At 39.7% G+C, this 249886-nt stretch overlaps 2 protein-coding genes across 8 annotated transcripts; one reads left to right on the top strand and one right to left on the bottom strand.

Moving 5' to 3' along the window:
• Positions 1–4000: 4000 nt before the first annotated feature.
• LOC127626302 (adenosine receptor A1-like) lies at positions 4001–10224 on the top strand. Of its 2 annotated transcripts, XM_052102005.1 has the most exons (3): positions 4001–4677; positions 8285–8295; positions 9205–10224. In XM_052102005.1, exons 1-3 carry the CDS (start codon positions 4349–4351, stop codon positions 9852–9854), a joined length of 990 nt encoding a protein of 329 aa, XP_051957965.1. In that variant the 5' UTR covers positions 4001–4348; the 3' UTR covers positions 9855–10224. The 2 variants fall into 2 exon arrangements, with proteins under 2 accessions (XP_051957965.1, XP_051957964.1); XM_052102004.1 differs by lacking the exon at positions 8285–8295 and having other exon boundaries at positions 9194–10224.
• Positions 10225–42848: 32624 nt separating this feature from the next.
• Positions 42849–236440, bottom strand: LOC127626165 (copine-5-like). Of its 6 annotated transcripts, none has more exons than XM_052101757.1 (21): positions 236134–236440; positions 185647–185687; positions 183279–183325; positions 163376–163479; positions 163027–163066; positions 157093–157107; positions 156903–156979; positions 113438–113501; positions 94303–94406; positions 92392–92496; positions 82609–82650; positions 82267–82342; positions 73542–73595; positions 72739–72800; positions 65308–65354; positions 63124–63305; positions 61252–61379; positions 59076–59178; positions 45741–45798; positions 44077–44150; positions 42849–43325 (listed from the first exon to the last, which is right to left on the bottom strand). In XM_052101757.1, exons 1-21 carry the CDS (start codon positions 236241–236243, stop codon positions 43137–43139), a joined length of 1722 nt encoding a protein of 573 aa, XP_051957717.1. In that variant the 5' UTR covers positions 236244–236440; the 3' UTR covers positions 42849–43136. The 6 variants fall into 6 exon arrangements, with proteins under 6 accessions (XP_051957717.1, XP_051957716.1, XP_051957719.1 ...); XM_052101756.1 differs by having other exon boundaries at positions 157093–157110; XM_052101759.1 differs by lacking the exon at positions 157093–157107 and adding an exon at positions 162761–162763.
• Positions 236441–249886: the final 13446 nt, after the last annotated feature.

Here is a 249886-nt window from a genome sequence, read left to right on the forward strand (position 1 = left end):
TCTCCTGGCCATCTGCCTGATCTGCTTTGGTCTCTTGGGTCCCCTGGCCATCCATCTGATCTGCTCTGGCCTCTTTGGTCTCCGGATCCATCTTGGCCCTGTCTCCCTAACCAGCCTTCCTTGAGCTTCATGGGTGTTTGGGGCATTTGAAGATGATCTAACAGAAAATGAGGTTCCTGCGAGCTTTTTTCTCTGAAAATCACTGCCGGTATACAGAGTAAAATTAAGGTTCCGCCTTTCAAGACGGCATAAAATCTGACCGCACTTCCTGGCTATTATGAATAAAACTATGCCGCATTTTTAAAAATAGACATTGGAGACAGGCTCATTTTGTTTACAGGACTCTAATATATAAGATAATATACAGTTTTAAAACATGAATGCTGCTCAGATTGCATAGTTTGTTGAAGAATGATGACAAAGGGTAATTCTTTTTGGTGAGATTGCATGTTAACAATGGAGAATATATAAATATTTCTCAGATGTATCACTTTTATGGAAAAAAAGTGCTATTGGATGTTTTTCAATGAACGCTGGACATGGACAATTGACCCAAGTGTGGAGAACTGGATTCATTTGGCGATCACGTTTTCATAACAAAGGTATGAAGTCCCGTTTTGATATTGCATGTTTTCATTTGTACTCCTGGCTCAAATTTCTGTAGCATTGCCTTTGTGAAACGGAGATCGGATATCGATGTTGAACCCTTAGACCTTTGAAAAGATGTGTAATTTGTTAACATTAATTACATTTATAGACGGTAATTTATTAAATGTAAACAGAGTGACGTCACTCCCGAGTGCGGTGAAATTGCGTATCAGCAGGTTAAGCCACACCTTGATCCTGCTCTTGTATTTCCCTTCGAAACATTACTATATAATTAGTTATTATAAATAACAGCATGGAAACATGGCTTAAAGTTTGAAAAAACAGAATGTTAGATGTATTGACTAATTGAAACTTTTGTCATGAGCCTGTCTGTTTATATATTCTATAGGGCTGTCAATCGATTACATTTTTTATCGAATTAATTAGTGTCCCAATTACTTAATCGCATTTAATCGCATATACAAATATTTGCTGAGAAAGCCCCTCATTTAAATATAATTCAATATATAATGATGATATAATGGTACATATTTATCTTTAAATGTTCACAAATTATTTATATATATATATATAAAAAATAACAAAATATTCTGATAATTAAAATGCGTTACATTCTTGTGGCAGAAGAGGTAATCATTAATAAGACAATACAAAAAGCAACTTTAGAATACAATGTATTGTAATCATTAATAAGACAATACAAAAAGCAACTTTAGAATACAATGTATTGTTTACTACCATATTATTGAATATAAGCCAAACATTGGCATACAGTTCACAGCAATCTATATCACAAGTGAATTTGTCAATCAGTTGGAGATTTATTATGAGGGCTTGTTTAAGGACCCGTCAATGTACACCTGCGTCAGACATGCTTGTGTAGTGTCATAAACATAAAATGTTTAGCTCAATGTGTCAAGTTAAATATAATTTAATACTTAGAACACATCTTGAGATCCCTTAGTTCGGATTTGCACTCCATCAATTGTTTTGAATCCAAGAACGTAAGGCAGGTCTGTGTTGTTCTGCTGCTCAAGGTTGTTTTTCTTCACTGTATAAACTGCGCATTGCCACACAGCTGAAGTTTCACTTACTGCCCTCTGGAGTAAACAGTTGATACTACAAGCTTGCATTTCTCAGGAATCTTCCATATGACAGTTTTAATGTGTTATTTTTAGTCAAATTAATCGCAATAAATTAACATGTTAAATCGACAGCCCTAATATTGTAAAATAAAAAAATACACATTTTTACTCAAATTTGGTGAATCTTTGCAACATTTTGCTCTGATTTTTTATTTCTTTCCAACAATTAAATGGTTTACAGTGCATTGGGATAAAAAGCAGCTCAGCTGAAATTGCCAACAAAAGGGTGAGAAAATATCAGCAACAAGGTAGTGGCTTACTGTTGCCCCAGTGAATCACCTTACCTTATTTTGTAATAATGAGTGGCGAGAAAAAATCCTGTTCTAGATTCATGTGTTCTTTGTTTGTCTGTTTACAAGCAACCATGCTGTGCCCCATCTATACCCTGCTGATGGAAACCCTGCTTAGGAAGCTAACCCATGACTACTCAAAGGGGGAATGTGGCTCAACACATCTTATTCTCAGTGGGCACAATAAGTTTAGAAGCATGCACCAGGCTGTCTGTTTGCGATAGAGGCTTTTGAGAGAGTTTTATTGAAAGACCACCATGTGGGCAGAAGCTCCTGTCATCTGTGAAAGCACTTTGCTTATCCAATCAATTCTGTTCAACATTCATGAAATCTATAGCAGAGTGTGCCGGTGATTGATGTCAATCTGGGTTTCTTTTCTTTCTTTCTTTTCAGTTGGAGAACTGATGGAGAGAAAAGAAATGCATGAGGAAAGACTGGTATTTTCATGCCCTTTATACAGCACAAACACAACCAGAAATTGAGAAATGTGTTTTTCTCTATGCCATTGTCCTTTAGACTCATTGTCTATAGCTTATCCAGGCATTCTTTTCCAACTGCACCAGGAGTGCCTTTTTCTCAATCCAACATTTTGGCCTAAATTAGTTAACATATAAATTGTAAAATGTATATACAAATGTATGGATAATATGCAGTTCACTAAAATATACACTCGCTGAACACTTTATTAGGAACACTTTCATCCTAATAAAGTGCCCACCATGGTCTTCTGCACATGGTTCGACATGTTGTGCATTCTGAGATGCTATTCTGCTCACTACAATTGTACAGAGTGGGTATCTGAGTTACAGTAGCCTTTCTGTAAACTTGAACCATTCTGGCCATTCTCCGTTTACCTCTCTCATCAACAAGGTGTCTCTGTCAGCAGAACTACAACTCACTGGATGTTTTTAGTTTTTTTTGGCACCATTCTGATTAAACTCTAGAGACTGTTGTGCATGAAAGTCCCAGGAGATCAGGAGTTACAAAAATATTCAAACTAGCCCATCTGGCACCAACAATCATGCCCCGGTCGACATCACTGAGATAAAAAAAAATCCCCATTCTGATGGTTGATGTGAACAATAACTGAAGCTCTTGACCCATATCTGCATGGTGTTATGGATTGCACTGCTGCCACACAACTGGCTGATTAGATAATGGCATGAATACTGTAAGTAGGTGTACTTCATAATAAAGTGATCAATGAGTGTATGTGTAATATACTGTATAAACTGACATCTTTGAAGAAATGTACTATTTGTGTCCATGCTGGTTTCATACATTTTTGAAAAACATTTATAGCTATTTCTTAAAAAATAAAAATAAATATTTAACCTTCAATACACTTTAGTATGCACAACTTTATCATTAATATGTATTAAAAAATGTCAAACATATTTATAGGTTAAAGTAATGCAAGTTTAGGTAAGGTATGTAAGGTTTCTTAGGGTGACCCCTGAATAAATTTGCCTTTTCATCAAAATAAACATCTTACACAGTCATGAAGATCCAGGGATCTTTTCTGTTTGTTTTTATTGTTATTTTATGACAACAAAATCATCTCCTCCGCTAATGCTGCGTAAGGGGTTCTGCATTAATGGATGCATAAATACTTTAACTATCCAATTAAAGATTACGCCATCCGGGCCTCTTTCTTAAACTATTTCAACGTAGCCTACTTGGATTTGGGACATTAATTGTAATATCGCAAACTTTTTAGGATTTTTTTGGACGCTGTCAATATGAATCAAAATTATAGATGTGATTAACCACTGCCACTTATTAAAGTTGATCAGGTGACGTTACGTACGTCTTGCCTTTGCGATAGGAGGGAACATCTGATTGACGAGACTTTTGCATCGGACGTGAAACCTCATAACATCGACTTACATTTGTCTAGAATTGTTTTATCCTTTTGGAGGCTGTCTTGACTGACTCTTGTGGACAGGTGTTGAGTCACGCTGTTCTGCTTAACTGTGACTGAATCTAATGGCTGGGAATGTGTGCTCGCAAAGAGTCTGAAGGGACTCATTTTGGTTCACTGTGGAACTGGACTTTTAGACACACGGACATGATGATAATGCCGCGGAGGAATTTCGGAGAGGACGCTTGCTCTCAGATTCGGTTTCTAAAACTTCTGTTTTCCTCCAGCACAATGTAACTGAAACCGAGATGTAAACCAGAAATAATTTGCTAGATTTGAATGAAATCTTCTCAAACGTCGAACTCGAGGATCAAACACATATTAAAAGCCTGGGGAATCATTTATCCTGTTAAACAGACGCTCTCGTATTCCTCGCAAGGATGCCAGATGTATTGTCTCTTTACATTGCCATGGAAGTGCTCACTGCTCTTTCTTCTGTCATTGGGAATGTGATGGTAGTCTGGGCTGTAAGAATTAACCGATCTTTACGGGACACGACCATTTACTTCATCGTCAGTCTGGCTCTGGCAGACATTGCGGTCGGAGCACTTGTCATTCCTCTGGCTATAACCATAAGCATCGGATTTAAGACTCATTTTTACAGCTGTCTGCTTGTGGCATGTACTGTACTGGTTCTTACTCAAAGTTCAATACTTGCCCTCCTGGCTATTGCTCTTGACCGCTATCTGAGGGTCAAGATACCAATGAGGTAACATCAAGATGCCAGTTCTTAATTTATTTTACAAGGGTCTTTTTTTCCTTTCTTTATTAAATTGTTTATATTCTCAGGTCTGTTTTACGAGAAAATGAAATAACAGCTGATTTTTTATAGTTAAGTTAATTTTAAAGAACTATTTCACAGTTTCACAAAATTAAGTGGATATCTTAAAGGAATATTCCATGTTTAATACAAGTTAAGCTCAATCAACAACATTTGTGGCATAATATTGATTACCACAAAATTAAATTTGGATTTTATTAAACAAAAAGAAAAAATCTGGGTTACATTTAGGCACTTACAATGGAAGTGAAAGGGGCCAATCCGTAAACGATAATAGTTGGCATAAAACGGTTTTGTGAAGTGTTTCTGTGTGAAACAGCTCATCTAACGAGAAAAAAATGTAGGGTGGGGATTTGAGCTTATCCATTGGTTTATTGGATTATGAAAAATGGTTGCTGCATAGCGGAAAGGAGGAAGATCTGAATGCGAGTTTGCAGACAACATACACAAACCTACCACCGTGGTGCTTTATTCAGAGCGAAATTTAGTTGAAATTGAGCAGTGATCTCAACACATTTATGATCAAACTAACAAGTACATAGCGGCCTTTGCTTAAAGGGCACCTATTATGGCATTTAAAATGTTCCTAATATTGTTTTGGGAGTCCCCAACAACAGTTTTACATGCATGCAATGACAAAAAACACTTTTGTTGTCTTATAATATGCATTTATGTTTATCTGATTTGCTCACCGACTCCCAAATGATTCGTTCAACGACTCATTTTTCCAAACCCCTCCTTTGCGTGACGTCTAATCTGCGGTGATTGGTCAGATGACCCAGTCAGTTGCGATTGGTATACTCTGTGCAGAGATTGTTGGAAACAGAACGCCCATCACCGCTTTGTAGTAAAAAATCAAAATCAGAGAAGGAATTTGAGTTGATTTATGTTAGCGATCATAGCCCAAAGTTCAGTGGTAAACACCCAATCGGTTATTGTTTGCGTTAGCCCAACTCATAAACATATTGGTAAAGTACTGCATTACTACAAGTTATTGCTCTATTCTTTATGACAACTCCAATAACATCGACAAACATTTCACATATTTAAAAAAAATTTTGACATTGGAGACCTAGAAGCTGCGCTGAGCGTAACTTACACAACACACACAAATACTTATTAAGCATGCTAAAAAACACATAAAAGCAACAATTATTAATAATACTTACAGGTTGTGATTCGGAGGAGGAAGCTGATCCAAATAAACTTGGAACTGAACCTTCCTTCAGTATCAACCGGCTCGCGAATCCACACTTGAAAGCATTCATGTTCGTAAAGCAATCGTCATTAAAATGACGCGAACACAGCACAAGGTTCGGGCTATACTTGTGTGGTATAATTGTAAATATAACCTCTAGCCACTGATTCTTCACATGCTCGTCCCTGGGCAGTGAAAAAAGGTCAGCTTTGATATGCACTTCAGAACACAGCATCTTGTTGTCGACATGATGTTTTCAAGTTTTCCCTGGTGTCTGTGCGCGCAATGAGTGGGCGCGGCCAATTTGATAATTTTTCGTCTTGACGTCACAACGAAAAGGAAAATGACTCGTTGGAAAAACGATTCATTAAATTGACTCAGAGTCGACTCCTACTTTTGAGAGACAATAATTTTTTTACAGTGAACTTTCATATATAAAACTTTGCAGGATGTTTTTGTTCACTTAAATCTATGTTACACACTACATGAAAGGTAATTTTCAAAATTCCATAATAGGTGCCCTTTAAGAAGAGGCTTTAGTCATTGAAAAATTTGTGAGTAACATACAACACGAAGCGAGCGTTTTGCGTGGCGCGATTACATAGAAAGTCAACGCAAAGATGCGAATAGACGCAAATTGGCTGGATGAAGCAAATGGCGCAACTCGAACACGTGAAATCACTTTTCTCAACTAGAGTGAAAAATCTGCGTGAAGCGTTGTCGTAAAAGCCTATCAGCATTGAGATTGTCTGGATATCACTGATGTAGTAGCAGAAGAAATCTGGAAAAATTAATGAAAACATTGTTGTAGCGGTGTGTGGGCACCCGGAATTGTATGACACAACGTCATACATTTACAGAGACCGGACACAAAAAGACATCGCTTGGAGGAAAGTGAGCAAGGAAGTTGGATTACTTGGTAAGTTCTGAAAATATGCACGTCTGCTTGATTCTAGCTATTGGTTGTACTTTACTATGAACCAAGTTGGTGAAGCCCCTCTTCCTGTCCTTTTCCTGAAGAGAAGGGGGAATACTCATGGGCTCGCATTACTCGCGCGAACGCGAGTTTAAACACATATATAATCCAGTGGTCAAACTGAAAAGTTTCTTTGCGTTGTATGTGAACGCACCATAATAGATAACCATACTTGAATGCTTTGAATCATAATACACTAAATATAAAGGAAAGAAGTACATATTAGTGCTGTGCATCCCAAGATAACTGCATTCAAAATAAATAAACTCCAGTAATATAAATAAACTCCAGTCAACTGAAGCATTGTATTCATTAGTGATCACCGCAGCAATTCGGGTGTGAAATGTCTCGAACACAATCGCAAATTTGCCGTTATTCCTCCTCATTTAAAATGTAAATTCAAGCCAGCTGACCCGTAACCAAGGAAGTTTGGGTTAAGGAACGATAGATAGTTTTGAAGGAAAACAGACAAAAATACACCTTGCCATCTTCAACAACATGCGATTGATGCTTTGTTTAACTCTACGCGAGGTTGTGGTATTTATAAGAAAGGTGCAGGGATTAAGTGGACTAAATGAAGTCCTGCATACGTCACCAGAGAGAAGTCAGTCGTTTCACCGGAAGATTGGAATATTACATTTTGATTAATTTACAAACAAAACATATGCATGGATGATTCATTCACAATAAGATCAATAACATGCATTTTGAAAATAGATAGTTTGAATTTTAATTTCATGCTGACTTTAAAGCACTCACTGTTTCAAAAGTATAGCCACACGATATAAACAATATGTGTATTAACATGATTTTAATGTGATACAACCACTTTCTAAACTTTTCTATGTAAATGTATAGCCAATTTTCAACTTTGATGCCATGATGATGTAATGTAAACAAGCTTTAAAAATACTAAAAATGATGATTTAAACTAATTTATAGCTCAAATAATTCATGAGTTTTAAAAGAAGAATTATTTGTGTTTTTATATTAATTGTGTTTTTATATTATATATAAAATTATAAACTTCACATTATACCCTCCAAAAATTGGCCCAAATAACTTCCATTGTAAGTGCCACACTGTTACCTTTATTTTATTTATTTATTTATTTAAAGAAAAGGATGGACCTGTAATCAACATGATGCCACAAATGCTGTCGATTGAGTTTAGCTTGTATTGAACCTGGAATATAAAACAGATTTACACAAAATTGATGATTTGGTTTTTAAAACTATACTAAAATAATGGTTCCGAACATCCCATATTAGAACTTGATTTTAATATAGGGCACCCCTACCCCATAGTGAGCACAGTTTAATGCATTTCAATGAGAAATATTGAGGTGTATATCTCTGTAGATATAGAGAGTGTGGCAGGGAAGCATAGCTGGAACAGATTATATACTTTTCTACATAATCCCTGACTGAAGAATGAAGTTTGAACCTGGTGTTGTTTGCTTCGTGGTACATTAAATAATTTTTGTTATGGAAGTCACTTTCAAAATTGCATTCAAATATAACACCCACAGTCCCTAATTAACTGTTCTGGCTATTGCGTCTTTCAATAATATGTGTAGCACATGCTAAAGCTTTAGTTTCATGTTTTACAGGGTTTGATTTCAAGCATTGTTTCATAAATTGTAAAACCAAACAATATTCAAATATGTATAGATGACTCAAAACAAAGATGGATAACTATAGATGACTCTTCTAAAGAAAGAATGCTGTACCATCTTCTGTGCCATGTCACAGAGGAAAACTTTATTTTAATGATAGAAAGGGATTATAACATTCTTTGCCTGGTTTGCATTTGTGTGTTGTAATTAAACTGGAAAAGGGCATAGTTTGTTGCTTGTTTGACTAGTGCCAATTTGCCAGCTGAGTGGATGGCATGCTTCACTAACCTCATTTGTGTTGTCTGAAAAGACCTGCTGCTCTCTTTACAGAGAAGGGATTGTAACTGAATATGTATGTAATCCGTCCTGGCAACATTTTTGTAGTGGATCACTGCCCTTTAATTTCAATTTCCAAATGATTCTTCACAGGGATCTTAATGATTTACTCTAGATATAGTGATGCATTTAGTGCATTTGTAGTTTCAGAACAAAGTTTTTTGGTTAAGACTGCTCATTTACCTTAGAAAGGTACTGTAAACAAAAACTAGGCCTAATTTTTTTTATTTGTAATCCAATGCTTCCTCTTTCCCCTCAGTCTTATATTGCTATTTTTCTGAATTGTCAATTCTGAAAACACAATTTTTCCCCTTAGCTATAAAAGAGTGGTGACTCCAAAGCGTGCAGGGACAGCAGTGGTGGTGTGCTGGATGGTGGCCATTGTAGTTGGCCTGACTCCCATGTTGGGCTGGAACAATCTGGAGAAGCTACGGCAGACCAACGGCACTCTGGGAGCTGACTTTCTTGTAACCTGTGAGTTTGAGAACGTCATCAGTATGGAGTACATGGTCTACTTCAACTTCTTCGGCTGGGTTCTACCACCTCTCGTCCTCATGTTGCTCATCTACGCTGAGATATTCTACATGATACACAAGCAGCTTAATAAGAAAGTCACTACCAACCAGACCGACCCTACCCGATATTACGGAAAAGAACTAAAGCTTGCAAAATCTCTTGCGCTGGTACTCTTTTTGTTCGCTGTTAGCTGGTTGCCTTTGCATATCCTGAATTGCATCACTCTCTTCTGCCCTGATTGTGACAATTCCAAGTACCTCCTCTATATTGCTATCTTACTCAGTCATGGCAACTCTGCCGTCAATCCCATTGTTTATGCATTTCGCATAAAAAAATTCCAGAATGCTTTCGTTAAGATCTGGAAACAGTATGTGTGCTGCACGGAGGTTACACGTCTGGATGATCGGCCCAGCTTTCGTAGAGATGGCAAAGAGAGAAGACTGCAGCACAATGACATCTGACTAAACACTAAACAGGGGTTCTATATGAGAACTTTTTTAATATATTACATTAGATGAACAGTCTGAAATGAATGCTGTCAGTTGTTAGAAGACATTTGCCACAGAATTGGTGAAAACCAGATGAAACATTAGTGGAAATGTTTCCTTGAAATATTCAGTTTTCCAATAAATGGTGCATAGAATAAATTGCATCATAGATGGGGGACCATAAAATGATAGAAAATTGCCTCTTTCAGAGAAATAACAACACAGTCCAACTGGCACTTCGATCTGTGGGAAAGAATTATCATGTTCATTGTGCTCTGACTGAAAAGGGCTTTATGTATTGACAGCAAAAGTGCAGTCAAAGCTGGCTTGGTATGACAAACATCTGAACCACCACTCTTTTGCTAAGTCAACAGCATAGCAGTGTCTGTCTGCAGACTAGGAACCTTGAGAAAGGACCATGAGTAGTTGTTGTTTGTTGCTTTGCAAGTCCCCATTTGTCAGAAATGCAAGTGGGCCTACTATGCCTTAAGGACCTTGGTCAACTTATTGGTCCAGTCTCATCAAAATGACGGAAAGTTTTCTGTGTTAGATTTGTTTTATTTGTCAATGTTATGTTCTGAATTAATAGGTCCAGTGATGTTATACTCATATCTACTTTGTTGTAGGTGTAACACAATAACCACTGGAAGATGACTTTGGAAAAACTTGATGAGTGTTACATTTTAATAATTGTTTTTGTGAGTACTGTTAGATATTTTCATGCCTTGGATCTCACTGAATAATGCTATAATGAAACAAAAATGTAGACAGGTTTCTTTCGCACTTAATATTTAGGGGCCTGAGAAAGCTGTGCACTGACACACAGGAAGGAACCTTGAATAAATCTAGATTGAATGATACTGCTGTAGGTCTGATGTGCTTTTCTGCTTAATTTTAAGGTACATTGTTATCATAAATGATGCATATCCTGTGAGTGAGGACAATCACAGTTGGATCACTCAAATGTCCCTTTAAAGGAATAGTGCACCTAAAAATGACAATTCTCTCATTTACTCCCCCTCAAACCAATATGACTTTTCCCCATTGAACACAAAAGGAAAGAGGAATTCATACAGACTCAAAACTCCTTTAGTTTGAGTAAGTCATAATTTTTGGGTGATCTATCCCTTCAAATTGTAATATAGAAAAGACATTCAGAGCTTTCACTAAAATAGTTACTTTTTCTGAGGGTATTTGAAGAGGAACTGAATTTGCCATGTTGTCACCAATTGGTGCTGTAACACCTAAAAACATAATAATTTGTGCTTCAGTTCAAATTAACTTTACTGCTGAGTTCACAGAAATGTTGAATCTGTGTCCTTGAAATAAGGTGACGGTTCCTAATGTATACTCTGAACAAGGTTGTTTTAACCTGTTAAGTGGCTTGACCTTTTCAGAGTAGCAAGGACTGCTCAATCATAGATCGTATTCAAGATCAAATCAGTTAATTCCACCTCTTGCAAGGAGGTGATCTTTTGTGTTGCTTCCTGTTAAATAACCATTCACAAACTTCCTGGGTTGGTCTTGAGGTTGGAATCAAAGCTTATGTGACCTCCATAAATTCTGCACCTTTAAATGCCTTCAGACTAAACTGCTCACCCTTGTTTCCACATGGAGAGGGTCCCCTCATGGGGGCTGCCATGTTAGAATCACAAGACTACTTGCTTAATCAGAGTAACCATCCTATTTTTGGACACTTTCACTCATGGATTAATCATGGCTGATTGTGAATAGCAAATTTCTAAAATGGCATCTGTACCTAAAAACTAGTCTCGCATAGCCAGACCTTTGACTAAAACAGCACAGGTCTGGGTTATATAGTAGCTTTAATTGAACAAGGACTGCACAGTTAGACAGGAAAAGCCCTTTAATTGACATTAAGTGATCAATCACAGTTGATTTAGTCATCACGTGCAATTTAGGGGTTATCAAAGATGTTTCATTCCATAATAAAAGATCATCATGGGGAAAGATATAATTTACAGTATATAATGTTGCACAAGTCTCCGTGAGCAATTGCAAAGAATACACATGGGAACATAGTGGGAAATATGTATAAAGACTTAATAAAACACAGAAATCCTCATCACAGAGTATTTAAACAAAGCATTCAGATCTGCTCATGGATTTCTGCTTTACTTTCTGTTACGTGCCTCAAACGAAACATATCGGTTACATATGTAACCTCGGTTCCCTGAGACGAAGGGAACAAGACATTGCATTTATTAACGCATATGGGGAGTGCCTTCTTACACGACCTAGTTTAAAACTCTGTACAATAATGCCAATATTCTAATATTGGCTATGGTGTTTGCACCCCACCTGTTTTGGTGTGAAACTGTCTGCTATAAAAACAGGTGCACAAACACAATTTCCTCTGAATTTCCGAAAGGAGCGCATCAGTCGTGCCTTGTAGTGCGGCTAGCATTTAAAATGTATTTTTCCCTTCATCTCAGGGAACCGAGGTTACGTACATAACCGAGACATTCCCTTACGACTCAGTACATTTGACATTGCATTTGTTAACGCAAAAGGGGAACAGAATCCCATCACGCCACACTACAGGACATAACCTCCCAGAAAGGAAGCATGACACTGCAGTCTCGTGGGACGGCAACCGACATGAGTATTATGCAGTGAATGACCCTCGTGTTGGGCCAGGAGGGGAGCACTCAGAATGAACTATAGTCATACAGTATGAATTAACTCCTTTACGAACCCAGTCAGGAAGGGAGTTTATTCATAATGTAAGTGCTTGTGACTTATGGTAAATTACAGGAGCCTGAATGCATGCAGTTGTGTAAAAGATAGGGAGCTCATCCTTAAAAGATGGAGCACAAGTATATATATTTGAACAATGAATAGGAAGTGATCTAAATAGAAAGGACTTGTGAAGAGGTAGACGAAACATCTAGGCTGTGAAACCTTTCAAATGTGTTATGAGAGGACCATCCTAGTGCAAAACATATGTCTTGTAAGGACACACCATTCATCCATGCCCATGAGGAGGCCATGCCTCTAGTTGAGTGTGGTTTAACACCAATTGGGCAAGTCTTACCCTGCGACTCATAAGCCAGGCAATTGCATCGACAATCCAGTGAGAAAGTCTGTACTTGGAGATGGACAATCCTTTTGTGTATCCTCCATAGCATACAAAGAGCTGATCAGACCATCTGAACTGGTGTGGACGCTCACCGTATGCGTGTAGTGCCCGCACTTTACATAACAAATGCAATGATTGTTCCTCATCTGAAGAGTGAAGGAAGAATGCTTGAAGGTGAACCACCTGCGCTCTGAAGGGCGTGGTTAGGACCTTAGGCACATAGCCTTTTCTGGGTTTGACCGTGGCTTTTGAAAGACCGGGCCAATCTCCAGACATTAATTGTCAATTGAAAGTGCAAGCAGGTCACAGATCCACTTTACTGAGACCAGAGTCAGCAGTAGTGCAGTCTTGGAAGAGGGCATGTGCAAATCAACAGAGTCCAAAGGCTCAAAGAGGGGCCCTGTGAGAGCTTTTTTTGTCCTGAGTCTAATCGCTCAAAGAAATATGAAACTTTCACGCATGGGGCAGTTTACTGGGTCTTTGCCATGTGAGAGTGAACACCTTCCATTTTAGCACATATAGGTGTCTCGTAGACAGCGCTCTGGCGTGTAAAATGGTGTTCATGAATGAATGTGTCAGGTCTGGTGCATTTAGTGGGCTCCGTGCAGGTTCCACAGCTGGGGCTGGGGATGCCAGATTGTGCCTTGCGCTTGAGAGTGGAGATCCCTCCTCAGCATTATTCCCATGGCATGCTGTACAGCATCACTATCATTTCCGGAATCCATAGCTGGTTGGGCCATTTCAATGCAACCAATAGAATAATTTCCTTGTCCTCTCAGAATTTACATATGACTGAGTGAATCAGGCATACCGGGGGAAATTAATATCTGCAGTGTAAATCAGGTGGCCTGGGATATATGTCGCTCTCATGGAGATGAGATGACACTCATGGGCTCCGCTTTCCGCATGAAAGTGTTGCGCCTGTCAGGAACGCTTCCGCTGCGTGGGGGTGGCGATGTACTGTACCTTCCTTCCGTCAGCGTGATGTGGGCTGATATGTCTGCTTATGTTTGGACCCCGGCTTGCATGGCCTCACGGTAGCAGGCATGGGGCTTTTTGCCCAGAGCTGGCACGAAACAGAGCGAGGGCAAGCCGGCTGTGATATGCTCAGTTTGGGCATGAAGTGTCTCATAGCTTGTGACTTCTGCCGAGTCACGACGTAATGCTCAGCAAACTTATTCACCACGCCGCTAAAGAGGCCGGCTGGAGACATTGAAGCATTCAGCAGAGAGGCTTTTCCTGTCACTTACCTCCATGAGGGTCAGCCATATATGCTGATCCAGAACGACCAGGTTGCCTATGGACTTGCCAATGGCCTGCGCCGTGACTTGCGTGGCATGCAGTGCTAAGCATGTAGCTGCCTGTAGCTCTTTGAAAGTCTCTGGATCGAAGCCTTACTCTTCCATTTGCCTGAGGAGCTTGACTTGGAATACCTGGAGCACTGCCATTGCATAGGGTGCTGATCCAGCTTGTCCTGCCGCCACTACTAGGCTTTGAAGGATGTATGGTGCGTGATTTATGCAACTTTGGTGTGCCGCTACTGCCTCGTCCACAGGGGGTAGTTGGGCATAACCATTCTTTTCCCTGTGATACAAATTCGTGGACTGCCTCACTGCACGTGTGTGCTGAAAGGGGGACGCACCAGGACTTAGTTCGTTATGAACTTCAGGGTAGAATGGGGTAGATTTGTGTGACACAGGACCCACTCAATGAGGCAAGACTACTGAGGTTCCTCTAGGGTGGACCACTCAAGGTTGAGCTCTTCAACCACCCTTGTAAGGACGTGAAGCATCACCCTGTCAGTGGTGCTACCCTGACCCTTCACGTCCTTACAAGGGTTTGTAAGGACGTAATGTACCTAAATCCTTACGAATTCTCACTTGCTGGGGGGAAGGGCGGAAGCATCATCCACTTTCAGAGGGCCGGAGTTCGTCTCACACGTAGCGTATCTGGAAACATGGGCTTCGAGGAGATAGAGGGACTCGAGGGGCACGAGGTCCACCACGAATACATCCTGCTCGACCTTGCAGCCCTGCCGTGCCTCCTTGTGTGAATCTTCGGGTATCACAGAAGAGGTGGTTGGGAGGGGCGCGTGAGGATGAATTGGCCCTCAGAATGAGAGCAATTCGTGAGCGAAGCGACTTGAGACTCATGTCCTCGCAGTGAGGACCGTCTGGCTCCATGAGAGCTGTCTCTGCATGGGTGCAGCCCAGATAGTAAAAGCAGATCTCATGCTGTTCTGAATGGTGGGATGTGTCTCTTGCACAATGAATACTTACAGAATGACATCTTGAAAAAGACTCAAACACATAAGTTGCTCTTTTAGATATATAAATATATTAATAAAAATACATTTATGTTTATATCACACAAAGTATAGTACACAATATGCAATTGCTTTTAAAGGATACTCAACACCTGCCGAATTGCTGCGGAGCAAAGCGTCAAGCTGCGAGGTCAAGTCAAGTCAAGTGGTTTTTAATTGTCGTTTCAACCATATACAGTTAGTACAGTACACAGCAAAACGAGACAACGTTCCTCCAGGACCATGGTGCTACATAAAAACAACAAAGGACAAACACAGGACCACATGAGACAACACAACGAAATAAAATACCTATATTAAAAAAAAAAAAAAAAAAACCTACATATACCTATATAAAGTGCACGTGCAAACATGTGCAAAAAGTACAGGACAATACAACAAATTTCTGACAATGAACAGGACAATAGACAGTGCAGCGCTGACCAGTACTCAGTAGTGCAAAAAGATGACAGTTTCTAAAAATGTAAACATAACATACTATGAGATAATGTTCTATGCACATAGCAGTTATTGAGGTAGCAGACAGTTATAAAGTGACAGTAATTAAAGTGCAACTCAGGACACGTGTGTGTCAAACCAGTCTCTGGCTTGAGTCTGATGGCTTGGGGGAAGAAGCTGTTACACAGTCTGGCCGTGAGGGCCCGAATGCTTCGGTACCTCTTGCCAGACGGGAGGAGGGTAAAGAGTTTGTGTGAGGGGTGTGTGGGGTCGTCCACAATGCTGGTTGCTTTGCGGATACAGTGTTTTTTGTAAATGTCTTTGATGGAGGGAAGAGAGACCCCAATGATCTTCTCAGCTGTCCTCACTATCCTCTGCAGGGCTTTGCGGTCCGAAACGGTGCAAGTCCCAAACCAGGCAGTGATGCAGCTGCTCAGGATGCTCTCAATAGTCCCTCTATAGAATGTAGTGAGGATGGGGGTTGGGAGATGTGCTTTCCTCAGCCTTCGAAGAAAGTAGAGACGCTGCTGGGCTTTCTTAGTGATAGAGCTGGTGTTGAGGGACCAGGTGAGGTTCTCCGCCAGGTGAACACCAAGGAATTTGGTGCTTTTGACGATCTCCACAGAGGAGCCGTCGATGTTCAGCGGAGTGTGTTCACCTTGTGCTCTCCTAAAGTCAACAACCATCTCTTTTGTTTTGTCGACATTCAGGGACAGGTTGTTGGCTCTACACCAGTTCGTCAGCCGCTGCACCTCCTCTCTGTATGCTGACTCGTCGTTCTTGCTGATGAGACCCACCACGGTCGTGTCATCGGTGAACTTGATGATGTGATTCGAGCTGTGCATTGCTGCACAGTCGTGAGTCAGCAGAGTGAACAGCAGTGGACTGAGCACACAGCCCTGGGGGGCCCCAGTGCTCAGTGTGGTGGTGGTGGAGATGCTGTTCCCGATCCGGACTGACTGAGGTCTCCCAGTCAGGAAGTCCAGGATCCAGTTGCAGAGGGAAGTGTCCAGGCCCAGCAGGTTCAGCTTTCCAATCAGGTGCTGGGGAATGATTGTGTTGAATGCTGAGCTGAAATCTATGAACAGCATTCGAACGTATGAGTCCTTATTGTCTAGGTGGGTGAGGGCCAGATGAAGGGTTGTGGTGATGGCATCGTCCGTTGAACGGTTTGAACGATACGCAAACTGCAGTGGGTCTAGTGAGGGGGGCAGCTGGGTCTTAATCTGCCTCATGACGAGCCTCTCGAAGCACTTCATGATGATGGGTGTAAGTGCGACGGGACAGTAGTCGTTGAGGCAGGACACTGAAGACTTCTTTGGCATGGGGATGATGGTGGTGGCCTTGAAGCACGTTGGAACGACGGCGCTGCTCAGAGAGATGTTGAAGATATCGGTAAGAACATCTGCTAGCTGGTCTGCACATCCTCTGAGCACTCTGCGAGGAATGTTGTCTGGTCCAGCAGCCTTCCGTGGGTTGACTCTACGTAGAGTTTTCCTCACATCTGCCGTGGTAAGACAGAGCACCTGGTCGTTGGGAGGAGGGGTGGACTTCCTCGCCATCACGTCGTTCTGCACTTCAAACCGAGCGTAGAAGTCGTTCAGCGCATCTGGAAGGGAGGCATCTTTGTCACAGGCAACTGATGTTGTCCTGTAGTTGGTGATGGCCTGGATGCCCTGCCACATGCGCCGCGTGTCACCGCTGTCCTGGAAGTGACTGTGGATTCTCTGGGCGTGTGCGTGCTTTGCCTCTCTGATTGCCCGTGACAGTTTGGCCCTAGCTGTTCTTAGGGCTGCCTTATCGCCTGCTCTGAAGGCGGAGTCTCGGGACCTCAGCAGCGTGCGCACCTCCGCAGTCATCCACGGCTTCTGGTTGGAGCGTGTGGTGATGGTCTTGGAGAAAGTGACATCATCAATGCACTTGCTGATGTAGCTGGTCACTGATGCTGTGTATTCCTCCAAGTTGGTAGAATCGCCATATGTTGCAGCCTCCCTGAACATGTGCCAGTCAGTACACTCAAAACAGTCCTGAAGAACAGAGATGGCTCCTGCTGGCCAGGTTTTCACCTGCTTCTGAAGCAGTTTTGTGCGTCTGACGAGCCGGTCTGTATGCTGGAATTAACATAACAGAGATGTGGTCTGAGTAGCCGAGGTGGGGGCGGGGCTCCGCCAGTCAGCGCCTGGGATGTTTGTGTAAACAAGATCAAGCTGCTCAGCCCTCTCGTTGCAAAGTCCACATACTGATGGAATTTAGGGAGCACTGTCTTGAGATTTGCATGGTTGAAATCTCCGGCGACAATAAATAGTCCGTCGGGGTGAGCGTTCTGCAGTTACGCTCATAGCCCCATACAGTTCACAGAGCTTCCTTAGCGTTAGCGCTGGGGAATGTAAACTCCGGTTATGCAAACAGTGGTGAATTCCGTGGTAGATAAAAAGGTCTGCATCTAACAGTCACAAGCTCCAACAGCGATGAACAGTAACTAGAGACTAGCATAGAGTTCTTGCACCATTCCGTGTTGATGTAAACACACAAGCCACCACCCCGAGTCTTACCGCAGAGAGCTGTATTTCTGTCGGCACGAAACGAGGCGAGCCCGTCTAGCTGAATGGCGGCATCCGGAACTCTGTCGCTGAGCCACGTCTCCGTGAAAACAAAGACGCAGCAGTCTCTAAACTCACGCTGCGTAGCCTGCTGGAGTCGGATATAGTCCAGTTTATTGTCCAGGGAGCAAACATTTGAGAGCAGGACAGACGGGAGAGCCGGGCCGGCTAGGGTTTGTTTGTAGCCTAGCATGGACCCCCGCCCTCTTTCCGCGCTTCCGCTTTCGCACACCGCTACGACGTCCTCTCCCCGGCCACCGGCATCAGGCGACGCCGAGGGCTGGAGGCCTGGTCTCCGCAGCAAGCCGAGTACGCGTAGCGCCTCCTGCAGGTCATCATGCAGCTTGGTTTTTGCATGAGTCTTATATTTCAGTAGTGTCTGGCGATGGTAGACACGAACACCGGTTGCTCCGATGTCCATGTGTTGCAAAAGTCGGGCTTTTTTAACAAAAATAGCACCATTGTGGATCCGGAGTGGCCGCTGCGTGCTACCGCGCCGCCATCTTCTAGATAGGTCTCTATATATATGGAGAGATATTCGCCGGAGCACTGCAGAGGAGCGGAGAGTCTTCTCACTGCCGTGAAGATTACGCCCGCTGACTAGGTTATATCGACAGCAAAGGTAGAAGGCTTCTAGACGATAGATGATCGTTGTCTTGAAGGACGAAATTCTGAGGGAATGGTGTTTGTGTACCTGTTTTTATAGCAGACAGTTTCTTGCCAAAACAGGCGGGGCTCAAACACCATAGCCAATATTAGAATATTGGCATTATTGTAGAGAGGTTTCAACTAGGTTGTGTAAGAACGCACTCCCCGTATGCATTAATAAATGCTATGTCAAGTTTACTGAGTCGTAAGGGAACTCCTTATATCTTTAACAGATTTTATGCCACTAACCTGGCAAACTTGGACAAATCTGGTGATTATCTTGTCCTCAAAATGCGCTCATTGTCTCAACGCGGAACCTTGTTAACAGGATTCTGTTTCCAGATGGACTGATGAACAGTCCTGTGTGTGTCTACTCATGGAAGTTCCATTAAGCCAGCCAATCAAATTTGTGCTTAGTGGTTAGAGTTTTTTTTTACAATTATGTATGCTATATGCATCAGATGTGCACAGGCTGTGGGTGATGAACTATAGAGCTGTTCTGTTTCCACAAATCAGGAAGAGAAATTGGCATGGGTTCTCTCTGGATTTTCCGAAATGCAATTCAAACGCAATAGATTTGTTCAGCTTGTAGTCCAAAAAGCCACAAGAGAATTCGCCATGAGTTCCCTCTGGATTTTCTTAGGGGTTTTTATGATGGGGGTTTTCAACTTATGAGGCGATATGTATTATTTGGCGGTATGTAGATATATATTCTACAACATAAATAACACAATTTCATACCTCAAATGTGTAAAAAAAAAAAGAAAAATAGATGCAGTTCAACATGGCTTAAAAATGTACACTTTAGGTATGAAAGACTGTAATTTGTGTTCAAAATGTCAACGTATCGTCAAGTAATGTTTACCACAGACCTTATTTTACTCATAAGCTGAAAAACCCCATTATAAAAATCCCTATGAAAATCCAGAGGGAACTCCTAGCTAATAATCTGTTGCATTTGAATGACTTCCCCCTATGTGTCAGTGTAATTCCAAGACATTATAAAACACTGCTGAGTGCACCTTTAACTCATTTTTGCATATAACAGAAAGTTATGGTAGGCTACAGAGCATCAGCATGTTTAAGGGCATAAAAACTCTGTATTCATAAACTTAACACTATCCCACATACCCATTGAAAATATTTTAGTTTCAACAGCAGTGTCAAAAATAATTGATTTGTAATTCTTTGTACTGATAACAAAGTCTGAAGAAGCAATGCATCAATTCGGCTTAAACGATAATAACAACCATTACACGAAGGCAACTCGGTATGATGGTACCCCCTTGTGGTGGTATGACAAAAAAGCAAGAGGATATGTAACAAATTAATCCTACGGTTCTTTAGAAATAATCAAGATATACATCAAGCAAGCAACTTTTAATTTACTTAAACAGGAACTTGATTTGGTAATCAGTTTTAAGTGACTTGGTTGGGAATGATAAGACCATAAATGAGTGATCTTGTTATTTTCACATAATTTATTTATGTGAGTAAATAATGATGGGAGGGGACAAAAGAGAAAAGCAACACAATAAAACCATAAAGCACAAAGATAACAGAACATGTCTAAGCATTTAATACATTTTCATTTTCTATTATTATCTGGTTTATTGCAGGAAGTGTTTGCTATAAGGCCATTTCCAGACTACTATGTTTTGGGTAAAAATTGACACCTCTCCTCCACAATGGAATGATGATTTTCTCCACTCAAAATGGAGACTTTGGAAAACACACTGTAGTATCACATACTTAGGAAAATGATGACATTAGGAAACAAAAAACTGACTTCTCAACCAAAACATTTATTAGTGTGGACATGGCCTAATATATTACACATACAAGTTGTTCAACAGGCTTTATTGTTTTAAATAACATTTTTAAAAAGCCATAGACCATTCACATCCTTTGGTTATAACACAAGCACTGTCACCACTAACCAGGATGGGTTACAAGATACATTTCTATTTCAAAGACTCTTGATTTACCCAAAATGTTAAATTTTTTATTTATTTTTATGTACACTCACAAAAATATTTGAGCCAATTTCAAATGTATCCATTTCAATTTAATAACACATTTCCATCTAATTGAATTGCTTAATCTTAAAAAATGCACGTTTTATTCATTACAATTTCTTCAAGACTATTCAATTCAGTTTGATGGAAATGTGTTATTAAATTGAAATGGATACATCTTAAAAATAGGCAAAAATATTTTTTTTGAATGTATCTCAGCAAAAACCATTGAAACACCTTTCCGAGTAATTGGAGTATAATTGTAAAAACTAAAAGAGCTAAAAAATGGCCCTTCAGATTGCTGGATTTGTGATTGTCTTACAAAAAATCCTTGGAATTAAAATTTATAGTTCAGCCTATTTGGAAGAGAATGAGAGAGAATGATGTGCAATAAATATGTGAGGCTCTTAGTGACAGAGACCTGGTAAAGGATAAGAAAACAACATTATACATTAACTTCTGGGAGTTTAACAAAAATCTGCAACATGTAAAGACCTCAAACACTGATTTTTGTCTTTTGTCATTTATCTAAAGTGTTCATGCTCTACCAAATACTAATATTAACAGAAAAACAACCATTTTAATATTTCATATATTCTTAGCTAAAATAGGTATTAATTTTTATCCAATCCACACCTATCTAGAAAGTAGGCCTACTCAAACAATTTATATGCATAATCATAAACCCCTGCAGATTGAGTCCAGGCCACGTGGCGCCCTATAGTGGTACACACAGAGCAGCGCTTACAATTAAACTCACAGAGTTTGTCAAAATCAGTGGTTCTCAACTGGTTTTGCTTCAGGACAGATTTTACATTGGAAATCAAGTGGCGACCCACCATAGTAAAAACGTAACCTGTATTTACTGTATCCTGGGTCACATTTCCTTTTATGTTGCATAGTGTCGTTCATGGTTTTCAAGTATAGTAATTACATGCATCAAGTGACATTAATTTTGTTGTAGACGTCAACAAGAAAAGACATAGAACAGTGTTGCTCTTTTCCTCCTCAGTGATGTCAGGGCTGCTTACTGTTTGAGAGGTTCGACTTGACTTTCTCCATAACGCTTTAAACTAGAAAAGTCTCACTAGAATTGAAATTGGTCACATCAGTTTTGTGGTCTGCAATATCGAGGGAAGCCCGGTTGTTGCACGTGTGCACCAGAGTGCAGAGCAGATCATGATCTCGAGCTGGTTCCGTTACACTCGTGCGAAAGTGCAGATGAGAAGCCTTTAGCTTATTGCGAGATTATCATTAAATCTATCTCGGCAATCCTAAATAGGCTATCACATGAGCGGCTACCAAAATATCTTCAATGGGCGAATCATGGCATTGTTCTTGCCTTGCTGTCTGTGATCCTGTCCGAATAGACCTGCGACATACCTGTTGAGAAAATGTTGGCTATAGATGCAATACACTTGAAACACATCACAGAACAAAGCAATTAGCTATCAATCTGAAACTGAAAAGGAGTGGTTAATGTTTGATTCTCCCATTTATAGCCTATCCGTATGATTTTATATGAAGCGCCCATAACTGTCACAAAACGTATGCTTTATTATGGGTTTTTAAAGAAAAGAAAGGAGACCGTTCATCAACATTCGCACAACACCGAGGCCAGTTATGGTCTTAAGCCAGAGTATACACGCATGATGGATGAATTTGAGCTACAATCACACTGTACAATCATACTGGAAATATTACTGGTGTCTTTAATATCAGTCTCTAGGTTGTTAACCTGTTACGTTCATTTGGAGCTTATGCATAGGTGCAGCTGATAAGATTGGGAGAGGCATCAAGCCAATTGCTGTAAAAAAATATATATCTTCCTTAGTCAGCCTTTGGTGGATTGACAACACATCTAACTATAGTGTTTGCTACAATTTTTATGCAAAAAGATGTATTCCTTGATTTAAAAAAAAAAAATTGTGTCAAAATGTAAATTCAAATTAATTTGAAAAAAATTAAATAAAAAAATTAATCGGTAAAAACGCCCAGCCCTAGTTTAAATATACTTTTTTCATCTGTCAGTGCACATCTGATAAAACTGTCCTTACCCAGCCACCCTGCTCAACCAGTTGGTCAGACGAATCTGACAAATCCCGCCATAGCCACCTGAATCACACTTGTCATTTCAGGGCAGTTTTTTTTTTCATTGAGAGTCCCAGTGTGATAGCAGCCTTGAGGAGTTGCTTCTCTGAGGTCACTTCTGCTCTCTCCACAACCCACGTCATATACACTACCAGTGAATGCAGTCTCCACCTAAAGCAGTGTTTCTCAACTGGTGGGTCGCAGGACTATTCGGACTGGGTCGCGGATAGCAGGGAAAGAACAATTCCATGGTTCTCCCTTGAACATTTTTCAGTGGCTGCCCAAGTGATAGCCTATTTAGGACTGCCGAGGCAAGTTTAATGATAATCTCGCAGCTAAAGGCTTTTCATCTGCACTGTGATATTTTCGAGGTGCGATTTATAGCTTTCGTGTGAGTGTAACATAACCAGCTCGCGCTTATGATCCGCTCTGCTCTCTGGCACTCGAGCAACAACTGTACATCTCTCGATATTGCGGTGCACAGACCTCAAACTGATGAGATCAATTTCAATTCTAGTGAGACTTATCTAATTTAAAGTGTTACGGAGAAACTCAAGTTAAACCTCTCAAACTGTAGGTTGCCCTGACATGCCAAACAGCACTGAGGAAAAGAGCAACACTGTGCTATGCGCTACATTCTTTTTATTACACATCACCTTTACAAAATTTAAATTGAGTAAAGGTAACTGATATATTTTCATATTTCATATGAAATAAATCTATATGTAGAATCTTTTACACATAATTTTTATAATAACGGTGGAATTTTTTTTCATATATACTATAGTTTATTATTATTATATATTATTATAGACTAGCAACATTGACCTAACCATGGTAATAAGGAGCCTTTCCTCCTGTGTAATATACAGTGGGTACGGAAAGTATTCAGACACCCTTAAATTTTTCACTCTTTGTTATATTGCAGCCATTTGCTAAAATCATTTTAAGTTCATTTTTTTTCCTTATTATTGTACACACAGCACCCCATATTGACAGAAAAACACAGAATTGTTGACATTTTTGCACATTTATTAAAAAAGAAAAACTGAAATATCACATGGTCCTAAGTATTCAGACCCTTTGCTGTGACACTCATATATTTAACTCTGGTGCTGTCCATTTCTTCTGATCATCCTTGAGATGGTTCTACACCTTCAATTGAGTCCAGCTGTGTTTGATTATACTGATTGGACTTGATTAGGAAAGCCACACACCTGTCTATATAAGACCTTACTGCTCACAGTGCATGTCAGAGCAAATGAGAATCATGAGGTCAAAGGAACTGCCTGAAGAGCTCAGAGACAGAATTGTGGCAAGGCACAGATCTGGCCAAGGTTACAAAAAAAATTCTGCTGCCCTTAAGGTTCATAAGAGCACAGTGGCCTCCATAATCCTTAAATGGAAGACGTTTGGGACGACCAGAACCCTTCCTAGAGCTGGCCGTCCGGCCAAACTGAGCTATCGGGGGAGAAGAGCCTTGGTGAGAGAGGTAAAGAAGAACCCAAAGATCACTGTGGCTGAGCTCCAGAGATGCAGTCGGGAGATGGGAGAAAGTTGTAGTAAGTCAACCATCACTGCAGCCATCCACCAGTTGGGGCTTTATGGCAGAGTGGCCTGGCAGAAGCCTCTCCTCAGTGCAAGATACATGAAAGCCCGCATGGAGTTTGCTAAAAAACACCTGAAGGACTCCAAGATAGTGATAAATAAGATTCTCTGGTCTGATGAGACCAAGATAGAACTTTTTGGCCTTAATTCTAAGCGGTATGTGTGGAGTAAACCAGGCACTGCTCATCACCTGTCCAATACAGTCTCAACAGTGAAGCATGGTGGTGGCAGCATCATGCTGTGGGGGTGTTTTTCAGCTGCAGGGACAGGACGACTGGTTGCAATCGAGGGAAAGATGAATGCGGCCAAGTACAGGGATATCCTGGACGAAAACCTTCTCCAGAGTGCTCTGGACCTCAGACTGGGCTGAAGGTTCACCTTCCAACAAGACAATGACCCTAAGCACATCACTAAAATAACGAAGGAGTGGCTTCACAACAACTCCGTGACTGTTCTTGAATGGCCCAGCCAGAGCCCTGACTTAAACCCAATTGAGCATCTCTGGAGCGACCTGAAAATGGCTGTCCACCAACGTTTACCATCCAACCTGACAGAACTGGAGAGGATCTGCAAGGAGGAATGGCAGAGGATACCCAAATCCAGATGTGAAAAACTTGTTGCATCTTTCCCAAAAAGACTCATGGCTGTATTAGATCAAAAGGGTGCTTCTACTAAATACTGAACAAAGGGTCTGAATACTTAGGACCATGTGACTTTTTTAATAAATGTGCAAAAATGTCAACAATTCTGTGTTTTTCTGTCAATATGGGGTGCTGTGTGTACAATAATGAGGGAAAAAATGAACTTAAATGATTTTAGCAAATGGCTGCAATATAACAATGAGTGAAAAATTTAAGGGGGTCTGAATCACTGTATATGTTAATTTAGAATGATTTTTGAAATTAGATAACAAATGGGCTCATTTAAATAAATATGCTCTTTATTTTTTTAAAGGGGGGAAAGAAAACGTCCTGTAGCTTTTGTCAACAACAAAAACAATGTAATTGATGCATGCCTTGATACTTGAAAACCATGAACAATACTATGCAAGATAAAAGGAAATGCGACCCAGGATACATTAAATACAGGTTACATTTTTATTATGGTGGGTCGCCACTTGATGTCCAATGCAAAATCTAGGTCCTGTAGCAAAACCAATTGAGAACCACTGACCCAAAGGATGCACAGGTGTCTAAGTGTGGAGTATGCACTTGGATTCTGAAACAATAAATGCTGACAAATCTGTATTACAAATTGTCTTAATTGTCTAAATCTTCATTTTCACGTCAATTGGTCTTTGCAGGAAAATAAAATGCTTAATGGGTTAATTCTACCACAAAATATTAAGACGTCATTCACTTTCATTGTATGAAATGAAAGCAGCATCAAAATTCTTACAAATTTTCATTTCTGGATGAACTAACCTTTTAGGGGCATATTTGGGTTGGAAGATGTCTGAAGATCTGTTATCAGACTTACCTGATGAGTTGAATCTTTCTGAATATTCTTGATCAGTGGCTGAATCACTTTCTCATCATAATCATCACCAAGTTCTCTGAGTTTAGAAGCTATTGTTACTGGGTAAATGTCTGGAGTTTTCTGGAGAACAAATTATTTGATTATTATTAGTAGTGTAAGCAGGGATTAAATAATTCAAAGATCAACCATTAAAAGTCCCATTGTGGATGACCACTATTCTGAATATTGCGGGGTAGAGGGGGTGGTCCTGCATTAATGTGTAATAGAGAAATATTACTGTAAAAGTGAAGATATTTCACTCATATGCCTAAAATTACAAGCCAAGTTGAGATAACTCTCCATAAAGTAAATTCTAAAACTAATATAACAAATCTTGAAAACACGATAAGTCAATTTTGCTGTTTGTTTATTGATCAGTGGAAGTCCTCACCTATTTTCCCAAATCAAGAAGATACTTACCATCTTCAGGGCCATCATGCTCTATCATAATGTAATCTCGTCCATTTTGTAAGAGGAAGTATACTACGTTGCATGTTTGTTTCTGGATGTCAGCGGGGCAACCGTGTTTACCGGGAGAGCTCTTGATAAACGGGTAAACACCACGCGGTGCTATCACCTTCATTTAAATGCAGAGGCCGCGCCTGTGACAGACAATATCTTACTTAAAAATAACCAACCATAAGTTATCTTCTGATTGCGTATATGAACAGAACGGTCTGATCAAAAATAAAATCTATTTATATCTCTCTCTGTTTCTTCAAGCTGTCAGTGATACAAAATAACAGCACAATCTAATAAACATACCCTGATTGATTGATTGATTGATTGATTGAGTGATTGATTGATTGAGTGATTGATTGATTGAGTTGATTGATTGGTTGATTGATTGATTGATTGATTGAGTGAATGAGTGATTGAGTGATTGATTGATTGAGTGATTGAGTGATTGATTGAGTGATTGAGTGATTGATTGATTGATTGATTGATTGATTGAGTGATTGAGTGATTGATTGATTGATTGAGTGATTGAGTGATTGATTGATTGATTGATTGGTTGATTAATTGATTGATTGATTGATTGATTGATTGATTGATTGATTGATTGATTGAGTGAATGATTGATTGAGTGATTGATTGATTGATTGATTGATTGATTGAGTGATTGATTGATTGATTCAGTTCTATGCTTTCATAGCATCACTGATGTCTGTCCGCCCAATATGCGAGTGAGTCAAGAGATGTGTTCATCTCGATTTCCGATCGGTGAGATTTGCCATTTGCAGTCGGGGCAGGAGTTAAAAAAAAGCAGCCAAGCTGGACACTTTGCTCTTCCCGTTGTCTGCTAAACCAATCTAGAACAGTTACGGAAGATCACGCAATGTTTGCAGGCAAAATGTGATTCAGATAGACAGATGCTTGAATTTTACACAAAATAATCAGAAACATTATTCATTTGAAAGGTTTATGTGCTGCTTAATACAGTGCCATCACTTAATGACACACTGTTGCACAGGGAGAATGAATGAAATCAGGCGTTGACACGGACAGTCCTTGGCCCCGTCTGACAGGCCTCCACAAACTTTACACAACCTGCAGAGAGAAGAAAGATGCTGGGAAAATGCTGCTTCAACTTTCTTTGCAACAGAACTGCATCATGTTTTATCTTGGCAAAATAATAAATGCATTTTACATGCATTCTCTCTTTCTTAGCGGTGTATAGTAAACAGACATGCAGATCGAGCGTTCAGCATGGCTTATGAAACATCGCCTTTGGAAATAAATAAAGCCATCATCAGAGGTTATGCAGGTACATATGAACGGAGGTTTACTGTCATGGAGACAAGAAAGTCTGCATCATCACAATCTCAGCAAATAAAGAAGCAGATTTTATTAGCGTCTCTTTAATACAACAACACACAGCAACAAGTGTGATTTACTTACTCTATTACTATAGCCAAAATGCTGACGTTAGAAAATTATCCGACATTGGCACATAATTCTAATGCACATCCTGTGCTTATGTGATGTTTTATAAGCCCAGATCAATTCTGGTATTATAGCCTTCTTATTATTTGCGCTTGTGGTCAATACCAGCTGAACTTCCTGCTGCTGCTTACTTCCACATTGCCAAGTATGGTGGATACAGCAAAGCATACTGATGTATGGTGTTGAGAAGTTTGATGCTTTAAGGTAAACGTAGGCTACACAGGTTTATGAGGGCATACATAAATCATTACGTCTGTGTATTACTTAATGATAATAAAGGTCAAAATGTAAATGAAGAGAATTCTCTTAATTATAAGCAAACGTGACGTTCAGAGCAGAATTCTGTTATTTTAGTGCAGTACATGTAACTGAGATTCTAATTTGTATGCATGCATGAATCACACTGAATCATTTCGTGAAGTTCTTGTGCACGTTCATGCATTTGCTTTTTAAAATGTTATTTCCCTTATAAATCCTCACATAACCGTCAAATTGCGCTCAGCTGCAGTGTTCGAAGTGGACAACACAGAATTGTCACAGGTCCTGCTGAATATTATTATGCAGCTAAAATACTTTCATTGGATTTTGAATGCCTTAGGTCACATATATGCATAGCAAAAAAGTGTCATAATGTTATTTAACATCAAAAGATTATGAAATTTAAGTTTTAACATTTTTTACAAATTTTGTTAGATATTGCTGCCTGTCCGCACCCTGAAGGATTATCCAGACTAGTCAAGTCTATCAACATTATGCATCTTTATTATATACAAAATTCCATAGTGAAAAAAAGGGCACACTATATACTTTAGTCTGTATAATCTTTCAGTGTGCAGACAGCTGCCAATTTATTGAAAACCATCTTACAATATACCTCCTGCTGCCTACGTTCTGTCTCTGATAAGACATTATGGTGCTTCATATATGCTGTAAATGACAATGAGCTGCCCTGTCGTCCAGACTGCAATCTGGGGCTACTCGTGTGAGTTGCCGAGCCGCGGAAATATTGAAGTGTCGTCATACTCTTCATGCGTCATATTATTTAAATGACCAGCAGAGGACGCTAGAGTATTAGAATAGATTATTGCTAGTTTTTCTACCATTGGCAACCACACCCGTGTATTTGAAATAAAGACAAGAATAATGGAGGAGCTGTTGAAGCTTTAGAATAGCAACATTAATGCTGCACAATTAAAACATATTAGTGTGTTTCTGCAACTACAGTCAATTTTGACTCTCCCAAATATTTTTCTTTTTTTTTTTAAATCTACCCTTATGAAATTTACTTACCTCAACATTACAATAACGTTCATTTTATGCATTTTTCTTTTTTAATTTCTCTAAAAGATTTTTTTTAAGCCTATATTTTTAAATTCTGATATTAAAATAATAATTTTAAAATAGGTGATTCATGGTTTTTTCTATGCCATGTAAAATTTAGACAGTAACCTTACTTGTCAATTGTTTTCATACACACAAAAGATCAAACATTTTGCTTTTTATGAGAGACATTACAGTTCTAATGTGTAAATCATCTCTACTTCAGTGTTAAAATAATTTTTGCTAATAAAAATCTGAATAATAATTAAAATAAATAATTGCTGTGTTAATGACATCTTGTGTCGGTAAGGACACAATGTTAATGTACATGTTAATAATGTAACCTTAACAATTGGCCACTGTAGAGAACGACAGTAACAGACAAAAAATGTTGGTATCACATGTGTCAAAGATAGTGACACATGTGATACCAACATGTGTTGCATGTGCTGCTGGTATTGCAGTAAAGACTGGGTCAAACTGATTTTCATGTTTCAAAAACTTTATGGCCTAAAGTTGATGTGGCACGAACATTGATACTACACTTACACAAACCCATAACACTAACAGCATCTCACCACAACATTACATTTGTGTACCAAATCCAACTATTTCTCATTTCAGACTGAGGGGTAATCTCATTGCAACTTTGAGGTTTTTGGTTCATGTACAGGTAACTAATTAAAATGAGAACAGAGTTCCTTCAAGTAAGCATCATGTGCCTTGATGTCACTGGTTGTGGTTCTGGCACAAGCCCAACCACACTCTCATGTGTGTACCAGATCACATCATCCTTCATTGGCCAACAAAACCTATTGGCCCCAACCATGTGCATTGTTTTGGCCAAAGCACAACTCTCGGTATCAACATCTTGGATTATGCTGGATAAGGGTCATTGTCATACAGAACGACATACCATTTACCAATCAGCACCTCATCGACATCAGAAATGGTTTGTATCGCCTTGATTTCCTGGAATGTGGGAGGATGCTGATTGAGGGCTCCTATGGAAGGCACGAGCAAAGGTGACCCACTGTGGGCTGAAGCAGGTGCATGGATCTGGGTTTCTGCAGTATTTTGCCCTCTTCTTTTATTTATCCTCCACTGTCTTCTTTTCAGATGTTTCAGATTGTTCTCTCTTTTTGTCAGTTGGGAGACACTCTTTAAATGCTTATATTCCTTTCTTTTTTGTAATGCTCTTTTTCCTTCCGGAGATACTCTTCATATCTATCTGGGTCTTTTCTCATTTCCTCTCTGCATATCTGTGATCTTATTGTAGATGAATTTGGTCTCATCTAGTGTTGCAAAAATAGCATGTTTATATTTAGTTTATGATAGACATAATATTTGCAATATAATATACAGTATAAACCTTGAATGTGTCTCTACCTCGAGACAAGGTCTGTTCCATGTTTACTGCTGCTGCAGTAAAGACAGGTTGTGGAAATGAAATGTTTTTTAATATTGCAGATAATTGGCTGCTAGCATGGTCTGCTACATTTGTTGACTCTTAGTATCTAATATACATACATTCAACAGTAATATACATTTATTTTAAAATGCATTTCCAAATACACAATTACTGAGCTGTATGGTAAGGACACACAATAAATATTTCAGAAGAAAATATTATCTTTAACTTATTTTCCTGGTTCTTGTGAGTGACCTAGTGTGGGTGGCCCAACTTGTTAGCCATTTGCTCACATGCTAACTTCTGTTTCCATAGTAAAAAAAAATATCAAAGCCAAACAAATCTATTGTAGTTTCTATCACATTTATTTAGTGTTGCTGTAAGAACTCAAAAGTATGCGACAGGTGCATTTAGATAAAATAAATATATAAATGATCTGTAAACAACAACAACAAAAAAAGAAATTTAAGATGTAATCAATTTTTTGATGTCAAGGTGTGAAAAGACACAGTGTTTATATTTATCAAGCATCATATGACAAATTTGAACATAAATCTTAAATTTCACTGCTGGGAATTAAAAATGCCTGTAGTTGCAGAAACACCCATTAATGGATACACATGCACTATTCCAAAAAAAGAAATTGGAAAGGTATTTTGAAGTTGGCACCTGCTCTGAGATGTAAAGTGGGCAACTCAGGTTGAGCTGGGCAGTTAGCACAAAAAAATTATTAAAACATATGTACAAAAAAGTACCATGGTATTATTACCCAGGGTGTTCCATGCTAATGGAGGTATCATGGTGGGCTGAGCTTATGATTGAATGGCAAGACCGATTCAGTTGTACCAGTACCATATCACAAAATTGTTGTGAAGACATGACCACCACTGGACATTTTTAATCACCCTTTTATTTGTGATTTAACAAAAGAACCATCTGGCATGAGGAGGGTTACTTTTCAAATGTATTCCACTTCCACAGAATACATGCTGAAGAATGTAATTTGTAACGTATTTCTTTAGACTATTCAAGGACAGTAATGTAATCTAAATACTTTTGAATACTTCTTCAGCTTTGGCAGATTTTTTTAAAAACTTGTCTTGACAGTAAATAAGTAAATAACAAGTAAAAAAAAACAAAAATGCCTGTACAGTAAGACACATGTTAAAATACATTCTCTAAAAAAAAGCCAAAATATCTTACGCAGATTTGCTTCTAAAACAAGATAGAGCAAAATTATATTGTTTGAAGTATTTGCAGATATTTTAACAAGAAAACAAAAAACAAAACTTCTCATAAAGAATAAGATTTTTGCAGTACATCATTGCCCTAATATCAAATGTCTAACTAGAGAGAAAAAAACATGATCATGCTTGGTAACAGGTGCAAGTAATAGGCCTAGAAATAGATTTAGCATTTTAGCTTTGCACAAAGTTAAATGTTCACATGACAATTTACACAAGCTTAACTATTTCTGCTGCTCCAAACTTACTTGAAACCCTACACAGTTCACATACAGATACATTATTTCCAACTGAATAGACTAAATACTACATGAAACTAATCACAATAAAATGCAAAGTGATCTCTTCAGTAATCAAAATATTTTAAATGTAACTGTATTCTGATTATCAACTATTTAAATTGTAACTGTAGTGAAATATAGTTACTAATAGTTTCTATTTTAAATACGTAATCCTGTTACATGTATTTCATAATTCCCTGACCCTATATATGTATTTATATATTTTTCCACACAGTGGTGGAAATGGCTGAGCTTGACTAGGGGGACTCTATGTTACAATAATTTTTTGTCTTCATGGCATATATTGTTAATTTAAAATGCTAGTTTAGGACCTGTGAGGAGTTATTTCTCAAATTAGAGACTTCTTGTTGATGTGCATCTGGGTTGTGAAACAGATTTGCCTTTGGAATTGCCTTCATTTCTCAAAAGAACAATAGATTGATGAATTTGATGAGAAATACATGTTTTTTTGGTTATTTTTAAAACTGAAACTTGAGTGTAAAGTAACTTTACTGTAAAGTAACTAATAATATCAATACCTCACATTTTAACCATTATAACAAAAATAAACATTAATTTAGTACTAAATTAACATATTAATAAAATTATTTCTTTAGGATTATGTGACACATTCTTCTCTTAGTACTAGACTGGAGTAATGGCAGCTGAAAATGGGGGTTTGTCATCATGGATAAAAAATGTATTTTATTATAAATAAAAAATTTAAAATGTCAGATTATAGAGATTAAATCTCTGTAATCTATAACCACATTACACTTGAGAAATGACAATTCTTGGTCGAAACTGACTATTCTGAACATATTTTTTTCTTTTTTGTTCTTTAAAAAATAATAGCTAAATCTACTGGATATTTCTCTTCATTTTAATGAACGGGCATTTGCTGTCATCCACGCTAAAACACGCTCCCAGCAGTGCATGTGTGTGAATGTCATGACTGCAGAACAGTCATTCACGGAGAAGAATACCAAAACAAATGGCTCAGCATTTATTTGTGTATTAAATTACACATACACTTATGTGGTTGGTGATATTCTGAGCAAAGAAAACCGTATATTTGTAAATTGAGCATGAGTGGATCTGTTACATGCATGCGTGAATCGGTTGCCTGTGAATTCCCGTTTGCGTTTGTCAATCTGTTGCATGAATGTGTTCTGGCCACTCACAATAGTCAACACTGTGCAACCAAAGACACAGAAGATCTCACGCATTTATGTGCAGAACCCGCAAAGCTTTCATAGGCTATTTAGTGGAAATAAAAATTCACTTCATACCCCAAACAAATGTAACCAGTTTGAACTGGAATGCCGTTCCCCACGAAATTCACTTCGGGCCCCCGCATCCCGCCACAGAGCGGTTATCTGATTTACCATAGACTTTGTCAGTTCAAACCAGTCTGCCTATTCTCTGTCTATTCTCTGATCAACAAGGCGTTTCCATCCACAGAAGTTCCGCTCTCTAGATGTTTTTTTGTTTTTGGCACTGTTCTAAGTTAATTCTAGAGACTCTTGTTTGGTAAAATCCCAGAGATCAGCAGTTAAAGAAATACTCGAACCAGCCTGTCTGGCACCAACAATCATGCCATGGTCGAAATCACTGTGATCTAATTTTTCCCCATTCTGATGGTTGATGTGAACATTAACTGAAGCTCCTGATAGCTATCTGCCTGATTTTATGCACTGCACTGCTGCCACATGATTGGCTGAATAGATAATTGCATGGGTGATGGGCTGGTTTAAGTATTTCTGTAACTGAGATCAATGCGATCTCTGAATGGGATATGTGATTGTCATCATATTACTAAAATATTTAAAATATGTGTCTTTATTAAACTAAAAATGGATGTAAAAGACACGTCTTTTGCAGGGAATTAAATAACAGGAACATTGGTTGATTTGTTCATTATGTTAATTTCTATTTAATAACAACTTACTTTAAATGGAATACTCTTTGTCAGCAACAAAGTAAATTAATGTGAATCACGCAATATCTGTAAGTAACTGATTCATGACAAAAAGTGAGATCTCTCTGACTTGACAGCACTTATTTCACTCCTCCTCTGACTGCAGCCGCCTACTCTTGTCTACTTTTCAAGGCGTTTGGCAGCTCAAACAAGCCTATTGTCTTTTGGAGGCCCCCGGCAAATGTAGGCTGTATACAGCTGCCTAGTCTGCCTCTAGCTAGTGCTGGCCCTATGTACTGTGTATATATTTAAGGGGTGTAAAATAAATGTTGGATTGTATTTTATCATACGAGATGATATAACACATTATAGTGTGAAATTGCTTTTTTATGGAAAGTATGGTGAAAATGTTAAAACGGCAGCTTTTTAAACTCAACAGTCTCGACCACTACTAATTAAATAGCAGTGGGTTTAATTAAGATATATTGGTGTGGTTATTGCTTTGATAAAATATCACTTGCTTACCTGTAAGTTAACAGTGCTTCCTATACCATATGTTCTGGCGATGGCCCTGTGAAGATTGCAGTCTTTAATCGCACACGAAATTGAGTTTTTAAAACGTGTGACATTTACCATTTACGCATTTGGCAGACGCTTTTATCCAAAGCGACTTACAGTGCAATTATTACAGGGACAATCCCCCCGGAGCAGCCTGGAGTTAAGTGTCTTGCTCAAGGACACAATGGTGGTGGCCGTGGGGTTAGAACCTGCGACCTTCTGATTAACAGCCCTGTGCTTTAGCCACTACGCCACCACTGTGGGGGTGAGGGTGTGGTTGAGCACCTGTCTGGGGAGAGAAAAAGCAGTAAGGATCCACCTGAGATCCATTAGTTACATAAAAGGGATTACAGTTACATTTGTTGAAAATTTGGATTACTTGCAGGACTACAATTTTTAATTTATATAAAATAACAAAAAAACACAACAAAAGATCCTCCTGACATAAAGATAAGACCGCTGATTGCTTTAGTACAGAATACAGATATGATCAGATGCACGCTTGAGATCTCTTCTGTTTCTCTCCCATGAATCTGGTGCCACTAACTGTCGCATGGTCAAATAACACTGTGCTGTTTCATCACAATGGCCAATGGAGAAATGTGAATAGTTCTGAGAAAATTCCGACATTCTTATCTCTTCAATTGAGAAAAGTGAAACAACATTACAGTTCAGTGCAATTTAGAGGCAGGAGCAGGTTTATGATTTCTGAGGCCCCAATCAACTGATCAACCCGGGGCACAATGGGAATACAATGTGGCCCCCATGCATTACTTAAAGCCCGATGTGGCCCCTTAACCACTCCTCCGGTGAACTGCCAGTATTCCGGTACAAGGGACGCCTACTGTCGAAACTTTGTGACTTCTCATTTCCATCTTAACATTAGTTGAAACTCTAAAATTGTTCTCCGAAATGCGTTCATGTTGTAATGACAACTGTAATTGGGACAGCATTTTATTTTTCTTTGTTAAAATACATATTGTACACATGAATACCAAATTAATTTAAAATGTCATTAAGTTATTAGGGAAAAGTAAAATGGATAATTTATCTGATTTTGATACTTATTATAAATCTATTGTTAAAAACAATATTTTATTTATATTATAATTTTTTGTCATTAAAATCTTCCTTAAACATAAAAATAGGATCACCCATAAATGTTATCTGGTGATGCTTGACTGTGGATCATGATCAAGTAGAGGACAGACACTGGAGGCACTGTATTAATAATAATAATGATGATGATGATGATGATGATGATGATGATAGATGATGATGATGAAGATGATGATGATAAAGATAGCCTGTGATCTACCTATTGCAGTTGGAAGTTAATGAATGGTCAGAGACAGTTAGTCTACATGCTAACTGCTGTAAGATTTGCAGAAAAGAGCAGAGAGAAAGAAGATCTAAATGCAGGCTTATTTAAAAAAAATAAACACAGGAAACTAAAACATGAAAACAGAACAAACCATTACATCCATGAATGGTAAACAACTGACAAAGAACACAGGAAAACCAAGGGATTAAATACACAAGGGGCAAATGAGCAAACAAGGAACACCTGTGACTTATAAAACAAAGACAATGACAAGAACTACAAAACCCATAATCAAAACACACAACAGGCAGGGAACAATAAACATAAATGGCGACCCCTAGTGGTCACCATGAAGCTCCTTAACACAAATACACAAAACAAATATTCATGGGTGGAGCAGGACATCATGGAACCTGCAGTCCAAGAAAGCACAGGGGAAACGAGAGGGCAAATCCGACCAGGTGGCCAAAGTGGAGCAAACAGGGAGTCCAAATGCCAACGAGAAACCAGGAGACCAGGTGGTTGGCCAGAAGACCAAGGAGACCAGGGCTGATCAGGCGGATGACCCGGAGACCAAGGAGGCCTAGGAAATGGAGACACAGGAGGAATCTGGAGCCTCAGACGCTGGCTCTGGGAAGGTCGAGGACATGGGCCCTGGCTCTTGGACCATGGCAGGCGTGGGCACTGGCCCGTTGACCGTTGCAGGCATGGGCACTTGAATCTGAGATATATTCAGTGCATCTGTTCTAACTTTATTTGATGATGAGAAAATAAACCATTTTATGTAAAATATAAAGGACTTACCTGATTTGGTTAAAAATGCTGAGTTGTTTCACTCATTAATATATTCTGTTTTCCTAATGAGGCACTGTCCCTGTTTTTTCCTCTTATGTATAATAAATGCTACATTACTCAAAAACGGTATGTTTGCATTTAGAATTCATGATTAAAAGTTTGAGAACATACCGCATTTCTCTTGACTTAATTCACATATGCAAACTTGAGGCAATAAAAAAAGTAACTAAAAGTAATCTATTACATCATTTTATTACTGAGGTAACTGGATTAAGTAATCAGTATTTGTATCCCTTCCAACCATAAAATAAAATCATCAAAAAAAGTGTCCGGGGGGTGCCCAGCTCTAGAAAAACAAGCACTCTCATTATGTAATCACAACCCTGGTTATTAATTTCTGGATAGCTAAAAATAAATGGCAGTAATCAACATGATCTGCAATAAAGTAAAAGAAATACACCCATGTAGCCCCTGTCATCCCTCAACAAGTTTAGTAGGACGAATGTACGATGTAGCACTATCAAATCTAATTGGAGCACACATGGTTATTGCAGTAGTGGTCTGGATCCATCTGTCAGCTTTGACACAGCCCCAAGCCACCACCATCAGTTCACTCAAAGTCCTTATGAGAATGAGTTTCTAATTGTGTTGGGGCAGAGGAGGCCGCCAGGTGCACTGTCTCAGATCTGATTTGAGGCTCTGACTGCACGACTCTCACAGATGGCATGAAGGCAAAGCCACTCATTATGGAAAGTAAATGTGTCTGTGCACGAGTGACAGAGGAGTATAAAGAAATGACAACGCATTCATTGAGAGCTCACAGACTCAGTGATTCAGGTGTCAATTATAGACCAGTCATAAGGACGGGTTATGGTTTGTATTTGCAGGTGATACCGCCCTTTAACTTTAATCAGTTGCAAATACGCTGTGGTTGTGATCCTCATGATCTTAATTTAAAATCAGTTCAATTCTTTTTTTCAAATTGGGTAATAATGAACAGTTACAAGTGGTGTAGGAACAATACATTTGAAATTTCCAACAGATTGAATCAGATCCGCATTTGGCACCTTATTTTGTGATGCCAATTCATTTAAAATATATTTTCAGATTCCTAGACATCATGACACACATTGCTCTGGACAATAACTAAAGCTAGATGCTGACTGATTGGACATTATGAGATCATAATGCTTTGTAAAACCGCTACTGGATAGGAATGTCCTGTTGTGATATAAGCCTAAATTAATCTTTACATTAGCAATGTCATTTGAATTCTCCCACCTCTAATTTTTAATTCTTGTCAGATTTTTGTCTTGGGAAATTTGAGGATGTGAATGCTTGAGATGTCTTGCATTGGATTAGCAATGACTGAATATCTTCAGTGCCCTATAACATTGTATTTTGTAAATTATTTTGAATAATTATACGTTTTAAGTAATCCTACATGTTTTTTCAAACTAACTTTTTTCTTCACATTTTCTTATTTAGTCAACAGCATCTACTTTTAATTAAAATTTTCTTCAGAGAACAGAAAGAACCTTGAAAATATGATTCACTCATTATTGCCCTTAAAATAGTCTGATGGTTATTAGCCCTTCTGAATGCAGCTCTTGTCGCATCCTGAAAGTCTGATTTACCTAGTACTATTCATTTTCTGTGAAGAAGTGTTAAATATGTCACAGGTTTCCTGCATGACTCAACAGCAGTGCGGAATAGCAAGTAAGCCCATTAAGGGTCACGGTGCCCCAGCGAACATGTGATAAGCCTGCTGCTGAACCTCTCAATATGCAATCCAATTTATACTAGTTCACCAGCAGTGTTGGTGAATACACACTCTAGAGAATCTGAGTTCTATCTATGAACTCTAGAGAATCAATTAGGTAAGAGTTTGTAAAAGACTTCATTTATTTTATTAATATTTAGTTAAGGCATTTCAATACAAAGCATTTCACAAGCATTTGTGAAAGCATTTCACAACCCACCGTATGACAAAGATCATGTACAATAGAATTTGTTGGGATCAAACATGCAAAAAATTACAAATTAAATAAAACTTAAATAAATACAAAAATAAATAATAATACTAACAGTAAAAAAAATTCTAAAACATAAGAATGAAACATTATTTTAAAATTAGGTTTAAGAAATAATTGTAATTATATTTAACAAAAATTTTATTAAAATTATATTATATTGATATAAATAATATTCTAACAATTATAAATATAATAATAAATAATGGCCATGTTATGCTGGTTGGCTGCCCATTCCTCTGGCGGAACATAAATCATACAAAAATATCCCAACGCAACTACAGAAATAACAAGAGAAAAGCAAAACCAATCAATCCACTAAAATTCAGGCCATACATGCACAGGTATTACAATGAAATCAGTCTCTACAGTATGTTACAAATGGACAGTGCTCCTGTAACACAGGCATACACACATATCCACTGCACATGATCTGCTGTCTTTTTGAAGTGATTCAATCCTCATAGACACCGATCATATTCTCTGCTGAGGATTGTAATTAATGGCTTTTTGTACATTCCGGGCAGGAACAAAAATAAATATATTTTCTTATAACATCATCTCAAGAAAGTGAAACTTACAGATGCATACTGTATATTTTTTAAGAAATAATTGCTCGTGAAAAATAGTAAACTGTAAACTCTGTAGGTTCATGCCATGACAAAAAGAGGGAATAAATTACACCAGTGATTTCCATAATCCTGTTTTTATACTCTCAGTGAACACTTTGTGAATTCACCGCTGCGGAGTTCAATAACTAAGGGAATGGGTGAAATACAGGTAATTTTTATGAATTGTTATCATAAGCTATCTTTGGACTGCACAAATATGATGCTTACATTGGTGTCATGAAGTACTGCGAGGGCTTTGGAGGAATATGCAAAAAGCTTGAATCTCCATTGTGCGCTTTTCTAAATAAACACACAGACAAATCTTCTCTGTTCTAATTCAGATATTACACACACAATGGCTTGACTGCCAGAAAAAAGGAATTGATGTCACTGACTTTGCAAATTACAAAGAGCTGAAGAACAGATGAACAGTTTAAATAGTATGGGGTTGTTACTGAATAAAGGTCATTCATTTGAAATCATTGCAAAAGATGATTACAATACAATTACTGTCTCAGCTGGTGCCTGGATCAGAGAAACATCCCATTTAGCTACATCAATAGATCTCTAGATGATACATGTATATGGACCCTCTTTGGAGAAATTCAGCTGTGTAAACACCAAAGATTTTATAACTCCATGAGATATATATTATAGTATTAAAAAACCAAGATGAGTAGAGCAGTTAGACTCTGTATGAAGTGTGCAAAGTTACAGTTACATTACAAAGTTGTGTGTTTGCAATAAAATATAATAAAACATTTATAAAGTTAGCCAAAATTGGATTGATTATACTGCTTGACTTCTGTGTTATGAAAGTCTTCCTAGCCACTGTGTATTGAAATCATCAGCTGATACTGTATGCATAGTTAAGATGGTTTCAATTATCTTACTGGCAGTTTCATTTGATACATTTTTTTTAAGGTTTAGCAGCTGGTTTTTGAACTTTTTTTCATTAAAAGTAAAAATCTTTTTAATGATGATCTTAAGGGCAGAATATTCATGAATGTGACAGTCAGCAATCTATTTTTTGTTCTACTGTAGTTAAAGCTGCACTCAGTAATTTTTCCTAATTTTTTTAAGTTTAACTCCTAAAGAAATTTATTTTAATTTTGAAACATATGTATAAAGTCATGACCATTGACATGAGATGAGGACTCTAGCCATATCAGTAACCTTATAAAAGCTGTTTTATTATACATGGAGAGGGTCCCCTCATGGGGGCTGCCATGTCAGTATCACATGACCAGATGAATAATACTCGAATAATCTTAGTATTCGGACTGTTATTCAACATTTATGGATTAAATTATCCATGGAAGATTGAATACTGAATTTCTAAAATGGCATTGATAGTGGAAAATATTGTGTTTGAATGATGCTGCATCCACATCATTAGGTATCAGTGTAAATCTAAGATGACAAATTAAAATATTTACGGAGCACGTTTAAATAAAAATGAAGAGAGTATTTGTGCCCCAAACCAGACATGCAGTGTACAATTAATTAATTTACAGTATTTAAACAAAAACAAAAATTAAGTCTTTAAAAAAGCAATAATATTGTGTCTGTGTCTGTATGTGTATGCTAGCTATACATTATTAGCTATAGTTTGTGGATAAATCAGAGTTATTTTGGGATGGCCTCATGAAAAACGGTCCATTCATTCATTCAAATGCAAAAAAACAACAACATTCTTTTAGATTTAGGGTTAGTCTTTAGTACTATTTTTGGCTTTATATAAAAAAATGGGAGTCTATGTTATGCCCCCTTACAATAGCTAACTAAATGTGTTTGTGTGTTTCAAACCTCTTTATGCATTAAAAATGACCCCCCAAAAAAAAGATGATTAAAAGGAAATTAAGAAACATTTGACTTAAATTATTGTGTAAAAAAGCACATTCATTTAAATTTTTATATTAGGCTGAAAAACACTGTAAATATGATGCATTAATGACACTTGGAAAATTGACCATCGTGCTTTGATGTTGTGATGACTTGAACAAACTCTCTATGTAACACAAAGCCTTGTGATTTGGCAGAATTACATCTCACCTTTGAACAGCCTGTAGATAATTAATGCCCCATACACAGTCACAGGGCTAAATGCATATTATTATACCCAGACAGGACTGTAATGTGCTCCATTACACAAGCTGCTCCATTCAGTCCTCTACTGGCAGAGTTTGCAGATACATCAGACACTCTTATTTGATTAAAAGCCTCTCGACAAAATTGAATTGGTGAATGAACTACAGTTGAGTGGGTGAAAACATTCTGAGCACACTCCAGGCCTCATTCCAGACAGAGAGAGAGAGAGAGAGAGAGAGAGAGAGAGAGAGAGAGAGAATGGAAACTAGCTGTACTGCATTTAAGAGTTGACTTATGCACTGCCGCTCTGCCATGACAGTGAGCTCACATATTGTTTTCTGTCTGCTATGCACAAGAATTGCATGTTACAGCAAGGCCACAATTATGATTCCTGTGTAAATGCATCTATGCCGACACATTAATATATATGCTGCAATGTCTGTTCTGCCCTTGCTTTGTTAAAATGATTCAGAATTACATCAGGGGTCCCTACGCAAAAGGCCACAGGGGCTGCAGGGTAGTGTTCCAACAAAAGTATATGTATGAGCTATGTTGCAATGGTTCATGTACGTAGTACTGACTGACCAGTGATGCTGATTCTTGATTCATCGCAAGCCAAAGTATGCTTGTTGCAGTTGTGCTTCTCTAGTCACCATAGGCAGGTGTCCTGTTTGGAATTGTGGGGAAAAAATCCTGATTTTTACATCTCTTATTGCCACTCATCATACCTTTCATTAATAGAAACTAAATTGATAGAAAATAAACTGTTGTTCTTTCCACTCTCATGCATGCTTTCATAAACCAAAATGGATACAAACAGATAATCAGAAAACATAAACATTTTCCACAAGCAATGCTTAATGTAATAAATCAAATTTACGGAGGCATGACTTGATACAAAATTAAAGCAATATAGATCTAAAAACCTTACCATATCACACACACTTCTATTATACCACTGTGGAAAACGGTTTAAAAGTCAGAATAGGGCACACTTGTCCTGTTACACTGAGACAGACACAGACAGGCACAAGTTGAATCAACAAACATCATCTCATTCCTCCTTCTCTTCGTCCTCGTCCTCTCTTGTCAACCAATCCATGAAATAAGAAACAGTCACAGGCCAATATCTATATTTAAAATAAATTAAATTTGCCCTTGGGACGGATTCTTGGTCCTACCCAAGGAAAACAGGCAGAAAACATAATATGCACAAACAGAAATGCCACTGCATCCCGGAGTGTCTCGGATAGTTCACACACACTGTAACACTGGGAGCTAAACCCTAACATCTCCAGTACAGCTACCCCAGAATTCCAGAGAGAAAGAGAGCCATTGTCTTAAACAAGCTTCCAGCCCTTGGGTGGGCTCAGATCTGAGTGTGGTGTGTGTGTCCAGGGGGTGTGTAAGGAGGTGGTGCTGGATTGGGTTTTATTCCCCGACTCTTCATGTAAGAAATGAACTGGTCAGGAATCTCAGCCAAAACATCTTTGGCTAGCCTTGCCATACTCAACACATGGTTTCCTGTCCGGTCCATGTAATCACGAAATGGCACAAACTGTGAGAGTAAGGAAGCATTGTTTTCAGTTATTGACTAATTCATCCATTCTTTCATATATACATCTATTCTTACTCCATTTAGTCATCCATCCTTTCCTCAGTCATCCATCTATCCACCTCTCCCCCATTCAATTATTCATCCATCATTCCACCTATTCTTGCATATCCATCCATCCATCCATCCATCCATCATTCCCTTATTCATTATTTCATCTGCCCTTTCATTCTTGCCCCATCCTTCCTTCCATCCATACATTATTTAACTATTTATTCTTTCATCTGCCCTTTCATTCTTATCAATTCATCTATCCATATATCCATACATCCATAATTTTCCCATTCACTATTTTATCTGCCCTGTCATTCCTATCCCAACATCCATCCATCCATCACTCCATCATTCATTCATCTGTCCTTTCATTACCTTCACTTTGCTCTTAGTCTTTTTCAAGGCTGTGAATCAATAGACTGATATATTCTTACTATTACTAATGACAGGTTGCATGCACAGGGGACCTACATAATAAATTGTATTATAATAATTTGGTTATGGTGTTACACAAGGGCTCAATTCCACAGTGACTGAATTAGTAATTCAAATTCTCATGCATACTAGATTTGATTGCTGAGAAATGGAGCTACATGTTACAACTATTTAAAACCAAAAGGTTAACATAACATGCATGTAGATTTAAACAAGCTTTCAAAGAGTATTGTTAATAAAAGAAGTGGGGTACTGCTGGTGTCACCTGAACAATGTCTCGCTCTGCTAGTTTCCCTCGAGAGGAGATTCTTATGTCATCACCATCCAACTCGACCATAGCTGTGGGAAAGGAGAGTTAACAAAACAATCTCAGCCATTTCAAGAACCGATTTGTGACATCATACATTTAATTTATCTGAATAATAATTAAATATTACACCGTGTTACACACAATGCTCAATTAATTATTTGTATTATTATTTACATATTATTTACTCTCATGTCATTCCAAACCTGCATGCTGTATTTTTCCATTTAACACACACATGTGCGCACACGCGCGCACACACACACGCACACACATTTTTAAAGAATCTTCACATAGATCTCCATACCAAGTTAATATAGTCATAATGGGCTGTAAATCTCCAAAATAAAAAATTAAAAGACACTATAAATGTAGATTTGTGTGATGAACAGACCAAATTATGCTTAAATGTTAATTTAAAATCTTAACCTCAGGAGCAGTTCTCAATACAAATACGCTGCCTACAGAGAAGGTTTGACATCATGATGTTTAAATAAGAGACAATTGAGAAGCAATGACATCTGAGGCCCTATTTTAAGAGCGCTACCACTAACCGCAGTGCTTATGCTTTCAGTAATAAGCACAAAGTCAACGGGCATGGCCATGAAGTTTTGGTACATTCGTGCAAGCATTCGCTATATCTAAGCGCAACTGGGTTTTGATCAAATTAAGCACACAAAGCGGTGATGGGCTGGGTCAAGTGCAATTTCATTCTGAGGTTCTTCTCCACAACCGCCTGCATCCTGTTGTCAAGCACCAGCGATATAAACAAAGACAGCACATTCAAGTTGGTAGTGTAAATAGACTGTGTGCAATGAATTAGTATAATAGAAATATGGATTTTCCTCTTTAATATAATAATAATTAAAAAATAAACCATGACCTATAGATAGTTTAACACAAATAATACAAACAAATGTTTCATAAAACAGCTTTTGTCAGGGTCATAATTTGATGTTCCACTTTATTTTCAGAATTTGGACATGAACTTTATCATCTGCTGGTAGAATCTCCAAATTGCAAATGCAGGAATTGATTTTAGACTTGAGATAAGAGTTCTTTTGAAAAATTTAGGGAAATTAAAAATTTTAATTTGCAATTTGTGCCACTTAATTTACATCAAAATACACATGCAGTTTGCATGCAAACACCCGAAGTTAGTGCAAACAATCCCACCCACGGCAACTTGCGCTAGCACGAAAATTACTCTTAGAATTAGCACTCTCAAGAAAAAGTAATAAGATGCAGCTTTCATTTTTTCAATATGAATTACCCATAAACATGTTATCATACAAACATATGGGCTATTTCCATAAATATTAGACAATATTAAAAAGAAATGTTTGAAACGTTGTAATTTTAATGTATTTCATATTTAAAATGAAATAAAAAAAAGTTGTATACAGTATATGTTGTACTGTATATATTATTGTTTTTTCATTTCATTAAATGTAATTAATTTACTTATGTAAATAAATACATTTAAAAAATTGGGATCATAATGCAAGAATATATAATATTCCGGAATGCTCTATTTTACCCCAAATTCTTTAAAATGAAGTAGGACTACAAGATGGATTCCATTCTCTTCAAAATAAATATAGAAAATATTGTAAACTTACCATCAAATTCAGCCTGACCAACTCCGACAATAATGATGGACATGGGAAGCTTGGCAGCCTGATGGCAAAACAAAAGCATTTATATTCTTAATATAGTCTCATCAACATGTTTTAAGGTACATTGACAACAATTCATTCTTATGTCTCAGATGGGTTATGTCATTGTGTGTATCCTGTATAGGCTAAAATAAAAACAACTCAAGTTGTATTTCAGCAGTAAAAGGCCATGTGATTTTGCCGTCTATCCAAAACAAAAAGATTAGAGACTGATATTTTTTAGAGAAGATATATTATTGAGGTCATAGTGTGGCACATTTGATGAAACTCACTTGAATTCTTTGCATACTCACATTTTCTTTGTCAATGTAATCATACCGAAATTTGGGTGTAGCAAATGATTATCTCTTTTCAACAACTGTTACTTCTTTGTGAAAATGTTTAGGGTTTGCACTCTTGTGGTGTGAGTAATGCCATATTGTTGTGGTTCTGTATTATTCAAAATTACACATTTTGCAATGAACACAAAAAACTACAGGAACTACTAAAATACAAAGTTCTGGACAATAGTACTGATATTGAGTATAACCAAAGCCTCTCCCCCTGATTTCTGGCATAACAGTAGTGGGATGCTTCGCTTTTTCCATCATTACTCTTGTGTATGTTTCCGGATTTCCAAATAGTGTCATTTTGATTAATTGGTAATTTTTATTGAATTCACTGATTTGTTTAGTGACCATTTCTGTATATTATATCTTGTGATTTTCACCATGGTGAAAAAAGAACAGAATATTAAATACACCCAAATGTAAATAGCATACGAGTACTCATAGCATCTGCCTACACTTAAAAAAATGACAAGATTTAATTTTTTTACAAGTTTTTGAATACACTGTCCTAAGTACATTTTAATGGTATAAAATTAAGTAAAATCTACTTCATGACATAAAAGTGAGTACATTTCACTTAAACATTTCAGTTAATACAGAAACTTTTACTTACAAATCTGATATACAATATAAAAGATCAAGATTTACATTTGACATGATTTAAGAATATTTCACATGTTTAATCATGTACCACAGTACATACAGAAGTCTTCCACAAGAAATATTAATGCATGCTATTTAGTCTATAAGACTACTTAATGTCTTGGTTACTGTCGTAATCTCCATTCCCTGATGGAGGGAACGAGACATTGTGTTGATGTAGTGACACTAGGGATCACACTTGGGAGCCCCAAACACCTCTGATCTTTGAGAAAAGGCTAGTGGGAATTGGCGAGTTGAATTTGCATGCCACTTCCCCGGACATATGGGTTTAAAAGAGCTGGCTTGCAACCACTCATTTAGGTTTTGTGCTCATTGTGCATGAATTGAATGAGTAATGATTCTGTTTCTATGAGTAGCAATGTCTACTTTTGGCTTCCACTGAAAAAAAAACAAGCTTTTGAATCCAAAGCTTGGATCAACATGAGGGTGAGTAAACAATGACAGAATTTTTATTTTTACACCCTGTAGATGTCTAGAGCTAATGTATGATAGACAATTTGAGGCTAAACCAATGAGTATCATGCTTTAATGAAGGGTGCAGAAGCAGGGTGGAGGCACAAATGGCATGAAATATTTTCAGGGTGTGTGTCTAAGGACAAGAACTTCTATTAAGGCTATTATTAAGTCCTAGGGCGTATCTTTCTTTTATTTCCTTGTTACATCTGTGGATGTAGAAGTTGCATGTATATTGATTATACATTGTTTGTATGTTTTCTGTTGTCTCCCTTGTGTTCTCTGTCGTTAATTTACATCAGCTGCGAGTGATTAAGATCGAGTGCTGAGTAGCTCTGATAGGTGCACTACCTGAAGAACATGTGAATAAAGCTGAGGTGGAAAGTCTGCTAGGAGAGACTTTTTCCTCCTGCCCCAGTGTTGGTAGCCTTTGTGATTTAGTGCTGTTGTTAATTAGAAACTACAAGTTGTATTTTATGTTAAACTGTTACCCCACTTTAAACATTGTAACTATAAGATCCTTTGTTGGGTGTGTGATCATTTCCACCCGTTGGTATCTACAGAAGCGCTAGAGAGGTGGGTGCCATTTTCTTTATTAAACCTGTTTTTCTCTTGTTTATGGCTAGGGTAGGGTTTAGGCAAGATTTGTGTTGTTAATTTTCTATTTCTTTGTTCGTAAGGGTAATTAGTTTTTACCTCCCTTTCAGCTAGACTAGTTTTGTTTGTTATTTTGGCCTGGTCCCCTCCTGAAGACTTTATGCTTCCCTTTGTTTTGTATTTATAGAGGAAAATAAACTTGTAAACTGTTTTTGTAACCTGTTGTGGTTATTGTTGGTTGGGACAGGAGTGAAGACCTCCAAACAGGAGTGAATACCTTTTTTTTTCTTTAAGTTCCTTATCACTTAGTTTTCTTCCCGACCCCTAGATGGGGAGGAAACTTAACACTATCATCAGTCACAAAGCAAGTAGACTGTTCAATATGACAAAGAGCTGTATAATTGATTAGTCCTACCGTCTATTATGTTACGTCATCTCTGATTAGTTGATGACGGACCGCTGCTTGCTTTCGAGCATCCTAACTGGCTTATCATTCGAAGCCTGGCCCAGTCCACCATGACAAATGAATGTGCTCCTAGTGTTGTTGTTTCTCATAATTCTCCAATTAGCCCTTACCCATGACTATTGTTATTCGTAATTACCATGTCAAATAAAAAGGCTGCATATTTTCTGCTGACGGATGGGAGGATTACTGCTTTCAATGCTAATTATCGAAGACAGAAAATGAATATGCATGGTTCATTAGAGTCTGTCAGAGCCCAGCACAGAACACTGAATTGTGTTACACTTACAGGTGAAACTCGAAAAATTAGAATATCGTGCAAAAGTTCATTAATTTTAGTAATTCAACTTAAAGGTGAAACTAATATATTATATAGACACATTACAAGCAAAGTAAGATATTTCAAGCCTTTATTTGATATAATTTTGATGATTATGGCTTACAGCTTATGAAAACCCCAAATTCAGAATCTCAGAAAATTAGAATATTGTGAAAAGGTTCAGTATTGTAGGCTCAAAGTGTCACACTCTAATCAGCTAAACACCTGCAAAGGGTTCCTGAGCCTTTAAATGGTCTCTCAGTCTGGTTCAGTTGAATTCACAATCATGGGGAAGACTGCTGACCTGACAGTTGTGCAGAAAACCATCATTGACACCCTCCACAAGGAGGGAAAGCCTCAAAAGGTAATTGCAAAAGAAGTTGGATGTTCTCAAAGTGCTGTATCAAAGCACATTAATAGAAAGTTAAGTGGAAGGGAAAAGTGTGGAAGAAAAAGGTGCACAAGCAGCAGGGATGACCGTAGCCTGGAGAGGATTGTCAGGAAAAGGCCATTCAAATATGTGGGGAGCTTCACAAGGAGTGGACTGAGGCTGGAGTTACTGCATCAAGAGCCACCACACACAGACGGGTCCTGGACATGGGCTTCAAATGTCAAACGTCTTACCTGGGCTAAAGAAAAAAGAACTGGTCTGTTGCTCAGTGGTCCAAAGTCCTCTTTTCTGATGAGAGCAAATTTTGCATCTCATTTGGAAACCAAGGTCCCAGAGTCTGGAGGAAGAATGGAGAGGCACACAATCCAAGATGCTTGAAGTCCAGTGTGAAGTTTCCACAGTCTGTGTTGGTTTGGGGAGCCATGTCATCGGCTGGTGTTGGTCCACTGTGCTTTATTAAGTCCAGAGTCAACGCAGCCGTCTACCAGGACATTTTAGAGCACTTCATGCTTCCTTCAGCAGACAAGCTTTATGGAGATGCTGACTTCATTTTCCATCAGGACTTGGCACCTGCCCACACTGCCAAAAGTACCAAAACCTGGTTCAATGACCATGGTACTACTGTGCTTGATTGGCCAGCAAACTCGCCTGACCTGAACCCCATAGAGAATCTATGGGGCATTGCCAAGAGAAAGATGAGAGACATGAGACCAAACAATGCAGAAGAGCTGAAGGCCGCTATTGAAGCATCTTGGTCTTCCATAACACCTCAGCAGTGCCACAGGCTGATAGCATCCATGCCACGCCGCATTGAGGCAGTAATTAATGCAAAAGGGGCCCAAACTAAGTACTGAGTACATATGCATGATTATACTTTTCAGAGGGCCGACATTTCTGTATTTAAAATCCTTTTTTTTTTTTATTGATTTCATGTAATATTCTAATTTTCTGAGATTCTGAATTTGGGGTTTTCATAAGCTGTAAGCCATAATCATCAAAATTATATCAAATAAAGGCTTGAAATATCTTACTTTGCTTGTAATGAGTCTATATAATATATTAGTTTCACCTTTTAAGTTGAATTACTGAAATTAATGAACTTTTGCACGATATTCTAATTTTTCGAGTTTCACCTGTACATAAATATAATTTTGTGTTTACTCATTATGTCATGGCAAGTCTGTATGCTGGAATTTCATAGTGACCACGTCCTTGTAACCACAGAATTGTAACTGCATATGGGTGTGGAACCCCATGGGTTAATAAATAATGGAAGAATATTCATTTTGGGGTTTCCTACAAGAGTCTACAGTAAGATTAATAGGTAACACCTTACAATAATGTTCCATTTGTGAAAGTTTGTTACAATCTTCGTTAACATTAACTAAAAATGAACAATACTTTTACAGCATGTATAAATCTTGGTTAACCCTTTAAGCTCTAAGTGTGTGTGTGTGTGTGTGTGTGTGTGTGTGTGTGTGTGTGTGTGTGTGTATATATATATATATATATAATTTCCTGTTTCAGTCTCACACCAAAAATTAAAGGCTTATAACCAGTGTTGGTAAAGTTATTTTTAAAAGTAACTCATTTAAATATTGTTGTTACTTAAAGAGTACATTTTCCATAAATGGAAAGTTTTACATCTGTTACTTTTTTCTCACAGCCACTTTCTCTTCTATGCTATTCATTCCATTTCAAATAAGCCATGCATTGCATAAAAGAGACATTACAGGTCATGCTAGTTACTGTACAACACATGTCAAAACATCATAGTAAACAAACAGATATTTAGAAAGTATGTCTTCACAACATATTTATAATAAAGAATCAATAACATTAATACGCATGATTTGTTTTTCCGTCAACATGGTAGCCGATATTTATAATGAATAACCACTGCCTTACCTAAAGCAGCACAGTCCAATACTTGAACCTGAAAGGAATGAATTCAAAGAATGTTCAAAGAATGTGCCTGACAAAAGAATAAGAGTTTATTTGGGCTGGATGAGTATTTCTGTAACTGCTGATCTCCTGGGATTTTCACGCATAACAGTCTCTAGAATTTACTCCGAATGGTGCCAAAAAAAAATCCAATTAGCAGCAGTTCTGTGAATGGAAATGCCTTGAAGAGAGAGATCAACAGAGAATGCCAAGACTGGTTCAAACTGAAAAAGTCTACAGTTCAGTACAATTGTGGTGAGAAGAATATCATCTCAAAATACTTTTCTGAGATGCGGGTTGGCACTGTTTTGGTGGCACGAGGTGGACCTTCACAATATTAGGAAGGTAGTTTTAATATTGTGGTTGAACGGTGTATTTTATGTTCTGTTTATTATTAGTGAAATTGTGGCATATGAGCAACAACTGTTCACATGAAACTTATGAAAAAATAAAATGTATTCTAAGGCTGTATTCTAGTCATTGAGAGCTTTCCAACAACATATGACACATAGCTATTTGATGTTTTTACCAATTACAATACAAAACGGAGTGCTTCTGATTTGTCTGGAAATTTCAAAGCTCTTTTTGAATTTTTGTCAATGCCTACATGAATCGTAAAGTAGAGATTCTAAGCTTTAAAAACAATACTTATTTTGTGTTGGTCAAGAATGTAGTCGCGGGCCCAATGGCCCATGCAAGCTTAAAGGGTTAATGTTAATATATATAATGTTAATATGTTGTATTTTTATGAACTAACATAAACAAAGATTAATACATGCTTTAAAAAATATATTGTTCATTTTTAGCCATAATGCATACCAAGTGCATTAGGCCCTTTATCACCTACAGTCCCAGTACTTCTCCTTTATTAACTTTCTACTGTAGATGAGAACTCTTATGAGGAATGGAACAACCGTGGAGTTTTGTGTTCTGACTCCCATAAGTACCCTTGTAGTGACATCTGTCGACCATTTTTCTTGAGACATTATTTGCATGCGCAATTCAATAACAAAACCAAAATCAACATCACCGACGGAGGAGACCAGAATCGGAGTTATACATTTGTTGGGGCTTTTTTACACAAGCTTTGGCTGCATCTGAAAACGTAGGCAGCTGCCTAATCAGTTACAAACGATAGTGTTTTTGGTGAATGGAACTATAAGGAAACTGGTCTCTGAACAGAAAAGCATCTTATTTCATCCTACCTCCCTTACAAAATAATCTAAACTAGCTTAAAACTTGCTCATTATTTTCACAAACAAATTAGCAAATGTTTGCCAGAAGTTTGCAGCTCTTCGACAGTAATGGTGAACCTCCAGCAAACCTTTGCCAATAATGGAGAATATGCCTCAAGTTTGCCGCAAAGCTCATTTGTATATGAAAATGATCAGTGGCGAATTTGCAGCAAGTTTGTGTCAAATTTGCCATGAACTTTTAATTTTCATAAGGATAGAGCCCCCTGAAGGCAGCATTTTCTTGTTTTCAGACGCAGTCCGTGTCTCCAGGTTACAGTTTAAATTGGGCACGAGAGCTATGTGTGTGGAGCTCCGTGCTGCTTTAGACGCAGTTAAAGGAGAGGGGAGGTGGTTACATTTTATGTAGTAATCCAGAAATCACTTTATTACAGAAAATAAAGTGATTTCTGGATTACTACATAAAATGTACACAGTCCAAACAGTACATAGGTTCCAAGGATCTATAGTTCCTTAGGTGCAAATTTGACTAGTAATAGTCCCAGGGAAAAGTACCTTTTAAAAGGGCTTTAGAACCTGCAGTGGGAACGTGCCTGTTAACAAATGGAACTTTATTGTGTAGTTCCACACAGCCAGACTATAGTAACAACCTAAAAGACAGATCTGTAGAGGAATCCATATTTTAAAACATTAAATACAGCTGACATTTGACATAAAACTGACAAATAATGTTCATTTTGCCTAAGCAAATTTAAATGTTAATTTATTTCTATATACACATATGCCACAACACAAGTGGCATACTTCACATTTCTGCTGAAACAGTAATGAGACAGCTTAGCGGAAGGATATTGCCAACGGTTGTAGAAAGTGAAGAGATGTTATTGAAACACCCTCAGATCAAAATGGCCATCAGTGGGCGAATGTCAATTACTCACTGACATGTTTTGAAATGACAGAATCAAGAAAAGGAGGGTGACAGGCAAACAGCTGCTTTAGAGTAACAGCTTTCCTCATGAAAGATATGTGTCTGTCCCACCTAATCAGAGGAGAGAAGTAGGTCAGTGTTCCTCTACGGTTTCTTGTGAACATTCCACACTCCGCTATGAAAAAGTATATGAACATAAAATATGTGGATCCACTCAGGACCATCCAACATATCGCTGATCTCTAAAAGTGACTTGGATAGTAGTCGATCTGGATGTGCTATCAGACTTAACAAGTTTAGAGCTTACTAATAATAATTTTTAGAGATGATTTAGCACTTGTAAGAACATTTGGTCATGTTGTGCTTGAAAACGAAGTGCAGACAATATTAGCATTTCACATTCATTAGCAACACATTTCCAGAACAACTGGAAGAGAGTTACCAAACTTCAAAATGTGCCATTCATAAAATAGAACTCACAACTCTACAGTGTAAAATATGACCACTTTCAAATGCAGCTTAAAAGAATTGTTCACTCAAAAAAACTTTTTTGTCATCATTTAGTTTTAAACTTTTTTTTTTTTTTTCTTTTTGCATTCAAGTTCAATAAAACTATGCATCTTGAAGCGCCATCTTTGAATGGTTTGAGAGCTGTGGCAGAGGTGAAGACTTTCATGATGGTGCCGCAAATGGTTGCCTTGGTGTGGAGCTCTCCAATTCTTTTGCTGTTTTTGTTTCTTTGTCCTTTGTTTAGTCTTTTTTTTTTCCAATCAGTTTTACCAGGGACGAACTACTAAATAATCGGCAGCACATTCCCGGTTTTTGACTCTTCAGATGTTTTGCTGGACATTTTAGTTGGAGGAACAGCGGTGTTGTTCAAGCACACTAAGGGATGCTAGCAAGGGAAGTGAGTTGGTGTGCTGGTCAAGCTCCAACAGCGTGCGCTGCCAAGTATTCATCTAGCGAATCTCTGCACTCTTCCTAACAAAAAGGACAAACTAATTCTCCTCACCCAAATAAAACAAGGACTTTTAAAACTATGCTGCCTTGTGCTTCACAGAAACCTGCCTGAGTGAAGCCATTCTGGACAGTGTATTATATCTGCCGGGCTTCAAGCTGTTCAGAGCGGATCGCATCGTGGAGTTATCGGGAAAAACGAGAGGCTGTGGAACGTGCTTTTACACCATTTAAAGGTGGGGTACAGATGTAACAAAGTTAAATTAGATGTGCTGTCCTAATTTGGAAATGCTCTTTATTGACTGTAAGCCTTTCTACTCGCCATGGGAGTTTTCCTAATTTATTCTTGTATTCATTATTATTCTCAGCAATTTTAACAGAGCCAGTTTCATCTGTGAACTGCCAAAATACCGACAGCACATTACATGCCCCACCAGAGACAGAAATATACTGGATCACTGCTATAAAACATTAAGGGATACATATCGCTCAGTCCCTAGAGCAGTTTTGGGACACTCTGATCACTCTCTGGTTCATCTTTTTCCAACGTACAGGCAGAAACATAAATTAGCTAAGCCTGCTGTAAGGACTGTAAAGAGATGGACCAATGAAGCAGAGCTGGAACTACAAGCCAGCTTTGACTGCACTGATTGGAGTGTTTATATAGCTGCAGACACACATCCAGATGAGCTAACAGATACTGTGACATTATATATCAGTTTCTGTGATATGTGTATTCCTACCAGGACATGTTTAAAGTTCAACAATGACAAAACATGGTTTACAGCAAAACTCAGGCACCTTTGTCAGGCCAAAGAGGATGCTTATAGAAGTGGGGATAAAATCTTGTACAATCAGGCCAAAAACACTGACAAAGGATATTATGGGGCTTTTCCACTGCATGGTACAACTCTACTTGACTCTGCTCGCTTTTTGGGGGTTTTCCACGGTGGATAGTACCAGGTACCTGGTAATTTTTTTAGTACCACATCAGTCGAGGTTCCAAGTGAGCCGAGCCGATACTAAATGTGACATCAAAACCCTGCAGATCACTGATTGATCAGGGAGAATCGTCACTACCAGCATCACTGGATTTGTGACACAGGATATCAACCCGCTAGTTTTAAAGTTAGCAACAGTGATAACAGTATCATTTGTTCACATGACATTCGAATTGTAAAAAGAAATGGCTGTCCGAAAAACCACACTGTGGTCAATAAACGAGGTGCAGACGTTCCTCTTGTTAGCGATGAACAAAATGACGTGAAACAAAAAAAGTATTTCAGGAAGTGTCTCTTCCCGCACACGGCTATCACCGGAACTACCAACAGTGTAGGGAAAAGTAAAAAAAAAAAAAAAAAAAACTTTAAAGTGACTACAGAACCATCAAGGACCATAACAGCCAGAGTGGTTCAAATATAAGAAAGTGGAAGTGATTCGACCAAATGGACGCAATCTACGGCAAAAACCGGGAGGAAGGGAGAGTGCCCTGGACTCGGCCACGATGGAGGATGGTACGTTTTGTTACGATAACTCTATATTCTGCTTGAAAGCTTCACTTTATTTAGTTGAAAGTCTAATGGAAAGCTTGCTTATAAAACAAAAAGGCCAATTTAACTGTTACATTTATGTAAAATCACCATGCAACTACTGCTTTATTCAGCACAATGAGCTAATAGCTAACAACTAGCAGTCGTGTTATGGTTTATGGTGGTCGCATTTAAGATGATGTCACGGCAGTAGAGGCGGCAGTAAACTGCTGTGGAAAAGAAAGCTTAGAAAAGTAAAGTGAGTAGAGTTATCCAGGTAATCCAGAAACAGAAGACAAGGAAAACATCAGGCCCAGACGGCATTTCACCCGTCTGTTTAAAATCCTGTGCTAACCATCTGGCCCGCATCTTCACACAGATCTTCAACAGGTCACTAGAGCAGTGTAAAGTTCCCTGCTGCTTCAAATGCTCCACCATCACACCCATCCCAAAGAAACCCAAGATCAAAGGAATTAATGACAACAGACCCATCGCTCTGACGTCTGTGGTCATGAAGTAATTTGAGAGACTGGTGTTGGCCCAACTGAAGGACATCACTGGACCTTTTCTGGACCGCATTCAATTTACTTATCGAGCAAACCGGTCTGTGGATGATGCAGTCAACATGCGATTGCATCATATCCTGCAACATCTGGACAGTTCAGGGACATATGCAAGGATCCTTTTTGTGGACAGTTCGGCTTTCAACACTATTAACCCAGATATTCTCCGGACTAAATGAAACCAACTCTCCCACCACCATCTGTCAGAGGACCACCAGCTTTTTGACGGACAGGCAGCAGCTAGTGAGACTGGGGAAATTAACTTCCAGTCTTTTTTGGAAAAGCACTTATATGAACAGCACTGGCGCCTCCCAGGGATGTGTGCTCTCCCCACTACTCTTCTCAGTGTACACCAACAACTGCACTGCCAAGGACCCCCTGGTCTGTTTCTCACATGAGACTTGGAAAATAGTGCATGAGTTGTATGGACCACTTTAATAGTGTTTTCTTTCCATTTTGAAGCTTAAATGCGCTCATACTTGTCAATGTATAGATTAGAGCAGTGTACAATCTCATTTTGTGTTCGATAGAAAAATATGGGTCAGGAATATGAGGGTAAGTAAATTAACTAAATGAATGATGCCTTTCAAAATAGTTTAAGTTTTGCATATTTTAAAATGGTCATTATTGGATTGCTCACATTGCTAATCACGTACTAAGACCGAGATATGACCTTTTCACTTAAGAGATGCAGCCCCCAATCTAGAGAAGAGAGGTCTTAACAGATATACAGGTCCTTCTCAAAAAATTTGCATATTGTGATAAAGTTCATTATTTTCCATAATGTAATGATAAAAATTTAACTTTCATATATTTTAGATTCATTGCACACCAACTGAAATATTTCAGGTCTCAAAAAATTAGCATATTTCATCCGACCAATAAAAGAAGTGTTTTTAATACAAAAAAAGTCAACCTTCAAATAATTATGTTCAGTTATGCACTCAATACTTGGTCGGGAATCCTTTTGCAGAAATGACTGCTTCAATGCGGCGTGGCATGAAGGCAATCAGCCTGTGGCACTGCTGAGGTGTTATGGAGGCCCAGGATGCTTCGATAGCGGCCTTAAGCTCATCCAGAGTGTTGGGTCTTGCGTCTCTCAACTTTCTCTTCACAATATCCCACAGATTCTCTATGGGATTCAGGTCAGGAGAGTTGTCAGGCCAATTGAGCACAGTAATACCATGGTCAGTAAACCATTTACCAGTGGTTTTGGCACTGTGAGCAGGTGCCAGGTCGTGCTGAAAAATGAAATCTTCATCTCCATAAAGCTTTTCAGCAGATGGAAGCATGAAGTGCTCCAAAATCTCCTGATAGCTAGCTGCATTGACCCTGCCCTTGATAAAACACAGTGGACCAACACCAGCAGCTGACATGGCACCCCAGACCATCACTGACTGTGGGTACTTGACACTGGACTTCAGGCATTTTGGCATTTCCTTCTCCCCAGTCTTCCTCCAGACTCTGGCACCTTGATTTCTGAATGACATGCAAAATTTGCTTCCATCCGAAAAAGTACTTTGGACCACTGAGCAACAGTCCAGTGCTGCTTCTCTGTAGCCCAGGTCAGGCGCTTCTGCCGCTGTTTCTGGTGCCTGTGCACGGTGGCTCTGGATGTTTCTACTCCAGACTCAGTCCACTGCTTCCGCGAGGTCCCCAAGGTCTGGAATCGGTCCTTCTCCACAATCTTCCTCAGGGTCCGGTCACCTCTTCTCGTTGTGCAGCGTTTTTGCCACACTTTTTCCTTCCCACTGACTTCCCACTGAGGTGCCTTGATAAAGCACTCTGGGAACAGCCTATTTGTTCAGAAATTTCTTTCTGTGTCTTACCCTCTTGCTTGAGGGTGTCAATGATGGCCTTCTGGACAGCAGTCAGGTCGGCAGTCTTACCCATGATTGCGGTTTTGAGTAATGAAACAGGCTGGGAGTTTTAAAAGCCTCAGGAATCTTTTGCAGGTGTTTAGAGTTAATTAGTTGATTCAGATGATTAGGTTAATAGCTCGTTTAGAGACCCTTTTCATGATATGCTAATTTTTGGAGATAGGAATTTTGGGTTTTCATGAGCTGTATGCCAAAATCATCAGTATTAAAACAATAAAAGACCTGAAATATTTCAGTTGGTGTGCAATGAATCTAAAATATATGAAAGTTTAATTTTTATCATTACATTATGGAAAATAATGAACTTTATCACAATATGCTAATATTTTGAGAAGGACCTGTATTCTGTTTCTGATTCAGCACCACCTGAAATCATTAATCATATCTGCAATTCTCTGCGTTGCTATGTTACATTCCTTATCTTTGAAAGTGTCCACTTCACATTTGAATATTCAAATGATTTTGATTAAAATGTTCTGTATTAAAATCTCATTAGTTTGACATGAAATACACAAACATAAGCATCTTTTGTTGTGAGACTTCATTTTTACCTTGCATTCAGGACTTAAATATCACGCAGGGGTGGAAACGTGAGCCTTCTTGGCAGATGCAGGCCATGGGGAAAGAGCAGCAGGCAAGATCTTAAAAGGAAGGTGTGGCTGTTCTACAGGTCTGACTAACAGTCGCAAATTCCCTTTAAATCCAGTCTGCTGGGAAGTTAGGCCTGTTCATTGGCTGGATGAATGACAAGCTCCACTGGAGACAAGCTTGACATTTTAAGCACAAATAGTGACCTCAATGCAAAGTGAGTCACCTGTTTTGCATGTGTCATTCAAACTGAATATCACATTATTATAATATATCTTCTGTAATAAGATCTAAAAATTCAGTCTGCACCCTGTCCTGATGAGACATATGTCCTCTTTTGGTGTTCCTTCCAGTCCTCTGAACAATGTAGCAGTTTCGACCATTTAAAATAACAAACGAAGCAGGTGCACAGGATAACGCTGCTTTTGAATATGATGACATTCATTGTGTGCATTCTTCTATGAAATAAATTCATACTCACATTCACAATGGCCTCTTTGGTCTGTGACATGTCTGATATAACTCCATCTGTGATGATGAGCAGGATAAAATACTGCGAGCCATCCTGGACAGCAGCTGCATAGCTTCAGAGAGAAGAATAAAACAAAAATAGAGTAAACTGTCAACAATAACAATACACACATTGGCCCCAGAAACTGTGACACTTACAGGAATAGTTTACCCAAATATGACAATTCTCTCATCATTTTCTCACCTTCATGACATCCCAGAAGTGTATGACTTTCTTTCTTCTGCTGAACACAAATTAAGATTTTATGAAGAATATTTCAGCTCTGTAGGTCCTCACAATCCAAGTGAATGGTACCAAAATGTTGAAGCTCCAAAAATCACATAAAAGCCACACATAAGTAATCAGTATGGCTCCAGTCATTAAATCCATATCTTCAGAAGCAATTTGATAAGTGTGGGTGAGAAACAGATTAATATTTATGTCCTTTTTATTATCAATCTCCACTTTCACATTCTTCTACTTTTGTTTTGGTGATTCACATTATTCGTGCATATTGCCACTTACTTGGCAGGGAGGAGAATTTATTCTAAAAAAGACTAAATTTATCTGTTTCTCACCCACACCTATCATATCAATTCTGAAGATATAGATTTAACACCTGCAGTCTTCTGGATTACGTTCATACTGCCTTCAAGTGTTTTTTGGAGCTTCACATTTTTGGTACCCATTCACTTACATTGTGAGGACCTACAGAGCTGAAATATTCTTCTAAAAATCGCTGTTTTTGTTAAGCAGAAATAAGAAAGTCATACACATCTGGGATGGCATGAGGGTGATTAAATGATGATATAATAAAAATGTTTGGGTGAACCATACCTTTAATTTTCAAAAACTTTTTGAGGTCACTGTATATCTACTGCAGTTATTTATTTTTTCTATGCATTATGTATTGCTACATAATCTAATATTGAGATATTTGCTTTTTCAAATCTCACAAACCCATTCTATCATGTTAATACAACCCATGTTCTCCTTTGTTTGTTTAAATAATTCTCTGCCTCTGACAGCTCTGTGCAAGAACCCAAGGAGCTGTATCTTGCTTCAATTTAAATTCAAATCTATCGAGATGGCATTTTTAATTACCACAGTGGATGCAGTGTAATTAGATGGAAAATGATTTGGCTGTAAGATAAGAAGGAGGGGGTGGAGATGTCTTCGACATTTACTTTGTCTCTTTCCTTTTCTGGAAACACCCTCGATCCTTTCAAACGACAATTAAAAATAGCTGTAGTCAGTCTTGAGTCAATCTGTTATGACACCCATGTTGTGAGCTTTACAATGGGATAACAAGCTTGTTTCGTGTCAGCAGTGCATGTAAGCAACTTACTTTGTGTCCATTTTTGGGCTCACAGAGGCAGCTTATGGTTTCAAGCTTAGAGTTGTGCTTTGATTGACAGATAAAAGTTGTTTTTGATAGAACAACAATTTGAAGGCAATGAATAAATCTCAAACATTTTCAAGCAAATGCGTTTTATACACAAATTGCTCAGCCAAACAATAATTAAGATGCCAGCCTTATTCTGATTCAGAACATGTCTGCTGTTCATATGCACAACTATATCAAAAATCTAAACAAAAGATACATTTCACTATTCATGCAGAAAATGACATTTACATTGCATTCCATAAAATCTTGGTGATCTATCATTTGTGTGCAAAATGTAAATATGCTGACATTTTACATGGAAACAAAAACAAGAGAAAATCACTTTCAATTGCAATTTAATTGAGTAAATTAGAAAAAAAGAACGTCAATTTCAGCAGCATTTATGCTGCACTGTAATTGATAAGCCTAATATTGAAGATTTCAAACAAAAAATGTGTTAGGTAGATAAGAAATATAATAATAGGTTAAATTTTGCCAAATCGTCCATTGAAAACCCCATATAATTTACCACTAATCTGTGTATGTGTAAAACAAGACAATTTTGTTTTCTGTGCAATAAGCTACTTCAAAATATATCACTTGGAGTGGTAGTGGTGTTTATAAAACATGCAGCAAAACAATGATAGCTTGCTTTTATTAATGAAAAAAAAAAATGTGTTCCATGTACAGAGTGACAATACAAGCCAATTTCAAAACCATGTCTGAATTTTAAAAACTCACTGTATGTTAAAAACCTACCTGGCCACGTGATTTACGACAGGGGCAAAGTTGGTGGGCCCATACAGCTGGACGGTCTTTAGACTCTGATGGTACGCCTCCAATATCCCCTCAATTCCATTACAGTAGGGGTTTTCAATGTTGCCGTTCTAAAGGACAGGAATCAATGGTTACGTATGTGTCTCCATTTAAGCAAACAGCAGTTCAATGGAGAGACAATGTTGAGGAGAGGAAAAATGGATTATGTCAATCGATATGACAGTAGGCATTGCCAATTAAAGTCATGCCCCTTGCAGTCTGGTCTCAGCATCATTGAACTGCTTCCAGAGCACCAATGACTAGCAAAAGAGTAACCAATTGAGTTTTTAGAAACTGGTGTGTTTCCAATCTATCTGTAAAATAATTTCCATCAAGGCATGTGGAGGTCCTTATGTTGTCACAAACTACTCTGCAGAATGTGGACACCCAAACATCATACCCATTTGTACTTGATGAACATTTAATTAAAAAATACATGGGTATTAGTAGGGAGTTGGTCCTCCCTTTGCTGCTATAACAGCTTCCACAAAAATGTTGAAACATGGCTGAAGGGATTTGCTCCCATTAAGACACAAGAGGTCAGGAGGTCAGACACTGATGTTGGATGATGAGGCCTGACTCGCAGTCAATGTTCCAATTTATTCAAATGTATTCCGTGGGGGTTCAGGTTGGGCTTTATCTGGGCCAGTAAACCATTTTTTTATGGAGCTCACTTTGTGGTGGAACAGAAAAGGCAAGCCCTATCTTACTATATATGTTTGTCTAAGGAGATTACATGGCTATTTGCTTGATTTTATGCACTTGTTAGTAACAGGTGTAGGTGAAATAACCAAACGTGTAGTGTATGTTAAACTATACATTAACGCATGAGACTAATTCAATTCTTAATCGCAATTAATGCATTTACCATTTATACAGCATAAACAATGGTTGGGAGGGCAGAACGTTTGTAATGTGTCCACCCAGAGTCAATATACTAATGCATATTTTACAACACACACACACAACAGCATTTCCCTGTCAGTGATACAATTATGAAGGATGCTATTTGATGTACAAAATAAGCCCAGATGGGACTTAAATAAATGATGACATAGGATGTGATATAAATTAAGTATTTCTCAGCCTATATAAGGCACATTTTTATGACCACAGAAGCAAGTCAAGTTTGAACTATCACCAAAATGCAGAATGAGACATTTTTGTTTGCAAGTGCTTTCATGTGGAGTTCAAAGTGATGCTTGGCGCTGGCGTTGACGCCCTGACACGAATCAAGAATGTAGCTTTTCGATTGCTGAGAAAAGCAGGATAGCCACAGTCTACTGGCAGATTAAAATTATGGAGGATGAGATTTTAAGAGATTTAATGCCAATTGCAATGAATATGCCACCTATGAGGAGATTAGTTCTTTTAATTGGTCAAACTGCAACTTAGACTTTAGTAAATATGTTATTTGAACTGGTGCTATTTCAGTGCATTTCTATCTTTATACAGTGGAAGATTTTGTTTGGAAAATGTTGATAAAGAATTATATTGTTACATATTGTTTTGTTTTCTTTCCTGAGATGGAAATAAATGCATTTTGTCAGGAAAAGAAGTATAAATGGTGTCAAATTTCAGCATTTTCTAAATGTGCGATTAATTGCGACTAACAAAAAAATGATGCGATTAATCATGATTAAAAGAATATAATATCAACTGACAGTACTAGTATACACCTGTACATATTTACAACTAAGAGAGAGATAACAGAAGGGCATTGAGACTCTTGCATCAACAAGCCTGTTTGGACTAATAACCAGAGATTTTCAATGAAGTTCAGGACAATATTAAGCTAAAAATCAGCTCACTCACTAGGGGAAACTCATGAGATACACGTCCATCAGGGGGCAGTTTGGCTCCAAAGCCCAGCGCTGGGAACATCTTGTCACTGTCATAGTCCTGGATAATTTCCCCCACCGCCTTCAGTGCCAGTGCATAGGCGTTCATCTGGTAGGGGTTCATGTAATGGAGTGATGTGGACTGGGATGGGTTACCTGGAAATTAAACAGAAAACCTGGATAACTCATTTAAAACACAAATCCTCCACCAGCATATGTTGTGTTTAAATGCTGGTCCACTGCATGGGATGCTGTATACTGGTGTCCCAACCAAGCGTCTTGAAGGTTTGGACAAAAATGTCAATTTAGTCAGCATTTACCCACCCAACCTCATGTTTTTGCAAACCTGTATGACTTCTTTCTTCCTTGAAACACTAAAAGATAAATTCTGTAGAATGTGCTGGTTGCCCCTTTTCAACAACAATAAATGGAGAGGAAGCTTTTAAGCTTAGAAATTATGCAATGGCACCATTAAATTGTCATAAAAGTGGTGTACCATTTCAGAAGCCATATGACTGATATTTAAGTTGTTACTCACCAAAAGCTTTTTTTAGCCAACTTTGGTCACACGTTACATTATTACCAACATTGTTCAACATTGGTGTTTCCCGAAACCGCAGTTCCAACGAACATTCGGAAACTACATTGCAAAGTTGTGTGGTTGTACTCTCCACCTGTGGTTAGAAGCATAATTCCTTGTTAGTTTGCTGTGTGGACATCATTTGACTTCTGAGGTATGTTTAAATAAGCTATTTTAATTTGATATCATGCAGAAGTTATTACTACTCCCCCTGCGTTACATCATTAACAACAGATCTTTACTGTTGAACCAACGTGGTTTGAATGACATATGTGCAAAATAGTTACTACAGTTTTGGGAAGCAATCGTGACTAGCTAGCTCATTTCTCCTATGATGCATCATACTATGGTGTTTAAGCAGTGAGTTATGTAGTTCTATGTGAAACACACCCCTGATCATCAAGTTCAACTCAATAACTCATCAACTTAATTTGGTAAATACTAAGTTGTTTGTGAGCATGCAAGTTTAGTGTCCTAATGTGGCACTGTCACAAACACATTGAGTCAATGATGGCTGAGATTATTGTATGGCTTCTGAATGGCTTCTGCAAATATAGTCATATAGACTACTTCTATTTCACTTTAATGACCACTTTTGCTTAATTGTTTGAACTTGAAAGCATCATTCCCCATTTTTTGCAATTTCATGAGTGACAAGCACAGTTTTCAGAATTTCTCCTTTTGTTTTCCACAGAAAAAAGGACATCATACAGGTATGAATTAAATAAGGGTGGGTAAATGATGACAGAATATAGCTTTTTGGGTGAACTGGGCTATTCCTTTAACAAGCAAGACTTCACTGGTCAACAACCTTCTTCAGTTAAGTAAACATTTAGGCTTTGATAGTCCACCAGCTAGACCAGCACCAAACCAGCGTTAACAAACATGGTCCGGCTAGAAAATTAATATTGGCTTAAGCGGGGCATGCATTAAAAATTTAAATCCATCAGATTGTGGGATGGCTTTAAAACAGGAGGTTTCGTTTCATGTGTGTGAAAATATTCATCATATTCTTAATTGTCAAATTGTGGTCTCCACAGCTTGCAAAGTAGCAGCCAATACTTAAAAAGCACAAAAGAGATCTCTAAGGCTGTTGTCAAGCTGTTGTTCAGGGCTTATGACAGTAAGGATCCAAACAGTCTTTGAACGATGGTTGCATTATTGCTAAACTATTAGTCTTGCACAGCCTTCTATTTCCATCCACTCGCTACGGCATTCTGAACAAATCTTGTTAATTTACTGAATAATTAAATGATGTTGGCAAGATCAGTAATAATTTGAAGTTGCAGCAAGAGCAGGGTTGAAAATGACAGGGAGTTCCATTCACAAGCGGTTGGAGTAGCTAAGTCATTAGGAATGTTTAATGGAACTAGAACACCTCACAGCATGGCTTGGACCCCTACACAGTTCCCCATTCAGCCCGACAGCACAGGGGGCTGCCCATTGACAGCTAACAGAGATGCGTTGAGCAACATAATCATTGGCCTCGAGCAGTCAAGTCTAGCTTTCAGAGACAGGTGATTTTGTTTGAATTCCCCAACCTTTTAAGAGGTCACTTCTATCCACTTAATTACTTACCGTTAGAGGCGGTGAAATCAATGGCCACAGTGAAATTGATCTGGGTTCTAGGAAAGGAGGCAGAAATGAGAAAACAAAAGAGTAAGCAAAAAGCAGTCTCAGCAGTGATTTTGTAGCCTCAAAGGAGACAGGAACACATGTCTGTGTGTATCCATTTGAAAACAAAAGCACGCACACCGCTGGTAGATTTTGTAACTGCACTATTGCACCAGGGAAAAGGTATCCCCCCTCTTCATTGCAGGCTATTGAAATATTGGCATGTGTTCTGTAGGTTTTTTGCAACTTATAAATGGCAAATATGTCATTATATATTGTAGATGTTTTGGCAATGACTGATTTTTTTTTTTCTTTTGCATTTTTTTATGGAGAGTATCATGCAGGGCCTCTTCTTCTAAGGGTGTATGTGCCAGCAAAGCAACTGCCATTGAGATGAATGGAAATGCTAACAGACAGCTCTCTTCAGGTATTATAGACTTCTTTGACACAGACACACCATACACACATGGACAAATACAAACACTAAATAATTGCTGACGTGTGTAGTTGATCCCAGCTGCACAGTCTAATTAGTAACAAATAAGAAGAATTACTTTACAAGTATATTGCACTCAATAAGCAGGCTAATGTGGTCTCCGTGGGTCCGGCTACATCCCTATCATAAGGACATCCTTCCACAGCCTTTCCCGATGGCCATAAAACTACTGTGTACAGTATGTTAGCTCTGCCTGCTAAATTATTCCCAATGGCCCCATAAAGGATGACACATTTTCTTGTAGAAATGTTTATAACCTAATAAATAGGTCATAGCAGCATACATTACTGGTTGACAGGACAAAAGCAATTATTGTCAAACTTGTTATATTAAAGTACCCTGAATAACTACACCACAAAATTAGCATAAAACCCATTCTCGGGCAAACTTCATTGGACAGATACAGTACACTCAATGCCAAGTAATTAAGATGATGGACCACTTAAAAAGGAATAATAGTATAATTTTCTAAATTAAAAAAATGTGTGCCACGGACAGCAATCTAGCATCAGCATAGAGCATCCAAACCCTCCAAAAAGAAAATAAAAGACAATGCTCCATTAAAAATTCAGTGCAAGATAGAAAGACTAAAATAAAATAAATAAAAATGGATAAAATGTTAATGAAAAGGAGAGAAAATGTAATTAACTTACATCTGTAGCCCAGAGCAAAATTATCCTCTTTATTAATTCATTAAAATAATTTTTTCTCAGATTACATTATTTATTCATCAAAAAACAATTCCCTTATTTTGGAAATCTAGGTGATTGAGGGAGTGTCACATGACCAGATTAGAGAATATGACCTTCTAGACCAAAACTGAGAAACACACTATTTATCTATGATTAACACTGTTTTTAATCATTTATGAGGAGCAAAATGAAACAGACATTTTCATTTTGAATTTCTCATTTCATAAACATGCCATTCCAAATTGTAGGAAATTAAAACCTACTGGAGCAAATCATGCATCCGCAGTTTATTGCTGTTGCTGTGGTGCCAGTTTCAGCCTCTGGCACAGGGGCATTTTCCATGGCCCAGAAATGTAATAGACTGTGAGAAGGATCCCCTACTTTAGGGGTTAGTGCACTACACCAGAGGTCTACTGGGATGGAGTAAACAGAAGGACAAAAATTGATTTTTGGAGACAAGCATGTCACTATGTGTCGCCCTTTCATTTATCAGGTGAAGTGCAGAGGATGCCTGCAGTGCTGAGGGAGGTAGGGATGCCCTCCATAGAGACAGAAAATCCACCTGCATGTTGCAGAATGGGCTGGACAGTACTGATAATTCTGGAAAGACTTTTACATAAGTGTAAGGGCTAGGACTTATAGCTAGAAACAAATATTTATCTAGTTATTTATCAGCCTTTTGATAAATATCTAAATATTGAAGTTTTACTCATAAAAAAAAGTGATTTTTTTTTTTCTCTCAATTAAATTAATTACGTGATCAAATTTTATGTTGCAACTGTAAATTGTATGTTGCAATACTGTGAGCTTAGCCTACTATTACTGTAGCTCATCTGATACAATGGCCTTCACAACTGATAATGCTGGAAGTACTGCTAAAAAGATCAGCATAACCAACATGCAATTCCATGATAGTGTTGGCTGGTTTAAGCTGGTTTGTGCTGTTGTGGTGCTGGTTAGTGGACCAACATAGCCATGGTTTTCAAAAGCAAAATCTAGCTGGTTGACCAGCATGGTCTTTCTGATAATGTTGGTTATGATGGTTTAAAAGCCTGGCGCAGACACCTTACACCAGCATCCCATTCTGGGGGATAAGCATACAAAACACAACATGTGACCAGCAAATCAGTTGGGAGGACTATTGGATCCATGTCTTTTTGTAGCCTGATACATCACAAACCATTATGCATTAAAAATAATAATTGCTTCCAAATGCGGTTGCATACATATTGCACCAGCACCACAATATTGCATGTTGAACATTTACTTTTCTTTTGCTCACTCTCTCTCACACACACACTCAATAGACTCTCACCCAGGCCAGCACAATCTCATTCAAGTTAATAGAAATGTCAAAAGTGGTCCTGTGTGGGATGCACAGGCTGGCTGGAAACTCCGAGCACATTATAACAGGTTATCTGCCACAAGCACATCCATGCAGGTAAAGGTCACCACTTAATCAGAACACACTCACTGCAACAAAGGTGAAGCTCCACATTGCAAGTATTAGTTATACTGGCCAGGACCCCTCAAAAGCCCCAATTATCTGTTTTTATCCCTTTTTGCTTGGCTGCTTCACATGTGATTTAGGTCATAATCGATTTCTACGTATGAGTCAACACAATGCTGTCTGCCTTCTGATTGGCTATGATTTGATTGACTTTCTGCACAGAGGATCTAATATCAAACCAAACCAGAGCAGCTCAACTCTGATGTTCTCTACATCTCTCTGTCTTTTACCCATGATTTCTATTTATGTTCCATACCCAGTCACTTAGAGAGTATTATTTGTCAATAATGCAGAGGGCAAACTGGACCTGGGTAGCTTAGCGAGTATTGACGCTGACTACCACCCCTGGAGTCACGAGTTAGAATCCAGGGTGTGCTGAGTGACTACAGCCAGGTCTCCTAAGCAAACAAATTGGACTGGTTGCTAGGGAGGGTAGTCACAAGGGGTAATCTCCTCATGGTGATGATTAGTGCTTTTCGCTCTCAATGGGGCGCATGGTAAGTTGTGCGTGGATCGCGTAGAGTACCATGAGCCTCCACATGCGGTGTCTCCGCAGTGTCATGCACAATGAGCCACATTATAAGATGCATGGATTGACAGTCTCAGGAGAGGAGGCAACTGCCTTCCTTATTGAGGTGAGTAACCGTGCCACCACGAGGACCTAAGTAGTGGGAATTGGGCATTCCAAATTGGGAGAAAAGGGGATAAAAAATTAAATTAAAAAAATAAATTCAGAGGGCACCTCTTCCTAAGTGGCAATTTCTGGTTTTCATTTAGATAAGAGCTTGATCAATTTATGGTCTGTCAGAACACTAAACAAGCTCACTCATCTCTTAAAATGTTGCAGCTTCATGAATACTCATGCACACACAAACCCTCTTGCTTTCTCCAAATTTCATTGTATTTAAGCATAAACCTGTGGGTGATCCCCTGATGTTTACACAACCCACTGGCGGTACAACCTCTTTCACTATCAACTGAAAGGGATTCACCAAAATGTCACTTTGCATTAGGCTCAAAACTTCTGCCTCACTCTCTTTCCCAGATTTTTTTTAAGCATTTCACTAAATTTTTCTACCCCAGTGGCCTTTATTATAACCACATTAGAAAATGTTTTGTTTAGTCTATGTCTATAGACCCTAAATTTAGTGTGCAGTCCTTCCATCCTTCGAACAATAAGATGGCCACATTTACACATCCCTGCACACTTTAGTGTGGACTACTATCATAATTTAAAACTCTTGCATGTACAATATTTCCCTCTAAAAAGCAAGTGTGAATTGAGAGAAAGATAAAAAGAGCAGTATGAACTGTGTGTCAGTCCAAATGGATGGTTTAATGGTATGATTCTGAAGAAAATGTTAGTAATAGCACAGATTTTAGAATAAATCCCTAACCCCAAGTATAAGCAATAATAATAGTTATGTTTTCTCTAGCACTACAATTAAGTGCTTGTGTATAGCTTTTAAAAATATACCGTTTATGACGAAACAGCAGATATGCTGCCATTAGTCTAGGCTTGCTGTGGTGAATGATAACATGGGTATTGCTTAGAAAAAACAAACAATTTCAAACATATGTGACGAAAGTGTGACATTCGGTCAAACAGCTTTGGAGAGCTTCTAGCAGACTGATGCAAAGAAATCACTTAGTCCTTTCTGCAAATTGTCAGACAGTTTAAGAAAACATCCAATCACTGCACACTCCCATATAGCATGTGGTGACAGTCATTCTATGTGTTCTACTGCATCCTACACAATACAAAACCTGTAAGATTAAGGATTCCTTAAGTGAATTTGGCGTGCACATAACAGTGTGTGCAATTCATTCTTAGTGAATTACCCCCCAAAATGTGGGCACGCATTATAATATTAATCTGTATGTTCTTTACAGACTCCTATGGCTGATTTAAATAAATTTTATTGCAATTTTTTACACTAAGTATGCACACTCTCGTAAGGAATCATCACTACCAATATTTTTTAGTACACCATGAAAACGTTGCTCTGGGAACATTCTAACCTTGTATGGGAGGATCCCATAAATCATTTGGTTGTTCTCGGATCTTCTTTTGGAGGTAGTATTGCTTCTCTTTGGATCTCGCAGTGGTTTGTCATCTGATTTTGGTATATTTTTCATGCAAAATTTAAAGAATTATATTTTCTATTCGAGACTTTACATTATCAGCCTGTTACCTTTAATATATGACTGTTGTGGAAAGGTATTTTCATAGGTTTCTTGTTTGCCTTTTATTTTGAAGTCATGCCCTTGTTTTCTGTTTCCCAGGTGTGTCTTGGGTGTTTCTCATTTCTGAAAATGTGCATCCTCATTTTCTTTCATTGTTTCCTAACTCCTCTATCTTAGGAAACGAGTAAAGGATGCAAGGAAAGAAAATGAGGACAGAGGAATCAAAGCAAGACAGATTTGTAAAATGGAATGTGTTGCTCACTCATGCGCAATCTTAAAGCGCCATCTCTGTGCAGCTGCATAACCTTGGAGTGCTTGCCGTTATGTTGTTGAATCTTTATTGATTGACATTTTCATAATAAAACCTAATACTTTAAGATGCACTGTTAAAGTATGTGAAATGTATGGTTTATTTAAACTGCAAATGTGAAACATGCATAAAAACTGTTGTGCCGGATGTAAAGGGAGAATTGATGTGTGCGTCACAACAAAAAAGTCTTCCACATCGGATGCTCCTGTGCTTCCTCGCTCAAGACTTGACTGAATCTTTATGCCATCATGTCTTTGTCAGTTCTTGTCTTTGAGAGGCTGTAGTGTTTCTTGAGTTTGATTAAAATTTCAATAAAATGCTGCACTCATCTTGCTTCTCAGGTCTTTATCCTGAATCATTACAGGAGAACTTACCAAGTTATGGATCTAGCATCCATGAAAGTCCTGTCTCTCCAGCAGGAAACTGACTCCATTAAGGAGTATGTTAAGATGCTTTGTGCCTTAGCTCAAGGGCTAGATTGGGATTATATAGCCCTGAAAAACAATTTTCCATTTGGTCTAAATGAGCTGATTAAATCATGTGATCATCAAATGTGAACTCTCTTTGGTGGACTACGTTGATTATGCTTTGAAGCTTAGCTTCTCCTTCTACACAATTGGTTACAGCCAAGCATTGAAACAAGTGTTCAATTTGTATGAAAAAGTAGAGTTTAGGGAAAATACAAACATTTAAAATCTTTAGTTAATTATTTAAATACAAATATTTAAATTTAGGTAAGTTTCTGTGTAACTCTAGTGGTAGAGCATGACGCTTGTAGTGCCAAGGTCATGAATTCAAGTCCCAAGAAGTACACAGAATGTACCTTAAATGAACTGTAAATCATGTGAATGCATCAGAAAATTTAATTCTTTCCTCTAAGGTTTTATTTAAATTGAAATGTTCAAATACACAAAGAGTTAGGTTAAAGAGGACCTATTATGCAAAATTCACTTTTACATGGTGTCTGTACATAAATGTGAGTCAGCAGTGTGTGTACACAACCACCCTACAATGATAAAAGTCCACACGCTTTCTTATATTTCTATTAATCAAAAACAGTGTGTCAAAATGAATGGTTTTCATTTCTGCTCTAACGTGATGTCACGTTAGGCCTCGCCCACAACTGGTGACAGACTCCACATTATTATCATAGATTCTCCCGAGTGATCTACACACAGTCCACAATTTTTTTGCCACGCTAGAACAGATACAGTGAGAAGAATAATGTCTCAGCTTCGTAAGCATCATAAGTGTTCTGTTGGAGGCTGTAAACGTTAACATGAGAGTCTTCATGTACTCCCGGCATCAGTGCCACTGAAGACGCAGTGGACAAGTTTAGTTTTGGAAATGTGCCCCAAAACATACAAAAATGTGTGTATGTTTGTGCAAATCATTTTGCACCAGACTGCTTTGTGAATGAGTGTCAATATAAAGCAGGATTTCCTATAAATGTGATTCTCAAGCATGAATCAGTACAAACTGTTCATGGTCCAGCTTTATATCCTGAAGATGTAAGTATCGCACTTTATATTTTGTGAATGTTTGCAAATCGCCTTTCCGACTGTGCTTGTTAGCTGATTCCAAGGCTAATGCTGCTAAAGTTACCATTGTCTCTGATTGTATTCACGGAGACCAGAGCTATGTCGTGGAGCAGCAGATCATTTGCATTTAAAGAGACACACGAAAACAGCGTGTTTTTGATTACACCCAAAAAGAGGCATTTACAACATGGCATAATAAATGATCCGTGGGGTATTTTGAGCTGAAACTTCAAGGACACATTCTGAGGACACCTGAGACTTATATTACATCTTATAAAAAGGGGCATAATAGGTATCTTTTAAGTTTAGGGGTAAAGTTTATTAAAATGTGCATTCATTTATTTAAAATTCACAATAATTATCTATTTTGAGATATACGTTATTCTGCTTTTTAACCGTATTCATGTAAAGCCTAATCTCTTTTGGAGAAAAGAACTTGATTTTGGCACCACTCAGTGGACATTTTATCTGGAAACTGAATCAATGCATACAGCACTGCATGTTTTAACGCTTTGGCAAATATATAGCTATAGTCATGTTTTTGTGAAGCGATCAGGTTGTCTTTTTAAATAATGAATGATAACAGCAAGAAATTCACATGTATTTATAGAATATAGATGTGACACATCCTGCTGTTAATCTCCCAACTCCCTACTTACCCTCCTTTGATGTAATCGAGGAAAGTCGACTCTGATTCCACTGAGAATGACAGCAGTGTCACCTGCATCAAAAAGAGATCAAAAGAGACAAATTGTTTTCTACAAAGCAAAAATACAATAATATGAGCATATTCTTATGCCACATGATGTTGCATGTCATAACTGTTGTAACGTTCCTAGTTTCTGTTGATATGAATGAGGCAGTGAATGATGCGGGTGTTGGACCCTCAGGGAGGAAATATTCTCAGGGTGGGCTCGTAATACAGAGCAATAAGGAGACTTTGGCACAGTCATCAATCAAAGTAAAATGCTCATATCATATTATCTCTGCTGTGCAACAAATTCCTGCTTTCATATTCACTTCCATTTTCTCTGTCTACCCACACTCCCTCTCTCTTACACACACACATACAAATAAAGGTTTGGTTTAATGTGTGCCTTCCTGAATTATTTATATATTTTTTTTCATTTAAACGTCAATCCCACTATTTGTTGACTACAAAGAGATGCCATACAAGCGCTTCAACTCTATGTTTTATATGGACCTGTCAAAGGAAAACAGTGTCTTTGTGCCTCAAAAAAGAAAAGCTTGCTCTTGTGTTTTTAATACTTGTTTTAATTAGCAGGGGTGTAAAAAGAGGTACAAATTAAAGCAGGAAGACCGTTGAAATCTACTGTGCATGTCTTTGCTTTTCACGTCACATAATTAAACACAAGAAACCACTGTAATTAAAGGTTCTGCATGTGTTTGAACACGTTCACATTCGTAAAACTTGTAAGCTAATCTCACAGTCACCACTCACCGTGCCTGAATTTACATATTTTTTCTTCTTCATCTTCTTCTTTGGATTCACCACCTAGGAAAAATCAGAAAATCAATTGGTTTAAATGGATAAAAACAGCCTTTTCCTCAGAGAATGGTTTCTCAGATACAGATCAATACATGATTTTCTCTATTTTTTGAGAAGAAAATACCGCCTCAATGCTTGGGTGCTGTGGTTGGTTTGCATTACATTGCTATGTGGTTGCTGAGGTGTAAGGTCTGGTCCCTAGATATGGCTCGAGTCCTTTCTTTAGTATAAGTTTATGTTTTTTACCCAATTTATAATCCACCAAGTGAAAACCATAAGTCCAATCAATCACTTACAAAAGTAGCAGCTCATTTCTCCTCAACGAGCTGCATAATTTAAGGTATCATTCATATCCGTAGTATATCCATAGTTGAATTATGATAGGCCTATTTCATATTGCATCAAAGGCAATAAGTATTTGTTTGGTTCCTTATTAATAGGTTATGGGGCTTTTCCACTGCATGGTACAACTCGACTCTGCTCGATTTTTGGGGGTTTTCCACTGTGGATAGTACCTGGTACCTGATCCTTTTTTTATTACCACCTCGGTTGAGGTTCCAAACGAGCCGATACTAAATGTGACATCAAAATCCTGCAGATCACTGATTGTTCAGAGAGAATCGTCACTACCAGCATCACTGGATTTCCGACACGTGACATCAACCCACTAGTTTTAAAGTTGGCAACAGCGATAACAGTATCATTTGTTCATGCGACTTTCGAATTGTGAAAAAAGAAACGGCTGTGCGCAAAACCACAGCATTGTCAATAAACGAGGTGCAGACGGTCCACTCGTTAGTGATGAGCGAAACGAAAAAGTCTCTCAGGAAGTGTATCAGCTGTTGGCCGCACACGGCTACCACCAGACCTACCAACAGTGTAGGGGAAAGGTAAAAAAACTTAAGTGACTACAGAACCATCAAGGAAAAGTGGAATTGGTTCAACCAAATGGACGCCATCTAAACCGGCGAACAATGGGAGGGAGAGCGCCCTGGAATCAGCCATGATGGAGGATGGTACATTTTGTTATGTTAACTCTATACTCTGCTTGAAAGCTTCACTTTATCTAGTTGACCAGCTACTGGAAGCTTGCTTCTAAAACAACCAGGCCAATTTAACTGTTACACTTGTGTAAAATCACCATGTTAACAACTGCTTTATGCAGCACAATGAGCTAGTAGCTAACAGCTAGCAGTTGTGCTATTGTTTTGGTCAGTTTGTGCGTGTTTAAGATGATGTCACCGCAGTAGAGGCAGCGCAACTATGATGATCAGCCTATAATCCCAGCCACGTTGAGATGGCACTAAACTGCAGTGGAAATGCAAGCTCTGAAAAGTAAAGCAAGTAGTGCGTAGCCACACGGTGCTGCGTAGGAAGAGTGTTCGTATGAATCTCGGAAATTCGGAAAACAACAGGTTGACTTTTCTTGAGCTAAACTCGGTCTGTCTTTACTAAATCATACACCAGATCTCATCCAAGGTTTTGTTTAAGTCTCAACCATACAACATCAGCTCCCAAAGAGACACTATGGCACTTTCATTAGCCCTGATTGCACAGCTCCCAACATCATTTTTACACACCTCCTGGATCATCTGGCATGAAATATTTTCTAATGTGTTGTCAAGCAAGAACACATTATACATACAGTAGAGGGACAGGGAATGTTTGATACAATCCTTTGGGTAGGGGATGGTAAATCACTGTAATAATTTACAATCCTGGGAACATGTTTATACAAATCACTATTTTCATGCTTCCCAAAGGCGTAAATAGCTGTAACATCAAAATAACAAAAAAATGAGACACGTGGATATCTGCTACATTGGATAAGGACGAGAGTATGAAAAAAATTTATATATATAAAAGTTAAAAACAGAACAAAAAAAGTCATTAATGCATGGTATATGCATTAATATGATTAGAGAGTGGAGATCATAGGTTATTTATAAATAATCGGAATTTTTTTTTGAAATCGTCCACCCAAAAATGAAAACTCTGTCATCATTTCCTCGCGCTCATGTCATTCCAAATGCAAATGGCTTTCAACCATCCATGGAACATAAAAGGTGCTATTTTGCATAAAGTCCCGGTTGCTTTTCCATAAGCACAAAAACAACAAAAAGCACTATAAAATTATCATAAATGTGCTTTACATAACCAGGTCCTCTGAAGCAATATAATAGCTTTCCATTGTAGCTCTCAAATCTCATTCATGTTCATGTATACTCAAATATGGCAGTGGTTCTTGAGTGTTTCATGACCAATCATCACTGACGTCAAATATGCTGTGACATTGACACAGCATGTTTTAATGTATGTAAATTAGATTTGAAAGCTACGGTGGAGGAGAAAATTTCAGGAAATAGTTGTTTTTTCATCTTTTTGTCACATGAAGCTATTGAATGTGTTCAGAAGATTTGGACCATTCAAAGTGGTACATACAAGTTGTATGAACCCCTTTATGGGGCTTCTGTGGTGCTGTTATTTTTGAAGCTTGACAACCCCAGTACAGGCATATTTTTGCTAACAAGAAATTATTACGAAAACTAGCAGTGAAACTAGATGAAAACTAGCAGTGAAAAATTAAAATGGGAATTTAAAAAAATATATTAATAAAACTAAAGTGAAACTATGATGTTTAAAGGCATGCTAATCTGGGGAGGGGCTCTGGACAACACTACAATAAATCACCATGTGCATATCGGTGACGGATAATGATGGAGCTGCTGTCTGTGAAACATTGCAAAAACAGCACAACAGAAATTACAGCCTCATATAGTTGATCTCAAACAAAACTTATGCATATATTTCATTCCATGAACCTCAGAAACTTTGGCAAAAAGTGACTACTGTGCAGGATGTCTGAAACAGGATGTGTGATTCCAGTGTACACAGCTAAAACGAATCGGTTACCTTATGTAACCTCGGTTCTCTCTAGAAGAGGGAACGAGTATTGCGTAAGCTAGCTTACGCTACGGGAAAGATTCATCTTTTCTGAGATATTGAAGCCAAAAAATTATCCTTAATTTTGTATCCATTGTCAACGCAGTGCAGCAACTGCATACCTTGAGCGGGCTAGCTAGCGAGCTCATAGGTTGCTCTGCGGCAACTGCTGCAGCCTATAGACGAACTTGAGTGAACTTGCGTCCAATGACGAGGCCCGCGCCGTCACTGCATCAAAGCCCGCCAAAATGGCCGTGGCTAGAGTGCATATAAGCGTAATTTCGTAGGCTGGAACCCTGGTTTTCATTGAATGCAGCAAAAATCGCTCGTGGCGCGAGCACGGCCGGCTACGCAATACTCGTTCCCTCTTCTAGAGAGAACCAAGGTTACGTAAGGTAACCGATTCGTTCTCTTACGAGAGGTTCTCTCGTATTGAGTAAGCTAGCTTACGCTACGGGAACCCATTGTCAACGCCGTCGCGCCAAGCATCCACTGCATGAGCCCCGGGGTGGGGGACCTGGGGAGCCCTTGTGAGTGGGGGAATAATATTTGGCCGGCAAGAGTGCGGGCCAGTGTGTGTGTGTAATACATAAGCACATAGTGGGAAGGAAAAGACAGAGCGGCGGTGCCGGTCTGTGTGGAATGTGTCCCATCAGTGCAGCTCACCAGGGGAGCTGTAGCGTATTAAACCGCTAGTAGTTTCACCTGCAGGGCGGGCACTTCCAGATTGTAAAATCTGACAAAGGTGGAGGGGGAAGCCCAGCCCGCTGCCACACATGTCGTGAATGGAAATCCCGCTGGACCATGCCCACGAGGAGGCCATGCCTCTAGTCGAGTGAGCCCTAATGCCTAACGGGCATGGTAGGTCTTTTGACGTGTACGCGGCAGCAATAGCGTCCACTATCCATCTAGACAGTGTCTGTTTCGAGGCGGCAAAACCCTTGGTGCGCCCTCCGAGCGAAACAAAAAGCTGCTCAGAGCGTCTGAAAGAGGCGGAGCGCGCAGTATACAATCTCAGTGCTCTGACTGGGCAAAGGAGATTGGCGTCGCGTTCGCTATCGGATGCTGGCAGCGCCGATAGGGAAATGATTTGTGCTCTGAAAGGAGTACCGATCACCTTGGGGACATAGCCGTGTCTAGGATTTAAAATGACCTTGGAGTCACTTGGTCCAAACTCAAGACACGCAGCGCTGACAGACAGCGCGTGAAGGTCTCCCACACGTTTAACTGATGACAGGGCAGTCAGAAAAACGGTTTTGAGTGAAAGGTATTTCAAATCCACGGATTGAAGCGGTTCAAAAGGGGGGGCTTTCATAGCTTCGAGAACTACGGAAAGATCCCAGATAGGAACCGATGGGGGGCGCGGGGGGTTCATCCTTCTAGCTCCCCTGAGGAAGCGGATGACCAGCTCGTTTTTTCCCAGTGACTGGCCGTGCAGGGGTTCAGCGAACGCTGCAGTGAGAATTCTCTTCTGACGCAAAGAGGTCTATCTCTGCTCTGCCGAATATACTCCATAACTTCTGGACTGTTTGAGCGTGCAGGGACCATTCCCCTGGGGAAATATTGTCTCTGGACAGTCTGTCTGGGCCGCCGTTCAGGTGGCCTGGCACGTGCGTCGCCCTCAGCGAGCGCAGGTGGCACTGGGACCAACTCAGTATGCGTTTTGTCAGATGGAAGAGGTTCCTGGATCTGACACCGCCCTGACGGTTTAGACCAGGACGTGGTGACCCTGAATGACCGGGAGGAAGCGCACGAGCGCGTACTCGACAGCTATCATTTCCAGACAATTTATGTGAAGGAGCTTTTGATACCATTCGGCCACTGCCCAGGGCTGCAGAGCTGAGATACAGCTCTGAGTCACTCTGATTGGCTGGCGGCCCATGGCCCAAGCCCGGCGAGACGCGCGGGTGTTTAGCCAATGCTGAAGCGGGCGCATGCACAGTAAGCCCAGCTGAAGTACTGCTGCGGCTGAAGCCATGTAACCTAGCATTCTCTGAAATTTTTTCAGAGGCGTGAGGCTGTTCATCTGAAAGGACGCGGCTAGTCGCTTAACACGGCGCGCGCGCTGTGTAGATATGCGAGCCGTCATCGCCATGGAGTCTAGTTCTATTCCAAGGAAGGAAATTGCCTGACTGGGTTGTAGTGAGCTCTTGGTCCAATTGACTGCAAGGCCCAAACTGTTCAGATGACTGAGGAGAACTGTCCTGTGAGACAGAATTGGTCTGAGGCCGCCGTCTTTCTTGGGGACAAGAAAATAACGGCTGTAAAACCCCGACTCGCTCAGAGAAGGTGGCACTCTCTCTATGGCCCTTTTGCACAGAAGGTTTGCTATTTCTGAACGAAGCATGCAGGCTTCTTCCGTGTTCACAGTAGTTTCAAGCCGCGCTCTGAAGCAGGGAGGGCGGCGATCAAACTGTAGCAAATAGCCCTGTTTTATTGTGCTTAACACCCATTTGGAAATCCCTGGGATAGCTTTCCATGCTTTGAAGCGTAACGCTAGAGGGTGAATGGCCAAGTCGCCCTGATTGCCGCACACAGCGAGCTGAACAGAATGTGTGAGCGCGCTTACTGTGCTTATGCATGACTGCTCGCAGACAGCAGGGACAGGCTGTTCTGTGAGTGACTTCCCGATTGAGGTGAATGGGGAAAGAGTCACATCTGTGAAGTGATGCGCGAGCATAGTCACGGGCATGGGACTTACATACAGAGAGGTGTTTGCTGGCCGTGTGACAGAGCGGGCAGAGAAGGGCGCGCGCACGGATTCGGTGGGCGCGTTTATTGACTCTAACACTCGAGCTGGCTGTGCCTGCTTTATGTGAGTGGGCTCTGATAGGGACACGGGAAGTGTAATGCTTGTGTGTAGGGGTGAACACTGGATTGTGGGCACATTTTCTACACATAAGGCATGTTTGCTTTTCACAAAATTTCTTTTGTTCAGCCGTGAAAGCGGCATTTGAGTGCAGGCAAGCGGGCAGTATCACCGGCTTGTTGGCTGCTGAATCCACCATTGCAGTAGCCTGAGAGAAGGGGACTGACAGGGGCGAAGCTTTGACGATGGTCCGGCCGTGGCGGGACTGAGCCGTCGTTTCCTTAACAAAGCTAGGAGGACTTCGGTTGCTCAGGTTTCAGCGCAATCTTAGGCCGAGGCCCGCAGGGGCGGCGGTCTCGCGGCGGCTGTCTGAGCGCGTTCTAGGGCGGCCGCCCTGTCGATGCTGAGAAGTCTGGCTTTGCTGAGCTGGGCGCTGTGAAGAGGCTCGTGCAGGAGGCTGGTCACGTGGGCGGCCTGCAGAGGAGCTAGCGCGACGAGGCAGGAAGAGATTCATGGCTTGGGTGGCTTTCTGGACTTCCAAAAAACGGTCAACAATGCCACTCACCGCGGAACCGAAGAGACCGGACGGAGAGAGCGGCGCGTTGAGGAACGTGGAGCGCTCAGCTTCTCCCATATCGGCTAGTGTTAGCCATAGGTGTCTCTCGGTCACAGTCAGCGGCCATGCACTTCCCTAGGGCTTGAGCTGCAGCTTTGGTGGCGCTGAAGGGCGAGATCCGTCGCGCTCCTTAGATCTGAAACAGCCTCTGGGTGCCTGCCTTTCTCATCCCATTCTCAGAGAAGGTCCGCTTGGAGGATCTGTAAAGCGGCCATGGAATGCAGAGCAGATGCGGCTTAGCGGCGGCGGCATAGGCACGGCCAACACAGGCGGAAGTAGTTCTGCAGACCTTAGACGGGAGCACTGGCTTAGACCGCCATCTCGCGGAGGGCGGGCAAAGGTGTGCTGCTACCGAATCCTCGACCGGGGGGATGGAAGAGTAGCCCCTCTCGGTGGCGCCGTCCACCAGAGCAAGAGAGGTGGAGACGTGGGATCGGTTCCTGGCCGAGAGAGGCGCGTTCCACGATTTAGAGAGCTCGGCGTGGAGTTCCAGCAGGAAGGGCGCGGCCCGGCCGTGGAGCGCGCGGCGACGGCTCTGAAGAAAGCAGCCGTCGAGTCTGTTGGGAGCCTGCTCAGAGGGCGGTGACCACTCGAGCCCGAGGCGGTCGACGGCCTGTGTGAGGAGGCGCGTTAGTTCTTACTCGACTCCATCGCGGGTCCTGCTGGATTCCTGGGCCGAGGAGGAGGCTTGGGAGCCTGACCACTCCTCGCTGTCCGAAGCCATGATGGAACAGCAGCCCTTATCCTCCGCCTCGTCATCCGAGATGGCAATAGTGCGGCCGCTCGGCGGCAACTGTGCGTCCCGGGAGGGCGGGGAGTGTGAAAGCGAGGCTCGAGGGAGAGGCTCCGGCGAGGTAGTCGCTTCTAACACCGGTTCCGGCAGCCTTTGGGAGCGGCGCTTTTTCTGCGCTGGCGAAGCGAAGGCGCTGGCGGCTTCGGTTTTGAGTGCTTCGAGTCGAGCCCGCAGGGTCGACATCGGAAGCTCCTCGCAGAGGTCGCATCCGCCGTCAGCGAGGGCGAGCTCTGCATGTTCCAATCCCAGGCAGAGAGCGCAGATGTGGTGGCGGTCTCCGGCGCTGAGAGGGCCGCAGCATGAGGCGCAGGTGGTGCGAGGCATCTTAAAAAAGACGCTCGTTGCTCTTTTTGTGAAGTTCGCTGAGGAACTTGCTTGCTCTAAAAAGGATACGTCGCCAGATGGCGCAGCTCGCAGGTAGGCTGAAGGTGGCGAAGACGGCCGGCTTCTTCGAGCGCTGTCCAAGCTTGCTAGATGCCCTTCGAACGGCGACGAGGCTTCTGCAGTTCAGAGACGCGAAGAGCTTCACTGAATAGATGAAAATCAGGGTTCCAGCCTACGAACTTACGCTTATATGCACTCTAGCCACGCCCATTTTGGCGGGCTTTGATGCAGTGACGGCGCGGGCGCCTGTCATTGGACGCAAGTTCACTCAAGTTCGTCTATAGGCTTCAGCAGTTTCCGCAGAGCAACCTATGAGCTCGCTAGCTAGCCCGCTCAAGGTATGCAGTTGCTGCACTGCGTTGACAATGGATACAAAATTAAGGATAATTTTTTGGCTTCAATATCTCAGAAAAGATGAATCTTTCCTGTAGCGTAAGCTAGCTTACGCAATACGAGAGAACCTCTCGTAAGAGAACATGGTGTGGAGACGTCAGGTTGCTAAAACTTTACAATAAGGTTGTACTCGTTAACATTAGTAAATGCATCATGCACAAACAAAGAACAATATTTGTATAGCATTTATTTATATTGGTGAATGTTAATGGTAACATTTACCATACATTAACTTAAATTTGAATGTTAAAATCTGCAAAGTATAAATACAAATACAATCTTATTGTAAAGTGTTACAGATAAAATGTTGTGGGGTTATATGGATAAAAACTAAAACTATACTAAACTAAATAAATTATATAAATGTTAAAAAAATACAATCTAAATAAAAACTTTTATGCTCCTTTAATTTAAATTAAAAAAGTAAAATTAAATAAAATAAAAACTATTGAAATTTTCAAAACTATAACAACCCTGTTCCAGATCCCAATCACTTTCACTGTATGAAAATGAGCAGCCAGGACATTCTGCAAAATACCTTATTTTATGTTCCACAGAAGAGAGAAAGTATTTGGAATGCCATGCGATAAGATTGAGTAAATTATTTTGAAAATAAAAATACATTTTTACTTTTTGGTGAACGATCCCTTTAAGACATTCAATGTCTCTGAATATATCATATATGCAAAGTGCTTCATGTGCATTATCATATTATGCAGTGTTGTTGTTGACACCTCACCTCGTATATGTTGAACTGGCTCTGACCTCGGGCTAACTCTCTGTAGCTGGTGGTGAATTCACCAATGAAATCGTGGCTGGAATGTTGGAAGATGCACAAATTTATTACAGAAAATACTATGCATCACTCTTTAAAAAACTCTCCTTTTCTTTTTCTATTTCAAATTAAGAGACCTATGACCCAAGGATTCATAGGCACAAAAACTATATATGCAATGTATAGGGGTGCCATACAAAGGGGGCATATAAAAGGTTTTATTTAAATTGTTAGACAAGTATTGTTCAGTTTTATTACTGTGGGTCTTTGAGGGTTAAGCATATCAAAAGCCAATCGTCAACTCACCTACCATCACGGTCCCAGTCATATACTTCAACTTTGATTGTTCTGGAAAACAAAACAAAAAGCAGGGGGGTATCCAGGTGTGTTTGAAAGATAAATGTATAACTCTGAATACTTCACACAGCAATTTCAAACATGAAAGTTAATGGTGACAAAAATCAGCCTTTCCCAGGAAATAATGAACCGTATGTTGTGTTGATTCATGGGATTACTCGGCTAATCACTTATGCACAAGACTTTCACTGAACATATTTCAGCGCAATTTGATTGGTCTCTTGCTGCTAAAGCCTAAATTGAGACATCAGACACAATTAAATGAAAATAGTGTGGGTTGGTGAGCACGTCCATGATGCAGGTGTTTGATCAATGCCTTCAAGTTTGAGAGAAAAAAAAATGCTAGCTACTGCTCATATATTAATGAGGATGAACACACTCTCCTAAAGCATGCTCATTAGCAAAACCAGCTTGTGCACTGAGAGGATTTTCAGAAATCTCTATAGATTAGCGAAAAACATTTCTCTTGTTTACTTCCTTTCTGCTCACCATCCAAGACTCCCACGCAAATCAGTACAGACGTTTATAGAAAAAGTTAATAATTCTTATCATTACACTAACAACGTCAATGCTCAGAGGACACAATGTTTCCGGAATACAAGCACAAATGTCCTGGGGTGACTGTAATAGTTCAGCTGAGTTATCCTGATATTTTATTCAGGGGAAGCTATTAAGTGGGCTAATATGTCCCCTGATGTCTGTAAATTTGAAAAGTGTACACTGAGCAGTTGCAGAGGTAACTGCTAAATTCATACAATGCAACTCAACCTATTTTAAAAGAAGGTTATTTATAAAGTGCTGGCTGTGAATAAATCATATGATTAGGTTGACAAAGTCAATAGTCAAATTCACACATGAAACCCACTAAACTGATAAACATCTGCTATTCCTTCGTGATCTCATGAGTATTCGTAGGCATTCTTACATCAAATGTGTTTCTAGCACATTTACATACGCTAACATTTGCATAGACACCGAAAGGCACAATATTGACTAAATATTGACAAAATCTGTAAATCATTTTACATTTGAACAACTATAGTGACGTTCAAATGTTTATGAATCATTACTGAATCCATAAAAATTGATTCTGTCACTATCCATCTAGACAGTGTCTGTTTCGAGGCGGCACATCTGTCGATTTTATTGTATTCATAATTTATGAGATTAATCAAATGTTCAATTCCATCCCATTTAATTAATGCAGTTGATGAATACAGTTTCAATGGTTTCTTCAATTTCGGCTGCGGTCAAAAAAAAAAAAAGGTCCACTTTTCCAGCAATGTAACAATTTCTTAAAGCTGAAGTCTGAAATTTCTAGTGCCACCATATCGAATTGCAAAAATAAACAATGTTTTCGAAACAGCTTTCTTAATACGGCCCTTATCTGCAGACTGAATATGCAGTCAGACAATCCCGCCCCCAATTTACGGCATGGTTGACTAACGTCGTTGGGATGGGTCTAAGTGGGTCACGCAAAACAAACAGGAATTTTTGTGCCACACAGACAGTGTTTACAGTTTTCAAGAAAATTAATCTGAAAATTAAGGGCTTAATTATAGTTGTCTCTACATATTATGCTGGGATAGAAGCAAGTATTTCAACAACGGAAAAGTTACATAATTCAGCTTTAAGAAGGGAAATTGCTGTAGTTGATTTGGAATTTTGCTAATGGTTTCTGTTCATACACATACATGAACTCAAAGTGGAAAAAATCTGTTAAATTAATGGAAATAGCTGTATGTGTGAAAGCGACTATTGTTTAGAGGACACTGAATAATACCACAAATGAATGTCCTTGTGTGAGTGCATTGGCTCTGCTGAGTTATCCTGATGTTTACTTTGAGGGAAGCTAATCAGTGGACTAATATGTCCCTTGATATTAGCCCACTCACTAAGCACATTTTAAAAGGCTAATAGGCGAGATTCATAAAGGGCACGTTGCTTTCCCAGCTTGAAAAACTTCCCCCCCCAACTGTCGTTTGACTAGTAGGCAAAAGTTTTGCCCACTTCACCAGTAAGGCATAAAAATGCTCATCCTTCTAAAGTGAATACAAAATATCACAAAATATCCTGTAGTCGAGGAAGGCATCAAAATATTCTCCCTCCAAGGAAATGTGGGTGGTAGCATCCTTTGACATTCGTTATCTTCAAAGTTGTGAGTCAGCACCTCTCTGAGTATCTGTCACCTGGGTGTCATGTTCTCTGACAGTAAGAGAGTACAGCTGCCAAGAAGGCTCCCAAGGCAGCTGTCTATCAAGCCTTGCAACAGAGGAAAAGAAAATAGATTGTGCTCTGAGCCCAAACAGTAAGGGGCGAGGGTAGGAGGCGGGGAAGGAGCTATGCAGATGGGTTTGAAGGCTGGAAGAATACAATTCTGGGCTGTTTTGAATTCTCTTGCATTGACCTCAAACCAAAATGTTGCTTTGAATTCCTCCTTGCTGCGGGCATTGCGCTAACATTTGAGAGGGGGAAATTTTGTTGTATGGGATTGGATATTCACACCAAATGTCAACATCACCATTTTTTGCAATAGAAAGCTGTAACAGTTTCTTGGTAAAATAATGAGTTGTATTTTCAAACTCTGCATGACAGTCATTGCAAGTGAAACCTGTCAAGTGAAACCTCTGGCAATTTCAAAACTTTTACCTTAAAATGAAGCACATTGCTTCTCTGCAGTTTATTCTTAGTCTTAAGAAGAATATCTGTGATTAATTTAATTAGTGTCACAAATTAATTGACATCAGAATAAAAATATGGAGACGTGTGGGGAATGTTTAGTGTCTGCTTTCTTTAGGCTTTAAATGCACACTGACATCTATTTTAAAAGGCTCTGGAGTGGGGGCCTAGGTAGCTCAACGATTATTGAATCTACCACCCCTGGAGTTGCGAGTTCGAATCTAGGGTGTGCTGAGTGACTCCAGCCAGGTCTCCTAAGAAACCAAATTGGCCCAGTTGCTAAGGAGTGTAGAGTCAAATGGGGTAACCTCCTTATGGTCATAATAAGTGGTTCTCGCTCTCAATGGGGCACGTGTTAAGTTGTGCGTGGATCGCGGAGAATAGCATGAGCCTCCACATGCAGAGTCTACGCGGTGTCATGCACAATGAGCCAAATGATAAGATGTGCAGATTGATGGTCTTAGAAGCGGAGCACCTGAAACTTGTCCTCCGCCACCTGGATTGAGGTGAGTAACCGAGCCACCATGAGGACAAACTAAGTAGTGGGAATTGGGCATTCCAATTTGGGAGAGACCGGAATAAAAACATTTTTAAAAGGCTCTGGAGCTTCCTTCCGTCTAAATAAATAACATGGACCATGTACTGATGATTTCCTCTTTGGGAACTTCATTCACAGATATCAGAGCACTCCCCTGGGGCCAAAGCAGATAACTGCCTGCAGTGCCATCACACCATAAAATAATTTATCTTCCATATACAGCATATACACCATCCTGGTATATTCCCTGCTGTTAACACTCCTTCATGATGTGTATGGCCTGTCAAAGATACAGCCATGCCTGGCAGGTGGAGTGCCAGATGAGCCAAAGCAGACTGCCAGATACAGAAAGAGAAAAGTATTTGTATGTTTATAAATAAAACAGGCTGCCTCTGTTTTTGCAACTTAGAGTTAAAGGTGATGTGTGTAATTTTTTTTAATTCTTTTTCAATTTGAAAGTTTTTTTTTCTTATTCCAGTTAAATATGCAGAGACAATAAGTAAATCATACATAGGTTTATACCGTTGAAAAGTGTAAGACTTGTGGCTCTTCAACATTGTTCTGTTTGTTTAAATAGCATGACACAGTAACATTTGCTCAACTAATGGCATGAGTTTGGGGAAGGACTACTTTTTTTTCCAATCAAGTATGGGAGAGTGTTTGGAGAACTTTTTGTCATTTGTTATTAACCTTGTCATTATTTTTGTAATTTAGTTTGTTGATGATGGTAGTTTTTCCAGTTGTAGCTCACTATTTGAGGTGAAAGTGTGCAATTGCTGCACCACAAGTCACACTAATGGGATTGAAACAAAGTTGCTTGTTTACAAACAGGATTCCCTAACTTTCCACATGCCATTGAAGCATCTGGACAAATCAGACACACAATTATTCATTATTTAATGAATAAGCCAACAGATGTCTCAAGACTGTAACAAGCAAATATCCAAGTAGGCACAAGCCGACTCCATTATGTCTGTTCCAACACTGATCATTATCAAGCCTTTACACTGTCTTTACAAGGTCCAGCAACTAGTGGACATCAGTGACATTCTAAGAAAGGGAGATTAGCTGCATGCCAGAGCAAACTTTCCACCATAAGAAATGGACTCAAAGCCCAGAACAACAGACTTTTCTTCATTAAATTATAGACAAACTGTCTATAAATTTGCATGTATATCTCCAGGACATTGTGTATAGGATCATTACTTTCTTGTAAAGTGTTTGTGTACTGTATACTGTTTTATGCATGACTTATGACAAGACTACCAGCTAATGTAAAATTATTTAGTATCATGTTTCCTATCAAATGAATCCTTGTGTGACATCCTGCACATATATAATATAATATCCTGCACATATATATATATAATCCTGACAGCATGCATTGTATGCTTGCTATATTAATCGGAGCATAAAGGGGCTTAAACTAACCCTAATCATGCAAATGGGTCAGCTTCCAAACAAAGAAACATTTCCTGCTTGGAAATTGCACCTTTCTCATTGGTCAAGCCAGACTCGAGAGGAGGGACCTCCAGCAGAAGTTAAAAGACACGTCCCGCCTCTTACTCTTTTGCCCTGACTCTCTTCCCTCTACTACTGTTCATGTGGGACCAGGACCATCCAGTCTGACCACGAGGTGGCAGGCCGGCAGGACACAACACCTCAAGCCATGTGCAACTACCTCAACCATGAAGTCAATGAGCACCACAGTTCATCCTAATTTCTTCATTCAACATGGAAGAAATTGGTTGCAACTTCAACAACATCGAATGAATCATAATTCTCTTATTAAATCTAATTCCCTACAGTAGAAATTGTGAGCTGATACAACGAGACGTTGTATTAGGAATGTAATGGTGGAGAATTTTATTCAGGCAAATAATCTAGTTATTTGTAATTTATATAAATTATAACGGTTGTCAAACGCAACTGATTCCATTATAAATTTCCTTACATAGTAAATAGGACTGTTTAATTTCATTCCTTGCTCACACATGCTGTTTCCCTTACAAATAATGGTAATGTACACAACACTTTAACCCGTGCAGTGGACATTTATCATACCAAATTCATATATTGGTGTGAGAACCTAGGCAATTTAACTGATCACTGTAAAAAAATAAAAAAAGGACTACGTTTATTATGCAATTTCTCTATACGTAGCCTTTTTCAAGCTGTCAAACCACAAAAATAGAATAGTCAATAATGAATGTTTCTTGAAGTTAGAGGTTTTGTTTTGGGTCAAATTGAATGGAAAACTATTTGAGTAGCACTCAGTGGCTCAGAAGAATTTTGAGTAGTCCCCAAAATCACAGCTAGGTGCTGTCGATGGACACCAAAAGGTGGTGATGCTGTATGACATCTCCCTGCCCCATCTGGTGTTTGACCATCTTAAAGAAGTACCACTTGTACCTTCACAGAGAAGGCAATCCCATAATGTGGGCAAAGCAACAGTTTTGGGACATAGCTTATATTTTTGTAAATCAAGGACAAAGTAATCATCAGAAATGCTGCACCATGCAGTCACCCACACACACACTTGCACAGCCTTGCTTTGTGATGAGTGTGTCTCAATGGAATATTTTAGCTGACAAGGCAGATTTGTCATTATCAAACTAATCTACTTTGCTTTGATGTTTGCTAAACATAAATATAACCATTTACATAAAGCAACATTATCTGGGAGGTACTGAGATTGAGTTTGCCGGATAATGAGTGTAATCAGTTCAATGGAAAGGAGGAGGCGAGAACCGGCTTGAAAATATAAATTATATTTTAATTATAAACTGAAATGATCTCTCTCTCCCGCACAATCCTCCGCAGTTGGCCTTTATCCCTCTCGGAGGCTTGAATAGCCTGATAAGGGACCGGGTGTGTAGAATCACGACCCGCCCTCCGCCCTGCCACATTCTTCCCTCGTTCTCTCAGGCAGGGGAGCCCCCGGCATGATGTATATCCCCCACCCCTCTTTCCCTGGGGGAGGGCGTGCCCCAAGCCCCATCTGCTGGCAGGTCATCCCCATCCACCTGGATGAGGGAGGGGACAAGGGGAAGGAAACAGAAATAAAAATGGGGGGGTACTTCCTGTAACAGTGTAGTACCACCCCCAAAAAACACTGTAAAATTTAAACGAGGGAAAGGCCAACGCGGAGTGGCGGTGAGAGAGAGAGATGAAGAAAAAACACTTACTCGCTAGTTCTCCGATACACCGTAGCTTGTTCCTCGGCCACTCCTCCACCCTCTAACGGACAACAGCCATGCCTCTCTGGGCGGATCGGGGGCAGTCCCACAGCCCCTGGAGAACGGAACGCCCCGCCGCGTTCTTGGGGAAAAGAAGGGGTCTCCCACCGCCCCTGGCAGCGGTTCTCCCGCTCCAGGCAGTCAGCAGCGAGCCCCTCCCTGCTCTCAGACCCCGCCACTTTTCAGCGGCTGGTAGGGGACTCTTCCGTCCCTGGCAGCGGCCCTGACCGCTGCAGGTGGCCGGACTCCTCGTCCCCCGGCAGATGGCTGCTCCGTTGGGGTGGACGGTAGTGGTGAGAACTCTACTACGGCGTATCCCTCCTCCTTCCCAGATTTCGGCACCAGTGTAATCAGTTCAATGGAAAGGAGGAGGCGAGAACCGGCTTCACAATATTAATTATATTTTAATTATAAACTGAAACAAAAGACACAAACACACACATGACGGACATGTCCGTAAACTATCTCTCTCTCCCGCACAGTCCTCCGCAGTCGGCCTTTATCCCTCTCGGAGGCTTGATTAGCCTGATAAGGGAGCGGATGTGTAGAATCACGACCCGGCCCTACCCTCCGCCCAGCCACAATGAGTAATAGAGCATTATTTTCCAACGATACTAACAGGGGCGACAACACCACAAGGCAACATTAGCATAATACAAACATAATGAGTTACATTTTAGGCAATGAAAGAAAGAAACACACTATAAATGCTTTATAAAATTAACAAAACAGCAATCAGCAAATTACCACTAAAGTGATAAAATAAAATTAAAAATGAAACCCACCAGTATAACAGCAAACCCGTTAAGCACAGCTGACGTTCATATGCATCAATTAAATCTGTTTTCATTAGTGATGACCAAGATCACAAATCAGTGGTGTGGGATGTTATGGCAATGAAAGTTCACAGGAACTCCTAAAGAGACCCTTCCAGGGCAATTTACCGCACATGCGCAACCTGCCGTCGCCATATTGTAAACACAGTACAGCTAAGCTAATAGCATAACACAACACAGCTAAACTAACCAGCTAGCAAACTTTTATTGAAACCCCTAAATACGCTACACCACTTACATTCCGTTCATGTGCAATTGTTCAGACAGACTTGTCAATTCCCTACTAAACTGCTTTTTGCAGGTAGTCCCGCACCAAACACATGCAACTGGTTTAGCCAACATTGCTGTGTCAGGTACATTTCCCGTACATCAACGTAACTCACTGCTAAATTACCATAGTATGATGCCTCATTGGAGAAATTAACTAGCTAGTCACAATTGTTTCCTGAAACCATAGTAACTATGTCGCATATCTGTCGAAACACAATATACAGTTTTTGTTACTTATGTTATATGCAGGTTTGGAGTTATAATTCCTGTAGCGACTGAATGGATGTCAAATTATAGCATGTTTACAGACACCTGACAGCAGACATCTGCAAAAACGGTGTCCATGTTTGTGCGCACTGTTATCACTGTTATTTTTACCCACATATTCATGTGGCTTTGTAAATTTCTCCTCTTACGTGGGGTTTCCCTTGCGCATTTGAGCACATACGAACATGCGCACTCTTTAAAAACCTATGAGAATTTTTCTTATGCATTTACCACAAAAGCTGCATTATCTGACAGAAACCAACGTGTAATAAATAGCTTTTTTCCTAATCTCTTGGCCTATGTTTCAGTATGCCGCTATCTGCAAAACCCCCAGAATAAGTAGTTTTCTTTAGTGCATGTACACAGGGTTTTAATTCTTACAGAATGAAAGATGTGGAATGAAAGATACAGTACAGAAGATATTAGCAAAGTCAAATGAGGTTCACATGGCAAATTAACAAGAAACTATGCATCTAACCACAGCTGGAAAGTTGTAGTTCCAATCACACAACTTTTCAATGCTGTATGCTAACGTTGGTAAAAATGAAAATTGTGACTATAATTTGCTAAAGATGCTTTTGCGAAACACATCCATGGTTGAGATGCTCAAACAAACAGAGTAATGTTTTGATAGTGCCACAGAGCCACAGTGTTTACACTCTATTGGAAGTCAACCTATGAATGGCTATAATGACTCAAGAAACCTAATGGATAAAACCAGCATAGCTGGTCACCCACAACACTGGATGCTGGTGTGCTGGTTTTCCAAATGGCTGTGGAAAGTTTTTTTGACTAGTTTAACCAGCAAGAATTGGTTAACCAGCAATACCTGAATAACCATGCTGGTTGACCCATTTTATCAGTTATTGATAGTTTTGGCTATGCTGGACCACCATCTACACCAGCACTGAACCAGCACATCCAAGTTAAACCATCCTAGACCAGCATATGTTAGTTCATCTAGGAAGATGGCAGTTTTAAAAGGTAAATTGAATATGCTTCGCCTCTTCTCTTGAATGTGGAAACCATGAAATGTTGTCATCAAGCCTCAGTTTTTGATTTTGTACGGCATGTGCCACATTTCTGCACTGTATTGCAGTGTGGTGCCTGTCATGAAAGATTAACCCTGGAGAACAGCAAGAGTGTACACAGGCCAGAGCTTTTCAAGTTTAAAATTTTTTGACATGCAGTTCAAATTCCCTAAGCTGATTGGTCACGACAAGGTGGTGATCCTCTTTTTGTTAAATGTGTGAGTGGAAGGCAGAGCATGTAGTCCTTTCCAGGCATCTGTAAATTTTAAATACTGTAGCTACTTAATGAAGTTACACCAACTCTCCTGTACTATATATGTTTTCTTTATGGTCTTAGATCTGTTGTAAGAAAAATATACTATACTAATATATATATATATATAAAATAATTGTACCTACCTTACCTTGTACTTGTCTCTCAAGAATTCATCTTGAGGCAAGTGTTGAGTTCAGCACTGACATTTCATTATTCCTTTGAGGCTTATCACTTTACAGTCAGGTTGGTCTCAGCCTCAAATGGGAAGCCCACAGACCACCCACAGTCCATTTGCTGACAGATTGATGCATATTGCATGCAAAAGTGTTTCCAAAAAACCCAGCAATTTTTAATTATTGGCTGGCTTTATGCAACCTTTGGGAGTTGTGATGCATCAGTCTGCCTGGAAACACCAATGTTTACAAGCTACTGGGTTGAAAACACATTCAAAAGTAGGACATACAGTATATGAAATAGGGAAGTAAGTAACATGTATGTATCTTTACTGCCAAACTGCAAACATCATACATATGTATAGGCTTTATGAGTGATATGTGAAGAGCCCTATTGGTTTTATCAAAGAATGTCAAAGCCACTGGTAGTCTGTGTGTCTTACCTGTCATAGTCTCCATTGCAGAGAGCTCTGACTGGAATGGTGAATGGTTGCCAGACAGGATTCAGGGTGTTCTTCATCACCTCTGTCTTATGGCAAATTGTAAACCTTCATGTTGAGAAAATGGAACGAGACAAAGACAAGGAGACATGGCATAACTCCCGAGGAAACTCTAAATGTGACTGACATCAGCCACCTGCTCTTTTCATCTGATTGTGGTCATATCTGACAAACCATATCTTTTTAATTAATTGCAAAGTTAAAGTAGTGTGAAATCAGTTTATTACTATTGTGTTACCCTGTTTATTGTGTTGGTTTTCAGATTGTTGATATATTCACAGATTTCTGTCAGCCAAGTTTAAAAGGATAAACGTGTAAATATAAATGGAACATTAAAACTGTCTACTTAACATTTATTTATAATTTAGTTTAGCTGCTTATCAAATGCCATTTATGTATAATGTTTTTATTTTTAACTTAAAATATGAAAATGAATGATTAAACAAATTAAAATATACATATATTAATTCAATATGTATATAATGTATATACATTTTTACATAGCTTACAACAGTCTCTCAGTTGTTGCATCATTTCCACCATGACCAGTAATTTTGCCCCCCCAAAAAAAGCTAAGTGTGCTTAGTTAGAGATGAGACAACAGTTTCAGAGAGATAAAATATGAGATATTTAATATGTCAAGAAAAATTGAAATCAAGGTAAATACCACTTGCAAACAGAATACTTTTATTGTCTGTCACTTCTAATCAAGCTGTATTTTTATCAAATTATTTAAAAAAGATTGTTTGATTGTGTGTATTTGGGTTATAGTTGGACATTGTTTAGTAGACAAATTAAATAGACTAGTGAGGGTGTTAAAAGTGTGTGTCAGTGGAGTTTATTTTCTAGAAGTCAATAGGGCAAAAAGTCTCCATAGGTGAAGAAACATCTTTTAATGATACAAATGTTCGGGGTGTACAAGCTAAGAAAGAGCAAAGGTCTCCAACTTTTCTAATCCTTGAAATGGCATTTTAGCCTAATTATAAACATGAAATTTTTTTTTTTACATTTAATAATTAGCCTCTTCATCATTGCCCAAGAGCATCATTAAACACCCTAAAACTTTAAGCATCGTCTGACTCATCCAAGACGTTTTAGTTTTCCACAATATTTTTGCTCTAAAACACAAAATGGGCAAAGCTCTTGAAAGCATGAAACCATGGTCACTTAAGTTAAGAGGCTTTTTGTGGACATACAATAACGCCATTTCATGTTGGTGAAAGAAAAGCCATTTTCAGACCATATATCTCCAGAGGGGGAATATATTAAAATGTGTATTCCAAATGATTCACTGAACCGTACTCTTGAAGCCTATAATTTTATTCTCTTTCCTTTATTCTCTTTCCAGGTTCAATACAAGTTAAGCTCAATCAACAGCATTTGTGGCATATTGTTGAATGCAGTTTGACTTGCTCCTCCTTTTCATAAAAAAAGCATATATATTTGGGTTACATTGTGGCACTTGGAGAGGAAGTGAATTTGGCCAATCCGTAAACGTTAAACTGTTTAAAAATTTTGCCCACATTCAGCTGCGGTGTGAATTTAGCCAAAGGCCTGGTCGAAGCAGTTAACAGACAACTGGATGGGTAAATTATCAGTGAATAATGGACTTCTTTTTAACTTGCAACTAAGTATTTAAATTGATGCTTTTTTGTCATTGGGGGTCTTAACAGCCACATTCACTTTCATTATATGGAGAAGAGTGGCCAGGATTTTTCTTTAGAAATTTGCCCTTTGTGTTCCACAGAAAAAAAAGTCAAATGTGTTTGGAGCGACATGAGGGTAAGTAATGAAGAGATTTTCCTTTTTTTAGTTGAACTAGAGTTTCCCTTTAAATAGACATGAGACACTTACGTGCCATCTTCGTTGCTTCTGTAGAACACCATGAAGGGATCGGATTTCCCAAAAAAGTCTTTCTTGTCCAATTTGTTGGCACAGAACTGCATGGTTGCGCTGTCCTAGAAAGAAAACCCAAAAAAGTTCTAGTCGTTTCAGTTTTTTCTTTCACTGTGTTGACAGCAAAAACACAAAAAGTGCAATGTACTGGTTTGTGCATTGTAATGATTACAATGCAGAAAGAATAGATCTAAAACTCTTTCATCTAATTCAGCTGGGAGAGCAGGAGGCTCATTACAACTAGATTGTGATCTTGAAGACACACACAAGCCCACAAAACAACTAATGAAGTCTGCACACATACTTTTCAGATTAGAGATCTATTCAGTGCAAAAGCTCAGAGTGAAGATATCAGAAAAATAAAAATAAAACAAATATGTGTACATTAAGGGTTGTATCTCTCACACCACTTAAAAGAAGAGTGCTGGTCTCTGATCTGTTTCTGCTTCACCTGTCATAATGAATATGACCATGCCTGGATCACCAGTTCTATGCTGTGGTGGATGATAAATCTGGATGTGAATCAACTCATGCTTGCAATTTTTGGATTGGCCCTCGAGATCAAAGATAAAGCACATTTAGTGTGAAAGATGTGTCTATTTCAACTAGAACAAGGTCATTTGAAATTCTCAATTGCAATCTTAAAGCGACCATATTATATATTACGTTTTTTTTTATAAAGGTTTGAAATATAAAAAAATAGATTTTTTTTTTAGATCTATAGATTAGATTCAACTTTATTGTCATTGTGCAGAGTACAAGTACAAAGACAACGAAATTCAGTTTGCATCCAACCAGAAGTGCAAACAAAGCAGAAAGGTGTAATGTGATATTCAAGTGTAGACAGGTGGTGCAAAGGCAGGACAAGAAATATATTGCAGTGTTATAAGAGCAGAATAAATATGGCTATCTAATATGAGCAGTGTATGAACAATATGTACAGATATGTGCAATGTAGTAGCAGAGACATTAAAAGTATTAAGAATAATATAGATATATGCAGTGTATTAGCAGAACATATAATAAGAAAAACAGAGTAAATATGGATATTCTGTATGAACCATATTATTATAAGATTATAAGAGCAGTAAGAATAAGTGTATGTGCAGGATGAATAGTATGAAGAGCAGTAGAATATGGCTATGTATAGGTGTAATTACAGTATGTATATTTTTAAATAAATAAATAGAACAGAATGGGCGGGATAGGGTAGTGCAAATTGTCTGGGGGGGTTTGGTCAATTGTCACCGGGATGCAGAGCTAGAGTTCAGTAAGGTGACAGCCGCAGGAAAGAAGCTTCCTCTGAACCTGCTGGTTCGGGTGTGGAGGGACCTGAAAATCCTCCCGGAGGGGAGTGGGGTGAACAGTCTGTGGTAGGGGTGGGAACAGTCTTTGATGATGCTGTGCGCCTTACGCAAGCATCGTTTGCCCTAGATGGCTTCGATGGAGGAGAGTGAGGAACCGGTGATGCCTTGGGCAGTTTTCACCACCCTCTGCAGTGCTTTCTTTCCAGGGCATTTTCCTGGTGGGTCGCTGGGTAAATTGGGCCAGCCCATTCCTGTGCAAGTACCGGTGTGATGATAAATTGAGTCCGCCCGATAAATCAAGTCCCCATGGGAGTAACTGTTTGTAATGCCTGAGCAAAATGTTATCATGATAGCATGTCATTGAAGTCTAGGCTAATTGAAAAACACACACAATGACACATCTTTTACTATTATGTGTAACTTATGGTTTAAAATTAATTTAATGTCGTATTTAAAATTATATCGACATACATCATAAAACGATTTTAAAGGATTTCTACTCAGGCAGTAAATATAGTATCAATTAATAGGTCCCTCAGCCAATGGAATTACTGTGACATCAGAAGGAGACCCGATTTTCAGAGGGGAATTGTTTTCTCATGACACTGACCCATCAGATAATATAGACGGCCGCCCTGGGCTCCAACATTCCTGCGCGGACTGCATTACAGAGTGAACAATAGCTGTGCCTCGTTATGAAGGCTGCATCCTCCAGAGGTCGCATTTGTCGGTCGCATGCATCATTGAGGCGGCCTCGTTTCAGGAAAGTGAGTAGGACACTATATTGTGAATAGGGGGGATTTTCAGACACCGCAAGTGTTCCGCGACCAGAGTTGGTGCCCTACGTAGGTTACGTACTCTGCATTTAAAGAGCGGCGGTACTGCAGTACAGAACTAATGATCTAAATACTTACAACACTGAAAACTGTAACTACACTGAAATAAGAATCCACACAGGACTTTAAAAGCTATGAAATAGCGAAAGAAGGCATTAATAAAGCATGATCTTGCTTTGGTTTATATTTCAGCATTATATATAATGTCCTTGTGGTACATTTTCACGTTTTCACTGTAATAATTACTAGAAATGTTTCCAAAACTCTCTTCTCATTGACAAATTCATTAAGAGCTCTTAAAGGGATAGTTCACCCAAAAACTCTATTCATTATTTACTCACTATTTTGCCACCCCAGATGTGTATGATTTTCTTTCATCTGCTGAACTCAAATTAAGATTTTTAGAAGAATTTCTCAGCTCTGTAGGTCCATACAATGCAAGTGAATGTGTGGCAACATTTTAAAGCTAAACAAACAAACATAAGTTAGGATAAAAATAATCCATATCACTATAGTGGTTAAATCAATATCTTCAGAAGTGATGTGATAGGTGTGGATGAGAAACAACATTTTAAAGCTAAACAAACAAACATAAGTTAGCATAAAAATAATCCATATGACTATAGTGGTTAAATCAATATCTTCAGAAGTGATGTGATAGGTGTGGATGAGAAACAGATATCTGCAGAACGCCCCCTGGTTTCTAGCAACAAATGACAAATATTGATCTGTTTCTCACACACACCTATCTTATCACTTCTGAAGATATGGATTTAACCACTGGATTCTTATGGATTACTTTAATGCTGCCTTTATGTGCTTTTTGGAGCTAAAATCTTCTGATTTGTGTTCTGCAGAAGAAAGGAAATCATACACATCTGGGATGGCATGAGGGAGTAAATGGTGAGAGAATTTTAATTTTGGGGTAAACTCTCTCTTTAAAGTGAGAGCTCAGCCATAATTTAATATTCTGTCATCCTTTCTCTACCCTCATATTGTTCCAAACCAGTGTGACACTTTATATTATGTGGAACACACAATATTTTAGACAGAATGTTATGGAGTGACAGTCTCAGTCAATATTCACTTGCAAAATTTTGAGAATAAATACATTCACTGAAAGTAAATAGATATCAATAATAGTGATATTAGAGATTCTGTCTAATATCTCCTTATTGTGCTGCCCCGTTAGCTTAGCAGGGGTTTGACTCATTAGTGATGTTGCAACCCAACTGATAAACAATGCTGCAGCGCTAGCATTTGTGCTTCAGGTGCATAATTATTAAGAGAGATTATAATTTACCAAGTTTTATACACCTGTTTCTGCAGGCGTTTGTTAATCAAGCTTTAATATCATGTAATGTGGAAACAAACTCATGTATCAATATGACTTAATAAAGGGAATGTTTCTCGCTTACATTGTATATCTCCCTGAGTGTGACATCATGCCCCTGCGTCTCGGCGAAATCGGAGATGAGAATTTCTGCATGAGCCTACAAGTTGTAATTCTGACTTCAAGATGCATTCCATTGCACTTTTCCTAGTAGGAGGTAGTAAAATCCGACTTTCCGTGTTGAACGGAATGCAAAAGAACGAACGACTTGGACAAGAAGATTCCAGAGGTGAACTAATCTTTCTGTTTCTCATAATTGTCCTTGGCTGCATTTTCATTTTTTCTTATTGGAACTATAATCAAAGTTTGCTTAAGTAGATGTTTTGTGGGGGGATTTGGCTATTGAAAATGTTACATTTTAATTTAATTCCGCTCAAATGAGCGAAATGATTTGAACATAGATTCATACATTTTGCTGAATGAGACTCAAAGATTGAAGTCAGTAAAATAATCCGATCTTCCCATCACGCCTACCTCACATGGATCTTATTATTTGACATACAAATCACAGTAATGGTGACAACCAAAGACATATCAAGTATTAGATGAGCTCTGAATAATGACAAAATTACAAATACGTTAGAACAAATACAATAAAAGCAGTGTATACAAAATATGCAAACAGTAAAGCTATGACCAGTACATAGTCATTTGCATAATCTATTCATACCTCAGGGAGCTGAAGTGCGGCTTGCTGAATAATGTTCACACCTGATAAAACTGTTGTAAATAAGTCATAAAAAATATTACTTTGTGGCTATTTGAGTCTTTATAGGCTTACTTTGTTTAAAGGACAGCAGAAACAGCGCTTGTCAATACATTGGGCTTTTCACTTTTTCTAAAGAATAATCTGGGGAAAATATAGATATATACAGATATAAAGACACAACAAACTCTCATAGATTGAAAGTATGAGCAATTAATCTGCAAAATATCTGCAAAGTTCTACATTTTAAGAGGTATTGTTTATTTTCTTTAAAATATATTTTAATTTGTTTATATTTGTATATGTACATATTCTGGCCAAGTTTGTTTTTTAAATAAATACTTACACATAGTCACATGAAATTTAAGCATTGTCATCAGTGTCCTGCTGTGTGACGCTTTCTTCATCTAACTATTTGAAACAACATCTTATGATCTATTATTGAGATATATATATACATATATAACGTATAATTTTACTTGTTTCTTCCACAACCTCATATTAACTAAGACAATAGATTATTTGCACTTCTAAACAAAAGTGGAAAGGCGATTAAGATCTTTAAAACTTTAAACAAATGACTTGTCACAGCACCTAAAATACACACTTTCTCTTGTACATTCATGAACATTTTTACCTAACATCTGTATATGTTGGGAAAAAAGTTTATGGACATGTTATTTTTCTGAGCTATAAAGTGCTTATTTTAGTGCTTTCTCTAAAAAAATCCCCTCATCACATTTACAGTGGTTTTATATGTATTAAAGTTATGACAATTATTGCACTGTTTGGCCCGATGTCATGACTAGCAGTCAATTGAATATATTTATTTTTTTCCAACACAAACATTTTAAATTGAGCCATAAAATGAAATCAATGAGCCGGTGTGGTGTGTTGCAGGCCGGGTTTGGTGGGCTGCTCGGTGCCAGAAAGTCCAGGGCCAAATTTTTGTCATAGTCCACCCCTGGAAAACAGTGTAGTATCTCAATGCCCCCCCGACTATAACATATCTCTGATATAAATTGCAGCCCATTCTCTGCATCACAATGGTGCTATCCCTTCTGCCCCAGAGGTGTTGCACAGCATTAGATGTGTTACTCACTGAGTGTGCGAGTGATATGACTTTGTGATATAGGCTGCAAAAAGATAATTCCACTTGGAGAGATTGTAATGGCCATTTTTTTCTTTTTATATATATATATATATATATATATATATATATATATATATATATATATAGGCTGTCAATCGATATATACATTTTTAATCGAGGTTAATTACATTGTGTCACGATTAATTAAATTATATATATATATATATATATATATATATATATATATATATATATATATATATAAAATAAAAAATATTCAGATAATTAAAATGCATTACATTCTTGTAGCAGAGTATTGTTTGTATGTATTTTATGTATTGTTTACTACCATATTATTGATCATAAGCCAATCATTTGCATACAGTTCACAGCAATCCATTTCACAGGTGAATTTGTCAATCAGTTGGAGATTTATTATGAGGGCTTGTTTAAGGTCAATGAACAGCTGCGTCAGACATGCTTGTGTCGCGTCTCGGGTGTGTTGCGTCATAAACATGACATTTTTAGGTCACTGTGTCAAGTTAAATATAGTTTAATACTCAATCTTTAAACACATCTTGAGATCCCTTAGTTCGGATTTGCACTCCTTCAAGTGTTTTAAACGCAAGAACATAACGCATGTTTCTGTTCTTCTGCCTACTGAAGTGTTTTCTTCACTGTATAAACTGCACGTTGCTCATACAGCTGAAATTTCACTTACTGCCATCTGGAGTAAACAGGTGGTACTACAAGCTTGCATTTCTCAGGAATCTTCCTTGTTATGGTCTGGGGGCAGTACAATTAATTGCGTTAATTTTTTTAACGCGTTATTTTTTTATAAACTTAATCGCACTGAATTAACGCGTTAAATCGACAGCCCATATATATATATATATATAAATACTTAATTAAATATGACACAATTGCATTTGTCCAAACAACTTAATTAAGTGCGATCCTTTTAAATTCCAAGTAAAATAAAAATTTACTTAAATTTGCTTTGGGACTAATCAAAATTTCCATTGCCGTTACAGTTTTTCTCAATTGCTTATACACTATAACCAGGCTTTTGAACTACAATTTCAAAACCATAATGCCATTTATCAAAAAGCACACCCATTTCACTAAACTATAAACACTATTCCCTGTTTTGACACATGAGTCAGAATTGTTGAACTGTCACTGCAAAACTCTACACACAAATCCCTTAATATTTCATTGCCTAGACCATGTGGACATTTAGAAAGCACTAGCATTCAATATTGTTCACTCAAGTCAGCATAGTTTCAGCTCAATTAGCACACAATTACCCAGGTGAAAACACTAAGAGTCACATTTAACACACCTCAATCAGAACTTTCAAGATACATAAAAGTGCCAGAGTCAGTTCATTTGAGTTTTGGAACAATGGATCCACAAAGAAATGAAGGAAGAGGTCAAGGAGGGAGCGGAAGAGGACGTGGTGAAGGAGGAGGAAGAGGACGTGGTGAAGGAGGAGGGAGAGGAAGAGGACGTGGTGAAGGATGAGGAAGAAGACGTGGTGAAGGAGGAGGGAGAGGGAGAGGACGTGGTGAAGGGGGAGGAATAGAACGTGGTGAAGGAGGAGGAATAGGACATGGTGAAGGAGGAGGGAGAGGAGGAAGAAGAGGAAGAGGAGGACGTGGTGAAGGACGAGGTAGACGAGGTGGAGGTGGTGGTGGAGGAGGAGGAGGAAGGGCAAGGAGACAAGCAGTCTCGGATGAAATTAGAGCCACTTTAGTTGATCATGTCCTTGTCCATGGCATGACTATGAGGGAGGCTGTGCAACGAGTACAGCCTAATTTGAGTCGCTTCACCGTCGCCTCCATCATCAGAACTTTCAGGGAGGAAAACAGGTAGGTGTACTTACAGTAAGACTGCTCTGTACATTAACTTGTGCTGTACTCTGTGCTTTGACATCACATCTACTGTTGCACTATGTAATATGTACTACTGTAATAAATGCATCAAATTGCCTCGCATACAGATAGTTTCAGTATGTTTCCATTTTTTCCTGTAAAAAGGATGTGTGAGAGTTACAGTAATGAGTGCTTCAATTTTTTTAGGACACAGAGACGACCACCTGGTGGAGGCAGGCTAAGGCTTTTGTCGGAGGAGCAAGAGAGGGAGCTTGTAAACATGGTCATTGCCAATAAATGTAATCCGCCTGCGAGAGATTCAAAGGAGAGTGATTGAGGATAATAATCATTTTCGAGGAATAAATGCCATCAGCCTCTCCACAATTGACCGCATCCTCCGAAAGCACCAGTTCCGGATGAAACAGGTATACCGCGTCCCTTTCGAACAAAACTCAGAAATATGTTCAGGTATGAATTTTGATATCGCATGAAGTATTGTGTACCATGCAGTTTATGCTGCCATTTGTGCCCTCTTGAACTGTGCTTCAGCATAGTGATTTACTCTACTGTGTTTCATGTGTTTTGCAGAGAATCTTTGAGATTGAAGGCTGGCCTGTTCCCCATGAAATTATCTTTGTGGATGAGGCTGGTTTCAACCTGACCAAAAGAAGGAGAAGGGGGAGGAACATAATTGGCCATCGGGCTATTGTAAATGTCCCTGGTCAGCGCGGAGGGAATGCCACTATGTGCGCAGCCATCAGCCAACGAGGGGTACTCCATCACCATGCCATTTTAGGACCCTATAACACTATGCTCCTCCTTGCTTTCCTTGACGGTCTAAGAGAGCATATGTTCCAGTTGGACCACAGGGAACCAGCACAACCAGACCACCCTCACTACGTTGTTGTTTTGGATAACATCAGCTTCCATCGCGCTGCTCTGGTTCGAGACTGGTTTACCAATAACCCGAGATTTTCAAACATCTTTCTGCCTGCATACTCTCCATTTCTAAACCCAATAGAGGAGTTTTTTCCGGCATGGCGGTGGAAAGTGTATGATCAAGAACCTTATATGCGTGTTCACCTCCTCCAGGCCATGGAAGATGCCTGCCTAGATGTATCAGTAGATGCGTGCCAGGGGTGGATCAGGCATGCAAGAGGATTTTACCCCCGCTGCCTGGCTAGGGCTAATATAGCCTGTGATGTGGATGAGATTCTCTGGCCTGACCCAGACCAAAGACAGGAGGCTGAGGCGGAATAATCTTTTTTTTGTGTGTTGTACTGTGTAGTACATGAATGAATAAAAATGTGCCAATGTATCCATTGGTTGTGTCTTTTGTTCATCATGTGAAAAGGTTTGTGAGGAGGGGAACCACAAGTAACATAACTTACCAGTTTTGGAAATGTTGTTTTGAATTTATTGCACCAGTGTGTTAGACTATGTTGTAGTGTGTGTTATTTTGAGGGCTTGTGTGTCCTGTCTGAGGGCAAAGTTTGGTTTTTCAGCAAGAGTGAATGGTTTTGAGTGTAGAGCTTCATTTTGACCTGAAAATAGGTTGTTTGGGAAACTGGGTGAGACGTTATGGATTTGTGTTTACTGTTTTGTGAATACGAGGCATAGTTTCAAGAAACGTGTTTAAGCAATTGAGAAAAACTGTAATATAGCATTGCTTAAACAGGGCAGGGGATATTTAACAATGTAATATATAACACTTTTATAAATAACTTATTTTATGTGTTTTTGCGCAATTAAAAACAGGGGGAATTTTGTTAGTTTTTAATGTTCTATAATTTTGGGATTTAGAAGAGTTTCTGCCATGTTGGTGTTATAGGGGTTACCACTATGGTAAAAAATGTAGCGTGAGCATAGGTTGAAGACGTCTATAAATTAAGAGTATGCTGTATGTTGATTCACTTAAAAAGGACCGCACATTTACTCAAAAAGGAACGCACATATAAAAACTACAACATGGTAAATGTTGCCTCTGGTGTATAGAGGTTAATAGAAAACCATAGAAAATATTATTGTTGAAATGGGTCAATGTTAAAGTGATTCATTTTCAAATGGCTTCTAGCATTTAGATAACTTGAATATTTCTCAGATAAATATTCTAAGTCAGTTTTCTCCTCATCAACCCTACATTTCAGAAGACTCAACATGTCTGAAACCTCACGATAGCTCCCTTGTTTGATCTTGTTCATAATAGTAAAAGCTTAATGTCTACATTATAGACAAACAATGGTCTCATTAATTAATTATGTCTGTCCTTCAGCCAATCAAAGTTTAGTTTCCTTTCTATTTTAAAACAACACACAAAAATCATTTCAGTTTGATAGCAAGGGTGAGATACACTTTATTGCCTTTGATGATTGACACTGTTTAAATGAAAATGTCTGAATTCACTCATTCTCCTGCTCTGCGTTCAAAGAGCTCCCTAGAAATCATTTTACACTCCCCTTGTAAAGATATGCCATCTCAGCAGCCTACCTTGGAGATATTATTTGTATTTTTTACTTGTACTTCAAGTCAGAGGTGGGGACAAGTCACACATGGTCAAGTCCAAGCAAGTCTCAAGTCTTAACCATCAAGTCTCCAGTCAAGTCTCAAGTCGCATTTCAGATAAATCAAGCAAGTCAAGTCAAGTCAAGGGTTCACCCTAAGCAAGTCAAGTCAAGTCCTGATAAATTTCAAGTAAAGTCAAGTCACACTACTAAAATAAATAGAGGTAAATTTTTTCGATACATATTTATTTTTGCACAGAAAAGATGAACTTGTATACATATATTATGTATCTTATTTATTATACATTTGCTACATATTAATCATATGCATATCTGTGCTACATTAATATCTGAAAATAAAATAAAATTGTGTTGTTTACACAAAACGTTCAGACATTAACATTACCTGTAAACATTAAAACAAATTTATTTTCAGTATGCACAAACATTCTTTACATTTTTTAAAATAATGTAATTTAAGGAAAATCAATTTGCAAAACCACATTTATCAATCAAATCAAATCAAATCACTTTATTGTCACACTACCATGTACACAAGTGCAACAGTAGGTGAAATTCTTGTGTGCAGTTCCGAGCAACACAGCAGTCATGACAGTGACGAGACATATACCAATTACAGTAAACAACATACTTGCACAACACAATTTACAAATCAGATGTACACATACTTACACAACACAATAATTATATACAATGTACAGTAAACAATACACACAATATACAATACACAATATACAATAAGTGGGAGTATATGAAATATATATATATATATATATATATATATATATATATGAAGTAGTATATTGAGGAGAATATGTTGACAGTCCAGTGTGAGATATATAGATGAATAAAGTGCTGTGCTAATTATTGATCGTGATAGATCAAGTGTTCAACAGTCTGACTGCTTGGGGAAAGAAGCTGTCATGTAGTGGGCTGGTGCGGGTCCTTTATGTGACCAAGTGTAAATGGAATCGTTTTGATAAATCAGAATCAGCTATCCGATCTGAGAAAACGCATGAAGTGGCCAGGTATAACGTTAAACATAGGGTTGCCAACCACAACAGTTTTCTGTAGCCTTGTGCGAACTTATTCAATAGAATTAGACTTCTAGAATGTTCTTTCAAGTGCAAAAATTATATTTTTTTAATTTAGTAGTTTTTCTTATCATAGCCAACAAATGTCTTCGAAACTCCTTTTCCTCGATTTACTGAAGCCTATATGTAAAACGCATTTGCAGCTGCACAGCCGTGTATATATCTATGCTGCATATATCTATGCCGTCTGGCTCGCTCATAGGATGTGCTGCGGCAACTGCACAGCCAATGGCGCGAGCGCTGGTCAGAGCCCGCCAAGGGGCGTCAAGTCCCGAATTTTGCATTAAAGCAGGTCTTCGTTCATTCATAGTCTGTCTGACATATATATTAGAATAGAAGCTATGTGTCTGTCATGGATTTGCACTGAATTGATACTCAAAAATACGGAACAAAGTGCGTTCCGTATCAGTTCAATATGGAACAAGACTTTTATGTGTCAAATACGGAACGATTCCGTATTATACGGAACGGTTGGCAACCCTAGTTAAACAGCCCCTTAGAAATGTTTAGGTGCGTGCTAGTGATCACATCGGCGCCTCCATGTTAGCCTGTCATGCAGTAACGTTATGCGCAATGCTTTATAGTTTCCACACGCAGTTCATAAACTTGAAAATGCGCACATTTAATACATACATTATAACCTACATGTAATATTGAGCTGCCCGCTCATTTTAAGATTCCAATCAACATTAAAAAATTCAGGCTACGCCACTGTTATAGTCAAATTCCCCAATAAGTTACATCTATTTACGAGACGTAACAGTATAATGATAATGCCATGGTCACATTTCTAATAAGAAAAAACATAATATGCCATCAAGGCCAAATTATGACAAACAGAAAAGATTAATTAATTACATTAGTAATCGTTATAACGTAGATCTTAGTGAAACTGACTATAAAGAGATTACTTTCTTACCTTTCCTTGTGGTTCTTCTTGATATGTCGAACGAAATTTGACGTTGTGGTTGTCGTGATCGGATATTCGTGCCTTGCATATTTTGCAACTGGCAAATCTTTTTTATAGGCACGGTCCAGTTCAAAGTCTGTATAGCCAAACGAGACAATTTGTGGAGCTCGACTACTGTCTGCCATGTTTGGCGCGGTTTGAATTGAGCAGCGTTATAGGCACAGACGCCGATAGTGATGCTGACGTCACAATACATATATTTTTTAATTAATTGTATTGCTGTTTGTTTATTATAAGTTCAAGTCATTGTCGAGTCTTCCACTTCAAGTCAAGTCAAGTCTCAAGTAACTTGTTCTCAAGTCAAAGTCAAGTCAAGTCATTTTCGTACTTTAATCAAGCAAGTCACAAGTCCTGAAAATTGTGACTCGAGTCAGACTCGAGTCAAGTCATGTGACTCGAGCCCCCCACCTCTGCTTCAAGTAAACTTTACAGTGTTGATTTAAGAATGCAATTTGTCTTTGTTCCTTGCTTATGTCACTTTTATTAAACATTGTGAGTACATTGTGCACTGGGATCACATGGTTCCAAAGCTGAACAAGAGACATATTATCTAAGCTATGGCACACTTACAAATGAGTCGAAGAGCTGAAAGACTGCTAGACTCCTACAGTAAGTGGACACAAGGGAAACCTCGGTCAAAAATGTAACACCCACAACAGAGAAATATAAAACATGCACCTCAAACAAGTATTTTTCACACCTGTTAAGACAATATGAAACAGCATTTGCAACACATTTATTTAACAACTTCTGTTAATGTGTAGTTCTGAGTAAATATTCATTTCAGAATTGAATTTATCTGGATTTGATAGGATTATGAAAAGTGGGCTATGTATTGTTATAAATATTATATTACTCTGCCCACATGGCCTTGGATCAGGGCCATTTCCAGGCATAGGCAAACTCCCAGCCACCTGCTGGGAGGGCGCCAAAGAGTAGTGTATTGGATATTTTCTTCTTTTTATGTAATATTACCTGTATCCATCGCACCTGCCAGCAAGCAATCAGTTGCAAGGGGTGTTTTTATTGTACTGTATTATTATTATTGTTATTCTGTCGACTAACATGCACTGATGAATTGTACACAATAAGACCAAGGACATTAATTAAGAAAGTAAATGGGGTGATTTAATGTTGTCCTTCATTAACTACTGTACGTACAACACAACATAGATCTGACTGTGACTAATAAAGTGTTAACAGTAAGGCAATGTGTTTAACAAAACAAAAGCCAGCTCTTAAGAGCTTGTATTGCAGGTTACAGCCTCTTGCATGGATGATTGCGGTGATGGATCAGGCATGGCTAATCTAAAAGCAGAGGTTGAATAGCCCTGTTATCTTTAGAGCTGTGGTGTCAGAGCACAAGAAAGCACATAGTAAACAAATTTAGTTTTTGCAAGCCCAGCAGCATGCAGAATACTAATGATATGCTAATGGACTTTTATTGCTGATGAGCTTGGGTTTGCGTTAATCATACACAACGATGGTCTGCTTCAAATGCAACATGCACACTTGCAAAAAAGGGTAATTCATAGACTGCTTAATTAGCCCCCAAAAGTATTTGGGCACTTAGGTCAAATGTCATTGTAGATAAACTGTACATAGTATCAAATCAGCAATCAGCTAAGAAATTATGCTAAACCTTTACTCAGAAGTTCATTTCACTTTACTGAGCCATTTTTATAATTACTTTGGTCCTACTGAAAATTTTAGCAATTTTCTTAATCAATATTTTTGTCTTGTTTTCCAGTAAAACATTACACCATCCATGGAAAAAAGAGACAATTACTTGAGAAGCAATCGTGCATGATAAATTAAGAATTTCTTACAGAGAATATATCTTTATAGGATTTTAAAACAAGAAAAACTATTGGGTTAAGAAAAATTTATTTAAGATACATTCTCTAAAATAAGCCTTAATATCGATTCTAAAGAAAATAAGTAATTACACTAAAAAAGAACTTCACAAAAAAAAAAAAAAAAAAAAAAAATCACATTTCTGAGCCATTTTTATAATTAATGGACCAACTAAAAAATATTATTTTAAAGAAAATGTAAATTATGTTTATGCTTATAACCACGTAATATATATATATATATATATATATATATATATATATATATACCAAAGGGGTAAGAAGAAATTCAAAGGGAAAACAAGTTTCTAGAAGTGTCCAAATATGTTTTGTCTTCATTTTGAACAGTAATGTTTTCTCATTTAAACCCTAAACAAAAAGTTTTGTGTGAAATGTTTTTCTTACTGTATTTCTTTCAAATAAATGCCACTTGGTTTGATATTTGTCTAACTAATGCAATTACATTTAGATATTTTACATTTTATATATAAGTGTGGCTTAAGTGTCCACATATGTTTTAGGGCCATTGTTGAAGATCAACTAATTATGAAGATGTTGTTTTTTGTTTTCCTTTCCTCTTTCCCTTCCTAATAATCTGTTACTGTCCTCTGAAGTCAGTCACCCTTGTTGCAACACCTCAAACCTCATCCCTCCAGTAGTCTAGATAGTATGGCATGGCAGATGAGAACAATCACCCTCCCATAAAAGGCCCTGTGGCAAATTATGCCCTGGTGTCTTTTCACATGACAACCTTCAGGAACCTGCCAGCGCAACAGGGACATCACACTTTAAGAGCAGCTGTAGGGCTCTCTGCTTTGCATCTCACTAGAAATCATCAATGACACCAGATAAAATGAGGCGGTTTGAGTATCTGCCTGAAGCACACACACCCTAAATAGGGGACTTTATGAGAAGGAGGTAAGAGTGGAAAGTTCAGGATGCACATGGACTGAAATGCGATCTCCACCCACATACCACTTTACAGCTATAACATAATGCCACTCAATCTCTGTGATGCCCCAAAGCCCCATACATATATAATGCATTGCTGGATATGCAGGCTATAAAGGGAACAGGAGCCTGACATTCTCCTTCAGCGTCAAGCATGGAAATGTGGTCAGATAAGCATGACTAAAGTTTATTCTGATTACGGCAATTGGCAGATCACTCAGTGTCTGTTCTATCACAGTGCTATTCAACTGGTTATGCTTCAGGACACTGATTTTAGATTGGGCATCAAATGGTGAGCAAACAAAGTACCAAACTAGTTTTTCATACAAAAGTAAACAAAAAAAGAGCGTACTTAAAATCAAACATTAATATGTACTAATATTATCATGAACTGCATAGACCCATATTTAATGTAGTCTGGGTCTAAAATGAGAAATGATAGGTTGACACCCTATGGTTTTATTGCATGAAATTTCAACTAACAATACTGGAAAGAGTGCCTGAGTAAAGGCCTCTGCCTTTCACACGTCTGTCCATAGTAAGGTATGTCTATCATCAATTTGTGACTGTATTCTGCCCATTAACACTCGTTTATACACCCTTATTTTCAGCAGTATCAATGTCATCATAAATAACAATAACAAAGTGTAATCTGCATATATTATGGCAGCATATAGCGTATTAGCACATTATATAAATGTCATTTTAAATGCATATGGCAGGTGTCTGAAAGTTCACAAACCATATGTCATTGCTCAGCTGTTTCAAACTTCATTTTACCCTTGATCGAAGAATGAAGAAAAGTTCTTCATAAGTGTGTTGGGGCCTCAATACAATATATAACAAAGAAGAGATTTATCTGACTCAAAATAAAATATATAATCTGCTCTAAATTGGCAGTGAAATCAAATTCAGAGATGAAATAAGAACTAAATTATGTGTGAAAGTGTGCATAATTCATAAGCAAATGATGTACAACTGAAGTCAGCTATCAACTCTCAGCAGGAGGCATTCAAGAGTCAATCAGAGGTAATCTGCTAATATTGTCCATCATCTAAATACTTTTATATGCAGAATTCTCAATAGAGATATGCTAAGACGGTATCAATATGCCTGTGGCAGAAAAAGGAAGATCAGTATTATCAGTAATGTCAATGTCTATTTCCTTTCTCAATTCAACACATGAGCCTGCATGTGAGATGCCAGATAATATGGCTTGATCCTGCTTAAAGAGAAAAATAACTCTTTAACCTGGACACTCTGTTAAATTTTCATCTCTAGGTCATTAGAAGCCTATTAAAGAGAGAGTGCAGATATTCAGGGCTATGGATGTTAGGCTGTTATCCTGTTGGCACACAATTAGAAGCACATTTACTTGAAGCTGTTTTCACTCTTGGTTTGATTGCTTACTCCGAACCAGTTTAATTTTACCCCCTCCCGGTACTTTTGAGTACCACCATGAGTATTTGTGGCAGCTTTGTACTACTGTAGCTAGGTATAATATCTAGAAGATGACTGTTTGATTTAACATTATTGTGTTTGCTTTTTGGTGGATTTAGGTGCCAAAATTCACATACACATAACAGCATTTGTGATTGTCTGCCGAGGATGCGTTGCTAGAGATGCGATGAATGCAAGCTGCTATGCGAAAACTGCTTTCACACCAACCAGCCAAACAAACCAATCCATCATTCTGGCTTCAAAAAAGGTTGTCAGTAGCTTAAACCCTGCGACTGGTGAGGGCTGACTCCAAATTATTCATCCTGATCCTCCTTGACTTGTCTACTGCTTTCGATACAGTGAACCACAAGATTCACCTGTCCACACTCTCTGACCAGGGCATCACATGAACTGCACTTGGATGGGTTGAGTCCTACCTCATTGGCAGATCTTTCAAGGTCTCCTGGAGAGTATGTTCAAGTCACACCAGCTGACCACTGGTGTTCCTCAACGATCAGTACTTGGGTCCCTCCTCTTCTCCATATACACAACATCACTCTGACTGACCATTGAGGAACATAGCTTTTCCTACCACTGCTATGCAGATGACACGCAGCTTTATCTTTCCAGCCTGATGACCCTACTGTCTCAGCTCGTATCTCTGCCTGCCTCTCTGACATTTCTTTCTGGATGAAGGAACTTCACCTTCAGCTCAACTTTGCAAAGATAGAACTCCTCAGGATCCCAGCCAACCAATCTTTTGACCACAACCTCACTATTCATCTTGGTTCAACTACATTAACACCAACCAGAATAGCTCGGAACAAAGGAGTGGTGGTAGATGACCAGCTTAATTTTACTGCCCACAACTTTACTGCCGGTCTTGCAGATTCGCACTCTACAACATCAGGAAAATCAGATCATTTCTGTCTAAATATGCTGCACAGCTCTGCCTACACTGCCTACCTTTAGCTGCCCACATCAAATTCAAGGTTTGACTCTGGCCTTCAGGAAAGCCAATGGAACCACACCCTCTTACTTCAATGTAATTCTCCAGGTCTATGCTCCAACTTGCTCTCAGCAGTCTATGAACTAATTGTGCCTAGTGGTTCCATCACAAAGAGGCTCAAAGTTTATTTCACAATTTTTCACTTTTTTTGTTCCACTGTGGTAGAATGAGCTTCAGACCTTTACACGATCTGCTGATACAATCGCAACATTAAAAAAATGGCTGAAAACACATAAATTCCACTAGCACTTAACTAATCCACACTAATTGTACTTACTATTGAACTTAACTTGCACTTACTGTACAAAAAAAAAAAAAAAATCCTTCTCTGTCTCTTTCTTCTGCGCTAGCACCTATACTACTCCAGACACACTGAGAGCTTGGCAGTACAACACTGTAGATGTTGTTGAACTTTGTATGACAAATTGCTTGCTATGTTTTCACTTTAGATAAAAGTGTCTGCTAAATGAATAAATGTAAATGTAAACTCTTACGTGAAAAGGACTTGAGTCTGCACCAAAAGCTCTACTGAGAAATCCCCTTAAAACTCATTGAGTTTAATCTACTCAGCCTACTAGATAAATTATTATTACCAAGAATCATTAGTAAAGAAATTAAGATGGATTTTTATACTGTATAATCTCATTCAACATAAGAACATGCAGACCTCACAACTCTCATGCTTAGTACACTGATAAGACAGTGTTGCGTTTGTCAGATTCTTCTCTAAAACAAAGGCTCAGTACATGAAGCAAACCTCAAACTAAATTTGACACACTGTGTTGGTGGAAATGCATTACTAATGAATGTAACATAATCAGTGTGCTTTTTGGAAGTAACGGGTTACTGTCAGGACAAAACGTTAGCTCTGCCCTAGGATGTCAGAGCACACAAAAAACAGAGTTTGTTAGAGGTGTTAGAGTGAGGCCAGCAGGGGGTGCTAACTTGCGGTCTGTGTGGGTCCAATTGCCCCAGTATAGTGACAGAGATGCTATACTATAAAAAAATCACAGTCTTTCAGATGAGACATTAAACTGAGATCCTGACACTTTGTGGTCATTAAAAATCACACAGCACCTCTCACAAAGAGTAGGGGTGTAACCCAGGTGCCCTGGCCAAATTTGCACATTTGGTCTCTATCCAACAATGCTTCCTAATAGTCCCATATATATATTTGAATTGTCTACATCCCTGTACTTCTCTCTACCAAAAGTCTGTTGTTGCATCATCCAGGTGGATGCTGCATACTGGTGGTGGTTGAGGAGATTCCCCCTATACTATGTTAAGCACTTTAAGTGTCTAAAAAAAGAGCTAAATAAATTTAAGAAATGTTATATAGAGAGTAATAGTAGTATCAGAGTTTTAAAAATGCCACAGTACAGTATTCATAGTTTTGAGTGTATGAATGGCTTACTTGTCTAAGCACAATAAAATCCAGTGGTCTCTAATCTCTACTCGAAGGATACGTGAAAGCTACAATTTTATAGTTCTTCACACTTGTCTCTTTAAAGAGGAAGGGAAAAGTCTGTATTGAACTGGAGTTTAGGACTCTTACATAGGAGGGATCTGGGGCAGATTCATAACAACAAGAGTCTGCCCTGTACAGTGAGGCAAAATGAGCTACAAATGAACTCTCCTATATCCGGATAGCATGGAGCAAGTAGAAAATCCTTTTGAAATTGTAATGAAGGTGCTTCATGGGAACATTGTCCAGTCATAGTCCTAACAAGGGAGCAGTGCGCATGATGCGAAACGCTATAGTACCACAAACACATAACGATGAACAGTCTGCCCGTACTGTTAGACATATTCCACCTCTAATAATTACTTCTGTAATGTGATGTATTTCCCAAATAAATAGAATATAGGCTTTGGTTAACATTAACAAATAAAACAATTCATAATTATGAATTTATTGTGTTTCAGAATGGAAAACTATTTCTGACCAACTATGCAGAAGTTATTTTCCATATTCTTGAAGACTGAAATCAATGACTGCAACACATGTCTAATGACACATCGTAGACTGACAGACTCACCCTGCAGTTCCCAAGTTCTTCAGCGGTTAAAATGATAATTCCGCAGTTCTTCCCTGGTATGCCTCTGAAATAGATAATAAAGATGACATCAAACCATTAGAGGTTTAACTTGTAGTAATTACAGCTGTAATTATATAAGAAACAAGCAAAAACTGCAAACACAATAAGAAAATAGAGCATTGTTTTTTCCCAAAGGCACCTCAACCACTGAAAAATAACTAAATATACAAATATAGAATTGAAACTCTTTTCTTTAAAAAGTTGAACATTAATATTAACATTATCAAATTAAAATTAAAACAATGTAGCCTTAGTTTCTTAAGTAAACATGCTTCAAGCTTTTAGTTTATTCAAGAGCCAGTTATAGAGAAATAAAATAGAGAATAGAGAAAAATCATTATATAAAACAATTAAAAAGCTAAATAAAAGTTCTTAAATTAATAACATAATCATTACTCAGTGATTATTAGATTAATTAATACATTAATACTGAATCAATGCAGTCAGAGTTTGACTGAAACCTTATTTTGCTTAAAGCTAATGAACAAATTTCAGCCATGAAACTCTATGTGGCGCAATTTATCAACTTGTTATATGTTGGCCAATCGGCTTGCATGTTGTAAGCTAATTGGTCTAATTTAATATGTAATCAGGTAGCCAATCAATTCTCTCTTTGTCTAACACTTAAATTGTTCATTTTTGCAGATAAGCCAGTTCGACGGCAGTATGCGGCAATAGTTTTTCTCTGAAAATGGTCTTTACTCAGGTGGTTTCTGAGGCTTTTCTCTGTCAAATTGCACAATAAGGTCTGCCTTTGTCTTTGACACATATAACATAACAAGGTAAGCCAATTTTGGCTTGCACACATCACTATTTTAGATTCTTTCATTTAAATAAATCAACACATAGCTAGTCACTATTTAAATAAGGCTTCCTGGTCAAGACATACATTATGAGTCAGGTCACTATCCATTTAAGCCATTTGGACAACAGGCCAGGCACACATAGAAATTTAGTTAATTAGCATTATGCTCTTTGGCCAGTGGCCAAGGCACACCTAGCTCACATACACTTAGTGCATGTGGCTCTTCGGAGAAGCAGCAGTACACAAGTCTTTGTGATAGATCTGCTTGTTTGGGGGGTTATGCTTTCTATTTATGTGTTATGTGTTTTGCACAGCTTCCCTACTTTTTTGGGGGATTGTATTTATGTCTAATTGTGCAGCAGTATGTCATACATGCTGGATGCAGCATGTCTTGAGTTTCGTCTAATTGTGCATCAGCAGAATGTCCACATGCTTTACTTAGTATGTCTGTGTATTTTTAGCAGAAGCCAGTCTCAGTACTAGCTCTGCAGCAGCAGCGCTGCAGATCTAGTCCACCAAGACCAGTAACCTATCAATATGTCATACCCACATTAACATGCTAAATCTTTCAGAGAGTTGTAATGGCTGGACTAAAGTTATCCAGCAAAGGAGTGCATGCTTTTCTCTATTTGTTTTCAATTTAGTTCATTTAATTTTTTTTAATTATTATAAATATTAACGGCCTAAATACAGACAGAAGAAGGTCTATCAGACTGCATTTGCACATCGCACAATTTCAGTATTTTTTTGTTTTTTGTCCTGTCTGCTTACACAAAAGGAAACACATTAACGGCTGTGTTTACATAAATATTGCATCAAGAGGGGAATTTTGACCAACAAGCGCATCTGACTATTCACGCACGCAGCTGCATTCAAAGCGAGAGACGAGTGCTCTATTAAGCAAGCACAGACATATGCATGTGAGCATTTGAAAGCAGCCAGAGAGTCAAAGAGCATGTGGATACCGAATTAAGTCCAATCTTGGTGCTGCTCTTATTTTTTTTTTCCCTCTCCTTTTTATCCCCAATTTGGAATGCCAAATTCCCAATGTGCTCTAGGTCCTTGTTGTGGCATAGTGACTCGCCACAATCCAGGTGGCGGAAGACGAATCTCAGTTGCCTCCTCGTCTGAGACCGTCAATCCACACATCTTATCACGTGGCTTGTTGAGCGCATTACCACGGAGACATAGCGCATGTGGAGGCTTCACGCTATACTCCGTGGCATCCATGGTGCTGACAGTACTTTTAACATCAGTGGCTTTTAAAATATTGAACAGAGCAGAGATTCCGTGGCACCCCTAGCAAGTCATGGCAGAACCCCAGGGTACCACTGCGCCCAGTTTGCGAACCACTGAAAAATTGCTCTGTTTATTTTGAGCGGCCCATCCAGGCCAACACAACAACAACTCAACCACATTCTATTTACGTTATTTAACTAATATTTCCATTACAGTATAGTAGATGTTGTACCAGAGCCTGATTGTTATAAAGACTGTTAACATAGAGCATGTTTTTGCATTCTGTCTGCACTATTTTTTAATTGTTGGTCTATGTACACATGTACCAGTGGGATGTCTTTGGTCATCATAAATAGTATTAATTATGTGTATGGGCAACTCTGAGATACTGTAAATGGCACTCATCATGTAAAACTTTATATGCACATGTGCAAAATGTATAGCCTATAAATAAATTTCCTTCCAAACAGCAGTACAAAGTTGGCAAATCTGCAAAGGATGGTTGTTATTGGGCACTACAGATCCATCATATGTACATCCCTACATTCTGATTCAAGGCACTTTGCTCAACCTCCCATTAAAATGGAACACACTCCCTAAAATGCATAAACTGTTTCATTAGTATGACATCCTCCACATGGCTAAGTTCTCCTTCAGGATTATTCATTTGCAATAGAGGCAGATGAAGGCAGTCTGTGTTAGTGCTTTGGACATGTGTTAAGACATGCCTTTTCTAGCTGAAAACCATAATGGCTCCACATGACTACTGTTGGCAAACATCATGCTCTCTGGGATAACATCGCCATAAAACAAAGTTACCATTTCACCAGAAGGACAGCTCCGAGGCCTGGGGCTTATGCCATTAGCAGAAGACAAAAAGCAATCAAGCAAAACAGTCAGCTTCAAACTGATTTGACCAGCTTCATTTCCTACAACATAGTCAGACCACTAAGACACAATGAATGAAGCTGTTATATGGGTGTGATGAGGAGGAGGGTGTGGCCAGGCTGATCAGCGATAACTGATCAGCGATAGAGCGAGGTAAAGGGGAGCCGGACACGCCAGTTTGAGAGACGCACACGGTCACGCTGTGAGTGTGTCTTGTGTTTTATATTGTTTTAAATTGAGTTTGTCATTAAAGTTTAGATTAACTGTTCTGCCGGTTCCCACCTCCTCCTTGCCCACCTTTATCCATTACAATGGGCAAAAAGGACTTTGTTACAGTATAAAACTAATTGTTATGAACATTTTATTGAACACCATCCTCAGCTTCATTCGAGCCAAATTCAGTGACACCAAATGAATATGAATTTAATATAATCATTATGATCTGCAGCTCACAAAACAAAATGTAAATGTAACCTGTCTATCTCTTGAAAATAAGCTACTTGCATATAAAGCTGAAAACAAACCAACAGATAACTGTAAATTGTCATGTTATTTTTTATTAATCAGCAGTTAATGGTAAAACAGATTAACAGCACAGGGATGCTTCACTGTTTGTGTAACTCCCTTTTTGTGTTTGTAGCATTTCAGACAGGTTGTCAGTAAATGGCCAAGTTTTTTACATATAAATTCTTAGTGTGTAATCCACTATCACAACTCAAAGACTTTGTAATTAAGATATTTAATTAATCCTTTTAATACTTTTGCCAACTGTGCAAACTACGTTGTTTTTATCCTTTTAACTATAGACTGCACGAGGTGAGAGAATGCCTTTTTCTCCTCTGTTAGGCCAGAGGTCCCACAGGTGCTTGCTCATACTCAAGTGTTTGCAAATTATTTCATTTCTCAGTCTTCACCTCCCCAGGAAGAACAAGAGTCATGGTTTATATTGTTGTATTTTTACAAAAGGGCCTTGTAAAAAATTTGTGTAGAGAAGCAAACATGACAGTGTTTCTTGTTAAAATCAGCCAGCAAACTAAATTTTTTTTTTTTTAAAGGAACATTTAATTACATAGCCTCATGTTGTTCCAAAACAGAATTTCTGTCTTATGTGGAACAGAAAAGGATGTTTACAGGAAATTGCAATCATCTTTTGTTTAATACAATGGAAATACAGTAGATAGTGCGTCACTTTTAAACTAAGTATCATAAATGTAGTCTATTCGATGACGGTGAGACACAACCCAAAATGTAAGTAATTTTTGAATGAAAATCTTGATGTCCATTGTGCATTCATTGCCTGTTCATACCAGAACAGTTTGTTTAGCTTTAGCGTAAACACACAAACATTTGAATCGATATTGATAGACCAATCAAATAGACAAATTATTTTTTAGTAAATTCTTTAATTTATCAATGAATCAATACATAAAATTAGAGAAAGGCACTTTTGGGCCTTTAGATGTCGAAAATAGTAATGTATTTGAAATGCTTAAGACACTTTCCAAGAAGGCAAACCTACAAGCTAAGAAGTAAATCTTCTAGCAGTTTAGTTCTGAATGCAAATTAATACATCGTTATTCCATGCAGAGTCTAAAGAGAGGGATAAACAGATGATATATTTGCCTTAAATTCTCCAAATTTATAATGAAGCCACATCTCAAACTTTCATTGCTCTGTTGGTTGAAGGTGGCCTTTACTCTTCAGAGAACTTCGCAAAATGATGTGGCCACCTTCGCACACTCTGTTTAAGATGATAAATTGACTTTATCCAAGGTTTGTGCCATTTGTCTGTGGGGTTTACTTGACTTGACATTGATACACTTCACGATAACTGAAAAAATTATCTTGTGATTCATGACTTGAAGCTGTGAGCTCTGCTGTACATCAACCAAGTTTAAAACCATCTGTTCAATTACCTAACAAGTCATCTTTCAAAAACCAGGAGCTCTAGAACAGTGGTTTTCAATCCTGGTCCTTAAATACCCAAGCACTCTGCATTTTGTCTCCCTTATTTAGGGAGTGCTGGATTACACCAGGTACAGGATTGTGAACCACTGCTCTATAAAGCTGGTTTGTCTTTCATTCTGTCTGTGTACATTTACACCTACACCTTGATCTTCAGTAGCTCTCTAGCACTTCCCCATCTTGATCTTAAAGGAGATCTAGATTCATTTAAACTTCCATTACTTTAGGGTTTCTCATTATTAGTAACATGCCATTGGTTTCTCATTATTAGTAACACGCATTCTTAAATCTCTGTGCGTACCATCAATTTTAAACTTAGCTTGGGGGAGTCAGTTGACGCTATGCAAAGGTTGGTTCCTTAAAGGCAAGCTCTGCTTAAACTTTGTAACAATTATCCTTTTAAGCAACATTAACTGGTGAGAACTGTATTAGATTTGTTTGTTAAACATTGCTTGGAGGGCAGGATGTGGAACGATTCGAAAACGTTGGCCTGTGTGGACATTAAAAAGCACTTACGTTCTCATGTGTTGGACGCGAAGGATCAGGATGGTGGATGTCTAGTCGATGGTGGCAGCAAGCTTCGTGAAGTAGGTCGGGATATCTCAAACATTTATACAATGTCAATCGATCACATCTATGGAGGCGTAACTTAACACCCTGATCACAAGAATGGAGTGTCTGACAAATTTACAAGTGCTGGCTAATGCTAAACATACAGTAGATTTTCTAAAATTGTTATTCATGTCGGCACTATAAAATGTCCAGCTTCGCCAGTCGGAGAGCAATAAAGATAATGTTAAGAAGGTCAGACACTGTAATATGCTCTGTTCTCCTCCCTGCTCGTCATGGTGACGAGGTTTATAGTTGATTACGGTCACTGAATGCTGGATGTCTGAGTGGTGTCTGGAGAAAAGAATAGGATTTATAAACATTTGGAAGAGTTTTTGGGGTAGACCTGACCTGCTAAAGAGAGACGGACTCCATCCCTCCAGGGAAGGTGGCGCTCTCCTTTCTAGTAATTTGGCTCAAAGTCTTAATAATGATAGAATTTGACTAAATGGGGCCCAGGTCAGGAAGCAGAAAAACTGATTAATCCAAACCAAACTGGCTAATGCCTTGAGACGTCACACAGGTCACATAAACTACAACACAGAGACTCTATCACCTAGATATCTCATAGAGACAGTGCCTGTTCCCCATACTACCAAACACAAAACCCTCACTAAATAATTTAGGTCAAAATTGAACAAAACAAACAAATTAAAGATAAACATCATATAAAGATAGGGCTAATACACCAGATGAATATATTAGTTTAAATGAATCTACTACCCCAGGTTATTGTTATAAACATGAGCCTCATCTGAAGGGTTGAGGAGGAGGTGTTGCGACAATTTACAGTAAAGTTTTTGGTATTACTCAGAGGACAGGATATAAATGTAAGTCTTTTGAACCAATAATGGTTAATGTGACACCGTCATATATAAATAAAAAAACCGATGTTGTCTTTTACCCTTGCTACAGTATATAGATCACCCAGGCCTTATTCTGATTTATTTGGTGAATTTGCAAATTTTTTATCAGATCTTGTAGTTACTGTAGACCTTTAATTGTTGGTGACTTCAACATTCACATAGATAATGAACATTTCTCGATATTCTCAACTCTCTTGCAGTCAGATAAAATGTAACAGAACCAACTCATCGCCAAAATCATACACTAGATTTCATTCTGTCAAATGGAGTTGATGTTGATAATATAGAAATTCTGCCAAAGAATGATGACATCTCAGATCATTACCTCGTCTCTTGAATGCTGCGATCAGCTAATGTTACTCAATCTACACCATGCTATCATTCAGGTAGAACTATTCATTCGACCACTAAAGAAAGCTTCAATAATAATCTTCCAGATCTATCTCAAACACTCAGTAAACCACAAAGCCTAGAAGAACTTGATGAAATAACAGAAAATATAAATACAGTCATCTCTAGCACTCTTGGTAGTGTCGCCCCCTTCGATTAAAGAAAATTAATGATTAAATGCTCTGCACCATGGTACAATGATCACACTATTGCTCTCAAGAGAGCAGCTCGGAAAATGGAGCGCAAGTGGAAGAATTCAAAATTAGAGGTATTTCGTGGTGCATGGAAGGATAGTGTCTGTAGCTACAGACAGGCATTAAAAGCTGTCAGGTCAGCAAATTTTAGTAAACTCATAGAAAATATCCACAATGATCCTAGGTGTTTCTTCAGTACTGTGGCTAAATTGTTTAGAAATAAAGCCTCAACAGAACCAGAAATTATGTCGCAGTACAAGAGTAATTAATTCATGAATTTCTTTAGAGATAAAATGTAAATAATCAGAAATTAAATTGGAATTATGCAATCATCTGTCATAGCACCTCAGAAAACAGTGTCTCATAATTTTCCTCACGTGCAACATCAATTCTTCGCTGTCATAGTTCATGAAGAGCTAAAAAATAAATCAAAACATCAAATGCCACAACATGTTTGTTTGATCCAATACCAACTAAGCTCTTAAAAGAGATATTTCCTGTAATTTCAGAACCTCTTCTTAATATTATTAACTCCTCGCTATCCTTAGGCCATACATATCCCAAGAAACTTTTAAATGGCAGTTATCAAAACAACCGGTCCGACCCTGAGGCCGGCAGGCCTCAACACCTCAAGCCATGTGCAACTACCTCGACCATAGAGTCAATGAACACCACAGTTGATCCTAATTTCTTCATTCAACATGCAAGAAATTGATTGCAACTTGAACACATCAACTCAAGGAACCATCAAGACGTTCTCCTGTGACTGCATTCGGGCTCTCTCAACAGCCAAGGCAATTGCAAGTATCGTACCAGTAGCTAACTGAACCTATGTTTAGTATAAGAGGTAAACCCCTTTGTAACAAAAGGTGCTTTTTAATTAAGAACTTGATGGTCCTCTCAAATGGTCAAATGATTCTTTTCATAACTGCATTTCCCCTATTCTGTTCTGGTTTCATTTTATTTTCCCTTTTCCATTTCCCTTTTATGAGTGTTTCATGTGTATGTTTTTGTTTAGATTAGTTATGTGTTCATATTTTAGTTAAATACAATTTTGTGTACATTCTTGCGAGTTGATTCTGGTCTGCTTGTAAATCAATGTAAATTTAACGATTCGATCTCAGCTCCATGCTAAGAAAGAGTTATTTTTGTGTGGCCATGAAAAATATCCTTTCTGAGAATTGATAGACGATCAATACTGAGTGTTCGGAGGACAAACAGATAAATTGATTGTAATATTAATTCAGCTACCTTAAATTGATTCTATTAACCAATCCAACTGTTCATAATGAATTATAATGAGTTATGATTAATTATTCACGTTTCCCTTTTAACGATATTTTGACTGTGGTTTATTTTGATAAATAATCTCATCCCTCTTTCTAAAAGATTTCGCTTCAAACTATACCTATATGTGACAAATTATTGTCAATAAGCCATGAGAATATTATTACTCCAATAAGAGAATTAATCATAATTCTCTTATTAAAGCTAATTCCCTACAGTAGAAATTGTGTCGAGACGTTGTATTACTATTTTAATGGTGGAGAATTTTATTCAGACAAATAATCTAGTTATGTCATTTATCTAAATTATAATGGTTGTCAAACACAACTGAATCCGTTATAAATTTCCTTACATAGTAATGTAGAAATAGGAATGTTTAATTTAATTCCTAGCTCACACATATGGTTTTTCCCTTACAAATAATGGTAATGTACATGACACTTTAACCCATCATTCCAAATTCGCACATATATTGGTGTGAGAATCTGGGCACTTTGATTACGGTTTATTTGTAGCTGACGTTCATATGCATTGATGAAACTGTATTCATTAGTGTTGACGCAGATCAAAAATCACTGGTGTTGGTTGCTATGGTGACGAAAGTTCATAGGAAGTCCTAAAGAGACTCTTCCGAGGCAACTAACCGCACATGCACAACCTGCCGACACCATATTGTCAACACAGTACAGCTAAGCTACTAGCATAACACAGCACCACTAAACTAACCAATTAGCGAACTTTCATTGAAACCTAAATACGCTACAACATTTAGAGCAAGTACCTGCATCAGAGCCTCAGAGATGTGTGTGTGGTTCTCATCTGTGGCATTTTATGTATGTATGTGTGTGAAATGTCAAAATTTTCATTCGGACGTTTAGTTCCTTTTAATGCCATACATAACCGGAATAGTATAAAAATCTTGTTTTAGTGAGGTGGCTGATTGACAGTTAAAACAAAAAATATATATAATTTAAGCCTATCCACTGTCATGTATATGCCATTATAATGGATTCTATGCCTCTGAATGTTGTAGACTCTGACGGGTAAAAATAGATCTTGATGGAAATTTTACAACACAACATTTCATATTTTAATGGGGATATAAATTATTCCCGCTGACAATTACATGAGCAAACAAGGTTTGAAAATCAACCGTAATAAGATCAAATTTAAATTCACAGCTTTTTAACACTTCTGTGAACAAATTTGAAGGATGTTTATTGGATCAATACAGGTAAACGTCATAATATTTGACTATGTATTACTTTACGGAGAGCTTACGACCTACTAGTTAAGTCTTGCCTTAAGGAAAGGTGGTGCAACCAAATTAAGCACTGACTTAGTTGCAAACTAACTAGTAGTTACTAAGCCCTTAGTGTGAACTTACACAGCTGGTGCAACCCTACCCTGATGATCAGGTCGTACTTCCCCAGGGACTTATCATCCACTGTGTCGTGGTGTGCTGCTATAGCGGCCCCATACACCTTCAAGGTGGAGGTGGACAGCTGCCCCTCCAGCCTCTCCTGCAGGAATGAAAGCACCGACCCGACAGCACATCTATGAGTGTCTTCACCTCGGGAAGAACACCAATAAACAAGCGTACCGGGGAATGGGAGTGGGAATGGATCCCAAAATCGACAAATCGCCCACAGCACTAATCGTCTCGGCCATGTGCCTGCAGGCAGAAGGAACGAGGTGGGGAGTGGCTTTCCCCAGAAGAAGGAAAGCCATGACTGCAACGTTGCCATGGTCATGTTTTTTTGCAATGAGGACATGAACCATCCATGAATGCGGTCTCAGTATGACTACGGCCCAGATATGTGAGGCAGAGATCGTGGCTGTCAGAGGAGGAGAGGTAGCGACCGCATCCAGGAACTACACACAGATGGAAATGCATTTTTAAAAAGATGCTCTCCATTAGTGCACAGTCTTTTAGAGAAAATACTTTTTATTAGAATTTATACTCTTTTAGTCGAAGCACCCAGGGGCGTACTCTGCACTAAACGTGTACGAGGGGGAGAAACCACTGCAATGCGTCGTATATCCAACAACATACAATCGCGAGGTGAATGGAATGGCAGTGAAACTCGCTAATTCAACACCGCTCAGCTCCGGAAAAAAATATGAATAAGTGGTTTCAAGCCAGCTCCTTTTATACCCGTATGTCAGGTAGAGTGGTAAGCAAATTCCACTCGCCAATTCCCATTGGCCTTTTCTCAAAGATCAGAGGTGTTTGCGGCTCCCAAGAGCGACTCCTAGTGTCACTACATCGACACATCGTCAACTGAGTGACAGATAGAGAACAGGTCGAGTTTCTAGAGTCAGCTGAAAGAGAGCTACAGGCTTACCCGCCTGCTACCAAGGCTGATGTGGAACTGGCTCGAAATTGAGCGCTCCCACAGAGATTTCATCTGCATTTTACAGATGCATCCAGAGAGAGTATGTTATTCTGTTGGCTGCCCACTGACTCTCGCTCTACTCTTTTTTTATTTCTTTTATTCTCTTTCTCCTTTATTGAGTTAATTTGTTCACTTTGTGGGTTCGATGTGATTATTTACTGGGTCTTATTTTATGGAATACATTTTTGTGAAATATAATGGCACGGTTTATGTTAAAAATCAAAAACAGACTAAAACAAAACAATGAGAAAAAACACTGGACTTGAGAAATCCGGTAGCAATAGTGTTGTGGAAAATTTTGTGTGCGTGCATGGACCATCAGATTCCTAGGAGTTGGATGCGTATTGGGACTGTTATGCACAAGGTAGAAGCACATTTTATTCTGTTCTGTGGGCCATTCAGGACCCCTGATATTGTGATATTGTTACATCAGTGTTGGAAAGTGGTCTATATAATTTTGCCTTGGGTACACAATTTATGTCAATATGTCACTTTAATATAGGTCAAATGTTTCACTCCATGTGGAATGTTAATAGGCTGGGGCACCCTATAAAAAGAAGGAAGGTTGTATCTTTCCTTAAGTTTAAAAACATTATACAGTGTTCCTTCAAAAAATGCACCTTTCTTTACAGGAAGATGATAAACTTGGTAGGGCATGGGGTGGGCATGTATTTTGCAGTGCTGGTTCGATTAAGAGCAGGGGAGCCATCACATTGATAAGCATTTACAATTCAAATGTCTCAAACAGATCAAAGATAATTTAGTAAGAGTCATTATTGTTTTGAAATACAATGGCAAAATCTTATTTTGGCTAATATTTATGCACCCATCGCTGATGATCAGAACTTTTTTATAGATCTTGAGGAGAAGCTACAAGTTGCTTCGATCCTTAATGATAAGGTTTTGGGTGGAGACTTCAATTTTCTAATGGATCCAGTTCTTGATCATAGTGATGCAAAAGAGTGTAGACCCTTTATAGCAACGTTGACACTTCAGAGGATGTGTAAAATTCTAGGTTTTTTTCTTTGGAGACTTCTGAATCCATCTGCAAGACCCTGAATTTCAACAGATGTTAATGGCAGAAGTCAATGTTTATGTAGAAAACCACCGGTCCTCAGTGTCCTCAGTGAGCATGGCATGGGAGGCGCTTAAGGCAGTCCTTAGTGGGCGATTCATACAATAAGCCTCATTTATTAAAAAAAATCAAAGCACAAGAATTCACAGAATTAGAAAAGAGTATTAAAAGTGCTGAAACAGAGCTGTATTGCTGAATTTCATCCAATGTTCTTTGAGGGTTGACCCAGCTAACATACAATACTATTCTGTTACAGACGGTTGAGTATTATTTTTTACAGATTTTGAATCGGGGAACAAAGCAGGTAAACCTCTTGCCAGATATATAAAACAGAGGTTTTTTCCCACCATTCCTTCAATGAAGTCTTCTGGAGGCAATGTATTTACTTCTGCCACAGATATTAATAAAGCCTTTAAATGATAGTCACAAGGCGCGCCATGCAATGTTCGGATGTGTGAACGGCGAGCTCTGTGCACTTTGCTAGTTTTAATACTTCTTGTGTCATAATCCAATGAGATTCGCTACACTCGGTTTTATAACTGTTTTATGAAGACAATATGTCAAAGAATTACAAATTCTCTGGCTCTGGAGACATTAAAAGACACTTACGTGCTCAAACTGAAGCCCCTGAACAACAGGCCGTGGCGGTGGAAGAGATCTAGTGTCAACTGTCGAAAATGACGGCAATGCTGAGGAAGGTCGTTGCAGACTTGGAGGATCTTGCTGTAATAAGTCAATCGACCACTGCCATGGAGACAAAATTCACTGAGTTGGTTACAAGAATGGGGACGTCGACGAATGTATAGATAATCTGGAGTCATTGGAGAGGGAATTAGCTGCTAACCTGCTAGCGACCAAGGTGGACTTGGAGTGCGTTTGGGAAAAGTTGAAAGACCTCGAGAATCGTAATCGGCGAAACAACGTCCAAATTGTTGGAATTCCTGAGAACAAAGAAGGCCGAAATATAGTGAAATTCATAGACGATCTCATCAAGAGTATGCTCAACATAACAGGCCATAAGCTGGAGATCGAGTGAGCGCACAGTTGTTCCGGCTCGGAGATCCGCTGAGGGAGACCGGCCCCGATCAATTCTGGCAACATTTCTGAGCTCATCCAATAAAGATCCTGTTACGAAACTCTTACATCAATGGAAGGTCGCTTTTACACTGATGCTCGGAGGAATATTTGTGGAATATTTCTTGCAAATCATTAGAGGGATTAGGATATTTGTTACACTCATGTAACAGCTGAATGGGCTGGCTCACTGAACATTCATTTGACTGCCCGAGGAAGTGCTGGTTCCACTAGCGGCTGGAGTTTGATTTGTGGAGGAACACAACTTTGGGTCGAAAGCCGTTGATGAACCTACATGTTCTTTGTGCTTATTCTGCCTACTGGCTTGAGTTTGTTATCTAGATAGATAGAGGCAAGGCTCTGGAGTCAGATGGCTATGCCACTGAATTATTTAGATCTTATGCTAAAGAACTGGCTCCAATTTTGCTTGAAATTTATAGGGAATCATTAAAGAATGGAAAGCTTCATCCAACCACGACACAAGCCCAGATCAGTCTGATACTTAAAAAGGACAAAGAACCAAGAGAGTATAAGCGTTACCATCCAATTTCCCTGATCCAGCTAGATGTTAAAATATTGTAGAAAATTTTAGCTAATCAATTAAGTTATGACATCTCTTAAATTTATAGATCAGGTGGGGTTTATTCGGGGCAGCAGCTCTTCAGATAACATTATTCGTTTCATCAATATCATGTGGTCAGTAGTGAACGATCAGACTCGTCAGGTCTCTGCCATCTAACTTCTTGGCGTTTGATATGGTAGAATGGGATAATCTTTTTGAGATTTTGGAAATGTATGGGTTTGGGAGTACGTTTATCAGATGGATTAAGTTACATTATAGACACCTGGTAGCAGAGGTACAAACAAATTGATTAATTTCAGATTATTTTTTTCTTGGTAGGGGAACCTGGCAAGGCTGTCCTCTCCCCCTTTTATTATTCTGTCTTGAATAGGAATCATTAGCAGCTGCAACAAGAAAAGATGATGATTTTCTTGGTGTTGTAGCAGGAGGTGTGGTACATAAACTTATACTCTACGCAGATGATATATTAATATTTGTCTCTGAACCTAGTAGATCAATGCATAGCATCTATACAATTATAAATTCCTTCTCCAAATTTTGAATGTGTCTAAATTGGAAGCTCTTTCTCTGACAGCACATTGCCCTGCAACGGCTTTCCAATATGATGCCTTTCAATGGCCCAAGCAAGGCATTAAGTATTTTATCATTTTATTTCCAACTAATGTCAATGATTTAGTTAGAGTTAAGTTTGACCAAATAATAAAAAGGTTCTCATGTGATATGGATAGATGGGCTTCACTACATTTGCAATGGCTTGGAACTCAATGTAATACAAATAAAATGTATCCCAAAATTCAATCAACTAGTCTCTCCCATTAGAAGTTCCTCTTTCTTATATTAAACAATTTGATAGAATGTCTAAGTCTTTTATTTTGAATGGTTAATGACCTCGATTGCATTTCAGTAAGTTACATAGACCAATTGACAAAGGAGGTTTAGGCCTCTCCAAAATTTTGTTACTATGCTTTTAATCATAGACACTTGGCCCATTGGTCTCTTCCACCTGAGAGAGCCCCTCCCAGGTACTTTATTGTACAAGCAGTCTTTGCCCCAATCTCACCATTGTTTCACACATGAACAATTCTTAAGAGGATGGAAGTCAATTGGCGCACCCTCATTTTAAGTATGGTTCGCTGAATTGGGCAGGGTGGTGGCATTTGAAAAGATTTCATACAAACAGCTTGGCAGATTAGATGCATATGGTAAGAAATGGGACAAATACATGACCTTTCTGGAAGGCTCTCTGTGAGGGCCATATGGAGAGAAACCTCTTTTGCTTTGTTTTTTCTCTTCGTGTTTAAATGTGTATACTTAGGCTTGGACCAAAGAAATGTATGTTGAGGTTGGGGATTGGGAGGTTGGGTAGGGAATCCATGGGGAGACAATAGTTGACTCTGTGTATGTATATTTGCTTTGTTCTGTGTTGTGTTGTGTTTGTGAATCAACCAATAAAAATGTTAATCTGAAAAAAACAAAACAAAAAACAAACAAACAAACAAACAAACTTTGAATAAAAAAAACAAAAAGCTTGAATTACATATATACTCTGAGCTCCACTCTGGGACCTGGACTGGGTTCTAATCAAATGTATGTGGACTTCTGTACTTCCTTGAAACCCCCACACTCACTGACTGGCTCATCACTTCTCGCTATACTGCTGTTCTCTGCAACAACCAGAGCACGTAATTACAAACCCAACAGAGAGAAAACTAACAAAAGGAGAAACTTAATAATGGAGGCAGCACTTTACATATTCATCTCATATTTGCCTTGGGAACTGGCAAGATTTGTGGGGATGAAAGCAATGTGTAGAAACTTTGTTCAGGTGGTAAAGAGAGATAATTTGAGTTTCCCATAGTTATCAGAGCATTTCATCAGGTTTTACAAGAAATGCAAATTGTGCACTGTAATATATATGACACTTGATGGTGTAGTGTAGACAAATAGAGCACATAGACAGCAGAAAAAGTTCTAACGGAGTATTTGACAGGAAGAATGCTGAAGAAAATGTGAGTGTTTAGGAATTAATCTGGTTCAATACAGCGAATTGGATTTCTGAAAGCACAATTGGACCTGCCGGTCGCAAATATTCTTTGATTGATGGATGCCTACGTCAGAGTAAGCTGCAGAAAAAGTTCAACATTTTCCTTCTTGGTAAACAGCATGAATATAATGCCAACATTAATTAACTATGTGTAATAAAGTCATGGGTTAAATAAGTAAACGTTGGTGTCCAATGTTTAAACAAAATGATTTTGTATGAACTTTAATGGCTAAAAGTCTTTGAAGACCATCTTGAATTAACTGCACAAGTCCACAGAGATGCAGTGTCCTTTGTTATTTGGCTGATGAAGGCTTTAGATGACAATTCATGTATTGTTGATATATTCGATTTTAAGAGAGTGTAGTCTATCCTATGACCAAGATGATGCAGGCAGAGGTCCTTGGGTGGCATAGCAGTCTGGCTGGAAGCTTGTGGCAGTTTATTTCCAGTGTGGGCCATTCTAAGTCCAAGGTTCAAGCAGTGGCCAGTGAGGCATCCCATGTCTTATGGTTGGGGTTGGCAGCAGTTCATCTGCCATCAGATGTATGGCTGGGACAGGCTGCAGTTTATAGTCATCACTCAGTGATACATAGCAGTGGGAGTCGAACATCAAGCAGGATGAAGCTAATGAATGCAATTGCAATGTTCTCAGATGCAGCATAGACTCTAGTGTGTAGATGGCCTTAGTCATGTCTAACTCATTCTCACACCAAAGGCATCAAATACTGATGCTTGTGCAAGAGCTCCATATGTTAATATGTACACACCAAAAGCAGTTTTCTGACGCATCTAGCAAGCACATTGCTATCATTGAGAAACCTTTGGCTTCGATAGACTGACACCAGAATTTTAGAATTGTGAAATTATATGCTGGGGTAAAATTTTGCCATCATGACACATGTCATATACATGATATGTAAATGTTTCAATTCAGTTGAACTCAATTTATAAAATGTATTCACAATGGTTAAAATTCAATCAGCAACATTCAGAGGTGGAAAGTAACGAATTACAACTACTCTCGTTATAGTACCTAAGTAAATTTTTCTGTTAGTACTGTTACTTGAGTGAAGTATGCAACTTCGCTACAACAATTTTTTATCACAAAAAAAAATATTTTTGCATATTTAATTTTATTCTGGAAAGAAGCTGTTCATTCAGGTACACAGGGAAAAGTTTGAACATGTTTAACCATTGATCAAACTTCACTTGTTTTTAAGGTAGCCAATGTTTTAACTGTCAAACATTAAAACAATATAGTTTGACATATATGTAGGCATATCTTGTTTACTTGCTAATATATGTCTAAAACAAACCTTTTATATACATAGAAAGATACAATGCCAATAGTGTCAGAAATTTTGGTACTGAAATTGACAAAAATATCCCCGAAATTCAAAATATGAGGGCAAAAAAATGCCCATGCAACAAGTTACCTTGTTTTATTAATAATATCTCATATAGTTACAATTACATATATTGCAATCTTCTTTTGACATTTCAAGGAAAACAATCCTGTCCGGTTCCTCGCACCATTGCACGCACAGACAGGCTATCCCTTCTATCAATCCCAGAGGTGGGTAGTAATATGCTACATTTACTCGGTTACATTTACTTGAGTAACTTTTTGGGGTAAAAATTACTTTTAGAGTAGGTTTAAAAGTGGGTACTTTTTGCTCTCACTTAAGTACATTTGTAATGATTTTTTTTACTTTTACTTCATAACAATGGGTGGCGTTCCTGTCATTACATTAATGGGTTTCATTTTAATTAATGCAGAATTTATTGAGAGATTATTGAATGGGACTTTTACGAGAGTGGAAGTTCACACAGCTGCATGCGCTGTCACAGAATGTGACTCAAGCCGAGTCCATAACTGCTCCAGCATCGAGCTCTTCAAACAAAGTGAAACACTTTCTTCACTCTGCACAGTGAAAAAAGAATAGTTTCGTCATGCAACACCATTTTACACCAAGTCAAGTGGAGCAGTGTAATGAGAAGTATTTACGCATTTACCTTGCACCCTCGAGGGGATACTGAAAACTATCGCAGCTACTTCAGGCTGATTAGTGCAGGGAAACATCCTTAACATGTGGATTAAACTCCCTACTTTATAAATCCATGTAAGCATCAAAATTAAGTGGAAATGCCTTTTGCTCTGTTGATCACGTTATTGACAACTGGCACGGGACAGACAGCCTTTCTGCACGTGGTGCCCTACACAGGATGTGTACTCTGCATTTAGGGAGTGGTGATACTGTGTACAGATCTAATGATGTAAATTCTTTTGACACTGAAAACTGTAACTACACTGAACTAAGAACTGAAAGCTATGAAATAGCGAAAGTAGGCATTAATAAAACATGATCTTGCTTTGGTTTATATTTCAGCATTATATATAATGTCCCTGTGGGACATTGTTCACGTTTACATTGTAATAATTACTAGAAAGTTTTCAAAATCTCTCTTCTTATTGACAAATTTATCCAGATCTGAAAAGAGCCCTTACAGGGATAGTTCACCCCAAAATGACAATTCTTTCATCATTTGCTCAACCTCATGCCAGATGTGTATGTCTTTCTTTCATCTGCTGAACTCAGATTTTTAAAAGAATTTCTCAGCTCCTTTGGTCCATACAATGCAAGTGAATGGGTGCCAATATTTTAAACCAAAATCCATATCTGGATAATTGCTGCAGTATCATAGAGGATACATGTCCTCCTCTATGATATTGCAATATATTAGTTTTGTACAGGATGTTAACTTAATGGCCAAAATACTTGGACATACGTGAATGAGAATAAACCAGTGATATGAACGTGTTTCATTCACAATGCACATTATGTAGTTTAGAGATGATTTAGAGACATTTAGAATGTTACAAATTGCCATTTCTATTTACATAAATGTTGTATTCTTAAAATGTCTGTCCAAGTATCCTTTGCAGCAATGCAGGTCTTTTGCATTTACAAACTGCTAGTTTAGGACCTGTGAGGGGTCTGTTTCTCAAACTAGAGAATGTGATTTACTCTGCTTTTTGTTGTGCATCTGGCTGTCCACTTCCCTCTCCATCCTGATAATGAATGGCATAGCCTTTATCTCTCTAAAATTAGAAATTACATTTTCAAGAGAAATATGTTTCTTTCTGCCTATTTTTAAAACCAAAATATGACTTATAGTACTCAGCACCTCAGCAAATGGGGAAAAACCCCACTGTATTGTGATTTCCACATGGTGGCACAACAAAGTTTAATTTGTTCTAATAATAAGAAAATTTTCTTGAGTAACAAATTAGCTCTTTAGAATGTTTTTGGATAGGTGTACACATTCTCAAGTCAAGTGGTTTTTATTGTCATTCAACCATATACAGTTAATACAGTACACAGTGAAACGAGACACCGTTCCTCCAGGACCATGGTGCTACATAAAACAACATAGGACAATCACAGAACCACATGAGACTACAAAGACTAAATAACATAGCTATATAAAGTGCACGTGCAAACGTGTGCAAAAAGTACAGGACAGTACAATAAATTACTACTATTACTAATAAACACAGGACAATAGTCACAGTGAGAGACAGTGCAGCGCCGATCAGTATACAGTAGTGCAAAAAGATGACAGTTTCTAAAAATGCCAACTGTAAACATAACATACTATGAGATAGTGTTCTGTGCACATAGCAGTTAGTGAGGTAGCAGCCAGGTATAAAGTAACAATAATTAAAGTGCAACTCAGGACACGTGTGTGTGTGTGTGTGTGTGTGTGTGTGTGTGTGTGTGTGTGTGAGTGTCAGTCCAGTCTCTGAGTATTGAGGAGTCTGATGGCTTGGGGGAAGCAGCTGTTACACAGTCTCTCCGTGAGGGCCCGAATGCTTCTGTACCTCTTGCCAGTTTGTGTTGTGAGTTTGTGTGAGGGGTGTGTGAGGTCTTCTCAGCTGTCCTCACTATCCTCTGCAGGGCTTTGTGGTCCGAAACGGTGCAAGTCCCAAACCAGGCAGTGATGCAGCTGCTCAGGATGCTCTCAATAGTCCCTCTAAAGACTGTAGTGAGGATGGGGGTGGGAGATGTGCTTTCCTCAGCAGTCAGTAGGGACGCTGCTAGGCTTTCTTGGTAATAGAGCTGGTGTTGAGGGACCAGGTGAGGTTCTCTGCCAGGTGAACACCATGGAAATTTGTGCTTTTGACTATCTCCACAGAGGAGCCGTCGATGTTCAGCGGAGAACGGTCACTCTGTGATCTCCTAAAGTCAACAACCTCCTCTTTTGTTTTGTCCACATTCAGAGACAGGTTGTTGGCCCTACACCAGTCTGTTAGCCGCTGCACCTCCTCTCTGTATGCTGACTCATCGTTCTTGCTGATGAGACCCACCACGGTCGTGTCATCTGTGAACTTTATGATGTGGTTCGAGCTGTGCATTGCTGCACAGTCGTGAGTTAGCCGAGTGAACAGCAGTGGACTGAGCACACAGCCCTGGGGGGCCCCAGTGCTCAGTGTGGTGGTTGTGGAGATGCTGTTACAGATCCGGACTGACTGAGGTCTCCCAGTCAGGAAGTCCAGGATCCAGTTGCAGAGGGAGGTGTCCAGGCTCAGCAGGTTCAGCTTTCCAATCAGGTGCTGAGGAAGTATTGTGTTGAATGCTGAGCTGAAGTCTATGAACAGCATTCAAATGTATAAGTCCTTTTTATCTAGGTGGGTGAGGGCCAGCTGGAGGGTGGTGGTGATTGCGTCGTCTGTTGAACGGTTTGGACGTTACGCAAACTGCAGTGGGTCTAGTGAGGGGGGCAGCTGGATCTTAATGTGCCTCATGACGAGCCTCTCAAAGCACTTCATGATGATGGGTGTGAGTGCAACGGGATGGTAGTCGTTGAGGCAGGACACTGAAGACTTCTTTTGCATGGGGACGATAGTGGTGGCCTTGAAGCATGTTGGAACGACAGCGCTGCTCGGAGAGATGTTGAAGATGTCGGTAAGAACATCAGCCAGCTGGTCTGCACATCCTCTGAGCACTCTGCCAGGAATGTTGTCTGGTCTAGCAGCCTTTCGCGGCTTGACTCTACCTAGAGTTTTCCTCACATCAGCCGTGGTAAGACAGAGCACCTGGTCGGTGGGAGGAGGGGTGGTCTTCCTCGCCACCACGTCGTTCTGTGCTTCAAACCTAGCGTAGAAGTCGTTCAGCGCATCTGGAAGGGAGGCACCTTTGTCACAGGCAACTGATGTTGTCCTGTAGTTGGTGATGGCCTGGATGCCCTGCCACATGCGCCGCGTGTCACCACTGTCCTGGAAGTGACTGTGGATTCTCTGGGTGTGTGCGCGCTTTGCCTCTCTGATGGCCCGGGACAGTTTGGCCCTCGCTGTTCTTAGGGCAGCCTTGTCGCCTGAGTCTCAGGTCATCAGCAGCGCACGCACCTCCGCAGTCATCCACTGCTTCTGGTTGGAGCGTGTGGTGATGGTCTTGGAGAAGGTGACATAATCAATGCTGATTTACTTGCTGATGTAGCTGGTCATTGATGCTGTGTATTCCTCCAAGTTGGTAGAGTCGCCATATGTTGCAGCCTCCCTGATGTGCCAGTCAGTAAACTCAAAACTATCCTGAAGAGCAGAGATGGCTCCTGCTGGCCAGGTTTTCACCTGCTTATGGAGTGGTTTTCTGCGTCTGACGAGCGGCCTGTATGTTGGAATTAGCATAACAGAGATGTGGTTTGAGTAGCCGAGGTGGGGGTTGAAATCTCCGGCGACAATAAACAGTCCGTCAGGGTGAGCGTTCTGCAGTTCGCTCATAGCCCCATACAGTTCACAGAGTGCTTCCTTAGCGTTAGCGCTGGGAGGAATGTAAACTCCGGTTATGATAACAGTGGTGAATTCCCGTGTTAAATAAAAAGGTCTGCATCTCACAGTCACAAGCTCCACCAGCGATGAGCAGTAGCTAGAGACTAGCATAGAGTTATTGCACCATTCCGTGTTGATGTAAACACACAAGCTACTACCTTGATTCTTACCGCACAGAGCTGCATTTCTGTCGGCACGAAACGAGGCGAGCCAGTCTAGCTGAATGGCGGTGTCCAGAACTCTGTCGCTGAGCCATGTCTCCATGAAAGACGCAGCAGTCTCTAAGCTCACGTTGCGTAATCTGCTGGAGTCGGATGTAGTCCAGTTTATTGTCCAGGGAGGGAACATTTCAGAGCAGGATAGACGGGAGAGCCGGCTGGCTAGGGGTTTGTTTTTAGCCTAGCATGGACCCCTGCCCTCTAGCTGCAATTTCGCTTCCTCGCACACCGCTTACGACGTCCCCTCCCCCGTGCACCGGCATCAGGCGACGCCGAGGACTGGAGGCCTGTCCTCTGCAGCAAGTAGAGTGCGCGTAGCAACTCCTGCAGATCATCATGCAGCTTGTTTGTTGCATGAATCTTATATTTTAACAGGTGTCTGCCAAAGGTAGACACGAACACCAGTTGCTCCGATGTCCATGTGCCGTAAAAGTCGGCTAAGTGACAATTGGGCTAAGTGACAAAAATAGCACCATTTTGGATCTGGAGTGGCGCTGCGTGCTACCGCGCCGCCATCTTGGATCAGATCTGCACTGCTAAAGTGATCTGTTTTAGGTGTACTACAAGTATTCTGATTGATTTGTGTGAAGAACTGACCCACATTTCTTTATTCAATGTTCACCATGCCCTGGTGTTCGCAGTAACAAATCAAATGGTTTTGGATACTTTTATAGTGATTCAATAATATCCGAAGATTGACAGTGATGTCTCCCTTATGAGACTGCCTTGGGCTTATCTGCCGCATAAGGAAACAGACAATGAAAGCTGCTTTTTCCATATGCATATTGACACATTGGGTTCTTGTTCAAATAGCTGTTGTATTACCATTGTTGGGAAAACATCTAGATGTTTTTTATTCAAAACATGGAAAAGGTATTTAGGCAATGCATTGCCACTTTTTCACTTTTGAAGAAGAAGTCTTCAGCATCTTTGTAGGAGCAGCTGCCTTCTGTTAGCACTTCACAGCATCAACTAAAGCCTCTCAAGGCACAAACAAAAAGTAAAATAAGTCACAGTAATGGGTTTCTAATGTAGTGCCGTGCTTGCTCTCTACATAAAGAATAATGCCAAAGGCTACTTCTGTTGGCAGTTATGTGTAGCAGTTAACAGCTGTAATCTGCGCTCTAAGGAGGGATTCTGCAGTTTTCAGGCAGAGAAACGGGGCCTTTGGCATCTTACAAGATGGAACCCTGGTGGTGATACATCTACACAGCAGGTCTGCATCCAAATGAAAGGCTCGTAAAATATGGGAGCAGCTTTTTCAAACTCACAGGAGTGGGTCATACATCAATCGTTGAAACAGCAAAAAGAAACAGAAGAGGTCTGGAAGTGGCTGTTATAAATTTATGGCATTAAAGATAGATGATTCTCTAAACAGCAGGTGTTGCAGCCCTTTGAGTTGGACAATAATGTCACTGAAAAATGATAAAAGATCTCTTTAGCGTACTCACAGTGGCATCTGAATAGGATTCTGTTGTGCATTTTTTAAATTCGCTCTCTGCTTGCACACCTGTGTAAAACAAGCATACTTGTTTGGGTACTCTAAGACAATGGGATATTATTACAATGTTGAACAGGAAAGCAGTTCACTGAGTGGTACTTCTCACACAAATAGTGTTGTTGCAGATTATCAACACAAGACTCCAGATATAAATGCAGACCATATCAATTAAGTCAGCAGGACTTGTTGCTGCCATACAGAGAACGTGACCTCTGCATTGTTCTAGATACAATAGCTGCATGATAGAGGGTGCAACGGAAAGGTATTGAGATTGTGGGAACATTCGATGAGGAAGGCGATTGGAGAAGTTGATTATAATCAACTTGAGTTGATGATCATAACTCCCAGGAGGAAACAAATTTTGTGAGCATCTAATTTCACGGGTATTTGCAGAATAATTTGCACTGATGTGCACTCACACTGACATGATTGGATTAGTCAGTACATATAATGAAATGTCTGGCAGTGGCCGTAAATTCACTAGTCATTTCTATTGATGGCCATTATCTATTTACGTTGCACACATTGAAAAATATCCATCTTTTCAAAACCAATTCGTGAGATAACCCGCAGCATTCACAGCAGATTGCAAGGTTAAAAACTTGTGTCAAACACTGTTTCAGTACCTACTGAAAATGTAATTCTCCCATTTATTAATGTTATGCAAATTTGATAAGGTCACTTTTTAAATGCCCACAGAAAGAACAACTTTCTACTTTGCTGATGAGTGAGTGGCCATCAATGTTTAAAGGTATTAATTATGTGAAACATCTCCTAATGAAGCTAAAAAGAAAGAAGTTTACTTTTCCAATTAGCAGGGTTTGGAGAGCTGTTTTTGTGCAGTCATCTATAATGGAGACAGCAGGTCTTTGAGCTGAGGTGCCAATGCTTGGATTAATGAGTTGCGGCTGAATTAGGCTGTTGAGAAAATCTGCTTCAAACCTGCTCTCTAAGTGATGTGGCAAAGAGACACCTTCGCAACTTACCAGGATATCCAACCCACATCCTATTTTTACACATGGAGACAAGTACACACAAAAGATTTGACACAAAACTGATTGCTTCCCTCTGTGTGCCATGAAGCAACAGTCATAGTCAGGACTCCATAATAACATTACAGTACATCAATGATTTCTCCTGAAAACCGCTGAAAAGCAATGGTTAGAGTGATTGGTTGTCTTAACATAAACATCTGATAAACTACATGCCCAAAAGTATGAGGACAGCCGATCACCACACCCATATGTGCTTGTTGAACATTTCATTGTGTAAGGAGCTTGAATGTCTGTATCCTTGTTTTATGCACCTACTAGTAGTAGCTTTAGCTAAAATTAACCAAAGCCATTAACTAGAATGAGATAACCACTTACTTTTGGCCATGTAGTGTATCCATCATTTCCTGAGGGTCTTACTAGGGAAATGGATGCGTGTGTGATTTCCACTGGTAGTCATTCAATAGCATTGGCTATATTCATCTGCAGTAATTTTAGACCCAGTTTAAAACTGGTTTTAAGATGTGTTTCAAATGATCTGATCATAAGTGGTCAGTGCTAAATACTGGTGTAAAGGGGGTGCAAAAAATATATCCACATCAAATTTGAGGTGTTAACTCCTCCCTCATGTGTCAACGACAGCAGCGCAGCATCACCCTCAGCTGTCATTAAAACACTGCACAAAAACAAGAGTTTTAAACTTTGCCTGTTACAGACAGCTGTAAAAGGAAATAATCATCAGATCAGAACATTTAAAAAAGCACTTACATATACAGATACAGGCACAAGATCTTCACAGATCTTCTTAAGTGTGTCTGATATCAACAAACAAGGACACACACATGACAAGCACTCATATGAAGCATTACTGGTACTCCACTATAACAGTGAGCCTTTTTTGCAGTAAAAACTGACATAGTGATTGATGTATTTTGTCATGAAATCAGAGACCCTCTTCTCAAAATCCCAACACATCTAGATGTATGAATTAATGACAAACACTGACCTATGCCGTAACGAGAACTGTGTTTACTCCTTAACAGAATTAACAGCAATATTTCACGCAAAGCATCCCGGAACAAGGTGGATAAGTTCCTGATCATATGTACATTTCATAATCACACATTTACATTTCTCTACATTTCAGTGGCAGAGTTATATAAATAGATAAATTGGCTTTGGTGTGTAATACAAATATTTTGATGAAGCTATTCTTACAGCAACACTCCCATGGCCAGCTGACTCATTGGCACAGCTGCAGGAAAACTCTTTCATCTTCAGTGATTCATCTTCCTTGATTATAGGTTACTTCTTTCCCCGAAAAAAACATTGTGAATTCTCACAGCTCAAGGTTTAATATGTATCTGTCCACAAAATATACAATAACATTGAGATATCAGTGGGAGGTTTGGGTTTTTTAATCTAATGAAATGTAAATATTTGCAGTTCTCTGAGCTCATATTTTTGTGTTTTTTCACAGATAAACAAATTATTGTATTCTGCATCTAAAATTAGCAGCAATTATTTACAATTTATAAGGCTTAGGTCTCGCTGTCCCAAAGCAATACTGCTGTTCCTGTTCTTAACTATACTGCCTCGTAAGATATTGCGTCTTGGCCAGATTCAAAGGTAACATTGAAAATCCAAGATGATGGATTAAGCTAAATACATTGTATTATAAAGATACATATAATACATTATTACTGAAAAGTATTGATTAAAATAGTTTAAAATAACAGAAAGCTAAATATTTTACCCAAAATGAATGTGTGTTCTGTATATTTATGCTCATTCAAGTATTGCATTCCTTTCAGATGTGAATCAGGTATCCTGTGCGCTGCGTGTGAGGAGTGCTATTTAAGTATTTGGTGCATTCAGTTGCTGCCTATGTACAGTGGAGCATTCCAAATTGGGCTGGTTGAGATAGTTAATCATTTTGTTGCTGTATCTAAGGAAGTTGATGGCCATATGCAAAAGGAAATAACAATCAACCATTAGTCTTACTGAATGCCTTTTGCAGAGATTTGGTGCTAAAATGCTAATAGAACATTAAACAGCAAAAAGTCATAAGTAAATTCTTACTCTCATAAAGTTACCACAAAACAGGGCCTTGTTTCACTGTAAGTAGGTTTTAGAATCCATCTTAAGATTCATCTTAGTTTTGTGGTCTGTTTCCCAAAGCCATCGTCACTTAAGTAGTACTTGAAACTGTACTGGAGTAATCGCAGAGTGCTAAGAACATCGTCGGGAGATAGACATGCAAACGCCTGCAGGACAATTGCGAAATTACACTTAATACACTTAATTTAATGCAGGTAATGTTGAGGTACTTCCACTTAATTAGGGTAGGTAACCGGTTCCATTCTTTAAAAAATACCAGAATCGTGTATTCTTCATAATTTTCGGTTCCAGTAATGGTTCCCCTACGGATATTTACCTCCTACAGCATAAAACACACAAATGAATGTCTCTAATAAGCTGACTCTGTTGAATCTCCAGTGTAAACCTAAACAGCTTCCGGTATAGTCCAATTCCCGAAAGAATGACTCCTATAAGAATGTTACTTTGAATCTACAGCACGAAAGATATGCCACTTCCAGTATAATCTGGTATGGTATCAATCTTACACTGATATGCAAGTTAAGAATGTCCAACACTAAATGAAATAAGAACTGTAGAAGCCTTACAAGCTTTAAGTACAACATTAGACAATAGAACAACTGTCTCTAAAACTGTTGTAATGTCATGTTTCTTTAATCAAGCAGTGCAGTAACTGACTGGATGTACATATGGCAATGTTTAATAAAAGCTACATGAGTTTTGTAATACAAGGAATTTTATTTAAACTAACCAAGCGATGGCGCAGAGGATGACAGCCGTGTTGCGAGCTCCTACATAACTTTTTAGTTTTTAATGTTCTTAGTTCAAGTTGTTTTTGTTTTTAAGGTGTAATCAGTGTTTTTGCTTATGACAGACAAACTATTGTAGACACAACGGACTGTTTACAAACACAACAGCGGAGCTCTTTGTTTGGAATGTGCAGCTGCGACCGCGGAAGTGTAGCTGGAAAAGGGGAAGGAGAGCCGGCATCTTTATCAGGGTCAGATGCCACGACAACCAACCTCCACTACCCAGCATTCTTCTAGCTGGGCGTTCAGTTTCTGGATAACAAATCGGACCACTTTTCCGGTCTGCTTCTGCCCACTTACAGGCAAAAACTGAAACAGGAAGCTCCCACCCTCAGAACAATCCAGTGCTGGTCGGACCAATCAGAATCTATGCTACAGGACTGTTTTGATTACGTGGACTATGAGATGTTCCAGTCCGCCTCTGATGATGACATCGAGGTCTACGGAGATACTGTAATGTGTTTCATCAGGAAGTACATAGAATATGTGGTGCAGTCCAAAACAATACAGATCTACCCGAAACAGAATCCATGGATTAATGGCAATGTTCATTCGGCACTTAATGCATGGACATCTGCTCTTAATTCCGGGAACACAGAGGATCCACAAAACCATCAATGCAGCCAAACAGCAATACAAGAACAAAGTGGAAGCACAGTTCAACACCACCGACGTGAGAAGTATGTGAAAGGAAATCAACATCATCACAGACATCAAAGCGACTAAACACTGCTGTGAACACCACTGCTTCTCTTCCGGATGAGCTAAACACTTTCTATGCTTGGTTTGATGAAAACAACATTGCCTCCAAAGAGAGAACTCCTGTGTCCCCAACACAGCAGATGTTGGTTCATACTTACTGTCTCTGTAGCAGATGTAACCCAATCTCTCAAATGGTTTAATATTTGCAAAGCTGCAGGTCCAGACGGCATTCCGGGCTGTAATCTCAGAGCATGCACAGATCAATTAACTGGTGTTTTTATGGACATTTTCAATTTCTCCCTTTTCCTGTCTTTGGTTCCCACATGTTTAAAGATGTCCACCATTGTGCCCATACCAAAACATTCAACGATTACTTGCCTAAATGACTGGCATCCTGTTGCCCTAACTTCCATCATCAGCAAGTGCTTTGAGAAGCTTTTCAGAGACCACACCTGATCTGTGCTGCCTGCCTCCCTGGACCCACTACAGTTTGCTTACAGAGGCAACCACTCATTGCATTTACACTACACACAGCTCTTTCCCACTTGGAAAAAAGGAGCCCATATATGAGAATGCTGTTTGTGGACTACAGCTCAACATTCAACACCATGCCCTCCAAGCTTGATGTGAAACTCTGGGCTCTGGGTTTGAACAGCTCACTGTGCAGCTGGATCCTGGTCTTCCTGTCAGGCAGACGTCAGGTGGTCAGAATGGGCAGTAACATCTCATCACTGATCCTCATCACTGGAGCCCAGCAGGGCTGTGTTCTCAGCCCACTCCTGTACATACAATGATGAAACAGCCTACAGAGAGCAGGTGCACACTCTGACATGCTGGTGCCAGGAGCACAACCAAGGAGCTTGTGGTGGACTTCAGGAGAAAAGACATAGAACACAGCCCCATCTCTATCAATGGAGCACCATTGAGAGTACATGTCTGCCTCTCCCCACGTATCCTCTTCATCTCTCCCCCATGTTCGTAGGAGGCGGGGTGGACCACCGGCTGACAGAACGGCCGGAAGACAGCGTCTCCCCTCCAGAGATTGGGGGGGAGTTAGTCAGACCAGTTGTGCCCCGGCCTGAATCGGGCGGGGAAGGAGTGTGACGAGGAGGAGGGCATGGCCAGGCCATAATGGAGCGTGGCCGGCCCTGAATCAGCTGATCAGTGGGAGAGCTAAATATGGGGCAGCCGGAGATGCCGGTTCAAGTGAGAGATGCACACAGCTGCATTGATTGCATGTGTGTCTGTGTTTGTTTATGTTTGTTTTATGTTGAGTTTCTTATTTAACTTTATGTTGACTGTTCTGCCGGTTCTCGCCTCCTCCTTGCCCAATCTTTACCTGTTACAGACTGTTAATGCACACCTGTGACCGAACATTCTATATTAAATCTGAAATGTGGAATTTCTTCAACACTAGTGTCACTAAATGGAATGCAATCATAAAAACTGTTTCGGAAACTATTTCCGAATACACCCTCAAAATTACACTTACTCCAGCCATAGCTTGGTAATTCACCCACATTGCATTTTAAGAGGCACCAGCTGCATCAATCAATGGAAAGAAACACCAAAAACAACATTCACAACACCTCGCAGGCTGATAAAACAAAGTATTTAAGAGACAAAACTGCTGTACAGTACAAACAAACCCACTGTTCCTCCGTGCCGTGCTCATGAACGGCACCACAAGCGACCATTCATCACACAGGTACTTAGAGGGGAAAAAGAGAAAGAGAAAAGATGTGAGTTAAAGGAAGTAAAGGGGGCCCTAAAGAACTAATAACATACATGTCCATTACTCTTCATCAGCACTAGAGCAATAGGACTAGCATTAGTCTACATTTCTTTCTCTCTCTTTCTCTCTCTATCTGTCTCCCTTACACATTAGGCCTGTCATCAAACACATACAGCAGAACAATCAAGGAGCTGTGAGTGATGGAAATCATATCTTTCATCACACTACAGAGAATAGGTCAAAACTATCTCTCAGAGCACTCTTGCAAGTTTAGAAGGATAAATATGAACTGTTGTTTACTCAGCAACGGTGAGGTCCAAAGTCTGACATAACTAGTGCAAATTCCATTTTGCACTTTGAATGTTTTTTATTCTGCTTGTTGAATTTATTTAACCCCTTAAACTCTAAAGGGGGTGCTATATCGTGAGAAAAATTTACGCTTTAAACGTTAAGCATTTAGACGTACAGCATTTATGTTACTTAAAATTACTAAAAAAGGCCTCAAAACATTCACGTTGAAAATTAGCACCCAAGAGGTAATGGAGTAGAAATATTTATATAAAGAAGCACAGCTATTGACCAGGAAAATAAAAAATGGCACTCCATGTCAAAAAGGTTGCAACCCCTGCCTTAGGAAGTTCTCTAAAAAATGAGGCATTGTTTACTTGTCTGTGAGCTTGCTTGGCTGAATATTCCAATGTTGGATCTTAGATGTCCAGAACAAAATATGCCATCCAGAAGAAAAGGCATGCAAATAATCAGAAAATATGTTTTTGACTATTGATGATAACATTTTATATCATCACAAATGGGAGGATCTCAGCATTTTAATGACACCAAGATTGAGATCTAGGTATTGTAAGATAAGGTAATGAAACAACAAGAGTGGTGCTTGAACTGAAAATTAGACAATGCCTATATCTGTGAGGGCTAAAATATATTAGAGCGCCATCTACACTTCAGATGTGTATATTGTGATGGAGAAAAACATTTATTTGTCCACAGTATTTGTGAATGGTGAACTTATACATTTGAGTGTGAAAAATTGCGGGTGGCAGCCCAAAAATGCATCAGAGTTTAAGGGGTTTTAAAATGAACCAGTGCAACAAAATTCCAGAACATTTTGTCACAACTTTATTTAACTGTTTTCTATGCAAATGGGAGTTTACTTTTAATTTGAATAAGGACAACAAGAATACTTTATGTGGTAACCTCTGAGAAATCTTAAAAATACAATTTTAAATGTTAAAATTAAGTGTTGTTTTATGTGTTTCTGTGTAAGATTAATATAAATGGGAATGTTAGTGTTTAAAGTTGTGTTATGTTGATATTTAGAAGAGCTTCTGTTATGTTGGAGTTTTAGGGGTTACCTTTTGGTGAAGAGTTGAAGTTTGAACTAACAAGGTAGATGTCACACATGAAATTGATTGCTCATTTTACAAAGAAAATCTGTGCTAACCAATTCAGCCATATTCTTTCTAATGAACATGTTTGTTTTGGGATTACATAATAATTTTAGGTTAAGAAAAATCATTTTGAGCACATGGAACTACTGTCTAGTTCAGCCAAAGAGCTTCTTTTTTTTTTTTTTTGAGTGTGGTATCTGAGCACAGTTTGAGACATCTTCTGAAACACAAGAAGAGATACATGATTACTAGGGTGATTTTTCTTTTGTATTAAATAAAATTAGCAATGTATTATTAGTTCACAAATAACAGAAATATTGCATAACCATAGTATTTCCCATGCTTCCATTATATACTGTATCTAAATGCAGTTTTAAAGCTTTAATATTTTACGCCTTCTGGCAGATGTGATTGGTGAATTCAAAATCTGTAATTACATATAAAGCACATCCTGGACTTCTCAGAGTAGAAACCAGGAGCAAGAGAAATGAGGTGCAAACAAAATGCAATTTCTTTCCTGGAGCTAAAAATATTCTCAAACTCAAATGCCAGGCTGAAAATGGGCTGTACGGAAAGGTAGCTTACTATGCTTTAATACACATCTGCATATTGCAGATACACAATAACAATCCTCAAAGGAGCCGCCACTATCTAGTTAAGGTTCTAAAATAGCTGGTCGCCATACCAACAATGAGGTGTATCGCTTGTGACAGTGTTTGTGATGTCTGCTGTGATGCAAACTAGCGTGATTCTGGGAGACACAGCCAATTTAAAATCTCCCTCATTACATGCAGAATTCATCAATCATAAAGTCTCCCTCATTACATGAAGAATTCATCAACCATAATTCGTAACAAACAAATAAATGTCTTGTTTGCTTTTAACAAATTTGACTTTGAATGTTTTTAAAAGGCATTCAAATTTCAAAGATTCTAAGATTTTATTTCATGTTTTGCATCATGATTTTGATAATTAGATTGATGCTAAAAGGAATAGTTAACCCAAAATTTAAACCTATTTTATTACTTGCCCTCAGTTCAATCCAAACCCCTATGCTGTTTTTTTTTTTTTGTTTGTTTGATTGTTTGTTTTTTTTACAATAGAACAACGTTTAAAACAAAAAGTTGTTATTCATTGTTAATCTTCACCTCCTCCAAAGTTTACATTGTCAATGTTGATTTTGTTTCTCTTTCATTCTGGCAACAAACACAGGCTAGCATAAAAATTCAGGGGAAGGAAAATAATAATAATAACGTAACTGTACGGCCGTAGTCAAAATGAACTGCATGGCAAGAACTGCATAAAACATTCTTCAAAAATGTCACTTTTTGCATTCCAGAAAAAATAACAGCATTATGGGACGGCATGAGGCTAAGAAAATGGAAATAGAATTGATATTTTTGAGTGAACTATTCCTTAAAAAAACAGTGGCTTTCTAAATGCAGGAATTGGAAAATGCTCACTCGCTCCCTCTCGACTCTGTCTTACGCATTAACCTGAGAGAACAGCAATACCGGCAAATGTCACATCTAACAGCACTTGACAAAAAATCATTTAAAATCTTCCATTTCTTTTGCTTTCATGTAAGCTGCTTGTAAAATGCAAAGCAGAAATGAAGGCTCGTGTGGATATTAAGATGCCCTCATGAAACCCAAATCAGACAGTTAATTCAGATAACGGTCTCTCAGTGCACATACACTGTTTTGGCTCAGTTGTTATTAACAAATATATCTTATAAATGGCTGCTTAAACTGCCTAGCAATCCTGCTTTGTAATGGGCTTAGAATTAACAGGAACAACACAATCATTTCTGATAATCATAAGTATGGTCACAAACTCTTTTTTTTATAGAAATTATGCAAATTACACAGTAAAACACAAATATTTTCAAACATTATGTACCCTGTTTAGGGGTTTTTTTCCACCTCAAATGGGCTGTCAGACCTCTCCATAAAGAGGCAATCCATCCCTGTCTGCTCCTCCCTCAGTTTGCAAAAATGACTGGAAAGTGCATTAATGCACTTACAATGGAAGCTTCCCACCCAAGTATCCAAGAAGCAGAAATTTGAAGTCTGTATTTTTGATAAAGAATTTACATGAATTCATCAGTTAAAAAAAAAAAAGCTTGGTCTTTAAAGCTGTAATATTATCTAATACAGATTGATCTCACAGTGAATTCGGAAACAGTCAGTGAACTTATCTTAATCTAAACTCAGTCTGTTCTTACTGAAATTCGAAACACTGCCCCAGGGCTGGACTGGGACAAAACTTCCAAAATGTTGGGGCTACACGGTTCCCATATTATCCAGGTGTATAACAGAAAATTAAATGTGGAATTCAAATGGTCCCACGACTCGTGCTGTGTGTTACCACTGGACAGATTCTTCAGCCATATTTAATTGGGTAGCACCATTTTGTCACACTTTTGAAATATTTGGCTTTTGGTGTTTCCCATGCGCAACAGAAAATGCCACTTGATTGCTTCGCAGATCGGCCCACTGCTCAACCAACCGGCCTACTACTCGACTGGCCCACTGGACAAGCTCCAGTGCTACTTCATCGCTCGTGAGGCAAGCCATCATAGAGACCAATTCCATCCTGAGAAAAGAGATGCTCTGAACCGGGGAGAGCTTACTCTTTTTCCCAGTTGACCTGAAACTCCAACCGGCTGAGGTGCCTGAGCACCAGGTACCTGTGCGCACACAACGAGAGTGAGCTAGAATCAGACAGTTGTCGAGATAGATGAGGATGCTAATGACCACTTCACTTAGCAGGGCAAGGGCTGCCTCTGCGACTTTCGTGAAGACGCGAGGGGACAGGGATAGACCGAAGGGGTACACCCAGCCCTCGAAAACAAACCGCAGAAAGGGCCTGTCTACCGCAGCAAACCAATCTTGATGCTGAATGCTCGCTAAGATGCGTTTCTGCTTCAGCATCATCAATGGGAGTCTGTGCAAGGCCAGGTTCAGTACTCACAGGTCCAAGATTGGCCGCAACCTACCACCTTTCTTGGGTACGAAGTAGGGGATGTAAAACCCCTTCTTCATCTCGGCTGGAGGGACAGGCTCTATTGTGTCCTTCCGGAGAAGGACCGTGATCTCTGCACGCAGGGCGTTCTTGCCCTTCACTGATGTTAAACGGACACCTGGCAACCTGAATCGCATAGCCAAGACGGGTGGTCCTGGTCAGCCACTGTGATGGGTTGGAGAGTGCAAGCCACGCCTCCAAGCTCCGGGCAAGGGGACCAGGTTGACAAATGCATCGGAAGTACTGGCGGGGGGGAGCCTGAGGCACTGTGTTGAGGGGCCTCGAATCCCAAACTCACAGTCGTGATGAGTCTGGGAACATCATAGCACTTAACTGGCTCCGGATTCCCACCACGTCAGGGACGGGGGAAATCGTCCTCATTGTCCATCACAACCGCCCTGGCCTGGGTGTATTTCTGCCACAAGCAGAAAGGGTGCAGGACCTTGATCCGTGCCGGGGCAGGATGTGCTGAATAGCCTCCGTCTGCTTCTTAATCACCAAGAACTGCTTGGCAGTGTTCCTCGACGGTGTTGCTGAATAGGCCAACCTGGGAGATGGGGGCGTCAAGGAATTGTACCTTTTCAGCCTCCCTCATCTCAACCAGGTTGAGCCAAAGGTGGCGCTTACAGACCACCAAGGTAGACATCGCCTGCCCGAGAGTCCGCACCATGACTTTTGTCGCCCAGAGGGCGAGATTGATTGCCAAGTGCAGCTCCTGTATCAATCCCAGATTAAAACTACCCTTGTGCAGTTCTTTCAATGCCATGGCTTGGTACACCTGCAGGAGAGCCATGGCATGCAGGGCAGAGGTGGCCTGTTCAATAGCACATAGGCCTTGGTTTCCAGTGATGACGTGAGCTTATATGCCCTGGATGGGATTCTCAGGCGGTTCGCCAGGTGACGGCGCTTTGCTGGCACAAGTGCACTGCAACCGCATTATCCACCTGGGGAATCACTGAGTACCCCCTGGAAGCCCCACCATCAAGGGTAGTGAGAGTGGAGGAGCTCAGAGACCGGGACCGGGCAAAAGGCTTCTCATGCACCTCCGGGAAGAAAGGGACCAGCCCTGCTCTAGGCCCAGGAACCAATCATAAAGCCACAAGGGTTCAGGGCAGGGCAGGGCAGAGGTTTCTACTCCAGCCCGAAGCTTGCAGCCGCCTGGGCAAGCGTGGCCATCAGCCTGTGACTGGGGGACCACAACCGAAGGTGGGAGCCCAATCGAGTCCTCGATGTCAGACTGAACCAACCCACTCTCCGATGCTGCTATCGAGAGTTCATCCGCTTCTCGAGCCCCAAATGAGACCACAAACTAGCACTGAGACAAGCCGGCAGCCTCATCCCAGAACTCTATTGGGGCAAACGAGCATGTTGGGGAATGGGAGGTCCGTGGGGGGGATGCCCAGTGGAGCGGCTCCCATTGGAGTCCCCTCCCAGTGCTAACCGACGTGGCCTAAAACCCATAGGTAGAAGGACCAGCACGGGGACCCGCTGGGGGTGGCTTTCTATCTGAGGAAGTAATGGCACGACCGCAATGTTGCCATGGTCATACACTCATAGTACACTCTATACACTCTATGTGGGCAGCTCCCAAGCATGTGAGACAGCGACTTTTATACCTGTATGTCCGGGGAATGGCATGCAAATTCCACTTTCCAATTTCCATTGGCCTTTTCTCAAAGATCAGAGGTGTTTGGGGCTCCCAAGAGCAACCCCTGTATCAGATTGGGAACCAATTCCTGACTTGATCAGAGAAGGTTGATAAAAACCAGCTTTACATGCTATAGCACTATTGGGGATCTTTCAAAAATACAAAAGGTCCAATACATTATAAAAATGGCTGTTTACTTCAAAATAAAACAGTCCAGTGGCTTTATATAACACATATAACAGGGAATCTTAGAAACACTCAAGATAGTTTCTATTCAGATAGCAATCATTGGCTGACAAAACGATTGCAATTCTGTATATCGTCAAATTAATCCAGTCACTTTATATTATCTCCCCCATGCTTGCTCAGAATTGCCTCACACTTATTGCTTGTTACCTTTACACTAGCTCGTTATTCATCTTTCAGACTAGCACATGCAAAGCCACACTTGATCTGTAGCATTTTTTGCACTGAATATGCTCAGTGTTTTCCTCCCCTTTCTTCTCACACATCCCTCTTTCATCATCAAACCCGACCTGCGCCTCATAATTAGTGTGAGGTCCAATTTCCTGAAGATTAAAGGCAAAAAAGGTTAGGAAATGGAGGAGGAAATACAAAAAGAAGTTTTTGTTTGGTTATTTGGTAAGTTGCATTGAGGTGGTTTTGAAAAAATATATGTGGCCCAAAGAACAATTGCCCAAAGCAACTACACTGAATCCAAGGCCAGGAGGAGTGAACGCAGACAGTTTTTGGTAGGAAAGACTTGAGTTCTTTAGTTTGTTTGTTTGTCAAATATTTGATGTATTAAAATAAGCTGTAGCCTATGTAGTAATACAAAAACAGGAGAGTGTAAATAATTTGCCAGATTTTTACAGTTGACTGGGTAAAACTCCCCACCACAATGCTATGGTGTTGTGAGTGGTTGGCCAGGCATTACTTTGAGGCTGCTAATGTGTTCTGGGTGTTTTTAATGCATTGGGTGCAATGGGTGATTACTATGCCTTTACTAGGCTGTTGCTAGAGTGTTCTGAGTGGTTGGTACCTGACTAAGTCTGGTCTTTAGATGTGTCTAGGATCCCTCCAACAATGTAAGTCTATGTCATTTATTTGCCTGTTTGTTTTTCCATCTGCAAGTAAAAAATCGTAAGTCCGATTACAAAAATGATAGCATACCTCTCCTCAATAAGCCGCATGATTCAAGTTATTATTTCTGTATGTACAGGCAAGAGGGATGAGTTACATTTTGAAGTTGAATACTTTGGAGAAGGGGCTTGTTCAAATTCCTAAACCAAAGTATGAGCAATAGTAATAGTGCTGCTTGCCAAAGCAAATATGGAGAGGCAAATGTAGAGGCAGAACATGGTAAGAGTCTTGTGGACAGAAGGTTGGCTTTTCTTAAAGAAGCTGTGTAAATGATTTAGGAGAACTTATTAAACCATTGAAGATTGCTGGCCAGCCTGCCTTGAGCTCTCCCCTCCTGAGACATATGTGTGGTGGGACAGCTGGTATTTGCAGAGTCCAGAAAGGGGGAAATAAACACTAAAAACCTCTCATACCTTCACTCATACTGCCTCTCCATGTAATTAAACTCTGACATTTACATCTACTGCAACACATAATAGACCTCATTATGGTGGGAGGGTGTCCAGTACTTAAAGTTAGCTTCCTGCCATTTGCAGATGGTGCTCATGCAAAGTGAGTTAAAGCACACTAATTGCAATACTTGCGGGATACCCTGCAGCTCACTGTGCGGCAGACCTTATATAAAATGTTTGGCAAAGTTAAAAAAAAAAAAACAGCTGAAAATTTGAGGCACTTTCTAGGAATAGGGTACAAAACAGGGCTTGATACTCATTAATGTATCAGTGAAATGAGGTGCTTTACCCACCTATAGTCATCTTATTGGAATCATTTAATGACTTAATAAAAATTATTTATTTTTATCTGAGCGGTACAAGACTTGGTGAATGTTCCTCCACTTACCCTCTGAACATACAAAAAAATGTGGGCATGATTCGATAAGTCTAAGTGGCCATGAAAATAATTTACACATTTTGTCTTTGTGATCAAAATTGTCCCACCATTGAAAATGAATGGCAGCACAGTAGCTCAGTAGGTAGCACTTTTGCCTCACAGCCAGAAGGTCCCTGACTTACCCAGGGCCTTTCCGTGTGGAGTTTGCATGTTCTCCATGTGCTTGCATGGTTTTCCTCTAAGTGCTTTGGTTTCCCCCACAGTCCAAAAATATGCAGCTCAAGTGAACTGGAAACTCTAAATTGCCCATAGGTGAGAGAGAGAATGTGAATGTGTACATCGGTGTGTATTAGCCCTGTGATGGACTATCCACCTGTCCAGGGTGTTTTCATGCCTTTGGCCCGAGACAGCTGGGATAGGCTCCAGCACTACCCTTGACCCTGCATTGGACAAGCAGCTATAGAAATGGATGGATGGAAATCAGCCACAATTCAGGAAAAACACACACAGAAATTAAAGTTTGAGACTATTAATCATCCAGAGTGCAAAAAATACACACACACTCACACTCAAAAATTAACTGGTGAGACTATAACACAGAGCTTTTCTTTATTTTGTCAAATAAAACCAATAAATCAGCCACAATGCTAACCACACACACTCAAAATGAGGGGGTGAGACAATAACACACCCACAATGCAGAACACACGCACACACACAAACACAGAAAGAGAGAGAGAGCAAGAGAGATAGAGAGAAATAAATGGTTGAGACCAACACAGCCAGAAGGGAGAACTTAGATCACACACACACACACACACTCATGCACATACACGCGTAGAGAACAAATATCAAATTCTGAGTGACCCCAATGTACGGAAGTATACCTTTTCCACCGTGGGAACATTTACGCTTAGCTGCAGGTGCCTCACCTTCTAGACAAAACATGCATCTTTCTGTTATGGAAACAAAGACATTTTTCCCACAGCTCTTAGTTATAGATGTGGCCTCGTCGAGCCTTACTCAGAGTTCATTCTATAGCAGCATCATGGCAAAACACTTTACTGTTCAGGAGACCTCGCAGCCATCTACTGTGTATTATTGTCACATGATTTTCAAGTCATGTTATTTTTAATTTGTTCACCAGATGGCAGCGATCTGCCTCCAATACATGTCACATTCTCATATTTTCATAATTTTTCAACTTAGAGAAGTGTAGGTTTTTACTGTATAAATGTTTCATAAATTAGTTTATTTGCATACGCAAATCATTGGTAAAATTGGGTAATTTCATGTACAGTTAATAAGATCAAAATAGCATAAAATCTCAAGAGAAGTACTTGATTTTATTGCTATTACTTCAGAAAGAAGAAGAAATTGTATCATTATTATCATCATCATAAAAAAAAAGGTAAACACCTTTGAAAAGGACATTAAGGTAATCCATACGACTTGAATGGTAAATCCATGTCATCAATCCATAAATTCCTTCTGAAGTGATATGATCCGTTCTGGGTGAGAAACAGACCAAAATTTTACTGTTTTCACTACATATCTTGACATCTGTAGTCTCCTTGGTGCATTCATAAGAGGTAAAAGTTATATCTTATAATAAACTAAACAAAGTGTTCTTTGCACTATTTATAATAGACATTTAGGCCTACTATTAATAACTCCATTCTAAGATTAAATCAGGGCCGATATGCACATACTAAAGCACAATGCTTCAATCTCATGAGATAAATTTGAGGCAAGTTTGAGTAGTTGTGCCTGTATTTCTAACAACTACCATATATAATCTTTAAAAGCACCATTTAACATACAGCCCTGGCCAAAAGTATTGGCAGTGACATAAATGTTGTGTTTCGCAAATTTTTCTGTTTCAGTTGCTGTGGTGTTGATTCACATCTTTACTAGATTATTGTGCAGTGTGATCAGATTAATTTTAAATCATTGCAAAAAGCTTCATTGGCCCAAAAAAATTAACTATATCACAAAAACCCAAATTTCGCAGTTTTTTTGGTCCTGGCACAAAATGACCAGCAAACATTATTTCACTAATCATACCAGCAGCACCTGGGAAAGTGTGAATGAGTACTAGTCAGGTGAAATTACTCTATCATTCTGATTGGATTATAAGAGCAGACCGTTTGCTATAGAAGGAGGGAAGAAGTGCTTCCAATCATTGTGTTCTTGTTAGCAATGGTTACCTCTAAAGAAAGACGTGCAGCCATCATCGCTTTGCATCAAAATGGCCTCACATGCAAGGAAATTGCTGCAAAGAATATTGCACCTGAAAGAACTATTTACTGGATCATCAAGAACTTAAAGGATAGAGGTTCAACTGCAGAGAAGAAGAGCAGGCTTCAGGACGTCCCAGAGTGTCCAGCAAGCGCCAGGACAGTCTCCTCCTGAGGAGTCAGCTATGGAATCTTGTCACCACCAGTGCAGAGCTTGCTAAATATTGGCAGCAGGATGGTGTGAGTGCATCTGCACGCACAGTGAGGCGAAGACTTTTGGACAATGGCCTGGTGTCAAGAAGGGCAGCAAAAAAGCCACTTCTCTCCAAGAAAAACATCAAGGACAGACTGAAATTCTGCAGGAAGTACAAGGATTGGACAGCTTAGATTGGAATAGCTAGGTGCCATTACTGGTTTATATGACAGTAGGGCTATAGATGTGTCCCAATTGATGCACTATATGTAGCTGCTAGCCAGCTAATGGCCAGCTGATTTAATTACTCAGTTCAGTTAGTTAGATGTGTTTATAACTTTGCCGAACTGCTTGAGTTTATTTAGCAGCACACATCTGATCATCAACCATCGTTCAGACTATCAATGACAAAGGACTTTGTTTCTAAACATCAATATAATATTATTGCCCAGCCCTGGTCTCAACCATTGAATCATACCAAAATGATTATAAGAAGAAAAGATGATCATACAATATTGTTTTATAATTCATGGAAAAATCAAATCAAATTTAGTTTATCGATAACTAGAAACTATATACTTTTCATGCTTCATTAAATGTTTTTGTTGTATAATAATTTTCTAATAGTTCTCACTCCAATTGTTTTTTTTTTTAATTTATGCTTCAATTGCTTTAACGCAAGTAATGGAACACCAAATTGTACCCTGTTCATGGAAAGTGTCATTTGCAGTATTCTTAATAGGTCTTCTTTACAAGAGCATCCATAGCGCCTGTATTTTATTCTGGGCAGGCTAGCCAGACACAAAAGTTTCAGGTTTACTGATTTTAGACCTTTTTCTTCAAAGTCAAAAGGGTTTCCTGCGGTTTGCATGTCTTCTGATGCCTACAGGGGAATAAAGACTTAATGCAGCTTGCACATGACAATGGCAGCAGGGAAAACTGGATTTCTTGTGGATGTGATGGAAACACATTTGCTGACAGTGAATAGCCTTAGAGTAACTAACAGATGCTCATAGTGCCTCCAAAGTAGACTCTGTTAACACTTTCAGTTTATTAGATGGACTATAAGCCTAAAGGTGGCAATTTAGCCTGTGTTCCCTGGACTTTGAGATATTCCCCAAAGAAAATGGTATGAATCAATAGCAAACACTATTACAATACATGCCTTAAGCATCATCACACCCCAATAGTAGGGAGAACGGGGGTCTATAGGGAGATACAAGTGTGTGTTACATGTATGAAAGCCTTGAATCAAGATCCGGGGCAATTTTCCGAATAATATCATCATTTTGCATTAACAAAGAGCTCATGTGAATGTATTTCCCAACTCAAAAATACGATCTTGATACTAAATAATAGTGTGTGAGTTACTGTACTACATTTTTCGACTAATTATAACTTACATTAAAAGTTCTGTCTGCATTGGGACTTTATAAATACAGTACATGATTCTTCTATCACAAGACATAATGAAGCACAAAAACTTATGGGGAGTGGGAAAAATCGCATGTGTCAACATATCTACAAGAAAAGCATCCTCTGACAAGTTTACACATATCTCATGGGTATACCTAATGAGGATCAGCAGCTAAGCCTTGAAATCTGTTGAAATCATGGTGCCTCTCTAATTAGAGGTTCGCAGCCAGAAATATTGTGCTCCATCATCAGACTCAATCTGGACTGACTGGCATTACCAGGACCAGTGTCAGGAAAACAAAAATACTAACAATGCTTTAAAAAAAAAAGAAAGAAACAGGCCACAAATGAATGTTTATGCTACCAAGTCCTTTGCCAACTCTGAAACAGCCAAGTGAAACAAGCAGGGTCCAAAATGAGCATTTTCCAACCATCAAAGGCAAGTAAAAATGGGCTTTGGTGAGAAAATAACACAGAATTTTTGCAAATGGTATATTCACAGTTGCGCCACTTTTGCCTGATTCAATTGTCATTCCGCTAATATGACCCACAAAAAGCATGCGTTAAAGAGGATTTTATTACAAAGAGATGTTTGTGTACATTTGCTATTGATAATGGCAGCAGTAATTCATAAAAAAAAATATCAAATGATGGAGAAGAGAGTTACAACTGAGAATATATCCACACGGGTGATGTAGTCGAGTGTAATTTTGCCATTTTAAAGAACTGACTCAGGTGGCTGGTTCACAGTAGTGGAACAGTGCTGTACATTCCCAGCAAGATATGCCAGATTGCAGTGGTTTGCTAAATCAACCTTAACCCAGTTCTCATAAGTGACCTGCAAACTATAGAATTGTGCAAATTGCATTCAGCATAAAATCTTTGAGCATATTTGCACCGTTACCTAATTTTCATAGTTTTTAGTGAATTGGGAGCTGGAATAGTACAGACAGTGCATGCATATAAACAACACAATCAGCGGGCGCAAAACACTCTTTGTGACCCTTGGATCTGCAACATGATAGATGACATACAGATCACCTACTACAAAAACATCTGTTGCAACTTGAGCATCTTCTCAGTAGCGCATAAACCACACAATTGCTTAGGGCCACTTGCGTCAGAGTCCTGCGGATATGCGGCTTTTTGTGGTTGCAGTTCGGTTCACGTTCATGGTAAAGGCAAATTGATGCAGGTTCACACATTTGCCAATTCCAAACATTTTTGATGATTAGATTTATACAAATCTAAAAACGCGACACAGTGTCACAGAAATGGAGGCGGTGATGACGTTTCACCAAATTTGTAATGAGGAGCATTGTAATTACTGAAATACAAACTGACACTGCAGTGCACTCTCATTTTTCTGCCAAAATAAAAGCCCCAGGTGAAGGTGAAGTCAATACAACAGAAATACGCATTTTAATACTATATAAACAAACCCTCAAAAATAATAATTCTAATTCAGCATTACATTATAATAATAAACTTGACTGGAAAGTAATATTTAGCAAGGTTCCAAGATATAAGTGATGTTGTACTTTTTGCACTCCCTGTTTTGTAAAAATATATATAAAGATAAACATTGCTTTTTTATACTGTATTGTTGCATTGGTGCATACCAATTCTATTTATTATATAACAAACTACATACCATTCTTCTTTGTGTTAATTTGGTGAACATTTTTATTTCATTAAACATTTTGAATATACAATAATAATAAAAAAAATTATGTCATTTCAGAGAAAATATTTTTTTTTAGACATATAGCCCCACCCCGGTTCATCAGTTGCTTGGGATCCTTGGAAATTGTAACTACTTGCATCTTTAAGCTTAGTGGAAATCAAAATATTATCTAGGTTCATATACATTAAATATTCATTGCATTAAGAGAACCATAACAAATTTGTGTGACAGCTTCAGTTTCACCAAGAGACAGAGACTGGCTCTTCTCGTATATGATGTACAATGATCTGAACTGTTCTCAAATATGAAAGGGTAAAACTTCAGTTATCATAGGAAAAAAAATATTAGAATAAAAGATGCAAAATACACGTTTTATGGTCAGTAAGAAATAGTTACCAACATTTGGCATATATGGCAAATAGATTCATTTTGGACACTGAAAACTAGCCAACAGAGCTTTATCATTTTAAAATTCAGCAGGTGCCAACTTTTATTTAGATTCTACTCACCCAAGTGGTTTCTCAAGTCGGCTAGCTGGTGACCCCACAATCTCACCCAGAGTACAGAACATCTGGCCAAGAAAGTCCTAGATTGGTCAGGCAAGAATCAAGTACAAAAGGTGGTTAGAGTTTTTCATGTTCTACAAATCCCACCATTGAGCTATCTTGTTATAAAATGAATTGAAAGGCAAAGACATACGTATAGTTCAAGGGGCTTCTGGTAAGGAGGGCAACCATATGCACAACAGAGCACAGCAAGTAACAGAAAGCACAAGACACAAATACATTATACGCCACACAGATGACAGAACAGATGCTTTTGAGGAAGGGAGTAAGAGAGCTTTCATTAGTGGCATCTACGTGAATGCACTGCATGCATTAATGAGATGTGATGAAAATCATAGGAATATGGCGAACTTGTAAATAAAAATATCCAAATATATTACATGATCATTGATTTTCTTTTGTGGATTGTTTCACTTTTTGTTTCCACATGTCATCAGACAGAAATTGTATTCAGTGTTTATATAACAATAGTTCTCCGTCTGTTGCTCACTTCAACATTTTGTCGAGTCAAGCGACACTTGGGGACTTTATTGAAGGCCTCAGTTACCTCTGAACTTGAGAAAAAGCCAATGAGAATTTGGCAGACAGAATTTGCCTGTCACTGCCCCGAACATACGGGTATAAAGGGAGGGAAGCATGCATCTGTTCATTCAGATTTCTTCTTCAGAGCCAAGTGGTTGTGTGATCAGTGAGCTGAGATCACTCACTGTTCCACTCACCTCTGCAGAGTGTATGCTGTTGGATCTACGGCGCATATCAGCGGCATTCTCCTTCTCTGCACGGCAGTGCAGCTTTGCCCTTGGGGGCTTTGACAGCGCTGCTAAAAGAGTATTTGTAAGAGAGTTTATTTTCTCTAGAAGAGCAATACACAGCTGGCGTTGAACGTCCTTTTCAGGACGCGTCTTTGTAAAGATACCCTTCCGCCCCTGTGTAATTCTCTGACCTCGTCACTGACCGGCAAAGCCTACAGCGCCACTGGACAGGCCACCTCCGCCCTGCATGCCATGGCCCTCCTGCAGGTTTACCAGGCCAAGGCACTCAAAGATCTGCAATTGGGTAGTCCTGACCCTGCCACTGACCTCGCCCTCCAGGCCACGAAGGTCACAGGACGGACACTCGGGCATGCGATAGCCATCCTCGTTGTCCAGGAACATCGCCTATGGCTGAACCTGGTCGAGATGCTGGAGGTAGTCAAAGCTGGTCCCTCATTCGCCATATTCCTATGATTTTCAACTGTGCAGTGGTAGAACTGAAGGACACATACTTCCACGTCTCTATCTTGCCTCGACAGTTTGCATTTCCTTTCCCTACAGTTTACATTTGACGGCAAGGCGCATCAGTACAAGGTCCCCTTCGCCATGTCCCTGTCCCCTCACGTCTTCACGAAGGTCGCAGGGGCAGCCCTTGCTCCGCTAAGGGAAGTGGGCATCCGCATACTCAATTACCTCAACGACAGGCTCATCCTAGCCCACTCTCGAGAGTCACTGTGTGCCCACAGGGACCAGGTGCTCAGGCACCTCAGACGTCTAGGGCTTCAGGTCAACTGGGAAAAGAGCAAGCTCGCCCCGGTTTAGAACATCTCTTTTCTTGGCATGGAGTTAGACTCAGTCTCAATGACAGTGCACCTCACCAACGAGCGTGCAGTCGGTACTGAAATGCCTCACCTCATTCAAGCCAGGCACAGCGGTTCCTAGTCCTGACCCTGACGTGTTTCAGGAACTGCGCTCTGCCACAGACCTCGCCCTCTAGGCCACGACGGTCACAGGACGGACACTCGGGCAGGCGATGGCCACCATCGTGGTCCAGGAACGTCACCTATGGCTGAAAAGCTCGCTTTCTCAACGCCCCCGTCTCCCAGCTCGGTCTATTTGGCAGTTCTTGGCGGTGAAAAAACAGACGGAGGCCATTTCCCACATCATGCCCCGCCGCGGGCCGTGCTCTGTCTGCTTACCGAGGGCGTCCTCCTGCGGCTTCCAAACACCAGGCAGCTCCGCCAGGTGCGAGCTTTGTCTACCGTCAACCTGAGCACAACTCTCAGCCCCAGCGTCGAGTGCGCCACAGGAAGCGCACGAAGTCTCCCGAATGTCCTCAAGGACCCGGAAGGCTCCCAAGCGTTCCCGAGACGGACAACCCAGGGAACGAGATGTTTGCTCCGGAGCTGGTTAGTAGACCACTCTGCCACACTACCTGCTCCACCCTGCTGCGAAGCCTCGCCGGGTACGTCAAAAACGATTGTCCCCTTAGTGCCCCTCATACTCAATGACTGGCTCATCCTAGCCCACTCTCGAGAGTCACTGTGCGCCCACAGGGACCAGGTGCTCAGGCACCTCAGCCGTCTAGGGCTTCAGGTCAACTGGGAAAAGAGCAAGCTTGCCTGGTTTGAGTTAGACTCCGTCTCAATGACAGCGCACCTCACCAATGAGCACGCAGTCAGTACTGAAATGCCTCACCTTATTCAAGCCAGGCACAGTGGTTCATATGGCATCCTCTGCGGCGGTCACGTCACAGGAGTTGATGCATATGAGACATATGAGATTGGCATGGTGCTGCGGCACGTAACGTGTGTTCATCACCCCTGCCTGCCGCCAGACTTTCAACCCATGGACATACCTCCAAACAGAGTTGCGGCACTGTGTGCAACAGTCACGCAGCCGCCAGCTCCTGGACGGGGCCCTGGCTGGGATGGCACATCAACTGTCTAGAGTTGCTGGATGTAATCCTTCCCCTGCGGAGGTTTCTCCCGCTATTACGGGGCAAGCATGTCTTGATTCGCTCAGACAGTACCACTACGATAGCATACATAAATCGCCAAGGCAGTGTGTGCTCCTTTGGAGCTAGCAGCGACTCAGGTCTTTGCATGCCATTTACATCCTGGGCAACACAGCAGCGGACGCACTGTTGCGACAAGACACGCTCAGTAGAGAGGGGATGCTCCACCCCCAAACTGTCCTGCTGATTTGGGAGCAGGTAGACCTGTTCGCTTCCCAATAGACCTCCCAATGCCTGCTCTGGTACTCCCTAGGAGTCAGGGAGGATGAGGAACAAGTCATTCTGGTGGCCCCATATTGGCCAACCCAGACTTGGTTCTCGGATCTCACACTCCTCGCGACAGCGTGGCCCCCTATTGGCCCACACAGACTTGGTTCTCGGATCTCACGCTCCTCACGACAGCACCTCCCTGGTGAATTTCCCTGAGGAAGGACCTTCTTTCTCAGGGACGGGGCACCCTCTGGCATCCGCACCCAGACCTCTGGAACCTCCATGTATGGCCTCTGGATGGTATGTGGAAGATCTAAGTGGCCATCCACCTGCTGTTGTAGACACAATCAACCAAGCCAGAGCTCCCTGTACCAGGCAACTTCACGCCCTGAAGTGGCGCTTGTTTGCAAATTGGTGTTCTTCCCTATCTGAAGACTCACAGAGATGCACAGTCAGGTTAGTGCTCTCGTTTCTGAAAGAGATGCTGGAGGGGAGGCTGTCCACCCTCCACCTTGAAGGTTTATGTAGTGCCATATCGGCTCACCATGACACAGTTGACGGTAAGTCCCTAGGGAAGCACGATCTGATTATCAGTTTCCTTAGAGGCGCCCAGAGGCTAAACCCTCCCAGGCCCCTCATGGGATCAATCCGTGGTCCTTTCAGGCCTTCAGAGACCCCCCTTCGAGCACTAAAATCAGTCGAGCTCAAAGCCTACTCCTTGAAGACAGCCCTCCTGATCGTGCTTGCTTCCATCAAGAGGGTTGGGGACCTGTAAGCGTTGTCTGTCAGCAACACTTGCCTGGAGTTCGGTCAGGCAGACACCCATGTCGTCCTAAGACCACGACTGGGCTACGTGCCAAGGTTCCTACGTCCTCCTTCAGGGACCAGGTAGTGAACCTGCAAGCGCTGCCCCAGGAGGAGGCAGACCCAGCCTTTTCGTTGCTGTGTCGGGTGCGTGCTTTGTGTACCTATGTGGACCGCGTACAGAGCTTTAGATGTTCTGAGCAGCTCTTTGTCAGCTTTGGTGGACAGCGGAAAGGGAACGCTGTCTCCAAACAGAGACTTTCCCATTAGGTCGTCGATGCCATCGCTTTGGCCTATCACACCCAGGCCATGCCCGCCCCCTTACGGGTTCGAGCACACTCGACGAGAAGTGTGGCATCCTCGTGGGCACTGGCCAACGGCATCTCCCTGGCAGACATTTGCAGAGCAGCGGGCTGGGCAACACCCAATACATTTAAGAGATATTACAATCTCAGGGTTGAGTCGGTCTCATTCAGTGTTCTCTCGGGTCCGAGCACATAGAACTCGGGAATTCGGAATGTGTGACCAGGTGTTCCACTTGTACGTAGCCCCTTTCCCCTGCACTGTGGTGATCACGTGCGCTCTTTTCGCCCAGAAGAGTCCACTCATCTCGCAGCTCCCTGGATGTTCTTCCTACCTAGCCCTCTGGTCCGCAAATTCAGCAGAGGAATTCCCAGACCAGACCCACTATGGGTACTAAAATTACTCTGTACTGGAATAGGTGCTCCACAGGATGGACCCTTGTGGATTAATCCTCCTGTGTGTATTTTCTGCGGTACAGTCCCCCTGCAGGTAGACCTGCGTCTCCCTTGGGCAGTCCCCACTGCTCCCCGGTCACCGTGTTTGTAGTAACTCCTCCCTCGCAGCAGGTAGGATCTACCACCATGCTATTTCCATGTGTGGCCTGAAAACCCATGTCCACACAGACTTGGTTATCGGATCTCATGCTTCTCGCGACAGCACCTCCAACCGCCAATTCCCCTGAGGAAGGACCTTCTTTTTGATGTATTTCGCCACTCTTTACTTCCCCCCCACATCTCGTTCCCTCCTTCAGGGAAAGGAGGTTACAACAGTAACCTAGACGTTATTTTCATAATTAAAAAAAACCCTATCCAATTGGTTTTAAATGTGGATTCAAAAAGCAGTAACAAAAGTAGTTTTATACAATTACACATGAGGTCAATGGTGGTAAATTCTACATCCACCTCAATAGCAGGACGTGCACAGACATTTTGGGGGGCAGGGGCTCAAGTGGGAAAAAGGGCACTTCTCATAATTGTTTATTTACATTTTTTTAAACAAAACATTAAATATATTAGCACAACTCTGACTTCCTTACCCATTTATTTTAATTTCCTCACACTCACGCAATTGTTTCATACTCAACAGATTCCCCTGAGGAAGGACCTTCTTTTTGATGTATTTCACCACAAAATAATTAGTTCACACAGAGACCATGGTCTTCTTTATTATTCACTAGGTTTATCACAATTGCAGTTAACAGCAAAGGAAACTATGACACAATATATTTAAAATAAATGACTGTACCAAGGAGAGGGACATAGTTTCACTAATAATTTTTTTTATTTTGCACAAGGCAATAAATCATTTTAATTCTTTTGTTGTTACTGGATTACATCATATGCTTTATGGGTGATATGCTTTAGTTATTTTGTTTATTCTATTCACCTGCAGTGCCTTGTCAAATGTATGCAAATTAGCATATTTTAATTAGTTAATTCCTAATTAGCATATCAATGTGCCGATTGTGATGACATTATTAGACACACATTTTACTGTATTCACCTGTAGTGTCTCCATTAAGTACAACTAGCTATTGTAATAAGTTAGCTAAAGAATAGAATAGATTCCTTTATTTTGGTCACACATTATTATTATTATAACAGATTTTTGCATATATACAGTGAAATGTATTAGTTTTCACACAAGTTTAGCTAAGGTAATATATCATGGCCATACATGGTATAATTAAAAATGCACCCCAGAAAAAAGGGCACTTTCTCTCTCAAGGAAGAAAAAGGGCAGGTGCTCAAGCCCCCTTTGATGTCTGTGTGTACACGTGCCTGCTCAATAGTGGATCCAACTGAAAGAAAGATAAATTGATTTCTAAGGCAATTTAACATTTATCAGTTAAATATACTGCAATCAACAATGCATTATGACTTTAAAATGACTACCCTTACAGGGGTAAATAAATGTTTAAATATATTTGGATACTTTTCAAAGAAATCGATTTTCAAAGTCACATTAGGACACTACTTACGTGTTTGGAAAGGTCGGGACTTTTAGAGTCGACATCATATCTGAATACAAGAAAAAAAAAGAACAAAAATCTTTAACCTACTGGCTTTGTGTGGGAATAGCGAAATTAGTAGCTAATTAAAAGATAAGCCACAAAAGACAAAAAATAGTATAATTGTCACAGAACATGCTCAACACACACACAGTATATATAGCCTCTCAATTAAAAGGAATATTCCGGGTACAATAAATTAAGCTCAGTCAAAAGCATTAGTGGCATTATGTTGATTACCACAAAAAGCTATCGAGGTATGGAGAATAACTCAATCATGTGACACTCCAAAAGACAGGGATCAAAAGGAATAACTCACAAATCAAAGCGCAGGTTCTGCTTCTCCTCAAAAAAGTAATCGAGGATGTACTTCCTGACAAAGTCCGGATTTAGCGTGTTGTCAATCACCTCCGTTCTTCCAAACTAGAAGGTGGATTAGGGGACAGTGGTGGGAGAGATAGGGTCAGAGAGGGAGAAAAGAAGAGAGGGATCAATAAGATTGGATTTAAAAAAACAAAATTACAGAGTAATGGAAGACTAAATGAGAGATGGAAAAGTTGGTTGCAAAACACTGTAGATATGTTGAAATAAAGTAGAACTCCTCTCAAAAATAGAATCTGTATAATCACCCTGATATGTTTTAACTTTCATTTTCCCGGTTAGTCCCTGGAGGGATGAATGGTTGAGCTTGATAAATGCAGTCAACCTCAACATTGCAGGGGCAGCAGATGAGAGGACCTTTTTTCCAAAATTAGATATATAATTTGTACATAAAATTTCATATAATTTAAATATTAACATATATACTTAGCTATGGGGACAACAAACAAATGTATGCCTTCTATATACATACAGTATATACCAATGGAAAAGTCTATATGTAGTCTAATGAGGAGTTGTAATAATAGTACAAGCAGACTGATCTTACTTTGAATTTGAATCATATATAAACTGTGTCTGTTCCCCGAACTACAAAACTCAATACATTATTTAGAAAGAATCTGATAAATGTAAAACTTGAAAAAAAAATATAGATTTTTTTTTTTAAATAAACATCATATAAAAGGTAGGGCAACAAAACATTAGATCTCTTTCAACCAAAACACTTCTTGTAAATGAAATTATTACAGATCACAGTTTGGATGCGCTTTGCTTGACTAAAACCTGGCTTAAACCAGATGAATATATAATTTTAAATGAATCTACTCCACCAGGTTATTGTTATAATCATGAGCCTCGTCTGAAGGGTCGAGGTGGAGGTGTTGCTACAAATTACAGTGACGTTTTTGGTGTTACTCAGAGAACAGGATATAAATTCAAGTCTTTTGAAATAATAATGCTTAATGTGACACCATCAGATATAAATAAAACATCTCTGTTGTTTTTTTGCCTTTGTTACAGTATATAGATCACATGGGCCGTATTCTGATTTAGAATATTAGATCTAGTAGTTACTGTAGATTCAGCTTTACATGTTGGTGACTTCAACATTTACACAGATAACGAAAATGACATATTGGGATTAGCATTTATTGAAATTCTAAACTCACTTTGATCACATCACCATAATCAAACGCTAGATTTAATTCTGAGATGTCAATCCACGCATCTTATCATGTGGCTTGTTGAGCGCGTTACCGCAGAGACATAGTGGCATACACGCACAACTCACCACGTGCCACACTGAGAGCGAACCACATTATAGTGATCACAAGGAGGTTACCCCCATGTGACTCTACCCTCCCTAGCAACCGGGCCAATTTGTTGCTTAGGAGACCTGGCTTGAGTCACTCAGCATGCCCTGGTTTCGAACTCGCAACTCCAGGGGTGGTATTTAGAATCTCTTCTTAATATTATTAACTCCTCAGGACATCCTTAGAAACTTTAAAATGGCAGTTAGGAGGTTACAACAACTTGATCCTGGAGAATGATCGCAGCATCAGGACCCGCACCAGCCGACTACATGATAGCTTTTTCCCCCAAGCAATCAGACTTTTGAACACGTGATCTCTCACGATCAACAATCAGCACTGCACTTTATTAATCTATAATCTATTATCTCACAATGGACTGTCAAATATATTCTCCCCAATTCAACTACTGTATATATATATATTTTTTTTTATATACCCTTACCCTTATTTTTTACTTTTATTGTAAAAAAAAAAAAAAGAAATATGTATTTTATATTGTGTGTATTGTTTACTGTACATTGTGTTGTGTAAGTATGTGTACATTTGTTATGTAATTGTGTTGTGTAAATATGTTGTTTATTGTAATTGGTACTGCTATGTTATTCGGAACTGCACACAATACTTTCACCTACTGTTGCACTTGTGTACACATTAGTGTGACAATAAAGTGATTTGATTTGATTTGATTTTGAATTGGCCAAATATAGATCAATTTCAAATCTCCTGTTTATGTCGAAGATACTAGAAAATGTAGTGTCCTCCCAGCTATGTTATTTTCTACAGAGAAATGGTATATATGAACAATTTCAGTCAGGATTTAGGCCCCATCACAGTACAGAGACTGCACTTACCAGAGTTACAAATGTCTTGCTCTTATCATCTGATCGCGGCTGCATTTCTCTTCTAGTGCTTTTAGATCTTTGTGCTGCTTTCGACACCATAGATCAGGACATTCTCTTAAATAGGCTGGATAATTTTTTTGACATTAGTGGAATTGCATTAGCATGGTTGAAGTACTATTTATCAGACCGCTACCACATTGCATGTGTGATCAAGGAATTGAGAAATCAAACAAAAGTATGGAGTGCCACAGGGATCAGTTTTAGGGCCTCTGCTTTTCTCCTTATATATACACTTCCCCTGAGAGATATTATCAGGAATCGTGAAATAGGTTTCCACCATAATGCCAAAGATACCCAACTTTATATTACTTTTAAACCCAATGAAATTTCACAACTCTCCAAATTAGCAGAGTTTATCAACGAAATCAAAGATTGGATAGCCAGAAATTTCCTTCTACTCAATTCCGATAAAACAGAGGAACTAATTATTGGACCAAAAACCTCTAAAAATAAGCGGTTAAAATATCATTTGACTCTTGATATATGTACTGTTATGTTGTATTCTAGAGCAAAGTACTTAGGTGTTATATTTGATACCAATCTGTCCTTTGAAAATACAATTTCCAATATTTGTAGAACAGTATTCTTCCACTTCAGAAATATTGCTAAGTTGCGACACATGCTCTCTGTTGCTGACGCCAAAAAATGAATTCATTCATTAACTGCAAGTTCAAAAAATAAACTTCAATTGGTTCAAAATGCAGCAGCTATACTGCGGACTAGAACCAAGAAATATGATCGTATAAGCACCATTTTATCATGGTTACATTGGCTACCTGTTAAATGTAATATTCATTTTAAAATTATGTTGACTACATACAAAATTTTGAATGGTCTAGCTCCACAGTACTTAAGTGATCTTCTACCATGCTATATTCCATTAATAGTTCCTAAAATATCAAAATACACAAAAGGAGGTAGATCCTTTTCCTATTTGGCTCCAAAACTGTGGAAAAGCCTCCCTAACACTGTTCGGGACACAGACACACACACACACACTCAGTTTAAGTCTACACTAAAGACTCATCTATTTTGCCAGGCATACCTAATTTATCCATCAACTCACAATTAGGCTGCTTTAGTTAGGTCTGCCGGAACCAGAAACATTTCTCATAATCTATAACTCATATAATTCATATCCCAAGGTTACCAGAGCCGGCCAGATCCAGCTCCGTTCATGCTTGGTGTAAGACTCCACTGCTACATGCCACTGAGTGATGACGACAAACTACAGCCGGTGCTAGCCAGACATCACTTCTGTCTTTTACGATGGTCTTCAGAGGATGACCTGATGACAACTCCAACTGTAAGATATTGGATACTTCATATGCCACTGCCTGAACTTTGGATTTAGGATGGACCCCACCGAACCACACTGAAATGACATGCCAGTTGAACTGCGATGCCCCTTACTGATCTCTGCCTGCATCACCTTTGTCTATTGATAGACTACACTCTTGAAATGGAATACATAGAATATCAATCAATTGCCAACAAAAACCTTCATTAGCCAATTAACATGGAACAATGCATCTATGTGAACTTCTGCAGTTTTTCATGAATTTTTAAATACAATTATTATTTAATTATTTATTTTTATACACAATTTACAATCATATTTAATCAAGCTACACATTGATGACTCTTAGACTTCATAGATATTACAGTTTAAATTTCTGTTAAAGCATGATTTTCTGAAAAGCTGCTTTGAAACAATGTGTGTTGTGAAAAGCGCTAGACAAATAAAAATGACAACTTGAATTTGGCAATGGTAGCTGAAGGTCGAAAGTCCTCCGTGTTCAGCGATATTAAACCACTGCCCCAATGGTCGAAGCAGGGAGTGTTTTTGAACGCATGGACACATATGAACAAAATGGGGCTGTGTCAATACAATAAAATATCTATATATCGCGATAATTTTTTCTCAAGATATTGTATTGATACGTAGATGCATGTATTGTGATATACCATGATATTTTCAATGCAGTCAGAGACTGTTCTATGAGGCAAGAAAGAGACAAAAAATATCCTGCAGGATTCACGGTTTCTCTCAAGGACCTCTCTACGGCAGGGCAAAAATATAGATTTTCGAATCTACATTTGTACGATCCCAATGTGGATTCTTAAAATGCCTCGATCGCTCTTTCTTCCTATTTGCAATCCCCAACAATCATATGTGTGTAAATACTTGCCATTTGCTACAAAAAATGTCTGTGATTAGTCACAAGCAGGTCATTTTTAAGATTTCAATTTCCAGTGTTTCAGTGGTGTAGTGAGATGTTCAGCACCAAGATATTTTTCACTGCATGCTGAAAGTAAAATTTTGACTCTTTCTGTTTAATGCTAGTCCATAAAACTAGATCCAAGCAAAAATGTGTTGTTTAATAATGTCTCTCCATGTTAATACAAAAATCGTAGAAAGCATGCACATCCAAACAATATAATGAATACAGGTGCATGACCAAAAACATTCGTCTACAAAAACTCCAGGAAAGTCAGCACACTGTTGCTCCCCAAAAAGAATGTAATGAGCTCACCACAGAACTTAACAAATGTGACGTTTCAAGCTACATGCTCTTCATCAGACTAAATTGACACTCTCCAAAATTTACACCTGTGTATACCAATCAAGAAATCACATGATAGTAACATCACATGAAACAAAACAAAATGTAATATATAAACAACCATACAAATAGTATATACCTTAACAAACGTCTAATACAACAATCACATCAATTTATATTTAATGTTATTAAAAATAAAAATTATATTGAGCAGTATTAAAATTACTTACCATTAGTTTCTTAAAATCAATTATACAATGGCTAAAATAACAGGGGAAAACACCATCATACTACCATGTAAATACTAGAAACAGGTAAACACTAGTGTCTGCATTAACACACAGAAGTTGGCCGGAGTGCCAACACTCCAACTCACTCCAAAGGGCACATCCTTGACCTTATCTGTTGTTGTGGTATAACTCCTCATAACTGTAATGTCTCAGATTTGTCCATATCTGATCATCTGTTGCTGTCTATTAATACCCACCTTAACGTATTTAAGATAAACATATGTCGATCCGTCACATTTCGCAACATCAAGACTAGTGATATATCTGTTTTTGCTGATGAACTTGCCACCTTTATCAACTGTGGATGACCTGGTATCTTATTATAATGATGGACTTCATGAGATCTTATATGTTTTTGCCCCTTTGAAAACCCGGACTGTTTCTTTTACACACTCTGCTCCTTGGTATACTCCATCACTAAAGGCCATCAGCTGGAGCGTTTGCATGCCAAAACTGGTCTTACAGTTCATAAAGAATTGTATGCTCATCATATGCAACATCATACGGATGCTATCTCTAAAGTGAAATCTGAATTTTATACTAATCTAAATAGGACAGGTGAAGGGAACACTAGATCTCTTTTTTCCATTGTAAACAATATACTAAAGTTACCTGAGTCTCTACCATCACATATGTATTCTACTACTGTATGTAACACTTTTATCGATTATTTTAATACCAAAATGTAAAATATTCACAAGCAAATACTTTTACATAATGATGGTTGTGGCCCGTCAGACTTGGTTTCCTTCAAACTACCTCTTTCTGCATTTTCTATCTTTAAAATTCTTGTTGATGAGATATCCTCTATTATTTGGAAATCCAAACCCACCACCTGTCAAGCTTGATCCTCTTCCAACGTATTTAGTTAAAGCACGTTTACCTTCTCTGTCTTCCTTAATCACTGAGATTGTTAATTCTTCACTGTCCTCTGGCTTGGTTCCTATATCATTTAAAATTGCTTCAACAACCCCAATACTCAAGAAACCAGGTGCAGATCCTACCAATTTTGATAATTTTTGTCCCATTTCAAATTTAACGTTCATTTAAATTTTTTTGGAAAGGAGTGTTGCAGTTCAGATTTATGATTATCTTTCAGGTAATAATTTATTTGAACAATTTCAATTGGATTTCTGTCCACATCACAGTACGGAAACCACTCTTATCAAAATTACTAATGATCTGCTGTTGGCTGTGGATTCTGGTAAGCTGTCTATACTCATTCTTCTTGATCTGAGTGCGTTTTTGATACAATCTCAAATAACATCATAAAAAAATCTTGTGATGATTTTTTTATATCCAAATCATCACAAGTTATCACTGGCGTTCCACAAGGCTCAGTTCTGGGCACTCTTCTATTTATTATTCATTTACTGACCCGTGGTCATATATTTAGGAAATGTGTCAATTTTCACTGCTATGCCGTCGACACCCAGCTCTACCTGTCTTCCAACCACACTACTTCCCTTCCTCTTCCCTCTCTGTCCAGCTGTTTATCTGAAATTAAAAACTGGTTCTCATCTAATTTTCTTAATTAAATTCAATTGTGGTAAAACCGAAATTCTCCATGTAGGCACCAAATCTATTTTGGCAAAAACTGATGAAAAATAATTCCTGTGACTTTCGATCAGTCCATTGCTTCTCCTTCACCACAGGTTAAGAGTCTGGATGTCGTCCTTAATAGCACCTTATCATTTGAGGCCAATGTTAATAACATAACTCACTCTGCATACTTTCATTTACGTAATATTAATCATCATTGTCCCTCTCTCTCATTGAACAGAACTGCCATTCTTATCATGCACTGGTTACATCCCGTATTGATTACTGCAATGTTCTCCTCTCAGGTCTTCCTTCCAAACTTCTTCATAAACCTCAGCTGGTGCAGAACTCAGCTGCCCGAATAATTTCTAGAACCCCCTCTATTGAATATATTTCACCTGTTCTTCAACATTTGCATTGGCTTCCGGTTAAGAACCGAATTGATTTCAAAATCTTGCTTTTTACATACAAGGCCTTTGTGGCAGGCCGGAGGGCGGGGGTGGGTCGTGATTCTACATCTACATTATCCGAGAGGGATAAATGTGTGTGTGTTTGTCTTTTGTTTAAGTTAATCATTAAAATATTATTTATGTTGTCAAGCCGGTTCTCGCCTCCTCCTTTCCATTGAACTGATTTACACTGGCAAGGAGGAGGGATACACCGTAGTAGATGTAGTGTACATTATGCCTGGGCCTCCCTAGCCTTAGAGAACGAGGGAGGAATGTGCCAGGGCGGAGGTCAGGGCCGGGTAGTGATTCTACACACCCAGTCCCTTATCAGGCTAATCAAGCCTCCGAGAGGGATCATTGTCGACTGCAGAGGATGGTGCGGGAGAGAGAGATTGTTTATGTCAGTCATGTGTGTGTTTGTTTAAGTTACTCATTAGATTACTAGTTTACATTGCCAATCCGGTTCTCGCCTCCTCCTTTCCATTGAACTGCGTTACAGCGTTAAATAAACTTACTCCCTCATACCTATCTGATCTTTTTCATACCTATACACCTACTCGTACCCCTCAGATCTTCCTCGTCAACTCTTCTTGACATAACATATATTCGTCTGAACACTATGGGGTCTAGAGCTGCCCCTCACTGGAATTCCCTTCCTCTGGACATTCGTAAAAGTGAAAGTCTTCATATTTTTAAATCTAGTCTTAAAACTCACCTTTTTAAACAGGTTTTTTTATGACTGTGCATGCATTGAGTTCATACTTTGTATCTTCCAATGTTTTATTGTATACCATAGTATTGTTTGCTTAATGTAGTTATTGTTGATGCTTTCAAGGATGATTTTTTTGTGTTCTGTTTGTAAGGTGACCTTGAGTGTCATGAAAGGTGCCTATAAATAAAATGTATTATTATTAACTCAAATGATGAAAAAAAAAAAAGAAAAAAAAAAAAGTTATATATAAAAGTTATATAAGTATATATATATATATCACCCCCTCTCTGATGTGGTTTAACAAATTCAATACCAATATATCTAAGAGAAGAAACTGGATGATGTGCTGAATTGAAATGTTCTGAAATTCTAGTCTTACCAATGTAAGATAAACCACAGGGACACTGGAGCATATATATGATCTTTGTAGTCTTACATGACATCATGCCCTTGATCCTAAATGAAGATGGTTGAAGGTTTTTGTTTTGTAAGTAAAGTTGCTCTGCTGGCAACTACCACACCGATAGTTACCAGATGTCACCTCACTCAAAAAATTAGAAGCAGCTGTAGTTGGTGGCAAGTCAGCCCTAACTACCATATCACACAGATTAGGGGGTATTTTATATACTATATGAGGGGAACTGCTAAAACAACTCTTAAGGGATGGATCACTGTTTATAATATACAGAAGTTTCTTCAGAATAGACTCAATTTGTTTGGCGAGAAGAGAATACATTATATAACAACTAACCTTGATATCTGTAGATTTTTAAGTCATTTTATTAAGGCACTCACGTTGGTAAATCTGCTTGAAGAGATTAGCTGATGACATTATCCACTCTTCAGTATAAGACCTCTGCCTGAGCCACTGTATCTGGTCAGAATTTTGCAGTTTATAATCATGTTCGAATTCGATTAAACTGAGAAATAGGAAGTGACCATTTTAAAGGGACAGGATGATATGAAGTCTCATGCAAAATAGAATTACTGTCTGTAGATTTTCGATATAGACAAGTCATTAGTCCACTTTGGCCTCTAATCACATAAACCACGATTGGAACTTGTGGGTCTTAAGTCTGACACATCTATAGTATTTCAGAGTGCTGCCAAGTGGGAGCCTCTGTAATTCTTGATTGTACTGTGGCTGCCAATGATATAGAGATTCAGAGACAATTAAGCAACACCATGTTTTACTAGAAATTGAGCAGTTCTACTACAAATGAGTTTAAATATCAGGTCTATCAAAATTTTGCTGCTTCTCAGTTTTTGAGCGAGGTGCCTTCTGGTAACTATCGGTGTGGTAGTTGCCAGCAGTGTAACTTTACTTTACTAAACAAAAACTTTTAAAAATCCTCATATGGGTAAGTCATTAATGATCAAGGGCGTGATATTGTGTAAGACTATAAACATCATATATGCTCCAATGTCCATGTGGTTGAACTTACATGGGTCAGACAAGTAGATCTCTTAAGACTAGAATTTCAGAACAAAGTAGTTCTATTAGAAATCACGATCCAAATAGTTCTGTGGTGACACATTTCACTTCAGCACATCATCCAGTTTCTTTTCTTAGATATATTGGTTTTTAAGTTGTTAAATCACATCAGAGAGGGGGTGATGTTAAAATGCAATTACTTAAAAGATATTTATTGATATTTACTTTACTTTATCACCTAGCGGCCTTAATGAGGACTTTGATATCAGTCCCTTTCTTTGACTAATATACTCTTTAGTAAGATTGTGGGTACTATAAGATTTTAAGATTCTATACTAGGATTTGTATATTTGTCTCCTCATTTGAGTTAACTCTGACACTAGTGTTTACCTGTTTCTAGTATTTACATAGTAGTATGATAGTGTATGATGTCACTGATGTTAAGAAACTAATGGTAATTAATTAAAAAATGTTCAGTATAAAAAATATGTATTTGTATTTTTTTATATATAAAAATGAAATATTTTTTGTTTAGGTATATTTATACTATTTGTATGGTTGTTGATATATTCAGATTTGTTTTTGTTATGTTTTTTAAGGTCATGTGATGTTATCATGTGATAATGTCATGTGATGTCTTGATTGTATACACGGGTGTATATATGGGTGTGTTGGTGAGTGTCAATTTAGCCTGATGAAGAACATGTAGCACAAAACATCACATATGTTAAGTTCTGTGGTGAGCTCATTAAAAATATTTTGGGAGCAACAGTGTGCTGACTTTCCTGGAGTTTTTGTCTCAATTTTAATACACTATATTTGTTGATGTAATACATGGACTAAATGTAAAAAATATATATTATTATTTTTACCAAAACTAATGATAAAATAAAAATTTTAAAATGTATATGTCTGTAATTTTGTTAGAAGGTCCCCTGTATAATGAATAACAGCATTATCTGAAATATAATTTATTTTAGACTGTATGCAAGAAAAACGGACATTATAACAGAATTATACCCAAATTAATTTAAATTAAAAGTGACTCTTTGTATTAAGTCTACATTTACCATAGAGGGCTTGTAATATATTTTGGCCATACATTATTCAGTGTCACAAAGAGTTCATATAAATGAAAGAAATAACCTGCAAACAGTGTCTGTTTCCATGACATTTAAATCATGTAAACACAGTTTAATGAGAGAGGACTTACTGAAGTTATCACCTCAGAGCACTACGGCAATATATAGACCAAATATTGCATATTAACATGTTATAACAGGCATATTACAATTTATGAATCATTTTATTTAAAATGCTTTGCAACTTCTTTAAATATGTTAATTAAAAAATTTTTTTTATAAATCCTAAATATTATAGAGAATCTACTCTCTCATATTCTACTCCTGTTTCTTTTTTAAAGTACAATTCTGTTAAAAAAGAACAATGAATAAGAGTAAAATGTTCAGTGCAAAAAATATATACAACCAACAAAATGTTTAAATAATTTAGTAATCATAATAAAAGCTAGAGTCAAAGCCAATTTCAAAACCTTGTCAAAGTTAAGCGTTCAAATTATGCAAGAATTACCAAATTGAATTGCAGAATTCACAAAGAGGCAACCATCTAATGAATAAATCTAATTAAAAAACAAGCAATGTGCTGTTGCGTTGGTATAAATTAACCATTCAAACTCAACTGTTAATTTCAAATCAACAAGCTAAAAGCTATATACAAGGAGCCTTAATAATTAGCAATTATTGGCTAATGTGTGTTAATGCTATAATTACTCTGAAATAGTCAGATAGCAGGCCACTCTGTGGGATGTATAATAATGTTATACATACCATTTTACTCTCATTTTGCAAATGAAAAACTAAAAGTGTCACAGAATGTCAGAGGCAGGACCCAGTTTCAGAGTTGAAAAATAAAAGGGAATTGATTTAGTACAAAAGGGCAAAACACAAACCAAAACTCCCACAAGTGGGAAAAACAACATAAACTAACCCGAAGGGGAAAACACAAAGTAAATAATCCAGTTTGGGCAGGGGATTCAGGGAACAGGACCAACCGGACTGGAAAACTGGATCCAGGGAAAGAGTAACAAGATCGACTGGCAGGACTGACAAGGGAGAAAAAATAAGACTGGAAACAAGATACACTGGCACTGGACAGCAAACACGAGGAGACTAAAATAGGGAGAGAAATCAACAGGTTAACAAGACAGGGCAGGTGTGACTAATAAACAAATCATGGGCATACGAGGAGGCGGGTATGACGCAAGACAGAGAGACACACAGCAATACAAAAACAAAATAAAGCCACCTGCTCTCACAAGACATCAAAACACCCGAATGGCATGAGAGCGCATGCCAACCAACAAACAAAACAAGAGAATGCGTAGCGATGCCAAACAAAGCGATGCCACGCACTCTCACACTAAACAAAACCTGAGCACAAATGCCACACGATGCACACAACAGGCGACAAAAACAAGACAGGACACCCATGCGAGAATAAGGCTACACACAATCCCGAAATCTCAGACCGAATTGAACAAATCTCAGCACAACGTGAAGAAAACTTGCGACCCAGGCGCGCAGGGCAAAGCGAGCGCAACGCGTGTCCGCAGTCACGAGAGACAGACACAGAACATGGAGCATGAGACCCTGACAAAGACTGAAACTAAACCAAACAGGGAAGTCCGAATCCAGACACCATCCTCCAGACATGAAATGACTTGAGGCGCACCTGTTTTCATGAGAGACATACATAAACTACTGACACGAGTGCATGCTGCAAAAATGACATAAGCGTGATGCACCCACATAAAAAACAGACAGACACAGAGCATGAGTGTCCAGATCCCAACACAGTCAGGAAGTCAGCACACAGACACAATGCTCCCGACATGAAACAAGACAGGCCGAAGAGCACATGGCAGGGAATACAACCGAAACCGTGCGCTCACACAAAGACAGACAACGAACGAAACACAAGACAGACATAGGATGCTGATGCCAAGGTCCTGTCAGTCAAAAACCCAGACTGACAGAGTGACAGGACCATGACAAAAAGGTCTTTGTATGCTAATAATCAAAAGCTAGATAAGCAATTACTTTTTCAGGACTGGCAGCTTTGAAATTAAACATTTGTTGATAGAATATGGCAAACAGTTTTTGATTTAATTGTGTTGATGGTTTTAAAATGGTCAGATCTTTTCCATCTTAAAAAAATTATTAATTCATTAAAAATATAATACATTTGACAGTTGGTTCAATTGAATTTTGAATTGTGAAAAGTCATAATGGACTATTACGTCTGTAGCATCTGGACCAATCAGACACACAATTATTCATTATTTAATAAGCCAACAGATGTCTCAAGACTGAAATAAGCAAAGGTCCTAGTAGGCCCAAACCATTTTGTCTGCTCCCCCACTGATCATTATCAAGCCTTTACACTGACTTTTCTGCCACTGGACCAGCAAAGAGTGGACCCCCGGTGACAATACAAGTGGGGTAAGTTAGCTACATGCCAGAGCAATCTTTCCCCCATAAGAAATGGACTCAAAGCCCAGAACAACAGACTTTTCCTCATTAAATTATAGAAAAAATGTCTATAAATTCACATGTATATCGCCAGGACATTGTGTATAGGATCATTACTGTCTTTTGTACTGTATACTGTTTTATGCATGACAATTATTTGTACCCCTAAAAAGTCTTATGAGTAAATTATATCTAAAATATATTCCCATTCATATATATATTTTTTTTAGTACACCTGGGTGACTAGGAACGTGAAATTGTTCAGCCATGACTTCCTGTTTCCTGTAAAACACAAGTCATATTCCCTTAGTCATCTATCACAATGGGTAAGACCAAAGAATAACGTTATGACATGTGGCAAAAGGTTGTTGAAGTTCACAAAATGGGAAGTGGCTAAAAGAAAATTAAAATTTCCATCATCAGAGCAACAATTAAGACGTTCCAATCAACTAGATATGTTATGAATCGGCCTGGAATAGGACATGTGTCTATATTGTCTCCGCACACAGTGAGGAGGATAGTTCGAGTGGCCAAAAATTCTCCAAGGATCACAGCAGGAGAATTACAGAAATTAGTTGGGTCTTGAGGTCAGAAAGTCTCCAAAACCACAATCAGATATCACCTACATCAACACAAGTTGTTTAAAGAAAAAAGCTTTCATCCTACAACAAATTCAAGCATCTTCAGTTTGCCAGACACTACTGGAACTTCAAATGTGCTCAGGTTCTATGGTCAGATAAAACAAAAATAAAGCTTTTTGGCAGCAAACACCAGATATGGGTTTGGCACACACAGAGAGATAGCCATATGGAAGAGTATGGTGCCCATGGTTAAATATGGTGGTGGATCTTTATTTATTTATTTTTCCCCCTTTTCTCCCCAATTTGGAATGCCCAATTCCTAATGTGCTCTTAGTCCTTATGGTGGCATAATGACTCACCTCAATCTGGGTGGCAGAGGATGAATCTCAGTTGCCTCCACGTCTGATATCGTAAATCCGTGCATCTTATAACGTGGCTTGTTAAGCGCATTATTGCGCAGACGTAGTGCACATGGAGGCTTCATGCTATTCTCAGTGGCATCCATGCACAACTCAACACGCGCCCCACCGAGAGCGAGAATCACACATTATAGCGACCACAAGGAGGTTACCCCATGTGACTCTACACTCCCTTGCAACCGGGCCAATTTGGTTGCTTAGGAGACCTGGCTGGAGTCACTCAGCATGCCCTGGATTCGATCTCGCGACTCCAGGGGTGGTAGTTAGCGTCAATACTCGCTGAGCTTTAACGTTGTGGATCTGTTTTTATACCAGAGGTCCTGGATATCTTGTTCGGATACATGGCATCATAGACTATCAAATACCAACAGATAAAAAATCTAAACCTGATTGCCTCTGCAAGGAAGCTTAAAATGGGCCCTGGATGGATCTTCCAGTAGGACAATGATCAAAACACACATCATAATCAACACAAAAATGGTTAACTGACCACAAAATCAAGGTTCTGCCATGGTCATCCCAGTCCTTTGACCTGAACCCCATAGGAAATTGTGGGTTGAACTGAAGGGGAGAGTCCACCAGCATGGACCTCTGAATTTGAAGGACCTGGAAATATTCTGAGGAATGGTCTTAGAACCCATGCCATGTCTTCTCCAACCTCATTAGGCATTATAGGAGAAGACTCAGAGATGATATTTTGGCCAAGTGAGGTAGCACAAAATACTAAATAAAAGGGTGCCAATAATTGTGCCAAGCATACAGTATATTTGACAAATGTTTTTTTTATTTTTATAAAACTTGTCTTGTTCATCCAGTGTTATGTTTATGATTGTTTGACATTTTGGTCTCGAGACACGGGAAAGCCAATGGCGTATAGTGCAAGAGTTATAGGGACTACTTTTATGATTTCTGATATGATGAAACATGATTTCTACTTATGATTTTTTTTTTTTTGTAGGATGAGACCCCCAAGTCCCATTTCACTTTCATTATATGGAAAAGAGAAGCTAGGATATTCTACAAAAGCAGATTTTTTTTGTTCCCAAACAAGAAAGAAAGTTTTGGGAAAACAATTCCTGCAAGCGATATGTGATTCAGATATTATTCTGAAAGCATCAAAAAAAAAAACGTTGCAAAATAATTTTTTTCTAAAAAAATAAATAAACAACAACTTTTCATTCAGATCACCTGACTTCTTTAATGACATATCTCTCCTGTTGTTCATATGAGATCAGAGCAGACTGCTTATAAAAATAGACATCTGAGAAATGAAGCATGCCAGGAATTATTGCTGTGGCAGGCTGTCATCACCAACACAATCATCTTCAAATATTCTGCAGGTGTATGAGACTGTCCCAGCTTTCAGTTTTATAACAGTCAGGGTACAGGGCAGAAGATTCTGCTGCTGGATGAAAAAAATTATATATCTTTGTATTTATGTTTGACTTTCTGTGATGCTGTTTTATTATCACCTCAAATCAGCATGTCAGATGACAAAAAGAGGGACTTCTTGTTGCTGAGTTAAAGGAATAGTTCACCCAAATATGAACATTTTGCCATCATTGACTCACTATCTCATGTTATACCAAACATTTATTACTTATTTTCATCACAAAGGGACATGGTTTTGAAGAAAGTTCCTACTTCTCTTCTCCATATAATGACAGCATCCAGTAACCATCAAGATCCAAATATGACCAAAAAGAAACAAAAAGTAGTCAATTGTCTTGTGCGCTATTTTCCATGTCTTCTGAAACATTTGGATATGCTTTGTGAATATCAGGTCAATAATACTATAACGGTGAATGTAAGGGCAGAAGTGATTTTATTTTTTATTCTTTAAAAAAAGTCTAATTTTGTGTTCCACAGAAAAAAGAAAGTCATATGGGTTTGGAACAACATGAGTGTGGGTTATTGACAGAATGTTAAGTTTTAATGTAGTTTGGAAAAAATAGAAAAATTAAGTAGAAAAATTGGTGGTTTCCATATTTTTTTTTTTAATAAAACCAGAAGGTGAACAGTTCAAGATTATACAACGTTTAGTCTGTTGATATCAGAGAACAAGACTTTTTATAAGAGGACATATCTAATTGATACAGCATAAGCCAATTAGCTAGTCTGGAAAAATGACTACTATACCACTACCACTATTTACTTATTGCACTTGTTTGATACAAATCTGTCCTTTGAAAAACACATTTCCAATGTTTGTAGAACAGAATTCTTCCAACTCAGAAATATTGCTATATTGCAAAACACATGCTCTGTAGCAGATACCGAAAAAGTAATTCATGCATTCATGACCTCAAGGTTAGATTATTGTAATGCATTACTGGGAGGATGTCCAGCAAGTTCAATAAATAAACATCAACTGGTTCAAAATGCAGCAGCCAGAGTGCTGTCTAGAACCAATAAATATGATCATATTAGCCCCATTTTATCATCGTTAAATTTGCTACCTGTTAAATTTTTTATTAATTGTTTAATTTTGTTAACTACATACAAAGCTTTGAATGGTCTAGCTACGCAGAACTTAAGTAATGTTTTACCATGCTATATTCCATCAAGTTCATTACGATTACAAAATTATGGCCTGTTAATAGTTCCTAGAATATCAAAATACACAATAGCAGAATAGATCTTTTTCCTATTTGGCTCCTAAACTATAGAAATAGTCTCCCTAACACTGTTCGGGACGCAGACACTCTCACTCAGTTTAAGTCTAGACTAAAGACTCTATTTAGCCAGGCATACACCTAATTTATCTTTCAACTCACAATTAGGCTGCTTTTGTTAGGTCTGCTGGAACCAGAAACATTTATCATGACCTATAACTCTGCAAAAACTTTAAATGGCATCTACACTAATATTATTCTTTTTGTTTCCCTGTCTTCATATCCCGAGGTTACCAGAGCCAGCTAGATCCAGCTCCATTCCTGCTTGGTGTCGGACTCCACTGCTATGCATCTCTGAGTGATGACAACTAAATGCAGCTGGTGCCAGCCAAACATCACGTATTATGTTGGACTTCAGGGGATGAACTGGGTTAGACCTCACTGTAATGATCTGCCGGTTGTACTGCGATGCACCTAAATGATCTCTGCTTGCATCACCTTGGTCTAATGATGGAATACACTCTTAAAATGGAATACATAGAATAATTGGAATATCAATTAATTGCCAACAAAAGCCTTCATCAGCCAACTAACAGTGGACAGTGCATCTATGTGACCTTCTGCAGTTAATCCAGGATTAACTTAAAAGACATTAGTCATTTATCTTACAGTTCATACAAAATCTTAGCTTAAACACTGGCCCTTAACACTTTCTTAGTTTACTAATTTGCACTGCACACAAATAACTAATATTGGCATTATATTCATGCTGTTTAGCCAGAGGGGAACTGGTCCCCACTGTTATCCTGGTTTCTCCCAAGGTTTTTTTCTCCATTAACCAACATCTTATGGAGTTTTGTTTTCCTTGCCACAGTCACCTTTGGTGTGCTCACTGGGGTTCTAAATACAATTATTATTTAATTATTTATTTTTATTCACAATTTACAATCATATTTAATCAAACTACACAATGGTGAAGACTTTATAGCTATTACAGTTTCATTTTCTGTTAATGCATGATTTTCTCTAAAGCTGCTTTGAAACAATGTGTGTTGTGAAAAGATTTATACACATAGTAATGGCTTGACTTTTTTTTAGTATAATAAGCCATTGAAAATTATATTTATTGGTCTTCTGTTCATTAACTTATATGAATTTTCCTTGTAAAGACAACAGGTAAAATGACTTCATGTACCAGATCTTATCACCAATAACAGAAAAAGAAGATCACAGTGAGAAAAACAGTGTTCAAAGCACCAGAGCAAAGCAGCACCCAGCAAGATAATCTTCTTCTGATTTATTACCTTAGATTAGAAAGTACAGAAAATGATCTTGTTATAAAGACACCACTCAGAGATATAACACTCACACAGTAAAACATGTGGAGACAGAACTGAGAGCTGTTGTACAGGAGCTGAGTTGGGTGTTGCTTGTTAGTGAAAAGAAACAGGAAGTGTTTTGATGGTGAAAAAGAAAAGGAGAATAGAGAAGAATTTAAGGGTGCAGACACCCATGAATGGACAACACCAGAGGTCAAACCACAGCAATGCAAGCTGTGAAGAAGAGTGATTTGTGTGTGTGGGTCCGTTGTTACCTACATTGTGGGGAGCAAATATGTCCCCTTAGGGATAGTAAAACCTAAAATCAGCCACATTTTTGTAACTAGCTATCGGTCTCAACAAGGAAAATGGCTTAATGAACGTACTAAATAGTGTTTAAATAAAAATATAAAACTGCAAAAAGTTTTTGGGTTAGGCTTAGGGTAGATGTATGTAGGAGATGGAAAATGTCAATAGTGCAGTGCAAAAAAGGAAAGTCATCACCATGAAAAACAAAGCCTAACAACAAGTGTGTCACAGGATGTTTGAAGGACCCAAGCACAGATAGACAACAATGAGCTTTTATTAAATAACACTAAAAACATACAAAACCTAAACTCTCTCAATGGAGAACAACCAAAATAAAACCAAACATAATAAACAAGAATTACGGAACTGACAGGGAGGCAGACACCAAACACAAGCTCATGATGACAGGGGCAATGACTGAAGTGAAACAATCCAGCACAAGTAACTAATAAAGGGAGAGAAATTAAACAGTTTAACAGGAGACAGGTGAAACCAAAAAAACTAATAATGAGAAGACAAGGAGTTGGGGTTTGACACAAGACTGAGAGACACGTGGCAATACAGAAACAAAACAGCCACAGGGAACAGGACAGACTTGATGACCACAGGGAACTGGACAGGCTCGTCAATGGCCACAGGGAACAAGACAGATGCAGCTAAACCTGTTCTTCCTCCTCCATTTACGGGTCATAGGAGGACTCAGGGCTCACCTAGGGAATCTCCTCCTGGGATGGGAGTGAAGAAGGTGATACACAAAGTCCAAAAGGCCCAAATCCCCCAGATTATCTATCTCCAACCAACTGAGAGACTGATCGAGGCAGATGTTAAATACCTCGTTAAGATCAGTCTCATTATAATGCAGCTCATCCACTGCAATAAAAAAAATAGCAGACAAAATCCCTCACGTCAGTTCCCCTCTGCCGGACGTTGTAAAGGTGGATGAGCTGGATCATGTGCTGACGGATGGAAAATACAATGGTGGAGATGGAAAAAGGAAGATGCCCATTGTGCCTCTGCTGGGTCCAGTAGTGGCTGGATTGTTCTATCACGGTATGGGGTGATTGAAGGAAGGACCAAAGCACAGATTGCAACAATTAACTTTTATTAAATAAAACCAAAAACATGCTGTGATGAGGAGGAGGGCGGGGCCAGGCTGTGAGGACACACGGCCAGCGCTAAATCGTGGTAATCACCCGGGAGGGAATAAAGACGAGCCGGAAGTGCCAGTTCGAGAGAGAGAGCGAGAGAGACGCACACAGCCATGCTGCCTGTTTATGTTGTTTTTACATTTACCACTAAAGTTTTTGTTTACTGTTCAGCTGGTTCCTGCCTCCTTCTTGCCCATCCTTACCTGTTACACATACAAAACCAAAACTCTCTTGATGGAGAACAACTAAAGTAAAACAAACTAGAATAAACAAAAGAATAACGGGACTGACAGGGAAGGCAGACAGCACATGAAGACAGGAACAATTAATTAACTGAAACAATGCAGGACAGGATGGTGAAAGTGATGAAACAGGTTAACAGGGGACCGGTGAAACCAATAAACTAATAATGAGGAGACAAGGAGGCAGGGTGTGACTCAAGACTGAGAGAAATGTGGCAATACAGAAACAAAACAAAGCCATGCGTTCTCAGAGACACAAACACCCGAATGGCATGAGTGCATATCAGCCATGCATTCTCACACAGACTACACAAAACACTAAAAAGGGATGTCAGAGCTCAGCCAGACAACAAAAAAAAAAGAGGTTGAACTTGTGAACATAAGCTGTGAGTCCATGTTGTGTGCGTGCATTCATGCGAGCGTGTGTGTGTGTGTGTTTGAGCTCACCTCTCTCCATTGCTTGGTCTCCACCCCTTGGGTGTACAAGACACACACTGTGAAAAGGACAAAAAATAGGAAATATTTAGTGGCATTATGTTTAAATACATACAAAAAAACATATAACACAAGCAAAATAAATGATGTATTATTATTACTGTTCTTATTATGTAGTAAATGGTAATGTCCACATCATGTGATTTTATATATATATATATATATATTTTAGATAGATAGTATTAACATTAGCTGACATTTAAATTAGAACATGACCATGGCAATGTTGCAGTTGCAGCTTGTCTTCGTAAGAAAGCACAGCCATGCCCCGCCCCAGTTCCGTTCTTCCCGGAAGGGCACATGGAGCTGACCAGATCATGGGAGGCACCTTTTACTGCCTGGTCCCGATCATTCAGCTCCCCCGCCCTCATTATCCTCGATGGTGAGGCGGCCAAGGGGTACTCGGTGATGCCCCCAGTGGATAATGCGCTTGCGGTGCACCTATGCCCGCAGAGCGGCACCACCTGGTGCAGGTGACCAAAGCTCCCATCCAGGGCCTGTACGTCGTTCCTGACAGCCGAGATCTACGGTGCCGCTGGAAAAGCCGCCTCCGCCCTGCATGCCATGGCTCTCCTGCAAGTCCACCAAGCCAAGGCGCTAAAAGAGCTGCATGAGGGTAGTTCCGCACCAGGATTGGTAGTCGCTCCGGGTGACGAAGGTCACGGCGCATTCTCTCGGGCAGGCGATGTCCACCTTGTTGGTCCAGGAGACCCACTTTGGCTCAACCTGGTCGAGATGAGAGAGGCCGACAAGGCACGGTTCCTTGACGCCCCCATTTCCGAGACTGGCCTGTTCAGCGACACCTTGGAGGACTTTGCCCAGCAGTTCTCAGCAATGAAGCAGCAGACAGAGGCCATCCAACGCATCCTGCCCGGTGCGGCTCAAGATCCTGCTCCCAGTCTGCTAGTCATCAAGTGTGTCCTGCTGCGGTGACGGCACCGGCTCGGCCACGGCCCCGCCCCGGCGTCGAGCCCCCCCGTAGGAAGCAGACGCCACCCGTCTCATGGCCATCATGCCAAGAAGGCGGCTACGAAGCGCCCCTTAGATGGGCTGCCCAGGGATAAGAAGACCCACTTTTCCGGAGCTGGAGAACAGACCTCTCCATCCCCCATTGGAGGGCTGGGAGGACAATCTTTTATTTCATTTTCATCTAATTTCGCCACACGCTCAAGTAGCTGCGATATCCAAAAGTTCAACAAAAGAGCGGTTTCCTTATTCCCTGGGTCACATATCCGGTGTGCACGGCAGTCATTACGACCACCGTCCACCATTCCATTTTGGCATGTTCAGCGTTCCAGCGGCACCCAGCTGTGGCACAAGCACGTCCACACCCGGACGGTTTCGACGGACTGTGGGGATGATGTACCTCCTCCCCCCTCCCCGACCGATCCTCTGGTGGGTATCAGGAGGTAGGTAAGTGCTTCAATGTCCTTCGACTCAGCACAGTCACTGGGCTTAAACACCTTCAACAAGGCCCCACCCGCAGTTACGTCCGACGATATTTTCCCCTTGTTCACACTTGCCCGGTGCTTGGATGCGTAGCTTGTGCTCTCCAACCCGTCGCGATGGTGGACCTGGACCGTCTGACTCAGTTATGCGATTCAGTTCGCCAAGCATCTGCCCAGGTTCAGTGCCATCTACTTCACCTCGATGAAGGCCGAGAGCACTGCTGCCTTGCACGCGGAAATCGCTACCCTCCTACAGAAGGTTGCGATAGAGCCTGCCCCTCCGTCTGAGATGAAGAAAGGGTTTTACGGCCCCGACTTTATTTTACCGAAGAAAGCAGTGTGTTGCGGCCAATCTTGAACCTGCGAGTACTGAACCGGCTTTACACAGACTCACGTTCAAGATGCTGATGCAAAATCGCATTCTAGCGAACTAAATCAAAATCTAAATCTAAATTACAACTTTAGATCTAAATCAAAAGTTGTAAATCAAGTTAAATTAATAATGTACCTAAGCTTGACCAGACCATATTTCTAAGACAATAACTCCCTATCTTATATTGTATCTCCCTACAGTATACAGTATCTATCCACAAATGTATCCTCTCTTCAATTTCTCCTTTTTAAAGTCTCTTTTCAAAGGGTCTCTTCAAAGCTTGTTTCTATTGCACATTTGAGTTCACGTTTCATTCAGGTTCTTTGGAGAGAAGCAAAGAGCTGCAGATGAGAAGATCTCATCAGAATCACACTGATGTTTGATGAAAGGAGAAAGATGAGATTATGGAGAAAATGAGTGGGGGTCCCTAATTAATGCAGAAAGAGTGGAAAATGAAGAGGCGCAAAGCTTAGTTTCATTTTACATTGGTTGTACTCACGTGGATCAGATTTGGAGAACGTGTCTCTGTCTAAAAGATTTCTGTGAAGAAAGAAAAAAATAAGATTAGTATAATTTTTACAGCACGATTAAAGCCATCAGTGACACGTTGACGTTTGAAGCTTTCCTGAAGAGTCCTTTTGACAAATTCATTAAATAGGCTTTTTAGAATTCCACAAAAAGGAGATATCAGAATAAAGTAAGTGTTTGCTCTAAGTTCCTTCACAAACCTGGGTTAACATATTTAATTTTTTTTTACTGGGTAAAGGACACTTTTAATTCTAATTTAAGCAATATTTCACACTTGTAATTTTTTTTAAGGGGTTTAGCGCCCTTCTCCTGAAGTGTTGTAAGTGTTAGCACTTAATTGTGGTGCCAAAGGTATACAGTGTGAAACAATGCATTGCTAGAGCATTATGGCAAGTTGTTTCGCAATGGACAACGAACCATAAACTGCTTCAATGCTAGCCTTCCTATATATTAATGTGCTTTGTACAGTCTCAGAAATGCTCACACATTGTGTTTTATAGGTATAGCAAATGAGAACATGGAATAAGACAATTTAGGATTACATATAGGGTTAGGAACCTGGGTTAACAATTTCAGGTGTGAAAATCCTATAAGAGCATTGTACACTTTCACTCCTACACTCTAGTCACTAGTCAAGCAGTCTTTGCTATTTGTGTGTTGAGTACACTATGGAACAGTGATGTTTGGAACAGTGGTAGATTGCTGTTTCTATTTATAAGTGCAGCAGATCTTGGTATGCATCCTACCGAAGGATAATTTTTAACCGATAACGGTAATAAGGCAACACATTTGTTTGTTGCTAAGGTGTTACAGTGCATCTCTATCAGAGTTCAGGTTAATCTCATGATAAAAACCTTGCTTTATAGAAAACATGCACAAGATAAATTATCTTTTATCTTTTCTCAATTGCATTTTCATGACTTTATTCTGTATCTCACTGTATTATGACTTTAAAAACATGGGGCTGCTGTGGCTCAGGTGGCAGAGCGGGTTGGCCACTAATCGCAGGGTTGGTGGTTCGATTCCCAGCCACATGAATCCACATGTCAAAGTGTCCTTGGGTAAGACACAGAACCCCAAGTTGCTCCCAACAGCAGGCTAGCATCTTGCATGCCATCATTGGTGTTTTAGTGTGTGTGTGTGGGTGTGTGCATGGTGAATGAGTCATTGAAAACTGCTAAGGTTAAAAAAGCGCTATATAAGTGCAGACCATTTACCATTTACATGCTATGATAATTTGTATGATAACAGGTAGGCTAAACTGGTCCCACACAACAATGTTTTTTATGGATTTGAATTATTTCAAAACCATGGGCATAAATAGAGAGCCTCCCAATAAGCTTCTACACTATATCCTGGACAATACCTCTGAGGATTTGCTCCCATTTAGACACAAGGGCATCATTGAAATTATGCACTGATATTGGGTGATGGGACCTGGCTTGCAGTCAGCAAATGTGTTCAGGTCTGGGCTTTGTGCAGGTAAGTCAGGTTTACACAACACCACCAGAATCAGTAAATAATTTAATTATGGACCTCACTTTGTGCACAGAGGCATTGTCATGTAGAACATTAAAATCCTCTTCCCAATCTGTTGTCACAAAGATGGAAGCACACAATTCTCTAAAATTCCATTGGATGCCATTACATTTCAAAATTGTCTCCCAGTTAATGCTTATACAGGGGACCTTCTTACTTGGTACATTATGAAAATATTTATTTTACTAATTATATTTTAGTAGTTTTGGCTTTTTAAAAATGAACAACTTCCTGTATTCAATCAATAAATAAGATATTATATTCAAAAATGATTTGTAACATATTTAATGTTAAACAATTTACAAATGTTGTGTACTTGCATAATTTGTACTATTTAAAAGTATTTAAACTGATTTGTTGAACACGCCCTAAAACAGGTAAGGTCTCTTAAAATAAACTGTAAATTTACAGTTTATTTCTGTAAATATTAATGAGACAGGACTCGAATGGCTTTATCTTATTTGTTCCATGCATGATTCAAATTAAATGCTTATTTATTTTTTACAAATGGTTCGCATGGATCTTGTCTTTGGACACACATTACACAGAACAACATGTTTTACTCTCAACATGTAGTGAAAGGATATCACTGAATACTCCACCACCATACTACACAATTCATTGTGAATGAAATGCAAACATTTACCAGCAAGTTGAAAAATATATAAATTTTAGTAGTATTGCGTGAAATCTAGGCTGCTAATGCGAGTGATCGTGGTAAAGGGGTTGCACCAGGATGCATCCGAAAATCTATATTTTAACCCATCTCTAGTACCCAAATACTTTGGTCCATGCAGTGTATTTTAACATTGGAAAAGGTGCAGTATACAGTATGGTGCTCTCCTGAAGTAAACACTAAATGCAGTTATTGACTCCAACACTGGCATTTTACTTCTGTTGATACGAGCTACGATATGATGGGTCTGCCTCACCCCCAGAGGCACAAGTGTCATCACATTGCATCATCTAAATCAGAAATGACATTTCTATTAGGAGACATACACACACACACACTCAGAATATAGCAGTGATCAGAAGGAAATGTGTGATTTTGATATCACTAGCAAAGTAGCTGTGATCACAGGTTCTCATCAGCTAGACTGTGTCTTCGCACTCTGCATCCATCTCAAAATGCCCTCACCCTACAGGCTTGTGCTGTACCTCATCTGCAGGTCTACAGTAATCTCTCCACTCATGATTCTTTTATCTGCCTTAATCAACCGTGTTTATACCCAGTGCAGATGATAATTACCATGTTGGACAGAGACATCAGAAATACAGGAAATGCTTATGATAAGGGACACAACAGAAAAGATGTGGCCTCTCGTTGTCTCCTTTCTACATATTCTTTTCATTATGCTTCATATTCGGTTTCTTTGTTTCATTATTTTCAGCAAGACAGCCCAGTATATTCAGTGATGTTCATCAAACATTTTGATTAAGGTTTGTTCTAAGCCTATGACACTAAGTATTAAACCTCTGCAATTTGGATATAGTTTCAGTTTTAAGTGTCTATTTTGGGTTTATATACATTACAGTGCATAACTTGTAAGGCAATCCATTTTCATGTTTGCATTACATAACCAACAACATTTACAAGCTTACTACTGTAGCTCTAACTAATAAGAGTATTGCATTTGCAACGTGAAGGACAGAAGTACTGTATAAGTTCTGGAGAGCACATAAGCCAAAAGTGTCTCAGGGCGTTTTCACACCTGGCTCATTTGGGGCATTTGTTTTGGAACCTGGCACATTTTTCTCCCTTGGTTCAGTTCGTTTAGGTATATATGAACATGGCAATCGTGCTCAGATCAACACCAAAACAATCAAGGTGGTCTCAGACCGACTGCAAACAAACTATTTAGAACACAACCTCTAACTGGCGACGCTCACTAAATTTTGTAATGGTTAACACATTTTTTACAGGGATATAATTTTAACCGGTATATCAATGGATGAGCTTAATCCTGAAACAGTGAACAAACATAGTGACCAAATAAGGGTACAGCTTGCCCACATGTGACTTTTATTGACATAGTTTTGGTCCATTCTGAAGAGTTGCCTTGTGAAAGTGAACAGAACAAAGAATTGTAACAAATTAGTCCCTGTTTCGGAACAAAGCAAACAGGCTACAGGTCTGATAACACCATTCGAAGTGCCATAAAATGATGTGGTTAATTCAGCAATTGTGTTTTTCATCTCATATTTACTTTTGTGATGCTATCGGTTAAGTTTAACTATAAGGTTTAGGGTATGGATGTCAGTTTTGTTGATTTAAAACACGTTAGAACACCTTAAAAACCTAATCTCTTTTACATCTCACATTTGCTTTTTATGGCACTTTAAGTTAGGTTTAGGTTTAACCCTCTGGGGTCGACGGACACGATTTTTTTGTCATTATAGCGGAAACAACATAAAATACTCCGTCATTTTGGGGCATACAGATAAGTGGAAGACTCATTAGAGACTATAAAAGGTCTACATTTATTTGTGTACACTTACAATAACAACAAAACCTTGTGCTTTTGTAAAATACAAAGGGTGTGCGCTTTCAGCTGTCTCTGTGTTTGTGAGCATATTTCTGAAACACGTCACAGAAATGAACTGAAACTCCACGAATACTTATCACAAAAACATGAAACATATGTCTAAAAAAAGCTTAAAATGTCTATATGAATGTCTGTATGAAACTAAAGCAATGTACAGTTTCTCCTGGCTCAGATAATTATCCCTAATGTGATCACACCCACGGGCAGAGGGCGCTATTCATATGATAAGGTGCTGAGGCAATCAATGCAAATGTTAAACGCCCCTGACTGTGTCTTAAAAACAACAAGTTCATTCACTTTTCGGGGCGTTTGGAAGATGGGACAATACACAGGTTAGGAAAAGTCCACATTTTCCTCAGAAGAGGAGCAGGACTCCGATAAATGTTTGCATTTTAAAGAGAGACTTGATCCAGCTGAGGAAACAATTTTGGATGAGTAAGTCATTTAGTTTTACTTACATAGTAGTTGACATGCTATTTTATATAAACATGTACATATTTTACTAGTTGGATGGTTTCCAGATTTGCCAGCCAGGATTCAGAGTATTGAAATTTGAAATATGTCCTAATAGGCACGTTTTAGTTACATTTAAATGCTGTTTCGGCTAAAGCAGGCATTTAAATTGTATGCTGTATGATATAAATATGATATAAAAATAATATGAATGTTTAGAATATATTTTAACTAGTGTTTATGCTGCCTCATCATCAACTAAGCTTGTGCTTGCAAATTTCTGTTAGGGTGTAAATGTGTCAAATGTTATGTAAATATGCCCATATTAGAAAATCAGCATATTAGAATGATTTCTGAAGGATCTTGGTAAATTGATGTGGCAGCGGGGGCGTGGTCAAGCGCCCGTCCGGGAGAGAGAAGCGGTAAGGGCGCTCACACCTGGGCCAAATTATGACTAACACCTGTCTCTAATTGCAGTAGAGTGAGGAGAGCGTGAAAAGCCAGCGCCGCAGAGCAGAGGGACTCGACCAGAACAAGCCAACCCACTGCGCTTTATGTTATTGTGTGTTGCTTTTGTTATAATTATTTTTGAGACAGACATTAAAACCCTTACCTTTTTCCCTGGAACCTTCGCTTCCTGTCCTCCTTCCCGTGAGGGTTCTACACTGGTGCCGAAACCCGGACATTAAAAAAAAAAAAACCATAATAATGGAACAGAGTCGCCCCATAGAGTCCTCCCAGCTGGCTGAAGTCCTCCAGTCCCTCACGACACTCCACCAGAGCCACCAACAATCCCTGCTTGAGCTCCGCAAGACCAGGATCGCCGCTTTTTGAAATCATGCGGCCCAAGCAGAGGACCGCTCGCCATCCGAGCCTCCTCAGCCAGGAGGCCGCTCCAGCCGCAGCCGCCACCCCGACACCCACGCCACATTGCCCCCACCGCGCTACAGAAGATGGGGCCGGGCGGATCTACCCAGAGGCCTTCATCGACCTCTTCGAGAGGACGGCGGAGATTTGGGGTGGCCCCAAGACCAGTGGGCAGCCCGATTAGTCCCTCTCCTGTCCGGGAAGCACAACTCGCGGCCCAACAACTGCCGGCAACAAGCCTCCTGGCTTACAATGATCTGCTAAGAGCCATCCTGCAACGGGTTGGTCGGTCCCCAGAGGAAAGTCGCCAACTCTTCCGGCCTTGAAACTGGAGAAATCCGACCGCCCGCTCGCTGCCGCCCAACGGCCCGCGGATGCGCGGTCGGAGGTGGCTGCTTGCGCTGACCGCGGGCGCCGAGGAGCTCGTCGACCAGGTGGTACTGGAGCAGTTTGTCCAGCGCTTGCCCCGAAGACGGCCGAGTGGGTCCAGTGCCACCGCCCGGCGCCGCTGGAGGAAGCCGTCCGCTCAGCGGAGGACCACATGGCGGCGATTCCGAGGGCGGATGAGCCCTCTCTGTCTGTCTCCCCTTTCCCTGTGTCTTCCCCTGTTTTTTTTCCCTCCCCTCTTCCCTCTCGCCTGCTCTCTCCCCAGGGTCCGCTCCTGCCCCTCGCAGGCGTGGAGCTGCTCAGCTCCAGCTCCCCGGTCTTGGGAACGCCCACCAAGCCCTTCTCCATCCTTCAGCCGCCTCCTCCTCAGGTGGGGCGCTCGCCAGCACGGGTGCGGCCGCAGCGCCTGGGCCGGGTCTGCTGGAGGTGCGGAGACCGACCACTTCCGGATCAGTGCCCGCTGATGGAAATAGGGGCGGTGGTACGGGTCTCCGATGCTCCACAGGCTGCCCCCGATCGGGTTGGAGCGCATCGATTCGTAAGAACTAGGGTACATACCAAGCTTTGTTGGATACCGCTGTAACCAGACCACCATCCACCAACGCTTGGTTCAACCCGGGCTTTGGGCTCAGCTAAACTGGTGAGGGTAGGTGGTACACGGGATATTCACAAATATCCCGTGGTGACTCTGGCGATCAAATTCAGGGGAGAAAACATAGTGTAGAGGCAGCTGTTAGTCCTCGCTCACCCATCCGCTAATTTTGGGTACGGATTGGCCGAATTTTAGAAAGCTATTGGAGGGAGTTTGTGCGGATGGGTCCTGCGCGAGAGTGAAGGGGTGTGTGATGTGCGATGCTTTGGCGGGGAGGCGGAGCCAGGGCCGCCCTCGACTGCTCCGAAAGTGACGGGAAGGGGCGAGGTGGACGCCTCCTCTCCGGAATTCCCGAGGGGACTTCCCTTGAGCAGTCGCGGATGATACCCTTAAGCACGCTTTTGACCAAGTGAGAGTAATCGATGGTCAACAACTCCGCCGGTGTCGCCGCCTCATATCCGTGATTTTTCGCTTATTAAAGATCGCTATACAGGGTGACGAGGACGCTCAAACAAAGGAGGAAGTAACACAATTATTGATTCCACGGAGCCGCCGGAAATGGTTTTCCAGGCGCTCACTATAATCCTATGGCCGGTCACCTAGGGGAACGAAAAACACTTCTCCGCCTAATAGCCCGCTTCTATTGGCCGGGCATTGGCGGTGACGCCCGCAGGTGGTGTGCGGCGCGTCGCGAATGTCAGCTGGTAAACCCACCGCCACCCTAAAAGCGCTTTTGCGCTCTCTACCATTAATCGAGGTCCCCTTCGAAAGAATTGGGATGGACCTCGCCGGGCCATTAGAACGGTCAGCACGCCGACATCGCTCGTGTTAGTCCTAGTGGATTACGCGACGCGATATCCGAAGCAGTGCCTCTGAGCAACATCTCCGCGACGTAGTGTTGCAGGGGCACTCTTCAAGATAATCTCCCGGTGGGGATTCGAAAGAAATCCTCACCGATCAAGGCACAACTTTTATGTCACGGACACTTCGCTAACTTTACGAGCTCTTGGGCATTAAATCGATTCAAGACTAGCTGCTACTCATCCTCAGACAGATGGCCTAGTGGAACGGTTTAATAAAACGCCAAAAACATGATTCAGAAATTCGCGCACGATGACGCTTAGAAATTGGGATAAGTGGCTAGACCCCTGTTATTTGCGGCACGAGAGGTCCCGCAAGCCTCCAACCGGTTCTCCCCGCTTGAGCTGTTGTACGGGCGACGCTCCGCGGTGTCCTCGATGTCATCCGTGAAAATTGGGAGGAGGGACCTTCTAATGCCAAAAATGAAATTCAATACGTTCTTGATCTTCGAGCAAAGCTCCACACACTGGGGCGATTAACACAAGAGCATTTGCTCCAAGCTCAAGAACGCCAACGCCGGCTGTATGACAGGGGTGCTCAGCTACGGAATTTGCACCGGAGATAAAGTGCTTGTATTACTCCCAACATCGAAGCTCAAAATTACTCGCCAAGTGGCAAGGACCGCTTGAGGTCACACGACCAGTAGGGGATCTCGATTATGAAGTCAAACGCATCGATAGAGGGGCGCTGCACAAATATATCACCTCAACCTCCTGAAATTGTGGAGGGAGGAGACGGCCTCTGTGACGCTGGCCACGGTAGTTCCGAGAGGGCGGAGCTCGGACCGAGGTAAACAAAACTACAATCTTAACACTCCGGTCACTTGTGGGGACCAGCTCTCACCGCTGCAGCTCACAGAGGTTTCCGAAGTTACAAAAAGAGTTTGCGGACGTGTTTTCCTCTCCCGGCCGCATCGAACCTCATACAGCACCACATCGAGACCGAGCCGGGCGCTGTGGTGCGTTGTCGCCTTATCGCTACTCCAACATAAAAAGAAAGTCGCTCGGAAGAATTAGATGCAATGCTCGATATGGGCGTAATAGAGGAATCCCACAGTGATTGGTCCAGCCCGGTTGTTCTTGTTCCCAAGAGTGATGGGTCGGTTCGGTTCTGTGTGGATTACAGGAAAGTCAACGCTGTGTCTAAATTTGACGCTGCACTCAATGCCCCGTGTTGATGAACTGCTCGATCGGTTAGGTACTGCTCGATTTTACTCGACCCTGGATTTAACAAAGGGCTATTGGCAGATCCCCTTGACACCAATGTCCCGCGAGAAAACAGCCTTCACCACGCCGCTTGGATTACACCAATTTGTGACGCTTCCTTTCGGTTTGTTCGGGCCCCAGCCACGCTCCAGCTACTCATGGATCGGATCCTCAGACCGCGATACCGCTGCGACGCTGCCTATTTGGATGACATTATCATCTATAGCAATGATTGGCAGCGCACATGCATCATCTGAGGGCCGCCCTGAGATCGCTGCGACGGGCGGGCTCACGGCAAACCCTAAGAAGTGTGCGGTTGGGCGGTGGAGGTACGGTATCTGGGGTTCCACTTAGGTCATGGCCAGGTGCGCCCCCAAATTGAAAAGACTGCGGCGACATGCGACTTGCCCTAGACCTAAGACCAAAAAGGGGTGAGACAGTTCCTGGGGCTGGCTGGCTATTACAGAAGATTTGTGCCTAATTATTCGACGCCACCAGCCCGCTGACTGATCTCACTAAAAGGGGGCTCCAGATCCGTCCAATGGTCGGAGCAGTGTCAACAGGCGCTACGCAGATTAAAGCTGCACTTTGTGGGGGCCGCTTACATGCACCTGATTTTTCTCTCCTTTTATTTTGCAGACGGACGCTTCAGACAGAGGGCTGGGGGCCGTACTCGCGAGCTGGTGGAGGGGAGGAGCTCGGTGCTGTACATTAGTCGGAAGCTCTCCTTAAGGGAGACTAAGTACAGCACCGTGGAAAAGGAGTGTTTGGCCATCAAGTGGGCGGTCCTCACCCTCCGCTACTACCTGCTGGGGCGGCCTTCACCCTCTGTTCGATCATGCCCCACTCCAGTGGCTCCACCGCGATGAAGGATACTAACGCCCGGATCACCCGCTGGTATCTCGCCTCCAGCCTTTTAAATTCAAGGTGATCCACAGACCGGGGTGCAGATGGCTGCCACGACTTCCTCTCCAGAAATGGGGAGTGGTAGGCAGGTCGGATGACGCCTCGCCTGAGTCGGGCGGTGGGGGTATGTGGCAGCGGGGCGTGGTCAAGCTCCGTCCGGGAGAGAGAAGCTGTAAGGGCCACACCTGGGCCAAATTATGACTAACACCTGTCTCTAATTGCAGTAGAGTGAGGAGAGCGTGAAAAGCCAGCGTCGCGAGAGCAGAGGGACTGGACCAGAACAAGCCAACCCACTGCGCTTTATGTTATTGTGTGTTGCTTTTGTTATAATTATTTTTTGAGACAGACATTAAAACCCTTACCTTTTTCCCTGGAACCTTCGTTTCCTGTCCTCCTTCCCGTGAGGGTTCTACAATTGAAGACTGCAGTAATGATGCTGAAAATTCAGCTTTGATCACAATTTGCATTTTACAATATATTCAAATAGAAAACTGTTCTTTTAAATTGTAAAAAGAGTTCACAATATCATTGTTTTTACAGTATTTTGGATCAAATAAATGCAGTCTTGGTGAGCAACGGTAGTGCAGGTCTAAAATTAAGTCTTTATGTAAAGAAAATGTATGGCCTGATTACTTCTTTTAACTTAAAACTTGATTTTGATCATTAAGTCTTTCTGTCACATTCCTCAGTGATAGGCCCAGGGGAGGGATCTTTGTCTCCTCAGGTGTGAATTACAATCAATATTCATTATAGTTCACTGTAACACAGTTGAAGGATGGGCAAGGAGGAGGCGAGAACCGGCTTGTCAACATAAATTATATTTTAATGAGAAACTTAAACTCAAAAACACATAAACAACACACATGACGGACATGTCCGTAATTCTCTCTCTCGAACAATCGCCACCGCCGCTTTTATCCTCGCGCCTCATCAGGCTGATTGGGGACCGGGCGCTGATATTCCGACCGCCCCGCCCTCCGCCTCCACACTCCTCCCGGCGTTATCTCAGGCCGGGTGCCACCGGCATGACGCACACCCCCCATCCCTGGGGCGGGTGTATCTTACGTCCCGCGTGGTCATCCCCGCCTTCCTCGCCCTGGGAGGAGACAGGAGGGAAGACAACAACAACAACAAAACAAAATAGGCGAGGAAAAGGCCAACACGGTGCGACAGGGAGAGAGAGAGGAGAGAGAGAAAAGCTCACTCACCGGTTCTCTGATGTACCGTCGCGTGGTCCTCGAACACTCCTCCACACTCAGGCGGACGACAGCCGCTCCAACACCGGGCTGAACCGGAGTGAAACCGCCGACCCCAGCGGGTAGAACGTGCCTCCGCTTTTCTGGCGGCAAATGGGGACACTCCTCCGCCCCTGGCAGCGGCTCTACCGCCCGGGCGGTCGGAGAGTTTCCTCCTCCTCCTCGCAGACGGGCGGTCTTCCCTCGACCCTCCGCGTCTCTGGGGACGGCAGGGCACTCCTCCGCCCCGCAGCGGCTCCTCGCTCCAGGCGGTCGGGGTATCCAGTCCCCACTTGCCCCGCGGACGACGGCCGCACTCCGCGATCCGGGCGGTCGGGCTACTCCGTCACCCGGCAGATGGCAGCGGCGCCCCTGGGTGGACGGCAGTGTCGAGGACTCTGCGACGGGCATCCCTCCTCCTTCCCGGTTTCAGCACCAATGTAACACAGTTGAAGGATGGGCAAGGAGGAGGCGAGAACCGCTTGTCAACATAAATTATATTTTAATGAGAAACTCAAAAACACATAAACAAACACACATGACGGACATGTCCGTAATTCTCTCTCTCGAACAATCGTCACCGCCGCTTTTATCCTCAGCTAGCCTCATCAGGCTGATTGGGGACCGGGCGCGCGATATTCCGACCGGCCCCGCCCCCCTCCGCTCCACATTCACGCCTCCTCGCATATGGCCTTTCTAATACTAAAAGTGTCTTACAAAAGTTAAATGACTAAATTGTTTTGTTTGAATGAGTGATCACGATGGTTTTCACATCACTTTGTAGCAAAAACTCTTAGTTTTTTCAAAAACCACGCATAAACGTTATTTTCTCAAAAATACAAACATGTACACACATGCTGCTCACATATTATTGTAGCCCAGTTTGTGTTGAATACAGTGTTATCAGACTTTAGCCAATAAAATGTTTTTAAGCAACTGAAAAAAGCCCAAATGTCAAGGCATGTCAAAACTTCTTCAGGGCCCAAAACACCCTCAGACACCAGAGGGTTAAGGTATAGTGTAGAGAGTTAACTTTTGTTGATTTAAAACTTGATAGAGCATTAACCATTGAAAACTCACTTGTTTAGGAGAACATTTAACTCGCTTTTAGATCCACACAGTAGATATTTTACCTTTGAACTGCAGCGATACATGTAATAAACCACATAATGTAATTTTGCAAAAAAATGTATGAGGTCAGGCAGCAAGCACAGGTATTTATATCAGGAAATTGTTTATTCCGCTTTCATTTACTCTGTGCTTTTCAAATATGAAAATGAATCTTTCCTGCTCTTTCATAAATGGTTGCTCAGAGGCCAAATGTCACCAACGTTATTACTTTCCTTGCACGCAGAACAAATGCAGATGACAGAAAAGTTAAGGGAAACATTTACAGATCAGAGTGACTAAACTCATTCTTTACTCATAACCATCCAGATCACTCATCCCTGCTTATGCACTGAATATTTAACTGTTTTAATATGAGAGTTCAAAAATGCTCATGGCGTTCCCATTATGGTTCATTCACACTTGAGAGAGGTTTGACATATCAGCCATTCATTTTCAATAAGAGTTGGCTATTTAAGGCAACATGAGCAACAGAGACCCTTTGCAATGCGACTAAATTGAGCAGAATTTAACTTCCTGATGCTCAAATTGTACTGCACCATGTCATGGGTTAGATTTCCAATGAATGCATGTACTGATAAAAATGTATAGCTTGAATGGACTGTGAGTCAGCCAAATTAATTATTGTAAATGTACCTTGGGCAAAGCAACAGCGATGTAACGTTGGGACTAACAATGGTAGTGCAGACTCCAATTGGTCTCACGTAATCCACCTCAAGTGGATATAGCATTCAATTAGGAACACCTTCTAGCAACCAACAATATGTAAAGGTTTGACTGGTTAGCATGGTCCAATACTCCACTCTCATAAAGGTCACCGAGTGTATTAACCCCCTCACAATCCAATCTGACAAACAGAAAGTGGACTTATTAATACATAGTTTAGAGTTCAGCCATATGCTCAAGGCTACATTTAAATAAATATCAGAGTTAAACACTCTGGACACTTTTGTCCATATAGAGTGTAAATGCAAGATACAGGGTTTGACTTAACTTCTCTGATTAGTTAGATCGAAAGGCTTTGCAGAGGCGAGATAGGGGCAAGAACTTCCTTTTCAATACAAAACCAGGGAGGGGCTCTCTCTCAGGTGGAAGTGACCAATGAGCCAAATGTCTGAGACCGAATGCATAATAATAAATCAAAATCTTGGGTAGGCCTAACCCACCTTTGTCAGTTGGTCTATGTGAAATTTAACCTGGGATGGTTACCATTCCAAATGAAGGACTACGCTATTCTCTCAAATTGCTTGAAATAAGAGAGGGGGACATCTGCAGGGAGAGATTGTACCAGGTAGCTGAATTTTGGAATACAATTAAATTTTAATAACATTAACCTTCCCAATCATCGATAAATGTAATGAAGCCCACCTGTCCACATTATTCTAAAAACTTTTTTATTAAAGGATCAAAATTAACTGACAAAATTGCTGGGAATAAAATTCCCAAATGCTTAATGCCCTGTTTGGGCCACTGGAAGGGCTAATCTGAAATTAATAATTAATTATTAATTAATAATCATTAATAAATTAGCTTAATCCAACCAATAAATATACTCCCGAACCCATACGTTTCCAAAATCTTAAAAAGATAATCCCATTCTACCATATCAAACTTTTTCGGTGTCAAGAGAGATGGCAGCGACCGGAGATTGATCATTCGCTTCTGACCACATGATGTCGATAAAATGCCAATCAGAAGATCTGCGTCCCCAAATATACCCCACCTGATCTATATGTATAAGAGATGTCATAACTTTACTTAATCGGTTAGCCAGAATTTTATTTTATTTTTTTACATCTAACTGGATGAGGGAATTTGGATGGTAACACTTACGCTTGGAGACATGATCAGACTGATCCGGGTTTGTGTCATGGTTGGGGGAAGCTTTCCATTCTTTAATGATTCCGTATAAACTTCTAACAAAAGTGGAGCCAGTTCTGTAGCATAAGATTGAAACATTTCACCGTCTGGCCCCGGAGCCTTGCCTGTAGGCAGGGCCTTAATTACCTGACCAAGCTCTTCCAATGTTATCTCAGAATCAAGAGAATTTTTTGGCTCAGTCGTCAATTTAGGGAGTTCTAATGGTTCCACAAAGTTTCTAATATCCTCATCAGTAGACAAAGACGTGGAACTATAAGATCAAGATCAAGACGTATTTCAAATCGGTTCACTTCTCTGGGGCCATTAGACAACATACGGTGCTTCAGCACTGCCTCTGCACTTTTAATATTTCCTTCCAACTCCACAAGTTCTCGTGCTTTGGATTTCTTGATGAATGAGGCATACTGTATGATCCAACCCCTAAGAACCACCTTAAGTGCCTCCCAAGCCATGCCCACAGAGGATAATGAGGACCAGTTGGTCTCCAAATAAACATTTATTTCAGCCTTAAACATTTGTTGGAAATCAGGATTTTGCAAAAGGGATACATTAAGGCGCCAACTATATGATTTATATTTCTCTTTATGTGGCAACATCTCTAAACTCACCAGGGTGTGATCTGAGACTAAGATGTTTCCAATTGAGCAATCCACAACAAATGAAATGAGGGACTTATGATACAAAACAAAATCTATTCTATAGACTGATGAAAAAAATGTGTATTACCTGCCAGATGGGTTCAAAATTATCCAAATATCAGTAAGACTAAGATCTTTACACATCCTGTGAAGCATCACTGTTGCTCTAGGGGGCTTGCACAGATATGCTTCACTATGATCAAGGACTGAGTCCATCAATAGATTAAAGTCTCCTCCCAATATAATATCATGAGGGGTGCAAGAGGCTTGCAACATCCCTTCAAGATCTATAAATAAGCCCTGATCATCAGCATTAGGTGCTAAAATATCAGCCATAATCAGCCTAATGACTCTTCCTAATTTATCTTTATCTGTTTGAGAAATTTGAATTGTAGATGTTTATTTATCAATATAATGACTCCCCTGCTTTTACTTGAGCCAGCACTAAAGAAAACATGTCCACCTCATATCGTCCCAAATTTTCCAGCTTCCTGTGAAGAAAGATTAGTTTCTTGAAGAAACACAATATCATATTTCTTATGTTTAAGAAATAATCTTCCTTCCTTTTTATGGGGTGCCCAAACCAATTTACATTCCACATGGAGAGAGATAACCTACTCATATTAACATTAGCAAAAAACTCAACAAATCAAACTCCAGCCAACAGGAGGCCTAAGTACAAGGAATGAACAGATTAATAGACAACTGACCCAAAGCAGTATTATTCCACAAAACAAACTCCAGCTGCTAGGCGGAACCAGCACAAAACGAAACAAAACATGCATCCCAGTTCCTCAGATGGTCAAGAGTCAAAATTAACTTAAAGGCCGCATAAAAATATACACCATGACTTACTCAGTCCGTCAACTTTATAAAAGACATACTTTGTGTAGCCATGTAGATATTTTGTGGTCACCCATTGTGTCCATTCTCAATCTAGCCAAAAACTTCAGTTGAAAAGCGATCCTCCGTCAAGGCAAAAGTAATTCCACAAAACAAACTCCAGCCGCTAGGCGGAACCAACACAAAAAGATACAACAATGGTGCCCATCTTCCTCCGACAATCGAGTGCATGTTCAGCAAGTCAGTCCACTCACATGGGAAACACCCAATGTTTAGCCATTGTTTTTATGAACGACAGTGCCTGTTTTGGACACAAAAATACTTAGCGGCCGTATTTGGTGTTTATTCTCAGTCTGGCCGGAAACATCAGTGCAAAAGCGATCTTCCATTGATGCAAGAGTTTATTACATTCCTTGAACCGGTAACCGGAAAATATTGTGATTCTTCCAAGAAAGCTTTTCTTTGCTCGTCACCTGATGCAACAAAGGATCTTTATCGTATGATCTCTAAATTTTGGACAGAATTGATCGGGCCTGTTTTTCGGAGCTTATGGCCTGTTATGTCGAGCAGACTCGGAAAGAGCTCGTCTAGGAATTTCACCACATCTCTGCCCTCCTCATGCTCAAGATTTCCAGCAATTCGGATGTTATTGCTGCAATTCCTATTTTCTAAATCTTCCAATTTTTCCAGAATGGAATAATTCCCTCTCTGAAGACTCCAAATAATTGACCCGTTTCTCAACGTCTACCACTCTAGAGAATTTTGTTTCCATCCCCGTAATCGATCAGTTTATTACAGCGAGATCCTCCAAGTCAGCAACAACCTTCGTCAGCATCACAAACATGTTGGACAGTTCATGCTGATTTTCTCCAGCCACACCATCCAAATCGAGTCCCTGGTCCACAGGCCCATCAGAGCTATCATCTTGAATACGTAAGTGCCTTTTAATGTCTCCAGAGCCCAAGGATTTTTATTTCTTTGTCATGTTTAGTTCAAAGAGCAAATGTGTCACAGGGTGTATCGAATTTCACCATATTATAATATGAAAATAATTTTTAAAAAAAGTTAGCACAGAGCGCAGAGCTGTCGCTCACACGTCTGTTTCTTGCATGGCGTCACATGACCCCCAAGGAGACACTTTTTGAGAAATAATCAAACAAATGACCCTGGTTCCATTGCTGTAGCTATAAATCTATTTCTAATAATATCTAGCACTGAAATCATCTTTAAAAACAATAGAAAAGCAATCAAGATCAAATAAAATACAATTGAGGAACACCCTCTCAAAGATGAACAGCAATAACAATTCGTTGTGATATCTCAGCTTTGGTACCTGCCGTTCACCATTAATTGCTTACTCTTTGACAGAAAGTGCCATCATTAAATTCTGAGTATGAGTATAGCTGTGAGCCCCCTTGTCTCAAGTGCAAGGAATAACTTCACCTTGTTTTCCACATATCTGTGACTATTATTCGATTCCCAGTGAAATCTATCTATCCCACAGAAGAGCTTAGTTTGATAATCAGCGACCCTGAGAAATGTGCAGTTGAGGTCAAAAGAGAATTCATTAAAGATTAATCAAACATTTTATTTCATTTCTAAAAGATAATCTCAGAGCTGTCTGGATGGGTACGGACTACTTGTACATGTCTGTAGTAACAGTATTAAGAGTTCTTGTAGCAAAGGGAACAATTGTATTGTTGCGAAGTCTGACATGGTCTGCTCATATCACAATCAAATAAAATTAAGCAGTTTTGGGGGGTTTGTGACTTCTAAGATTAATGCAGAGCCTACTGTATATAGGCCACATGTGGCATGCTGTCAATCACTAGAGACCGTATTTTTTAACCATCCCTCAGTATGTATAAACAAATGGGAAACATGCTTACAGTTAGGTGACTGCAAGTTAGCCAAGTAGGATACGTTTCTGGACCTTTTGTTAGCACTGGAACAACATTATGTGAAACAAAACATTGTCCTAACCTTTTCCCTAAACCCAACCATTAACTACCCCTAAAATTCCTTAGGAGAAATAAAAATACTTTATATTTACATTTAGACATTTAGCAGATGCTTATATGCAAAGTGACTAACAAATTATATTTACAAATGAGAAACTTGTTGACATACAGTAATATTAAAGAGAATATAGAGTATACTCAAGCAATATCAAACAAGCAAGAGTGCTGTATGTTCAGCATTATGTCCAGCCTCGTGCCTACTCCCGAATAACAGCTAGATAGATGGTCAATACACCACAATTTTGAGTGTGATATTGCTTTTTCAACAGTTCAACAAACAAGTAAATAAATAATTAGAGAAAAACTAAGGACTGTCCTAAAAAACGCTCTAACACCACAGGATCTGCCATTGCTATTTTGAAAGAGGTGCCCAAGCCTCCGTTACTAATTCAAAACTAGTAACAACAGTGTGGGCTGTTTCTAACAAGTTATTAGAGACACAAGGATGTGTGGCAAAGCGATCTATCGACAGGAGTCTGCAGTTGTGCGTGTGTTTCTAATTTTTTTTTTACTTTGTTGAATAGTGGTATTCATCACTAGACTTGTGCTGTTTGTTTACTAACTTTAACTCGTGTCGCTTAAACGTGTGTGCGCTATATTGTTTGACTGGTCCCAGAATACGCACTGCTAGATTTAGAGTCGGTTATCCAGTGTGTGTGTAAAATTACCATTGTTGTTTCTTAGTATCTATATACAGCGCTTCACTTATTTTAGAGTATTATTTAAGCATATTGTGTTCCATGCTTGCTGTAAAAAATCATTCCGGCACATGGTTTTTCATACCACCGTTACGCCGATGACACACAACTCTACTTGTCTTTCCAGCCCAACGATACCACCGTGACTGCTCGAATCTCTGCCTGCCTGGCAGACATCTCGGCCTGGATGAAGGAACACCACATGCGGCTCAATCCAGCCAAAACCGAACTCCTGGTCTTTCCATACAACCCTGCTGTTGAACACAACATCACCGTGCAGCTGGGTTCGACTACAGTAACGCCTTCAAAAACGATCAGAAATGTAGGGGTAACCATTGATAACATACTAAATTTCATGGACCGCATCTCAAAGACCGCAAGATCATGTAGATTTACACTCTACAACATCAGGAAGATAAGACTCCCTTCATGTGCAATTAGACCTCTGCAAATGATCCAGAATGCAGCAGCACGTCTGGCCTTTAATGAACCAAAGTGAGCGCATGTTACACAACTCCTTGTCACACTCCACTGGCTACCGGTTGATTCACGTATCAAATTCAAGGCTCTGATGCTGGCATACAGAACAGTCACTCGGTCTGCTCGAACATACCTAAAAAATTTCTGCAGAGCTACACACCCACTAGAAGCCTAAGGAACGTCGCCTTGTTGTACCAACACAGAGGCACCAAAACACTTTCTCAGACTTTCAGCTTCATCATACCCCGTTGGTGGAATGACTCACTCTGTCTTCAAAAAACTACTTAAAACGCATCTTTTCCAAGAGCCCTTAACTAGTCACTAACAAAAAAACAAAAACGAAAATGCACTTATATATATTTTAATACTACTTATATGTTTTGAATATTATTCTGATGCTAGGGAAAATTTGTAATATGGCACTTTTGTACCACTGTCTCCTTAAGATGATTTGCTTATATTTTCCTCTTTTGTAAGTCGCTTTGGATAAAAGCATCTGCCAAATGAATAAATGTAAATGCGTGTATATGAGAGAGAGAGAGAGAGAGAGAGAAAGAAAGAGAGAGAGACTGAGCATGAGATTACCTTGCAGTGATAAACAATAATGCTGCAGCTGTTAGTTTAACTCTACTCCTCAGCTGTAGTGTGATAGTAATCTGCTCCGATCGTGGAGTGATGCTGACAAATGTGCAATCGGAATTGTCCAACATGTGTTGTCGGTAAGGAAACATGGAGGATGCCGGTTTCTTGTGGAACACATATTTTGACACCTACACAGAAAGCACTCACAGCTTGGGAACTTGCTATACTCAGCTATAGTGTAGTAATCCAAGATATCATGGAGTGAGAGACAATTCTAGATGAGGCACTTCAAAAAGGCACACACACAAGACATCCTTTTGTTGCCATCTGCTGGCTCAAGACTTTAATGTCACAAGGATGAATGAAAATACACACATGTAGCTGCTCTTACACGTTTGGAACACCACCAACACAAGTGGAGTGATTCAAACAGTAAAGCGTCCCAGTGCTGATGGTGTGAGCCATTAGCACTCTGGAAACCCCTCTCGTCCAATCATATTTGAGTACCGGAACAACTGTTGTATAATAATGTATAATGGTATAATGGATAGCATACCTCTGATATATGGTCTAAAAAGCATTTGAGAGAGAACTAATGGCATTATCACACACCAGTGACAGCATTATTATTATCACACCAGTGTGGTTTTGCAGGACTAATGACATAAAAAGAATAAAGTCTGTTTACACTCGTTTCCTCCATGTGTTTATTACTTTATTAAGATGATGCCCAAAAAAACACAATTGATGGAGTATAAAGACTCTCACAAGCCATCAGACTTTCATTAGTTTACAGCAGGAATCTCTTGAGGGAAAACGCAATGACAAATGTTCTTCTGCCACTGTAGTACCGCTATGATTTCTGGGACTTCAAAAGGGTTCTTACTCACAAGTCGCCATGCGATGCATCATCGATATTCGGCCTGATCAAGAACACATTAAGATAATTTTATGCTTTCACTGTTCTTTTAATCTTGTGTATTGGAATTGAACTTCAGCAGTGGATGATGATGTTGAACGAGTCAACAAGAACATAAGAACGCATATGAACACACATTCAGAAAACGCCATTGTTTTGCTCTCTTTTGAAACTCTAGATGAGACCCAAATTAGTTTACAAGGGTCTTTATCCCAGTAGAAATAAGCAGGGGACTTCAACCAAGGTCTCCATTTTTTCTCCATTTAACCTCATTACTGTCTTGGAGAAACAATTGAGATATTAAAGAGATGGTATGATTTTCCTATGGTAGACACTAGGTGGAAATAAAACAGAACATTCCTTTAACACCGAATCAAAGAGTTACCTTTGCTCGAGGGCAACAGCCTCTTCTGGGATCTTTTAAAAGATTCCTGGCATCCACATGGGAATGTCAAAGTGGCAGTGTTATGCAGTGTACCACAAACCTGCGAGTTGGCATGTGAAGTGGATGACAGACAGTGAATTAATCCCGAGTGAGCCAGGTACATGAGAGCAGTCCAGAAAGTGTTATGAGGAAGCAGTTTTGCTTTGCCGTTACAATTGTCATCCACAGCAGAAATACAATAAAGAAACTGTTCTGCATGCTCTCCCACAAGTGAGAAGATACTGACTGCTTGAGAAAAAATGGCAGCTCTATTTTCTGCAGCCTTCTGCTTGATGTCACATATTTTATCTCATCAGTTCTCTCATACCATATTTCTCCCTCTGTCTCTCTCTCTCTCGCTCTCTCTCTCTCTCTCTCTCTCTCTCTCTCTCTCTCTCTCTCTGTGTCACTTTCTCTGTCTCTCCCTGCAATCAAACTCCCATCATTATGAGTGCCAAAGCTTTGATCTTTAAAATACAACTCTCGCCCCTCCTTAAATCAATGCCCTGGAATCACAGTGTGTGTGTGTGTGTGTGTGAGTGAGTGAGTGCAAATGTGTTAGTGGAAGCAGGAAAAGCATTAAATAAAGATCTCTCTGACTGCATAATACACATGCATACACCAACAAATTAGCAAATATGGTCTCATAACAGCTAAGGAAGGTGGTACACATAATATTATCTAATCATAATATACATATAATATACATAATATTCACAATAAAATTTGAAAGAATACCCAGAACAGAGGTCCCCCCTCTCTATTAAATTTCAAAGCAACAAAGTTTTGACGTTGTGTAAAATTTGCTTCAGGCAAGCCCATTTTCTTAAGCAGGATCAGAGGAAACGATGTAATACGTTTCAGCATATCAGGAATGGTGTATCAATTTGACAGCAGGATCTCTGGATCTTTAAATAGATGAAGCCTTCAAGGAGAGCTAATGCATGTTTGAGAGGTGTTTGTCTGTATCATGGGACCACATAACTCAGTCTTAAAATAAAGACACCAAATCTGCATCTGGCTTCTCCAGACCACAAATTTAAGGTTGTCATGTTTGCATCAAATTAGCCACCAATAATTTACACTAAAGCAAATTAGTAACAAAACTCAAAAAGACAATCCATTATCCAAAGTATTCACCTTTATACGCCCCAGTACATTGTGCTTTTTTCCCTAACAAAAAATCTGAACTTGCCGCAAATTTGCAGAAAATGTTTTATGTTATTTTCACATGCAAATTAGATTTTGATACACCGCAAATGGTTGCCAGAAGTTTGCAGCTCTTCGCTGGTAGTGGTAAACCTCCGGAAAATCTTTGGCAACAATGGACAATTTGCCGCAAAGCTCATTTGCATGTGAAAATGATCAGTGGCAAATTTGCAGAAAATTTGCCATGAACTCTCGATTTTATTAAGGGTTTACATTTAAAAAGCCTCTGTAAAGTAGATACAATTGCAATGTGTTTAGGTATATTTATTTAGAGTTTTTATCTGAAATCAATTATACTAAAATTAGGCTACTTAAATTAAAATTAGTCACAATTATAGTTTTCTTCGAATTCTTCGAGTATCGCATGCAGAAAACAATGAAATCACATCAAAAGCCAAATCCGTGAAAGAGTTTGGAAGATACCAAAGGCTATACAGAAACCTCCATAAGTTAAAAACACCAAAGCGACATTTTGGTAGTGGATTGATAAACATCAGTAGAGTGATGTTTTCTTTTGAGAGTGTGATATGAGAACTTAAATATTGATGTTGATTTTGTTGGAGGAAATGTGCTATTAAAATGTAAGATGAACATTCTGACCTCATCATAAATGTGACCGATTTCTGTACGAGTTTACGGTTTTCAACTGACAGCAAACAGACCCACGACAATCTTTTGACATCATGTTTCTCTTTCTTTTTGCGCAGTTCTGCATGTAGAAGTGTTAATGAGGGGGATAGGTGTGATTCTAATTGTGATTTAGACAGTTGAAATGGTCTGTGGGATGCATTGTTTGGCTACCTCTGTTTACTTCCTGTTTAAAAAAATATTCTGCTTCCTTTTGCTTCAGTAATGTTCCCTTTAGGGAGTGAGCTGGATAATTAGCAATGATTAACTAGATGTCTAATGTGCATGTAATGACAAAGTTACCAAAAAATAACACTGAAATATTACACGCTTAATGGATACCTGAAGATTGTTAAAAACCATGAAGAATGTGTAGTCATAATGTTATTTTGCGAGCTTTTTGTATATGCTAATCACATTTCGTTCTCCAGGATTCTACCATTATAAACTGACTCAATTAGAAATCACCCTTGAGAATAATTCTACCTTGAGGTCGTGTTTTTTTGTCAGCCAATTTTTTTAGCTACTTCAGCAGTCCAGCTTAATTGTAGTGAGTCAATGCACAAGACAGATTCTCTTGTGAATTAGTGCTGCTAGGCTAACAGCATGTAAAATCTAAGCTCAGGGGTTGATCTGTAACATAAAACAGACCTTTTCCTGCCACAACTCTCTTCTCTCAAACGTGTCCTCCTGTGTAGCTCTCCTGGACATTTAACACACACCCCACAAAGAACACACACACACACTGTAGATACACCACCTACCGAGACAATGGCTACGTTTACACACTGTATTTATGTGATACATCAAGGTACTTCCAAGAATCCCGTGGTATGTGTGCAAAGGTAGAACCATGCTATCATGTCCAAAACATTATGGTAGTACCATTGTACTTTTTGGTACCTTTTAGTATGTGCATTGTTGTCAGTACTGTTTTAATGTGCTAAATATGGTTACATTCACACATAGCTTGTTTATGAATGAAAGTGATAAACACATTATAGAACTGTATTTAATACTCACGCTTGTATTTTTAGAGTGAGTATGGTAAACATTTTCTTTTTGAACGGAACTGCACTGGACAACTAGTTGTCCGTCATGACACGATGCAATAACCCATGTAAACTGAAAACATGCTTGTCTCATTTGTTACATGTTTAAAATGATGTTCATCTCACATGAGATGAAGAATCTAGTCATATCAGTCTTAGAGAAAAAGCCGCTTTATTCTACATGGTGCTGGGCGCACATTAATGAGCGCTGCCATTTTGAGATTATATGACCAATCAAATATTGCTCGATAATTCCCTGTTCTTGGATACTATCAGTCACAGAATAAATTAATTATAAACTTGTGCCTTGACTGGACTTGTTTCTACTGTATAAAAAGTCTTTCCAGTGTTATGGAAGTCACCATCTTTGATATTTGCTTTAATCACTGCAGCTGTGTTATCCATGGCTATCATAAAAACTAAAATGGGCTTGACATTGTTTATTTATTCATACAAACTGTATTCACTCCTCTAAGATGTTGTATGAACAGGTTAATTTGACAGCTGAATCTGTTAATATGTTAATATATAATCTGTTACAGTTGACAATATGTTACAGTTACAATCCCCATCACTGAATTTTGAGCATTGCCAGTGTGACTGGAACACAGGCAAGAGGCACCCGTTCCTGTCCCTGAAGTACCTCCAATCACCACTGTCAGCCCTCCTCTCAACACTCTGCCTGAGCAGTAAAGTTAGTGAGGTTAGATGGAGCTGAGCTCCATTCGCTCCATTAGAGGACTATTTTAGTCCCGGGCTGGAGATAATGTTCATGGTATGAGCCAGCTGGCTGAGAGAGACGCTGTTGGGAGTGAGACTAGTCATATGGAAGTCCATTAAGAGGCGGGAACAGTGATTTGACCCTGAGTAGGGCTGTTGGGGGATTGCAATATAGGACTGATTATAATACCCTGTGAATAACAGTCATCTTTTGCCCTCTGGCTGTTGGGTCTATGGCTCCAAATCGGTGTCGCTCCTTCCCAAGTATCTTCACACCCTGTCTCTGCCTTCCATAACTGCACACTATTCCCTTTAGTGCAGGTGCTTTGCATTTCATGCACAGCACATGTTCCAGTGTTTCCCACAGGATTTTGTGAGACTGTGGTAGGCGGACCTCGGACCCTCTAGGGGGGTGTCTGGTGGCATGCTCCCCTGTGAGAACATTTTGTACATTTTAAGTTAAAATGCATCAATCTGGTGCAAATTGAGAGCAAAATTACGAGGCTAGATCTATGAAGAACTTTGTACTCTTGTAAAGAATTTTGTGCTCAAGTAGTAATTTAGTCAAAAACATTGGTTTTATAGATATGAATGGTGATGACACGGAAAAAACGTCACACCCAAAAAGCATGAACTAAAACTGAGTTTAACGCAGTTCGCAAATGGTCAAAACACAAAATCGACAAGAGCATATATTTGAGCCAGGGCATGACAATAAGCATTGTCATGTGCTTGTCCTCCGGACAGATAAATTGGTCATTTACTTGTCCGAGTAAAAAGATTACTTGTCCAGAGAGACAAAACTACATGCTCAAGTAATATGTCAAAGTTTCTGTTGTATGTTTTTCAAAAATTATGACCGATGCTCAACCTAATAGTGTTCCTATGCAATCAACTCAACTTAATAAAAGATTACAGAAATGTAAACTGCACTGAGTAGGGAAGGAGGCTATAGTCATTTGTTAATTATTTTATGTTACGTATGATACCAATATTTTAGTAATCTGTAGTGAAATTTGATAATTCTTGATACCAGCTTCAAAACCACAAAAAATAATGACACTAACTAATATATTAATTGTGGAAGAATGTTTTCATGTTCTTAAGTAATTATTAATGACTAGTAAACATGTCAGTTAAAAATAAAACAGCAATAAAACAGCAATAAAAAAACAGCAATGAATAGAAATACATTTAAAATAATAGAACAAAAAAATACAAATTAAGACAATTCAGTTTTTTTTAACAGCTTTAAAAGTTTTTAACAGCAGTAGGATATCAAGTATTCAAGGAAACATTCAGAATGAAATGCAACATAAAACTACTACTGGTCTTCACTGTATGATTATAGTATATTAATACATTTTAAAGCTACTAAAGTTATTCAGTCAAGAGCAGTGAGTGTTTTCTCATTTTCTTGTTATGGTTGTTTGATTATTATTATGACACACTAGACAGCAGCAGGTCTATTAGCTTGCATTTCTACTTGCAAATCCGACATTTTAATACAAATCTGCTTTTTTCTCAGCTTTTTAAGTTCACTTTAGACATTGCTCTCTGTGTTTACCTGAATACCTCACCAACAATTTGTTCAACAAAATATTAGGTTAACATGTCCTGGTAAGGACAAAAGTTCAGATTTACCAGGAAGAGATTTTATTGCTTATTGTCGCTTTATCACATTGTGCCTTGTTAGGATAGTGTGTGAGGGTTGATAGCTTGGTTGTAGCATTTGAGGTATAGCAAAGTGTTTATGGTCTGTTTTGGGAGTGAGGAAAGAGACAGATAAGTTTGAAGTGAATTCATAATACTGTGAATTTGAATTATTATTCAATGGATGCCAACTGTATGTCAGAATACATTGTAGCAAAAGCTAAAATGTGCTCAACTTTTGGTCGCATGACAGATTGTTTGCACTGCACCATCCTTATTGAAATCAATGGACAAGCAGCTTTTACGTAGCATGTACAACTGTAGTGTTTAGACACCTTTAGTCTCCAAAACTGATACACTTTTCAGTCAAAGAACAGGTATTTCAACACAAATGTTCTTAAATTTAATGATGTAATAATTATAGAGTGTGGTACAAAGTATCGCACTGGCAACTCTGAAACTAATGTTAACACCGGATGTTTGGATCTGTCAGAACCACGTCAGACAGTAAATTGGGAAGTAGAGTGTAATAGCTCGTAGTCTCAAGAGAGGAATATTCAGGTCCTTACAACCACCTAATTCTATAAAACATGTGAATTGCAAATTTCTTCAATAGAAGGATTGATTGAGTATTTTACTCATCAAACAAATGAAACATCAAAGGGCTGAGAACAATAAATAGATGCGTCACAAAGGAGTGCTCCAACCAACTTGTCCAAAGAATCACTGTCAGTACAATTAATGCTGTCAACACCCTGTTTGTCAGTGCAGATTGAAGGAATCATGAATAACACCTGACTGCATCGTAACACAAGAAACATTTTTCAGATGAACTCACTTCATGCGGACCCACAAATGCACAATAAATATCTTGAGTTTCAGGCTTGGATGCAAGCCACTGAGGATGTTCTCATGTTGAACCACATTATATCCTGACAATAAATACAGCAGGATATGTTGGTGTTTGAGTATTGCTATCCCTATGCATGATCTCTCTTTTTGCATAGAAAATTATAACTGATATCTGAGGCCATGACTGATTATGTGTCCAAGAACAGGCTCAAAGTATGGGCAGGCTCTTATAATGGATATTTGCTAGATATAATTTGCTTCAGCAAAAACAAAACCACTCTAATCCCCAAAGCAATTATGTGTCCGATCTCAAGAGAGAACACTGCAGATATATGTCGTAGTTTACTATATTTCACATAAAAGGATTTTTCGTGAAGTGACCCAACCACATGAGCATAGACAATCTTCCAGTCCAGTCACACCACCTCGTTCCGACAAAATCTCTAGATTTTCTCTTGGAAAGCTTTCAGTTTTTCTGCCATTTGGGAATACTTGCCCTCCTCTCCTCTGCATGCTAATGCTGCTTTTTCCCCAACTGCACAACCCAGTTCAGCATGATCAATTCCATGGTGCAATGTGTGGTTGTTGGAGCCAGTTTACCACTAGGCTTAAAAAAAAAAAAAAAAAAACTGAAGGATGCAAACCTTGCTGGGACTATCTGGGTCGATCTGGATGCCCACACAGTATGCTTTTCCCAGCATCTATTTAATTATTCACTCTGGCCAGCTGCCCTCCGGTCTTTCTATGCAGTGTGTGAAATGTTAGAGGTTACAGGGGAAAGGCCTGCCATGGCATGGTGTGTTACTGCAGAACTGTCACAGTATCCCTCTCTGTGAGGAACGTGACACCATATCACCTAAACGGTAAGCTAACAGGAAGTAAACTGATATTTTTATTTCAAAATTCTTTCTCCTGTCTCGGCTTAGTAAGCCTTTTGTAGGTTGATTTACCTGAAAAATGTAAAAAACTGTGGCTCTGTGGCCCTATCAAATCATTGCTGTTAGTTTGAACATCCCAACACATTACCGCGGAGACATAGTACGTGAGTAGGCTTCACACTATTCTCCGCAGCATCCACACACAACTCACCACATGCCTCACCGAGAGAGAGACTGCATTATGGCAACCATGAGAAGGTTAACCCAACGTGACTCTACCCAACCTAGCAACAGGGCCAATTGGTTGCTTAGGAAGCCTGACTGGAGTCACTTAGCACGCCCTGGATTTGAACTTGCGACTCCAGGTTTGGTAGTCAATGTCTTTACTTTCATTCCTGTCATGAATATCTAAAGTTGTTAAACCCTATAACTTGTGCATGATAAGCATGATATACTGTAGCTACACATGAAGTACTTAATGTGGAGAAAATTCCTTCACAGGAACGACGTTACTAACGCATAACCAGAAGGTCATCCACCTAGAAAAGTAGTTCCACTGCTAAAAGGATGCTTTCAACAACTTAACAGCTCAAGTAACACATTTGTATGAATTATCAATGGTGCTTTAACAAAAATAAGAGCTGCACATTTTCTGCATTTTAAACATTTATTAACTGAAGGACAAGTCAAAATTATTTTCTATAAATATCCATAGCATGCCACAGATATTGTTGATAGAGCCTAACTTGTTTTGATCCTGAAACATTCTGATAAATCATTAACCTCGTGTGACCCCACATGCACATGCGTGGATGTTGTGTTTTGGCTTTGCTATTCGCAACACATAATTAAAATTCATTTAAAATGACTGATCTTAGTTCAGGAGACTCTGTGCTGTCAGTGAAGCATTAAACATTCAACATACGGAGTCATGGGTCAAAACAATATAGAGCCAACCACAGCAGAGTTTGTCTTTGGAAGAAACAACAGAACAACTACATCTAGTAAAAAAACAAATAATGTTTTTACATTGAAACCCGTTGGAGTCTCTAGTTTCATCCGATATGCCATTTTTTAAATTTAAGAGATATATTGCGAAACGTCTCGCTGCTGAACACAATGAACACTAATGTGTACTTTTGCACATTTCTCCTTAGAAATCCTATATTCATAGAGAATTATCACATTGAGAATCAGTGGTCATCCAAAAGCTGAAAGATTTTGCTTTTAGAGGATTAATATGGCGTTAGGATGAAAATAAGATGCATTTTGAAATGTTTTGAGACCAGTGCATCCAGACAGCACACTGGAGATTAAGTAATTCACTAAATAGGGAGCATGTGAGCATCCTATAGCTCTCTATGCAGCTTCAATCCAAACTTCCTATTTCAGTTTCAGGCTGCAGATGATGTTTCGACCACGCAACATGTTTGGCAGGCAAGAAACAATGGTAATCGGTACATAGATTCAGAATTTACAATGCTTAATTTTATTCTAACATGGTTAGCAGTGTTTGAATTTTGCTGGCCATTACTTTAAACCAGAATTAATTATGCAAATTTCTGATGTAATGTCTGTAACATCTTAAAAACATGACTAACCCTCTTGGAAATATAACAAATATATATATTTAAATTTGACTTCTACATCTTGTTATTATTTCAAATTTCACAATATAATCCTGCTGTCCACATACGTTGCCATCAATGATTAGGAAAACTATTTGCTCTAGAATTTGTTTTTTTTTGCATGTTTATTAGGTGCTATTAGTTACATATCTAAAAGGGAAATGAAAAATGCACACAGCAGTCACACTCGAATCTCAGGAGGTTTATGAATGTTTCTGGGAAACATTTGAATGTGCATATTTTACATTCTCAACTAATAAGATCTATTTATGATCTATGTGAAGCAAATGTTAATTACGCCTTCTAAGCACCCCATTCATTTATGTACATCTAGACTCCAACATGCTTAAACTGTATCTGTTCTATAAAGAGTGATATTAATTACTCCCACACACTGTGTGCAATTGTTCTCTAGTTTTGTTAAAAGTGCTCAGAATGAGATTCAGAATGAATCCTTCAGAGGTGCAGCAGATCAACTTAAGCCTTTGATACACGGCATGTTAGAGATCTTTCACCCAAGACAACAGCAATGTCGGAAAAAATCTGTGGCCTTAAGGGGCTAACTTAAACCTTCATTACAGTTTCAGATCTAAAACATGTGAGAGAACTGACTACATTTGTCTCACTATAATCTTTAACGCAATGGACAGAAGAGAAACACTAGAAGAAGAAAAGTACAACCATCCCATTTTCCTCCCTCAAAGTTTGCAGCATCTTTGGAAATGATAGTGTATCAAATCCAAGACAATTATTATTATCATCATTATTATTTTATTTATTTTTTGCTCACTTGGTGCATTAGAAAAGGTTATGCAAGGCCAATGAAAAAAACATAGTTCATTGCCTAGTCGTTTTTTTGAAAATGTGTAAGACATGAAAGCAGTATTCAAAATCTGCTTGGCTCAAAAATCTGAGGGGCATGTGCCCCCAGTTTGAATGGGCGTGACGTTTCTGCAAGCAATTGACCTGATCCAAATAAATGACGAAATTTCAACTAGTTACTAACGTCGCTGATGTTCAAAAGCTGTACCCAGCATGCTTTGCCATGGCAAGTGAATTAATTCTAATAAAGCAAACCTAATGGTACAAATTCATCATCAAGCTACGGAGAACACAGCACACGTGATGAGCCCTGTCAGGGAACATATGTTGCCAAAATGAGCACCACCATTGGTGAATACAATTAAGCTGGCCAAAATGCCACATTTTAACAGGCAGATTGTTTGATGCACAACCAGAATTGGCCTTAACCACAAAACAATCAATCATTTGAACACACTCAAAAGCCAATGAACCATTCCACACCACTGAACCATGTGGTTTAATGATACAACCTCAGCCTTAGATTCAATTAGTGTATAACATCTGGATAAATCAATTTAATTGGATTAATATAAATTATGCTAAATAAGCAACAAGGACATTGTTTGACTTCTGTTATAGGCTACCAAAAAAAATTGTTGTTGCCCCTATTTAAATATCCTGATATTTTTCACTTGAAATATGCATTATTTGTAATTATTGTCATATCAAAATCATGAGAATCTGAATTATAATCCAAAATCCTATTCTTAATAAGTATCTGTGGGAATGTTTTGGTTCTTCAGGGAAATGGAGTATTCTGGGGACAATGAAGCAGTTTCAGGCAAGTTTTTGTGTTGTCTGTCTTCAGCGTCTTGTATTTTTTGGCTGCTTTATCGAAACACTCAATTCATTAAGCTTCTTCATCACACTCAGTAAAACTTTAATGCACTCACTACACGTCAACACCGTGCTCTCGTGTCGCTCTATCTCTCCCAAACTGATGTGCTGGTGCGCATTTTCAGGTCTCCCTCTGCCATAACTATAACAAGAGACAGGTGTTAAGAGATAATTACAACCCAGGTGACAAGCCTTACATGTGTCTCCCACAGACAGACACATGACCACGCCCCCATCCCCCAACCACCTGACTCAGCCCGGGGCTACATACGGCCTGCCAACTCCCCCATTTCTGGAGAGAAAATCAGCCACAGCCATCTGTGCCCTCGGTCTGTGGATCACCTCAGATTTAAATGACTGTAGTGCCACGCACCAGCGGGTGATCCATGTGTTGATATCTTTCATGCAGTGGAGCCATTGGAGTTGGGAGTGATCTGAACAGAGGGTGAAGGCCCGCCCAGGCAGGTAATAGCAGAGAGTGAAGATGGCCCATTTCCTCCTTCTCCACGGTGCTGTACTTACTCTCTCAGCAAGAGCTTACAACTAATGTACAGCACTGGTCGCTCCTCCAACTCCTGCAAGAGCACTGCCCCCAGCCCTCTGTCAGATGCATCCATCTGCAAAATAAAGGAGAGAGAGAAATAAGGAGCATGTAAAAGCGGCCCCTCACAAAAGCACAAATTTTATTTTTAGGAAAGCCTGTTGGCACGATTCAGTCCACTTGACTGGATCTGGGGCCCCCTTTCTAGTAAGATCAGTCAATGGGCTGGTGACATCAGAGTAACTAGGCACAAACCTACGGTAGTAGCCAGCCAGCCAGCCCCAAAAACCATCTCACCTCCTTTTTTGTTCTTGGGCCTCAGACAGGCCACGATCGCTGTGGTTTTGTTAACCTTGGGACGCACCTGCCCGTGGCCCAAAAGGAACCCCAGATACCGAACTTTCACCCACCCAATTGCCCACTTGTTTGGGTTGGCCATGAGCCCTGCCCATCGCAGAAACCTCAGGACAGCTCCCAGATGTTGCATGTGCTGCAGCCAGTCATTACTATAGATAATTATATTATCCAAATATGCGGGGACATATGCTGTATGGGGTCTGTGAATTTTGTCCATGAGACGCTGAAACATGGCCGGGGTCCTGAACAAACTGAACAGCACCAGCCCCTCTCTGTAAATCAGTCTCTGGAACACTGCCGGTCCTCCACTTGGGCCTGGAGCAGGAGTTTGAAATGCTGTTCCTTTTGCAGGCGTAACTCCTTGGCACCAGTGTGGGAAAGTTCTTTGGAGCAATGGAGGAGAACTTTCCAGTTTTAGGAAAGTCTTTTTATTTTCTGCCTTCAGCGTCTTGTTTGGCTGCTTAATCAAAACTCTCAATTCACATGGTTTCTTCACCCCACTCAGTAACATACGTTAATACACTCAATACACGCCGACACCATGCTCTTATGTCGCTCTCTCTCTCCCAAACTGATGCACTGGTGTGCCTTTTCAGGTCTCCCTCCGCCATCATTATCACAAGAGACAGGTGTTAAGAGATAATTGCAACCCAGGTGACAAGCCTTACCGCTCTCCCTCTCCTGCAGACAGACACATGACCATGCCCCCATCCCCACAGTATCTTTGGTTTAGTAAAAATTTCTAAACAAGACTTCCATACATTAGTTAGATGTTTTCAAATAAAATATTTTAATTGTAAATATATTTTGTCTTGATTTATTCCCAGATTAGATACACTTAAAAGTTTATGCATAAGACATGTGCACAAAATCTGTAAAATACATGAATTAAGAATAGGATTTTGCAGTGCAATGGCCATGCTTTCAAATTCTGTGCTCTAAACTACTGGATTATTTAAATTCTACCATCTAATTCCAGCAAGAACTATGTTTCAGTTATCTGAACCACATCACTGTGTCAAGCTCCTTTCATCAACCAATTATTCAGTTATAATTTATGAGAATCCTTATCAGTCTATCTTTTGAATTTTAGACTGGACCTGTCTCTATGTTGGTCTGAATATACTCTATATAATATGAAGGTTCCTCCATGCTCCAGTGCCTCGCAGCCATGCATGTGCCTTTTTGTCTGTGTGCCTGTAACAGACAGAAGCACTGGTGTGTCCCACTGTACCACACACATCCAATTCTGCCACTGCAACCGGCATTCCATTCAGTTTCGTGGTTCTTCTGCCAGGATTCGTACTATGCGGCAGGCTCCGAGTATGTGTGCTTTGGGGTGTGTTATTTGTCGTCTCCGTCACGTTTCCCTCTCGCTGGCAATGCCACATGGTTTGCCGCGTGTGTTGTTTGTGCATGCTTAAATGGTGAAATTTGACATTTGACAGTTGTGGCTATCATTGCTCTCAACTGATGCTCATTTGTTTGTCACTTTATATTTCTCCTCTTGCCTGGGTCTAGTCGATGGATTGTTAGTTAGTACTGCTCGCTCTCTAGCCCTCTCAGTCTGTTGCTTGACCAGACTGTCAGTCCGTTTGTTAGTAGTTCATCTTCATTTGAGGAGAATTTTTGGGCCTGGGATAGCGAGCTACTGTGCTCCGCCCCTTTCCTGAAGTTTGCAGCAGAGTTCAGCAAGGTGTTCGACTATTCGGCTCGGAGGTGTGAGGTGGACCAGTTGCTGTCTAGTCTGCGTCAAGGAGATAAATCAGCTTCCGACTATGCCATCGAGTTCTGCACCTTGGCACCATCCTGTCACTGGAACATTGAAGCCCTGTGAGCCCGCTTTCTTCATGGCCTCTCCGAGAGGGTCTTGATTAACTCACCAATCTCGCCATCAGGGTCGAACAGAGAATCAGTCTCCATCGCACCACCGCCCACCATTCCCATCTCGAGATCTCTGTTCAGAGGCACTGGATGTGGCAGCCCGTTGGGGTATTCCAGTGCTACCTGTGGACTCTCCCATTCCCACGCACTCCCTCATTGGGACGTTGCTGTTTACTATCACTCAAGCCAAGGTCCTGGTGAGTCTGGATATTTCTGTGAATCATAGTTAGAGCATTGTTTTTTACCTGATATTGTCCTCCCAATCTCCTGTTGTTTTGGGGCAACTATGGCTGGTAAAGCACGGTCCTCACATTAACTGGGCTGAAAATTCTGTCATTTCATGGAGCGATTATTGTTCCTCATTGATTCCTGCTTGGGATCCGCTCCCTTTGCCATTTCTCCATCTATTTATGGGTTACAGGCGGAGCCGGTCAGTTTGTCTGGAGTTCCCGTAGTGTACCATTACCTGGGGGTGGTGTTCAGGTGGTCCACAGCCACATCTCTTCTTCCACACTGCCCATATGACTGTGCCATTGATCTCGCTCCCGGGCACTCTACTCCCTGTTGCCTCCTGAGTGGGAGGGAATGGAAAAGTTGGTTGAGTCGCTCGCAGCCAGCTTCATCCGCCCTTCCTCATCCCCTGTGGGTGTGGTGTTTTTCCTTTGTGGAGAAGGACAGTTCCTCCCTCCAATTTTTGAGGATGAGGAAGAGGGATAAGTGGAAGACGCCATTCAATACTCCCTCTAGGCACTTTGAATACAGGGTGCCTTCTGGATTAACCAAGGCCGCCGTCTTCCAGGCACTTGTCAACAACGCACTCCACGATATGTTTAATCAGTTCCATTCTGATCTTCTCCAGAACTCTCCAAGCACACAGAGTATGTCCGGCAAGTGCTGCAACATCATCTCGAAAATAGTCTATTTCTCAAGGCTGAGAAGTGTGCGTTCCATGACGGTTTCGTTCTTGGGGGTACATTGTGTCCTCCAAGGGCATTCGTGCTGACCCTATTATGGTGAGAACCGTAACTAGTTGGCCAACCCCAGATTCGCACATGGCCTTGGTAACGGTTTCTGGGGTTTCCAACTTTTTCCGGCAATTTATTTGCAATTATAGTCAGGGTGGCCACCCCCCTCACACGCTTAACCTCCACTATGGTTAAATTAGATTGGACCTTCCAGGCACAAGAGGCTTTTAATATGCTAAAATTTTGGTTCTATACTGCCCCCATTTTGATAACCCCGGACCCTACTCGGCCGTTCGTTGTGTAGGTTGACGCATCTGACGTGGGTGCGGGTGCAGTTCTCTATCAGCACTCGCCCACCGTGCACACTCAAGGTTTGCAAGGTGCACCCCATAGCATATTTTTTGCATTGCCTTACATTCTCCGAACGGAATTACAATGTCGGTAATCGGGAGTTGCCATAGACGTAAGCACTTGAGGAGTGGCGTCACTGGTTGGAAGGCACTGAGACATCCTTCTTGGTTTTGACTGACCACAAAAACTCAAAGTACATTAGATCTGAGGGCTTGGGTAGCTCAGCGAGTATTGACGCTGACTACTACCCCTGGAATCACAAGTTCGAATCCAGGGCATGCTGAGTGACTCCAGCCAGGTCTCCTAAGCAACAAAATTGGCAAGGTTGCTAGGGAGGGTAGAGTCACATGGGGTAACCTCCTCAAGGTCGCGATTAGGGGTTCTCGCTCATGTGGTTTGTTGTGTGTGTTGTTGTTTGTGTGTGCTTAGTGATGGTTTTGATAGTGCCATATGGCCTGCCACGTGTTTTGTTGTGTGTTGTAGGGGTTTTCAGTTCACACCTGTCGCTTGTGAGAGTGAATAAATTTTTGCGCGATTAAGGCTGTCATTACTCTCACTTCATATTTCTCCACTTGTCTGGCTTAAAATCGATGGATTGTTAGTTACTACTACTCACTCTCTAGTCCTCTCAGTCTGTTGCTTACATTATCAGTCTGTCAGTCCATTTGTTAGAAGTTAGTCTTAATTTTAGGAGAATGTTTCTTTCTCTCTTACCTACAACCTTACTCCCCTCCCTCTATTGGATCTGCCATTCCTTCCTGTAATGCCTTGTCTCTCTCTGCTTCCAGACCAGTCATTGTGCCTACCTTCTGTTTTCCCAGAAGGGGTGGGGGGGGTTGTTTGTTTTTTTGGGTTCAAATAAACTGTTTTAGTTTAGCATCCAGCTTTTGGCTCCACCTCATTCCTGACACCTTCTAACAGCTATGGGCGTTATAAGCTCATGAAAGGGTCCATGTGACCAGTCTCATCTGGTCAATTTAGCAACAAAATATAGGAGACAGATTATTTTTCTGATATATTAAATGCATTAAAAGCCCATTTAATAGTGAAAAATAAGAAGGATGATTTGAACTCAAGATGAAGATGCAACAGGTCGGCCAACCATAAGTGATTAATAGTGATTATCACAAATAATCCGAGAGGTTCACAAATCAATAAAGCTATTGTCGTGCATAGCCAGTCTTTTGACTATTGGCTTAAAGTCTTGTCCATAATGCAGTTTATTTTGGCAAAGAATTGTCCACTTAAACCTTACTAACTAACAATTATCTTATTAACAAGGAAAGCGACCAATCACATTTTGTTTTGAATGTGACATTTTGGAGTGGGTAAATCTGATGCCACAAAGATAAACCAGCATGCAAAAAACTGATAACTCATTCAAATAATGGCATTAACAGACTCCACTTAAGGCTGTTAAATGGATAGCTCACCCAAAATTAAATGTTTCTCATAATTTATTCACCATCATGCCATAACAGAATCCAGTGGTTAAATCCATATCTTTAGAAGCGATATGATGTGGTGGTTAGAGTGGGTGAGAAACTGATCAATATTTAATTTCTTTTTACTTTAAATTCTCCTCCATGCGCAGTAGGTAGCGATATGCGTGATTAATGTGAATTTCCAAAAACAAAAAATTAAGAATTTGAAAGTGAAATTGAAAGTGGAGGTTGATAGTAAAAAGGACTTTTAGCACATATTGGTAGATGGTGGTAGATGACTACATCCTAATTAAAACGTTTTTAACTTTAAATCAGCGATTCCATCCAGGGCTCGGTTGCTGTTTGAAATGGCCGAATTCTCTCGTGATGTTTGTTCTTCTGTTGTAAATAAGTGCTACTTCCAAATTCTCGCGTGAACTTGCCAACGTGCTTACGCAATGATATGTGTCAGCTGCTGGCAGGAAGCTCTTTTTTAAAGTTAATAACGTTTTAATAATCTATTTAATTTTTACACAAACTTATCGATTTGCTTCAGAAGACATTCATTGATCAACTGGAGTGTGGATTACTTTTAATCTGCCTAAATATGACTTTTGGACCATCAAAGTGCTGGCACCCATGTACTTCCATTATAAGGACCTGACAGAGCTGTGTCTTCTAAAAATCTTAATTTGTGTTCTGCTGAAGATTGTGTACAAAGGCGCTAATATCTCCCTTAATTAGCTTGATGGAACAAGTCATTACAAACTCACTGTCCATTTTGCAGTACTTATGTTTGTAGCACATCTCTACACTCAAAATAATTTAGAACCTGATTTCGATTTCAGAGAATTGTTTCTAAAATCACTTGTATGAAAAACAATCAGAGTCAAGTGCCTCATGAACAAACTCACAAAAAACTAATTCACGAGAGAGCTCTCCTGCTTTAAATCAAAATGAACAAAAGTCAGTCTCTCCACCAGCATGGCATCAATGTCCGAGAAATTGAAAAATTGGATGAAGTTATTTATGGCTTCTCTGACACGTCCATCAGAAAAAAGCAATAAAAGGCACCAGTCAGCCATACTGAACAGCTATTTGTGAGAGGCTGAGTCAAGATTGACAATTGGCATGTGTTTGTACATGTTAGAATACCAAGAACAAGGGTCAGACCTCTGGGGATTTGAAAAATCATTGTTCCTTATGATCATAACAGCTCAGGCTGTACTAGTACTCAACTGGGGTTTCAAGGGTTGTCACCACCTCTGCCTCGAACACCAATCTTTCTGTGATGCTTATTGGGGACGATCACATCTGCCACCGACCAAAATACCTGTCAGTAGTTCAAGTAATCTCTTGCACTTTCTTGGCTTGTGTTTTTATTGTTTGTTTGTTGTTGTTTTCTTGTTTACCTGCTCAATGCTTCAGTTCTGCCAGTGTCTTCATGGCAGATTGTCTGTTGAATAAGTTTTTTCATTAGAGTGACTGTTGAATGTGGGGAGGCTGTCAACAGCTCACCTCAAAGATTACATTAATCTCATTTTTTATATATCTTTTTTCTGAACACTCTCTCTCTCTCAGGCTATCTGCAGAGAGGCTAGAAAGTTTGAAAGCACCCACTCAGTTCAGTATTTAGCCGAGGACAGAGTGAATTGAAGAAGATATTAGAGGTTACAAATGGAAGAAGTGGAGCACAAGCGATGCCAGCTGCCCCATGGAGCTACATTGTCCACCACCCTGCACAGCAACCTGCAGAGAGACCATTTAATGTAGCAGAAAATAAAGCCACAGTTCATGAAACCCTCAAAGGAACTTGAGCTAAATAGCAGAAGCTTTCAGAGACTATTCTGAAATATGAAGGTCTGTGAGATGCAAGAATGCAGCAATAGAACTTTTCTCACCAATCACTTGCAGTTCCTTTGAGCAGCAGCCTGGCTCATTGTAATAAGCTCACTGTTCGTCTTGTTGCATAAGCATCAGCTAAATGACTAGTTAGTAGCTTAATAAGTCTCTAACTGTTATGTTAAAAAAGTAAGGCTATGTACCAAATTGCATTCTCAGCTATTGACTGCTGGGTAGTAGACCAGTTAATATCGGTCACAGTAAGCACATCAAGGCACAACAAGGGGCCAAAGGGGACAAACTTGAGCATCCTTTTGAAGCATAAAAAGATAAATGGGACATCCTATAGCAGTGTTTTTCACACTTGTGTGCCGTGAAAGATTGTCAGGTGTGCTGTGGAAATTAAATAATTTCAGGGATCCAAAACACTCACCTCATAGAAATTCAAATTTTTGAAACCATAATCGGTCACTTTTGTGATTGTGAAGAGCAATGATTAATGTGCAAAATTGACTGATATTTATAAGTGTTAAAGGTCTTTCACATGACTCGCGTCAGCGCTGCAGAATACATTGAATTCTATGAAGTCATGCTGGTGAAGTCACACCACAAGTGTTTTTCACACACTTCTTTTTGCTTCACCAATAATGTCTTTGAGAGTACTAAGCAACAAGAAATATTTAAAAACTGACCAAATTTGTGAAGAGGCACTGAATGTCTGATAATTTATTTTAATTAAATATAACCTTATTGTTTAGGAATAACAGAGATCCCAGATATTAAACTAATTTAAATTCACCAAGAAAACACTTCGACCTAAACATAAGAGTCATTTTATTACTTCCTGCTATCAAAGCAACTGAAAGCTTTTTTTCTCTCTTCCAAAAACATGTTTTTAATGTTTATTGTGCACACCTACCGCTTTTTTAAGTGGCAAACTCGTAAATCGCCCCTCTGTGACGCTTTCTGCAACTCTTGTCATGTGGAGGGCGATGCGGCGCTTGACGCTGGCGTATGAGTGTTGACGCCTCAACTCAACTCATGTGAAATGCGCTTTACAATGATGAAAGAACATTATTGAAACTCAAAATTATTATTATTTGTCTATTATTGTGGTCTTTCCTGATAAAAGCAATGCTCAGCAGTTTAAATAGGCTACTGCAGGAAAATGATCCTGTAGATCATTGCTTTGTGTTTATAATTCTTCTACTGAAGTCAGTAGATTTATAGCCATGCAAGTTTTAATAAAGGGGAAAAATAATACTCAGACTGAAGGAAGATCTGCTTTGTTCTTTTAATACTTAAACACTGTCAAGTCTCTTGGTAGATTTCGGTCATGAACGACTCAAAATGATTCACTGATTCACTCATAGCTCATAAAACGCTCATTTGTTGCCACCTAGTGACATTTCCAGAAGGGGTCACTGAACTGATCAGTTAATAAAATTGGACAAATTTGTGAAACAGAAGCAAGCCTCACTAGAATACTCTTTATATTGCAGCTAATTCTAACACAAATGTTAACTTGAATAAACTTGGAATTGGTGCTTGTGGCTTATTAAAAAAAATATATATATATCCCCAGAAAATATGTTTGTGTACCAGTGATTGTCTTACCTTTTTCACCCCTCATGAGTTTGCATCCTTGTAATTTGTTGTGGCATTGCAAGAACAAATCTACAAATTAGAAAAGAAGCAAATTTCTTGTTTTTTCATTACCCATTTAGCACTATTGCCACCTGTGACCTCACAAAGCGTAGCCTACCTATGTGACTTGTTTTGTTTTTTTGTTTTTTTGCATAGCCAAATTTCAAACATTACAAGTAAACACGCTACTAATACGGACAGAAAACATGGACAAGTTCTTGAATTTTTTTGTTGTAAACATGTGCCTTGGCAGAAAAAAGGTTGGGAAACACTACCCTATAGTATGGCTGCCCAATAAATCATATTGTAACTATGATCACTGCTTCTGCCTCTCACGGTATTAGCTAAGGTATTAGCAAGCTAACAAGCAGAAATTATAAAGCAGTTAAAGTTGCAAATTGTTGTTAATTTTCATTACGGCTGTGTCTACAGATGACAGAACAAATCACAAGCTCTTCCGAAGTCCATTTTCTCCTCACCTGTCCTATCTTTTTCAGTTTGCCACTGACCAATTGCTGTTTCACTTTGAGCAAATGTGAAGTCACAGTTGTTTACGAGTATCATATTTGCCTCACTCTGATTTGTAGTGTTTTGCACATACTCGGTACACACATAATGTTATGGTGTTTCAGTTGTATCAGGGCGATTCTCTGCTAGACGCACATGAAATGAATTCCATCTCGTGCTTTGATTATGTGTATTATAACAAATTCTTTCCAGTATGTCAGTCCACTGGCGGCTATCTTTGGCACACTCTTGGGAATATTAAGATCAATGTAAGCATAAGCATAAGCATATGTGGCAACTCGGGCGGTGGGCAAGAAAAGGACGAATAACATGCAGACTACGCCACCCTGAGAATTTCACCCAGAGAATAATTGTACTACCTAATGGCAGTGATGTTGATAGAATTAAGGACACATAGGTACGTGTACAATTCAGCCAAAGACGACGTTCAATGTTGGAAAAGAAACACCTTTTTATTTCAATCGTTTTAAACCATTTTAAAACACATTCATCTCTCGGGGAAGAGAGTACAAAAAACAAAAAAAGAGAAAAATCCCAAGGAAAGTCCCCCTAGCAAACACACCACCACACCACAGTGCATACAAATGGAAACAAGGAAGGCAACACAGCACACCATAAGGGGACGCTACCACCCAGACACCAGCACCACCATCGGCTCTCAGCCACTGTAACAAAAACACACTCAATTAACCAAGGCTCACAACAGAAAAGAATAAAAGGAAATCAATACATAATTTTAAACGAAAAACTAACAAGTTTGTCACGAGATGCACCCAATATAAACTGCCCAAAACCAACAATGGTTTTAGAACAGGCAGTATAACAAAAGATATATATATATATATATATATATATAAAAATAAATTCAATAATGAAAGAAAATAAACAAGGAAATAATACAGCTTATAATCTAAACAAAAGTCAACACAAAATGGAAGAGAAACAAACTTCTTATAACAACAACATAAAAAAAACAACCCCTTGAGCTACGTTCAACCTTTATAAAAACACTAGATCACATAAAACAAACAACCCATACTTCCGGCCATATAGCTGTAATTGCCCCATGGTTATAATGGCAACACGAACGCTCAGCAATCTGCTCCAATTGCTGGTCAAATGTTCAATGCATGTGCACAAAACAAACAGCCATTCAGCAAACCCACGGTACAGGCAAAACAGCAATTCAGGCAAAACAGCAGTTCCACCAACGTAGGCAAAACAGCAATTCAACCACTGCAGGCAAAACAGCAGCTAGTGACTCACACTGCGTAACTGGCGACGATCTCCCACTAAACCGGCCTCCGTCCAATCAAACAGCATTCACGCATACCCAAGAGGAACAGCAAGTCCGTTTGTTGACTGCGCAGCATAACGAGAGAGATCTCCAGTTGGAGAGCCAGTGTTCAATCAAACAGCATTCACGAATGCCCAAGAGAAACAGCAAGTCCGTTTGTTGACTGCGCAGCATAACGAGAGAGATCTCCAGTTGGAGAGCCAGTGTTCTATTAACACAGCATGGCACATGGAAAAGCGACCCGGAACCACAACACACGTTCCGTCATTGACAAGCAAGAGAGGATCTTAGACTTCTCTACTCGCTACATATTTATAGGATGGCGCCTCACACGGGGATTGGCCACAGGCGCACCAGCTCATTACGCGTTAACGAGACACCAGCTCATTACGCCTTAACTCGTACTGCTACATTCTACCCCACCTTTTGGCATCGTCGCCCCGACGATGGAAAAAGAATAAGGCCGAAGATAACCCATACTAACTCCAAGGTCGAAAGCGAACCATTACTACATTGGACACAAGACCAAGAGGATCGGCAGCATTATCCGCTGCCGCGAAAGGTCTTGGGAGATGATAAATATGGGAATGTTGACCAGCTGTTGAATGGACAATCCGACATATAGCCACTTCACTGACTGCAGGGACACCAAACTTAAAAAAAGTAACCCACTCTACCCCCAAGGCTTGAGCCACAATAGAAGCTCGTTGGTCCTAAATGGGAACAGCAAGTATATACGCATGCTGAACACATCAGTCATGACCACCACATTTTCTAGCCCACTCTGGATGGACTCCCACACGATATAATCAATCGCTACAATCTCATTAGGCCGGGAGGCCAATAAATGCCCCATAAATCTGGAATGAGGAGGTTTCTCCAGACATTCCCGGTCAATAACAACGCTGGCATAAGAGTTCTAACGTCCTTTCTATACCCTGATGGCCATGCTCCTGGTGGGCCTTAGTTAACACCTCTTCTTTCAGGGAAAACGGGCACCACCACCCGCAAGACCATCTCCGCCCCGTCAGGACGAAATACCCAGCGATACAGGACACCACTCTTCTCTACCAACATGTCCCACTTCCGGAGCAACGTCAATGCAGGTTGGGACACCCTTAACGCTCTTCAACGTTGGGACGTTGCGCACGTCTCCAGAACACCAAAACCTCCTAGATAACTAGACCAGCCTGCTGGAGGGCACAAATATCAGAGGCTGTATGATGAGGCAAGACCATGACGGCAGTCTGAATTGCTTCAGCCCGTGTTCTGTGGAGAGCCTGTCGTAAAGGCTTGGGCAATGACGTACCAGGAAGCATAGCTTCTATACCTACTGGGCCCGGAGGATACTGGCGAGATAAAGCATCGGCATTCTTATTACTTCTGCCTGAACGATACCTAACCTCGAAATCAAATGATGCCAACTGGGCTGCCCAACGTGGCTCAGTTGCGCCCAGTTTAGCAGATGACAAATGGCTAAGCGGGTTGTTATCGGTAAATACCACACACTTATGACCCAGCAGGTATTCCCGAAACTTCTCCGTCATAGCTCATTTAAGTGCCACAAACTCCAACCTCATAGAGCTATAGTTCACCATATCACACTCAGTGGGCCTAAGACCCCGACTCGCATAAGCTACAGACCTAACCTTACCATCCTGCTCCTGTGATAACACCGCCCCCAGGCCACCATGACTTGCATCCACCTCTAAAATAAAAGGGAGCGAGGGCTGGGCTGTTGGCCACCACAGGTAAGTCAAACATGGCTGCCATGCCGACTAAAAAAAACTCCATAGCATCTGCGAATAACGTTCATACCCAAAATACCAGGAACCAGGGAGAACACACCCCCAAGAGGGTCTTTAACTACCAGCAACCCACACCGCTGTATTAACTTACCACAGAGCTCAATCTCAAATAGCCACGGTAGGGAACAGCCAGCCCATTAGCTGCCCTGAGCTGCAGCCTGTTCCCGGCGCAACCTCTCATGATCTACTCTTAACTGCTCAACTAAATCCCGCAACTCCTGTACCTCTCCCTACCTACCCCACCCAATAAAAGGGAAACTCTACCGTTAGGAGATAGGAAGGCGGAGGAAGAGCGCCAGCTGCTGTTTTGCCTAAAACACACAAAAAAAAAGAGAAAAGAGAAAAGAGACAAACAGAACAAAAAACCAAATACAACCAAATTGAACGCGTCTTGGCGTTGAATTGTGTCCTGCCGACTACGCCAGATTGTGGCAACTCGGGCGGTGGGCAAGAAAAGGACGAATAACATGCAGACTACGCCACCCTGGGAATTTCACCCAGAGAATAATTGTACTACCTAATGGCAGTGATGTTGATGGAATTAAGGACACACAGGTACATGTACAATTCAGCCAAAGACGACGTTCAATGTTGGAAAAGAAACACCTTTTTATTTCAATCGTTTAAAACCATTTTAAAACACATTCATCTCTCGGGGAAGAGAGTACAAAAAGAAAAGAAAAAAACAAAAAATGAGAAAACAAATATATATAATTTATAATTGCTGAGGCTTACAGATGGAGGAGAAAGGAGTCAAAGGCAGTAGAAAAATCCCAAGGAAAGTCCCCCTAGCAAACACACCACCACACCACAGTGCATACAAATGGAAACAAGGAAGGCAACACAGCACACCATAAGGGGATTGGCCACAGGCGCACCAGCTCATTACGCGTTAACTCGTACTGCTACACATAGTTCTAACAGGAATATCTTGGGATTCATTCTATCAGACATCTCATCCAATCACAATGCACCATCCACTTTATAAGCCTGCTCAGCGGTCACTTATTGTTGGAATACTTCCATTGTTTTCAACCCCCTTCACGACCAGTTTAGGTCCCGTCCAGGCTGGGGGTAAGCTCCTCTCCACTGCCATCCTCACTTCTATCAGGAGCTGATGGTTTGGCAATTTTTCCCATTTAATTTAATAGAAGTGGCACGACTCTGATAAATAGTCTCTGGTTACATTCTTGGAATTTGGTTTGTGCGCATCATTAACATGTGCCAACCGCGTTATATTTAAAGTGCTCCAGATTTACTTTAGTTTGCATAATTCCAAATACTTTGTCATTACAAGTTTCTAAACATATCTAAAGTTGTGTTAAGCAAGGAGAAGATGAGAGCATTTCACTAGGTTTGAGTTGGCAACAGCTTTGTGCTTCTTCTAAACTAAACCCCAAAACAACAACACACACACTTCCATATAGCAATGCAGTGTGCTAAATTATTACAAAAATATTCATATTGTATATTGCAATAATAATAATACAAAATGTATAATTAATATATATATATATATATATATTAATTATACAGATACGGTGTATATATATATATATATATATATATATATATATATATATATATATATATATATATATATATATATATATATATATATATATATATATATATATATATATATATATATATATATATATATACACACACCGTATATATATACAGTGGGTACGGAAAGTATTCAGACCCCCTTAAATTTTTCACTTTTTGTTATATTGCAGCCATTTGCTAAAATAATTTAAGTTCAGTTTTTTTCCTCATTATTGTACACACAGCACCCCATATTGACAGAAAAACACAGAATTGTTGACATTTTTGCACATTTATTAAAAAAGAAAGGACCATGTGATTTTTCAGTTTAAGTATTCAGACCCTTTGCTGTGACACTCAAATATATTTAACTCAGGTGCTGTCCATTTCTTCTGATCATCCTTGAGATGGTTCTACACCTTCAATTGAGTCCAGCTGTGTTTGATTATACTGATTGGACTTGATTAGGAAAGCCACACACCTGTCTATATAAGACCTTACAGCTCACAGTGCATGTCACAGCAAATGAGAATCATGAGGTCAAAGGAACTGCCTGAAGAGCTCAGAGACAGAATTGTAGCAAGGCACAGATCTGGCCAAGGTTACAAAAACATTTCTGCTGCCCTTAAGGTTCATAAGAGCACAATAGCCTCCATAATCCTTAAATGGAAGACGTTTGGGAGGACCAGAACCCTTCCTAGAGCTGGCCGTCCGGCCAAACTGAGCTATCGGGGGAGAAGAGCCTTGGTGAGAGAGGTAAAGAAGAACCCAAAGATCACTGTGGCTGAGCTCCAGAGATGCAGTCGGGAGATGGGAGAAAGTTGTAGTAAATCAACCATCACTACAGCCATCCACCAGTCGGGGCTTTATGGCAGAGTGGCCCGACGGAAGCCTCTCCTCAGTACAAGACACATGAAAGCCTGCATGGAGTTTGCTAAAAAACACCTGAAGGACTCCAAGATGGTGATAAATAAGATTCTCTGGTCTGATGAGACCAAGATAGAACTTTTGGCCTTAATTCTAAGCGGTATGTGTGGAGAAAACCAGGCACTGCTCATCACCTGTCCAATACAGTCTCAACAGTGAAGCATGGTGGTGGCAGCATCATGCTGTGGGGGTGTTTTTCAGCTGCAGGGACAGGACGACTGGTTGCAATCGAGGGAAAGATGAATGCGGCCAAGTACAGGGATATCCTGGACGAAAACCTTCTCCAGAGTGCTCTGGACCTCAGACTGGGCCAAGGTTCACCTTCCAACAAGACAATGACCCTAAGCACACCGCTAAAATAATGAAGGAGTGGCTTCACAACAACTCCGTGACTGTTCTTGAATGGCCCAGCCAGAGCCCTGACTTAAACCCAATTGAGCATCTCTGGAGAGACCTGAAAATGGCTGTCCACCAACGTTTACCATCCAACCTGACAGAACTGGAGAGGATCTGCAAGGAGGAATGGCAGAGGATACCCAAATCCAGATGTGAAAAACTTGTTGCATCTTTCCCTAAAAGACTTATGGCTGTATTAGATCAAAAGGGTGCTTCTACTAAATACTGAACAAAGGGTCTGAATACTTAGGAACATGTGATATTTCAGTTTTTCTTTTTTAATAAATGTGCAAAAATGTCAACAATTCTGTGTTTTTCTGTCAATATGGGGTGCTGTGTGTACAATAATGAGGGAAAAAAATGAACTTAAATGATTTTAGCAAATGCTGCAATATAACAAAGAGTGAAAAATTTAAGGGGGTCTGAATACTTTCCGTACCCACTGTATATATCTTTTAAACAGGACAGAACAGCTCACAGTGTAACTCTTTTACTAGTTTGTAGTTTTAACACAACATAATAGTAGCTGTTTAATGTATTATTTTTTTTAATTGACATCTAAGCAGTAATAACAGTGATTACTTTTGTCCAAATCGTTCAACCCTGTAATATAGACCAAATAAATCTCAAATTACAGAATTTTTTAATTATTTTAATCATTAGTGTGCACCCTTAGTGTCATTGACTCCACAACTATGCAAGCAAATGCAAGGAGACTGCAAGTGCACATAGAGTAAGGCATTTGTGACCGGGCCATTGAGGCAATTCCATACTACTTGTACTGTTTGTTGTTGTTAAGATTACTTGCCCGCCACCATCATATCTTTGTGATCGGACAGCATTGCTGCTGATAAAGAAAATAGGTGTTTCCAAATCCCCATTGTCAACAGCACTTAAAAAGTATTGAACCGTGTGGGGTGTAATCTGGCTTCCCCGTTATCCAGCTACAGTAATCCCATCCTTATCTCACACACCCCGAGCAGGAGAAAATGCATAACAAGGATTTTTCTTTGACAGGTTTTTGATGCCTTATCATTGTGAAAGGGATTTTAATAAGCGAACGGGTGATTGCTCTAAAATCACACTAATTACGCCAAAAGACAGGCCATAATTTGTATTTTCCCCAGAAGCCAGGGAAGAACGGTGAATCACCATATCTGAGAGGTTTGGAGCATGAACATGAGGGGGAGAGAGGGTCTGAGAGATCTGTCCTCAGGTACACACTGACATTTCACAGAAAGGATTATGTGCATTGTGATTGGCTTTTGGAAGCATCAGTCATCTTTACACCATACCTCCCACAATGCACCCAGAATATTAATGAAGAGAGGATCTCTTGAATGCAAGGTTATAAAAACCCTGGTATGGTCTCTGGTGGTAAATATCAGAGATTGTGTGTCTAATTTTACTTAGTTGAATTGCAATGTTGCTAAAATAAGCACACGTAATGGATACTGTATTTAGAGAATCAAAAAAGAAAAAAGTAAGGGGGCTACATCCCAGAGCCCACCTTAAAACATCACAGCTTTCTCCTCATTTCAGCCCAAAATCCAAATCAATGCAACACACAAGTTTGATTGATCTTCATGCCAAATCCCTTTCAGGTTTTTCCAAAGCTGTTGAATAAGTTAATGGCTGCAATTAAAATCAGACATGTCTGGTTACAGAAGGTAGAAACGAAGAGATGAAAAGTCTTCCCAAGCATGCACAGCTCTGATCTCACAAGTATATAGTATGATATGAGCTCCAAGCACCTCTTGGTTCTAAACAGGCACCAATTAAAGATTTGGAAATGTTATATAAACTTGGATGGGGAGGAGTGAGTGGTTCAGATTATAGAGAATATTAATATTACACTTAAAGAAGTAACTGAATTAATTCGTAACGAAGTATACAAAGCATCCATTTAGTTTACAAAACACATAACCATCAGATGACCAGACAGATGTACTGTATTGAATTCTATTGGCTGGACCTTTGATAGAAATTGGTGAAAACCATTATTGATTACATCTGCTGATCCCTTTGTTGGTCACCACATGACAACAGCTCTCAACCACCCTATATGTGACAGGAATGTCAATTAAGGTGTCCAGGGTAAATGAATCTCCTGTTTAATGGAATCAAAAAAATATATTTTTAATATGATTTCATGAATAATGTTTAACTTCTAAGGGTTTCCCCAGTAAAATTGAGATTTAATCCTATTTTAAAGATTTATTTAAATTTCATAACAAATATCCTTCAAATTGAACTGTGTAATCGTTTAACCAAATTAAAATAATAATATATAAATCTGAAGTTCTTTATTGAATTTTCTTAAAGATTACTCAATTAAATTTGGTGGAAATATGTTATGACATTGAAATGTGTTAATCTAACGCATATACAGTGTGACCCCAAAAAAAATCAGTAACCGTCCTGTTATTTGACTCTTTCACTCATTGATTAAAGTAATCATGGCTGCATCCAAGCCACTAGGTGTCAGTGTACGTCCAAGATGACACATGAGAAAAGTTCCTGAATGCACCTTTAATGACTGACCTAGAATAAGCTATGATATTTATTTTAATCCATTCAATTAAAATGATTAACAACAGTAGAAACAACCATATTAAAATAGCAAATCTGATTACAGTCTACCTATATCTAGTTAACCTAAATAGTTACATTTGTTCTATATGAACACCAAGTTAACTGAACTTAATTACATGAGTTTTGGAGAAGCCATTACGGATTACTCCGTTCAATTGAGGGATTGAGTTTACTCAAATGATTAGAGTAAATTTATTAGGGTTTTCAGCATATTTATATTTTCAGTTTGCTATATTCATATCTATAAGTGCATTTGGTGCTTAAATAAAAAAAAAAACAGATTCAGGACTTTTTAATTAAGAGTATTCGAGTTTAGCCCATGAATATTACACTTATTATTTATTGGTATTTTGACTCCCAGTGTCTCCTATATGGAGGCAACAAATCAATATTATTTATTATTTATTAAATGACATGTTAGCTGTAAATCACCAAACAAATGTTTCAATCAAACAAATGCTCTCTCTCTCTCTCTCTCTCTCTCTCTCTCTCTCTCTCTCTCTCTCTCTCTCTCTCTCTCTCTCTCTCTCTCTCTCTCTCTCTCTCTCTCATCTGAAATCAACTTTAAATCAAGGCAAATCATCCAGGCAGATTATTTTTCATGTATATGCAATTCATCACTATTGTATAGTGAAATTCATACCTAATTCATACCTTTATATAACGTCTTTAAAAGAACCAACGAAGACTCTACTACAGTATATCCATTTGACCATATGAATATGCATAGAAGTCTGTCAATAACTGAGAAAGTCATGATATATGAATATTAAGGACAAGGTTGGGAAGGCTAAGTGCCCATGATTAGAGTTGAAAATCAGTTGAAGGGAGGGAATGTTTCGCACCAAAGACAGGTAAAGTGGAAATAATACACAAGTTGCACTGTGCATCTAATTTGCAATAAGTTTAGTTGAGAGAGAGAGAGAGAGAGAGAGAGAGAGAGAGAGAGTTTGCACAGGCAAATGAAAGAAAATCTGTCAATGTGCAACCACTCAATACAGGCATGCTTTGAGCTTCTCTTCATTGTATAGAGTATGTTTAGCATATAGTGAATATCAGCTCAGTCAAATCAATGAACAACAGAGCAGTGTGTATTGTTTAGCCTAGATACTGTACTGTATTCATCATATATCACACGAGCTTCTCAACACAAAACACCCTCGCACTTACACATACACCTACTAATAAATCAATGCACTTGTATCTAATAAACATCAGCATAAAGAAAGCCATAAAATGTGTTTGTGAGTGTAAAACAGCTCAGTTGGGATGGTCGGGTATACTTGAATAAAACCTTACATAAAGGCTTTTATCTGCATATTGCCTGTGTTAGGCTGAATGAAAGTGAGACATTATTTAACAGTTAAACACTTTAAACACGCAGCATAGGCTACCCATTTTCCAGGCATACTTTGGTTGCATGCAATCGCAACTATCCCCACCCATAATCAAAACATGCAAACGCAGACTCTCCATAGAAAATTCACTAGTTCAAACACGTAAATATATATACTGATGTAAGCGATCATGGTCGATTGTAGTGTCTCTAAGTGCTATTCAGTGCATGCTTTGCTGTTTTCATGCACAATTATCACATGCGACATTAAAATCTGAGTGTGCCATTCACACAAATTGAATAAAGGCAGAAGTTTTTGGAGAACTTTTCTTTCTTTACTGCGTAAAACAGCACCATCAACATTTTTACACATCTGAAATGAGATTGCACGTTAGTACAGGTGCATTATGTGATGCACACACATTGTTCCTCCAGATGCGCATGCTGTCAGACGGGAGTCACCGCACGCCAGTGCTCTTACCTGCACGAAACTGTGATCTCCACTTTGGTGGCGGGGATGTTGCCCGCTAACGGATCGAACTCGTAGACCGAAGCCATGTCCCCCAGTTTGTCCATGACGTCTCTCTCCATGAGCGCGCGGGGCTCGGGGCAGTTCCACGGCTCGAGCAGCCGGACGCCTTCACGGTCCCGCTCGGACCAACCCGGGGTTAACAAGGCCAGGGTATTGATGAAGAGCCCCAGCCACAACTCAAGAAACTTGACTGGGGTAAAAAGTCGGGGAGGGAAGTCGCATACAAGTGTGGTAACGAATCACTCTGAAAGGCGGATTCTCAGCTGCCTTTCATCACCAGAGAAAAAGAGAGGAATCTATTCTCCACATCAAGTGTTCTACATGTGCACACTTTAAAAAGAGCATCCAGCGCTCTCCACCCCTACCCTACTATCTATAACACGCCCCTGCGTGCTTGCGCTCTCTCCAGTACACTAAATACAGGCGGATTGCTTATGGCGTTAGGGTTGAACTGAGAGCTAAATTAAAAATCTGTCACCAATTTGGTCGCCAAGTGCCAAAAGCAATTATGATGTGAAATATTAAAGCAATAACCATCTGGAGTCCGTGCCTTACAGTTATTTTGCAAGGGGAAGAGGCTGCACATCCTAAAAACGGCTTTAAAGGCAGTACAATCAAAGTAACGGATGGTCCGTGTAGTAGCGCAACACATGCGTTCAAGTTTTTTGTTAAATTGTTTTTATTTATTTATTTACGCTATATTATATTTACAATGATTTTGAAAATGAAATTGTTTTATTTATTTATTTTTATTAATAGTAATAATGAGTAAAAATAAAAAATAAAAAAAACACTTATTCCGCTAAGTAGGGCCTAATATAGGCTAGTCCATTAGTCTAACTGCAGTAAGCTGTGTGTGGTTGCCTGGCAACATAGCAATTTGGCGCATTCATATATGTACACAGCTGATGTGCTGTCACATTTGTTTTTTGGTTTTTTTACATTTCAAAATTTAGAATATAGATCCACTTGAATCGAACCTGAAATATTCCTTTAAAGAATAAAATGCACTATAAATACTGTAGCATCAGTAGTCAAAATGCAATCTGATTCGTTTGCATCCCAAACTTGTCCGACAGACATGAAACACGCTATTTTGAGGTTTAAAAATATATTATTAATAAGGCATTAAAGATCCAAACTTGAAAAGTAGAAATGTATTTTGTTCAGCACCACCATGTGTGGACAGCTCCCAGACTTGTTACATAGCAGACAAAACCACAGAAAAGTCAGCCAATATATGCAAACAAGTTTCCAGTTGAATATAAGCCTACATCCTTCCAGATCCTGGTATTTGTAGAAAAATATTTTGCAAAATAAATAGAACCAGTATAAATGATAGATAATCTATTTTTAATTGGGGATTATAAAAAAAAAAAAAATACAAATTAAATTGACATGCCCTGGGCATGTAGTGGGCAATAATGTTGTTGTTGGTTTTTTTTTTCAGGATTTTGAAAATTGCATCACTCTTCAGAGCCAAATAACCATTTCCAAGAAAGCAAGTGCACATAATGGATGTGTGGCTAATGCAGTGCATTCACACAATGTTCTGCTCTTCTATATTTGTCGCTATGGGTAGTGCCTGATCCAAGTATCTTGCAGCCACTTCTCACTCTCCCGCAGGATGGGAGTCTATTAAAAGCAAAGCGATTGTTTTCATCCTTTTTTCCTTGGATGACTTTAAGTAGAATGGTCTAAGCTCCTGGGGGAGAGGTAGGCGCCACTTTGGAGATCAATGGGCAAGGAAACAGCCTTGCATTGGCACAGAGTACATTCCCCACTTTAACCCTCTCTCCCCTTCTGAGTGAGTCATGATTTTAAAGGCCACGTTAAAGCAAGTATGCATCCGGATGTGCATGTGGGTGGACACAAGGACGTGCATATGTACTCCTGATAAGGGTCTGTTTGTTTGTGCACCAGATGAAAAAGATGTGGGGGAAAGCAACTATTATGTCTAACTGAGGTGCCTCTAATACTATAGCAATGAGGAAAATCAGTGCCCATATTCAACACTCACCCCCTGACAAACACTAATTAATATCCACTGCCAACAAAACCAGCACCGCTGTAGGTGATCTGACGGTCATGCCAGGGTGATGCAGAGATGCAAATCTGGATCTCTGGCTTAGTAACTGGCATCAGTAATGGCAGCAGATGGGAAGACAAAGTTGCCACCAAGAACAAAGGCAGGAAAAAGAAATGTTTTCCATAATGTCAGCCAAACAGCACCATTCACTGTGATTTGGGGGCTTTAATTACTGTGTTTTACTCACATTGCGTCAAAGGGACCAGAAGTGGGCTATTCTGAGAGCAATTAAACACAGTGAATTGGAGGGGTAAGGTCCAAATGAAGACCCTTGGCAAAGTCTTGATAAGATGCATAATAAGGGTGCAAAAAGCTCCAGGGGTCAAATACAGACAGGCATGAACCTCCCATCCAGCTCAGTGTCAAAGCCAGCATTTGTGTGGCATCTTATCTATTGTTTTGCCATCTTTTAAATAAGAGACTAAGATAACAATCTAACAATGAACACCGATTACAAGGGCTCAAAAGGCCATCAGCTGCTGGCAAACGTCTGCCAAACTCTCAGGAATAAATTACATCTCAAAAACCGACAGCCATTTTTTGCATTTTTCTTTCCTCCCACCAGTGTTTTTACAGTCCCTGAAAAAAAATGGAGGCAATAGAGGACTTTTTCAAAGAAGTCCTTTCCTAGGGCCTAATCTCTGCCAAGCACAGTGCACTAGACTAATCCAAGCATGTGTTGGAAGCTGGGGACTTTGGGCTGTCTCCTTTCATGTATTTGATGCTAATACTAGCAGCCCTGCAGGCAGCTGTTGGCTCATTCTCAAACTCCATTAGAGAGTTAAGGTCAGTCTCTGGGGGCCTCCTGATGCTGGGAGAGGAACTTGCACTTCACTCCTTTGATAACATGCCTGTGCATGTTATCTCAGCAAGAAGGTAATGTTTTACCTCAATCCGAAATGAAAGGTCACAGGAAGTGCCATCGTTTTATTGCATTCCCCAACTCCACTGCTGGTGAGTTATTTATACGGGAGACCACCCTCGAGAGAGTATAGTTGTGTGGGTAAACAAAGCCGACCAAGTTGGCACCATGGTGGAGCTAGAGTTATACCCAGCTGTGGCATTAATCTTTTTTTTTCAGCATGTTACAAGCAAGCAAGGAAGCCCGTGTGGAGCTTCCTGACAGCACCACGGTCAATGTTGTCTGCCAGTTTGTGCTGATCCAGCTGCTGTGTTTGATTATAGGTGGATACTCAGTGATGGCCACACACCTCATTTCTGCATTTGTATCCTACAACTTCTTGCCTTGGAAATAGCCATCAACTGAGCAGCAGGAGAACAAAGATAAAAAGAAGACCAATTAAGATGATCTTTACTAAGACTTTAAAAAAGACTTAAAATAACAGCTCTGCATAGGCGAGAAAAAAAAGCTAATGTGAATCCAAACGCTAGATCTCAAGAGTGTTTCCTGAGTTTGCTGTACTTATTTTATAAAGGGCATGATGGTTAATTGTCTTCAAGGAAAAGGCATTAAATTCCTTGGATGTGTATCAGGAAAGCATTTGCATATCATGAGCATTCTGGGTTTTGGTCTCAGTATATTTGAAGAGCTTTAATCTTTCCCCAGTTTAAGGATATACAGGAAGAGGACACACACAGATATGCTGCAGTGAACGCTGGTTTGTGCTCCGGGCTTGTTTGACAGCAGTAGATCGATGGTCTGGCTGACTCTTTAAATGCCACTTTCACAATGTAGTTACACGACTGCCTGTAAAGACTCTCTCAAAACACTGCTTTGGAATGCTGTGTTTTGATTTCGATTTTAGGTCAAAATATTGCTAATATTTTTTCCATGATTCTTCTGAGTTGACCTGAACTAATATTGCATGTAATTTCTGCATGAACATATATGATACATGTTGGATCATGAACAATATGCTCCCTCTACCATGTCATTAAACATTGGTGCTTCAATAAAGATCAGTTAAAATTCAGTTTGTTTTCATGTTTTTTGTCTATGAATCTCTGAATGTGCCAGAAATAACAAGATTAGGCAGATCTGCTTGTTAATGTACACTTGCAAAATGTTGCATAGTGAGTATATCTTACAAAATAATGCCATAAATACTTTTTAATTTATCAATGAATGTCATACAAAGTCCAGTAAACAAATCAAACAAACAAATATCAATATTTGCTGTGACCATATTTGTCCAAGTGTACCTAGGAGAATTGGTGCTGTTTTGAAGGCAAAGTTTTTCTTGGATGTTGGCAGTTAATATAAGAATTTACCACAGTTCTTCTATCCATTCAGGCTGTTTCTGTCTCAATTGCTTCTGTCTCTTCATGTAATCTCAGACTGACTCAATGTTCAGTGGGGGGCTCTGTGGGGGACATGGCATCTGTTGCAGGGCTCCCTGTTCTTCTATTCTATTTGCAAAAGGAATGTTTGGGAGTCTAAAATGTATATTTCCTATTGACACTCTAAGGCTGAAGATATAAATAACCATCTTAAAACAAATAATAAATATATTCAGTGTGTCAATAGAGAATATTAATTTTACAGTAGATTGCAAAATTCCCTTTGCAAATACAATTGAATAGAAGAGCAACAAGGAGCCCTACAACAGATGGTATGGCCCCCACAGAGCCTGAATCTCAAGATCACAGAGTAAGGCTAGGATTAAATGAAGAGACTGGAGCAATGGAGTAAGCCTAAATACATAGAACTATGGCAAGTTCTCAAAGATGCATTGAACAACCTATCTGCCAACAACCTTGAGGGCAAAATAAAAAAAATAAAAAAAATTGTATAATAATAAAAGAGTGCTAGCGCTAAGTGCAGCACTATGCCATTAGTCATACACGCAAAGTCAATGGGCATGGCCATGAAGTTTTGGTCTTTTCGTGCAAGCATGCAAGAAGTCTAGGCTCAAATGGGTTTGGCGAAATTGTACATGCAAAGTGCAAATGGGCTGGGTCAAGTGCAATTTAATTCTAAGCTTCTTCTCCTGCACCATCTGCGTCCTATTATAAAGTCCATTTCTTGTCAAGCACCAGCGATATAAACAAAGACAGCACATCCATAAGAAGTTGGTAATGTAAATTGACTGTATGCAATCAATTAGGAGAATGCAATTATGGACTTGCGTTCAGGCATATTTCTATGACAGTGACACGCTCCTTTTATACACATTGGAAAATTAGGTTCTCGTCAGGATTTGGATTTAGGCTCAATTAAATTATAGAGACTGTAAGTATTATGAATCATTTTTATCTACTGACACAACATTCATGGCTAGTATTAACAGTGTTTGTATCGGCACACACTTCACTACTACCAGTCGAATGTTCCTAAAAGTTCCTAAAACCTATATTCAATTTACACTTCAAGTAAAATTAATTATAATCAAAATAACGCAGTGGTAAAAAAATGAAAGAAATCATACAATATTTTACACTCTCCAACTTCCACCATTTGCAGTGACCTAAAAATCACTACACCAACAGATGGAAAAATACCAATATAAATTAGATCATAAATGCAATTGTAAATACATTAAATAATTGTATGCTTGTATGCATGCATGCATGTTGTGCGTACTCCGGGTAGGTATTGCCCCAAGTGAAGGAGTTCAAGTACCTCGGGGTCTTGTTCACGAGTGAAGGGACAATGGAGCGGGAGGTTGGCCGGAGAATCTGGGCAGCGGGGGCGGTATTGCACTCGCTCTATCGCACCGTTGTCACAAATAGAAAGCTGAGCCGGAAGGCAAAGCTCTCGATCTACCGGTCAATTTTCATTCCTACCCTCACCTATGGTCATGAAGGCTGGGTCATGACCGAAAGAACTAGGTTGCGAGTACAAGCGGCCGAAATGGGTTTCCTCAGAAGGGTGGCGGGCTTCTCCCTTAGAGATAGATCCGTGAGGAGCTCGGAGTAGAGCCGCTGCTCCTTTGCCTCGAAAGGAGCCAGTTGAGTTGGTTTGGGCATCTGGTAAGGATTCCCCCTGGGCACCTCCCTAGGGAGGTGTTTCAGGCACGTCCAGCTGGGAGGAGGCCTCGGAGAAGACCCAGGACTAGGTGGAGAGATTACATCTCCACACTGGCCTGGGAACGTCTCGGGGTCCCCCAGTCAGAGCTGGTTAATGTGGCTCGGGATAGGGAAGTTTGGGGCCCCCTCCTGGAGCTGCTGCCCCCGTGACCCAACTTCGGATAAGCGGTTCAAGATGGATGGTATGTATGACCTAAATATAGTTTAACGCAAATCGAATAATTGTTTCATAAAATGGCAACAACATTGATCATCAGGGACATATGATGTTCCACAAAATTTTCAGAATTTGGACATGAACTTTATTACCACCTGCTGGTGGAATCTGCAATTGCAGGAACCGAGTTTCAACTTTGAGCTGACATAAGATGTGCTTTTTTCCTTTTCTCAGGAAAATAGCGAATTGAGTTTTGCGCCCCTTCATTTAAATACAGTACACCCACAGTTTACGCGCATACACCCACAGACAGCGCAAACACTCCCACCCACACCCACTTGGGCTTTGTGCTGGCAGGAAAATTGCACTTCTCATGAAAACTTAACAAGATGTTGTGCACGGTCTTCGCACGTAGAGCTGCTCTTAGCGCACTCACGAAAAAAAAAAAGCAGAGTCCTGCATGTAGATGGATATCCATGGGTACCCAAGTGGCGAACTGCTAATATTTGATATTAAGGGTGGAAAAATATTTACATTGTTATTATCGATGCGGGTGGGTCAAATAGCAAAGGCTATTTTTTAAATGTCTAATAATGCTCATCTTTCTTATCTTATTCTGTTAATTGTCATCACAACGTTAGGTTACGTGTCTTAAAGGCACCTATTATGGAATTTTGAAAATTACCTTTCATGTAGTGTGTAACATAGATTTAAGTGAACAAAAACATCCTGCAAAGTTTTATATATGAAAGTTCACCGTAAAAAAAGTTATTGTCTCTCAAAAGTAGGAGTCGACTCTGAGTCAATGTAATGAATCGTTTTTCCAATGAGTCATTTTCCTTTTTGTTGTGACGTCAAGACGAAAAATTATCAAATTGGCCGCTCCACTCATTGCGCGACGCGAGACACCAGGGAAAACTTGAAAACATCATGTCGACAACAAGACGCTGTGTTCTGAAGTGCATATCAAAAGCGTACCTTTTTTTCACTGCCCAGGGACGAGCATGTGAAGAATCAGTGGCTAGAGGTTATATTTACAACTATACCACACAAGTATAGCCCGAAACTTGTGCTGTGTTCAGCGTCATTTTAATGACGATTGCTTTACTGAACATGAATGCTTTCAAGTGTGGATTCAGCGAGCGGTTGATACTGAAGGAAGGTTCAGTACCAAGTTTATTTGGATCAGCTTCCTCCTCGAATCACAACCTGTAAGTATTATTAATAATTGTTGCTTTTATGTGTTTTTTAGCATGCTTAATAAGTATTTGTGTGTGTTGTGTAAGTTACGCTCAGCGCAGCTTCTAGGTCTCCAATGTCAATTTTTTTGAAATATGTGAAATGTTTGTCGATGTTATTGGAGTTGTCATAAAGAATAGAGCAATAACTTGTAGTAATGCAGTGCTTTACCAATATGTTTATTCGTTAGGCTAACGCAAACAATAACCGATTGGGTGTTTACCACTGAACTTTGGGCTATGATCGCTAACATAAATCAACTCAAATTCCTTCTCTGATTTTGCTTTTTCTACAACAAAGCGGTGATGGGCGTTCCGTTTCCGACAATCTCTGCACAGAGTATACCAATCACAACTGACTGGGTCATCTGACAAATCACCGCAGATTAGCGTCACGCAAAGGAGGGGTTTGGAAAAATGAGTCGTTGAACGAATCATTTGGGAGTCGGTGAGCAAATCAGGCAAACATAAATGCATATTATAAGACAACAAAAGTGTTTTTTGTCATTGCATGCATGTAAAACTGTTGTTGGGGACTCCCAAAACAATATTAGGAACATTTTAAATGCCATAATAGGTGCCCTTTAATTTCTTAAATGCTCCAACTCAAGAGTGCTAATGTTAGTTTGCAAATTTTAATGCAGGTGCGGTTCAGATTGCGGTCTATGTTAAATGGGTTGTGTCAGGTACAGAAATAAATTTGTGCTGCTGTCAAATAACGTTTTGGGTGTTAAGTACTGCAGTTGTGGGGTGGGTGCTGGTTAACAAAACAAGAACTATGCAGGACTGTGCCCTACAGTCTTAACGGATTCTATTGGCCCAATTCTCCTACTTCAACTCTTGAATCAAAGACACATTTATCTAAACCATGAACACAATTCATCATTTTCACACATTCCAATTTAAATATTTTCTGCAAAACCCTACACAAAAATCTCATTTTGCACAGGTTTAACCAGGTTCTCATTCAGAAAGCTCATGCACTCAAAGTCAGTCTGGAATCAGTTAACACTAATGTCTTCATGTGTAAACACTGGGCAGCAAAACCGTTAAAACACCAGTCAGAATCTCAAAATAAATAAAAATGGCCACAGGTGATTATGTGCCTTGGAAAATGGATTCTAACAATGTTTGAAGATGTGGAAGACAGAGAGAAAACAGACAGAGACAAGAGGCAGATAAAGGGGCAAAAGAAACATTGTCCCTGTTGATACATTATTTGCTCTACATTATTCTGGTTGACTATGTTCTTGTGCATGGTGCTGGGCAACAAGTCCAGCTAAATCAGAGAAGTTTTACAGTTAGATACATCTATCATTTACATAAACCTTCAGACAAGAAAATAGGTACATTAGTTACAGCAAATTGCTGTAGACAATTAGGTAACATAAAAGCTTCTACATTAACACACATTAACTGCATTACAGATGTTTAGAGGACATGTACTGTGTAGTCCATGTCTACCACATGTTCAATATCCTGTTAATTTGTAAAAATGGATGTCCACTTTGTCTAACCAACAGTAATTATTCTACTGTATTGTACTGTACTGCTGCATCTTAGTAGTACAATTTGTTGTGCCAACTCTTACTTAAGATTTACAGTATATTATATTCTTAAATTCATGCTAATTTGTTGAGGCCCCAATATACTTTCCGAGATTTATATCGAAGAATGAAAAAGCAAGCCAAAAAGAAGTTGTTTCTGCAGTCGTTTCCGTGGTTCGTAACAACTCACCAGGGCAAACTTTCAGCAAAAAGTCTTACCGGCTATTAAACAAATTCTTACTGCCATTGGTCCACGTCGTAGGTAGGAATGACCTGGAAAATCAGTCAGCATGAACACACGTGTGCCGTTATTAGCGAACTGGTGCAAATTTACCGACATCTGGACGAATGTTTGTATAGACACATTTTCAAAGAACATGTCATGCATTTTTTTCAAATATACTCAAATACTCTTATAAAAGCCATTCACACATCTGCCCACAGTAAGGTATGCCTATCATCATTCTTTTGCCTGTATTCTTCCCATTAGCACACTTTTATATAACCAATCTTTGCAGTAGTATCAGTGTCAATATAAATTACAATAACAGTGTAATCGGTGCATATTATGGCTACGTATAGCATGTTAGCATATTCTAATGCATTTCACTTTAAATCCTTATTGAGTGGTTAAAAAGCATCTTTACTGATCTTGAGTGAATTCTACTCATAGAATGGTGCATATAGTCATTGATAACACATTTTAAAATCACATTAGTAAAGGTTTTACGTAGCGTCCTCATATTTAAATGTCTTTCTAAACACCTTTCACAGCAGTTTGGCGAGTGTCTGAATGTTCGCAAACAGTATACCGTTACACGGTTGTTTTAAGAACTTTTCCAGAAGACTGACTTCTGAGTCACAGAATTTTCCTTCTGACCGTGATTATCACCAGCATCATTTACAGATCAGGTTTTTGTAGCAGTGATTTGAATTGATGCCACTGATCTGATGTGTAGTGAGGAGTGCAATAGCTTGTGTGTTTGCTACATTACAACATTTTGACAGAACAAATGTAAGTTTGTAGGTTTGTACAAATTGGTGTGATGTTTTGAGACTGTGTTTATTGTTTCAAGAAATGTGTCTTAGCAGTAGAGGAAAAACTATAAAAGTTGAAGCCTATTCATATTAACTATTAATGATTGATTATATGGTTAGTCATGCAGTTCATTTTGCATTTAGCATCGTTTCTTTTCATTGTTCGCTACATTTGCTAACAGATATGCTCCGATCAGATATGCATTTTTGGGCCATGACAAACCAGTTGAGAACCACTGCTCTACAGTACAACAACAGATATTATGCTGTATATCCAAATCTCTCACACCTCTCTTCTAATTCCACTTCCTTTTTCCCTATTTCGCTCTCTATAACCATTTCACACTTATCTGAAATTCAACTCTTTCCCTCCAGCTTTGCTTTCAGGAGAGAAGTCTCTTGCAAGCGGTGTAAGAGCAGGCCATCACCACGCACATAGCCCTGTGCAGAGCAGATACAACCGTCCCCCTGCGGTGAGCAAAATGAGCCCTGGCCTCTCCGCACCCACTGATCACAGAGCAGCAGAGGTACCATCCTCCATCTCTCTCACCACTTCTGACACAATCTCTTATTATCACCCCTCAGCAGACTCCACGGGAAGCAGCAATGCCCCTGAGAGCAAAGGGAGTGAGGACTGTCACAGCGCAGCAGCTCAATGGGTTCAGAATCGCGACAAATGGGTGGGACCGCCAAAAATGGCAGATGTGCCACAGCAAGATACACAGAGATGAATGAGATGCTTGTGCTAACATCTGAATGGATGTTTAATGTCTCCTCTGAAGCATATCAAGCATTTCCTCGCAAGTCTAATAGAGCAATTTAAAAAAGCGCCTGCATGATAAACGAAGTGCACCCAATATTGAAAATTCTGTTATAATTTACTTACACTCATGTCATGCCAAAGTTTTATGACTTACAAAAAAGGAGAATTGTTGAAGAGTTATGATCGTTCCTTTTCATATTATGAAAAAGTGAATGGGGACTTGAGCTGTCAAGCTCCAAAAGTACAAAAAACGCACCAGAAATGTTTCAAATATTCCAAATCTTCTGAAGCCATATGAAAGCTTTGTGTTGAACAGACTGATGTAAGTTGTTATTCACTGAAAATCATTTCAGCATTGGGGGTGCACATCAGCATTGAAACCTGATGGGAACAGCGAATTGTAATTGAATTGAATCTGTTTTTGATCGTAGGTCTTCAGAAGAATGGAGAACAATATTGACTTCTTTCACTTTCTCTATATGGAAAAGAGCGGCCAGTAAAATTTTAGTAGAGTTCAATTCGCCATTCTCAATTGTCTTCTATGGAAGAAATATATTCATAAAGCTTTGGAATGACATGATGGTGAACTATTCGTTTACATTGATTATTTAATTGAATTATGTATGATGGAAGATGTTTGTAAACAGTCGAAGATCATATACCATTTCAGGGACATATTGTCTCTATCACGTTGATGCTCCTCGTCCATCATTTCCCAACAATCCTCCAGAGGAAAGACAGATAAGCACGTCCACACTAGTTCATGAAAACGATTTACACACGAAATGAAGACATATGAGTGCGGTTTAAATTACGCTGGTCTTTAAGGAAAGTCCCATCTCCCTTTGCACTCTGGAACAACATCAGAGGGCCAATGCATTTCAGCGCTTTGTTCCCACAGTCAATAAAAAGTTCTTACAATGTTTTTTGTTGTTGTTTTGTTTTACAAAACGCTTTTACAAGTTCAAACTGTCGTCATTTTCACCTAGATCCGGTGGGACAAAGAAAGCTTGATCAATCCCTGTTAGAAATGTCACGTCTGAGTCTTTTGTCACCATTAGCCAGGGAAATATCAGTTATTCCCTCGAGGGTTGTCCATGTTCAGAAAGGCTGACACAATTGGTTTCATCTGTAGGGGAATCTCACAAAACCGGTCAAGGATAAGAAATTATATTTTGCTGAAAATGCAGCCTATATTAGGACCTTCAGCCTATATTAGGACCAAAAGTTTTTTGCATTTTTACATTATTTTTTTTAAAACAAGTAGGCAATTCCCCTACTGTACATTCTCATTATGGAAACGAATATATATATATTATATATTTTTTTACCATGGTAGTATAGTACTTGGTGTAAAAACTGCCTTTAATTTATGCTAATTTAAATACAAAAATCTATGAATTAGAGCAATGAGGCTCAAGAGAATGACCATTGCAAAAAAATGGGAACTAAAAATGCACTGTAACAAAACACACACACACACACACACACACACACACACACACACACACACACACAAACAAACAAACGGAAATGAAAATGTTGGGGGAAATGTGCAAACAGAAATATTGGCACAATGCAAAACATCTGTATGGCCACAACAAAAAAAATAAATTATATTTATTTTGGGCTTAAATGTGACTGCAACATGTCTTCGTGTGATTCAGCCCTGATAGTAGTATTGTGTGTGTGTGTGTGTGTGTGATGCTTCAAAACCGTTCTGTAGTTCCTGATGACAGCACTAATTCTAGATATTTCATATCTGCCAGATCATCACAAAGGAAACAGGAACTAAACTGTACACTGCTATAGATAGCATGAAAACAGAGCAATAACAACATACTGAATTAACTCTAGCAATGGCTACAAAAAAGGACAAGGAAATCCACAATATATATTTAATATTTGTTTATTTCTCAGGAGAAATGCTCATTAAATTAAACAGTTACAATATTTACAGTCAAATATTTTACACCCAGTTTGATCACATGCACATGTAACAAAAATCAAAGTCTATACAAACATTTACATTCCTTGGGAGGAGCCTACACAATAAAAGGCACGTGTAACCTTTGTCGGTACGCCCCACTTTGTTTTACAATCGTTTAGCACCTGCCTTTACCTGCTTCAAGATCAATAATACAGGAGATAAACTCAAGTCAACGTCTTTATTCATCCATGTATTAATCGCATACCTGGGTTGCCAGGCAACTAGAAAGCATCCCATTTGGATCAATTCCCCACCCACCCCAAATATGCATAAGACATTTAAAAGCAACGTTTCTTAGTGGCATGATGTTCCACATGCTAAACGAGTGTACATTTCTAAACAGATGTAAGGCGTATTGCAGTGTGGCCCAGCAGTTCAGGGCCTGATACAGAGAGAGTAAGGCAGCTTAGGGCAAAGATAAAATGCCAGTGGAATTCTGCTTACCTTTGGCGTTACAGAGGGACAACGCTGCTCAACAGTCCAGGTAACACTATGGTACTCAAAGATCCTCTATAGACAGGTGTCTACAATCTCCCGTGTACAGAAAAGCTTTAATTTAAGACTATATACAGATGTAGAAGCTTATAAAGTATGTCCATGGGAAGCATCACTGGCCTAGAATATAAATTAAACACCTTAAAGCCACAACAAAGCTCTGACTAAACATACCGGTAAACTACTGCTATGAAGCTGAAAAAAGATAAAGCCCAAAAGCTTCATATACATTGTAAGTTAAGACTGTAAAAGACTGTCTTCGAGCTGAACACCAGGAATTGCAGGCCATTAACTGACATGGCTGTAAAAGCGTTTTTTTTTTTTATATTATGGACATGTTAGGGAATAGCATTCGCAAACCAATTTCTGTCTTTAAATGCTAACAACACAGAGCA

The sequence above is a fragment of the Xyrauchen texanus genome, chromosome 32 (assembly GCF_025860055.1).
Source record: "Xyrauchen texanus isolate HMW12.3.18 chromosome 32, RBS_HiC_50CHRs, whole genome shotgun sequence".
NCBI classification, from domain to species: Eukaryota; Metazoa; Chordata; class Actinopteri; order Cypriniformes; family Catostomidae; genus Xyrauchen; species Xyrauchen texanus.

What these genes read in the sequence shown, in the direction of transcription:
- LOC127626165 (XM_052101756.1), bottom strand. Translation starts at nt 236,243, where the DNA reads ATGGAGAGAGACGTCATGGACAAACTGGGGGACATGGCTTCGGTCTAC. An exon ending in GACTGGGACCGTGATGGTAG is followed by an intron (nt 82,343 to 82,608) that starts GTGAGTTGACGA and finishes CCAACATTCCAG; the next exon opens with CCACGATTTCATTGGTGAAT. An exon ending in CAGAGCGAGACATTGTTCAG is followed by an intron (nt 43,326 to 44,076) that starts GTGACACCAGCA and finishes TTACTCTCACAG; the next exon opens with TTTGTGCCATTTCGTGATTA.
- LOC127626302 (XM_052102005.1), top strand. Translation starts at nt 4,349, where the DNA reads ATGCCAGATGTATTGTCTCTTTACATTGCCATGGAAGTGCTCACTGCT.